This window comes from Lagopus muta, chromosome 3, assembly GCF_023343835.1.
Source record: "Lagopus muta isolate bLagMut1 chromosome 3, bLagMut1 primary, whole genome shotgun sequence".
NCBI classification, from domain to species: Eukaryota; Metazoa; Chordata; class Aves; order Galliformes; family Phasianidae; genus Lagopus; species Lagopus muta.
Window position 1 is genome coordinate 23,128,146 of NC_064435.1, and position 234,084 is coordinate 23,362,229.

A 234,084-nucleotide genomic window follows, 5' to 3' on the forward strand; every position below is an offset into this window, starting at 1 on the left:
GTGTCATTTTGGTGTCTATGGACAAGAACTGAATCATACATGTAACTCTGGGATTCAGACCTCACGCCACCTGGAAGAATAATCCAGGAGCAGTTTGACTTCACGTCATCAAAGAGCCTTTCTGACAACTCACAGTTATTGGAGAAGCTCTTGGAGAGCCTACAGCACAGCGGGTTAAGTGCACGAGGCCTCTTGCATCACCCCTTGGTGCCTGGCTGGCTACCTGACCACATCCTACTTATGAGGAGCTCGAGCAGAGTTACACAGTCTGCCCAAAGCCCCACAGCAACTAAACCCAGAGCACAGGCCTCTTGCTATAGCAGCTGGACAATGCTATCTCACTGGCACGATTTACTGAAAACTGTGCTGGCACCTGGGGAGCTATCTTGTTTTGCATGGAAGCTGTACCTCTCTGTGAAAACTGGCTTTTCCAGCCAGGAAGGGCACGTGGCGTCTGTCTCTTGCCGAGAGGCTTCATTGCACTCAATCCTGCAGACGCTGAGATCTCGTTGGTTTGTTGTGCATAACCAGTTTTAAACTGCAATCTGAAAAGAGCTCCTCAGTTGGATGTAACAGCAGATTCACAGTTACAGTGCCTCAGTATGCAAGGTGGACTCCTGCACCTGGCTCCTGTGAGATGCTGTCTAGTGCAGCAAGGCCTCCCGCAGCCTGGGTTCATTCAGCAGAGCTCTGCTGGCACAGAGTGCTGGCATTCGCTATGTGTGTCCTAAGCAAGCAAGGGGTGCACAGAGCCCAAAAGACATTTGATCTTCTTTCGGAGGTATTTGGCACATTTTTTATCTCCTGAGGCCATTCTGAGTAATGTGGAGAAACTCTGGGCTCAGAACTTGCAAGAAACACCCACGGCTGAAAAGAATTACAGTGTGGGATCAAATGCTTTGTACTGCAAAGAGCAGGAGCTCTTTCTAAGGTAATGGTAATGCACAATTGGATGGAGTCTTGCGGATGAAATCCAAGGACATTTTAGAATGACCTGATTTGTATTTCTTGGTGCTAAGCTGATGTTATTAATTCTTTTGTAACTCATCACAACAAAACAAAGATAGTGCTTTCTATTTTGGGAAGCTGATGAATCAGTGGGAAAGCCAAAAAATAAGTGGATCCCTGCTAAGACCAGAAATGCCTCAGAGATGGTTAGTGCATGTCTGCAGACTCTGGCTGTGCAAAAAAAATTCAAGAAAGGGTTTAAGCATGGCTGGCCCCACAACAAAACATGCTGCGAGCAAGCAATTTAAGGAGGAAGCTCTGCAAGCTTCTAATATTTCATCACCATCTGTCATTTCCACGTGATTTAAAATACGGATGTGCTACCAACAGAGAGACCTACTTATCCCTTCACCAGGCATTAACTGACAGTCATTACACAGATAAATCCAGTGCAGGAAATAAATCATGGCACCAAGGTACGTTTGTCCTAAACTCAGCCTGCAGTGGGTGCAGAACAACTTCTGACTGAGCAGCAGCTTCCCCTGCATTGAGTGTTGCTTAAGAGCACTGGGTAGCATGTGGGATGCCCACCACTGTGACATCACCATTGAAATAAAGAACAAAAACTGGAAGGGCTAATAGCCACAGTAATAACCTATCTGGGTTAGGAATCTCATAAATGGTGTGCAGGAGTTTCTTAAGTGTAACAAAGACAAGTTCAGTGCTGAAGTCAAAAATCCCCAGGTCTTTTCTTCGCTGAGTGATGGGTCCACTTCCCTTGAGTTAGGCACGAGATGTGCTCCTGGAAAGCCTCCAACCACAAGGCAAGGCTGAAAACAGAGAGCGTGGCTCCTGGCTGTGCTACAGGTGTACCAGGGTCTTCTGTTAGAGAGTGCTGAAGGAGAGGACAGGTTTGGGCAGGAGCAGTGAGCAGTGCTGGGCTTTTTCCAGCACAAGAAACAAACACGAGAGCACAGCCAGCTCCGACAGAAAACACTTGATGAGTGCCTCAGGAGGAGAAAATCATTCACCTGATGACATGAGGACCTGCACTGCTGCCCAGCGCTCTGTACAGCACTGCCCATGGAGGTGCCCCCTACCCGACAGCCCCAGCTCACAACTCCACTCTGAATGCAGGATGGAGGCGTTCTCAGAAAACCCACACGGCCTTCTGACAGGGTTTTCATTTTGGATGGAGTCAAGGAAAAGAGCTCAAAGCACGGCTAAAGCTCACCATTATTTCTTAATGTGGCAGGGATTTACTGTGGCTTCCTGCCAATGAACATTTGAATAACACCTGGTTTTGCTCTCCAACAATATGAAATGAAGGGATTGCATCTTGACAGTTCCTAAAGGAAAACAAACTTTCCCCTGTCTATCCAAGGACTCTTTGTGAGAGGGCTGATGTTTTCAGATCACAGTTCCTCCCCAGAAAACCAAACCCCAGCTTCTTCCAGTCCAGTCTGAAGGATCACATCCCCGTAACCTCCATCTCCCCAGCTCTGTCAGCCAAATTGTGGGGCTCCTGGTCACATCCAAACTGGATTCTTGAGTTTGCTCACTTCAGTACTTTAGAAACACAGAAACAGGTCTCTGGCACTTGTTCTGCATAAGTCTGGAGAGGGCTGGTCTTACTCACAAATGTAGTTTGCTTTTTGGAAAATAGCATTACAGACTGTGACTTACAACGGGATCAACTAATTTGATGTCATTAAGCCAACACTGCAGAAAGCTCTGCACTAACCAAAGGCAGAGGAAGGAAAGCAGGAAAGGAAGTGCCTAAGCTTGATGTTAAACCTAACGTCGACTTTCAGCAAAGGACATTTTGCACATGGACACATATATGAGAGTGTGTTTTTTTGTGCTGGGTCTGCTCCGACACCTTGTACGTTAAACAACATGGCGGGGCTTGTGCCTAAATTTGAGGCAGGAAACCTTGGAAGCAGATGTGTAAGGAAAGAAGAATGGCTGGGAGGTTCCTTTACAGATATGCTGGGCTCGTGCTGCATACAAGTGATTGATGTTCATGCAAACTGCTTGGAGTGATAGTTTGCAAGTGATCTGTATTTATCTCTTTGTGGAAGAGGAAGTAGGAGTTGGAGGCACCCCCTGCAACTCTTGGTGATGCGGCAGAGAACAGCCAGACATGTACAGCGCATGCTGAGTGCTGCAAAACTAACAGGGGAGAGCTGCCCAATCACTTCCTGCTTTTATGATACTTGAAGTGCTGGAGCATGGTGGAAGTATGAGCAGGTCATTGCTCCCGAGATCACTTCTTTTTTATCTGCAATGCAAATACAAATGTCAGTTCCCTTAAGGAAATCCCTGAGCCACCTTTGTGCCCAGCTAGTCTCTCAAGGAACTGCTGTTGCCTTGCCTGCTGGGCTCCAACGGCAGCAGTGGTGGGGACAGCCAGGAGGGTCACTGTGTCTCCACTTCGTGATGTGGGGTATGGTATCACAAGGAGGAAGGGAGATGTGGGATAAGAGCCGTGCTGCAGGGAGAGGAGAGCCTCTCCCAGGGACTTCACAGCCGTAAGGCCCAGGCTCTTATACCCTTCTGGGCCTGTCTCAGATGCAGCCCAAGGGCTTGACTGCGCCAGAAAAATACGTTACACTAATTGATCAATGCATAATTTTAATGTAACAGTCACTGTAAACAAGGATGGCCATGTGTGACGTGGTTGCTGACCCAAGGTGACCCAGACACGGTGGCTTTCACCTCCTGAAGCACTTTGCGCAGCCTCAATTAACAAGTCCTAACACTGTAATTCCGTAACACACACACATCCCAACGGGGCATTCATTCTCTAAAAGTCACCTTTGGCCCTGCCTGCCTTTGGCTCCCAGGCATGCACTGCCTCCACACAGACCATATTCGCTCCTGGGAGCACTAACACTGAAAGTAAGTAATTCTGCCCATCTATGAACTGGAAGTCGTTCGTGGATGCCCCATCCCTGGAGGCACTCAAGGCCAGGCTGGATGTGGCTCTGGACAGCCTGGTCTGGTGGCTGGCGGCCCTGCACAAAGCAGGGGGATTGAAACTAGATGGTCTTTGAGGTCCTTTTCAGCCCAGGCCGTTCTATGATTCCATGAAGTCCACTCGCACGGCTCCCAGCGAACACGGCCATACGGAGCACCAACCCAATGCCCGCAGCCCCACCGCGCGCTCCGCGCGTCCCCTCCCCGCGGGAGCGCGCCCCGCCGGCCCCGCCCCTCCGTCACGTGCGTTAGCGACAGCCGCCGCCGGCGCCGATTGGGCGCGGGGCGGAGCAGCCCGTCAGCTGTGCGCGCCGCTATAACAACAAAGGGCTGCGCGGGGCGCGGAGTTGGCGCGGCTGCGGCGCTGGGAGCGGCGGTGCCGTGCGGTCCGGAGGTGAGTGCGGGGCCGGGCGGTCCCGGCTCGCTTCTCGGCCCCGAGCGCTTCCCGCCTGCCCGTCCCTGTCGCACCCGGAAGGGCGGCCGGGGAGACCGGGTCGCCACCGCTTTGTCTCCGCCGAGCGGGGTGGCTGCGTCCCGGAGGAGCTCCGCGGGGTCCCGTACTCTGCGCTCCGCCCGGGTCGGTGGGGTCGGGCAGCGCCGCTCGCCGCGCAGCGCTCGTAGCCCGACCGGGAGCGCCTGGGAGCCTCCTGGTGGCAGCGGGAACAGCCAGCCCAGCTACAGCGGGAGAGGAGGAGTGCTGACGGCTCGGGGCTTCTTCTGTTCTTCGGCTCTTTCTTTTCTTTTCCTTACGTTCGTTTCTTTTCCCCGGCGCGTCCCTCTGCTCCGGCAGTCGCGCTGGGCGGGGCGCTGCTCGTTCAGCCGCCCTCATCCAACCGCGTCCTCAGCTTCGGTCACGGCGGCCCCGTGCCCTGCTGCGGGCGTAGGGCTGAGCGGTTGGAAAGCTGAACGGAGGAAAGGGTCTGGGCGTGTTAGCTGACAGCCGGCTGAACGGGAGCCAACAGTGTGCCCAGGTGGCCAAGAAGGCCAACGGCATCCTGGCTTGTATTAGAAATAGCCCTGCCAGCGGGAGCAGGGAGGTGATCGATTCTGTGCTCAGCTCTGGTGTCTGCATCTTGAGTGCTGTGCTCAGTTTAGGGCCCCTCAATACGAGAGAGACATCGAGGTGCAGGAACGTGTTCAGGGCAGCAGAGCTGCGAGGGGTCTGGAGCTCAAGTCTTGTGGAAGGTGGTTAAGGGAGCTGGGGTTGTTCAATGTGGAGAAGAGGAGGCTCAGGGGGCGTCTTAGTGATGCCTGAAAGGAGGCTGGTGTAACATGGGGGTTGGCCTCTTTCTCAGGTAACAGTGACAGGACTAAGGGGAATGGCATTACATTGCACTGGGAATGTTGAGGTTCGATATAGGGAAAATCTCAGGAGAAGTGGTGAGGCACTGGCACAGGCTGCCCAGGGGTTTGCCTCTTCTCCCAGATAACAGCAGTAGGATGACAGGGAGTGGCATTAAGCTGTGCCAGAGGAGGTTTGGGTTGGATGTTAGGAAAAGTCTCTTCTCAGAAAGAGTGGTGAGGTATTGGAAAAGGCTGCCCAGGGAGGTGGTGGAGGCATGGTCCCTGGAGGTGTTCAAGAAATGTGTTGGTGTGGCACTGAGGGATGTGGTGAGTGGGCATGGGTTGAGAGTTGGACTAGTTGACTGTTTCCGGCCTTGTGTGATTCTTCCTTGCTTCTCCCACTGCTGACTCTCAGTAACAGTGCTACTGCTTGGTGTCCGGTGGCCTCCTATCAGCGTGAAAACATGGCGTGTTTCAAAAGCTCTTATATAGAAAAACAACTAAAGTTAATGCAGTTTCAGGTGTTATCTTGAATCTTCCTTGGGGTGTAGAGGAGGAAACAGCACACTGACATTGGAAGCCAGTGTGCCTCATCAGTGTGGTCTGAGGGCTGTGGGTGAGGTGGCATGCAGGCCTTGGTAAAGGATGCAGCCTGCAAGGAGTACTGTTGGTTGGTTTTGTCTGCTGTGGTGTCTGTCCCATTCTGGATGGATATCTGCATATCGTTTTCCTTAGTTAATTATTTAAGCAGGTATTTATCTGTAAGAATTCCAACAAGCTGAAGTAATTCAAATGTTGTTCTGGTGAGATGAGTGCTCAGTCCCTGAATTTTTCTCACATGTAGCTGTTACTTATTCAGCTGGCTTCCATTCCTTGGGTTACACATGGATATCCAAGGGCTATCAGCATGCCATTGTGGGGACAACTGGCTGCTCAGCTCTCAGCAACAATGGGATGCCCTTATCCCAACCACTGCGTGCAGGGCTCAGGCTTGCTGGCTGTCATTACACCTAGATCTGGAGAAGTATGCAAGAAGCATTACTGTAATTAAACCAAGTCACCTCTCTTCATTCCTTGGAGTCAGTGAGGTTAGGGTGCTGAGGAGGGGTTTGGTGGGCTTGTGTTCTGTGTAGATGTTCTCACCTAGAGGTGTGGGCCAACAGTAGAGTGAAGCTTCTTACGGGAGGAGGACCTGGGAGGAAGGCTTCGGAGGGATCTGGGCCTCTTCTGTGTGTCACTGGGATGCCAGTGGGGCTGCTTCCTCCTGGGAAAGACTTTTGCTGGTCCCTCACCCTGCACCAGTGAGAGGGCTTCAGCTTGCTGCCCTCAGGATGCTCTCTGCTGCTTTGTCACTAAGACCCCTGTCACTGTTTTTTGCAGGTTTAACACAAACTGTTTACCAGCCATGACTCTCAGTGTCCTGTACCGAAACTAATAAAGCATCTGTGCACTTTAATCTCAAGTCTATGCCACCGTGCTAGAACAGTGTGAGCTGTGCCTTGAACCTTGGATATAAAGATCTACCAGCCAAAGTCTTGTTCCTGCCTTAGTAATGTTCCAGAGGTTAAATAACATGTTCATGGGAGAGATTGATGGCTTGTCCAGCCAAGAGCCAGAGTTCAGTGAGAAAGAAGATGACGAGTGGATTCTAGTTGACTTCATAGGTAAGGTGCCTGTCAGACCTGAGCTCTAGCCCGTACTGGTTGTGTTTCCGTGTGAAGAAACCATACAGACAACAGAAACTTGGTGAAGGCAAACTTGATGGAAGTGCAAGGTGCCTTCTGAACACGTGCATCAAAACGTGTTATGTAAACTGGTAAGAGAAATTACATCAGATTTATAAGCCTGACATGAGCTTCAGCAGAACCACTTGTGCAGATAAAATGTGCTTGACTTATTGCACAGTTGTATTGCTCGGCTGATAACAGCTGCTTTACGTGTCTAACCTGCGTTGTCAGGGAACTCCCTTTTCCCCTCCCCTTGGCTCATAAAAACTTGTGTACATACTGATAGGGGTTTGTTTCTGTTTTTGTTTCATATCCTGTTTCTGGCTACGTGTGACCTTGCTGTGTTTGTCTTTCTGCAATCACTGATGTCGGTGGCTCCCCTGATCACCTGCAGCAGACACTTGCACTAACTGCACCACGGAGCAAGATGACATTGCTGAAACATCACCTGCAGGCAGCTCGCCTGTCTTCACCTGCCTGCCATCTCCTCTGGAGCACTTGCCTGAGGCCAGCGAGTCATGCTTTATCCAATTTGAGTCGTGTCCCATGGAGGAGAGCTGGTTCATCACCCCTCCACCATGTTTCACTGCAGGTGGGCTGACTGCCATCAAAGTAGAAACCAGCCCTATGGAGAACCTCCTCATTGAGCACCCAAGCATGTCTGTCTATGCTGTCCACAATGCCTGCCACAGCCTCAGCGACCCTGGATGTGGGGATGAGGAATTCTGCAGACCGGGCAGTCCCAGGTACCTTTGCTTTCTGCCAAGCAAGTGCTGCTCATCTACTGCTAAATATATCTGGTTTCTACTTCATCAGTATAGACACTTAATACTGAATTTTCCAGCTTATTTCAGAGCGAGTGAATAACATGAATACTACACAGGTTGGGTAGGGTGATCAGGGCTGCCTGCCTAGAAAGATGTTATAAGAGATGACTGTGCTAGGAGGAAATGAGGTGTGCAGCTCTTACACTCAGAGGTGTATTTATGGAGCCCAGTGATTCCTTCACAGAACACACTCAAGTTCTGCTGAGACTGGTGGCAGTTACCTGTGTAGCTGATTGTGTACACTAGAAGACACTTTGCCCCCTTTGTGACTAGAAGAAAAGAAATTTAGCCAGGACGTATAGAGTTTTTTATTATAAGGATAGCAAAGCACAGGAACAAGTTGTTCAGAGAGGTGGTGTATGCCCCATCCTTGAGGACATTCAGGGTCAGGGTGGGTGGGGCTCTGGGCAACCATATCAAGCAATAGATGTCTCTGTTCATTGCAGGTGAGTTTGGTTATGTTGCCTTTACAGATCCTTCAAACTCAAATGATTCTATAGCCATGTGTATTTTACCATAAACATTAGTCAGTACCCTTTCTGTCACCTTGAGTTGAAAAATGTTACTCTAACAGGGAAGTCCATTTCTTTTTGTCACTCTCAACCTAGTAATAGGTTGGGATAGAAGACAAAATCTTGTAACACAGCTTGTGGAACAGACCCAAACTGAAATACTTAACAAAACTTGCATCTCTCAATGTGAGAATTTGTACTGCAAACTTCTACTTCTACCAAGGTGAGAAGTTGTGCCGTTCTAACCTTGAGTTCTAAAGACCTTGCCATTTGAGATTACTGTGGATGTGTTTTCTTGGTGCACTACTCCCTTGCTGCCAAGTGCCCAGTATTTGCATCTAGACCATATATCATGTGTATATTCATGCACATATATTTTTGTTGCTGTCACTACACGTTTGCCTGTGTTCCATTAACTGGAGTTAGTGGAATGTTTTGGGTATCCTGATTGACAACAAAGTGACTTAAATTATAGAAATCTTTGTGTGGGAAAACAATGAAAGTGCAGAGAAGCTGCTGTAGATAGATGCCCAATGACTTTGGGTCAGGTCCTTGTCATGTTTAAACTGCTCACTTCAGAGAAGTGAGTGACTGAGATGGTGCACGTGGCTGTGTTTTGAGCACAGTGCTGGTACCAGTACATGTACAGAATCGCATGGCATGCCGTGTGATTATCTGAGGAGGGCAGTTTGTGATATCAAAAACTGAGGATCTAGCTGAACTTAGGGGGAAGCTATGTGCACTCAGCACCTTTCAAAATTTGGGTTAGGAGGAGTCTGCAGGACAACCGTAGGCTCTTAGGCATGGCCTGGTAAAGGAAAGACCAGCTTTGATGAGTCCTCTCCAGTGCATGGTAACACCTGCAGTCAGATACTGGCTTCTCTGGTGACTTCTTTGCAAGAGGTAATGATATAAATTATTTGGGAGAAGAATCTTGTGTTATGTTATGCAGTGGAGTTAGGCAACCTTAATGTGTTGAGTGTCTCAGCTTTAGTTTCCCAAATGGCATATGATTAAGTTTCCACATGCTGTCTTCTCATTTGTTACCTTATCAGAGGATCTAGACCTCTGTATAAAACATCACTATTTGGGGTGGCAGAGCTGGGGGTTGATCTCAAGTCTAAAGCTGAGGTAGATCTCAAACTGGGAAAATCAATTGCACTGAAAGCACAGTAGGCTTTGAAAGCTGTCTTTAAGTCCCCAGTGGTTTAATGGTTGGCCGTTTAATGTTGTAGGGCCAAGAAAAGCTGCTTAAGGCACACTGGCACAGTAAGTACTGCTGTTTTGGGATAGTGCTGCTTGTGTGATCAGTTTGCTAGCAACACTGCTTCCTCTAGAGCCTTGTATGCCAAAACAATATTCCTTTTTAGGACTAACCTTTGTGCTGAATAATATAAATTGATCAAGCCTAACTGCATCTGCTTTAACAAGCCCAAATGCTAAGTGCAGAAAAATTACTTTAAAATATTAATTGGTGTGGGGTCTGAATCCTTTAATGTTTCTTGTGAGATCTGGCTATGTATTCTAACTGTAGTAGCAGTGCTTTCTAGCAATACAGATGCTGGGCACACAAAGTGTACGGAGCATCAGGCTGGCTTTAGATATAGCCCCTCTAAAAAGATGTTTTTGACCACGTGGTCAGAGGCTCATCAACCCAGTTCTCCCAGTGCCTGGGGCTCACTAGAGCCAGACTACCAAAGGCAGCCACTGAGATACCAAAATATGGAACTTTTCGTTTTGGAAGTCTTCATTTGTTCCTTCTAAATTCCTGCCGAAGTAAAAGGATGGCACAAACTTCTCCTGTGTTCTTTCAGTCAGTTGTATTTTCTCCCATAATAAGTCACAACACTTGGGATTAGCAGTTAATGCACTTGTTTAGCTAATGACACAAAGTAAAAGTGTGTTTAGGAAAAACACGTTCCAATGACATCCTGTGGTATGGCTTTCTAACTTTTTAAGGCTTTCTCTTCATCTGGAGTTCCAGCTCCAGCACTGTGGAGCACATGAAGGGACCACTATATATGGAAAATGGCAGCCCCATGTTTGCAGGCACCCTTGTGTAAATTGAGCTGGTGCAATCTGCTGAGCAGGTTTGTTTGAAGTCCTAGATTTAGGATAAATCCAATGAATGAATAGAAGAAAATGAGCATGTCATACTGTTAGTAGGCTTCAGTACAGTTGCTTCAAGTTACCTAGGAACTTAAAAAGCAAGTGGATTAAGTAGATTTTGATATTTAAAAGAAAAAAGGAGAGAGTAGGGGCATTGTCCCTTTCTGACAGAGCATATACATCCTTGTACACAGGGTGGAGGCAGGTAGAGGAGCTCAGCTCTGTGCCAGTCACCTCCTAGAGGAGACTTGAGAAGGATGAACCATGGTCATGGCAGTCAGTGCTTATTGCAGGCTCTCCAGAAGCCCATGGGGATGTTGTACAATAAATCCCTCCCCCAAAAAATACTGCATACAGGCATGCTACTGCTAAAAGACAGATTTCTGAAGGGATTTCTTGCTCATGCTTAAGCAGACTCCTGGCCTCTCGGACACCTTTCTGGGTACCAATGAGTTGCTCACTGGTAGCTGGAAATGCCTCTGGTCTCATACCAGCTGTGGCTCTCAGACTTGGGACTTGCTTTTCTCACTTCTAAAACCACCAAGTTATTTTTATCTTTACTCTTGAAGTTTCAGGAAACACCAGTGATTGCTTGGTGAAGTAGGGAAGTCAGTATATCACTATGTCAGTCCCTGCTTGCATGGGCTGCTGTTTTGTTTCTCACTAGTGCATGATGCAAAGGTTTGCCAAAACTGCTGACTCTCTCCACTTGTGAAATCAAGAGGACTGTTTGGAGAATGATCCTTTTGAGTTGTTTCCAGTGTGTGTCGCAACTTGTCTGTCTTTCCCGCTCCTGTGCATGAACTTGCACTTGCTCGCAATCCAAATTACGCTTTCACTAGTGTGCTTTTGTTTTCAGTTCAAACAACTAGTGTTCAAGGTGATTTTCTTTAAACCAAACTTTGCCTATCGGATAAATTTAAGTCTTCTAAAGCTGGATTGGTGACGCATGTTGCCTTGTAATTCTGATCTGTGCTGTGCTGTGGCGTTAGGGAAGTGGAGTGGGAAAGTAAGGGCACAGTGGCATTATACACCAGAAGCCCAAAAGCTATTTTGTTGCCTTGGTGGTAAAAGCAAGTTGGCAGTGCTGCTTACCGATGTGATTTTCTTAAACTGGCTTGGCCTAACTGGAGCCCAGATCTTTGTCCGGTACAATCAGTGTGCCTTCTTGAAATGCTGGATGTTCATGTTCTCGTGCCTTCTTGCATCTTTCAGTCCTAACTCAGAAACAATCTAAATGTGCATCTTTTGTTTCTAGACTGGAGGCCCGAAATGAAACAGGACAGCGTGTTCACTGCTTTGTCGCAGCTCTTCCTGCTCGTTCAAGTTTTCTGGAAAAAAACAAGAGCTTTCGTCCTACCCACTGGATAAAAGAACACAGCAAAAGACACTTCCTCAACAGAAATGGTCTCCGTCGCCAAAACCTCACCAGGGATTGCCACTCTCGGCATATCAAGCACAACGGACTGTTTGTTCACCAGCCTTGCCAGCGTCAGTTCAATTACTGATGGCTCTCGTGTTTTAATCTATGATCTGATTGTTTCTTAGGTTGCTCATGTTTTCACGCATAGGTGAGTGTGGTCAATCTGCAGCTGATCATCGATTCCCTCAGACACAATCACAACTAGTGCTGCATTTGTTTGATGACACATCTCCAAAAATCTTGCTACAGTCTAAATTATGTTAAGTATCGGTGTCTTAGAAGCCTGTCAGTACAGTAGCTCATGTGCTGACCTATCTACGATGTATAGATAGGTTCATAGTCTTTTAAAGAAGCTTAACTGAGGTAGAAAAATCAGTTATGTCTTTGCATTAATCAAAGTGGAGTTTAAAAATTTGAAGTTAGCCATATACTTTAATGACAAGTACTTGACAGCTTGTGTATCTCTCTGTATTAGGCATATCTGATTAAGTTCTAACAAGGAAATACCGTAGCTGCCAGTGAATATTACATAGCTATGCTGATCTGTTACAAGGGCAACTAATCTGAATTGCCTAGTACTTACCTTTGTTTGCATGGAGTCTGTGTAGTTGTGTTAGGTACTTAATATGAGTATCAGAAAAGGGTTAAACGTCCCTTTGGTATTTCTGCAGTATCTATGGCACTGGTGTTACAGATGAAGTACCTCACAGTGGAGTGAAAGGAGAAGTGGACCTATGGGTTAAGTACAGATGCATAAGCCAGAGAGCTAAAGCGCTCTACTTGGTACAGTTTGAGCTCTCTTCCCTTTCTAACTCTTTTTATTGTTGAAGATAAATTTCTTTTAAAACCTAATCTGTTCCATTTGTTCTGTAGTCTAGTTACTACCCCAAAAATAGTGGATCATCTGCTCTTCTAATTCCACAGGTAGCTGCTTTTTCAAAGAAGTCAGGCTGATGCTCAGCTATTTCTGAGCTGCTGATTGCTGTTAGATTTTCTTGTTTACAGGCTGAGAGTTGCTCGAAAATAGCTGGAAGAAGGACTTCTGATAGAACTTCTATCTCTCTATCTAATCTGTTCTCCCACTCAATCAAGTCTGAGATCAGTTGTGACTGGAAATGAAGAGCAGTGGGTGGCAAGGAGAAGAGCATGCTGAAACAGTCTTACAGAACTAAATACAGATAACGGTATATAAAATTTGAGGCACCTCAGCAGTGTTTTTAAGTCAACAGGGAGCAGAAAGACTGGATATCAATTCTGTGGGTTACTAGGGAAGAAAAGCCATTCAAAACTAACAAATAATCAAGTATTCATTCTTAAGAACGTTCTGCAAAATACTCTGTTGGGAGTAGGTGGGCACTTAAAGGCAAAAATACCCCAGCTTATTAATAGATTGTACATCACACTGCAGCCACATGGCACTCTGAACACTGATAGGTAATCTAGGAAGTGGGTAAAATCTCTTTGAAGGGGAGAGGGAACAGAAATTCTCACAAAAAAAGGGGGAATAAGTAATTTTACCTCCTTTCTATCAGTGTTGAAATGTTGTGTGGTCCTTTTTTTTTTTTTTTTTCCTCCCTGTGCTGGGTGCCTGGGGCATTCAAGTGTTAATGTGGCATTCAGTCATGTCTTCCAGTAGTCCTTAGACAGAAGTTTCCATAAGGACTCACATGGAGAGCATTGGAAATTGGGTGATGTCAATGTGAATTGTTCCAGACCTGCAACACTTGTTTTCTAAATCCATCCAAATGCTTCAGATTTTCTCAGAAGCCCAACAATTTGAATTAGTATTGATGTAGTTATAGTGTAGTGCATGATGTAGTTACTGCACGTAGTGCAGCTGGAATTGCTGGGGAGCATACCTAGTATGCAGGAGACAGCATTTCTTTCAGTTTTCATTTCTCACTTCAGTTTTGCTGCTTACCTGGGATTAGTTAGGGTTGTTGCAAGGGGATGTTGGCAAACACATGCATGTGTAAGAGCGAGTGGTGCTTTCCTGGATACACTGGCCTTTAAAACACATGGAGTTTGTGTGAACTGGGTAAGAGAACAAAATTGGTCACGTTATGAGCCTCAAAAATAGCAGTGAGAGTGTTACTGCTCTTTAAAGCCTTATGTATCCACATTCATATAACATTTCTGTGGTCCAAATACTCTGGCTTATCTCCAAGTAGCTGTAGTTTCTCCAGTCTTGCATCTGTACATATCTGTACCTGGCATAAACTTCTACTTGCCTCAGATGGTCTACCTTTACCACTCCAACTCTTTGTCCAGCTTAAACTTCCTTTTCCTCACTGCCAACTTTCTAGCTCAGGAAAATTCTGTGCTTTCCTGTATTATGTTTTTCTTGATATATCAAGTAACTACTTTCCTTCAGCTTTAATTTTCTTAAAGTTAAATGAAGGAAGATGATGTATCCACCTCCCTGTGTTGGAAGGAGTAATCCTTTGATCTCAACAGGGGATGGAATTGAGAGTGTAAAGGCTCCCAGGCATTAGAATGAGAGCCTTCGTCTGTTCTTAGCAGGCAAGTAAATGCAACTTTAGACTGCTCCTAGAGTTGGGAGAAACTCATCTTTTTTTTTTTTTAATACTACATTACTAGATAACTTTCTGGTGATGAACTCCTATATCTTTCAGGATATAAACTGTTTTGTTGCACAAAGCTGTGCTTCTCAACTTGTAATAGTGGAAACCGTGTTGTTGTGTGAGATAGTACTGCATCAACAGCTTTTTGTTAATTTGTTTTAAGTATTTATGTTGATCTAGTCCCATTTTATGCCTGGAGCTATTGGGTGATTAGATTCGTTTTCGTTTTTTGTTTTATTAGTGAGCTGTGTGGCTTTTTATATGGTTTTTGAACTGTACTAAAATGTTTTTTTGTTCTTGTAAAAGTGGAGGCCTTGCAGTGTCTCATACTGATTGACATTCATGAATTTTGCTGAAATGATATTTTCGTATACTGGTTAACAAACAGATCTGCATTTTAAACTGTGCCTTCTAGGTGTAATTTTACACAGCAGACTTGAAGATACAAAAGGGACATTTCAGATAGGATTAATACTGTACATCAGTCTATGCATATACGGCAGCTTCTTTCCAGAGCCACTTTCTATTTGTAGCAGTCTTTTTGATATGGAAGAGTGTCTCGCTCTTATTTTTAATAGTTTAACACAAGCCGAAAGCTGACAAAATACAGCACTTTGCCAAAAAGTAGCATTGCTTAACCGGTGTGTATTTCCTGAAGCCATCTTCTGTATTTTGTTTTCATGGTGCATTATGCACCGTGGGGAGACGTGATCTGAACTCTCAATAAATGGCCTATTAAAAATGTCAGTCTTCTGTCATGTCTCACGAATTTGAAATGTATGGGTGTCCCACTGGGGTGTGGTAGGCATGAGGAATCACAGAATTGTAGGGGTTGGAAGGGACCTCCAGAGATCGAGTCCAACCCCCCTGCCAAAGCAGGTTCCCTACAGTAGGTTGCACAGGTAGGCATCCATGAGTACAGTATAGAGCAAAATCCTTGCTGTTGTACAAAGGTTTCTCTGGGAATTGATTTGCATTATTTATCTAATCTACTTATCTACTAATATTACTTATTATCAAGTGATAATACATGGTCTAAGAGATACCTTGCGTCCCTGCCATTTGCTGTGCCTCCTGATGAGCCTGCTGAAGTGCAATAGGTGAGCAGGATGGAAAGTAGGGAAGTAAGCACACAGGGCAGGAAAGCTGGTATCAAGATAAACAACCCTGCTGTTACACAGGCTTGACGCTTTCCAGAGGTTATTAAAAAATCTAGTTGCTGTTGTATTCAATTGTTGTCTGCCCACTGGCTGATGAATGCTGATGCCCTCACTGGCTTCATCCAGTGGTGGGGGTTTTGCCTCAGGACAACACGGCTACCTGTGAGATCATGACCAGGCTGCCCAGGTCTTAGTCTCTTCCTGTCTGGAAAACTGTCTCCAACAGTGGGGACTGCACAACTTCTAGGAAACCTGTTCTGATGCTTGACTTTTGTAATTAGGGCCCAGAGAAGACCTTCCCATAAACTTCATTTTGGTTCTCAATTCATTGCCTTTGCTTGACCTCCCATGCACAGCTGTGACAGGTCTGCATCTTGTACTGGAATGCTGTGATTACCATTCAAGAGGTTGAATTAGGGATAGGTAATGTGAGGCATGTAAAGACCCTGTGCAAATGTGCAAGGGTGAGGTTAGGAAAGCCCGGCCACCTGCAACTGAGTCTAAGAAAGGCTCTGTATCATGGCTGGAACCATAATGCTCTGGAAGACAATAAGGAGCTTCTACACATATATCACCTGCAAAAAGAAGATTAGGAAAAAAGTAGGCCTGCTTCCAAACAGGGCAGGAGACCCTGTGTCAAAAGCATAGAGAAGACTGAATGCCATGTGTTCTTCGCTATAGAATCTAGCAGTAAGAAAGTCTTTGGAAATCATGGGCTTCTGAGGTTAGCAAAGGGAAGGCTGGTGCTTGGTTGAGGGGGACTGAGAAAAAGAACACTTCAAGAAATGGAACATAAATCTATAGGATGCATTCGTAACTGATAACAATCATTGACTCTCTAATGGTGTTGTGAGGACGCTCAGTCTTTCAGTGATTATAGCACTGAACAGGGTTCCTAAGGAGGGAAGGAAATCAAGTATTGTGCCTGTATTCAAGAAAGTAAAAGAAACAAAAAAAAAACCCACCTGGTAATTATAGGACAATCAGAATGGTTGAGCTCAGAAAGTTGTACACAGTGACACCAAGCCTAGCTAAAGGCCATTACCTGCTGTTGTACCCGAAGTGTTTATACTGACTGTGCTGCTGGGACTGCCACAGTTCAAGAAGCGTTTGGACAATGATCTCTAACATAAGATTTGATCTTTGAGTGGTCCTGTGTGAAGCCAGGAGCTGAACTCAATCCTTGGGGGTCCCTTCCAACTCAGGGTATGTTATGATTCCATCACTCCTATGCTGGTGAACGTCTTCATGAATGATCTGGCTGTCGGAACAGAATGTGCCATCAATAGGCTTGCAGAGAGTAGGATAAGCTGCTGGATGCACCTGTGCTGCCACTCAGAAGGATCTTAACAGGCAGAAAAGATGCACTGGCAGGAACATCATAAATTTCAGCAGGCGGAAATGCAAAGTCCTACATTTGAGGAAAAATTACCACTGACAATTCATACTGGGGCCAAGTGGCTGGAGATCACCTTTGCAAAATAGTCTGAGTATCAGTGGGTGCCTATTGTTGACTATGAGCCAGCAGTGCACCCTCGTGGTCTCAAAAGCTAAAAGCCTGCCCAGCTGCAAGAGGAAGGAAGGACAGAGCTAACAGGTTGACAGAGATGCATCTGAGTGCCGTGTCCAATGCTGAGGTCCCCAGTGTGACAGATGTGGATATGCTGCAGAGTCCAGTAAGGGGCCAGAAAGATCACAGAATCATAGGGGACCACCCAGTCCAACCCCCTGCTACACAGTGTGTTACTCAGGAAAGCATCCAGGTGTTTTGAATATCTCCAGAGAATGAGACACCTTCTCTGAGCAGCCTGCTCCAATGTTCTGTAATCCTTTTAGTAAAGAATTTTTTCCTCGTGTCTGTATGGAACTTTGTATGTTTCATTCTGTGCCCGTTGTCCCTTGTCCTGTCGCTGGGCACTGCTGGAAAGAGCCTGGCCCCCCACCCACTTGGCTCCCACCCTTTAGATACTTATCAGCATTGATAAGATCCCTACTCAGCCTTCTCTTCTCCAGGCTGAGCAGCCCCAGGTCTCCCAGCCTTTCCTCATGAGGGAGATGCTCCAGGTCTCTCATCACCTCTGTGGCCCTCAGCTGGACTTTCTCCAGCAGTTCCCTGTCTTTCTTGAGCTGAGGAGCCCAGAACTGGGCACAGCACTCCGGATATGGCCTCACCAGAGCACAGTATAGAGGGAGGACCACCACTCTCAACCTGCTGACTACACTTCTTTTCATGTGCCCAGAATATCAGTCAGTCTTCTCCTTCTTGAACCTTGTCATTAAACTCAGAGTCGAGGGATCTTCCTGATCAAGGGTGAGGCAGAGGAGGTGCTGAGCCTCAGCCTTGTCTGTGAGCACCGGCACCAGCCTCACAGGTAAGAAATTCCAGTTAGCTGGCTGCTAACCCTGTGTGGATTCAGGTGCTTTTTTCCATCAGAGTTTTGCTGCTTCTTGTGTCCTTCCCCCTCTCTGAGAGCTCTAAACAAAAACTTCCATCTGAAAAATTTGTGGCCAAGGAAAAGATGAGACATGTTCCTCCTGGTCTCACTTCATGTGCAAATGAAAGCAGTGACAGTCTGAAAGAAAAACAACCACTTTTTCTTTGGCTACTCTCATCTGATCAACCTGAATTATCTTTGAAGGCGTGTCTCCTGAGTTTATCTTTTCCTAGGAAAATCTAGATCTCTGGGTTTTCTTATGCTTCTTTTTTTTCCCCTCCTCCCTGTGATAGGATGGAAAGACAGGTAAAACATTTCCCACTTGTGTTCTGTCAACTGTGCTGGTAACTTCAAAGAGCACGGTTCTGTCATTTCACAGAATCACAGAAACACCAAGGTTGGAAAAGACCTACCAGATCATCCAGTCCAACCATCCATCCATCACCAACAGTTCTCACTAAACCATGTCCCTCTACACAACATCCAGCCTTTCCTTGAACACCTCCAGGGTCGGTGACTCCACCACCTCCCTGGGCAGCCCATTCCAGTGCCTGACCACTCTTTCAGAGAAGTAGTACTTCCTAACGCCCAGCCTAAATCTCCTCTGGTGCAGCTTGAAGCCATTCTCTCTAGTCCTATGGACACTTGCAGCTGTCCAATCCTTAAACTGGAACAAACTGGGGAACAAAGTGTTCTGCTTAACTGAGATGATGAAACAGAGTTTGAGCAACAAAGTGCCTGTCTTTCCGAAGAAAACTCTGAGGGAAAGTTTTCATTTTCAAGCGTAGGTTTTGTGTCCTGCCTGTTTATCAAAGCTGGAGTGTGTGCTCCAGCTTCCTGTACGCATAGATCCTTGCACATCTCTGATGAAGCCATGATACTAATTACTGAAAATGAACACTGATAGACGTTCTCCATGTTGTTTCCTTGTTCAGTTGTTCATTATCTGCTTTATTTGTCTCACTGAAATACTTTGGTGCATGTTTACAACCACAGAATGCTACCTCCACAATTCAGCAATACGTGCAAGTAGAGTTCAGGCTTCTTAATGAGAAGTAATTCTTAATGTGGCCTGGTTGTTCCCATGGCGTGCTCACAGTAAGTTGTTCTCAGAATAAATAGGACTGAACCGAGACTTAGCAGTGTGTTCATAAATTTTTGTGCCTCAGCCAGTCCTTTTCTCCATGACAATACTGTCTTGGAACTACTGCTCTATGACTAACACTTCAGAAGTTAAAGTCTCTCTAAGTGTTCCAAAGTGTTGCAGGCAGATAGATGGTTGAATCCTCAACAATCTTAATGAGACAGCTAACTATGTTTTAATTTCATGGACAAGCCAAGGAAAAAGAACCACAGAAAAAAGAACAGCAACAAAAACAGACAGATAAAAATAACAGAACAGGTCAGATCTCGGTTTGCAGGCATGGGCAGTCTGTATTTCTTTTGAAGCTCAGCTTCTACTTTATGACCAAATAAAAAGGTGACCCAGTCAGGCAATGCAATTAAAAAATACATAGCTACCATAGAATCCTACAGTGGTCGGTGTTGAAAAGGACCTTAAAGATCATACAGTTGTGCCCAAACATAATTCTGAGTGCTAAAATAATCCCATATTCCCTAAGGTGGATTTCTGTAGAGAAATTAGTAGTCATAAAGAAGTGGGGAGGAGCCCTCAACTGCTAACAGCTGAAAGAAATAAGATGGCATTATAATTAAGAAAGGAAGGATTGATATGGGCAAAGGTATCCTGTTGTCTATACAAAGCAGAGAATTTCAGCTCTAATTCACTGGTCTTGCACTGGTGGTGCAAGACAGAGAAACAGAAGTGAGGGATTTGAGTTCTGTGGCCGGTGAGAAATCAGCAAACAGCTGAATCAAGATTGATCTTTACCAAATGTTTACTAATAGTGTGCTGTTTGGTGCAGGTTATTATTTCTGGTGCATCGTTCTTACATCTGGAGAGATCTACAGTGTGCCCAAATCACAGGCAAGGTCAGGGCTATGGAGAATCATTAGTAAAGCCTTAGTCCTCTAGCATTAACAAGATTTTTGCTACATTGCTTGCGAGCTGGAGTAGCAAACATTCTTCACTTTGCATGCCTGGGAAATAAAGCCCTCAGTTCAAGGCCTGCTGTGGGCATGGCCAGGTGATGTGAGTCACTGGGACGAGGAGCTGTATCCCCTAGCTTTTTGGGGGCTGAGTCAGGGAGATGAGGGCTTGCCTATGTGGTCAGCAACTGGCAGCAGGGCTGTGGATAGGTGAGGATAATCTATTTTTGATGAAGAAAGTACTGTGTTATTGTCCAGCTTGCGTTCTAGTGATCAGATATTCCTTTCTTTTCCCCCATATTCATAGCTCCTCGTTCAAGAGGCATCATGCTTACAGACCAGTGGTGAAGCAATGCTGGAAAATGTGAGGAAAGTGGGGCTCGTTATCTCTCTGAGCTGCAGACAGGAGATGGAATGCAGGAGTAAGTAGAGATGGACTTAATGTTTGCCTCTGGGTTGTAGGTGCTACTTCCCACTGCAGAGATGCTGTCCTTAGGGGAGTTTGAGTGTGTACTGAAAAATAAAATCAAGAGGAAAAGAAAATTCACCATTGTATCGTGCTATATTATAGATCTGTCTCTGCAAGTTGTAAGGGAACTGTTAAATTACTCCTGATCTTTCTCTTGTTATAACAGTAGCTCCTAGTGGTGGTGGTTGTGAACTAATCTGATTGTCAGAGGAGCTGCTTATGCAGAATAGCTTTTCTGCTGCTGGCATTGGTCTTAGACATATTCACATGCTAACAATGAAAAGTTTTACTCTTTTTCTTATATTTTGCTTTTATCAGGTGTTTATCAGACTAATGCCTTCCCTTGAAATCAAGAAAAAGAAGTTAAATTTGTAAGATCCAAAAAAGAAAAAAAGACTCTTTGATGTTTCTCAGATTGGTTCATGTTTTAAAACAAATCTCTGAAATGAAACCAGTAGAACTTCACAGGTTCTAACAGAAAGCCAGGATTTTGAAACCTTAGGGTTTCAATTATTCCACGCTGTTCGGCAGATGGAAGCCTCAGTTTGGGAAGGATATGGCTTCCTGCTAAAGGATTCCTTTCAGGAGTGGTGTAAGTTTTTCATGGCATTTAGGATAGTAGCTGAAGCCACCCTGCAGTAAACAGACTTAAAATTCCTCTTATAAGCTGCCTAGTTCTTCTGCACAGGTCCTGGTTTGAGCCTTCCTTTAACTGAATTATCAGGTAGCTTAGATAGTGCAGATGTGATTCAGAAACAAAGTCTGGCAGCAAAAGCAAACAGCTATGGTGAAATGCTTATTGCAACATGATAGGAATACAGAGGCCAATACCTCATGTAACGTTGAACACAAATACTCCCTGCAGTGTGTTTCAATTAGCATAAAAGTTTTTTGCTCATGTGAGCTCATCTCCCTTAAGGAGGCACACATGCAGTGAAAGAAGATGTCCTGTGCATTAACTCCTTTGGAAATAATCCCAAAGTGAACTTCAGTCACTTCAGTTTTGTTGCCGCATCAAAAGGTCGGCACGTTAGCTTGCATTAGAACCATAATTTCACTGTCTGCAGTGGAGTTTTATTATGCTCTTCTGATTTTTTTGTTTTTCTTTTCTGTACTGCTCAGGCTTTGGGGAAGAAGTCACTGGCAGGAGTCTGCTTACGGGACCAGGCCAAAAACACAAATACATTGGGATACCATGTGAAAGCAGCTCGCAGCAAAAGGGGTGGGAAAGCAAGTGGCAGTCATTGCTGTCTGTGTGCTGTGACCTGTTCATGGTAGGCCTAAACAGCTTCAACACAGACGGTTCACAAACATTGTCACTAAGTCTCAACAGGCCTCAACAGATGAGAGTGATTGTATTTTCTTAATGCCTTCTGAGCCATAAAGAGAAGACTTCCTTTGTGAACAGGATAAGACTGGGCATTTTGCTGAGCTGAGCAGGCTGGGCAGCTCAACATCCACGTTGTGCTGCTGTTGTGCACGCTGCTCTGCTGGAAGTCTACAGGAACCATTGTCCTGGCAGCATCACAGGTGGGAGATGTCCCCTGCTGCCCAAACCTGACTCCTGCTGAGGTCACTTAGACCTGTTGGTAGCGCTGCTATGTCTTTGCTGTGGTGGACTGCACTGCCTTTCCACTTGTAAAATGGCAAAGAAATGAGAAGGCAAGAACCAAAACCTGGTTATTGTGGCTTACTTGCTCACTTAGATGTTGTAAGGTACAGATGTGTTTACTCTTTTGTAGCATTACACTTGGGAAAAGAAAAAGCAGAAGTGAAGAAAATGATGATGAGGTGGATTCATTTGAAGGCAGCTGGGGTATTTCTTCATGTGTTTACTCTCTTGTCTCTCTCATCTGCAAAATATCTGTGCACAGCCCTGCCTTCCTGCACAGCCTTCTTTTAAGAAGGAAAAGAAGGGTGGATTTTTGTTGCCGTTTAACTGCAGTGAAGTCCTTGGTTGGAACTGGTTTGCACGGAAGGTGGGTTTCAATTTGCCTGGGGGTCACAAAATTGCAGAATGGTTTTGGTGGGAAAGGGACCTTGAAGGTCATCCAATCCTTGCCATGGGCAGGGCTGCCCCCGACAAGCTCAGGCTGCCCAGGGCCCACCCAACCTGGCCTTGAGTGCCTCCAGGAATGGGGCACCACAGCTCTGGGCATCTTTGCCAGGGGATCACCACCCTGTGAGTGAAGAATTTCTTCTTAACATCTAACTTAAATGTCCCCCCTTTTAGCCTCAAGCCGTTCCCCTTTGTCCTATCTCGAGGGGTGGCTGTGCTGGGCTGCTGCTGCCATTTCTGGACGTGGGGTGCGAGAGGGGTGCGGGTGTCCCTGGGCAGCGGCATGTGCTGCCGCAGGCGGAGCTGTGCTGCTTCCACTGGGGCCTGGCTCAAAGCCGCTTTCAGGGGAACCTTTTTGTGAAACGAGGCGCTTTTCTCGGTTTGATGAACTTCCTGGCGCTTAGACGTGTGGAGAAGCAGGAGGCAGAGGCGGTGCCTCAGCGGAGGCCGCGCAGAGCAGGGGGGAGGCTCTGTCGCCTCAGCACCCGGAGGCTGCGGATGGGGATCACCCCGGCCCGGTGTGGGGGCTCCGGGCTGACCGCGGAGGGCCGCGGGGCGCTGACAGGCGGTGGCCGCGCCCGCTGACAGGGCGGCCCGGCTCCGCCCTCAGGCGGCGGCGGCGGGAGCGGCGCGAGGTGCGTGTTTACATTCCGCCGCCGCTGCACGTTGCCGCCGCGAGGCGGGCTGCCATTGGCGGGCGGGAGGCGGCGGCTCCGCCCCGGGGCCGGGCCTCGCAGGGCGCGCGGCGTGCGCGGCGCGTGGAGGCGCCCGGCATAGGGAGTACCTGCGGGAGCCGGGCGGCGGTGGCGGCGCGGGACGGCGATGCGGGGCGGCGGGGGTACGTGCGTGGAAACGGAGGCGGCGGGCGGAGCGAGATGAGGCGGTGGCGGTGGAGCGACACTCCCCGCCCGCCACTCCCTCGGGTCGCCTTCACCGGGGGAACCGAGGCGGGCGGCCCCCGGGGTGCGCGGGCGGCGGTGACGGTGGGGTGTCCTCCGGGCCGGGGTGGGCGCCGTGGCCGAGGGGCGGCGCTGGGGCAGCGGGGCGCGGGCGCGGGGCGGGGGAGCTGTCTGCCGCCCTCGCACATGCGCAGCGCGGGCGCGGGCCGCGCTATATAGCGGCTTGGCGCCGGCGGCACTGCAGCAGCGCGGCCCGGGCGGCGGCGGCGGAGGTGCGCGGGGAACCGCGGGGGGCAGCGGGCGGGAAGGAGCCCACCGCACGTCGATGCGGTGTTCGGCGATGGTAGTGCCGGCGGGGCGTGCAGCGGGAACGGGGGGATCGGGGCTGGGGGCATCAGGGGGTCGGATGCTGGGGGCACAGGGCGTTGGGGGCACCATACGGTGCTGGGGCTGCGCGGGGTCGTGCGGATCGGTCCGGGGCTGATGCGGCTCTTAGCCCCGCGGGCGCTGCGGAGGCGCGGGCGGGAGCGGCGGGCGGGATGCGCGCCCGGACGCGGTTTTGGAGGGAGAGCGGCTGAGGAGGAGCGGCGGCGGCGCCCATCCGAGCCCGCAGCGCCCCGCTCAGCCCCGCGCTCGGCGGGATCCCGACCCGGCTCGCCGCCCGCCCGCCGCTGGTGGGGGCGGGGAGCGCTGTTGGCGCGCTGACCCCGTTTGCCGCCCGCCCGCACCCCGCGGCGCTCCGGGGCCGCCGCGTCCCCCAAGGCGAGGCCTCGGCTCCCCGCGCTGCCCCCGTTCCCCCCGAGGGACGCGTCCCCGCCTCGGGTGTCCCGTTGAGAGAAACGTACCGACTGAGGTGGGGTGTCCGCCGGCGCGGGCTCCCCGTGAGGTGGCGGCGCTGTCCCGGAACCCCTCCCGCGTTTTGGAGGGAGCCCGGCGCGCACCGAGGCGGGAGCGAGAGGAGGGGTGGGGAGCCGAGGTCCTGCCGCCCCGATACCCCGTGCAGCCCCGCCTGGGGGAGCTCGGCGCCTTCTGCAGAGACCCCAAGTGTGGGCAGCATTCTGTCCTGCCCCCCACCCCCCCCCAACCAGTTCTGTCTGAGCCCCGCTCGCCCCAGGGCCGGCCGAGGCGCGGCGCTGAGAGGCCGCCTCCTCCTCCTCCCCGCTCTGCAAATTGGCGCGGAACCGGCGCAGAGAGGCGGCCGCAGCGCGGGCAGCTCGGCCCGGCAGGTGGGGGCGGCGGGAGGGATCCCCCCCAGTGAGTGAGTGAGTGTGTGTATGTGTGCGTGTGTGTGTGCAGCCCGCCTGGGGTGCCTCCTCCATGCCCTCTCACACGGGAAAGGCTGTTTGGTTGCTTCCCTCCCCCCACCTGACAAAATGAGCCCCAGGTAGGCATAGGCGAGCTGTGTAAGGGAGCGCCCATCTGCTGAGCGATGCGCTGCGGGGATCTGGGTTAAGCACCGTGACACCTCCAAGGGATCATAGAATCATAGAATGGCCTGGGTTGAAAAAGACCACAATGATCATCTAGTTTCAACCTCCCTTCTATGTGCAGGATTGCCAACAACCAGATCAGGCTGCCCGGAGCCACATCCAGCCTGGATGTGGGGCAGCGTTTTTGTGTATCACAGGGATCCCATGTGAGGTGTGCCTTGCACCAGTCAATTAACGGTGCCCTTCTGTCTCAGTTCTGAGCCACACATGGCAAAAAGCAACGTGGTTGCTTTGTCTTAGGGCACAAAGCACCCAACTTTCAGAAGATTCACTAATCCAGCTGTTATTCCTTTGATCCAGGTAGAGAGATCTTACCGCCCGAAGATGTCAAGACGCAGGTAAGCTGTCAGCATTGTGACACACCAACGTGCCCTTTGCTCGCCTCCCAGCTGCTGTCCCCTTAATGCTGAGTGTCTCTGCCCCTTGCAGCAGCCGACTGCAGGCCAAGCAGCAGCAACAGCTGCCCCTGTCATGTCAAGAAGAGACTCCACGTGAGCTGCAGGCACCAGAGCATCTCCAGACCAGAAAAAGGAGAACGGCAGAGGTGACCCACTTGACTGACTCAAAATTTAATGTTGCACGTTATTATGGTCACTAGGATGGGGGAAACCTTCTCTCTGCAGAGCTAAAAAATGGGGCAGGATTAGCAATAGTTTGCTGTATCTTTAGAGGTCATGGGTGTGCTGGTCATTGTCAGCTTACTGATGTGTGGTTTTCATTTCAGCAGGAGATTAAGAAGAAAGAAGATGGGAAAGTTGCTAAAAAACATCAATATGAAATTAAGGTAAATCAGTCTTTGGATACTTTTTCAGACTAGGTGAAGGAATCTGTCTCATTAAGATTGGTAAATGTGAAATCACGCATTCCACGCTGGAAAAGGGGAAATTTCATTCTGTGCATGTGGACAGTATGTGATCTCTGTGCCTTAACATCTCTTTATGCTTTTTTTTTTTTTTTTTTTTTTTTTTTTCCCCCCTTCACTTTTACAAAAGGTTTGGAACTAAATTCACTCTTAGATACTTCTGTCTGGCCAAATAGGTTTTGAGATTTTGTATGCTAAGTAAACTGTATGCACTTTACCTTGAGAAGAAGCTCTGTAGGAAATGTTCAATGTGTTCAAAGGAAGGTCGTCATTCTTTGTGAAAGGAATCTCCCTAGTTCCACAGACCATAATTAAAGCTCAGTTGTCACCATTTTGAAGGCTGTCAGCCATTACAGCATTGCATATGCTTCGTGTGCTTAATCAATACGGGTAAGGAGATATAGTGTACAACCAAATAACACTGAAATAAGTTGGAGACTCAGCTGAAGTTACTTAGAATTCTTTCTCTGAAGCTTTCTGCATGAATTGACTTCAGACTCCTCTCCTTTTAAGTCATTGCATATTTGGTGTCGGTGAGTTGAGAGATAGTTCACAGCTGCTGCTTGCTGGGGGGGTATCTAGCTTTGGAGCCGAGATGGGTGGCTCCTCCCTGGAGTACTTGGAAGATAACAAGTTGTTGAATTTCCCTTAAGACAGTAGAACCTCCACCCTCTCCTTTCTTTTCCCTTCACACAGATAAGTAGATAGGACCAGCAACCTAATGTCTTGTTTCTTAGTAGCAGTAAAAACCTATTCCATATGTACTGTGACTGTAGAGCTCACATGATGGATAGGCTGCGTGTGGGTTCATCAACCCAAGTCAGTTTTTTTCTCAGAGCTGAGAACCTTGGTTTTGTCAGGTTTGTTTCTTCTTACATGTTCCATCTCTTGGCTACAAAAGGTTTTGTCCAGAGAACTTAATGCATGCGTTGTTGTTACTGTAGTCTGCATCTTGCCTCTCTTGCTGTCACAGTAAATCCTTCTTTCAGAAGACAACTTGTTTGTGTTGCAGAGTTGTTGGCCGCCCGCAATAACAGGAGGCATCTCACCTTGCATCATCATTGAAACGCCTCACAAAGAATCAGTAACCACTGACTTCTCAAGGTTCAAAAAATACAGGTTCAGAAACCTCTTCATAAATCCATCACCTTTGCCTGAACTCACGTAAGTTGACTGAATGCAGTAGTTGCTCTTTTATCACATGTGCTGAACTACTGTAGAAGTATCTGATATTGTACTGTGTTTGTATAATAGTGGACGGTACTCGTCTCTTCATCCCACAGACAGTTCAGTATCTGGAAAAACACTCATCCTGTTGTGGGTTTTTCTCTTCCCCACTCAGAAATGTCCTGGACAGAGCACTTTTTGCTTGTTGTAGCCATCCTTATGTAACTTAGCACTGGAGCCTGTCAGTGGCTGAAACGGGTGCAGTGGTTAAAACTCACCTTCTGCCAGCACTATTGAAACTGAGCAACCAATAAAGTGACCAAAATACTGAACAAAGTTTAATAACTTTAGAAGTAGAACTACACAAACGTGCTGCACTGGTAGCAGCGTATTTGATGCAGTCACAGTTCCTGTCTTCTAGTTTAGTGAGCAGTGTTGCAGAAGTTACATACGTGTTATAGAGACACTGCTGAAGAGGAAAGGGTAATCACTCAGTCGAGCAGTTTCTTTTGTAGAACATTTGTCAGTATATTGTTGTAAACCTCTGTTAGAATACTACAAGTATGCTGACTGAGACAGTTTCACTTTGCAAAGGGATAGGTTAGCTGAGTGGATAGAGGTTGTTCAGAACTGAACAATCCTTACACATTTGGGTGTGTTAGTTAAGTGTGCTGGTTGCTGTTTGTACAGCCCAACGTTAATGAAAAAGCACGCTGCAGTGTGTTACAGAAAACTACTGCTCAAGTGACTGGGGGGAGAACCAAACATTGAAAGGTCAAAATGAGATGAGCCTGTGAAGCAGTTCCTTTAAGAGAACCCATCTGGATATACCATGTTTTCATGCTGCGATCAAAACTTGACTGGAAGTGGGAGATGCTGCATAGTGATGCACAGCCTCAGTGCCGTGTCTCTCACTGAGCTTCAAGCTCAGCTTCTCAGTGTTGCTCCTGCACCTGCTGCATGTTGCTGAACTGCGATTTAAAAAGCAATATACTTCTATCTGTGTCTGGCAAATCCTATTTCTGTAAGTGTTGAGAAGCTTAGCATACTGAAGGGCTCTCCTGTACTCCCTTAGCAAGTTGCTGGGAACTGCTGGATCCCAAAGATACTTTCAGACACAGACTTCCACACAAAGCATTTCATCCTCGATGTTAACCTCTTGTCAGTCAGTACCTGGTAAAGCTGAGCTCTGTTTTCCACTTAGCAAAATGAGAGGCTCACTCACTCTCTGCTGCCTTCTTCATACATTCCTAACTGCTGTAGGAGGATGAGAGACTTGAGGGCTGCTTACTGAGAGACTTGTGCATTAAAGAAGAGTCTCCAGCTTACTGCTTGTGGTGGCAGCTGGGTGGAACTGATCTCAGTTAAATTGTGAGCAATAGTGGCAATGAGGTCTGTTTAATTTCTCTCCATTCCTGCCTGGGGGAAGGTATTTAACTCTGAAAACTTCAGGGGAAAATTGGCATTATGTTGGTCAATCTGTTGTCCTCCTTAATAACTGTATAGTGAGGGGAGAAAAAAAAAAGTTAATTCATAATAACAGCAGTTCCAAACTAAAACCAAATCAGATTTATTATATAGGCATTTTCTTGCCAAGTATGCTTGACTGCTGATAAATCAGTAATGACCAAAAACCTAATATTTATTGCATGTTTCTGAGCCTTAAGGTAGATTAGTCACACTGTAAGTCACTGATTGGTCCCTTCCTCTTTTTTTAAAGATCATCTGCAAATAATTTTTCCAAAATGAAAATGGTCAACTCTGTGTGTGTTGTGTTTCTTAGGTAGTGATGCATTTCTTTGTTCTGTGTGTTTTCTACCTTGCCCTCTGGGAAGCCAAGCTTTAAAGTGGCTGAGCTATGTGTGCTAATGGCTACCTAAGCAAAATGGGAATCTCTCTGTGGTTGTATGTGCAACTTTAGGATGTATGCACTCAGTTTTATTGGCTGTTCTATGAAACTGGACTTGCTGATGATCCTGGCAAGCTGCTGTTGTGATCATGTAACATGTTCAAAGTATGCCTGCAGTTTTCTGATTACTGTAAGGATCTTTTTGTGCCCTGAGTCTTTAGAAGTAATGTTTTTATACTCCCCTTACGAAGGTGTGTGTGTACTTACAGTGATTTGTAACTTTATTCCATAGCTGGGGGAATTCCAAAGATGTGTGGCTCAACATCCTGAAGAAGGAGAACCGATATGCTCACTGCAAACACTTCACTTCGCTACACTCAAGTTTGCAGCCACACATGAGGTCGATACTGTTGGACTGGCTTCTAGAGGTGTGTGCTTTGTGTTATTTGCACCGTGTGGTCCTTCTGAGGAGAGGAGGTGAAAACAGAGCTTCTACATTAGGGGTATAATAGCAAAATATACAGCAAATGCCCAAACAAGGCTGCAAGTCGCTATTTCTGATCCACTGGGTAAACTGCTCTCGATACACCCTGCCAGTGAACCTGCCAAAAGAGGGCAGTGAGCAACAGTTGTGAATGCTTGTTCTTACTGTGCTACATAACTGCCTGGGAAGGGGCAAAATGTAGCTCTGAGGCACCTGTAGTGGGGTAGCTGTAACAAGTTACTGCAGAGTTCAGGTACGTTCTAAGATGTGAAGTCGGAGCTCCATAGGCAGCTGCATTTGTATGGAGGATTTGAGTTGTTATATCAAGAGCCTTCAGATGTCAGAAAAAGTAGTGGGGGAAGCAGACTTATTAGTAAATATTTAGTTATATCTTATGAAGAAAGCATGTTGGTAGCTAGCATCTGAAGGCTCTTGTTGTAGATGCTTTCTTGCTTGAAGTATGAATGATTTATTTGTAATGCTTTTCAGTCTAATTTCTGTACTTCAGACTATTCCAGCTGTCAAACAAAATGGAGGTTCTCGTTCTGGCAGCCAACACTACATGAAGGAGTACTAGTGTTGTAAATAGAGAGCTATGTTCAGGAGCAGTTTCCAAGAACACGCTGTATTGCAGAATATTCGGTCGCCACTGCCAAAAGCAACCTTTTACTCACGTAGCTCTTGCTCACCAGTAGGAGGGATCTTGCAGGTTCATCAGTTCTGTGATGCCAAGTACTCTAAGGAAGCAGATGTTACAGTGGCACTCACTGCCTGGCTGTTGAACAGTGCCAGTAGTGGATTTCAGGGGAAGGGATGTGCAGTTTTTAGACATGGTATGAATACAGAAACAATGCCACTTGTGTACTTCACGGATTCCTTTAATGTGTCGTTGGCACATCACCCCTGGATTGGGTGTGATTTTGTATTTTTAGTCTTGAACTGTTAGGAAATTGTTAATGAAAGTGTTCACATTGACCTCATTACCACTGTCCACCTCAGTATTTCTACGTGCCACGCCGAAGTAAAATCACTTGGAATTCTCCAGGAGCTCCTAACCTGGTCTTCTGTAGCATCACTTTGAAGATAATAGAACTTGGCTGTCTTGAGTATTGCTTGTGCTTGGCCAATACGTGTTAATAGAAATCATACACTATTTTCATGGTGTGGACCTTCTTTGTTCTGAACCTTGTTTGGAGCAGTTGTTATTCATTTTGCAGTAGCACTTCAGTTGGTGAATATTTATTACATCAGCTCTTAAAAAGAACAAAAAAGTGCTCCTGCCAACCAGTTGCGTTCTCTAAGGTCAGGAGGAGATGCAATCCACAAACAGGCTTTCAGTCTTCTCATGAAGTAGCTGGAGGTGGTGAGATTTTGTTCTGCCTTTGCATGCAAGTGAAATAGAGTAGTGAGGCAGGACAATTACTCCTACGTGGGATCTATTCGTTCAGGATTTTTACTGCTGTCTGTAGATTAGAAACTAGGGAAACATAAATATTTTTTGCTGCCGCCATGCTTACAACTGTCTTGTGAAACATGTCGATTAGTGATGGTCTGTATATGTAAAAGATGAATCTGTGTACTGGAGTACTCCAATGTGTGTACATGAGTTTTATTATAGAGATTTTCTTTTCTATTTGTTGTAGGTATGTGAGGTGTATGCACTCCACAGGGAAACCTTCTACCTAGCTCAAGACTTCTTTGACAGATTCATGTTGACACAGAATAACATTAACAAGAGCATGCTTCAGCTGATAGGAATTACCTCATTGTTCATTGCCTCCAAACTTGAGGTAAGCAGCTCGGTTATGGGGAAGAGAGATTACATATGGAATAACTAAAAAGGTGGTGGTAATGTATTTATTTCTGCTGTCTGAACCTTTAGAACTTAGAGTGCATGTAACACTGAAGGTCAGAAGGGGAAATCTTTCTCTTTGGTTGTGTGTATGTGAGCCTTTTGGAGGGTGGTCTTTGCCCTCCTTCTCAGCAGTGGGAAGGAGACCACCTAAATTTCAGAGTAATGCAAATATCTAGGAGCATTTTGTACTGCTTTGTCTTTATTTTTTTCAAATGTATACCTGTACCCTGGTTGGCAAACAGCCTCAGGGATGGGTGCAGGACTTGAAGAAAACCAAACCTGTACTGCTGATGTCCCTTAAACCCATTTAGGGGAACTTTTCAGAGATGATGTGATCAGTGCAACAATGATGTGTGATCAGTGCAACAATGATGATGAGTTGTGTTTGGTTTCTGTATGTCTCCTGGAAACTCTGTAGCACGTGGTAGGCTAAACTAAGTGGCGAATTTGGGATGTTAAATTTGGGTACTAGGAAACTCCCCTGATCAAACTGCTGTTTGCAAAGCAAGGTGGTAAGCTGCAAGCTGTTCTGCTGGCAGGTACCTCTACACCTACCCATATAAGATTGGATAAGATTGGCACAAGTAGCTTGGCTGCATTCTTTTTTTAACTGTCTTTACACCATGGATTCTGGCAGCTCTGTTGGCAGTGGAATTTTTGGTCTTCATGGCCACATCAGCACTGACTGATGTTGCATCTACCCTGCATTGCTGATTGTCCTCTGTACTTCAAATGTAGGGTGGCTGAGTAGGAAGTGGTTTTAATAAGAGATTGTTCTGATTGTTCTGTCAGCATTTATTTCATTGAATCATGAAATCATGGAATAGCCTGGGTTGAAAAGGACCACAATGATCATCCAGTTTCAACCCCCTGCTGTGTGCAGGTTTGCCAACCACCAGACCAGGCTGCCCAGAGCCACATCCAGCCTGGCCTTGAATGCATCCAGGGATGGGGCATCCACAGCCTCCTTGGGCAACCTGTTCCAGTGTGTCACCACCTCTGTGTGAAAAACTTCCTCCTAATATCCAACCGAAGCCTCTCCTGTCTCTGTTCAAAACTGTTCCCCCTTGTCCATTTTCTCCAAAGCTAAAATGGTTGCAGTAAATCTGTTGTGTTATGCAACACACGACATAGAACCTACTTGTTTTGAGTATCTCCTACTGTGCAACTTTCAAGTCACTCCATGTAGTAAGAAAAAAAAAAAACAGTTCTAGTGTAAGAAAAGTTAATATTTCAATATGCCAGTACCAAGCTCTGTCTTCTAATCTTTTTCTTCCTCCTTTTGAAGGAAATCTACGCTCCAAAAATACAGGAATTTGCTTATGTCACTGATGGTGCTTGCAGTGAAGATGATATTGTGAGAATGGAACTTATTATGTTAAAGGTAATAACTTGGTGCTTGGAAGACTCACTTGAAATCTTGCTCCAGATTAATGTTGTGTTTTAATATCACTTTCTTCAAGAAGTAGGAGGAATGTGATCTAAAATAAATACTTAAAAGCGTGTATGACCTCAAGTATCTTTTGGGAATCTGTGCAATAAACTGAATGAACTCAGAAGGGGAAGCATGGGGGGAAAAGATCAGAGCCCAGAGCAATCTGTGCACGGTTTAAGGTGTTCATGTATTTGTTTAATGCTTACAGGCTTTAAAGTGGGAACTCTGTCCTGTGACAATCATCTCCTGGCTGAACCTCTATCTTCAAGTGGATGCTCTGAAGGATGTTCCAAAAGTGCTTCTACCTCAGTATTCTCAGGAAAAATTCATTCAGATAGCTCAGGTAGGTAACAAACCCTATAGGAAAGTGCTGGTCTGGAGTGTTTATGGCGAATGTTGTACCCCCAAAAGCTGAAGAATTTCTTGTTTCATCGTCCTTTTCACCTCACTTGTTACTTTGTTAATGAATATGCAGGTTTGACTCAGCCAGACAGCTGCATACAAGCCTTAAGGAAAAGCAGCCAGGTGTCTGCCTCCCTGCTCTCAGATATTATCACTTTCTCTGCATGCTCAAAATTGCTGCTCACTGCAGTGTTGTGCACACAGCAGGCAGAGGGCCCGGTTAGCTGCCTTTCCCTGTGTTAGCTGCAATGGTGTTTCTGCCCCAGAATGCAGGATCAGTGGTGTTTTCACTCTGCTTTGCAACTACTGTGGTTCTATTTCAAGTACACAAGACCAGCCTCAGAGATATTTACTGAAGAGTAAATTGAACTAATTAATTCACTGAGATATTCTGCAACTTTTTTAATGTAAGGTAATACTTTCCTTGAGCTCTGCCCACAGCTTAAAGGTTAAACTCACATTAGTACAAGCACTCTGTCTTGCACATTACTGTTTGGGTGAGACCTGCTTTACTGCAGTTGGTGCTACAAATAAACTAGATGCATGCAGTTGATTCTAAATAGCACAGCCATGCTGCAGCGCATGAACAGGGAGTGTAGATACTTCCTGGGATAGGATTTTACCAAAGTGTCTTCTTGGAATTTATAACACTTATGTCCTCAATTCTATTTCCTCAGCTCTTAGACCTGTGTATTTTGGACGTGAATTCTTTAGACTTCCAGTACAGAACACTAGCTGCTGCTGCACTCTGCCACTATACCTCAACTGAAGTAGTGAAGAAAGCTTCAGGTAAGAAGCATCTCGTTAGGCAGTGATGGCTGTTCCCTGCCTGGTGTTGTGAAGGGCGTGCTGGTTAAGGACTGCAAAAGCTCTGCAAGGATACTAAGTTTGTTTTTCTGTGGGGCTTTTCTTTTTTTCTTAGCTCCTTTGCCTTTAACATTGTTACCACCATTTCAGACATTACCAAGACCTGAAACAGAAGGAACAGCTTTCAGAAGCACAGTGTTAGCTAAGGGAATTGAGCAGACACTCGATTGCTTGCTTTTTGGGCCAGTACTGCCCCTCTAATAGATTCTGTTTGGTCACTAGCAGTACTTTTATTTGGCAATTTTGTTTCCCAAAATACAATTTACAGCAGGGCATCCTTGGCTGTCAGTGGCACTCAGCCTTTGTGTGGATCCCGTAAGTCTCCCTTACAAAGAGCTGCTGCTACCTGACCGAGTTCAGCACCGTGTTGCATGAGGTGTCTTAAAGGCAGCGCTATGCTGTGTGTTTGCTTTAGAGCATGAACCAAAAATCTCACTGAAAAAGTCACAGTAGGGTAAACAGTTACTTTAATGTCCTGGGGAGCAACAGAAACCCTCCTGGCCACAGAGCTGTTTTTTTCTTTAGGCTTGTGGTCACGTCCTTTGCCACAACGTGTTTAAGTAACAAATGCAAGGAAATGGGGATTTCTGGGAGGGTGAATTCTTACCTATGGCTGTATTTATTTTGAATTGCCAATCCTCTAGGAATTCTAGTTAGGAGACTGTGCAACTCCTTCAGAACTTCTAAGTGTATCACTGTGTTTTCTCCTGTAGGCTTAGATTGGGACAGCATTTCAGAATGTGTAGAGTGGATGGTTCCATTTGTGAACGTGGCAAGGAAAGTCTCTGTGAAACTGAAGCATTTCAAGAAGGTTGCAGTAGAAGACTGCCACAATATTCAAACACACACAAACTACTTGGACATGCTGGTAGGTGGCTTGCAGAGCTGTGCTTTATACAGCCCTTCTTCTGAGGTGCTGAAGGCTCTCCAGGCTGACGGGGTCAGCATGCCACACCTTGTGGTTCTGGCTTTCTGGAGATAAGCTGCATGTGCTCTCATGAGCTGTGAGCAAAGAGTTGGGTGAGGATTACTGGTGAAGTGTTTAAAAGGTGGTGCTCCTTGCCATGAAACATAGCTGTGGAGTACCTGAATTGTACTGGCAGCATGAGGGGAAAAAGCTTCCTAATGCCAGTAAGGCTGGAACATAGAGCTCTGTGTGCTATTAACTGTCTTCTTCACCCTCTACACAGGAAGAAGTTAATAGTGGAGTAGCAGCTACTGCCCCAGGTCAGTTATCACCTGTATCAACAGCAGGAATAATAACTCCTCCCAAGAGCACAGAGAAGAAATGAAATTTGGACAGCAATCCTTATGGACAGTTTAAGAAAAAAGACCAGGTGCTTCAGAACAAGACCATACTAAGGGTGACTCACTTCAATGATCTTTACTGCTATTCAAGATGTGAGCAGTAAGGGATGCATCAGAGTGGCGGATGGAACTGATAGCAGCATCTTCCTTGAGACTTGATCAAAGAACTCAGACCAAGCATCCCTCCCTGTGCCATCGCAGGAGCGTGGGCTGCTCGAGTCCCTTCTCAAACGACTTATGTAGCTCAACTCTCTGAACATTCCTAACTTATGAATTTCAGGAACATGTTTTGAAACGGCTGAGTGGCAAGGGTTGTCCACTCAATGTGTCAATGTGCTTTAATGTGGGATAGCCACACGTGAGACCTTGGTGCCAGCATGTACGTATTACCTCTTCTTGACCTTTCTTTTCTCTAGGAGCTTACTGCCTGTAAGTTAGTCAGCTTACGAGCTCAGGTGCAGTATTACAGAGGTCAGTGAGTAAACAGTTTACATTTCTGAAACCACTGTGCCCTCACATTAAGGCAGGGCCAGCCCTGTTTCAAATCTTAGCTTCCTCAGGAGGTCAGTAGCACCTGTTTAGGGCTGCCATAGACTTCAGTTCCCATGAATCGCTGACCTCAGGTAAGAGTACAAACAGAACAATGCTGCTGAAGTAATCTTAACTGGATGCAGTACAGTCTTGGAAGGAAGGAGTTCTATTTCATAAGATTCAGTCACCAGCTTTCAATAGATAAGAACATAACGAGCAACAAGCTTTTTTCCCTACCCTTTCCCATTTTGGTTCTCTACAACCACTCAAATCCTGCCAGCAGTGTTAAGAAGCAACTGTGTTCCTAACCAGCATTAACTACTGTGTTAGTGGAATATCCACTACCTCAGGATGTGAGGTGCTCCTCTTGAAGAGACAGTATAGGGAAAGCTGGAATGTGGTCCCCCTCCCTCTGGCAAGATGCTTCCACGTGCAGAAGCACATAGGGCCAATTCCCAGCATCGAGCAACGCAAGAAGCTGCACTACAGCAGCAACTCATTAAACTCTTCTTTGCCACCTTTGCAAACTTGAATTCAGGGCTTCTTCAAACAGTCCTTTCCAGAAATACCTGAAGTTATTGTTTTAGGGCTTCTGTACAGTTTGTAAAGATATGGTGTTTTATTATAATATTTCATCTATTTCTATAAGAAAGATACCAGACTGTAAATGTTGTATAAAAATTTAAATGAATTTTTAAAAATAAAAAAAAAAATCTTGAAAGAGGTTTTTCTGTCCCTTTTCATGTGTTCTATGGTAGTCCTCCAGCATTAGCCTAGAAATAAAGCTTTGCCATCGCTTGAAGAAACTTCTTTTTCCTCCTCTGCGCAGCAAGCTGTAGGACTTCCTCAGGATTGCTGGCGTTCAGCTCTGTCTGCCCAATAGCTTTTATCTTAAAAAAAAAAAAAGACAGCAGTAGCAACAGTTATTGCACACGGCTGTTCTGTTACAGTTTCCAGTGCTAGTCAACAAAATGATGGAGGGCTGGATACTTCTGCACCACCACATGCACCTAACACAGTTCAGACTGAAATACAATTACAGCTGGAAGTGGCAATTATGTTCAAGAACTCCTCCCCCAAAGCACAGCCTTCACTCACCGCTATCTGCCTCTTGTCTGTCTCACCTCTCTTGTGGTGGAGATCTAATGAGAAGTTAAGGCAAGCATAGGTGTAAGATCTACTCACTTTCTCCAGCCGTGAACACCCAGCCCAAGCATTAGCAGCATTCTATTGAAAGGATACATGTCAAGTACTCCAAGATTGTGACATCCCAGATGTATTCATAGTATGAATCCATGGCATCATGACTGAAAGAAAACACAGATGATTATATATGTAATTATATATGTAATGTTTGTATAGCAACATGTTACTAGTCTAACCTGTAAGTTTTACTGTAACAATTACCTGTTTTGTTCCTGCAGGGCCTTGAATGCAGTTTTATAGTCTACTTCTCTGAGGAACTGGCACAAAATAGCCACCTACAAAGATACACCAGGAAAAACTTCTTTACAGAAGGGTTGTTAAGCCCTGCAATAGGCTCCCAGGGAGGTGGTTGAGTCACCATCCCTGGATGTGTTTAAAATCCATTTGGATGTGGTGCTCAGGGACATCATTTAGCAGAGGGCTGTTAGTTAGGGTAGTATGGTCAGGTTGTGGTTGGACTCAATGATCTTTAAGGTCTTTTCCAATCTAAACAGTTCTATGATATGAAGACAGGCTCAGGTGTCTTTCCCAGCCTTAGGCCCCACTAATGGGAGTCTGCCACAAGATGCAGTGACCCCATCCAGCTTCCAGACCCAGGCAAGAGCTCCTTCCCTCATGGAGCAGCGGGGAGAAAAAAAGTTTAGAAAAAGACTTTTCCAGACAAACGGGAAGGGACAGACCAGGCTTCAGGGTTTCTAAATGTATTTACTAAGGTCTGACATAGGAGCTACTATGAGCTTTGAGCACTCAATTGCTACATGTAGTTAGCAGGTGAAACAAGGCTACCAGTATTTAAATATTAAAAATAAATGGGGGACAAAACCAAAACGATTCACCTCTGACTATTTCTATTTCTGCAATAATCAGGTTGGATATTAGGAAAAATTCCTTCTCTGGAAGTGTGGTGAAGGAGTGGCACAGGCTGCCCAGGTTGGTGGGGGAGGCACCATCCCTGGAGGTGTTCAAGAGACACGCAGGCATGGCACTGAGGGGACGTGGTTACTGGGCATGGTGGGGATGGGCTGATGGTTGCACTACATGACCTCAGTGGTCTTTTCCAACCTTAATCATTCTACGATCATTTCTAAGCGTGCATTTATTTACTTGTTAACTTGGGTCCTTAAATATTCTACAGGCAATGGGAACAAATGATTTTACTGCAGGTTGCACTTGCAAGGAAAGCTGGACTCCAGTTTTACTTTTAGAAAGTTTCCCTGTAGCTTCTGAATTCAAAATGCTTACAGATGCCATTTCCTGAGTACCACACTTGGGCTCTTACCTGTGTGTGACAGTTGAGTAAGGAGCAACACTTTATCATTCTTTTTATCACCTAAGAACAGTTAAAAGAAGTTTTCAAACTGTTAGCAATGGAACAGACCGAGCAACAAATCTCTGTTCATTTTTCAAATAGGATCAGCTATACATCAATCTTCTTCTAACCCCTTCCCTCATCCTCGTGTTTGGGCACACGCCAGCATACAGCTGAGCCCAGCAGAGCTCACACAGCAGAGCACTGCACTCGTGGGAGGGGCTGCTGCAAAGCAAGCTGCAGCACCGGGGCACAACATCCCTGCCAGGAGCTCTGGACAGCTGCAGCCTGGCACTGAGCATAGCTCTGATTGGGCTATGAAGGGTCAAAAATCACAAGAAAAAGAGGCTGAACGCTCACTTCCCATACAGACAGAAGCATACAAGCAGAAGCAACAGAGCAGGGTATGAAAATAACCTCCTGCCCTGGACACAGACAAGCAGTTTCTTCCCGCCACCTGCTGAAATGCAGCAAATTCATATCTACAGAGCATGGGAATGCTGAATCCATCCCATCCCCTTGCACACTTAAATTCCATTCCAACACCGTAACTCACCTGGTCTGTGAACACATCGGGTGGCACCATCTTATTGAAGAAATCGGAGCACACAGCTCCTGCCTGCAGGTAATAGTGAAGGGCTGCTGAATACTGGTTTGTTGCTGCAGCGGAAAAAGGGCAAAACAAGGACTTACCATTGAATAGAGCAGTTCATTTCTAAGACTCAGATCAATTGTTTATAGAACTATTCAGACCTTGTTAGCTAAATTCTATTTAGACTTACACGCCAGCTGTAAAAACACGAGAGGTAGTAACATTTGTAGAAAAGCACACAATCAGGCAAACCGCCAACACAGGCAAAGGTCTGAGCTCTGAGAATTCGTTTTCACTTTCCATGTATTTGATCCCAAGTCCACCAGCTTCAGAGCAGGAAAGGAGTTTGCTTCTTGGAACTCAGCACATGGGTGGCAGGGAGGTTCAGGCAGCCCAAGTACCCCTGCTCTCTCAGGTACCAGCTTCAGAGGTACCCCATATAAACCTCCTCTCCCTGAGATGCTGTTCCACTTCATACAAGTGAGCACTCTGTTCAGTTTTGGGCACCTCAGTACAGAAAGGACATGGAGGTGCTGGAGCAGGTCCAAAGAAGGGCAGCAAGGCTTGTGAAGGGTTTGGAGAATATGGCCTACGAGGAGAGACTGAAAGAACTGGGGCTGTTTAGTCTGGGGAAAAGAGGCTGAGGGGAGACTTTATTGCTCTCTTCCAATATCTGAAAGGTGACTGCACTGAGAGCAGAGCTGGTCTCTTCTCACTCGTGACTGTACAAGGGGAAATGGCCTCAAGTTGTACCAGGGTAAGTTTAGGTTGAATATCAGGAAAAACTTCTTTACAGAAGGGTTGTTAAGCACTGGAATGGGCTCCCCAGGGAGGTGGTTGAATCACCATCCCTGGATGTGTTCAAAAACTGTTTGGATGTGATGCTCAGGGACATGATTTAGCAGAGGGTTGTTAGGGTAGTATGGTCAGGTTGTGGTTGAACTTGTATTATCTTTAAGGTCTTTTCCAGCCTGAGCAGTTCTATGATTCTATGAAGTAGTAAACACTGCCTGTTTATAACCCTGAATCACTTTCCCATATTTAAGAGGGGAGCTCCATGTGGAGTCCAACCACGGGACTACAACCCCTTGTCCCACCTCGAGCACTTTCTGGATAAATCTGTTTCCCTGTGGAACACTCCTGCATGACACAGCCATCCTCCCAAATGCACTTTGGAACCATGCACCCTGCCCTCTGCATAAGATGCAGGCACAGCAAATGGACGGCAGTGGCAAAGCACCCCCTCCTCCTGCTTTACTGGCAAAGAAGAACAATCCAGCTTCAATGCTGAATTCCACTAGAATAGAATCCATAGGTAACTGAAGCACAAGAAATACCCAACTAGCTTTGGAGGCAGTTTTAACATTACCATTCTCTAGCACATATTTGTCAGGCTGGCTTGTGAATGTTCATACTTCACAGTGTAAGCAGAGAGAGTGAGGGGCTGATGAAATTTCCAGAGCCTGACTCCAGACAGGGCAGTGAGTTACCAGCCAGGCTGTGCCAGGCTCCCCAGGCAGTGCTAACTGCTGCAGTCCAGCTGCATGTCACAGTGCCTAGAATCTGAACTGCTCCACATCCCAGTGCTGTTGGCTGCTCCCAGCTATGAGCCCCTGGGATAAGCACAGGGGAAGTGGCAGATTGAGGACAGAAAGACAGAAAAGGGTTTCCCATCACAACCAGTAGCAAACCAGTTCACGTTTCCTCGTTTACAAACCCTACATACCTCCTGTATAAGATACAGATCCTCTTTGCTCATCTTCTGCTTCAGTAAAGCTGATCTCCACATTTGAACACAAACACTATCCACAAAACTTTTTCTTAACTTAATAAAATACTAATATTACACTAATATACCACTTGAACGAAGCAAAATCATCAACAACTCTGAAAGTTTCCCTTACCCTAGAAGCAAATCAACACGATCCACTGAAAGCTGTCTGTCAGCTCAGACAGCCTCCTAGGCAAAGTCACCTACACTACTGCCCCCAAAGACCCTGAAGTCACATCACAAAAGCTTCTTTGCATAGAAGGAACTATAAGGAGGGTTATGAAGGCAGGCAAACTTTACAAAATAAACACTGCCCCCACGCATGCAACAAAAAAAGATACTGGCGTTGCTTACCAAAATAAATATCTGCCTGGATAATTAACCAGAAGTGGTTGTTGGAGTTGATTGTCAGTGCATAGTTGACCAGCTCTTTCACTGTAACAGCCACAGCTTCAAAATCCACCGACTGAAGGCTAAAGGGAAAAAAAGGAGAAAAAAGAATTCCCAGATGATTGTGCAAGGCTGCAGCTCCATGGAGCCTCTGGACTGGAGAGATGCAGGTCAGTCTGGCCAGGACAAACCAAAACATGCCATGTGCCACTTCGTATTTTGGCAATTATTTTGACATCTTTCAAAACCATATCAGTTACTTCGTACTAAAATATCACAGAGCTCACATAGCTACACAGAGCCTAGTAAAGTACACAACTTAAACTAAATAATAACCCTGTTTCTTGTACCTGCATCTCCATCAATACCATCAAGTTAGGAACAGAAACCTCCACACAATCAGATCAATCTATCTGCAAACAGCAGGGGTCAGTGACGCCCTTACATGCCAACAGTCACACTAACACTGATAACTTCTGCACACCAACTGGAATTAAACCAACTGCCTAAATGCATTTTTAAAGTCGTCCTTGGAATTAATGATCTTACTTGGGAATAGACGAGGGCCAGATGGAGATGTACTCTGCTGTAATATCATTCACAATATCCTCCTAAGGAAAGGGGGACAATAGAGCAGGTTACAAAGGTAAGTGCTTCAAGAAATCCTAACGCCATCCGTATGAAAGATACTAACCCGAACATTATGAAGCTTGACAAACAGGGACAATATTGTAGTTAAAACCAATGGTTCCTGTAAAGAAAAGAAAAGAAAAAAAGATATTCCCATGAAATCAGGGAAGTCTACTTTTCTCCCTATGCTTTAAAGGAACATAGTATGTTCTGACATTGCTGTGATCTTCTACTGAGACAGTATTTTGTTAAGAATCCTGCAGCGCAGGAATACTGCAAGAGAATTTCTTTATGTAATCTTTAATTATTTCAGACTACCTTCAACACTGCTGTATAACAGGTATCATAAACTGAGCTCTTCAGCCATTCCGTTTTCTGGACTTTTCATGTTAAATTCCAGAGAAATGTGATACTAAAAGAAAGTTCTGGTTCCAAACATATTCAAGTTCACTGTAACTTACCCGAAGCTTTTTGATGAAGGACAGCAGTTCACTCCTAAATCAGGAACACAAATATCTGTGAGCCGCCATCCACAACTGAGAGCACAGGCAAACTTAATTCACCAGAAACAAGTCAGTAAAGCAAATCCTTCATCTGCCAGAACATCCCTGCAGCTCCAAGCTTATAAATACAGGGTATATAAATGAAAATATTCAATCATTTTCAACACACTTACTAACAATTTCACGTTTATAACTCGAAAAAATAAAGAAGCTAAATGAAACACCTGCCACTGTATCCTGGGTTGCATCAAGACAGTTGTGACCAGCAGGTTGAGGGAGGCAATTCTGCCCCTCTGCTCTACTCTCATGAGACCCCACTTGGAGTACAGCACCCAGTCCTGGGCCCCCAACACAAGAAGGACACGGATATGCTGGAGCGGGTCCAGAGGAGGGCCACAAAGATGATCAGAGGGCTGGAGCACCTTCTGTATGAGGAAAGGCTGAGTGAGCTGGGGCTTTTCAGCCTGGAGAAGAGAAGCCTCCATGAGGACCTTATAGCAGCCTTCCAGTACCTGAAGGGGGCCTACAGGAAAGCTGGGGAGGGACTTTTTGGAAGGGCAGACAGTGACGAGAGAAAATGGTTTGAGACTGGAAGAGGGTAGACTTAGACTAGATATTAGGAAGAAATCCTTTACTGTGAGGGTGGTGAGACACTGGAACAGGTTGCCCAGTGAGGCTGTGGATGTCCCTCCCTGGAAGCATCCAAGGCCAGGCTGTGAGCAACCTGGTCTACAGGGAGGTGTCCCTGCCTATAGCAGGGGGTCAGAACTACATGATCTTAAAGGTCTCTTCCAACCCAAACCATTCTATGATTCATTTCATCAAGCTCCAAAAGGCATGATAATCTCCTTGTATTAACTTAACCATAACCACGTGTATGGGAACTGCTGAGTCACGGCCTGAACCTCTGATTGATCACCTGAGGCGAGCCATGAGTCAGCCAGAGGAGCACAGCTGAAGGCAATTCACCTGTGCTGCTGGAAGGGGTGGAGCCAGGCTGCACCCCTCCTAGACCTATTTAAGAGCTGGCTACCAGTGGGGAAGGATCTTGTCTGGAGATCACCTCTTCTGGTGTTTTGTGGTGAGCTCAGCACAAGGGTAAGCCTTCCATTTATTCTCTCGTTACCATAGTCCACTTCGCCTAACTCTCGTTTATTTTGTGATTGTAACATCTTGATATCCATTGATTATACACCACGCATTCCAGAGTTTATCAACAAGAAGCTCATAGTTGGCCTTGGATTTGAGAAGAACCCAAAAACATCAACTGTTTGGACAAATCAGAGACCTAAATCGGTCACACCAGTCAACACAAAGGCTAGCAGAGGTTACATAATTGACACTGAAATGACTCCATTCATCTATACCTTTTTCTCCCACTCCCCACAGGCTTTGTTTCAAGACAGAGTAACATTTAGTTTTCAAAACCTAAAACCAGATGTGGACACCTACACTGTGAGCTAGGAGTTCAGAATAGATATAAAAGAATCTGTAAAGCAACTCTACTCAATGCAGACACCACCAGTTGCTCAAAAAACTGCCCTCTAAATGCCATTGACTTCACTTGAAGATTTCTTGCCCAAAGAGTTGTGGATGCCCCATCCCTGGAGGCTTCAAGGCCAGGCTGGATGTGGCTCTGGGCAGCCTGGTCTGGTGGTTGGTGACCCTGCACATAGCAGGGGGTTGAAACTGGATGATCATTGTGGTCCTTTTCAACCCAAGCCATTCTATGACTGATCATGATGAGAATACATCACGCATTTGGCATCTAAACACTGCTTTGAATCCCACCCACCCCTTTTCTCTCTCCAAAAAGAAAAGCCAACACATCACCCTAATAGCCAACACTGCCCACTGCTCGCAACTGCTGGGTTAGATACACAGCTCAAACAACCTTTAAAAGCAGTTCAAGGAAACACACCTGTACATAATGCCTAGTGTAGATTCTCTGTGCTTTATCAAACTCACTCTGCCATCGTTTCCCCGTTTGTGCTGGTTGGATACACTGCAGATCTGTACGACGACTTCCCAGAGATCCTTGGCTGTCCTTCTGCTTTCCTTGGGACCTGGGAGTTCTTTGCACGTAGCAGCCAGCAACTGCCCCAGCTATGCAGTGCAAGAGAAGAAACACAACACATAGAGCTTCACTGAATGTTTACTAGAGCAGAGATTATTCATATTTAAAATGGCCAAGAAAACAATTTTAAGCTACAAACATCAGATCAACGTAGCTGAACTTTGCAGCAGAGGACACTGATCTGTAACGTGGAAGACAGGAATGAAACAACAAAGCATTCTTCCCTTTAACAGTTTCCTTATGGGGTACTTCATTATGAAGAGCTGCTGAAAACAAGCTTTACGTTCTACTTATTCAAATAATGCATTGCACAAAACCTAAAAAACAAACTGTAGTTTTAAAATGACTCGATCCCTTTGATATCTATAAAATAAATAACCTGAAATAAAAGAAAAAGTTGCAGTGGTACTCTTTGCTACACAGAGAAATCAAAAGGTCAACATGGAAATTAAGCAGCACCTCAGCTAACCAAAGCTGGCCAAAAATGAACATCACTTCACACAACTGCATTCAGCTTCATTGCCTGACCGATCTGAGAATGCTACCATAGAACTATTCTGAAAGCAAGATTTCACAAAGGGCAGTGCTTGAATGCCCCCACAAACTAAGCTCCGGGCTCAGGCTCACAAGCAGAGCTATCACAGTGCATTTGGAAAAAAAAAAAAAGCATTTTCAAAACAGAAAGAGTCAATGAATGATATCTAAACCAGTCCCATCTCCTCCATAAGCCTGGGCTGAATCCCTGCTGAGAGTCCAGGCCAGGCCTTTATGGAAGGTGTTTCAGCACTCAGCTTGGGGATCCTCCCCACACATACCCACTGCCTAGGGAACCAACCTCAGCTGGCCTAAGGTCTCATCTGTTGTGCAGCAGGGCCTGCAAGCCTTTTACCAGCTGTCAAACAGGTTTGCTGCTTAGCCTTGCTAGGCCCTCCACTTTGCTACATTTCACTTATTACAGCAACAAAAGAAACTGCCACCCTCATGACAGAAAGGTAAATACTTTAAGAAGTACAAGAGACCTCAACAAGAAAAAGCCAGTTACAGTCTGACATGGCTTTGAGACTGAGTGCTCATTACCTTTACATAAGGATTAGTCTGAACCAGAGGTAATGGAACTTGCATGGTCAAGTACTCATTTTCACGCCAGTTTAACAAGAAGGCCACACACTCTTCAGCTATAACCTGTCGAAGAGGAATATCTGGAAAAAAAAAGGCATTTTTATTTTTTTTGAGAAAAACAGCATTATAAGAAACCAAGAAAAGCAAAAAAACAAATTAGGATCAAGTGCTTCCTCCAGCTGCAGCAGTACCACACAGCTCCCTCAGCATGAAACCACACAGACTGCTTTAACGACTAGGATAACTAGATGAAAGTGCAGATGTTTGTCCTGCTCACACCCTCTGAGTGGTACCCAACAGAAACTGTCAATGCTTGACAACGTGCAGCCATCCTGATGCTCCTGTTCTTATTTCCAACTTCTAAAGACTAACAAAACAAACATGTCAAACCAAAACTATTGTTTTTCAAGTTATATACTGAAGTATCTAAAATACAAAGCTATTGCTCTTTCCCTTTTTTTTTTTTTAATAAAGCTTTGTGCTTTGTTGCATCTCAGGAGAAAGAGCAGCATACTTACCAGGCACTCTCATTTCCAAGTATCCTCGGACTCTGCTTATAAGATCAGAAGGAGGACGCTCCCCAGTAGCACCAGCTCCAGCCTCATGTGTGTAAATGTCCAAGAGCAGCATTTCATTCAACATGACTTGACGGAGTTTTGGAGAAAACTCTGTGACAAGCTCTAAGCAAGCAGCAAAAAGCTGCTTAGCGTGGACAAAATCCTGCAGCGAAGAGGTTACGTATTAATGGCTCTGAATGGATTCATAAGGAAAGACAGAGCTGAAATCCTGGCTGAAGGAGCATTCATGTTCATTGCCAGCATTGCTTAGGAAACTCACAGTTGTCATTTGCATTACTGAGTTCCTTGGACTCGCTTTTAAGCTTAACAGTTGCCACAGTTTCAGGCTTTTCAAATAAAACAAGCAGCTCAAGCTAAAACATAACAGAAGTTGTCTATAAGCATATTATGCAGACATTTTGATTTTTCCCTACAGAACAGTCAATTACAAGGCAAATAAAACAACATTCTAATAAATCCTTTATGTAAACGGGCCAAAAGCCAGCACTTCCTATCAATGTGTTGAGTTTAGCTACATCATTTAGCACATCCCAGTCAAAATGCATGAATGAGGTTATCTCTAGGCCCAACTCACTGGAAAGCCATTATCCTTGCTCTGGAGAACTGAGAGAAATATTTAACTATTATATCACACACACAGCTCCTTGTTGTTAAACTTCAATTGCTCAAACCAACTCACAGCATGTTGGAATGGCTTGCTCACCTTAATTGCACAGCAGTGTAATCCCTTCGCCATAAGGATGTAGACCAAATCCCTAGTCAGATTATCTTTGATTCCTAGAATAACATTGCCATAAACATTTGGTACTTCCCACTGTGAGAGAAACATGCAAGACATTTGCACAGAAACAGAGTTTAGAATTCATACATTTGCTTGGATACTAAAAATAAAGCTCAAAATGTGGAAAGAGATGAATTTTTAAGTGCCAAATCTTTCAGAAAGGTTCGCATTTCATCAGCAGTAAGGTATGGCTCAGGCATACAGAAGTACCCTAAAAAGGGCTACGTCTTGTACTCTGTTCATATGCTGAGTGTGCAGTCATTTGAGAGACAAAGACAAGAAAGCCAAAAACTTAACTAAAGAAAAGAAATCTACTCCTCTCTCTTTTTAACTGGTCAGAGCAACAAAAGCTAAAGAAATTTACTCTCAAATAACAGGTTTGCAATACAAACAGCAATTACTTAAAATGAAGGTTAGGCATTACAGAATGTCAGTTTAGATATGCGCTGTTATTTTTACCACCATTATGCAGAGAGGTGAAAATGAAAATAGTGCACTGAGGATCTGTGGTAAAATGTTTACCATTCACAGAAAGCAGTTCTATCATACAACCACACAGAATAAATTACCTTATTTGAAATAGTCCAGAACTGGCGTTCAGAAGTCATACCATGCAATTCAATCAAGATCTGACGAATCCTCCAGGGGTCTACTGACAGTATGAGCTGATGTTCAAGCTGGCCAATATTGACACTTGCTGAAGCTAGGGAAAAAAAAAAAGCATTGAAGTCTCCAGGGCATTCCTTCATAATGCAGATCCTTACAGTACTTCAGTATGTGATATTTTAAACAATAAGCTAAGAACAGTGGATAACCAATGCCTTTCTAGAACTGCAGGGGTTGGAAGGGTCTTCCAGAGATCCTCCAGTCCAACCCCCTTCTGACACAGAGTAGGTTACACAGGAAAGCATCCAGATAGCTCTCGTAACTCTAGAGGAGACTATATAACCACTCTGGGCAGTTCCAGTGTTCTGTCACACTCAATAGCGTAACATTTCTTCCACGTATTTGCATGGAACTCCCTACTTTCAATTTGTGCCCACTGCACCTTGTTCTGTTGCTAGGGATCACCAAAAAGAGCCTGGTCCCATCCGCTTGACACCCACCCCGCAGATATTTATAAGCATTGATAAGATCCCCCCATCTTTTTCTTCTCCAGGCTGAACAGCCTCAGGTCTCTCAGCCTCTCCTATAATAAGGGAGATACTCCAGGCCCCTCATCATCTTTATGGCCCTCCACTGGACTCTAATAGTTTGATGTCTTTCTTGAACTGAGGAGCCCAGAACTGGACACAGCACCCCAGATGTTGCCTCAGCAGGGCAGATTAGAACCTGCATCAACCTGCTGGCCATGCTCTTTCTAATGCACCCCAAGATACCATCAGCCTTCTTGGTCATGAGGGCACACTGCTGGCCACGGTCAACCTGTTGTCCACCCAGACACCCAGGTCCTTCTCTGTAGAGCTTTCTTCCAGCAGGTCAACCCCTAACATATACTGAAGCACACAGTTATTCCTCACCAGGCGCAGGACTCTGTACTTGCCCTTGTTGAACTGTAAGATTCCTCTCTGCCCAACTCTCCATCTTGATTACAGCTCTGAAGCTGATGTTCCAGAAATAAAGGGCAACACAATGGAGAAAACATTCCTCCTTCACGTTTGATATTTGAGATATTTGATATCTTAGCCACAAAAAGAGATATGTCATCACTCAGCCAAGAAAGGAGTCAGTCATTCATTTTCCTTCTTAGCATTTGCCTTCCTGCTCCTTGGGTAGAGGTGTCTGGATTCTCAACTTTTCCTATAAAATCAACAGTTTTCAAATATTCTTGGTTTAAACTCTTGCTAAATTTATTTATTTCAGATCTGCAACTGACATGAAATTGTAGCATAATTATAGCTTGAATATGATCCGTGGATGAAAAGCAGAGGAAATAAATTGTAGCATGTAGAGCTAATGCAGTTTTAGCCCCTTACATCCTCTTGTACATGTGACTCTATGTACAGTTCATGCTAACCCCACAATTCTCCTTACTTACGGGACTGCTTGCAACATTCCCTCCTTTAACAACAGCAGCCCCCTGCATCCCCTTATTCCTGCTACAGCAAATTGTTACTCTGAAGATCTGCATTAAGTTCAAAATTTGTACCACAAAGTCTTTCTTTATTGCTTTAGTGAAAAAAATGTGTTTTCACAATTGGTTAAAGTCAATATATGACTGCATTAGAGCAGAAAAGGTTTGCTCTTCCCAGTTTCAGCCAGCAGCTTGTAGGCCTTTTTCTTACGCCAGCTTTGAGCTGTGTTGCTGCAGTCAGCCAGCTGCATCTGGGAAATGAGCTTGCTGAAAAATATCGGGGTTACACCCTGACAGGTTAAAAACTTCATCCAGATGGTATTCCTGGTCCAGCTCATCAGCCACGCTAGCAGTGGAGCTAGCATTAGTCTTATGAGGAGCAGCTGAGGGAGCTGGGATAGTTCAGTCTGGAGAAGAGGAGGCTCAGGGGAGACCACATTGCATCCTACAGCTTCCTGAAGGGAGGCTGTGGTGAGGAGGGGTTTGGTCTCTTCTCCCAGGCAACAAACAGAACCCAGGGAAATGGATGCAAGTTGTACCAGAGGAGGTTTTAGGTTGGACATCAGGAAAAACTTCTCTCAGAGAGTGGTCAGGCACTGGAATGGCTGCCCAGGGAGGTGGTGGGGTCACTGTCCCTGGCAGTGTTCAAGAGGTGTCTGGATGAGGAGCTACGAGGTATGGTTTAGTGGCTTGTGGTAGCAATGGTAATGGGAGCACGGTTGGACTAGATGGTCTTGTAGGCCCTTTCCAACTTTGTGATTTTATGATTCTATGATAAATCCAAAGGCAGAAAAATACCCTTACTGTCAACACCTGCCAGACAGATCCAGTTTAAACCAACTGCCTTACCTCTCTTTCACTTGTCAGCTAGTACTCACTCAGCTAAGACACAAAGAACAACCTTCTTAAAAGGCAGGGCATGCACTGACTGAAGGTGAGAACGTTAAAACCTTTCTCTCTGAACTCGTTCTGAGAACAGGTCTATGCATAGTAACCTCAGGTAATGAAAACAGGCAGCTGCACACATATAAGTCAATAGAAACACTGAAAATTACCTGGGATATCATAAAATGAAGTCACAGGTTTTGTGGACAGGTTGATTCGAAGAGATCTCTTCCGCATTTGATCAACAAGCAGTTTCCGTTCATCATCTTTCAGCAGCTTTATGAACAGCTCGTGAGATGAAATCATGAAGACAAGCTGAAGGTCTTCCAAGCCCAAACACAAGTTTCTAAATTAAAAAGTTGATAATCAGCAGGAATAACCCGTCTGTTTGTCAAGTTGTAAATTCTCAGGAGTACTTCTTATGTCGCATTATATTGCTTATAAGATGCAAGTGCATGATGTCCTAGAAGCAATACGTACTTGAGAAATGCTGCCATTTTTCTCTTCAGAGATTCAGATGCAGTTTCCAAGTTGATTGATCTTGAACAAACCTGGGGAAAGTAAGCAGTAAATAATTAAGGCAGGGCTCAGAAAACTTAAAATATTTTGCTAGAGACAGTGTTGCTCTCCAGTCTTCTAACTCCAGTTTAGTATCAGGAAGCAACCCTCTCTCTCAAAGGAGGTAACAAAGTTACCTGATAAATACTGTAGCTATCACAGATGGATAAGAATCTCTTTCAACCGGGATACAAGCTGTTTCAGACAACTGTGACCTTCCTTGACATAATCCACATTCTTTTTTGCCAATTCCTCAGATATTTAGGCCTGCTGGCACTGAACGTCACAGTGTGAGTCAGTCAAAAATATCATTAAGTATGTAATAAAGTCCTTCTGTGGGAGATTAGAAATGAACTAACATTTCCAAGTGCAAAACTGTAAGACCCATTAGGATTAACTTGTTTTTTGTTTTTTAAAAAAGCAGGAATTTCAAGAGAATTGAACAGCTGATAATTACCAGCTTTCAATAAATCTTTTTTTCTTTTTTTTTTTAGAAATAGGTTCACTTCTAATTTAAACAGTTGGAAAACCTTTTGCTGCCTCTGAAGTACAGAATACATCAGTCAATTTTTGACACACACTTGAAGAGAAACTGAAGAGAAGCTGCAGCTGACAAGCAAAAGACAAGACCCAAATTACGCAACAGAAGATATGAATACTAGCAAAGCAACAAAAAGAGCAGGTTCAGACCAAGTAGCAAGAGTTTCCTAGAAAGCTTCACTGAAGGCAAGAGTTTAAGTCTCACATGTACAGCGACTGATCTGCTTCACGACAGGCCAGTTTGCTGTAAATGCCAGCAAGTGTGGTCATCTTCACGGATTACTTTGTCCCAGAATCTCTCTCTGAGACTTCATTTCTTTGTTCCTCCAAATAAACATTCCATAACATTGCTATGCATTTTAATGAATGAAGGAAGGAAATGCAGCAATTTCAAATCCAAGCTGAAGAAATATATCAACACAGCTTCAGTCCAGCAGATGAACCATTAATACAGATAGAAGAACAATACAGAGTGTATTTGTGTTAGCTGTAGTGAAGCTGAATAAAGTTTGAGAATTTACCTTACAGCGCATTCTTCTCGCTTCAGAAGCAAGTGCTTCTTGAAACAGCAATACAGTTAATGAGGGAAAGACTTACTCCATTAAATACCATTTCCCCTTCTAGTTTCAGGTGACGATTCCTTACCTCCAGGAGAAAGTCTATTTTCTCTTTGTTGGGTTTGAGGAACAGCTGACAGAACTGAATATCAATTATTTGACCCTGCAGTACATCACAGACGGTGTTGCACACACAGATTTTGAAGCAAACTTCATCCAGAGCATCATTCCTGCATGAATACAAAACTCAAGATCACGACTTCTCTGACAAACACAGCTGGTATCAAGGCAAATCTCTACATGTCAGATCCCAAGACACGCCTGGAGCAGATGCCTTTGTCCACACCTCCGAAAAAAAATGACTCAGAATCTATATATTTTACCCAAGACCCAAGTGAACAATCTACAGAACCCTCCTCTTAGGCTGTGTGTCTCACATACGTGAGTACGTTGATAAGAACAGCCTCTAAGATCCTTTTCTAGACCTTGTGATCCTGAAAACTGAAACTGTCATAATCAGTATCTTCTTCTTCCCACATGTTTGTGAAATACAGCCTTACCCTCTGTAACTGAAATGCCTGTAGGCACCTTCACCTCAGAGACAACTTGTCTTCAATAAACAACGTGTCTTCCACAGAGCCCTGACTCAAGATCCTAAATTCCACAGAAGGTTGAATTTCAGATATGGCCACAAGCTTAGCACTTCTCAGGAGCCATCCTCAAGCTGCCATTGTAACATGCTTAATTATCTATATCTGTCTCTGCTAAAATTCCCACACTGATCCTCCAGGACTGGGCTGGTGCAGCAGTGCACAGGGCACCTAATCACAGGCAAACTGCAGGGCCAGTGCTCCTAATGAAGTCCACATCTCCTGCAATATCACTGCTCAGTAAGCAGTGATCAAAGCCTTATCAGCTTTGATTTCAAGTGTTAGAAGACCTTCAAAGAGGTATTAACTTAGATATAAATTTAAAAACATATGTGTGTGTACATATATTTCCATAAACATTGCACAGACCATTAAATTATGTCTCACCCTTGCTGAGCTTTTTGGAACAGCTCCCTCAGCACAGACTGTCTGAACTGAACAGGTAAACTGAGGGCTAGGTTATCTTCAAGGAATATCTTCACCAAGTCCTGCAACACAGACAACTGGAATCATTCAATGGATAGTTCAAATATGGATAAAATAATTTTCTTTGAATGTTTTGACAGATAGAAAGTGAAGCAGCTTACACCCACATTTTACTGTATAACAATAAAGTCACTACACACCACTAGAAAGAGAACAAACATGTTCTTTCTCATCAGAGAATCAGAGATAAAAACATACATAACTCAGAAGCATACTCTGAAATCCAAAGAATTACGATTAACCTGAATCATAGAATCATAGAATCATAGAATCATAGAATCATAGAATCACCAAGGTTGGAAAAGACCTAAAAGATCATCCAGTCCAACCGTTCACCTATTCCCAATAGCTCCTACTAAACCATGTCCCTCAACACAACATCCAGCCTTTCCTTGAACACCCCCAGGCTCGGTGACTCCACCACCTCCCTGGGCAGTCCATTCCAGTGCCTGACCACCCTTTCTGAAAAGTAATACTTCCTCATGTCCAGCCTGAATCTCCCCTGCCGTAGCTTGAAGCCATTCCCTCTGGTCCTATCACTAATGACATGAGAGAAGAGGCTGACCTCTTAACCAATTAACCTGAAAAAGCCACTCAGAAGCTAGTAGAAATTATTTACACTGTCTGGAATCCAAAATATTTAAGATTATATTTCTACAGAAGCGAGTTCTGTAACAGTATGTTAATGGTTGAACAAAACACTTAAGTATTTCCTGAAACTCCCAGCAGATCAGATGGAATCACCATTAAAAAAAATAACTCTCCACTGTAAGTGGGCATTAACCACAGTACCTGATAGTTGCCAGATTTCATGCAGTTATGGATTTGATTATACGGAGTTGCTTGTTGAGATGCATCATCATCAGATGAGGTAAGAACTCCACAAGCCTGACAATATCCAGCCAACCGTTTTTCATCAATGGTACAATGAAGCGATGATGAACCAATCTGCAAAGCAGCAGTCCATTAAATCTTAGTGATCAAAAATATTATGAAACATGAGCTTAATTCTGAAACGCAAATGGAAAATCGCAGTTTCCCCTGGCAGCAAAAAAAAACACCACAAAAAACAGTAAAGAAAGTGTGCATATGGACACATTTTTATGCTCTTGTATGTGCCTTTTCACAGCTCAGATCGTGTTTTGTCTATTAAAATAAAACTTGATTTTTGCAGTTTTGGAAATACAGATTAAAAAAAATGTAAAAGGAAGCACATCTTAGCTGTAATTGAAAAAGTTTTCTTTCAAAACAAAACAGAAATCTGATTTCCAATGGAAAGTTAGATAAACAAGAATAGGAAGTGCCTACTGTTGATATGGTTTTCTTCCTCAAAAACACACACTGTTAGAATACCACTACTGACACAGAACGTACTGTACTGGTCAGCCAAGTTAATACTAGCACTGAAGGCACTACCATTGCACTTCTTGCATCAGTGCAGTTTACATAACATTCAGCACAAACCAGAAGAAAGCAGTGACACATCACACCTAATCAATATAATTTTGAACAGAGCACAATGTAAAAATCACCCCCCAAAAAACCCCAAAACTGTCATCAAAAATCCCATGACGTTTATTAATAAACACTTAGAGCAGTTACTATGCTGCTAAAGAAGGAAGCAAATTTTTTTTTTCCCCTTAGGAGAGCTGAACACATAGTAATATAACACTCATTACCTTTGCAATCAACTCCTTTGTTTTGTAAAACTTCTCTTTAGCATTTTCATGAAGAGCCGCGTTTGTTGCTCCTTGCTGAAAGTAGATTGCACCCAAGTCATAGCAAACCTGCAAACAGCATTGGTATAAAAGGCATCACCTCAGAAATTCATGTAAGATCAAGTATTTCAGCCCTTTTTTTTCTTACACGCTCTTCACATTTTTAGCTGGTGCACACACTGTGCATCTTTCCCCACATGCTTCAATTATTTCCTCTCTACTTGTGATCTCACAGAATCACAGAATTGTAGGGGTTGGAAGGGACCTCCAGAGATCATCGAGTCCAACCCCCTGCCAAAGCAGGTTCCCTACAGCAGGTAGCACAGGTAGGCATCCAGGCAGGTCTTGAACATCTCCAGAGAAGGAGACTCCACCACCTCCCTGGGCAGCCTGTTCCAGTGCTCTGTCAGCTCACTGCACAGGTAACTCTGTATGGGCATTACAAAATTACAGAATGATTTCCACATAACAGTAACAACACAGTCCTTGTCAGACAGAGCTTTATTCCAGAGTGAGAAAAAGTGAGTGTTTGGGGGGGGGGGGGGGGGGGGGAAAGAGTGATAATATTTACAACACTGACAGAAGCATAAATCAGCATGAAAATGATGTCAGTGGCATTTTATTGCTTTACAGATAGAACAAACAAAAGATCAGCAGAAAAATACTGCAGCTTACCTCAAAACGTGGCACAACAATTTGTCTAAAGAAACAGAAATAAACAGAAAGCTTCAGTCTAGAATGTACAGTACCTGGCACTGTATCTCCTCTGCGCTGATTTTTAGCCCAGCTGTGGAACTCTCCGTTTCTCCATTCACCATACCAGGCTCCATGGCTAACAAATCCAGAGTTCTTATAGTGTGCACATAGAGATCCTTATTCAATTTAAGTGCTCCTTCTAGCACCAGGATGGAATCAGCAGCCTGCTCCTTCAACTACAATAATTCAAATGCATTGAGAAAAAAAAAAAATCTCTTAGTTTTGAGTTTAGCTTTGGGTTTAACACTGTAACAGCAAAATAAAAAGGCAGCCAAGAATTTATTTAGCACACTTGTCTCACTGCACCTGTATTTCTTGTACAGAAACAGATGTGTCACTGCCATTTCAGGTGCTCAGAGAAACAGGATCAGAGCTTCCAATAGAAACAATACCTTTCTCTTGGTTTCACCTATGCTTCTGTCTACTTCTGGAGCATGAAGTTATGCAACAGTTGGACTGGAAATTCTCAGCTATTATTTCACAGCTGAAATCAAAGCAGCTTCTCTTTGAACAGCAAAATTTTGTCACGTTTTATGACAAACTGGTAAAACTTCATTTACATTCACTTATTTGAGATTTCCTTTTTAAGCGTAGAGAAAAGAATCGATGCAGTGACTGCAATTGATTCTAAATATAAGAGTAGTGAAAGGAGCTAAGTTGCTTATGGAAGTAGAGGCTTTATTCTTTCCCCTTTTTTGCCTCTCTCGAAGTGGAACACATAAGGCACCCCTAGCATTTTGGTGGCAATGTCACACATAAAACATCCCTACTAAATTTTCTCTAAAAAGAAGTTGTGCCCTATTTTGCTGTCATACACTTCTATAGCTCATGTGTAGTATGGTCTTAATTATTAATTACATACTGATTTTTGTAGAGGCTTGCTTGATTCATACAGTTCCATGCATGGACTGAAGAAAGAATGGCTAAACCTCACAAAACAAACTCCATACAACATCCAATATAGGAGCAACACCACCCCAAACAAACACAAAGGAACTGTAGGAGCTGCTAGAAGTAGCTAACATCACCTCAGTGTACTAAATCCAACAAAACTGTAAATATGAATGGAAAGAAGATAATCACATCACGTGTATATTCATGTGAAAATTAGAGTACAAAAAAGCTCACCACTTTCAAGATGTTTTCAGTTAGTTCCTTTTCCTGCTGCATCTGGTTCATCCTGGAGAAAGAGGGATGTGGTCAACACTTCAGTTCTAAAGCAAACCATCACATTACTTTACTTCGTTGCTCTAGGCCACAACAATTAATTCCTAAATACCTTTTGTTTTTAACTTTTTAACATCACTATCTAGTTCTATCTATCTAGTATCCAGTATCTAGTTCTAGCTATCTTTATCTGAAATAAAAATTATATAAAGATAAAATGAAAGGTTTTAGATGAGAACATGATTTCATTAAATTTCCATGTTTTCATTGCCTTCCTTTTTTATTATTTTTTTTATCAGATTGTTGATATCAGCAAAAGCAATCACTTTGCACATCCTGAAGTCTCTTGAAGCTTCGCTAGCAAAATCACAACCAGATCTGGATACAGACAGGACACTTCAGGATTTCTAATAGAATTTCTAGCAGTATTTCCAATCAACGCACTTAACAGACTCATGCCAGTAACAGTGCCATTATAGAATCATATCACAGAGTCATAGAATGGCCTGGGTTGAAAAGGACCACAATGATCACCTAGTTTCAACCCCCTGCTGTGTGCAGGGTCGCCAACCAGCAGACCAGGCTGCTCAGAGCCACATCCAGCCTGGCCTTGAATGCCTCCAGGGATGGGGCATCCACAACCCCAAAAACACATGAAAAGCACCACTGAGATGCTCCCAACTTTATCTGAGAAATGTGGAATGTAAAAGTCAATTCCAAGAACAGGCTGTAACTGAAGCTGCACAACTCCTAGCACATGAACTCAGTATTGACTTTAAGTTAGTATTGCCTAATGAAACCAATAAAATAATTTCATTATTTCTCAGGTTACCAGATATACAGTGTGGTAAATTGTTAGAATAAAACGGTACTAAGCAAGCCAGAGCAGGATGTAAGAAATACTTCCTGTTTAAACTAGAGAATAAGCTTTCTGTCCCATAGAAAATGCCATCTCCCTTTCTCCTATGACTCTTCACACTTCTACGAAGTCACAGATAAGATACTAAGGAAGTAGAACCATACACATACAAATAAATTAAATGTACTTGACAGAAATAAAGAATATACTTGAAGTAAACACAAGTTTTCCACATCACAATTAACCATGTTGAACAACTGTGTATTAGCATGATTTAATCCAATTACAAGTTCTATTTCTGATTACAAAATACATATTAAGTCCAAATGAATTGTACTGGTAACTTACACATTTAGTTGAGGCGGACCAGGTTTCACTTGCTTTACAGGAAAACTGCTTTTAACAATGGTCCTTATGGCCCTACACAGGGGAGAAAATTAAGTGAAGAATGGCATGAGCCTCAGAAGTACAGTAAGATTACATGCTTCTTAAAATATCAACTTATCATATATTTACTTTTACCCCCTGTAATACATCCTGTACTATTTTAGAAATGCTAAAAAAAGTTAAAAGGCAGCAATATCTTTTTATCTTTATGAACATGCAAACCACTCCCTTGACTACTTTACTGAAAAAGAAACAGCTGTAGAATCACTTTTCTGACTTAGCTCCTCACTATAATCCACCCAGAGACCACAGTACTGATACTACTTTGAGATTCCCTCATTCTGCATACAAATATACAGCTCTATGGGGGTTTTAAGGCCGCTGCCTTAAAAGTACTTTACCATCTGTTGTAGAGTAGTATGGCCATGGCAGTGGTTGGGGGTAGGCTGGACAGGTCAACATCCACATGTTTAGTCCCTGGGGGAACCTTGCTGATGCACAGAAGCTCATTCAGAAGCATGTTCAATACAGGAACAGATAAGCTACAAAAGATAAAAGAATAAGGTGCTTGGTACAGTAAACCTACTTCTGGAATGCTTATGTGATGTTGGTACTCAATACTTCTTATTACTTAACAGCTACAAAGTGTGGAATCATAGAATGGCCTGGGTTGAAAAGGACCACAAAGATCATCCGGTTTCAACCCCCTGCTATGTGCAGGTCGCCAACCACCAGACCAGGCTGCCCAGAGCCACATCCAGCCTGGCCTTGAATGCCTCCAGGGATGGGGCATCCACAACCTCCTTGGGCAGCCTGTTCCAGTGTGTCACCACCCTCTGTGTGAAAAACTTCCTCCTAATATCTAACCTAAACCTCCCCTGTCTCAGTTTAAAACCACTCCCCCTGTCCTATTGCTATCCAACCTCATAAACAGTCGTTCCACTCCTTTTATATGCTCCTTTAAAATACTGAAAGGCCTCAACGAGGTCTACCTGGAGCCTTCTCATTTCCCAGTTCCCTCAACCTTTCTTCTGAACACTAGAATATATGAACTCTGTCAATTCAGAACAAAATGCTTTGCATCTGATGGCATTCAAGATCAGGGATGTAAAACGGTTACCACTGCTATCTGCCTAAGTTAAATCCAAGAGGAAAGCTGTTCCAACAGAGCTGAACTACTTCCATGCGTGCTGCATCAGTCTGTTTCAGACACATCCCAACAACTCATCTATTGCAGCAGATCCCAGCTAGTGAGGAAGTCTCAAAGCAATCACAGATCGTACAACCAGAAGGTAAACAATTTCCATTCACAGGGAACTATACTCACATAAAGAGGACATCTCTCTGTGCTGTCATGGCTTATCTCCCTTTCTACTGCCTTTCTACTACTTTCTACTCCCTTTATCCATCATCAAACAGCAAAGGTAAGACTAAGAACTGGAATAGCACCCTGTAGTTCCATTGCAAGTTGCAGTACATGAAACCAGATGCCAGGTGGGAGAGAGCCTTCCTTGGTAAAACCAGGAGGCAGGCAGACTGAGTCCTATCACTTCTAGCTTCTATGATATAATTTAAAACAGCTGAAACACTGTGACTTCAACATTCAATAGCTGAACATCAGGAAATGGACCTGGGGGTATTGATTGATGCTCGGCTGAATATGAGCCGACAGCGTACCCAGGTGGCCAAGAAGGCCAATGGCATCCTGGCTTGCATCAGAAACAGCATTGCAAGCAGGAGCAGAGAGGTGATTGTTCCCCTATATTCAGCACTCGTGAGGCCGCACCTCGAGCACTGTGTCCAGTTTTGGGCCCCTCACTGCAAGAAAGATATTGAGGCCCTGGAACGTGTTCAAAGGAGGGCAACAAAGCTGGTGAGGGGTCTGGAACACAGGCCATATGAGGAGAGGCTGAAGGAGCTGGGAATGTTCAGCCTGGAGAAGAGGAGGCTCAGGGGAGACCTCATTGCTCTCTATAACTTCCTGAAGGGAGGTTGTAGTGAGCTGGGGGTCGACCTCTTCTCTCGTGTCATTAGTGATAGGACCAGAGGGAATGGCTTCAAGCTACGGCAGGGGAGATTCAGGCTGGACATGAGGAAGTATTACTTTTCAGAAAGGGTGGTCAGGCACTGGAATGGACTGCCCAGGGAGGTGGTGGAGTCACCGAGCCTGGGGGTGTTCAAGGAAAGGCTGGATGTTGTGTTGAGGGACATGGTTTAGTGGGAGCTACTGGGAATAGGTGAACGGTTGGACTGGATGATCTTTTAGGTCTTTTCCAACCTTGGTGATTCTATGATTCTATGAACTGCTCATAACAGCAGAAATTTCAGAAAAAAAAGGTCCCAATCTTGTTTTTTTTTTTTCTTTTTAAATAATCCAAACTTTAATCCAATCCCACTTTGTTCTCAACTAAAAGTAATCTGAAGGATCATGAGCTCACAGAAGACGAGCTCTTGCTACTATGTAGAATGACGCTCTATTAGTAACTGAAATGCCTTTGGATTATTTCACAAACCTAACAAAGAAAGAAAACCACCAATAACAAAACACCCAACAAACCAAAACACCACAAACGGACCAAAAATTCTCACTGAATCCTACAATCACTACAATATTGTCATACAGTAGAGCTCAGTCTAGAATCGGAATTATGCCTGTAGCTTAAAAAGGTACCGACAGGAAGCATGCCATGAATAAATGCCAGCACAAGTTCCTCCTGCAAGAAGGGAAGCAGCCTTAAAAAAGCTCTTTTGTGCAAATTCACATACAGCTAAAGTGTATGTAAAGCCTATTGTACACCAAATGCTTTTTTCTGTAGAGTATGGTGGTTGCATTTGTTGGTATTGAAGGTCTTTTCCAACCTAAGTAACTCTGTCATTCAGCAGTTTTAGTATGAAGCTATACAGATTGTACCTTTTCTCCAATACATCCAAATCCCACTTCAGATGAGCAGCAACTTTAAGAGCAAGAAGTTTCAGAATGCGGTTTCTTTTGTTATCAGGAGGTGGCTGGACCTGGTTCTGTTCATTCACTGATGGTTTGGAAGCTTGTTCAAGGAACTGGACGATCAGCTGCACAGGAGGAGGATCTGCAGAGAACACAGGCGCTCATCAGAGAGCAGCTAAGCCCAGAAATTCATTTCTTGTTGCAGCCACGATCATCACACACAGAACAAATCGTAGGGGTTGGAAGGGACCTCTGGAGATCACCACGTCCAACCTCACCTGCTACAGCAGGTTCCCTACAGCAGGTTACACAGGAAAACCATCTAATCTCCTTGTCAACTACACAGACAACACAATCACCTGTCAGATTCTAATTCCAAATGGTATTTGTTTATGTTGAATCAGACTAGCATTTTTATTTAGCCTTCACATTTACTTGCCCACAGCCACGGCACTCATACTTTGTCATTTATTTCTTGTATGTTGCATCAGCAAAATTTTAGTACATGCACCTATGGCAAATAAATGCCGTGTTACTAAATCATGCAAGATACTGTAAAAATACACACCCACTTTTCAAAACATTGAGAAGAATTACAAGTAGGTATGAGTAACTTCTGGCATTTCTGAATACACTCAGAAAACACCATTTGTCTGATTCTGGGGATATGTGAAAACCAAAGATGCTCCTCCCTACAATAAAAGACTCTTCAGTACCACAGGGCTGTTCTGAAGAACTTCAGACAATCAACAATCAATATTTTTAATTGGAAAAGGGCAGCATAAGGTGCGAGAACAAGAGATCTCGCCTGACTGCGCTTCAATCTACTTTCTGCAGAAGCAACGCTGCCACAAACGTCCCTGCGTCCGCAGCTCGCCGGTAGAACCCAGGAAACGCCGAATTCAGGAGAAGATTGAACGGGGTGACTAAATGGGATGACTGCCGCAGAAGAAGCACGTTCTAGCAGCGGTACTGTCGGGCACGGAGCTCCTCAGCGCCCCGAGCCGCCCTAGGGGAGCCGCCCTCAGGGAGCGGAGAGAGGCCGGGCCGCAGCGGCCGAGGAAGACGGAGGCCCGCGAGGAGTCGGCAGCGGCGCCAGGCCGCGCCGCACGCACCGGGAGAGGGCTTGCGCAGGTGCTGCTCCAGCAGATCTTCCTCCAGCAGGAACTCGAACCAAGAGGTCTGCGGCGGAGTGCATGGCCGGCTGGAGGTGGCGGCCTCCCGGTCCGCCGCTTCGGCGCTCATCGCTGCCTCGGCCCCGCGGAGCACCCACGGACGCGGCACAAACCGCGCCCGCCGGCCCGCGGAGGAGGCGGTCCCGCCGACAAGATGGCCGCCGCGCCCCGCTGCGCCAGGGGCCGTGCTGAGCCCAGGCCCCGCCTTCTGCCGCGGGGGGGTGAGGGGGGAAGATGGCGGTTGTGAGGGCGCCGCCCACTGGCCTCAGTGATGCTCAAGAGAAAAGCTGACCAGAAACGAAGGCATTTAAAATGTTTTATATTTAAGTTTTACAATCCTTATTTCGACATCTAAAAGGAATGCAGCTGGAAATAAGAGGGCCCTACGCATTGCTAGCCCCTAGTAAAAGTCACATCAGGGAGAAAATGAAAGTTCTTTCATCCAGGACAATTCTAGTAGCTTTCTGCACTCTACACAAATAAAAAGGGATGTCATAATTCCACAGTACTCAAATCCTGCATTTTCAAGAGTTTTCAAGAAAATTAAAAGCCTTACCACTTCTACCATTAAATAACAATTTATACAGTACATATAAAAAAAGCTATTTTCCTGGGAAAAGTATTTCATACTATTGTAACTAAAAACACGTAGCAAGTAAATTACTTGGTGTACTTTATGTATAAAAAAGGGTGTCTTTTAAAAGTAGTGTCCATCTGTCACAGCAACATCTCGAGTTCCTTCAACTCCAGTTACAAATGTTCATGCGAGGGCTCACAGAGTTCTTTAAGCTTATCAAACTTTGACCCCCACTCTCGGAGGAAGTCATAATTTAGATCTTCATCCCCACCAATGGAGTTTAAGGAGCTAAGGCTCCCTGCCAGAGAGCATTCTCCTTCCAAGCAGTACAAATGAATAGTGTCAGCTGGAAGATTCTGTAGATCATTGTCTGCATCCCGGATGATTTGAGAAACATATTCCTTGAAGTCCAGAACACTGCTAACAGCTGACGTTGATTGTTTTTGGTTTGGGACTGAGTATATTTTTGGTCCAGTGGGTGTCCTGGAATATGGAAATGTTGCCCTCAAGGAGAAGTGGGGAATGTTATGTAGAGGTTTCTTCAGTTCATCTACATTGTAAGCATTCTGGGGAAATAAAACAAAAATGCAAATTTAAGAGAGAAAATTAAAAAGGAAATAGATTCAAAAAATGTTTTTAAGCCTGACGCAACACAAAACTGGATTCCGAGTTTTCTATAAACTGAAGAAGAGAGAGAGCTGAGTTCAGATTGTGCCCTTTGGGTGATGGCAGTCTTTGAGTAAATCTAGAATGGTGTGTCCAGAGAAGTCCCCTCAAAGGTGGCCACAGATGACCAGCATGAGAAGGACAGATTATGCTGAAAGAGAATCCTCCCACTCAAAGAGTAATTCAGGCTAAAAAAAAAAAAAAAAAAGCAAAAAAAAAAAAACCAACACCAAAACCTCTTGACTAAGGACAATAGAGAAAAACAATAAAAATTACGGGAAAGGAAGGTGAGGAGAGGTTGGATTTGCAAAGGCTGGATTTGCAAAGACTGGGTTGAAGCAGCATCATACCTGGTCGCGTTCTCCACCTCCTTCTTCATTATAGTTGAAGACATTTTCTCTAACATCCTCCCAGCTTTCACGCTCCTCAGGAATGTGGTAAATTCCTCCTTTCCGAAACCCCGAACTTCCCCACTGACTCCACACTGTATAGGAAACTAAGAGAGCTGGAAGAAATGAATACACATATTTTTTATATGACATATGAAAAATATGACATACGATAAACAAGTAGTTACGTGATTCCTGGAATCATCATAGAATCACCTAATCATAGAATGGCTTGGGTTGGAAGGGACCTCAAGGATCATCAAGCTCAAACCCCTGCAGCACGCAGGGCCACCAACCTCCACATTTAATCCACTTTTGATTTGACAATCAAATTCCCAGCTAAGAACTGTGTAATCATTAATATATAAACAATTTATATTCAGGAAGGTAAAGAGTCATCTATGCATATTATATCATAAACTTCATTAAAAGAGTATTTTACTTACCTAAAGGAATCCATTTAAATAGAAGGCATTTTGGCCAATCTCTGGCCTTTCACCAATCCTGAGTAAATAAGATATCCAAAGTAAGTAAAACACTGTTTTAATGAAGGTTACAAATGTAATATAATCATTGGAGTCATTACTATCCTGAGATATGTATGCACTTTTTTTTAATATGAGAAACAACTAGCTTTACAGTGTACTAACATTTCAGCCAAAGTGTGCCTAAAAGCATACACATTGTGAACATTTCTTTCTGCCCTGCACTCTTAATGAGACTTGCCTGTTAAGACCATAAACCTTCTGGAAAAAAGCTCTCTACCTTCCTAATATGTGAACAGCACATGCTAGCTGTAGAACCTACTTAATATGAATGTGAGGGCTCTGGGCGGGTGGGAGTTTCAGGTAGATATGGCTGCACACAGATTTGCACACACAGGTGAAAATCCTTATTTATGAAGGATTGAAAATAAGTGATTCCGGAAAAGAGAAGTCCTACATTTGCTTCAAGTGGCTTCAAGCAAGTAAACTCTAAATCTATGTTACTTAGCATCCTTAAATGAGCTCCTAACTGATGATTTCCAGAAAAGGAGAAATACTGATCACAACATCCGAGGCTAAAGCACTTGATTCAATGGATTTAAAAAGATTTATAAAAAAAAAAAAGAAAAAAGAAAAAAGAAAAAAGTACTTGCTTTCCTACCTAGAAAGACAAGGAGACACATGCTGATTGCCAGAATAGAGCCAGAGCTGAGTCCAACAGGTCTTCCTGCCTTCACCTGGCTAATTTCACACCATCTTCCCTTGTAGCCTTCAGGACACTGGCAGATAGTCTTGTCTTGGGATTGAGCCAGACAGGTACCCCCATTCCTACAGGTCCAGTGTCCACAAGGTGATGAGGTACAGTGTCTGAGCCCTGTAAGATTATCAGTCACTTCCACTTTCCCAGCTGGACACCTGTCCAAAAAAAGCACAAGGTATCTTTAAGGCAGGTGAAGCACCTGCTTTTGAATGTCAGCTTTTGAATGCACTAACCCTTTTTCTACAGAGTTCAAAAACCCTTAGCAAGAAGCAGAAAGCTGAGATCAATGGGGAAAAGGCTAGCTTGTACTTAGAATAAGATTTATAACGTTCATCTGGATCTTTGGGAAAAAGATGGTCATTGGTCTGCTCTGAACAACCATCGTGTCTTTCAGACCTTGAATCTGCAGAGAAAATCATTTCTTCTGAAACATAGGCAGAAGGGCCATGCAGGAATACTGTGAAGAACACAAACCTGTTTTCTGTAGAAGAGCCTCAATATTGATCTTGTGCACTAGGACTGATTACAGAGTGTCTCAAGGCACGCTTCAGACCATCTCAGAGCCTCCTTTAGCAACAACTTGCTAGGCCTTAGATGTGCCAAATTTTGACTACTGAAAGAATTCAAGAGGCACTTTCTCCCACTCCTGCATGTATGTTTGCATTATTTTGGAACACAAATGCCTGTATTTTGATTTAGCTAGCTAACTGCATCAGATACCAGGCTGGTGGGCTTTGATTCTGACTCTTCGCAGTCAATTTCAGAACTCAGTTTTTTGAGAGCTTCATACAAAGTATAACTAACTCCAACTTCTTTATGGAATATATGTATGATATATTCTCTCTGTATATTGTACATACATATGTATATACAATATATACTCTGCATTAAAAAATGTGTATTTTTCATACAGACTAGCAGAGAACAATCCAGCTTCCATCAAGGGGCATTTCATATCAGTGGTGTGTGATCTTATTATTATGGGGAAAAAAAATGGTGGAACAAGTAGGTTTGACACCAGATTTGCAGGAAAAGGCAAGTTTGGCCCGTGACAGGAGATGAGACAGAGCAGGATTTGTCTTTGGGATACTCCCCTCTGGCCAGAAGCAGTCGAGAATTCTGCTGTTGAAAGCAATTTGCCTGAAAACTGCTTCCCAATCACCCCTGTATGAAAAAAAAAGCTTAATATACCGGCATTCATATTTTCTCCAGAGATCAACACAAAGGAAAGGGCTGTAACAGGGATGGCTGCTGCAGGCACTAGAATGGCATCCCATCGTGACACCCTGCCGCCTCAGAATGAAGCCAAACTCTGTGCTCCTGCCTTCCACAAGTAGTGGCTGGCCGTTGAGCTGGACATCACGCAAACAACCTGCAGCAAAGCAGAGGCATGCAGAGAAGTACACTGAGTTATCAAGTTCCCCACCTTAAGCCTTGCCCCCAACATGTGTGCTGAATTGTAGGAAAATTTAATATTTATGAAGATCCTTATACCACTTCCATTGTTTTGTTTTAGAAGAGCTACAGGAAATGTGCCTGTACGTCCTGGCCCAACTGCAGATTGGGGCTGAATGAGAAGCAGCACAATGGAAAACTGTCTTCTACAAGGCACGGTCTCAAAGTCCCAGCACCTCCACCCCAAGAAACGAAGAGAGCACTATGGGTTGCCTCCCAAATCTTTCTTTTCCTATCAGTACATGCTGCATTCTCTACTTGTGACCTCTGCCATGGAAAATGAAAACATAAAGTGCTTTTGTTTTTAATATTTACAGGAACCTTCACGTCTTTGGCAGGACCAAATACAATGGCAAACAGAAATTTGAACCTTAGCTCTGACTTGTCTCTAGTACAGAAGGAGGGATTTCATGAGCATAGCAGTGTACATGGGAATGAATTCTTACTTGGCCTTTAGATCCTTCAATGTACTCAAAGATGCCACCTTTAGGCTGTAATTCCCTCTTTTTGACAGCTCATCACATCACTTACCTTGGAAATCACTCTCTGAATGACTGGGAAGGCGGTTTCCTAGCACAACACTTGCCCAGTCCATTTCAAACCACCTGTTTGTGCCCAAGACAGATGTCACTTCCTGATCCCCACCACCACTGTTGACACGCAGAGTAAACTCGTTGTTGTAGCGCTCCATGGTCAGCAGGACCCACTGGCCATTATTTATACGTAACGTCTTCATTCTCAGAGAGTGACTTTTGTCCCCCAGGCTGAAGTTAACAGAAAAGTAGCCCTCATCTACCTAAAAGACAATGAAGACCTTTAATAACCCCTTCTCAGTGTTATCGCACTGTCCTGTCTCAAAAAAAAAAAACAACTGAGTTTTTAAAATTGAAATGGCATTCTTGTTTTTAAGGAGTTTTAAGGGAGTGAAAAAGTGCTTTATTCCCAGGTAAAAATTACCACAAGAAAACTGCAGGTTCAGTAGTTTTTACTTTGCAGAAGATGTTCCTATGTTGTTTCATCAGAAAGCATCACTGTTTTGATTGTGGTTCATTTCTGAGGACAACACAAATGAGAGTGGTTGTCCTCATGTGGACAATTCTTACTGTTTATTACATTAAAAAATAGATGCTCCTAAGCAGAATCATTTCCTCCTGTATACCCCAATACAAATGAGGAGGCCTGAGGCAGAAGGACTCCAAAGCACCCACCTCCAGCTGGATGAAGCTGCTCCCATCTGCAGAGGCCAAGCTGAGCAGTGTGCTGCGGGAGATGCGGGTGCGCACCATCAGCTGGATCCGAGTGCTGAGAGTGCTGAGGGTATTCCTTGGCTCGTAATGGATCCAGCTGTCCCTTCCAAAAGCCCATTCTGGAAGAACTACTCACAACATTCACCAAAGCAGAGAAAATCTCAGAAACCACTGCTCCTTCAGTGCTTGAGAATTAACCAGTTCTGAGCATCAGAATTTCAGTTCTTAAGAAACTCTGACAAAGTAATGAAGCATTCTGGAAAGCACTCCCCCACTCCAAACGGTTAAATTCACATATGCATGTATCTCCCTTTCTTAAGAGAATTAAGAAGAAAAGAACAAACCAAGAATAAAAACATTTAGGCAGGAAAGGAACAATCAGGCATTCTGCCTGTCACAGACTACGCATTCTGCCAGTCACTCCTACACTGAGCCCAGTAACCTTTTGTTTTTGTCTAGCTCAATGCTAGCATTTGCAGCCCAACATGTTAGAAGAAACCAGAACCAAATGGAGTATTCCTAACACATCAGGGTATGACTTGTGGATTTTAAACAACTGGTTTCTGAGCGCTTGGTTTCTCCCAGTGGTGAGAAGTAGAAACCAATGCAGCTATATCAAATAAGCAGTTGGGCTTCTGAATCAGCATCCCAATATAATGCGAAACAGAATGAGAATTAAATCTAGGCAGATGTTTCTAAACCAGTATCATATATCTGCAAAACATTAATACAAATAACTGAATGATACTGACCATTTATGTGGTCATTATAAACTCTAAACAATGAGGGCTCCAGGCCTAGAATGTGCTGCCAATTGTGACTCCAGTCCTCACACCATAAGGCAAGCTTCCACTGAGTCATTTAATGTCACCTTTTAAGTCTCGTGTGGGAGGTAGAGAAAGGAAGAAAGGGTCTGGCTGACTGCAGGGTATTATTATTCTGTATGCAGGATGGGAAAATAAGACCACTACATTGAAAGGGTACATGCAATACACCAGTCATGCATATTAATCTCAACACAGTGATTCAGTGCTACCTATCATATACTCCTTTTCCAGTGCTTCTCATTCATGTTAAGGTGCAGAGGGGGCTAATTCCCCTCCAACACCACACAAAGCCCCAGATATTATGGGGAACTCATACTGACAGAGACTGTTACTACTAACTTCCTTGTTCCTATCTTGTACCTAGAGCCAGAAGGCAGGCATATGGCAGGTAGTCCCAATAAGCACCTATAACTCACGTCTGGTTTGTGATTCCAAGTAATGGCTGATGAAGGTATTAAGATGAGGAAGTCAGAGCCAATCCAAGCATATGTGCCCTGAACAAGGCTGAGAGCTATTAGAAGCACTTCACACATTAAAGACTTCATTTTTTAGATTTTTGGATGTTGCTAAAACTTTGTACTTTCTTACAATGCATCAGAGGTTTTCATTATCGCCTCTTGCATGCTTTTGTTCTCTGATGCACATTTCATGCTGATTTTGCACAGGATAACACATTTGCTGGAGCTGTCCTCATTTTATGTCCCTACACGAACCCATTGCTGTGGTCTAATGGCGTTACACAACCTTCATTTCATTCCAGTGGCAGAAGAAAATACAATTATCCCCCTTTTATGGACAGAAAATCGGGCTGGAGGACTTGAGGTTTGTGTCCCCAGGTTTCACAGAGAGAACATTCCAAACTGGCACCTAATCACTCTTAAGACCACTGCAGGATGACAAACAGCACCACATTTATTAAAATAAACTTTTGATCAGTATGGTCAGAGGAAGAATGCACAATGCAATTCTTTTTTCCATCTTTACCACTGAGAAATAAGGTGCCATGCAATGAAAAAGGCAAAACAATGCATTTGACCATTTGCCTACTCCACAAAGTAAAACAGAAGACCCTCATCTGTGTCATTACCTTCATTCAGCAAGATTTAGAAGGATCTTTACTTCACTGCAGATCTAAAACATTCCCAGAATACAGCATGGTCTTATTAAGATCCTAAGTTCAAAGGCAAAGGCAAATTCAGAGCAGTGTGTTTGACGCTGTTCCCACTGATCCCTGCCATGAATTTCCCCCCAGAACTTGCAGTACCTTTATCACACACTGGTCCAGCATATCCTGGGGCACAGTCACAGTGAAAGAAGTCCCAGTCACCAACACACCGGCCGTGGACACCACAGGAGACCATCCCAGCACTCTGGCACATTTCATCTGTGAGAATACATCCTGGAGAGCTGTTCAAGGACTCCGCAGGGTGCTCTAAGTCATAAACCTAGGAAAGGACAAAGAGAAGAATCACACCAAATGTTTACAGTTGACAGTGGTAGACCCAAGATTGGCCATAGCAGCTCTACCTTAGTGTCAACAACGACATTGCGAATGCAGCCAACAAACCCTCTGAAGCGCTCTTGTGAGTCGCGGTAAGGCAAAATCTTTTTAACTCCACCCAGCTGTAGGGGCTGGTGACCACTGAAGATCTTGCCTGTGCTGGGGGGAAGACGGAGAAAGAAAGAATTAGTGGAAAGAAAGAACACATTTTGGTTGGTTTTTTTTTCCCTTTTTTTTTTTTTATTTCCCCCCCTTTCTTTTCATGAGCTCTTTTAAGTAATCACATTTCTAGCTCAGGGATTATTATTAGTTTTTACCTCCAAGTTCCCACAGTCTCTTCGGAGGCTTCACAGGCAGACAGATCCACTTGAGAGATCTTCTTAACACTGTCACTGTCTCTAACTGAGCCATTTATGCAGTGGTCAAGAACCAGCTTCACTTTCTGAAGAAAATAATTATTTAAAGCAATTGCATCTGGAGACATGCATGCATTTTAATTTCACTTTTTTTTCTTTTTCCCCACTTATCAGAAGGAAGGATTTTACCGAGTGATGACAGTGTAGGAAACTTCATCAGAACAATAAAACACTTCCACATGCTAATCTGGAAGGTTATTGAATATGGTATATAACTAACAAGCCACAAAAAAGAAAAATTTGACTCTATCACAAGCTGGCCAAGTCACTGACATGGCCAAGAGAGAAAAGGATTTTCTTGGAGTTTGCTGCCAAATCAGAACCTGAAGAGACAAGCCGTCTTAGGGCCTGACATGTTTGCTGTCCTGTCTTATGTGTGAGAGAAAGGGGCAACCCAGCAGATGCCTTCAGCAGCATTATATTAGCAAGAATAAATTATACATCCTTATATAAAAGCGTACGTATCTGCTTTGCATGCATCTCTAAACTCAGCTGGTGGGGCAGGGTTTCTCACTCTCAGAAATAAAGGATACTTCAGTCCATCAATCCATCCTGCCCTCTGGATTATCACAGCTCTAAGTTCTAAGCAATAGGTATGATCATTAAAAATAAACTGGACTTTTTAAGATCTTCTTCTGATTGACTGCCTCCTGACTAAGGTGATGGCTGACCTTACAAACATCAGTCTTTGGCACTGCAGTGATGGAAGGATTGATGAAAGACCTCTACAGAAGAATGAAAGGGTTCTTAAGGGATAACTAGAGACATAAATTAGTACTTCCTCAGGATCATCCACATTTACACTTGCCTTTCCATCACTTTTAATTTTTATATTGTGCCAGCGGCGATCTGCAACATTGACTTTTTTGGAAAGCTGGAGGAAAAGCTCACCAGAGCTATGGCTGACAGTCAGTGTTGGAACACCACCAGACAGCTCTGCAGAGAAAAGATTGTTATTAGATAAGCACCCACGTTCCCATAGCCAGCTGAGCTCAAAGTAACATTTTAGTTTGACGAGTTCTTCAGCCAGTGGAGGGAATTCAGTTTTAAAAAATCCAACTTCCAGTACAGCGTTAGGACTCAAACTGCTGGGCATGGTGGCAAATTCATAGAATAACAGAACATTCTGAGTTGGAGCGGATCCACAGGGATCACTGAGTCCAGCTTCCAGCTCCACAGAAGACCACCCAAAATCCAAACCCAGTGTCTCAGATCTGCCCAAACGCTCCCTGAACTCCGGTACTGGGGCTGTGTCTGCTGCCCCGGGCAGCCCATTCCGTGCCCACCACCCTCCGGTGCAGAACCTGACCCCCACTCAGCCTCTCTTCATATGTTTTGCCCTTTTGACCATTCATCGTCTTCATGCCCACCCTTTGTACAATCTCTAATAATTTTATGTCCTGCATACTGCTCTATATTGCATTCTCCTTATTCTCCAAAAGTAACTTTCTGAATCTTAAACAAGCAAAAAAAAACCAACCAAAATGATTAACTGCTGGTAATTCATGTTCACATAAAACAAAAAAGAAGAAATAATGATGAAGGTGCTAACCCAAAGCAATGAAATCTTCCAGCTGTCCAGGCTGCCCTCGTGCTACTGGTCCCTGGTACAACAGGAGGCCATCCGCGACTTCAGTGATGAACTCTAAGGAGATGCGACTCTCAAAGCAAGGCTTAAGAGGAGGGAACCAGGCATAGCCATGGCCCTTAAAGCTGTGTTTTGTTTGCTGGCAGTCTGGTCCGTGAAAATTAGCAGAGCATCTGCATCTATTAAAAATAAGAAAAAAATCTGCCATCTAAGCAGAACTCTCCAATGGCTCATCCCGTTGTAGAACTGAACCTAGGAGCTTCTGTTGCCTCGGCCACAGCAAGTTTAACAAGCACTAGCAAAACTTTCTTTATAAAAGGAGCCCCACTTACTAGTTTGTACAAATGCTATTAGCTTTATTTCTAGCAAGAATAATTCTGTGAATTTGTTATATACAAAGCACATGAAAAACTTTGATCTCTTCAGTCAGAGAAGGGGAAGGGGAGGGGAGAAATTCAATCTGCAGTTACAAAAACTGCAAGGAAAACCAAAGGGGTGACAGAAATAGGAAAGATATCAGGCAGGGAGAACAGGTGGACTCCTATTTCCTGGTTTCCCATAGCTGACTAGTACCTCGTGAGAGCAGATTGACATGGCTGGGATGCAGCAAAAGTCCACTCATAAAACTACTGAAAATGCAGCAGAAACAAAGGAGCCTCAGAATTGAGCAGATAATAGGTAGCAAGGGGCTACCAAAGATAACAGTATTATTAGGCAGCAAAATCTCCCTGCTTAATTACATCTGAGCAGCACTGTTAGCTTGAGATCTGCACTGTGACCAAGGCTTCTGCATCTTCAAATAGTCTGAGTACTATCTGCCCCATCAAGGCTTTTCAGGAGATACTGGCTAGTTGTTTCTGCCTTACTATGCTGGGATTTTTCAGCTTCATACCATTTTGTCGATGAGATGTCATTTTTGGAGGAAAAAAGGAGGCAAGGAACATGAGGAAGAGGTTATTAAGTAATGTAAGTGACATGATTAAAGTGTTCAATGACACTGAGGGGGGGTGCACGAAACAAGGACATCTTGCAGGATGACATTAAAGGAACCACGACTGCTTGCAAAATTCCCAAGGTTTCCTGGAGACTACAACAATCCTAAGTACCTACTTGAAAACAGAAATCTGTTTGCTGTGTGAAGTACAACAGAACTCTGACCTGTCACAGTGAGGAGTCATGCAATGACATCCATCCCCCAAAGCTGCCTGTCCTCCTCCTTACAGACCGATGCAGAAACTCTGCTTGCACCCCAAACAAAGCTCTAACCCACCTGTAGCCCAAATCAGTATCCACACACGTGCCGCCATTCAGACACGGGTTTGTCTGGTAAGAGGAACAAGAGAGATGAGGACTCTCCCGAGCTGCACAGCTACACAGGGCACTTCTCAGCACTGTCACAGACACCAGTGAAATGCTTCCAGCTGTGGTTATCGTTGGCACATGACTGTGCTCATACTTGCTGATGCATCCGCTGCTATGAGTGCAGTTTGCGGTCACACATTCATCAATGCCAATCTGGGTGATATTTATATCCAAGATGTTTTCCAGCTGCGGAGAACAATTAGTTATATTCATCTAGCTTTTCCACAAGAGGAAGTTGACAAATGACAGCCATGAAAAGCGCGAGTCTTATTTATTCTCAAAACTGCTTGCTGTGCCATTTCCTTCCAACATCTACCACAGTCTCTGCAGCCAAAGGCAGCTCAGCCTGGTATGTGTTAAGGCGAAAGCCTTGATGCAAGTCAATTGTAATGTGAGTAAGCATTTAGTAGACAAAAGTCTTGCCACAGTCTTCATAAGTTGAGTAAGTTTTATTCACTTTTATTTCTGATGGATTATTTACATAGAATCTGAGATGTACTTCTAATTTGGACTTGTGTCTTAATAGTGGGAAGGGTGAACTAGCCTTGGCAAACCTTTTCTGGCAAGGAGTTACTATTGCAGCACTGATTACACATTTCCAACAGAGAGTCATTTAGATTTTAGCAAGACTACTTTTTCTTTTTTGGAATGTGCACAAACTTCATTACATTTTCAATGCATATGTCCAACTTATTTCTCCACTGGACAATGGTTATTTTACTGCTTTGCTCTCTTTACTCAGAAAGCTGGAACTGTTTGTTGAGTGACCACAGGTTTGTGAGCTTCAGCTACTGAACATTTATGTATAACAGAAAATAAACTGAAACATGAAGGCACCATGTAGAAAGGCAGCAGCCAGACAACATCCTTTTTACAGGGTTTTACAGTCTTTTCAATAGGAAAAACATGTTCACAATCCCAAAAGTTAGATCACCGTGACTCAATATGAGGCTTTTAAAACTTCCCTATTTGAAACTTTTAATGCAGGACAATTTGACTTTGTTAATTAAAATCATCCATTCTTCTCACACATTATTCCCTCAGTCCTCCTAAATAGGCACATTCACTAGGCCGTGGACATTATCTGAACAGATACAATGAGAAGATGCTGTGGTTTCTTATCTGTACTTACATGTACTTACCCATGCTCTTGAAGCTGCTACATTGCCATTAAGTTTTTCTGTTTTATAATAGGGGGGGCCATAAACTGCAAACCAAACATCAACCCCTCGTGTTTGACTTGACTTTAGCACACTGAAAATGTGAACATTTTCAAGTTGGACTGATATGATTTCTGAGAGCAGCTTCTTCAACTGGTTGTATTTACTCTCTTTTTCAGGGGATTGGGATATGAACTCCTCTGGGGTGATATCTGTAACAGAATTTAAACAAAAACATACCTCATAACTGCTATAGCAATAAAAGAGGAGACTACTGCAGAGCAAATATTAAGGCTGCAGAACATGAATTCAGCTGCAAATTCATGACTGTTTTCACTTTTAGGCTCTGAAACTTTTCATGCTGGCTTCTGCTCAAAACTTGTGTTCTGAAGCTTTTTGAATCTTATTTGTTTCTTTCTTTTTTATTCTTTTAAATCAGAAACATAGTTAAGAATATTTTACTTTTTCACAAAGATTGAAACAATTTCCTGAATTTCAGGCAGGCAGTTGTTCAAACAAGGATTTTTTTTCTGAAACATAAATTGGTGTTTTGTTGAAAAGTTGGTGTAGAAATCTTGTATCTTTGTTTTCTGCATCTGACAAGCATTTCTGGCTGATTTTTCTCCAGACGTTTTCCTTACATACAGTAAGGACATGTCAGAAGACCATGCAAATGGATGTAGATGCATTTTCAAACCCTCACCCAGCAAGCTACTAACTCCTATCATGTTAAAGAGAATTAAAATTCTAAGTAACATGGCAGTAACACTGAAGAAGTAGATTTCAGCTTTATGATCCTAATGTACTTCATCACCTTACTTACCTTTGATTTGTAAAGAGCCAGCATTATGGAGGGCATCATCTTTGATTTCCTTCACTATAACCTTTACAGTTGAGACAACATCTGGCCAAACACCGTCGATGACTCTAACCTTTATGTTGTATGTTCCTGGTGGGGTTCCTTCTTTAATAGTTAGCAAACCTGAGTTATCATTAAGGATGAAGTACCTGCAATAAAAGTCAAGCCAAGGAACAAGCTATGAGAAGTTAAAAAGCTAAGAAGTAATTATTATCACTGATGGTTCTTCTGATGTACTTTATTTTGGGAAAGCTACTGAAGATGGCAGATGTGTTCCCTCATGAAGGAACAAGGCAGAACCTCCTACTGACCCTCTAGGAGTACATTGAGAAGGTTTCTTCTTCCTTCTGTGCCATAGAAAACTGAGTAGGAAGACTGTGGCTACTGTAGCCATCCATACCTTTGGGAACAGCGTGAATTGCCAATCTAGGTACATTCATTCCAAAGGACACAACCCACCCCAGTGGCATGTGTACATCCCAACTCTGCTCACAACTTTGGTGTGAACACATCCTACACATATAAGCTCTTATAAACGGTGGTGACACTGGAGCACTAAACTCCAGGAGTCGGGAGAAGAGAGGCTGGAAGGCAGTGGGTAGTTTTTCTGTAGTGGTTCACTGATACTGGTTATGGATATGCCTAAGAACAGGGATTTTGGAACAGTGTCCTATTAGATAGGGCACCCCAGCAGGCAACAGGAAATGGATCCTTTGGCACGCAGCATTATTTACTGTCTTCTCACAATCAGAAGGGATTCTGGAGAGCAATCTTACCAACAACCTGCTTTTGCACACTTGTTTTCAAATAAAGACAGTTTAAATACATTCAGTGTTTTTGTGCGTGGGTAAGTTTTCCATACATTTCACCCAACTTCCACTTTTCTGTCTAAATACCTTGATGCTTTTCCTTCAAATTGGTAAATTTTACGATCCCAATCATCCTCATCAGGAGCAAGGACTTGACCCAAGACGGTTGTGGGCAGGATACCTAAAACAACATAGCACATAACTGGCATAGTGAGAACAATCACATCTTCACAAACAGATTGGCCACTCAAGGATTACTGGTTTGCCTTAAACCTTAAGCCCTTACAGAAGTAGTTATGCTGATTCCTTGAAGATGTGCACCAGTATGTAAATACCACGTGCTGTAATGCTAACTGGGTGTTTGCTACATGGCTGTATGGATTCAATTCAATCAGGGGCTGCATGAAAAAAAAATCAGGAAGGAAAAAACTAGCCACCTCTGAATAAAGATGCAAGAGAAATCCACAAACAATGCCAGGACAATTCTTTTCACTATTTTGGCTGTAGTCCCCAACCAGTTTGAAGAGTGGTTTAGACAGGGATTGGGGTTTGGCAGAAAAAACAACCAAAATACTGATTGAATTGCAAAGGGCAAGAAAAACCCCAAACAAACAATAGCAATTTGGAAGAAATTGCAGCAAGACTGAGAGGATGTCTAAAATACAGTAGCCAGGCTTATTTGGTGTAAGTGATAAGACTTTGGGGTGAGAGGGAAAGTGGTATGTATTGTGCTGATCTTAAACCCTCTAAGAAAAACTCACAAATAAATGGTTTGGAGTTTGCTTTTGTTTAAAATCAATAGCCATTTCTGAAGGAGAGATCCACAAATATTGCAATTCATGTATCTATTAAGTAAAGAATCAAGGATACATAAAGAGCAAAGAATGCGGGATTTCACCTTGTGGAAGGAAATAGCACAAACACTGATATCTGAGGGGCTGCAAGCAGCAGCAACAGAACAATAGAAAACTGTACCTCTTCTGAAGCTGTGACAATATTCATTTGGTATTTTGCAGAAGACAGTATGTGGGATGCCCCGGTCTTTGATTGCTATATTATACAAATGTAACACACAACACAACACAACAGTAACTATCTGAGTCTGTTTCAGCTAAACATTTAAAATAGCCAAAGATCTTTAGACTTGTTTCTTCCTCCCAGAAGTCAGCAGTACAGATGAGTTTTACCTTTAAAGGGGCAGCTAACAGAAAATGCAGGCTTAATGAAAAGATCTGGTACTTGGCTTTGAAGCAGAGACTCTCCGTTTTTGACAGAAAAAAAAAAAAAAACAGGCTTGGTTTCAACTTTACAATAAGCTGACTTGAGAGTGGGCATACAACAGGCAGAACATTTCAATACAAACAGAAGATCAAATAGAGCATCTATACAGAAGTAGTTTCTACTGCGCCCACAATTCATACCCTATTTAATGTGCTATTGCACCATGTGTCATACAGCAGAGAAGAGGAATGAAGGACTGACCTGAGCCTACATGGATGCAAGCAACCTAGTATCTTTTTACTTTAACTTGTGGTTTAACTTGTTGATGGGCATACCATGTAGCACACTGGAGCACAGGAGAACTGCTATCTAATTGCCAAAGCCGAGCAGGAAAGGAGGTCTCTCTCACAATGCTGCCTCAACATCTGCAGAAAATTGCCCCCTAATAGCAATTGTCAGCTTTTCTTTTTTTCCTCTGACATGTTAACTGTGCTGTAAAACTGCATCTGGAAACAAGCAGCCATTACTCAAGTATGATAAAACCATACATAGAAGAGCAGCCAGCTATCCTCTTAAATCAAGGCTATCTCAGTGTCTTTCACAAAGCAAGAGGCCCAGAGACCTGTGCACTGCCCATCTACCATTCTTTATGTGGGCAAACCTCAGTGGCACCTCTGCTAAGATGTTAACTTATGTGGAACACACCGAAGTCCTCTGAAGAATCTCACAGCTGCTCCTTTAATACTATAATACGTGGATGCAAGCATCAGAGAAGGACTTACCATCATAGCTGTAGATGAGACATTCCATGTAGCCAGCAGAATGTGGGTGATCATTTTGGTCCCCAACATTCACAGTTAACGTGTTGGTGGAGCTCATGGGTGGAATCCCACTGTCTGTGATCAGAATGGGCAGGTGGAATACCTTGTGCACTTCTCTGTCAAAGGTACGCAGTGCAGTGAGCAAGGCACTGCCATTATGGAAATCCTGCAAGTGGAAGTTACCAAGACTGTCGAAATTGCTGAGTAAATGAAAGGAGAAAGGTGCTCCGTTAGCAGCAGTGTCACGATCCTTTGCGTACAGCAAAGTAGAGGTCTCATTCATTTGGACAGACTGTGGAGAAGCTGTGTTCTCCCAGACCACTGGGTTATAATGGGCCTCAAACTCTGGCCCATTGTCATTTACATCCTGCAGAGTCACTAGAACTGTGGCACTGCAAGCCAGAGGGGGCTGCCCCATATCAGTAGCAATAACAATGAGCTGGTATTGTGTCACTGTCTCGTGATCCAGCACTCCTGCAACTATCACCCAGCCATCACTAGCCACAGAAAACTGGCCACCTGGGTCAGACTTGTTTAGCAGATGGAAAGAGAACCTTCCATTCAGGCCAGAATCCAAGTCAACAGCAGAAACTTGAACAACTTTGGTGCCTAGAGGCACATCTTCTGCCAGAGATACCACTTCATAGAACTGGGGGTAGAAGACAGGAGCATGGTCGTTGGCATCCTCCACGTAGATGACACAATGAGCAACGCTGAAGAAATCCATGTCCTCTGCTTTCACAGTCAAATTAAACACCCTCTCATGAGGCTTCTCAAAATCAATCTGCTTTCGTAGATGGATAAACCCACAGTTGTTGACTTTATCTGTCTCTATGGAGAACTTATGGTCATTGTCGCCATCAAGGATGCTGAATGTCACCATGGCATTTTCTCCCTCATCTCTGTCCACAGCAGACACTACCGCAACCTCAGTGTTAATGCTTGCATTCTCAGAGACAAACGCTGTGTAGATCCTTTGTAGGAAGACTGGAGCATGATCGTTTACATCAGTCACCAGAATAGTGGCAGTGCCTGTCCCAGCGAGTCCTCCTCCGTCTCTGGCCTCAACCACTAATAGGTACCTGTCTTCCTTCTCCCGATCCAGGGACCTAAGCATGGTATAGATGGTGCCACTAACAGGGTTAATTGAAAACAAGTTCAGGTTAATTTCATTTTGGACATTCTGAATGATTCGGTATGTTAGCACAGCATTCGTGCTGGCCCTTGGGTCATCAAGGTCCACTGCTGTCATCTCCATGACAGACGTGTCTGCTGGGGAATCCTCAGGGACATAACCCATGAAACAACCATCTGACACACAGAGAAAAAGGGGTGCATTGTCATTCGTGTCCCTCACTTCTATGATCACATCTGCAAAGCCAGTCAGTCCCTCTCCGCTCTCATCTGTTGCAAGAACAAGAAATTGCCACGTTGATCGTTTCTCACGGTCCAATCTTCTGTTTGCACTGATCTCACCCGTGTTCTCATCGATGCTGAATTCACTCCCAGCTCCCTGTCCATGCAGGGAGTAGCTAATAGAATTCTGATCTGCCTCTTGGTCGGGGTCTGTTGCAGACACCTAGAACAAATCACAGCAGGGAAACATTTATGCAAAAGAAACAGTAAAACACTCTTCTTTTATTGATAACAGTTAGGATTATACAGGCTAAAAAAATAGCATGCATTTTAATAACAAACATCTCTTGGCTTGAGTCATCCAGGTCAAGTATTTTCAATAAACATCAATGCACAGCCTGGAGAAACAAAAAGATCATGTTTAGACTAATATATTCTACTCCACATTTTATTTTGGAAAGAGGAAATAACTGCGGGAAGAAGAAAGTGGGAATAATAATAGATCTGTAGAACATATGTTTCTTATGAAACTATTCAGAGCTGTAATACTTAGAGAAATAGGGACTTTCTCTCAGAGTGAACAGAAGACTGTGAAGGCAGGGTGGCCACACATCCAAGCTGATTACCAGCATAGAGAACTCCAGCTCCTGATCTGCACCCAGGGATAGTTTGGAAAACTGCTGGTTGGGCCAGAAAGGCAATCCCCTTGCCAGGGCATGCTCTAACAACGAAACAGTGAAGATGACCGAGTCCCACAGTCAAAGAACATTCCAAGTAAATGTTTATTTTGTAGCACGTGTAGCCAAAGAGTCTGTGAACTTAAATGTATGAGGTATGTGTGTCTCTGCAAACTTAAATGCGTGAGCTCAAATAAGCATTGCTTTGTAAGGATTATTGTTCAACATTTGTGATGGTCAAGGGAGAAAGTTCACGCAGATTCAACCAGGCTCTCATTATTCTCTTGTTTACAGAAAGTTGATAGCTAAATTCCAGTTACCAAGGCTTACTCACTTGAAACTGTCTCCTTCTATTTGTGTGAATGGATGGGACTGAACCATCCCGAGCTCAATCCTGGAAGAAAAAGTCAGGTTTTGTTCAGCTTCATGCAAACTCTTTTACCTTTAGAACAAGTACAGGCAGATCTGTGAGCTCCTCCAGGACATTGCCGTGGTATTCATTCTGAGTGAAGACTGGTGCTTCATCATTCTTATTGACAACATTGATGACGATAAGAGTGTGATTTTCCCATTTTCCATCAGATGCTACGAGCTGGAGCTCATAATGTTGTTCTTCTTCATAATCCAGAGACTGAACGATGAAGACAGTACCAGCCTCAGGTTCCACATCAAAAACACCTTTTGTGTTTCCTGATGTGATCTGATACCTGAGTTTGGCATTTGCACCTACAAGAGAAAGCAAATGACCATGGCCCGTACGCTCCCTCTTCAGTTCAGTCCTACATAGTGGACATGTACCTGACACAAACCTTATTCACTCAAATCAGAAAAGGCTGTTACAGAGTGTGCAGGAAACACAATCACAAACAGAACGATCCATGAATGTAATCTGAAAGGTATGTGTATGGGAGATTTGGGGTCAGATCTGTATTTTTAGCCACAGATATGATTTGCAGTCACAGACAAGTCCCTGTTTATTGATAACAGAAGAACTGTGTGCCTCTAATTTATTGTTCACTCACTTAAAATAAAAAGGTAAAACACAATTAAAATATTAGAAGCTGTTTTTGCTTAGGGTTTCCTTAACCTTCTACTTCAAGTGCCAATATTCCTTAACTTTCTTGGTTTCTTTTTTTACCACTGGATGGTGCTAAAATATAATGGCATTGCTCTATTTTGAGAACGAATTCATCTGAGAACATTTGACCTGTAAATTTGACCACTAGGGAAACAACCTTACGGACAACACTTAGGAATACCAAGAGGACTTAAAGAGAAAGACATGCAGGGCAAGACCACTCACCCTCATCTCGATCATCTGCTGTTGCTGTCACAACAGGACTTCCAACATCCCTGTCTTCATCTACGCTGACCTCATACACCGGATGAGGAAATGCTGGGGCATTGTCATTCACGTCACTAACAAAAATCCTGACATAGGCTGTGTCTAAGGAGATGCAAGATCACAGAATCACAGAATCACAGAATTGTAGGGGTTGGAAGGGACCTCCAGACATCATCGAGTCCAACCCCCCTGCCAAAGCAGGTTCCCTACACCAGGTCGCACAGGTAGGCATCCAGGCAGGTCTTGAACATCTCCAGAGAAGGAGACTCCACCACCTCCCTGGGCAGCCTGTTCCAGTGCTCCGTCACCTCACTGTAAAGAAGCTCTTGCGCATGTTTGTGCAGAACTTCCTATGCTGCAGTTTCCGGCCGTTTCCCCTTGTCCTGTCTCCACTCACCACTGAAAAGAGTCCATCCTCGCCATTCTGCCCTCCACACCTTAGATATTTATAGACCTGGATCAGGTCCCCTCTCAGTCTTCTTTTCTAAAGGCTGAACAGACCCAGTTCACTCAGCCTTTCTCCATAGGAGAGATGCTCCAGGCCTTTCACCATCTTCGTGGCCCTCCGCTGGACTCTTTCCAAGAGATCCCTGTCTGTTTCGTACTGGGGAGCCCAGAACTGGACGCAGTGCTCCAGATGAGGTCTTACCAGGGCAGAGTAGAGGGGGAGGATCACCTCCTTTGACCTGCTGGCCACGCTCTTTTTAATGCACCCCAGTAAGCCATTGGCCTTTTTGGCCACAAGGGCACACTGCTGGCTCATGGCCAACCTGTCATCCACCAGGACACCCAGGTCCCTTTCTGCAGAGCTCCCCTCCAGCAGCTCATCCCCCAACCTGTACTGGTGCATGCAATTATTCCTCCCCAGATGCAAGACTCTACACTTGCTTTTGTTAAACCTCATCCGGTTTCTTTCTGCCCAGCTCTCCAGCCTATCCAGGTCTTGCTGAATGGCAGCACAGCCTTCAGGCGTGTCAGCCAATCCTCCCAACTTCGTATCATCAGCAAACTTGCTGAGGGTGGCCATTATCCCCTCATCAAGGTCATTGATGAAGATGTTGAACAAGACCGGACCCAGCAAGATGAACAAGCACGCTAGAAAGGCAGAGGTGAAACACCTTATTCCAGACAGCTCACATTCCTCCCTAGTCTAGTAAAGCTAAGGAACCCAATTTCTGATCTCTTTACCCAATATAGAATTTGTTACTAGTTTTACCTGTGTTGGGCTGCCCATGGACACCAGGTCTGGCAGATTTTGAAGAGTCCTGAGATTGAACTTCAATCAAATAAGAGGCTCTTTTCTCTCTGTCAAAAGATGCTTGGGTGGAAATAATTCCTGTCTCAGGTTCAATGGTGAAGAACTGATAGTCCTCACTAGCATCTTTCAATATAAAGTAGCGAACCTAAAAGGAAAACAGTCAAGGCAGGTTACATTTTCCACTTCCATTTTCATGTCATGACCTTCCTCTCCCTCACTAGCTTTCTGGGTCTCTCTGCAAGATGGCAATGCTCTAAGGGAAAAAGCTCTCATCTGGACAGAATTTGAGAAGACTTCTCTCTATTTCAAAATTAAAAAAAAATCCAATACAATTCTCAGAGCAACTGCAGCAATCATGTCAAAGCCCATCTAGCACAGTATCTCCCCCCCAACATTGGCTGGTGGGAGTCAATTAAAAAAGATTGTCAGAAAGTACAGAACGACACTTTTCCTGGTGCCTCCCAGACTTCAGGCAACCCACACTGCTTCTGGTATCAAATAAGCAGAGCTAATCAATAGTTTGGGTTCACTCCCAGAAGATTTGTAGGATTTTTAGAAAAGGCTCAGGAAAATGCACAGAAAATGTGTGTTTCCATCATAACACTGCTTTTTTTTTAATTCTTTTTTCTTCAAGAGTCAGGTCTCTGCAATAATAATAGTTAAATGAAAAGCTATTTAAACTAAAGAGCCAAGAGATTGGAATCGTGTCATGGGAGCAATCCTGAGAATCACACAGCAGTGCTTTGCCATGGTTGCTAGTTCAGGATGACCCGATATGACAAAGGATCTCAAGATCCTGAACAGCATCTTCTCTGCCTGCACCCCACATTATGCACATCAGACCCAGACACATGCTAGACACACATGCTGTAAAAAGCACTTATAGTTCATTACTCTTGTCATCTGCTGCCTGTGCACTCTCACTAATTACAATATCAAAACTTGCCTATTGGGAGGAAAAAAATTGGATGCAAGGTCAAACCTGTCCATGAAGACCTGAATCCAAGTCTGTTGCTAAAACCTGAACCACCGATGTGCCAACATCAGCTCCTTCTGGCACAGACACCTCATAGTTGGAAGACACAAAGAATGGAACATTATCGTTGACATCTGCAAAAGATGATGGATTCAGATAATGTTTGAAGTCTTCTGGAACATCTTTATTTATTCAAATTTTTCCCCACAACTAATAATTTTGTTTGGAGAAAAACTGGACTTAGGTTTATGTGGTTTTGTGAGAGCAGAGCCTTACAGAGAGATTTTACTATATGGCATGTTAGGTCAAATCTTTGAAAATTGATCCTGTTGTAAGGACTTTTTCATTTAAATTGTTTTTACCACAGTGTTAAATAAAAAAATATGAATGTAATGAAAAAGTTAAACATCTTATATGAAGCAAAAAGCTAACCTGCTGGTAACTTTTTCTATAGAGAAGAATATTTCCAGTGATAATTTGGAAATCTTTATTAGATTTCTCCCTCTATCAAAAGGAATTCTTTGTGCTTACATTTATACAAACAAGCACTAGCAGTGGGTAAACATTCACACACCATTATTGCATTACTACACTTCCACATCTTCTAGCTGTACTTACAACATGTCTCAGGCTTTTTTATGACTGTTCAATTTCCTTCGATAGGACAGAAATGCGCAAATTGTTCTTAGGCAGTTTGTAATTTCATGTACTTCACCTTAACTCATGGTGTTATAGCAAAAATAAGGAGAATAGTGTTCTGAATGAGCTGTTCAAACAGCAGCAATGCTTACCTGTTACATTAACATAAACAATGGTAAAGGAAGCTAGAGGAGTCATCGCCACGTTCTGTGCCCGGACTACCAGGCTGAAGAACTTGGTTGTCTCAAAGTCAAGTGGTTCAGCAACAAGAAGAGAAGCAGATCCATCAGCTCTATTTGGCCTCAGGTAGAAACGAATTGGCATGTTTGTCTCTGGAACTTGACCCTCTTCCAGGTTATATGTAACCCTGGGATCACCAAGAGGGGACATGGCTTTGATGGTCTGAAGGAGAAAAGAGCCACCATGTGCGTTGGCACAGGGTTGGAAGTGTTCAGTGTTCAGTTTGATGGGGAGAACAGTGCATGCACGCACGACTAGGACAACAGACAAGAGAAACAGTTAAGGTGTATTCTGAAGATCCGAATTTCATTTCACAACATTTAGGCTTGTTGCAGGTCTTTAATCAAAAACAAATGTACCTGCTTGTATAGTTTAGCCTAGAGAAGAAAAGGCTCTGAGGAAACCTCATAGCAGCTTTGCAGTACCTAAAGTAAAGCTGGGGAAGGATTATTTGTCAGGGAAATGTAGTTCTAGAACAAGGGGTAATGGCTTTAAATTAAGAGAAGGTAGATTTAGATTAGATATTAGGAAAAAATTCTTTGCTATTAGGATGTTAAGGCAGTGATGCAGCTTGCCCAGAGAAGCTGCGGATGCCCCAACCCTAGAAATGTTCAAGACCAGGTTAGGTGGGGGTTGGGGCAGCCTAGTCTAATGGGAAGTGACCCTGATCACAGCAGAGGGTTGGAACTAGATGGACTTTAAGGTCCCTTCCAACCCAAACCATTCTATGATTCTATGTTTCTGACATGGATGCAGAGGGAGCACAACAAAGGAAGACAAAATGAAAAGAAGAGGGAGGTAAGCAATCGTATTCATAACATACCACTATCTTGGTGTCACGGATGGTGTTTTCAGGGATTGTTACCCAGTATCTGCTCTGCTCCCAGCAGGGTGGCTGGCTGAGCGCATCGGTGATGCTTACGGTCAGCTCCACGGTGCTGCTCCTGTTGCCCCCATCTGTTGCTACAACATAGTGACTAATGCGTGTTGTCTACGAAATGAAGAAGATGAAGGATATTTGCAAAGTATTTTGTGCAAATCAAGACCCTCTGTGATGGGTCTGGGGGTTGCTCCATTCCAGCAAGCTGTCATTACCTGGGAGATCCGGTGGTTCACATACACCCAGCCTGTGCTGGGATTGATCTGGAAGTACTGAACCTGATGCGCTAACATGGAATACGTGATGGCAGCATTCACACCTTGGTCACTGTCATGAGCTGTGACACGAAGGAAACTCGTCCCTATGGGAGTGTCTTCACTGAGGAAATCTTTGAGAAGAGAAAGGTACTGTCAGCAGGTTTGTTCTGCTAGCCTCTGTCAGGACAGTTCTGGGGACTGTCACTCTTACAGCTCCCAGATGCTTCTGTCCCTCTGTGCCTGGCATCATGAAGGTCTCTGTGTTTCGAATCGGTGCTGAATGTGAGCAGTAGCACCTCCATGGGGAGGCAGGGGGCGATGGCAGAGCAGGAAGCCTCGGGTCTCGCTCCTTGCTCCCAGCAAACTGACTGCAGCAGAGGCAGCGCCTCTGTGCCAATGGTTTGAGGCAGACCAGTCCTTCTCTGAACCTGCTTTTGTAACTGTCATCCGAAAACATGACAGCGAAAAGGTGCACAGTTGCATAGAGTAATTTTGTTTTGTCTTCCTGATTCCTAGCAGGGATCCCAAAAAAGTTATGAGAAATAGTTCACAGTTCGGCATTTTTGAGCTGGGAAAACCAGTACTGCTCAGTATTCATAAAACAGTGAGCTCATATTTTCTGCTTTTTCTCCCTCAATATCTGCATTTTGTGGCAGCAGGGCGGTAAAATTGTAAACCACCACCACTCCATGAACACAAAGTTGAGCTTTAATTAGCTTCTCTTATCCCCCAGGATGTTTAGTTGGCCTAGGATTCATGTCCCCAGTGTGTCAGTATAGCCAGAACTACTCTTAGAAGAGATTTACTGGCATTAAAGTAGATTAATGAAAATGGAATTTATTACAAAGAAACACTGTAAAATATCCTTTCTTTGTGTTTAGATTTATACTTTTATAGTCAAATCCTGTTAAATCACATTGTAAAAAAAGCATTCTGTTACTTGGAAGGGTCTTTCTTTCTCATTTCACGTACTTCTACTTGCTGCTGGCATAACTAGCAATTACTATGCCATCCATACTGCACAGAGTTAAGCATTTATTTAATGCCTTCATTTCATGCAGATTTATAAGATACATGGCTTAAATGAGGGATTTGACTAATATGCTAGTGCACAGAAATAAAGAACCAGCAACTTCCAAGAAGAACAGAAACCTATGACTAATGGCATTTGATCCTGTTGGAAAGGAAGCTATTTTTAATTCTGTGACGTACGAACATTGATTACTTAGCTGTTGACACTGGAAAAGTGCTACACATAGAGTGACCTCGTTGTCTGCAGTTTCCCCATCCCAAAGGACTGCCTAGATGATCACTGTGGCCCTTTCCAACCCAGGCCACTGTATGATTCTATGATTCAATAGACATATACTTAGATTATTTCTCAGCAGGTCACTTTTTCATGATAAAATCCTGCCATAAAGCATTCAACTTTTTGACTCCTACAAAAGATTCTGGCCTCTCTGATGCTAGAGACAACATACTTACAAGCCAGGATCAGGGCTCACAGCCACCTGCAGACTACAAGCCAAGGATTCCAGTTTGTTTGACAAGAGATATATCTAATATCACTCCAAACCATTTGAACAGGGGCACACTATCAAGGAGACAAAGATGATGACTGCTCTTCTAGCCAGGGTTGGTGAATTCTCAGCTACAATATCATGTATTGTTTTAAGATACTGAACAAAACGTCAGTGTGCAGAAAGATGGGGCAAGGGAAAGACAGAAAATAGAGAGATCAGATTTGCACAGTTTGTAGGTCTGAAGACAGTCAGTGTTTTTAAGAGTATTGCACTGAATAAAACACTTATAACAGTGATCAGTTCTGCCTACTTGCACTGGCAACGAGATGAGCAGTAACTGACTCAGCTGGCAGCAAAGAAAGACCTGAAAACTTGTCATCAGTATTAGGAACTATCGAACAGGTTCATGTTATAGCACTAGGACAAGGTGGTTAACCAATCACTCACATTGGTAGCGACTGTTCTCAAACTTGGGATCGTTGTCATTGACGTCAGCGATCAAAACAGTGATCTGACAGACACCGATCAGCGGCTCCTGTGCTTGGTCCGTCGCGGTGACAGATAGGGTGTGCTCCCTCTGCTCCTCACGGTCAAAGCTCTGCGTGGTGGTGATGACCCCTGAGGACACAGACACCTCCTGTCTGCGTGCCACAGCCTCAGGACTGAGCCTGCAGAGAGGGCCCCCACTGCTCCTCTACAGGAGACAGCTACAACTGCTCACAGCACAACCCACACCAACCCTGCAAGGCACAGCCCCAGCAGGATCAACCACACGTTCTGTCTCTCCTCCTTTACTTGTTGGACACCAGCAGCAGACAGCAGGTTTCTCTCCTGCTGCACCCTAGGGGGCTTCAGTCTGAGCTCCTGGCTATCTCATTGCCCAGTCTCCTCATCAAGACATCCCATAGGGCTGTTCCAGCAATAGTCCGGGTAATTGAATATTTCAAAGTTAGCTCATGATTGCTCTGGAATCTTAAGTGATATAACCAAGGTCATCTCGAAAGTGGGAACCTTGCTGAACAGATTACAACGACATAGAATCATGCTGTCGGTCAGTAAGTGGAACAACTTTCTCCCAGTCCACAGCTTTTCCTCTCTGTTGACCAACCCTCTCCCAGCCTCAGCTCTTTTTCTCTGGTTGTGAGCCTTCAAAGTGGCCTTGGGACTACTTCCAGACCCACATCTCTGCTATGCTCAAGATAAGGACTGTGTTTCTCTGTTGACAGCTCCCCGAGTTTGGACACCAACACACAAATACTGATCTGATCTGACTACAGGAACTCTTTCATCCAAGAGGCATCAAAAATCTCTGCCACTGTCACCTTCTGGTATGAACATCTTGCCTCTGTACACATGACACTGTCCTTCCCATTTGTGCATGAACTGAGAAGTAATCTGCATTAAAGAGCTGTAAACCCCACTGAAGAGAAGTACACACTCAAGCTGTTTGATTCTATCATGCATTTTATAGCTGCACTTGGTTCAGTAGGAAGAGAACTGACTCAAAATAGCTTTTTACGTTTGTATTGAACAGGGGTTTGTTGCCCTACCTAATTTGTCTTTTCAATCACTATAATCTTAATTTAATCAATACGCATAGTTCTCCACATAGTCTATCTTTTCAGTATTTATTGTATAAGCTGTTACAGTTAACCCAACAATCAGACCACAGCATTCTCACTGCAATACAATGGTATTTTCATTTCAACTCAGCAACCCAAAAGCCACCGACCTGTGTCCGAATCGATGCTGAAGCCCAGGGAAGCTCCATCACGGTGCATGAGCCCATACTTCACCTCTCCATTAACACCGAGGTCTGCATCGTAGGCTTCTACCTGCAGCACGTACGTGCCCGGAGGCTGGTTCTCCAGAACCCAGGTGCTGTCACTGTAGTAAGAGCACTAAAAACACACCCAAACATCCAGCCCTATGTATTACACCAAGCCGTGTGAATTAGCTGCGCAGTGGCAGCATATCTGAGAAGAACTCAGAAGAAAACTATTACTTATAGTCACAAAGAAATCAAGCTGGAAGGAAGAAAGATGAAGTAAAAGAAAAACAGAGAATGAAGACTTCTCTAAGCACAAAGAAACGTGTTCAATCATAGGCTTGTTCTGTTTCACGCATTTCCTTCACCAGGCACCAAGAATCTATAAGGCCAGCTATGGATGGGAAGAAAACACCTGCAGGAAGACATCTTACCTCTCTGAAGACAGGCTTGTTGTTATTAATGTCATTAACTCCTACAATAACCTCAGCAAAACTGCTGAGAGGAGTGGGTCCCCCGGAGGCATTGTCATCTATTGCAGTGATGTTCAGGATGTATTGAGGTCCTTTCAGATTGGGCACAGGGCTTCTGCGGAGCTTAATGATACCTGCATTTGGAAGCATAAAGTGCTTTATTTTACCAAGGAGGGCTTACGTGTTGTATCACAAGTGATTTTAGGAGCGGGAGCTCAGCTCTTTAATTACCCTGCCATTTTCCTCCTCAAACAGCAAGGCTTCAGCTCATATCCACACCAGTGCTAACAAACAAGCAAAATAAATAGAGCATCATATTTCCCTGCCACTGTATCTTGGTTGCAAAGCACAGGGCTCAGTTATCATCGAATCACATCAGCCATCATATCAGACAACACAGCCCTTGGACAAGTTCTCCAAATTTTGGCTGATATTCGAATCAGCCATGCATAATCAAAGAGCTTTTTCTAACTGATATGAAGCATCTTCACTTGCAGAATATGGTGCTTTCTTACTGTTTTGGCAGAGCAATGAAGCAGAGTCAGTAGAGAGTAGACAGTACCATAGAATCACAGAATGGCTTGGGTTGGAAGGGACCTTAAGCACCACCTAGCTCCAAGCCCTGCCATGGGCAGGGCTGCCCCCACCTGCTCAGGCTGTCCAGGACCCCATCCAGCCTGGCCTTGAGCACCTCCAGGGATGGGGCACCCACAGCTTCTCTGAGCAGCTGTGCCAGGACCTCACTGCTCTCACAGTGAAGAATTTCTTTATTACACCTATACCTAAGCAATATATAAGCTCTTTTTGTTTCAAACCCTTAGCCCTTGTCCTTGGAAAACGTCTCTCTCCATTTTTCTTATAAGCCCACTTCAAGTACTGGAAGGCCAATATAAAGTCAGTCTGGACTTTATATCACCAGGGGAGATTCAGGCTGGACATGAGGAAGTATTACTTTTCAGAAAGGGTGGTCAGGCACTGGAATGGACTGCCCAGGGAGGTGGTGGAATCACCGAGCCTGGGGGTGTTCAAGGAAAGACTGGATGTTGTGTTGAGGGACATGGTTTAGTAGGAGCTATTGGTGATAGGTGAACGGTTGGACTGGGTGATCTTTTAGGTCTTTTCCAACCTTAGTGATTCTATGATTCTATGATTCTATGGATCTCTCTCTCCTCCTGACTCTCTCTTCCCCAGCCCTCTCAGGTTTTCCTCACAAGAAGGAAAATGTTTCCCCCTTTTTGTGAGGCCAGGAGAGAGAATGCTGGAGAAGAATGGACATAAAAGGAAGAAAATGAAAGCCAGGTGTAGTTTTTCTGTGAGATCTTGTTGTTCCTAAACACTTCCTACACGCTCGGGGGGGGTTGTCCCCATGTCCCCACTGTTACAGCTTGAGAAGTCAGTGAAAATATCTTTCTTTTTATTTTTTTTCTCGAGGTTTCAAAACATGCTTGTTTTGTGCATTCAACACATCAACAGATGTACCTGCAAAGAAGCCAATCAGTTATTTCTCCTTTATTGAACAGTACCATACTTTATTCAAAATGCAGACATTTAAGCAACGTAAGGACTAGTACTGAGGTAAGAAATTATTTATTATGTGACAGTAGAAACGAGGCTATAGTGACTCGGCAGCCCTGCACTGTATTCGTTTTAAGTAAAATCCGTTCTCTTTTCAGGATCCATTTTCTCCCATGCTAACTTTGTGTTTGGAGTATGGAAATTAAAATAGAAAAGACTGCTTAGAATTATTATATCTCCCAGATGTGCATATATGAGGTAACTGCTGTAGGCTAGTGGTGTAAAAGTACAGATAGTAAAAGGATGTGGACTTAGAGTTACAGGAAAATTAATGATGGAATTTTCAAAACCTTTGTGAACATCTGCCTGAGTGTATTAAACCAGGTACTTGCATTGCCTTACAGCTGTGCCATGAAAGCTCTCTTACCTTTCTGACTATCCAGTTCAAAATTGCCCTCCTCATTTCCTCCAGCAATTAGATAGAGCACCGCATCTCCATCGGGGTCCATGGCCCGGACAGTAGCCACTAAGGTACTGGGACCAGCATCTTCCGAGAGGAACGTTCTGTAACTGAGGCACAAAAGGGAGCAATCACATTCAGTACCAGCTTCCAAAGCCTTTCTTCAGACACATCACCCTTTGGTTTCACTGGTACTTACAAATGCACAACAAAACCCAACCCATTTAGTCAAGTTTTATCAAGGTTACACACATGAACAGCATCTGTACAAAGCAACGTGGGTGTTCAGGCAGGCTTACACAGGCTGGGAGAACACGGGTGCCTCATCATTCACGTTGGCCATTCGAATGCGCACCGACGCGGTTCCTGTCCGCGGGGGTTGTCCTTTATCGACGGCGATCACCACAAACTCATACATGTGGTTGGCTCGCTCAAAGTTCAGCCTCTGGTTAGAATTGATGACGCCGTGGTGGGTGATGGAAAAATCAGTGCTCTGGATGAAGTAAGCGATCTCCGAGTTGGAGCCAGAGTCACAGTCTGTCGCAAGCACTATCAGGGAACACATTTAGCAGAACGGTCATGCCACAGAAAAGGTTTGGGTGTGCTGTTTCCCACCTAGTAAACTTCTTTTGGAACAGACTTTGCACTAAACTGCTTTCTCTGTGAAAGCTGTGTTGCTGCGGGAAGGAACTCAGCAGGAAGCTAGCCAACAGTTCTGTCCCACATGCATCCCAGCAGCAATGCGAGAGCGAGCCCAGCACTGCAGCACCAGTAATTACCACGCAATCAATACACACACTGTTAGAGCATTATCAGCCACAAACTGTGTCCTCGCTCTCTCAGGGGATGCCGTTCCCATTTAATTAGCTCCCAGCTACGTTACAGCTAAAGCACTTTTTAATTACCTGGCACTTCAAGGTATAAAGAGTGATTAAACATCGCTCCCTGGCAAGTGTTTGCTCAGTACAGCGGCGTCCCATCTGCTCAGCAGCAGCAAATCGGCAGAACAAAGAGGGCTTACATGTTGTATCACAAGTGATTGTAAGAGCAGGAGCTCAGCTCTTTAATTACCCTGCCATTTTCCTCCTCAAACAGCAAGGCTTCAGGTCATATCCACACCAGTGCTAAACCACCTCCTCTTGCAGGCAGCAGGACACAAGTGTGGCCATTGCAGCAGCCAACAGGCTTGAGGAAGGCATAGGAGTGACTCCAGTGCTTGACACCCCAACAGACAGCTCTATGGGGTGCAGAGGCAGCGACCCAGAGTGATCAGCAGATTTGCTCAGAAAAAGAGAGGAGAGGGATTTGAAAAAGAGCAGTGAAATACTGTGCTACTTATCTGCAAAAGGAAAGACCAACCACCTCTGCCTTTGGGAAGTTACTCACTTCAGTGTATGGTGGTTCTAACTTCTCGTTTCACATCTCAAAATTCTGCTGTGAGTAAATAAATGGTTGGCTGTATTACGACTACGAGAGCAAAGGCTATGGAGTTAACCACTCTTGCTGCACTGAAGATCTACATCTATTAAAAACCCGAGAAAAGTAGAAATAAAAGTGAAATAAAACTTAAATTTTGTGGTAAAGTGTCTATTTTAGAAAGAAAAGTATAAAGTGTAATGCAGCTTTGATGTGGACAGTTCTGATTTATTCTAAAGAGCTGACATGTAACCATGTTACTGACATGTAACCATGTTACTGACATAAAACATGTTTTACATGCTCACTGATCACACTCTTCTATTTTTCCTGGCAAGTAGGGAACATGATGCTTACTCACTGCAAAGCAATCTCTTGCTTCCCAATAGCAACAGGGAATTCCATTCCCATTCCATTCCTTTTCATCCTACAAACTGATCTGCACCGCAAAAGTATTTTGAGACTCATGCAGCAAGTGCAAGCAAGTCTGAGCTAGCTTTGCCCATGCTGTGTGCTAGCTTACTGCATGCTAACTACACATCAAAGCCTGCTAGTTTGGCTGAATTTGACAGCTACAACTCCAAGCCCTACTTTGCTAGTACAGCAGTGCAGTTGAACAATTACACCAGCAAAGGAGAACAACCAGCCTCAGCACAGCAAAGGCTGTCACAAATCCTCATTTCTCTTTCTTCGTAGGACAACCTGGGGCTGCTACATGCCTCCTAGTCCTTCAGGAACTACAGCCAGGTAAGAGCTGCTCTTTTCTGAAGTGGTATTAGCATCAGCAACCAGGTTTAGCAGCTCCATGTGCAGGTGACTGCACTTGTCCCTTCCTCGCAGCTGCTCCCGATGCTGCTCAGCCCTGTGACCAAGTTGCCCATTTTTACTGTCACTGTATTTACACAAAGCACTTTCTGTTTTAAGCTCTTTCCCCTGACATTCACTCAGTGTGGCAATTGTAAACCTCACTGCACAGCTTTGCCATTCTGTTTGCTCTGGATATGGAGCGTACACTTTTCCCCACAGTTGATCAGCTTTAAAGGCCTCATGGAGAGAACAGCTTTCACCTTTTTAAAGAAAATCACATACTTGAGAACTTTCAGCAGCTGATGAGCTGGCAACTTATTTCTTCCTGTGAGCCATTAGACCAAAGCATGAGCTGCAGCTGTTTGCTTTCTTGTTAAGTTTCCAGGGAAAGCATTCCCTGCAGCCCTGCTATCAGCATGTCATCACACAAGGGAGACTAAGCTTATTATCCCCACTGTGTCCTGTGCATGTTCAGCTTCAAATGGTGGAAAACTACATCCTTGTCTTCAAAAGAGACATCTTCTACACCTGTACTTTTACATTGAGTCTTGCCTTGGTATTCATCCATTTCTCACACAATTTATCACCAGCCTGCGGTCTCAGCCTGAGTTTTAAGCAGTGCGTCTCTGTGCTATGTGTGGCATCACAGTTGGCTCGTCAGATCTGAGGACACCTAAGATAGAGGGTGTTTAAGTGACATCAGTTTGAGGAACAGACTTCTATTCCTTTTCTTTTATGGAGTGAGACAAGACATGCCACACCACCCAAGTTCTGTCCTTACTTGTGCAACCACGCTATTTTAAAGTGACTGAAGTTTGGGTTGGAACTTGGGGTTTAAAATTATTTCAACTGCTCTAATTTGTCAGCAGGATACTATTCTGAAAGAGAGTAGGTTTAGATTATATATAACGAAGAAACTCTTCACTAAGAAGACTGTGAGGCCCTGGCACAAGCTGCCCAGAGAAGCTGTGGGTGCCTCATCCCTGGAGGCGCTCAAGATCAGGTTGGATGGGGCCCTGGGAAGCCTGAGCTGAAGTGAGAGGTGCCAGGAAGGTGTTCACCTTGCAGGAGAGATGTGCCGATGGGAATGGTTTCGGGAATGCTGTCCCTGCTGTAAATGGAGTTCTGGAATTCAGGAGAACAGTCATTTTCATCCGTGATGTGGACCATAACCTGAGACAAAAAGGACACGCTGAGATGTAAGTTCATTTTCTATGCTTAGGAAAACATGCACCTCACTCCAGACAAATCTGGGCATTCAATGGAGGCTTAAGGATGGGACAGCAGTAACATTAAACATTTCCTTGCACTATGCCCTCAGCACTGAGAAGTGCTACCACCTCCACTTCCAAGCTTATGGGAAGCAAATCCATAGCCAAACCATAAGATTTCTTTTTTCTGGAGCCTAAACTGGCCTCATATAAGAGTCCAAATTTCTGCCTTGACCACAAGACCTGCCTCTCAAGCACCATCTACCTTCATAGAATAGAATCATATAATTTTTTGAGTTGGAAGGGACTTTTAAAAGCCATTTAGCCCAACTTCTCTGCAACCAGCAGCTAGATCAGGTTGCCCAAAGCCCCATCCAGGGATGGGGCATCCTCCACCTCTCCAGGCAACATGTTCCAGTGCCTCTCTATACGTGGTAGATCATTCAGGTGACAGAGATGGATGGGACAGCGGGTGGCAAGTGAAACAATCCCCGTACCTCAGTCACACTGCTCAGTGCACTCCCAGCTTCCACGGCTTTCAGGAGGAGGTGGTAAAGGTGGTGCTCACCCTCATAGTCCACGGGATGGGTGAGCAGGAGCTCGCCACTCTCCTGCCTCACAGTGAACAGCCCACTGGGGTTCGTCAGGATCGAGTAGGACAGGGGCTGGTTCTGAAAGGAAACAGCCTCAACCACTGCCACTCTGTAAAGAGGGAGAGAATAGTGTTTCACTCCAAGCTGACTCCTGACACAGGTGAGACAGCTCACCTAACAAAACAGAACTTACTTTTCTCCCGGTGGTGTGTTTTCAGGGACAAACACACTGTAGGACATGTTAGTGAACTGTGGAGGTCGGGAGCCCACCAGGATAGAGATGGAGGCAAAGGGGCTCTTGTTGCCATACTCATCTGAGGCTTGCACTGTGACCACGTACTCCTTGTTCCACACCAGAGGTAAGCCCGTGGTCATGACAATCCCAGTATCCACATCAACCTGAAATCGTTCTTCGCCACCTACCAATGTACACACAGAGCTGGTCTGAAAAACGCCCCACAGCAGGAACATTTGAATCATAGAACGGTTTGGGTTGGAAGGGACTTTTGGAGATCTAGTTCCAACCCCTGCTATAGGCAGGAACACCTCCCTCTAGACCAGGTTGCTCGAAGCCCCATCCAACCTGGCCTTGAGTGCCTCTAGGGGTGAACATCCACATTTGCATCCTCATTGTTTTGAAGTAATCTACCCTCAAATCATTTACCTGTATCCCTACATTCATTTCTTTTTCCCCCTCCTTGTCTGTCACTCACACCATGTTATCTTGACTGGTGCACAGTAAAAGAGGACAGAATGTATAAAAAATATAAGGCTCCACTTGTTTTCAAAATAGAAGTCAGGCAAAGCAAGGAAAATTCCCATCCACACATCTATTTTTCTTAAAGCACCTCCACCTTCTTCACCTGCTGTATCCATAAGGATTTCCCAAGAGGTAAAATCTATCAACTGAAATGATAATATGAGAAACCGATAGGAAAAATCTGCAGGTTTGCAGAAGCTCACCACTTCTTTCAGACTAGACCTACCTGCAATCAGTGTGTAAGATACACCAGCACTGGTGTTCTCACTGTTGCTGTATCGTGCAGCAAGCCGATAGACAAGAGTGCCTTTCCGCGCATCCGGATCAACGCGTGCCAGGTAGGGGTATGGGTACATGGCCCAGGACAGGAGCTCCTCTTCTGGGGCCAGGAGGGTCACGTGGCAGAGGTACCAGTCGTCGTCTGCAAAAGATGAACATACTGCCAGATTCTTCACAGACTCTCATCAGCAGTGTTTATGGTCGGATCCTTCAGCAGCTGTAAACCAAACTGAATCACTCGTCACATTCATCTTATTGCATGCACGAAGAGTTCAGTTCACATATGGACTTTTGAGGCTTGATGTGCACTAAGTACAGTTAACAACTACTTGAAAATACTTTCAATAATAGATAGAAATTAACTAGATATGCATGTTAAACACTGTGCCAGTTACACCACTTAGCCATTAAACAATTTTAAATGTATATTTATCTAAACCCAGGTGAAATTTGACCATTTTATTTTCAATGGATTCAGCATAAATCTCTCCATGTGCTGGTCACACCACTTTTGATGCAGACCAGGACACAGCTGGCTGCAAGGACATGCTGCTGGCTCATGTTGAGCACTTATCAACCAACATCCACGAGTCTCTCTCCTCAGGATTACTCTCAATCCATTCTGTGCCCAGTCTATATCTGTCCTCGGATCATTAAATACACAAAATAAGTTCAAAAATAATAATAATAATAATAATTAAAAAAAAACAAACACAACAAACCAACCAACCAACCAACCAACCAACCAAAAACTCAACAACCAGACCCTAAGTGCAGAAAGGGAGAAAAGTAGAAATCAATGTGAGAGATGTGCATTGCCTGCCTGACAGAATATGGTCAGGTATTCGGACAAATTGCTTCAAGGCTGCAGGTCTGCTAAGGTCTACAGCACTGTCAGAAGAGACAGGCACACCTGGGTATCCACATGTCTCAAACAGGAGGTCCCAACCTCTGCCTTTAGGACAACCAAATTTTAAACTGGATCAAAGAAGAAAGCAGCATGTGAGCAAAACTGAAGGTCAGAAAGAGGCCAGAAATTCCAAACAAATCTTAACTGTAGACCTCAGAGATCAGATACCAAACAAAAGACTACAGACAGAGATACCCCCCAACATGGAAGACTAGCATTTATGGGCAGTCTTACACCAGTAAAAATGTGGTCTGGACAAATTCATCTGAGATAATTGCCCCCAGGAGGGGAAAGACTTAATTGAATGTTTAGTTTTTGAAGTATTTAAAATAATTTAAGACAGGGTTTCTTTAGCTAGAGTAAATTCTTAGATTACACAGTTTCTCTTTTTGTAAACTACCAACATTGAATAAATGGGAACATTCGTTAGACACATTATCCTAAGAAACTTCTGCAATCATTCAGCAAAAGGCAAGGCTCAGCCCTCAGCACAGGCTAGGAGACGACCAGTGCTGCTCTAGGTTTCAATATTTCATTCACAGCTGAGAGGAGGGGTGAGAAACAGACACATTACCCAGCCCACCCATACCCAGTAACATTTGGTGAGTATCAAATAGAATCAGTAACAAGATCCTGCTGTAAAGAGTTGTAAAAACCACCAGTACACCAAAATATCAGCCCTTCACATAAGCCTTACTCATTAAAATAAAACAAACAAACAAAAAAAGGCACAACCCATACACAGGAATACATTGCATTGAGTTCAAGACAACATCCAGGGAAATAACTGTATTGCTCAAATTAATGATAATTTTCTTATCTGAACTCACTCATGTCCCATTTGCTTGTGCAAACAGAGCCCAGCAGGACTGGAAATTACAAGAGGGGGGATTTAGATTGGATGTAAGAAAGAAGTTTTTTACAGTAAGGATGGTGAGACACTGGAACAGGTTGCCCAGAGAGGTGATGGATGCCCTGTCCCTGGAGACACCTAAGGTCAAGCTGGATGGAGCTTTGAGCAATCTGATGTAGATGCAGGTGTCCCTGTTCATTGCAGGGAGTTGGACTAGATGGCCTTTAAAGGTCTCTTCCAACTCAAAGATTTTACTGATTCTAAGGAAGCTTTTACCTTCAGAAAGACTGAGATCTTTGTCCATTAAACATAATTTTCAACCAAAATAATATACTGATTATTTTTTATAATGACCAAAGCTTCAAAAGAAACAGCTAAGCATTTCAGATCCCAACATCCTTCTGAAGAGACATCAAGTTCTTTAAAAAGGCAAGTAGGTGATGCAAAAGCCACTTCTGCCTTTTCTTCTTGGTGGACAGAGGGGCTTCACTGGCAGAAGCAGCAGTGCCACAGCAGCCTGATTGCTGCAGTGTTTTCCATCACAGTGCCCAGAAGCACGATCCCCTCCAGCACCCAAGAGGACCTACAGCTCTGGGAAGTGCCTCAGAACGCTGTGGTGCTGGCAAAGCAAAGATGAGGCACTTCACGTTCAGAATGCCTGAACGTGAGGCACGCATCTCCCTTTAGCAGTTCTTAGCTGAGTTTTCCTGCCTCAATCCCTCCTGCTCAGCACGTGAGCTGCTCTCAGTTCTCACGCCCATCTCTTCCCCAGGTATGGGCCCAAAGAAGGCAGATGCCACACAACTGCACAGAGCCTCTGCTGGCCAGATGTACAACAAACAAAGGTATACAACAAAACCAGTCCCAATGAGGAAGATAATTTTTTTCCAGCTTTGTATCAGCTTTTCAGCTGTCAGAACTGGAAAGCCATTAACAGATCGAGTCGTTGAAATCAATAATGTTTTATTTTGTTCCCCTGTCACAACGGCAGCATCCTATCAAATCAAAATACAACAGCTCACCCGTTTTGTCAATACGAATTTACTGAAAACAAACAATCCAGGAAAACAGGCTCTGTGGTCTGTGAAGAAGACTACCAATGGGATAAAACACTGGGATTGACACCACACGTTTGGATAAGAGCCTTGGTACGATCCAGCTAGAAGTCAGAATGAAGGGGCTGATTTTCATGGATATACCAGCATGTCCCCAAGGCTTCAGCATTACTCCTCAGTTACAAATAACAACAAAGGGTTGGCAAAGGCTGGTTGGGTTGGTGGTTGGACTAAATGATCTGAGAGGTCTTTTCAAGCCCTACGGATTTTGTGATTCTATGGTTCTGTGATTCTATGATTTTATGATGCTATGAACAGCACATCAGGGATGAGGTTGCTTGGCAGCAGCAAAACCAGCCTCAGGAACTTAAGCAAGGGGAACTTAAACTAAACTCAAAATAATTTCTCAGAGGGCAATTGTACCAATAACTGCCCCAGGAGAGCAGCAAACAGAAGGACAGGGAGAAGTCACTGTCCAAGTGACGAAGTGAACAAGAGCATGAAGAAAAGACTTGGAAAAGGTTTTTAAAATACAAATGGCTTTTCTTACAAACTTGTATCGACTTCATGTCCAATTTAATCATTTTCCTTTCCCAAGCAGAAGAAGGAAACATGATAGATGTGATTTTCTCTTCCTGAGATGAGGTCTTGAAGTACATCAACTAATGTGGGTTTACAATAGAAACCTTGTACAAACTGAAAAGTAAAAAAATGCTCACATCTGAGAAATAACGGTAGTTTATGTTTTGTTTACATTCTATGTGGCAAAATAAACTATTTGAATGTAAGAGACAGCACCTTGCCATGCTCTTGGGCCCAGCGGTCACAGGGCAGGGACAGGAGCTTCTGCTGAATCCCCCCAAGAACCCATGCAGTTCCTGTCAGCCCCATCGAGCCTGAGGAAGGCTTGCAGTCTTCAGGACTGAAATGAAAAATTAGCCTCAAATGACCTGCTTTCCTCAAATTAAAGAAAAAGAAGTAATGGCCAGGAAACACCTGCTGTGCTGAATAAGCTAATAAACGTCTATCTCAAATGTCACATAAAGAAAAGAAAGAAAGTGGCTCTAGAATCCTATAAATGCATGTCCTGTAAATCCACAATTTTCCTTATGAAATGCACTTTACAGGAGCAATTTTCAAAAATGGAGTTGAACAGACTGAAAACTGTGGAAGATCATAGTATTTTGGTTGAAGCAGAAAGGAAAAACAAGTGGAGGGGCACTCATTTGTTTCTATAGGCTTAAGTTGCCCTCAGGCTGCAGGCTGGGCAGCTGCTGAGGCAGTAAGGTAAAATGCTTGGCAGGCAGCTTGCAGGAAATGTGCATTTGCCTTTAAAACCACACTTCAACAGAAGACTGGGACAATCTGCATCCACCTGTTTTTGCAGTTACGATCAGTCACACCACTCCAGTGCTGCCTGAGGTGTCACACGTCTCATAAATCTGCTTTCTAACAGCCCCCAGGTACCTGCAACCCAGTCCTCAGCAACTACACAGTGCCCAAAAGCACGGAAGAAAAGCATTGCATATGAGAAAAAATAAAAAAGATATAGATGGAAACAGTTCATGAAAATTCCTCCGTGAGTCCTTTTGTGCCTTCCAGAAATGTCCCCCAGACACAAGCATTCACAGGAATAATATACTTACAGAGTACTTGCATTTCCAACAACATGCCTCATAGCAGCAATTAATCTTTCAGCAGCACTCATTGTTGGTTTTACAAATACCTCTGAGCCTACAGCAGCGATGCTCACACAGTCTCGCTGCCAGCTGGGCCCACCCTCTCCTGCCCAAACAGCATTAGGATCTGGTTGCTGGGTTGTTCCTACAAGCTTTAGGAAGCAGATGGCCAACTAAGGGTTTCCCCTGAAGGAACAGATAAGAGAAATCAGTTTTCATGTGGTCTTGACAAGCAGACTGGTGAGCAATGCTCCACCTTTGCTGCCCTTCCCATTGTGCATGAAGCAGAGGAACAGCTTCACAGGTAACACCCTGGAATCAAATCCTTCCTTTTTTTCATTTCTTTCCTCCAACTCTCTCAAGAAAAGTTGTGCAGGGTGGTTTCAATGCAGTCATGGAAGTACCAGGTCAACTCTGCTCCAATCAGCCATGAGAGATGCTTGGGGGTGAAGTTTCTGATAACGAATAGATGTGATTTCTCAGGGATATCCTAAGGGCACTGGATCCAATGCTCAGGGGTACTGTATCCCTTGTAACACCCTACCTCACCCAACGCACACCACAGCAGTACGTAGCTACGACCACATCTTCCATATCTTGAAGGCAGGGCAATATCCTTACCAGTAGCATTACAGAAATGGGTGTGCTTGCTTCCCTGAAGGCATACAAAGCATTACATCAGCTTGTGGATCAAAAGCCTGCAGCCACAGTGCACCTTGATGAGGAACAGTGCCAAGTGCCCCATCAGCAGCTGTTTCAGCAGCAATGGCTTTCCTCCCTTGGTTAACCACAGGCAGCAGCAGTGCAGCCCACCCTGCTGCCATCAGTTGGTGACATTTCTGGGACACATTTCTTCATGTACCCAACATGGATTGCCCCTCAGGTTTCAGTTGGCAAGGTTTAAGGAATTCAGTCTGCTCTCTCATTGGTGTTCTCCTATACAACAGGTCACCACATTTCCCCTCTTAAGCGACATCTATTACAGTGAAAGTAGTTGGTGTCCTCTTCCCCTTCCACAGACACACAGAATTATACTCACACAATATCCCAAGTTGAAAGGGACCCTTAGGGATCATTGAGTCCAACAGCCCTACCACTTTGCTACTCTTCCTTTCCCAAAGCTTTTGTCTATTCCATATGTTTGCTCCGCCCAAAGCTCCACCAACTCATTTGATATAAGCCAGCAGCTGGAGGCATACAGCACTGACTGCAGCCTACACACCTTATGCTCAGGCCCATCTCTCAGTCAGCAATACATAAGCCACCAAGAACTGTACAGTTACAGGAGCATAACCCCAAGTTCTTTCCATCAGCCTATTTCCTAAGGCCACATGTTTCAAGGATTTGTTCAAACTTTCTCTTAAATTTTTGACAGTTCCCACTAGCATACCTACCTCACCGCTCAGGCAGAAACTTCAAGGTTGGACAGAAATGCACTAAATTACTGCTTTAGCATGGAAACTTTAATGAAATGCTGCTGAGGAGGCCTCAACTCACACAAGTAAGGACAACCTTCAAAGAGGATGAAGGAGGGGATGAAGCTCCCTTCCATCCCGGGCTCGGATTCCAAACACAAAGGCAGCACGTGTGCTTGCTCAGCTGCCCTTCATGGACAAACAGAATGTTTGTGTCCATGTTCCAGACATCCTGTCCTGCAGCAGTGTCACAGGATTACAGAATATCCTAAGTTGGAAAGTACCCAGAAGGGCCATTGAGTCCAGCTCCTGGCTCCACACAGGACCACCCAAAAATCAGGAGCTGTAGGCTCCTTGGTCAGAGCTATGGTCTATTTCCTTTGGCTTTAGTTACAGCTGGAAATGCTTCTTATCAGCTGTGTTTCCACAGGGCCAGCTATGGAGCCTCACAGCAGTGAGGGTAACCCCATACCCATCAGTGCTACCAAGTGAGTTGGGAAGCAAGAGGTTGTGGAACTCCATACACAGAACACATTTCAGTATTTTAGCTGTGCAGCACGAGTGCTGTGTCTTAGCATCACAGAATCATTGAAGTTGGAAGGGACCCTTAAAGGCCAACAGATCCAACTCCCTTGCATTGAGCAGGGACACCTACAGCTACATCAGGTTGCTCAGAGCCCCTTGGGCGTCTCCACTGATGGGGCACCCATCGCATCTCTGGGCAACCTGTTCCAATGCCTGCCGGTCACCTACTGTTAATTATATTTGGTAAGGGGCAAGAGAAAGGAGAAACGATAAGCAGGCACAAGTAAATTTTGCTTGGCTTCAGACAGCTCACATTTTAAGACAGTAGAAGCCTCCAGCTCTGATTGTGTTACATAAACTGCAAGAAAAAGAGCCTCAGTTCATCCCTGGGCAAAGCTATGGAATAGTTTTGATTTTAAAAGCAGCTCAAAAGAGCATCAAAACGACCTTGTCCCGATTGGTCATTGAACTCCTTTCTCCCCGAGGCTCATCCCTTGTCAATACATTATCTGTGCACAGACACGAGTGAAAATACATGGCACAGAGCTGCACTGGAGAGGACAGCATGTCTGATTTACACACCACCACTCACAAGGTTAATTGCTGTGTTCAAAATAAGCAAGGCCACTGGGCAGCACGTTGTCCAGACAGCTTCCAGTGCTGGCTGGGTCTTGGCTAAGAATCACAGAATCATCATGGTTGGAAAACATCATCTAGTCCATCCGTCAGCCCATCACCACCATGCCCACTAAGCACATCCCTGAGTGCCACATCTTTGTGACTCTTGAACACCTCCAGGATGATGAATCCACCACCTTTTGGGCAGCCCGTGCCAGTGCCTCACCACTCCTCCCGAGAAAAGATTTTTCCTAATATCCAGCCTGAACCTCCCCGGCGCAACTTCAAGCCATTATACCTCTCCTCCTACGGCTTTTACCTGGGAGAAGAGAGCGACGCCCACCTCGCCACAGCCTCCTCCCAGGCAGCATAAAGCGATAAGGTCTCCCGGACTTCCTCTCCCGCAGCCCCGAGAGCCCAGCACAGCCCAGCCCGCTTCCCCGCGGCCCGGCCGCCCTTACCTCTCCCCGCGCTGCGGTGCACCTTGACGAGCGCCTCGGCGCCGCCCCCGGCCGGCAGCTCCCGCCTCAGGTAGAGCCGCCCCGACGCGCGGTCCACGCCGAGCAGTGCGGCTCCGGGTGCCGCCAGCTCGAACCACCCGTCGGGGTCGCGGCCCCGCGGCAGCGTGAACACGGTGTCTCCCACCCGCGCCCCCGGGGGCAGCCGTGCCGAGTACCGCCGGGGTCCGGGGGACGGCGAGCGCGGCAGGCGCCTCCTCTGCTCGCCCGGGCCGCGCACGGCCAGCGGCGGGCGCGGCGGACGGCCTCGGTCCCGCGCCCGCACCCAGAGGCTGAGGCGGCGTGACGCCGGCGGCGAGTCCGCGCTCGGCACCCGTGCGCCGCGGGGCACCGCGAAGAGCGGGCGGCCTCCGGCACCGGGCGGCCAGGCACGGTAAGCGAGCGGCGCGTCGGGGCTCTCGTCGCCGTCCGAGGCGCGAAGCCGCGCCAGCTCGCCGCCCCGCGGCGACGGCTCGGCCGCCTCCAGGCGCGCGGCGGGCGGCGGGCGCGGGCGGCGGTCGTAGCGAGCCGGGAAACGGACGCGCGGCAGCGCTGCCCGGGGCCGGACGGCCGCTCGCGGGAGCGGGCGGTACTCGGTCCGCGCTCCCTGGTCCGGGCGCCGCGCCGTGCGCGCCTCCAGCTCCCCACGCTCGCCCCCCGGCCGCCGCTGCAGAGGCTCCCCGGGGCCCCACAGCGGCACCCGCGCTCCCCGCACCCGCGCCTCCGCCGGGCTGTTCTCGGGCACGTGGCCGGAGAAGCGCGGCCGGCGGGGAGCCCCCGGCTCCGCCGCCGCCCCGCAGAGCAGCGGCAGGGCCAGCAGCAGCCCTCCCGCACCCAGCATCGCACCGAGCTGGCTTGGCGCGGCTCCGAGCCCCTCCACGTGCAGCCCGGCCCGCACCCCCGGCAGCGAGGAGGGGCTGAGTGAAGCGGGATCTGCCCGCAGCCGCGTCCTATGGGAAGCTTCTAGCGAGGTCATCGCAACGCCCCAACTACGTTTCAGTTTCTGGGAGGGATATCCCGGGGAAAGGATTAGCGTGCTGCTCGAGTGCGATACTGAAGCAGTCCCACCGAGTGAGGGAAACAAACGCACCGCTTGCTTGACACCTGAAGAGAGCAACCTGGACATGGGATCACCGTGGTGGTTGTAACGCAATCAACAGAATCACAGAATCATTAAGCATGGAAAACCCTCTAACATAGTCTGATCCAGCCATCAGCCCACCCTCACCATGCCTGCTAACCATCTCCAGTTTCTGACCACCTCCAGGGCAGCGACTCCCCACCACCCATGGCAGACTGTGCCACTGCCTCACTGCTCTTTCTGAGAATGTTTTCCTAATATTCAACCTGAACCTCCCCTGACATAAACTGAGGCCATTACATCCCATCCTAACACTAGAAGTGTGACCCCAGGCCAATGACTTTCCACCACGCACCAAAATGAAGGTCACCTATTTCCTCTAAGCACAGGTCCCAGCAGCCTCCCACTCCTGCTAACATGCAGCTCAAAATCTGCTTTCTCTCAGGGACAGTTTGGGAGCATCCTTTTGCTGATCCTCTGCATGCAACTGGCTACACGGGGCTTACATTTATATGTTGGTTGCTGCAGCAGGAGCTGACGGCCAGGCAGCTGTGCTGTAATATCAGTGACAACGCACCCAGGCTGGAAGCAAAACTGTGCTCCAGTGCCAGGTGCAGTTGCAATCAGCACTGGGCAAATACTGTGGACACCCAGCAAAGTTGACAGCCAGGTGCTGGTGCTGAGAATGAGCAGAGCTGGGTCACCACATCCTGTGGTGTCCTGGGAAAGCAATGGGCTGACGGCTCCTGCCCACTTCTCGGGATGCTCAGGATGAGAAGACGGGCTGTGAACCCAACCACTTCCAGCAGCTGTTTGCTGTAACGCCACAGGGCTGGCCATAAGGATCCAGCAAGGGGCAACTCACTGCCCCAAGGTTTGAGTGCATTCCCTATACTCTCACCTAAAAACAACGTGAATAATTCTTGACCTCAGAAAGGCACCAGGAAGATAACTAAATTGTGGTCCTTAATATGAGCCAGCCACATTATGAGCATTATTTTCAACACCCAATTGCACAAAGTCATTGCAATGACAACAGATGTATGTGCAGATATATACTGGTGGACACAAATCTCACCCTACAGCGAGATGCAAGCACAACAGAAGTGCACTTGGTGGTGATGACCGGCCTTCAGCACTGCTCTTGTTGGAGTCGGGCAATTTGTACACATCAGTACATCTTCTGAAAAGGGAAAACTTATTTATAATAGGCCGTGCAGATTCTTTGCAACTATAAAAAAGGACCAAACTGCACTGTTTTGTTGGAAAACAATACTGATATGAAGAAAACACCTCCATTGGTCTCTTCAATGAGAGTCATTTTCCTCCTGACCATCAGGGACAGCTGGGTTCTGCACTACTGCATCCCCCTGCCAGGATGCTGCTGAGGTGATTGGGTGACTCCTGTGCAGCCATCTTCCAAAGGAACTTGGGCATCCTGTGTAACTGAAGGCACAGAGAACCTGGTGCAGTATCAAGCAAAGAGGCAACCCCACTACAAATAGTGAAGTGGCTCTTGGCTGTGATAGGAAACAGGAAGGAATAAGTGGAAATTGAACAAACTCAGACAGTGCCCTCAGACAACATGAGGGCACTGCCAGCTCCTGGTGCTGAGGATCACAGTGAAATTCAGCTTTGGGATCCTTCTCTAGCAAACATGAGCTCTTCTTACCCCATTTCAAGGTCGGGCTCTGACAGAGCTTCCTATGGTGCAGCACAGAGGAGCTCCATTCCTGCCTGTCCTTTGCCAGCCTTCTGAATGAGGGGAGGTGCCACGGTGGTCCGACATTCACCCTCATCTTACAGAACAGGCTGGTTGTATGACCAATTCTTATATCTGATATTTTTACTGTCTTTAGAAACTTTGGATAAAATATTCTCAAGGTTTTCTTATTGTTATATAGTAAATTATTATAAAATCACCAGCATTCATTCTAATATCAAACAACAGAAGGCTTCAATCACAAACTGTAAAAATTCAAGATATGATATGTGAGTTAATTAAAAATCAGTAAGCATTTGATGTTGCATTGCAATTCATTTCCAGTTGGCACAGATACAAAAATTGGCTTATTACTGCAATAGAGAAAGGTTAATTCATTGTGAACTATTAAATTGGTGTCTTCTTTCCTCAAAAAGGTATCAGAATGTCAAAGAAAACATAAAATGGTTTGTGACCCAAACATCACAGAATCATAGAATGGCCTGGATTGAAACGGACCATAAAGATCATCTAGTTTCAACCCCCCTGCTATGTGCAGGGTCGCCAACCACAAGGCCAGAGCCACATCCATCCATGCAATTTTTTGGCACAGCAAGTTTGTCACAAGAGAGAAGTATTTACTATTGTTTACTATTTACACATCATTTTGATAAAATACCTATCCACAAAGCAAATGGGATGAAAGGAACTGGATTCCTTAGACTTGCTATCAAATACTGCACACAGATCTATCCAGATGCCATCCACGCTACTGCTAAATGTCACCATTAACAAGTGTAGCATCACTGATACTTCCACTTCCTTGAAGTGAGTTTGAAATCACGACAGCGTTAGCACCCATCTCTTCTCCATCATAAACAGGTAACCTCACTGCTTGGAAGGCAGGATTGCTTACGGGTTATTAGCCAGGAAAACAGCAACACGGCTGGCAGACAACCCAGCTGCATCCACTGACTGCAGGAGCATCTCTGGAAGCAAGGCTAGTGAGACACAGCAGAAGCTCTAGGAATCAGAGGCACAGGAAAGAAACACCAGTGGAGTTGTTTGTTTGTTTAATAAAAGCTCGCAAGGCACATATTTCAACTGAATTGCAACATCTACAGCAAAACAGATCAAAATTTGCAAAACATTCCCCCAAACCTCTGAGGAACTGAAACCCACGACCTGGGTTGAAAACCGAGCTTGGGTTGTGTGCACCAGTCAGGTGTGGTTATGCCCCATGGTCGTCCTTCCGAGGGATATCACAGAACTTACTGTTTCCATCTTTTCCCACAGAAGGTGGACACTAGAGCATACAACAGTATTTTTGCTAATCCATAACTGGATAAGAAATTCAAGAATATCATTTTTTTCACAAGATATGAATCTTCCATGCCTTCTGACCGGGACAACAGCGATGTTTCCCCCAGCAAAAGGCTCCTTCTCTGTTACTTAAGGCTGCTGCGCCAATGATGCTGCAACACAATCTTCTCTAATATAAAAAGCAAGGTAAAAATCTCAAATGATTCTCCTTATACAGAATCGATTGAAGTATCAAGAATACATCTTTATGACAAAACTAATAGTAACTATGTCACAGTTCAAATAAAGTTCAACATGTTCATTCAAACATGTATGAAGGCCAACGTGCTACAACATATGTAATTTCCTTAGATGTACGGTTGGCCTCATTTGTGTTTTTCTTAACATGTGTGCTCTACATGTAAGTATTCAAACTACACTCCATGTGGTCACACATACACACAGCGTCGCTGTAAAACACAACAGGCAGTCCAGGATAGTTGATACGCTGCACCTTGGTGTGGCATTATAAGGCAAGAAGCCATAAGTTGAGCAGCTTCATCCACCCAAGTGCAATGGTAACCCTGAAATGTGGTACCTGGTATGCCTTATTGCTGGTATGAAATAGTGCTCATGAACAATCAGCCACAAGAGAGCAGATCACTGACACATAGACATGTAATTCCAGACAGTGATTCAAACAAATTTAAGTTGTACACAGAACTCTACACTTACTTTCAGTTATTAACTCCATAGCACATACAAGGTTCCTGATTGCCTGCCATAACCCAAGTTAGTTCACAAGCTTATCTTGATATTGTAATTGAAAAGTCTGAAACTGTAACAGTGCAGCAAAACATACACACTTGTGCATAAGCAAATAAACAGGCTGCTTTTGGCCAGAGAGACATGCATGCTATCCTGAGCACAATGACTGCATCCCTAGAAAGGATATTTACTTCCAACATATAACCCAGTTACGCTGATAAATGCTTCTCCCAATGATCGAATCAGGTATTTTCGATGGGTTTATCTAAGCACTGGTTTTAAATACAATGAATAATTTTAATACTTGGTCTAAACTCACAGGCATAAAAATATAACCAGATTAAAAGAAAAAAACAGATTACGGACTTGTTGACATTTACAACAGTAAAGCTTTTCTCTTTTAAATCACTCCAATAGTGATAACAGATGTTTAGAAACACCAGCACTATTTTTCAGTGTAAAGTAAATAACATATCTGCATACAGCAGATAGGAATCATGCATACACATCAACACGTTGCAGTTCCTAACAATTTCAGAGTCAATCCCTCTGAATTTGCATTTTAGTCAGCAAATGTAGTAGGGTAGTTTTGCAGCTTTCATTTACAGAATGGTTGTTCAGTTGAAGGTTCATTCTATTAAGCCAGATGCTTCTTTAAAGACATCTGCATCCCAAAGAACCATTCCCACATGCCTGACAGACTGGTCTCTGGGCCAGGTGTTACAAGAATCCATAACTGCATAACTCTTGGTGATAAGGACTCTCTCCCAGAACTGAAGTCCTGGCATTCTGTCCAGCTGCACCTACATCAGCCAAGTTATGATTACCTTTTGTTGAGTTTTCCATTCACAACACCAGGATTAGGCCCAGAGCTGGAATTAAAGCATCATTCATTCTCTTGAAAGAGAGAATGAACCTCAGCTAGCAACAAAACAGGATGAACAGAAAATTCAAGGAAGTTGCAGAGACAAATGGGGCCATATAATGAAGGCAAATTTTGGAGGGAATCAGGACTACAGAATGTTTTCCCCATGTTTTCAAAGTTCACAGCATAGCTGCGTAATTAATGTATAAAAAGCTATGAACTACTGTGCCACTACTGATTAATGATGGTGATGATAGTGTTTAAAATTAGTTCTGACTACCTTAATCTATGACAAAATAATTAGTTGAATGAAATGACCATCACCCATCCCTTGCCACACACACACACACGCACACACACACACACACACACACCAGCTTGCACACAGGAGTGAAGAGCAGCAGTCTCAGCAGCAAACCTAGTCATCATGCTACACTTGTCTGAAGTACAGCATAGTGTTGTATACTGGCCCATTCTGATGGCTGCTAAAACACACGTATGCTCAGATGCATACATATGTAAGCATGGAAGAATCCTGAAGTCAAGCTCTTTCCAAACTGAAAATCTGACTTTGTCAACTCCTACAGCTACGTCCAAGTCCAAGCACTTCCTCCAACACGTCTCCAACAATGCAGAGATCAGTGCCTCAGTCTATGGCACTGTTTAAATAACATCTTCCTTATTTGATTTATACAAATACTTTACCTACACATAACGTGTATGAACGTGTTCAATAAACAAAGCAGTGTTTATAGTGGAAATCAGGAAGAATAAAAAACCACAGTAACCAAAGAAAACATATTAGAAATATTAAACAAACCCAAACACTTGATGACTTAGGATACACCACTTAATTTCTTACTAGAAAATGGAAACTACGTGACTTAAATGAGCTCTTCAACATAACTTTTTCCAAAGTCTATCCACATCAGCTCTCTAACACTGAAGTTAGAAATATCTGTTAAATGAAGATTAAGATGGTTTACAATGGGAAGACAAATGCAAGAACATGGAAGACTGTCACACTTTCTTGTGGAGACTGTAAAATTGTCAAATTTTCCTGGCTCCTTCAAAGAAGGCATCTGTAACGGTTGGTCTGTAGAGTTCAAACAGTTCCAGTTTGGTGGAAAAAAAACAAACCCAAAAAAACTGGTCAGTACGCTGCACCCACGTGGATCTGTAAAAATAATTTTCTTAATCAAAAGGAATTTTTCCAGCTGAATTCCATCACAGTCAGTCCTCAAAAAAAAGCTTGCATGCTTTGTCACGATTGGAAGGATATCACAGTGTTGATCCTATACACAAAGTAGGATCTATTCCAGTATACTCGAGTGAAATAATTCACATAGGGAGAATAGTTCATTTTGATTTCATGACAAAATCGTCCATATTTTGAATAGGCATAACTGTCACCTTCCTCACAAACCACCTGTCAGGAAAGAAGAGGATCGATTAAAATACTGAAGATAAATGACTGCAGAATGCAATTCTGTACGTTCATTTATTTCTGCATTCTGTACATTTCACTTACACTACAGATATTTAATTATATCCCCTTACAATTTGTTTTACCATCTAAAACAGACTTACGAACTCATACATCACCTCCCTACCTTTTCCAACTGCAGAAGTTTGCAGGGATTTTAACAAAAAAAGAAAAGAAAAAGTGGTAAGACAAATTCACACAGAAATACAAATAAATAAATCCTTCAATGTCTTCCAGAACACAAAGAGTTTCTCTCAGTGAGAAAGTCCTTGAGCATCGTACGGCTGGAGAACATTTCTGTCTTGCCCTGCATAAACCATAAAGGCTTTCGCTCTTAGCCAGGGTCAGAAATAACATACTGGGCAACAAAAATTTATAGTCCAATTTAGAAGTTACTTAAGTGGTATTTAATGACTGGCATAAAAGCAGCGCTGCTCGATATTAATGTATTAGAAGGAATTAGGACAGGTAAGGAATAGTGTGAGGTAAGATTGCAGTTATGTAAGAAACAGACGCCTCAAAACTGAATGGATCGCTGTTAAGTCTCATGAGTCTTTGTCTACACATTATAGTTAGAAAAATAAGATCAACACTACAAGAATGTTTCCTTTAAAATGAATTATTTATGCATCCAGACACTCACTTTTGTCTTGCTGTTACTTACATGACCATTGGCAATATCCAATAGATCTTTAACTCTACATCCTCTTACTGGTCCCACTTCATTGCAAATTGAATCTTCAATGATCAAAAAATTGGCTTTGTAAGATGTGAGAATCTTATAAATATCCTCTGCTGACCTCTTTGAATATATCTGATAGATCTATAAATTAAGAACACATTTTGATGCATGGTAAAAATCAGTGGAAATTTAAAACCATGAAAATGGTGGTGAGCAAAGGATGATTTATCTTTAATAAGTTATACATGCATTATATGTAGATGCCAAGCTATAAAACATCTATTTTTGAAATTTCTAAAGTAGGTGAGGTAATGGGGAGCTGAATAGGAAGCATTTGTCTCTGCTGGAGTAAGTTCACATTTTACATACTTACACTGGCCTGAAAAGTCTTCAGAAAGAATATTCACTTTTGTCCAGATTACAGCATAGACAATATTCCCCTCCCTATTTGCTGGACTATCCCATTTCTTCTAATATTTTTGGGGATTTTTTTTCCCCATTATATAAGAGGAAAGCAGCTCCTATCAGTTGTTTTCCAAGTCAAACATCCTGCTAGAGACTTACATTTGCCTTCCATAATCCTGAAGTATTCAAACAGAGTGAGAACTGAGGCTGAGTAGCAATTTTGATTTCTTTGCCAGTCAGAGACAGGGTATGTCCATTCTGCTTTGTGACTTTCCCCCCAGCAAAATGTATAGAATAAAAATTGCTCAGAATCATTCAGAAATGACAGCCTGCCTAAAACTCAATATTGTCGTACTGCTCAGTAAGGAATCTTGTTCTTGGGCTTACTGATTATGTAACGGCGTTACCTTTCTTTATGATGCTTCATGCTCTTTTTTCACCTTAGAATGTGAACATTTTGGGGAAAAAGAACTGGGAACATGGAGGAGCAGTGCAAATGAGTACAGCATGAGGAATATCACAAGGTCATTCTCTTTGAAGTGTTAACGTCTGCAGTGCTCCCATACATCTCGATCAGGCACTTGAGTCTTACAGGATGGAATAGTCTATAAATCACTGGTAATACTTACGCATTTATGGAATTGGATACTCACATTTTCATTTCTTTTTAGAAGATCATCATCATTATATAAAGGCAAGCTTGACACCATCCATCCTGTACAAAGCTTAATCACACCCATTAATTGTGGGCTGCCTGCAAACACAGCAGCCACAGGAGCTTGTCTTCTGCAAAAGCAACATCAACATACATGTCTGAGTGCAGGACGCATTTCTCAAGATGATAGTTTTAATTTTAATAACTGTACAAATCTTTGCAGATGCTATGGCAAGAATTGGTGTGCATGATGATACCCACAAAGAGGGGGACAGACTTTTTAGCAGGGTCTGCTGTGATAGGACAAGGGGAAATGGAGGGGACATTTAGATTGGACACAAGGAAAAAGTACTTTAGAATAAGGGTGGTGAGGCCCTGGAATAAGCTGCCTGCCCAGTGAGGTGGGAGATGCCCCGTCCTTGGAGACATTCAAGGTCGGGCTGGATGGTGCTCTGAGCAACTTCATCAAGCTGTAGGTGACCCTGTTCATTGCAGGGAGTTAGACTACATGATCTTTAATAATCCCTTCCAACTCAAATGATTCTATGATCTTTGGGGGTCTAATTACAGTTGGCATTAACACTCTGGTAGCATTGGTTTCCCTAGTAGGAAAAGCACAGACTTGCAGCAATGAGGAGTTTGCAAGGAAGGTCTCCCCTGAGGGTTAAGAGCTGGTGGCCATCCTCCCCTCCTTGTTATTCATGAAGCACCACTCAGAGTGGTCCCAGAATGGATCAAACTATTGCTTTTCTGAGTAGTTGCTGTCTTGTGACAAAGCAAGCTTGAGATGGAGGGCAGGTAGGCGGCGAAACAGCATGACATTATCTTGTAAGTGAAAGACTTGTGGTTATGCTCATTTGATTTGTAGGACAGTGTATTTCATCATTTCTGAGTAAATACTGTCATACAGAATAACATCTACAGTAACTGTTTCTAGAATTTTATTTCATCTTTTGATCATTCACATTGCAGTGCTAGTGAAAGAAAACAACCATTGTCACACTTTATTACAGATCTCCAGCAACTTTTCCCACAGAGAAAATTCAAGCAAATTCACTTTATCAGGGAGAAAGCCATAAGAAAGTATACTTATAATAATGACGTTCAATTAAAATTCCAATATGGATATCTAAGCATAAGCACTAAAAATCCTTTTCATTAAAAATATGAACAGCTGCTACAAATAAGGGTAGTCAAATTGCTCTTAGCTGAGTGAATCTCAGTGCAATTCCCCATGATTAATTATGTACTTGAAGTGTAATATATGCAGACTAATGTAAAAGCCATTAGGTACTTGGCATTATTCCACTTGCTGCCTTCAAAAGCTGCAGCAGTGACAAACAACATACACTACTATTAACAGAAAGAAGAAATTGGCTGGAACACCATAATTACCAGCCTTGTCTTTTCTGAAGATGAACAGGTTGACATTAAAGACACCATAAATACAGAAAATAATATTCTTTTAAAAATGCATTTATAGGTAAGTAAGTTATTTGAACACAGGGGACCTCATTTTCACAGAAGTGCAGTTACTAATGACACAGTTCCAAATTAAATTGAATAAGGCCAGAATCTAGTTCTGAAACTTTTGATGAAGATAAAAATATATCTGTGAAGATATCCTTACTATAAGCTCAGCATTTGCTATGCCCTACCTAGCCAGCCAGATAAGATCCATTGCTGCCTTCTGCTCAAAGGGGAAGTTTGAACCCCACATTGCACTCCATGTTTCCTGACTGAAGTCTTTAAATCTTTACATCGGGCATTTGTTTCACTGGCTTCTGTACATACTACTTCCACTGTTTCTCTCCCTTGTGGCATTATAATCTATACGAATCCTCTAACCCACTGAAAAGTCAGCATGTAAAGAATTAGGATGTAATGGATGCACATCTTTCTTTGGAAATCACATCTAGTAATGATACTAAACGTAAGTTGACTGCATATTTCAGGATCTTCTCTTGTAATCAATGATAAACTCCTTTGATAAGCTACTTTGCATGGGAGGAATACCAAGCCTAAAATAATCATTTATCTTCCCATTTCCCTCTATATCATGTAATGACTTGGCAAGGAAAAGCTCAGATTAATATAGGTAGCTCCATAAAATACTGAGATATAAGTACCCTGGCAAAGAATTAAAACAGAAGCACAGAAATTCATACTTACTTTATCCACGTCATAAGCTCTACTGTATCAGGATCGTAGAATTCTTGTAGTTCTGAAAGCTCTGTCATTATCCTAGGGAAAAACTGATGGAAACGTTATTTGATTACAACTATGCCAGACTAAAGAGACAGCCATAGTGGATAAGACACCTGGAAATGGGAACCTGCTTTTCGCTGAGGAAATTCCACCCCATTACCGGTCTGCAGACAGACAAATTAGGATAGCACAAGAACAGCTGTCCTATGTTAACATGAGAGTTGCAGCTGTTATACGTATACCTGCACCATCCCAGAAATAGGAAGAGAGAGAGAGAGAAAAAACACCACTGCCACCCCCAAAGAGAACCAGCTTCAGTGTTCACTCAGAGCCTGTAGAAGAATGCAGGTGATGAGAGACCATGCCTGGCTGAGTGAGACAGAAGGGGAGCCAAGCAGAAAGATGCTGAGCTGTACACTCATCTCTTCAAAGCCAGAGTAACACAGTACAAGTCTCAGGGCATTTGCACTACCCTCATCCTAATAATCAAACTTTCCAAGTGCAAGGGTGAGTTGAGAACCCAGAGAGCAAATGTTCGCTACTGCTTAAAAGCAGAAGTGGGATTGCCGAGGGATGAAGCCCTCTAGAGTCCAAATCCCCACACTGCTATTATTAACAAGTAATCTGTAAATGAATTCTTTCGCCACTAAGCTTTCTCTATCGTAACTGATTGCATAATTTTGAGCACCTTGAGCTTTTCTTTCCCCCCTCAGGAGAATTATCTGTTACTCTGATAGAAGCACATAACGAGTTGGATTATGCTGCAAACAAATTATCTGTTAAAGACAGGTATTACAGAATTTGTACAGTTAGTGAAGATTTATATTTCAATGCCTTGTAAAAAATATTTGAATTCCTATAAAGCTATTCAGAATAACTCTTCTGAATCTGTCAGTACAGAGTACTGTAGAGAATTAAGGGATATATTTTCTACTTTTTTCAAACTTGTAGAAATTTTTAAAATAATTTTGCAGATATTCTTCTCCCTGCATGCCAGTCTGTCAGGCAATGTGACTAGAAGTAAAGAACCAAATACTTCATTTAAACATGGACACATCTGTAGATTTTTTCTCCCTGTATTGGTGTAAGGGTTTCACTCCATTATAATCTGACAGCTTCTCAAACACGTTATTTGCCTATGACCTTCCATAATTTTACTTCCGTGTAACCTCTCTTCTAAACAGAAGATAGACACACAAAATGCTTTTCAGTATTCCAAGTGTTTATTTGGCAATATTTTCTTTGTTGAGTCAGTTCACATATTCAAAGCGTAAAAGCTGAATGTAATAATGTCTTCATTTAAATTCAAATGCTTCTTAATTACAGTAAGTCACGGTTACCAAACTGAACTGTTAAACACCTCATACTGAAAAATGTAAACAGTTTTGTTTAAAAAACAAAACAAAGTAAAATAATAATAATAAAAAAAAGCCAGCACATTTTCAGAGGATGTCAGCTTTCATTTCACCTTGACATTACATTTGCTTGGTGTTTTGACTCATATGCTGCCTACAGACAAAACAAAACACAGAACAGCACGTTGCTTACCTCTTTCCACAAGCTGAACCCAATTATTGTGGGAACTGCCATACTCAGAATGAGAGCCTAGAAAACAGATGTTAGAAGAAAAGGATTATGGATTGTTCTCCATTCTCCAACCTCAACTATGCTGATGCTGTTTGTGTAGCAGTAGGCTACATTTATGCCTGAAACTTAAGAGTCACTGCAGGTGAATCACTGCATTTTCTACCAGGAAAAAGCTTTCTGCCAAAAATAAAATTGTCTAATTTAACACCGAATAACTGATTTGAGCCATGCTATATTTACCACCAATATTAGGGACCGTTAATTACTGCTCATCTAAGAATGAATGAAGAAAAGTAAATACCTCTCAGATACAAATACAATGCAATAATTTGAAAAATGAAAATAAAAGTATGAAACAAGCATTTCAAACCTCTGGTCTTAATGATGCTTTCATTCAGATTGACAATAATGACAGGCAAAAAACAAATTCATTCTCCAGCACACCATCATTCTAGCTGGCATATCCCCTCCACTTTGCAAAAGGAGACTAGCTCACAGAGTACAGAAAACACTTGGTAAAGAGCATACACAAGGCATTCTCTTGGTATTAATCTGTTAACACAGCTACTACATGAAAAAGCAGGTCTATATAGCAGGAAGCGTGTAGCATATAAAGCAGTATGTTTAATATGTACATGAATATATTTTTATTTTTTACTGGAAGGACACTGTCAACATTTATGATGCAACATTGAATGGCATTTGCACAAGCGCCATATATAACTCTACGTTTTAAATATTTATTCTTCTTAGTATCTTGAAATTAGGGTAGAGTAACACCCCATCCTCATTTCACAGAATCACAGAATCACCCGGGTTGGAAGGGACCCCAAGGATCATGTAGTTCCAACCCCCCTGCCTGGCAGGGCCACCAAACATACATATTCAGATCAGGTTGCCCAGGACCCCGTCCAACCTGGCCTTGATACATTTCATTAATAAAACAAATGTAGAAAGGTGCCCAAAGCAACTCTCATTCCATTATGAATAAAGCTAGAGTTGGAAGTGGGGAAGCTGTTTGCAGGACAGCACGAGCTCATCTTTAGTTACAGCACTTTTCTGAAATGGCTACACCAGAACACATCTTACACACAGTAAGTAAGTAAGCTACTATTTCTCAGGAATGTGTTTCACTCTCATCTACTAAATACACCTAACTACCACATTTTAGCCAAATTTCCTAGTGAAACAAGGCTTATGCCAATGCTTGTCTGCATGCCTGTACTTTTTCTTGTGCAGTTTTCCTACAGAACATTTGACCTTCTTGGCCAGACTCAACTAAATATGACAGAGAGCTTGAGGTCTCAAAGATCTATTAAAAGAAATTAAATATATCTGAGAAACAGAGATAAAGATTGTTCTGCTCCTTGTGAGGAAAAGGCTCTGCTTTATCACCAGGTACCAGAGAACATGGGAAAACATGCTGTTAGGAATGCAAGACAAGAAAAAGTAGACTATGTAAGATCTACTGCTTACAGAACTACATGTTCTTTTAGTGGGTCTTTCTTTAAGTCTTAAGTAATTGTTGTTGGAAAAGTGATATGACAGTGAGCTGTAATTTCCAAGACATTGGCAACAGCAGCTCACCAGTAGTATCGGATGCACAGCTTTCAGTCTCAGCCACTTGAAAAGTGTCATCCAAAGTTCAGGAGAGCACACACCAAATGCAGCAAGCATGCAAACATACGGAGTCCACAGATATTTCATTCTGAAAAATATTGCAAGAACTTGGTTGGCACTTTGCACATGTCATCGTATTTTTTTTCAAACAAGACTGGATATGCAAGCAATCAGATCTAATCTGATGGCATTAGAGGGCAAAAACAAGGAAATCTCTAGCAGGAGAGCAGACACCTGATTATTTGCTGTAAGATGTAGAGGCATGATCCCAGGTCAAAGATAACAAAATCCTTCACAGAGTTCAGGGGAGAACGAAAGAAACAACAAACAAGACTAGTAAAGTCACTTGGCTGTTACAGTTTTCCAGCCAAAGACAAGGACATTCAGCAAAGTTGCACAGATGCTGTATTCTAAGGGATCTCCTGAAGGAAGGAAAGTATTTCATAAACAATTTACTATTTGCTGTTTTTATCTGCCTCTTGAGGATAGACAAGTCAAGACAGCTACTTGACAACACAACACTTTGCTCACTTTAATAGTTTATGCATATTCAGATATTAAGATGATAAATGTAAATGTATAAATGTGACTGCCACTTTCCAGCTGATCTGGCTGAGAGCTACACTGGAACAAAAAGGTTATCCAAACATAAGCTCCTGAAGATTAAAGAACTAATACTCAACACTATTTTTGATAATTGTTTCACTGCTGCTTAACATGTGAGACAAAGGTTTATTCAGTGCTTTTCTTCATACAATAAGATGGTTGACAAATGTTCCATACCTTGGAGAACATTCAGTAACATACACTACCCATCCAAACACTACACAAGATCTCACAAGAACACAATACTCAAAGAATGACAGAGCACTTCTATGCTTAAATACCACAAGGAGAGAGATTCAATTTTCTCTAATTAATTTCTTGGCTATTGGCTGCATTAAAGCTTACAAAATGCATTGAAGAGACCAAGCACGATTCATCGTACTTCTCCACCCAATTTATAGTGAAAATTCTCTTTGCTACCTCCCCTGCCAACTAGTATCACTGTATGCCAAATACATTTCTGAAAAGACTTTTGAGTTGTAGATAAATTTGAAAGGGGCAAATAGCCTATCACATCCAGTTAGGAAATCTCTGTTGCTTTCAAAAGAGATACAGCAAAACAAGACTTACCCTTCCAAACACATCGCTAGAGAACCAAGTAAAATTGTGTGAATAACATGATAAACTATTTCTGGCCTCTCTCCAATTCGACCATCCTCAAGTTTAACTGTCTCTTTCAGTGGTTCACCACTGCAGTTGGAGAAAATGAGACATCACTTAATTCAGACATTATCTCAGGCAAAGGTGTCAACAAAAATACTTTTATGACCACTAGGTAAGCAGTACACTGAGATCATTCTGTGTCATATCACGTACTATTGTTTGCACTGCTTATTTGGTTTTTGATCTTTGTCAGTGATCTATAGGTACCTGCTGTCCCTTGTATTAGACTGCAACCTCTTCAGACCAATGGCTGTGAATTAATACAACAGGATCACCATCCATGACCATAAATTCTATTTATGGTGCTTCAGCAACAAGAGCCAACCTAATTCAAGAGCATGCAAACTCCATAAACATTTAGATGAAGCACTCTGTATGTGTGTTCTAAGTTCTTTCATGTCATTAAGTTGCTGAAAAATTACAGAACCCATATTACTATATATACACATTTTATCACAAAATAAGACTACAAAACCAGTTGTTAATCACAGTACTGGAACTTCCAGTACTAAATTGCAAATAAAAAAACAATCACAACCAAAATCTTACAATGAATGTTTTTCCGCAAACACGATAGCGAGGCGTGTGAAACACATTTTCTTCTACCATTAAGTGATACCAGTTACAAAGTTGTAACAAGTAATTAACTGCTTCAAAATCAGAAAGTTTTTACTGTGAGGAGGGAGAAAGTTTATTTTAAACTCTTCTCCAAAAGCCGTAGGATATAATGAAGTTACTGCCCTTCACAAAGCAGTACATGGCTAATAGAGACACTAGCAAAGATCAGAACAGTCTGCTTTATTGTTTTGAATTTATCATTTCACCTCCAACATGACACACATTTTCACTTCCACCAGTATAACCTATATCTATTGAAAGTCTTAGTCCTTGAAAAAAAAAAAAAAAAAAAAAAAAAAAAAAAGGTATTGATTTTTGCTGCACAAAAGTGAGAAATTTGCCCTAATACCTCAGCAGTTATACCATTTATCTCCTACCAGGGAGATGTAATTTCCCAACCATTCAGCTTCCAGGATAAATGATGCTAGCACGTACACAGCCTTGCATTCTGAGTCTGCACATGGACAGCTCCAGTACCCCTTCTCTCAAGGGAACTGTAAATCACTGTGAAACTACAGATAATTGAGTCTGTGCTACTTCAGCTTTGTTCCAAGCAGCAAAGAGTTATGAACTTGATCACAGTAAACATAATAAATAAATAAACTACATGGAAGCATTAAAATCCTCTCAACTTCACCCTTCTCATTTTCTGCAAAATGAAAACTTGGAGAAAAAAAAAGCAACACCCACAGAACCAAAGGAAAAAAAAAAAGACAAATCCTCCAGCAACAATCCAGGGACTCTGCTGTTGGAACGGGAAAACAGACAAAATACCTTTCTCACAATGGTAAGAGACATAAACATGTGACAAAATCGAAAGCCAGATCTCTGCAGGAGTTTCCCTTGTGGAAAACAAAACAAAACGAGCAAGTAAAACCAGAGACAATTCCCTACCCTCACTAGAAGGATGCTCAGGAAGCTCTTTGCTAAAAAACTTTCTGCAGAAGCCTTAGGGCTTTTCACTGCTGCCCATAGCCTTGCAAGCTCAATGGTGCAATGGGTCCTCACTTAGCCTGAGCCAGTTACACAATTGGCTATTCACTTTTATATCCAAGAAGCTCTTATCTCTAACCTCTTATATTCCAATAAAAATAAGTTACTTACCAAATTCTCCTAAAAATGACCTGAGTTACAGAAAAAAGGCAGATAATTAATACTAAAATATAGAAAGGCAACAGCGATGACTGTGTTAGCCGCAAAAAAAAGTCTTGGGAGGGTGCCTGAAGAGATTCTTGACAAAGGAGCCAATTCATTGTAAAATTCCTAGTAAGGCAAAAACATCCCATTAAAAACCAATAACAATGCCACATAGTTTAGGAAGAGAAAAAAATAGTACACAACCAAGCACATTTTCATCTGCTCATGTCATAGGAAACTATTTGAAATTCATCTTTGAAAAGTGATATTCTATTATTTGAAACTGCTTTACAAGTACTCTTTATAGTAACTGTCAAAAGCTTATCTTCCAAAAAAAAAGTCTGTGATCCGAAGAGGCCAGACTATGATTCTTCTATGTCACAAAACCCAGCCTCCTGTATAACTCAGTTATGAGGACCACAAAGAACTTTGTTGTCACAGTGGATTAAGATTCTAGAGATACTGATGGAAGAAGGTATGCTTGTCCTCTTTCCAAAGGGAAAGTGGTCATCTGAGATCACATTCAAGCCCAAAGCATTGCCAAGAATGGAATCCACAATGCTGAAATTCTAATTCTGTAGCTGACCCCACTTGATCACTCCTCTTTCTCAGTTAATGAGCAAAAAGACAATATATTCTGCCAAGAAGTACTATTAATGCATATTCTCAACTGGAATTGATGTGGCACATCATGTAATGAAAGCATTCTTGTCTTTATTCTCTTTTGCTTTCCTCCCCCTCTTCTTTTACCCTCAAGTGAAGACAAGAGAATTCTACCACTTTCAGTGAGACAGAACCAGTTTTAGGATTAACAGCAGAACACATTCAAAGCCTTAAGAGACAGATCTTGAAGTTTTCATGCTGCAAGCCACAATTCCAGCATTTAGTTACACAACTTTCCAGGGGTAGTTGCAACCAGTTTGTTTCAATCACCACCTTCAATGAAGGGTTGCACAGCCTGGAAAATAATATGTAGCAAATTTCCAGGGAAATAAATATATCTGTAATACCTGGTAGCTGAAACAACCCAAATCCTAACCAGAAGCAGTCTTAAATTTTTGTTCAAAACATTTAAGAGCATTCATATATGTGTGTTAAATAGTGCATCTTAGTTAAACTCTGAACATCTTGTCTTCCAAAAATGCCACAACATTTTCAGTTGTGTAATATCATTTTCCAATTCTTCTCCTGAAATGACTTGGAGTAGTTTTGTAAGAGACAGATGCAGCTTACAACAGAGAGTATCAACTCCAAGCAATTGCTGGCTTGGTTCCAGGAGCTGTTTCTAGTCCTTACCAACATTACACTTGAAGTTTTCCAGAAAATCTGTATCCGTGATTTCTTCTTCTCACAGACTAACATTCAACTCTTTTATAGATGCAAACAGTTTTTCTTAGAATCACAATTTCCTCTGACTTTTAAGTTGTCCCTTGTCTTAATTTCTTCTAAAACAAACAGGGTGTTTCAGGTGGTTTTTCTTAGAAAACTAAAAAATAAACATCAGTGTTTTGAGGTGGTAATTACTCCCTTCAGAGCCCTGTTTTCCAGCTATGAGAAATCAGGACCACTACCCTGACCCTATTATCTCTGCTTCCAAGTCTCATTAGAAACATTAGATGGGGTACAAAATGTTTTTGCTCTTCAACATGAAGTAAAAAATCTATGTAAAGCTTTCACCCCCAGGGGATGAAAAAGACTGAAGTGGCTCAGAAACCTCCAGACTTTAAGTAAATTCTATACATGCATCTCTTAAAACTCGTTTGTAAAACCAAATGGAAAAGGTAAAGTTTCTCTAATTCCTCTATAAATACAGACAAGCCACTGAAATTTTATACTTCTCAGAGTAGCTTCAGAAGTTTGAATATCTTATAAGGTGTAAAAAAAAATAAATAAACTTACTTAGTTGTGTTTAAGCCAAGTTTTATCTCAAGAAACTTCAGCAGATGCTCGTTTTCTTTATGAGGAACAAACATCTGAAAATTAATTTAGCAGAGAAAAATCTCATCAAGAGTTGGAAGCAGTTTTCACTACTCACTTCATTCAGATTACAGATTGGCAGGAAAAAACAGTTATTTGAGTTAGAATGAATAAATTAGATTAAGTATGTCAATTAAGGTATCAATACAGTACTGTAAATCTCCACTTAAATGAATCTATCTTTAGAGTTTCCTGGAGACCATCATACACTGCATTTCATACATGCACCCCAAAGAGAGGGCAAATGAAAGCTGTCAACAAGATGTTGGAAGATTACTGAGTAATGTGAAAAGGATCATGGAAACTGGACATACATTTACCCCCGAGCAAGCCAAAGAACACTGTGTTTGGCTCCACTACACAGTAGGACTGCAGCTTAGCAAAAGTTGTGAGCATTTGTAATTTTCACATAAATTGTTTGAGCTGCCAAAGTTCTGTGCACTGTCTACGTAATGTAAGTCATATTTTTTCAAGATGAGGTTTTATATTCCTGGAGGTACATTAGAGCTAGCTAATCTGAATGGTACAAGAAAACAGCAGGTGTGAGAATTCTCTCAAAATTTTTTAGGGTTCACTATGTTCTGAATTGATAAGTTGACAATGTTTATTAATACAACCAAGGTGAGCTTGAGACATAAGGAAAAAGCACTAATTATGTACAAGGCAGAAGTGGTTAAGAGGGAGTTACTAATCAAAATGCAAGACCAGGTTAAAATCCCATTGAAAATTATAATCTACCCTAAGACTACTAGCTCTTTTCCATGCACAAAAATACTGATTTAATTTTCAACCCAATTGGTAGAGGTGATCCAAGTTATAACAAAAAACACATTTATAAAATAGCTAGTGTGTGATTTAAAGAATATTTCAATACTGTGCTTTAATCTCAATCCAAAAGCTCCAAACCCCAAGCAAAAAACAGCTGCTTGGGTTGCTAGATAAAATATTTTATAGATAAATACATAGATACAAAATTACTCAGTCTTCAGTATTTCAATTTGCTACGAATTAAGCTATTACCTCTCAGATCAGTATCATAGAATCACAGAATCACAGAATGGTTTGGATTGGAAGGGACCTTTAAGATCATCTAGTTCCAGCCCCTTGCTAGAGCCAAGGATACCTCCTCCTAGACCAAGTTGCTCAAAGCCCCATCCAGCCTGGCCTTGAATGCTTCCAAGCATGCATGATAAGCAGTGCTTCAAAAAGCATTTCCAAGATATAAGTGTTGCTTCCCATTTAGATTATAAAATTAAAATAGCTTTGCACAGCAGAATCTTACCTTTAGTAACAAGTTTAGCGTCAGTGTTACTGTGAGCACCAAATAAATGTACATAATTTTCAGCATTCTTGACACAAATGTACCTTTCTTCACATTCATCTGCAAAAACAGTTTAAGAACGGCGTATCACTTGGAGTTCAGTTGAAGTAATAAAATCTACATTCAGAGTCAGAGGAGAGTCTTGTTACCTGAAGGTATTTAGAGAGCATTAAAGCTGCTACAAGACTAAGTAATGGTGACACTAGAAAGGCCGAATTTTCAAACTGCAATAAATACCCCAGGAAGAGAGAAAACATGTAGATTTTGTACACTTCATGCACCTGTCAACAAGAAAAGACAAAATTACAATGGATACACATTCTGCTTGCCAGAGCAGATAGACAGTTCACTGCATTGCCTTGCTAATCAGGAGATCAATGGATACATTTCAATCCTCCAGCTCAGGAGGCTAGCAGCGTGCAATCTGGCTGTGAAAAGTATTTCATACCAAAACAATCCTGGTCAGCCTCAGGAACAAGCACACCACTGCTCCACAAGAAATATGAAAAATACCAAAAGTAGTAGTAATATTTTACAAGGGCTCTTTATTCTGTAGCACTGTGCTGTAGCAGTAACCACAGTGTAACAGCATGAAAACACACAATTTGGGTGAAGGAACTGACTACTGTCAACATGTCCTTTACCTGTCCTCACAAAAACTTGTTCATTTAACCTAAGGAATACATACTCTGCTACTGACACTCACTTTGTTATTTACTAATTGATAAGCAGATCTTATAAATTCCAAAACTTGATTCCTTAGAACAAGTTTAAAGCTATTTCATTCCCCCTGTGGTCAGGACATGTACTTCAGCTGGACCCAGGCTGTGAGACACTCAAATCACTACCCAGTGTATGCTCTTTGGAGCAGTATGAGGCTGTATTTCAGTCCTCAGTTATAGGTAGGCTGATGAGTTCTAATACCTTCTCTGACTGTGCCAGGGCAAAACTGTCAAGCAGAAAAAGAGACACGGCCTGGAGAAACAGGAGGTAATGACTGTACTCCCACATCATCATGAAGGTATACGTTGAAGCACTCACCAAAAGGTAACAAAATTTCTAGAGATTGAAAGAATGAGAGAGAAAAAAAAAACAACTTTAATTTGATATTTATGCATCTCTGTCACTAAGCAAGTGAGAGGTCATTAAACCAGAAATTACAGAAATTCACTATTTTAAAGAAATAATTAAGATACAGAATTCAGACTTATTTAACACCTCAGACAGGAAAAAAAAAGTCATTACTGAAACACTGAAAAACATTCAAAGCCAGTCGGAAGAAACGCCTTTGTCAGAGAGAGGAAGCTACCACCATCTTCTCCCAGCAACAGGAAAAACAACAGAATAGCTTACATATTGAGAAAAAATTGGCATCTGTTCATCTTAAAAAGGCAGCACACAGCTAATTACCACACTGTTCTCTCTTAACCCTCATTGGGGAGTAACAGAGCAAGGCACTTTTGCTTAGCAAAACCCACACGTGCCTAGGTGAAATCCAAGCAGCTGTTTTGAAAAGAACAAACAAAACACCTGTTTTCTGCAGGTAACTACTCTAGAGCACAGTTCTATCACCAATTCTTTATTAAGAAATTAATTTTCTTTTACCTCTGCAGAACAATTTAGGTTTTTTTTTAAATAGCCTGTGAGAGCTGCTACTTGACATGCAAAATATGGCAAAGCCCAATTTTCCCTTGATGGTATGGAGTAATCAATTCTTGTTGTATCTGTCCTAGAATAAAGTACAGACAAACAAAATTATTAAAGATTTATGGAACAAAAATATCAAGGAAAGCCTAAATGTTACTTTTAGTTAGCACCATGGCCTTGCAAGCAAGCTATTCCTGTAATAGGTTCAAAGTAAACTCATACGGTTTTGCTGCTGATACAGGTCACAAATCTAATATCAGCACAGAAGGCCCAATCTTTACTCACTTACTAAGCACAACTCCTAATGAGGTGGAATTTACAGGACTGAAGCCAAGAAGCAGGGCCTCCAGCCATTTCTGCCCACACCTCCACAGGAGATATCACATTATGATGATCTCGCTATGGATACAACAGCAGCTTTTCATGTTACCATGAATATAAACTGAGAGAAAAGAGCACTTCCATTTCTCACACAAGATGTTTTAGGAGTGGATTAGGCAATAGAGCACAACGTACTTAGAATCCAAAGCAGTGCAACGCCAGCAGATACTTTGTCTACAGGGAAAACTCTGTCCAGAAAACAAGAGATTAAAGATGGACAGGGAGCATGGGACAGAACAGCGGGGTCTTCTTGTGGGATGACCTGACAGTATCTGCACAATTAGAGCTGTAGGAAAAAGTTATATAGAGTGCTACAGTGACTCAGAAGCACAAGCGACACTTTCAAATGTGATCAAAGGCACTGGTTTCAGAGGTACATGGTCTTCTCTGCATCTACTATGCTTCTAAAAAGGAGCCTGAAGCTCCTTCATCATTTAGATATTTGAAAGCGTCACCTTTCATTTTTACAGCTTAAGTATCTCACAGAGATGTACTTGGAGCTTTAAACTACTGGATCTTTCAATTGGTTAAGTGTTTAATATTCCTTGCTGTTGAAAAAATAGACTTATTCACCATTTTTCCTCCTTCTCACTGCTCACATCAGGTTGGTGAACATTATTTTTATCTATTAATCATAGATTTGGTCATGATGACTTCACATTCCAAAAAGATGTAAATACACTTCTCAACAGTTCAGCTCTAAAGGTACATCTCTAATACTCGGCCTGTGCATAGCTCTTATCTTTTAAAGGGCCTCACATTTTTTTAGAACTAGTAAGTGCTGGAGTCAAGGCCGGATGCGGCTCTGGCAGCCTGGTCTAGTGGTTGGTGACCCTGCCCATGGCAGGCAGATTGAAACCAGATGATCTTTGAGGTCCTTTTCAACTCAGGCCATTCTATGATTTTATGATAAGTGCTCTCAAGTTCACAGAAAGTCCCAGAGCTATCTGGTGACAAAGCAGGAACCAGACACAACTGTTGGCATCTCCTAAATGAGGCTCCCTATCACTGTGGTGCTTCATAAAAGGAGAAGATACTTTCATGCAAACAAAACATTTAAGATGAAAAAATCTTGAGGTCAGAACCATTTAAGAAGATTCCACGTTGCACAAAGAAAAGCTACAAAAAAGCAGATAAAAAAAAAAAAAACACAAAAAAAAAGCAATCAAAGTCTTTTTACAGAAAAAATGTGCTTGGTCATTTCCTTCAAAGCAACAAAATAATGGTCACAATGTTTAGAGCTGGTCGCAGACAATAACTCCATTTTCAGCAACTTCAGAAATTTGTTTTCATTCTTCATCAGAACAAAACCCAAACCTTCTGATGAATGTTTTTTGCAAAATGGAACTGTGTGAAAATATTCATGTATTCACACATGTTCACAAACTTAGGCCAATTGTCAGCGTGGCTGGTTTGGACAGCAGAAGGCCCTTCCATTAATAAAAGCATCATCAGAATCAGTGCATCTCTGGGAAACATTCTGTATTCAGTACAAGAACTTGCTCTCACAATGAGAGCACCAAATTTAATAGAATGCACGTTATTCCACTCTAACATTTTCAAATGCCTTATTAAGAAACTACATAGTATAAAGATGTTTTTCTTACCTGTTAATAATGAACCATGCTACAGTCAGCATTCCTGCCAGCCAAGTCCCACTCATAACCCAACTGGTTACAAACAATGCAGTCACATAAATTCCCTGCAGTCCAAAAACTATACCAATGTAGAAATACACTGGTTCAATAACTTCCTGAAATTACAAATAAAAATGAAGAGACATAGCAGCAACTGAGCTGAAGCCGGAAATTATTGCTATTTACTGCTTGCGTACTGCTAACAGCGTGCTAGATGCTTCACAAACAGGTAAGAGACAGCTTCTACTCTAGAAAAGAACCAAGCATGCTTTTATTGGGGCTCAGGAAGACAAAGCAGCGTCGACTGACAGCACACTCAGAACTCAGCTTGCTACTGGTTTGACTTTTGAATGTGCTTATAGCACCAACATTGTATGTGTCAGATTTGGAAAAAAAACCATACTGCAGTGGGACATAAGTTTATAGGAGTACTGAAAGAAATCATGCAGGAGAAGAACTCTGAAAAGTAAAGATGTAGCAAAAATGGTTCTAAATACAGGAGAGTACATATATATAGGAAAAACAAACAAAGAGATAAATGATAAATGAGCGAGTATAAGGCAGGACACAAGTATGCAGCATAAGCAGAACAAAGCCCATGTGGAGCAGAGAGAGACAATAGGTGCAAAATACAAAAATGCAAAAATGTATTCCCCTTTTACCCACAGGGAATGGATAGAGACAGGTACCAAATGTCAGCACTCTGAAGGATCTAACTCTGAATGAGTAGCACAATTATTCTCAACATTTCTAAGTGGTTTGTAGAAGCAAAGAAATATCAGACAGAAAAGTATAGCGTATATGAACCCCCCAAAAAACCCTACTCCAAATTCTGATGAGAACTGAGGAGAACATGAAGCTGGTGGTAGGATTAGCTCAATTCATTCAACAAAAATTGCATGTATCTACCGTATGCAGCAGAGAAAGGCACCCGTGCACACACTGAAAGCAGAGAAAGCAGGAGAAATGCACATACTTCACTACCAGATGCTTGATATAATACACTGGCAATCAACTCAGGGTACAAGGTCATCTGCTGGAATGCATTTATCGTCTTCAGTGATACTGTCTTATTGTTGTGTGTCAACTCATACACACCTACAGACAAAAGAAAATATGTTATTCTTGGAATCACTTACTACTGCTGTTCTTGAAAGGGTGCATGTATACTCAAAGGTAGGGGGAAACAGATTTTGACCACTGAAGCTACTGACTGATTTAACATTTCTAATTTTAAAAGGAAGAAGAAATTATTGATTTATATGTCAATGCATCCTACTGATACTGCAGTTAAATTACTACTGTTTTTTGAACTAGTCTTTAAGCAGAAGGTGTCCCCATGCCCCCTCTCACCCTCCCCCCCCCAAAAAACCAACCCATAGTCTTTTCAGAAACAACACAATCATGCAGTCCTACAGGTCACCTTCACAGGATGTTCTTCAGAAGTGACACAAAGATCTATGAGGGATGAGCAGGATGCATTAAACCTGCACACACAAAGAGGTCAGACATGATGGCCTTCTCAGCCCTGTATTTCTGAGAATTCTACGAATCTCTCAACACAATACACCTCTTATGGGATTGAGATAAAGTTGGCATACTTGTAGGATACATCACTCTCAGAGGTATTATAACTAAAACAATAACTTGTCATTACTTGGGACAATGGAGGGAAGGGGAATAATATTCCAACTAAAAAAAAAAAAAAGAACAATAACCCCAACAACAATGAAACAGCAAAACAAGATTACTGTTTCCAGCTCCAAACATATCCTGGTGTGTGGTCTGCAGCTGCTTCTCTGCAAGCCAACCTCACTCTTACAGAGCACAAAAAACCACGCTCAGCATTGCCATGACACACCTCTGTAAACTGTGTGCCTCCAAAATACCAAGGAGACATACAAGTTTTGCAGAGCCAGCTGCAGAATGCCCACAAATAAGGCAGTCCATCCGTCCACAACAGCAGTAAACCTTCCAGAGATAATGAGAAGCTAAGTACACCAAAGCCCTATTGTACACTACTGGCACATGCTACAATTCAGCTGGGAAACTGCTACCAAAAAGACCACACCAATAAAGTTCAAATTGCTTCAGATTCAGTTTCATAAGAGGATCGAACTAATTCAATAGCTTAATTCTACAAGGGAGAGCTGCTCGCTCCTCCCTCCCAGCATTCTCACCTTTCCCCTTGAGCTAACCCTGGTGCTCTTCTGAAGTCACTAAAATAGCAAAAAACTGTTCAAGCTTCTTTTCAGTGTTTTAATTTTCCACTGGTTCGAGGCCATGACACAGATTACAGATGGGAGCGAGCTCCAGATCCAGTGCAGGACAGAGAGCTGACGCACAAAAGGAAAAGACACAACTGCAACCAGCTTCTTCTTGTCCCCCATGGTTTCTGTCCCCCTTTCTCTCAATCTTCATCATCATCTATTCATCAGAGCTGTCAGGTTTAGGAATGGTTGGCAGGGACAGCACTGAGCAGATCAGTTCTTGACAGAAACCCTTCTATCTTCTGACAGGGGACAAAACAGGAATTTCCATCCCACATTTCCAAATTAAATAAAAATCATTCTTCCAGGGATAAAAATCAACTATGCAGCATAGGCAAACCTAACAATAACTATGGGACAGTATTGGCATAATATTAATCTTACTCTCCAAAGTTCACTCAGCGTGCAGTTTTTAGTTAACCTAACAAATTACAAGAGTACTTGTCTCCAAAAGGGGAACAAGACCTTTCAAGGTTAAGAAAATAAACATTTTTTGTACCTCTTTCAAAGGAAGGAGCCTTTAGCAGTTCCTTATAGAATGAGTAATAAATGGCGCTGTCACCCTGAAATGTAATTTCTCGTTCAAGTTCCTAGGAAAAAAAAATAGATAGATGTATATTCACCTGCAATCTCTTCTCATAGAAAACCATACATTTTTAGATAGACTGGTTCTGTAATACTGCACACAGTTATGACTCCACTGTACATCTCCAAAAGATTCCACAGAACATTAATCTTCCCAGCTCCTCCGTCCGGTATATAACGCTCTATAACTTAGCAAGCATGCTCGGAAGGAGTGCAACTGAAATCCATGTTGTAAGTCAGTAGGAGACCCACAGGATCACTTTATAGTCACAGACCTGAATTTCACTTGACTTTCCATAATCCACTGAACAACAGTTCTTATGGCACACAACCAGACGTTCAGCTTATACTAAACACAGTTTATCCCAGCGCATATTTTTTTCCTCCAAATTTTAGAGAAGTTATTTCAACTAACCAAGATGAATTAAGGGAAATCAGATAAAAATATGACTACATAGAACTGCTGCGAGTAGGAGAAACACCAGTTTTTAAAGAGCTATTTCAAAGACAGAGGCCCGAGTAGAAAGGCACGGGATTCTGAAAGCGAGCAGTTCCAAGCTGGCACGGATCAGCTTTGATTTCAAGGACACAATTTGGCTTTTGTTTCAGTAGTTTAACTTTTTCTTTACCTGCCTGCTGGAAAACCAGAATTTCCGTTCATGATATGTGGAGAGGTACACAGCATACATCATTCCACTAGTGACTGCCGCAAGACAGCCAAAGAAAAGTTTCGCAAAACGCTGAATTAACATATCTGAAAAGGGACAGTGAAAAAGCTAAAATAGTCCAGAGGACTTAAAAAACACAGAGCATGCCCTAAGTACGACTTGTTCTGAAGAGCAAGTAAATATACCGGCATCAGAATTATCAGCACAGAGACATTGAGAACTGGCTTGTTATTCCTTTGCCGCAGTTTTCTCTCTTGATTACTGCCACTGCCCCATGGGCCTTTTGGATAAAGTGCCACACACTGCATTGCAAATTTATCACCCTTCTAACAAGCTTCAATTGTAAAGGAATTTCAGTAACAGAAAATGTATTACAAGTAAAGAGAGAAAACTCCAGGCTTCACCCAAAACACTGTAAAATTCTTAAACACATCAACAGAAAACACATCTACCATCAACACCGAGATATTCTGTTCTCAATTCTTCTTTTCTAATGTAAAAAGAAGGAAATAAATTTTACCCGTTTCTTTCCACTGGTATCTACCTCCCCTGTAGCTCCCTCAAGTCAGTATGTGCTTTTAGCTTAAAAGCTTTTGGTAACTCGATGAGCGTTTGCCTGAAATTACACCTGGTCTTAGTTCTGTGCCTTGAGAAGCTGTAGGTGCTCTGTGTGTGTGCTTATTTCAGCACAGTTATTTCATGCTTTTCAGCTTCTCAACATAAAGGTAACTCCAGATGCAGTTAAAATATTTATATGTGCTCAGATAGACAACAATCAGATTCATAACATCCTCCCTTCAAGTGAAACAACCCAGGAGCAGCATTTTACTCTGCAATACATAACATGTCATTAGTGAAGAATTCTAATGTGAATGCCTGCTTCTTTTTTTAAAGTTCTGAATTCGATTTTTGAATAAGTCTGTTATAAATTACTGTGCTAGAAATATATTCCCATAAAATGTAAAAGAAGAGTGAATTAAAAAAACAAACAAACAAACAGAACTTAGCTAAAAATTCTGTAGCTTACATTTTGGCGATCTTCCCAGCTTAGAGTTTTCTTTGTTTCTCTCCTCTGGAGCCATTTTGTCAGATTCTGTGCAGTTTTGTTTCCTTCTCTGTCGCAGGTCTGCTGCCCCTGAGGACATTTTTTAGGAAGTTATTGCAGCAGTATTCCTAAAATCACACCCTGAGAAATCCATGTGGCAGCAGGTAACAGCCAGTTACTGCTACCGTTCAGCCACACAGCAAACATATTTGACAAAAACCAGTGTTTTTGTCTCAGCTAAAGTACTTCACATACCTAACTAAAACAGTGTAACAATGCAGAGATCAATCTGTATGCTATTCCTTTGAAAACTCAGTCAGTTTCTCGGGAGGCCATACTGTGGGACTGCCCAGAGCTCAAACTGGAAGTGAGCTGTTTTATTCCATGGTGAACATATTACACAAAGGAAGGAAAGAGGAAGAGCAGGTAAGTTGGCATGGACACTGGGACAAATCAGTGCCACTTCCATTCAGGTTTAACTGTAACGACACTCCAGAATTTCCATCTCACTGACCTACTGCCCAACAACGGCAACAGAACTCCAACCAGTGCTCTTCCCTTTCATACAGCTGTTCCACTTTCAGCTATCTTCCAAACCCCAATAAAGCTGATAACAACTCTGCTGGTATATTCACATCAAAACTGGTCTACTTTTAAATCCCAGTGCTTAGAATCATAAGATAGAAACAAGGCAGTAATATAAGCAAACTTTTGAAATGCTGCCTGCCCAAAACAGTGTACCTGCATTTGTGTTCTAACAGGATTTTCTAACAACTACAAATTGTTCTAAACAGACCAAGATCTCAATTGTACCACGCTTCATGGGATGAACAGAAAATACCTAACTTATTCCACAGAACATGGATCAGAAAACCATTAGACAAAACCATGTTTAAGTCATTCAATCTCACATTTACCATGATGTCAAACCAAAACAAAAGACACACTGGTGCTTCTTCATGTGCTGTGCATTAAGTCAATCAGCAAAGCAAACACAGCACACTGCAGCGTGAAGTCACTTGTATCACACAAGATAACACTGGAGAAAGTGTTTAGATCACCAGAACAGTCAGACTGCTTGCAAAGCCAACTGCCTGGCCTTATCTTCCTGGTTACAAGCAAAGCTATGGAGTGAAAACACAGGAGGAAAGTGCATTTCCTACATTCCTCTTAGCACCTTAGTGAGCCAAACTGTGAGTGTAAGATGCCTGTAAAGGCCAGGGTTAGCAGCAGTAACAGAAAACTTTTAAAGAAAAAGTAAGTTAAAATCCTAATTCTGAAATGGTTACACCTCAGCAAATAATGCTCAGTAGATCAACTCCTATACCCCGAAAAAAACCCAGTAATAACAAAAGGTCTAAGCATGCAATTTCTGTTTCTGTTTCATTTGCAGCTGCCTCCAGCAAGAACAGTGTTGTTTCTACTCCTATGAATCCTTTACACGGGGTGAAATTAAAGTCAAACAAGGTGATGACTAAAAATAATGTAGGAGTCCGAACTGATGACACAGCCTCTGTCTAGTACCTCTCTATTCAGCAAGCAATTTATCATCCAAGATTGCTCTTTAGTTCCCTTCAAGTTCTCATTACGTTTTTAACTCTTGCCTAGAGAACACACTCTGCTTAGTTGTGGGTATCTCTTGCAGCCTCCTTGCTCCTGTGTGCCACACCAGTAATCAATCTATTGCCTGCAAAGTGACTGCTGTCTGCAGTTCTTGTTCTGTCATTGAACGACAGAGAAGTGGGAAGCATTCAGAGAAGGACCAAAAGAACAATCAGGGGTGCATGCGATGACTCCTATACAAGGCTCAGCGTGCAAGTTAGGCTATGATCATTGGTCTGCAAAGATGATGGGACAGATATCTGCATACAGCCCTGCTCCTCACACGAGGACACTGGAACCGGCTTGTGGCAAACTGTGCCCTGAAGGGGTGTTCCTACCAAAGAGTGCTCCGTGCACGAAGAGCTCACACGGCCCCGCCAGCGGACGGCTGCAGGAGCACAAAGAGCCGAAGACTTCTTAACACACGGAAATCACCACCAGCTTGGGATGCCCCGAGCTGGGGACAGCCGGGAGACGCAGTGGGACAGCGCGGGGTGTGCGTTTCCCTCCTGCGTTTCTCACAGCGCTCACCGTGCTTTTCCCAGGAAAGCCAAATGCCATCTCAGCCCCCTACCAAGGGGGACGGCCGAGCGAGACCTGGAGGAAAACGAACGCGGAGCGAGCGAAGAGCAAAACGTAACAACGGGGAAACGGAGGGGATGCGGAGCCGAGCAGCGCCCGCGGACGGCGGGGGCCGGGGTGCTCGCTGAGGGGTGACGCCAAGAGGGCTGAGCGCAGCGCGGCTGCTGCTGCGCGGCAACGAAAAGGAGGAGGGCTGGGCTCGGCGCAGGGGCGAGACCGAGCGTCCCCAAGGCGGGAGCGGGCTTCACCTCCTCACGTCGGCAGCCGCCCCGCAGCGCCGCCCGGGGCCGGCGGGAGAGAAACGCGAGCCGCTACGCCGCGGCCGAACGCTCCGGCCGGGCCGGCCCCGCGCTGCCCTCCTTCCCCCCGTCACCCGGAGGCGGCCGGGCCCGCCCCGCGGCGGCGGAGGGGTCGGGATGGGGGTGACGCCCGCGCCGCCGCCCCTCACCTTCCTCCATCCTGCGGCCGCCGCCCGCCGCCGGGGCCCCCCGCCGCTCCGCGCTCCGTCCGCCGCCGCCCGCCTCTCGTCGGCCCCGCGGGCGGGAGCGCTCTCGCATACCACGGCGAGCGGGAGCACCGCGGCCCCGCACTTCCTGGCGCCGGTGCCGCCGCCGTGCCGCTGCCGGGCGCCCGCCGCGGGGGAACGGTGGCGGCGGGGCGAGGGAGGCGGCGGGGCGCGGCGCGGCGTACCGAGGCGGTACCGAGGCGGGCGGCGCGCTCTGCCCCGCTTCCGGGGGAAGGCGCTGCCCCTCGGTCCTGCCGGCCGCGGAGCTCTATGGAAAGGAGAACGCGGTAGCGCCGCGCTCTGCCGCCTCCGCCTGGCGGCCCGGCTGCAGCCCTGGAGCCGCTCCTCGCGGAGGCGGCCGTGCAGCAGTGGCGCTCAGTACGGCCCTGCGGGTTTGTAGCAGTCGCTCTAACGTTTCCCATTGCGGCCTGCTTTTAGGGCAAGAGGTCTTGTTTGGGTAAAAGACGGGCGACGGGCGACGGGCGACGGACGAGCGTAAGGACGCGGGGAACCCGGCGTCCCAGTTATCAGCGCTCCAGCAAAGCAAGGACTTGGGGGAATGGGGTTATTCCCTGCGCGCTGCCTGGCAGTGCCCTCAGACCCTAAGGGTCGGCATGAACAGCTGTGTGGAAGTTAACAGAAGAGCTGGGAAATGTTGCATTTGCTGACAGGACTTCAGTCTTGGCAGGAGGAGTGATGAAGGAGTTAGGGAGGTTGGAAAAGACCAGTATGATCACCTGGTCCAACCACCACCCCCGCCGTGCCCACTAACCATGTCCCTCAGTGCCACATCTCAGTCCTTGAACACCTCCAGGGATGGTGACTCCCCCAGCTCCCCGGGCAGCCTGTGCCACTGCATCACCGGCTCTTCTGGAAAGGAATTTTTCCTACTATCCAGCCTGGGTCTTGGGATACAGCACTGCCTGCAGCCAGGTTGCAGTCCCATCAGCTGCTGGAAAGCAGATTGGGTTTCTTGTCGGGCAGCTGAAAGGACAAACTAAACCAATTCGTGTATCCTGTTGGAGCGTAAAATGAGATTTATAGGTTTCCTGGATTTTTTAATAAAATTTAAAATACTGCTGCGATTGTTGATTTATTGGATAGTTAAAAGAGTTGCTTATGTTTTTAATGATCCATAAATTACCCGTTGCATTTTTAATGTAGATGGTTTTTATCTGTTTTATTTTTTTCATAACTTGATTCTATTATAAGTTACTGGAATGAGCACAAATAATCATCGTAATCAAAACAACAAAAACAGTTTTAAATACTTGTAATCAGACCATTAATACATGGACAGGAGCAAAACAAATGACTGTACAGTTATGCTGTAAGCTTCAGTCATCTTAAGCCTTCTTTGTGCCACAGCTTCATGCCGTACCTTGTTCCATTTCTTGTGCAGTGCTGCAATGTGTCCAACCTGCTCAATTGTTTATAGTTTTTTCCAAGATATTTTGTGGGAAAATGGAAGTTAAGAGAATCAAAGATCATTTTTCATGCAAGTTTCTTTCCCTAAGCACAAATGGATGAAATACTTTTTTTTTTGATTAATGTTGAAAATGGTACTAATGCTGCTCTTCAATCTTTCGAAACCCATTCTATAACTGGTGTTATATGCAAGTTCTTTCATTTGGCAGCTTACTAGGTATCCTAAACACAGTGCTGTAATACATTAAAATGAATAAATATAGGGATGTTGTGTACTTTTCCCAAGCTTTCTCAGTAAAAGAATGAATTGTGTATCTGTGTTTTGGCATTAGTTCTCTATTTACATACTACTTCCAAGCCCTGCAGACATAACTTTTCTTTTTGTTTACAAGTCCACATTATTGATGCTTTCTAGTTTAAAAATATTTTTTCCTGTTTTAGAGATATCATGAGGCAAACAATACACAGGTGGACTTTAGAGTAAAGCATTAATACTGGGCGTATTTGTCGTTCTTCAAAAGAGAAGAATCTGTACTTGCTTATTTTGTAAACAAACATACAGATAGATATTTTTCTTAAGCAGAGAAAATACTTCCCGTGCCCCAAAATGCTGTGAAGTTTAATTGCAGCGACTACTGCAGGTACTTCACCTGTTTGGCCTTTCTGGGGATCAATTTTGCGGCTGTTCTGTGATATCAGCATCCCAAGTTTTTGCTTATTTTAACTATTTCAACTATTAACTATTAACCCTTTCCTCCTCAAAACTCTTTGTTCTGCTGGGATGTAAAAAATACTGCCTGGATAAGATCAAGGTTTTTCATGGTGTTGTCCTATCTGATATAGGAAATTCAAGGAATTAAGTGTAGGGAAAAAGGGAAGAGAATGACAGCATGGAATCGTTACTTAAAACCAGAACCAAGAAGTCAGAAAATTAAACCTCATAAAAAGAAATAAACTGCTTCAAACTCTGTGTTTCCAGGGTGTGATTTTCCTGTTTCCATGTCCTCCTCTTGTCCAAACCCTATTTATCACGCTGGATAAGTAGGGTGTAGACAAGAAATTGCCAGGTTGGGCAGTTCTTGAAAGCATCAGGTGCATCTTCTGTGCCATGTTTTTCAGAGGTGGTTGCAGGAAGCCTTTCTATTAAGATATTTTTTTTTATAGAACCATAGAGAACCTTTGGGATTTCTCCACCTGTTTAACCCTTTTCCTACTTTACAGTGCTTCTGATCACTTCAGCTATTGCTGCATGGCCTAGGATGTAAGTCAGATTCTACTGACATCTGCTTCATGGTAAAACTCAATGCTCAGTAAATCAACAGAGCTCATTTGCATTTGCACTGGTGAAACCAGTTGAATCCTCTAGTTGTAAATCTGTGGTTTGATTTCTACTGGGGCCTCTGTAATTTTCCTTATCCCTTGTACCAGCTCTTCACCAAGGCAGAAGGCACTGCTGATGTGGTTATAAAGAGCACCTTCCTCTTTTGCTGTCTATCCCAACTCTTGCACTTGCCATGTCTTCAATGACGAGTTTTCCAACGCTGTCTCTGAAGCAGCAGGAGATCTTGCATGCTCATTTTCTTTCCTTTTCTTGCCATTCCTGGTACTTCCATGTACAGTTTGTAAGCCAACTGGTGTTAGGGTCTGTAGGATGCTGTGCAGCCTCTCATCCTGTTCGTGTTCTGTTCTATCTCTCTCTAACAGTATGCTAATCATCTTCATCACTTTTTTGTACCACCTTAAATAACTCCTCACTCTTCCTTGTGTTTTTACCCTCCAAAAATGCATTGATGGTTAACACAGTTGCCTTTATCCAACCTACAGTTTTCTTTATTAATTTCTCACTTCTCATCTTAGCAGCATCTTTAGTAGCTTAGTGGTAGTAATGGTGATAGGAGGTCGATTGGACTAGATGATCTTGTAGGTTCTTTCCAGCTTTGTGATTCTGTGATCCTATGATCTTTCCTCATAACATTTAGCCATGTCAGCTGGCAAAGAGCTGTCTTGCTGTTAATTTGAGCTCACTGCAGCATGTCAGAATTGTTCAAATTGCACAAAGCCAAGGAACCTCAGAGGAGAGCCTGGCTGCTGCTGCCCATGTTGCCATTTGGAATGTGTTCCGGAACATTTCTGTACATGCAACTCCAAATCGCGCTGGACCTTAGGGCTGATAAATAAAAAGACTCAAGTGCCTGCAAGGCACTGTATCAGTAACAAGTTCGTGGTGAAGGAGCTAAAGAAGAACTCAAAACGCACGAGTAGTTCTTTATCTATTCTATGTATTTATTTCAGCCCCCTTTTAGGGATGTGACTTGTTTTCTCTACCGTTTTCCTCTCTCTACTCTTGCTGCAGTTCTTGTTTGTGCTTGCAACAACGTTCCCCAGGGCAGGAGCCTGACCCTTACATTTGTAAAACATGCAGCGTATGATGTGCCTGGCCAGAAATAGCTCTAAGGCAGCACCAGGGGCTGGTACCAGTCTTGCCCTTTGCGTGGCCTCTGTGCTGTGAAACAACAGTGCCTTGCCATCACCTCTGTTCCTCCCCACACGCCTTTTTCTCTCTGGGCCGTTGCTTTGACTTTTATCCAAGGATAAAGGCCTTTGAGGTGGATGACTCACAGCTTGGCACTTCCTTTGACTGACGCTTTGCCACCTAGGACATTGGTCAGCTCTTAAGAAACTGCTATATATATACACATATTTTTATTGCTTATGACGACACTCACACAACTCATATCTCTGATTTCACTATCACTTCTTTTGGTTCAGAGCTGTACTTTTTCATGCCATTTTTTTGGTGACTCCCATCTCCCTCCCTGTGGATTTATTTGGTAGCCTCTGTGTTTTACCCATCCCCTGCAAACTGCAGAGCCTCGGGGGTCTCTCCTCCTTGCAACCCTGCTGTAGGGGCTGCATTTCCAAGGGAACAAGCAGTCTGGACCATTGCCACCCTGTGCAGCAACACTGCCCCTTCAGCAGCTGTCTGGCCCAGAGCAACTCCTGGTGACACTGGTGGAATGATGGTGCAATTAGTGGCATTTCATAGGTGCAGGTGATTAGGTCTTGGCAAACACTTCAACTGGTGCAAAACAAAGAATCCAGGTCACTTCCCAGTAACTGCACTGTCTGTGCAGGGCAGGGCTGACGTGGCTGGAAGTTGCTAATACACTCATTCCTGGCACTGCCACTAGCAGAAATGATTGATCTCAGCCAGGAAGCCACTCTGGGAATATTGTGCCTGTCTATTGTCACAGAAGGATTTGTCAGAGAAGTGGGGCACTGCCATCTTTCACATATTCACGTATTGTTGTCTCGTTAAAGTAACTAGTGGGCTCCTTTCCTCTGCAGACCCTGCGCTTGCACCCCAGCTTCCTGGTGCTGGCCTACCAGCCCACCTCTCTGCTCGCAGAAGGAGGGGAACTAGCACTACTTCTGGTGGGTTTCCAAATTTAAGCAGGAATGAGTTTGCCCTGACATTATAAATCAAGAAAACAACCAATAACACTGATGTGAAGCAGACACCAGATCCCTCCTGGAGAGTTGCATCTCATATTACTAAAGGACTCAAGCAGCTCTCAGCAGCTGGTACTGCTTTTCAGGGCAGTGAGTAGTAGAAGACTGCAACAAGGGCAAAGCACAGTCCAGCCATGCAGATGGGCTGCACCTATTCCTGAGCTGTTTGTTGGCTGCTCGAATTTCCTAGACAGCAGTAGAAGAGGTGGGTCAGGCATGCACTGCTCTTCAATGCAACTTCTACCTGGGGATACAATTTGCAGCTTCCAGGCAGCACTGAAAATCACAGACGTAATTTTTGGATGTTCTGGAGAAGAGTGATTCATCTGGGAAGAGCACTTTATTTTCTCCCTGACCCATTCTCAGCATTGCTGTGATTGAACATCAGTCCCGGAACGGATGCTTCCCAAACCCAGAGTCATGCGAGTTGAATGGCCTCATTGGAAATTATTGCTTTTACTGGCATCTACATCATTCCATATAGTGCTTTAATAAGATATGATGCATTATGAAAAACGCATCTAACAAATGCATCTAACAAGTGGGCAGGACTTGCTTTACAATTATGCATAACTCTCCAGTTTCGTAAGTGCTTTTCCTGGGGAATCACCATGACGGAAGCAAGCCTTGCTATCATGTTTGGACTGGTTGAGGCACTGATTCATGACAATCTATTTCCTGCTTCTTCCACAGCAAATGCCTACAATTTCAATAGCAATTAATGATGATGAGAGATTGATGCATGATCAAGCTGAGTCTTCTGAGGAAGGATTCTAACTGATGGGAATGATTCACCCATGTGTCAAAGCTCACAGTGTTACTAGAACATCACTGTCTTGTTTGCAAACTATTTCTCTTCCACACAGGTGCTTTTCTACCTGCTCTGATAACAGGTATAAACACATGAGCCATGACTTAGCTATTTTGTTCCTCTTTCATCCAAACTCTCCACATTTTTCTGTTTATGCCACTCTCATTCATTTCTGTAGTGCAGTTCTTCTCTAACAGTGGCACCTACCTTCTCTGCTCCTACCTCAGCTTATGACATGCATAAAGTTTATCAAAACTTAAGCATAGAGAGCAGCACAACTCTTTTACTGTGATGCTTGGATTTATGCTCTGCTTCCAGCTGAAGTAGCTGTAACATTTCTGGTACCCATGACAGCTTGTTTAGCCCATTCAGTTTGCTCTGGGTAGACCTCACTGTGTTGAATGAACTGCTGAGACAGAGATGGCAGCAAAAAGAGCAATGCCATAAAGAGAGAAGCAATGCCACAAAGAGGAGCAGTGCAACAAGAGAGGAGCACGTTGGGCAGAGGCTTCAATTTATTCCATTCACAGAGAAGCTGTGGAAGAAATGCCAAATCTGATGTTTTAAAGCACAGTGTGAGCTCCAGAGGAAAGGCACTGCATCAATGCAAGATGCTTATTATCAGTGTTATTTGTGGTGCTATAATGGCTGTTACTGTATAACCTTATTTCAGTGCTTAAGGAAGAAGAAAATATAGGCAAAGGGAGGGAACAAAAGCCATGGGTTTGCTTCAAGCCAGAAGTATCAAAGCTGGACATCTGGTCTGAATACAATGATCTCAAAACAAAAAGTACATTATTTGCTTTTAAGTCTTTTCTGGGTCTTTTGTTTTGTGGGGGGTTTTTTCTTTGTTTTTAGTTTTTTGGGTTTTTTTGATGGATTATGCAAGTGCTTTCTGCACAGGTAAAACAGATATCTGGGCTGAGATTTGTCATTAGTGAGTAATTTGTGAAGAGATTCATTTACAAAGAGTTCAGATGAGCAAACATTTTTCATGTTGGTTCATATTCCTAGTGAAAGTGCCAAGGATTCATATGGCTCTGGGATGGGAAAGGAGGCATTGCGTTTGAGCTCAGCTGGCCGCGCTACTTCTTCCTGCATGTATCAGAGTTGGACTCATTTACTAAATAGCTTTCCCAGGCTTACGTAACGTTGACCTTACAGGTGAAGAGTTTGGTCCTGCCCTGGGAATTGCAAAGAGAATGGTATTTGTTGACAGAGGCAGATAACACCTCCCCATTCAGTGAGTCGGCATGTCAACGGCAATGGTTGGACAGGAATTGGCAGGAAATTCAAGCTTAGTCCTTGAACTCGTCATTTTTGGCAGAGATGGGAAAGAATGAAACAAAAAAAGACACAGAGGGAACCTGGATTCCCTCCCAGAGAGAAAGTTTGCTGAATTGCTTGGTCACGGGCTAGCTTGTTTCATTCACAGAAAGCATCGGGGAGGTCTCATGGGAGACCACAGCGTGAATCCCACTGACCCTGGGAACAGCCATCACGTAATCCTTCCCTGGAATACTTCAGGATGGTGTAATTTGTCTCTGTAAGGCCCTCGTGTGGCTTAACTGCATTCAAGCTGCCCCACAAGATTCACTGAAGCTTCTCTAAGAGGTTTTGATGATAAATGAAAACCAAGCCTGTATGATGAGCAATCAAAACATTAGTTAATTTTATACCAACACGATTTTTTAGCATTGAGTTTAAATTTTCATTAGTTCAAAGAATGGCCATTTATTTAGCTCTGTTTTCCAGATGTACATGGTTGCAAATCAATAACCAGTCCCTTGCAATAAATTCTTGCATTAAACACTTTATAGCCAGGCTAAAGGGTACATAAATAAGAGGAGAGCAAACTGGTAGATTGCTAGAGAGCCAGTATTCCTGCCTTTCCTCAGAAAAGGTCATGTACGTATCAGCTGGCACATGTTATATTTGCTTACAGGGTTTTCTTTCCTTCTCCTCCTCACTGTGGATTTGCAGTTGGCACTTGCAGAAATCCGGAGCTTAATGCGAGTCAGCGTGCCTCCATGTAACAACCCTGAGCTGCACAGAGGGGCAGGACATTTGTGAAAGAAGCGCTGGGAAAATTTGGCTGCTGCCTTTGCCCTCAACAGGGATCTGTGAGGGGAGTTCAGGATGTTATGAGAACAGAGCTGAGCTGAAGGCCCCCCCAGCTGCAGAGAGGTGCAGCCAGGCCCAAGTGCGGCTGGGAGGTGTGCAGTGCCACCCATGTCACACCCAGTAGGTTCCTGATTCTTGGAAATGTTATGGCAACATGTCGTAATGTCAGCAGGCCTCGTGCTTTCCAGTTTGCTTTGTCATTTTGATCAGTAGTTTCTACTCTGTAACAAAACACATATGTGGTAATGTAATCGTATTAATAGGAACATGCGTTTTCAATGACTTGAAAAAAGAGGGTAGCATGATGGAGTGCACCATTCTCACTTCCAACAGTGAGCAGCTCTTGCACTAAATGCTGGATTTCTTACATTGCAACGAACGGCTCTCAGCAAATACCAGATTGTTCAATGCACTGCTGCTAAGTACTGCTTTCCTATTGGTGTGAGACACACAGAAATGGCCATGACTCGCCCCTTGCCAGTCAGGTTCAAAGATAAACAAGCAAAAAATTCAAATTCAGGTAGAAAACTATTCTACTGCACTGACCGATGGGCATTTCTTGCTTTGCGGTGAGGATATTTTTACTCAGCAGAGTGAAACAAACCCATGTCGGAAGGCTGATTTATTGCTCATGTGTACAGAAGTTTCTGCCCCCATTTGCCAGCCCTCTGCTGCTCTCGTTTGACCTCATCCCTAGGAGGCTGAAACTTTATTACTGTAATGAATCTTTGCTTCTCATTCCCAATACCTGAGGGATTTGCACACGCTTGTGCCAAGCCGCTGTCTCCTTGCCCAGCAGTATAAAAGCTAGGATCCATGAAGGTTGATTTCACGTGGGGGTTAGAGAGAAGAGATTTATCACAAGACATTTTCGACCCTTGTTACATCAGCCTTTATGAACACAGTATATCAGCTAAGATAAAGACTCACTCCACAATATCATTTACCGTTAGCACCAATAAACAGAGCTTCAGCAAAGAGGGAGTTGGGGGTCAGGCTGAAATACTGAAGTCATTTGGGACCTGGAGTTTAATGATTTGTCCACAAACAGGTTAGAGGTGGAGAAGGGCAACCTGCATGCCTGACCCAGCAATTGGGCTGCCATGCTGGTGCCAGCCTCTGTGGGAGAACTCTGATGTTCACTGCATCTTTGTTAGTGTTGGATTGCTGCTTCCTTCCTTTCTATTAGATGTACCAGGTCAGAATTCAGCCAGTCTCCGGCTTTTCTCTCTTACTGCCAGTAGCAGCCCCCTTTAGTTGCAGTGCTATTTATTGATGCAGTGGTTCATGTCAGATTTGACCTGATGCCAAGTAGCAGTGGGTAATGAACGTTTTCCATAGAAGCTCTCCTTTCCAAAGGGCACGAACCCCTTCACCTTCACACTGCTTTATAAGCATGGGTTAAGTAACTCCAGACTCAAATGAGTCTTTCCACATAATTTTCAGAGCTTGGTTCAAACACTTTTCATCTTTTTCCGTGGTTGTTCTGGTTCCTTCTTTTCCTCTAGGGCCAAATGGTCCAACATTGTGTAATCCCAGTAAAACCAGGTGAGAGATCTTAGGAAAAGGGCTGGGATTCCTTTACCACTCTTGCCATCAGGATGCAAGCACACAGCTTGAGAGCACCATTCCTTCGGCAGGGGGGTTAGACTCAGTGATCTCTAGAGGTCCCTTCCAGCCCCTAAAATACTGTGATTGTGTGTGTGATTCCATCTCCATCGCTGGCTATAGGGAGAGAGGAGCACCTCGGGGGGTGGTTCATCTTCTCCTAGCATCTGACTGATCCAGGGAAGATGTGTCGTGAGCTGGAAGCCCTGGCCAGGGAGCTGGCAGAGTTGTGGGGCTGAGAGCTGCAGGGACACAAGGTGAGCCCTGCCTGAGCAGCGCAACTGAGGGTAACAGCCATAAGGGATAAGGGATAAGTGGGAAAAGGGAGATGCTGGAGTGAGGGTTGTTCGCTACAGTGTTCACAGCAAGGATCACTAAACTTCTCTTAACATCTTCACAGTAGTTTATTTTTTGAAACTATTGTATTACAATATATTTTAAATGCAAAATACCCTTTAGTATATTTTTTCTCTCCTTTCAGCAAATCTTTCATTTGAAACCCTTCTTTTGTTTCTTCTGGAAAACTTCTCTTGGCTTTTGTATTTTCAGCTAAGGTGAATCACACCTTTACTGACAACACCCAGAATAGCTCCCAAGAAAACCCGCCACTGGGTCCAGGTGGCTCCCTTTGCACCTCAGAAGTTTTCAGCAGCCAGTCCAATGCCTCACCTCCCTCTGTAGCACCCTTCATGAGTTATTAACTCTCGTCCTTTTCAAAACATCACTGTGCACATTTACTGCATGTAAATGCAGAGTTAGGTTCTTATTTATTTCACAGAGTGCCACAGAGTAAAAGAGCTTTTAAAGTACAAGTATATGAAATATGGTTTTCCAGAGAACTGTTTAGTTTGTTTATAAATCCAGACCAAACATGGAGCTTTTTACAGCGTAGATCATATATCACAGTCATTATTTGTTGTTTGACCTCATCGTTTATTTACTCATGAGGCACAATAAAGGCTATGTGAAGATCTGTCTTCTCTGTGATTCTGCTTCTCGTGGCTTCTAACGCTTTATGTTTGTTTTATGTTTTGATTTTAATTCACATTCCAGAAGTCATGTGCCTGAGGAAGAAACTGTTCTCCTTAGGTGTTGCTTTGTGTTTTTCTATTATTTTGCTTAAAGTTAATTCCCAACCTTCACCATTAAATACAGACTTGGAAACATAAAGACACAAAACCTTACAGCAAATCTGTACCCAATACATGGCTTTTTAAAAAAGGAATCAAATTACTTCTGAGTTAATCTCTTGATTTGTGATTTGTTAGTGTATGCTAGGCACATGCTATGCTTTGCCTTATGAAAGCCATGCTGCTGTGTGAGCAATTGAAGAAACAAGCATCACAGCTAGAACCTTGGGGGGAAGAGGTGGATTGCTTTCCATCAAGGCTGTGAGGTTATTTTAACTGTGGAAAAGGGAAAGAAGGAGGCAGAACTTAAGAAATGGGAATGTTGGAGAGAGTGGGGTTTGGAACCAACCTCTTTTCTTTTGCTTCAGACAAGGACCCTCCCTCAGGGCCCCACAGGCTTTGTGCAGAGGATGCTCAGCGCCCGGCAGCAGGGATGTGCTGAGCAGGACAGGGCAGGGCTGTCCCACCCCAGCCCCAAGGAAGGTGCTGTCACCGTGTGAGCTTCCCATAGCACACCCAGGGAACGTTCAGATCCTCTGACAACATCAGGAACAGCAGCAGTGCTTTGTTATTGGAAAGAAGCAAGTGAACAATAACATTCAGGCTGTAAATTAAAAGCCCACTGCAAATGTAGCATGAGCAAAGCTCTTAAGAGTATTAGCATGCATATTATAAGAAATTAAAAGCAAGGAGGAATGCTAGGCGAGAACACTCAGGTTGAAGGAGAATTCACCACTCAGTTACACAAGAGCAATCTTGTAAATAAACCCACCATGATTTCCATGAGTGACGTTGCAGTCATGCTGTATTTATAAGCAGCTTAACCATAATGCTAGAAGCTGAAACAACAGCATGCCATTTACAACGACGAGAAGATGAAAAATGAATGCAAAACAAAACAAACTTGCCTGTCTGTTCTCAACCGTGCCCTGGAAATGAGGTTATCCTCTCAAAAAAAGCTGACAATTGCTCAGGTCTTTGTAGGACTGGGATTGGACTGCTTTTCTCTGTGTAACGTCACTGATTGCTTTAAAATATTTATTGAGAAGCCTTCTCTGACAGAGCTCGCTTTTACTCTTTTTTAAAACATTGCTTACAGTAACAGTTGTTCATACTATTTTATTGATGAATTTCTTCCCCTTCGAGTATACACCACGGCCTCTATCTTCCTTCCATTGATTCTTTATTTGCAAGTGTTCTATAGATGATTCAGACACTAACTTCTCGTTTCATCTGATGTTTAGAAATCCCTTGCTTCTTGTCACTTGCTATTTATAGTTAAGTTGTAAAATAATTACATCACTGTGCTTGTTCCTAACTGGAAAATGCAACATCTTGAAAACAGGTGTAATCAACAGCAATTTTGATTAAACAAGTACATTCTTCAGAAATATTTTCCCTATTATCCAAAAGCTGTGTGACTAGTCAAATAAAAAGATGACTCACATTGGGAAAAAATACATATCTTGTTTGCCCAAATGCCAGCCAATCTTTTAATAGTCTTCAGATCAGTTTACTCATGTGAAATTGATATTCCAAGGTGCTCCGGTACCTATCAGAGCAAATCAGTTGCTGACCAAGATGCAGTCAGTGAAGCTCCTGTGTTCCAATGCTCTGCACCAAGGAGGGAGTTGAGGACAGGTAAAATGCCGGGCTCCTGAGATCATCTGCTGCAGAGAGCATTGCGGAAATGTGCCTGGTCAGGTCTTGTCGCATGAAGTAATCTGACGTGCCTCTCCTTCTAGGTCAGAGGGAGCTGCAGTGTCTGGGCGATACGCAGTGCCATGCTATCGTGTGTATCACAGGAGTTAAAAATGTGGTTAGGCTGCAAAGGCAAACACTCGAAAGTTAAGAAATGCCAGAGTTAAGGACAATTACTCAACTGTAATTTGTCTCCCAGCGCCAAATTACTCTGATACCATCTCCAGCCACAGGATTGCCCGAAGTTTTCCCCCTCTGCTGTGCAGAGGATGAGCTGTTTGTTTACACCATGCTTTGTGCCCAGCCCGTATTTACTGTACACTCCTCAGCCTGCTTTTCAAAGCAGAGCTATTTATTCCTGCTCAGGTTTTCATGAGATCAGATCTCTGGAGTAGCTCAAACATTTCCCACCTTTGGGTGCTTGGCTTGGCGACTGCAATAATGTTCCTTTGCTACAGAGTGGTGAGGGACAGGGAAACCAAACTGATGGTGATTTTCTGGTATGGGTTTAAAGTTCACCGGTCTCCTGCCTCCTTTTCCCAGTTTATTCTCTCTGTATCCTGTATAGAATCATAGAATAATAGAATCACAAGGTTGGAAAGGACCTACAAGATCCTCTCGTCCAACCGTCCTCCCATTACCACAAGCCACTAAACCATATCTCTTAGCTCCTCATCCAGATGCCTCTTGAACACTGCCATGAACAGCAACTCCACCACCTCCCTGGGCAGGCCATCCCAGTGCCTGACCACTCTCTATATGGCGCATCAGGTCCTAAACTCTCCACATTCAAATCAGGCCACCCTTCCACCTGGTTGTGTGGTTGTGTTAAGAACCAAAATTACCATTTGTCCTTAGTTCTGGCATCTGGGCTGACAGTGCTTCCCAACTGTAAGTGCAGGCAAAGTGCAGCCCTGAGGAGCACACCCCGGTCAGAGAGGAGCAATGCGTCTCGGCCAGGTCAGTGTTAACTGATTCACTTTGCTCCCAGAGAACATAACTCACCAGACTTCTCTGATTTTCCTGTGGAATAGGAAAAATCAGATCTCTAAAAAATAGGCTGCTTCCACAACCATCTTCTAACAGTAAAGAAATCGGGGTTCCTCAAAGAAAAAGTCACTGCTGGTTGTTTTAATGAAGGCTTTTTTCCCTCACTGCTGGACAACAAGCTGATCTGGCTGAAATTTTCCACAGTAATTCAACAGGAAACAGAGATTTGGAATTAAAGTGCTATTTAAGGTTTGACAAAACCATAAGCAACAGAAAACAAGGCTTCTAATGTAGCGTGATGGAGACCTTAGTAACAGATGTTGTCCCCAGCTCCACTTGTAATAAGTGGTGGGAATTGATGGTGGTCATTGTAAAATCATTTCCACGGTTAAATGTTGATGGGGCTCATTGATCAGGTGCTGTGTGCAGGGCCAATCGAGAAAATAGACTTGTGAAGTCATCATCAGTCCTGCAGGAGCGTGCTAGTGGAACTCCCTGTGCATTCAGGAGGATGGAAGGTCCTTGGCAATGCCCTGTGTGTGATGCACAATGTGCCACGTGCTGCTGCCCCTACATGGATTAGGCTCCATCTATGGGCACTGTTCAATAAGGGGCTGGTCGGGAGGCCTGGAATCCCAGAGGAGAAACTGATTTGCATTTTCAGTTTCCTAGCCAGGCAAAGCCAAGCTTCTCTTCAATGGTTAGCAGAGGGTTATAAACTACTAGGAAGTGACCTCAGTTGACAAGTATATCATGTTCTTTCATTCTATTCACTTACAGCATTTATAGCATCCCCCCATTATCGTTTAGACTTTTACAACTCTTAATGACCCTTTTATCAGAGCAGCAATAACCAGTAAATCCACTTTGGCATTTATTGCCCTGTCTCTAATACATAAATGCCCCAATTTATAACATCTCATGAATGCTGAAGATTATTTTTAAACTGTTAGTGCTGTAGAACTTCTTCAAACCTCACTGCAAAAATAACAGCAAGCTCTGATAAAGGCCCAGTTTCTGCTGTTTGCTCAGCAGCAGCCCTGTATGAAATTCAGCACCAACCTGCAATAAACAACTCTGTGCACTGGGTTTTGTATGGAAGAGAGGGAGAAACCAGGAGGCCAAACTCCTGGGCCCAAGGAGCATTTTCTTAGGGTGAGCGAAGCACACCGCTGCCTGTATCTAAGCCTCTAACCACCGTAGTTTTTTATCAGAGTATTTCACCATTTCTTCTCGTTTCAGCTCCCTTTGGGTGCAGGCTGGGCTGCTGCTGCTGTCCGAGCTTTGCTGCATGCTGTCAGCTTCCTCTGACTGCTCCTTGGGAGGCACAGAAGGAGCTGAAGGGGCGAACTGAAGCGTGGTACCGATCTGCAGAGCCCACAGCCATGACCACCACCCCTGGCAGCCCAACGTCACCCCATGGATGTCAGGGTTTGCTCAGCCCTGTGCTTGGTGGCCAGAGTCATTCTGCAGTGCGCAGGGCACTGCTGGCCCACGCAGATGTTCCAGTGGCACCCCAAGGCCTGCAGTATTCAGGTGCATGCAACGTGATTCGGGGCTGCACGCAATCACAAAGTACGTCACAGACAGACAACTGAAAAAGAAGCATTGTTTCCTGGCTAGCAGGCACTGGCAAGCTTTGAAAAAGAATATTCTGAGGAATTTTGACCAGGAAGAAGGGCTGCTTTCCTGTTGAGGGAAAAGATACTGGGGAGGGTGGGAGCTCTGGGCAGAGGGAACACAGCTTTCAACACAGCAGCCCTGGGGTGGTACAGGTGGTGTTTGTCCATCTGCCAGGAGTCAGGCACCTGGTGTTATGTGTCTGGGCTTTCTGTTTGAGAAGGGGAAGGAAACAGGTGCTGCCAGAAGAGATTTGACTGCAGCCCAGGCCTGCCACACATCTCTAGACCTGAGTTTGCTGTGATGAGAATGTCACTTTGAAGTTATCCCTGTTATCACAGGTGATGGCCAGGCTCCAAACTACCTTGTTTACTCAACAGAGTCAATTTTACTCAACACACAGTAATGTTCTGCAGTCCCTGTAGGATGTTTAATCAATTGCCATTAGTACCCTCAAAATCCTGCCTTGACTTTACTTGTCTGCAGGCAAGACACATACGTCCATGAGTACCTGCAGAAAGTGGGAGAATTTCTGCTCCCTTCAACCTGCTGAAATCCTTCCCTCTATTTCCAAATCAGTGCACAGCAAATTAGTCTTCAAGAAAAGTTTCAAACTGAACCATTAATGAAGGCAACACAAGGATACTATGTGTTCCTGGCAGGCACCTCCTTTTCTGCTAACTCTATTTCTAGACACCAGACTTGGGCTGGATTCAGAGCCCAGCACTGGCAAGACTTGACATCAGTGGATTTTGAACAGGCTCGTGGATATTTCTGTATGGCAGAGACAATGCCAGGTGAAGACATCCAGGATGGGTCTAGGTGAGCTTCTGCAAGGATAGAAGGTTGGAATTGCTGCTGGTAATCCTGGCTAATTAGCCTTGCTGAAACACTGGCTATTGTGATCTGGGCAGAAAGCTCAGCTGAGGCAGTGATTTTCCTTCTGATGTGAGTGAGCTCAGGTATCTCTGAATCACTCTGTGTGCCATGTGAAGCTGATTTCAGCACAGAACTATAAACCCAACAGCTCTCTAAAGAACTTTTCATTAATATAATTTATTGGTCAAATCATTCCTCCGACCTATTTCCCGTTCAACTAGCATGTCTCCCCATCTACTCAGTATAATTGCTGTAGAACCTGAACTTCACTGCCTGGGCTTAAATGGCTTGACATCTATCACTGAGTCACAGGATATTAAGAGAAAGGTGAGAGAATTCCTGGCATGCTGCCACTGAGATCAGATTGGGTTTCTTGCCCAAGCAAAACACATGGCTGTATAAGGGGCTCATGCCACTTCGGCTTGATCCTTGCTCAAGGCTTCACCACTTGCTGGAAAACAGTGGAGGCTTTTGCTGGGGTAAGAGGTCAGTCCCAAAGCCTTGGCTGTGTTGTTGTATTGGTCTGCAAGGGATGAGGCTGAGGAGAGCCTCTCTGTTAGTTTCATGCTGTTACCACCCAACCAGCCACAGGAGGTGGCACATCCCACTTGCATTGCATGCCAGCTCATCCGTGGCCTGATCTTCTCCCATCACTTGTGCTCTGTACCATCGTTCTTTTCCCCACTCATTTTCTTGTCACTAACTGTAAGGAAATATAGGATGCTGGGTTATACGCTTTTGCTGATGATTAATTTTGTTGCACACTGTTTCCACTGCTGAATTATGAAACATCAAAGAGCACAAAACATAGCCACTGTCTTTGCCAAGAGACATCCATTCAGCTTTTTTGTCCTCTTTCCTGGGGAAGAAAAGCTCTGCTGACGTCGCCTGTGTTGTTCAGGGTCTTTGCAATTGGCTCTCATCCTTTTTGGGCTCCTCCTCTACCCTCACCTTCATGAGTCCCCCACCCCACATCACAGGGTAGCCAGGGAAACCAGAAACCATGGCAACAAAGAGCAGGATAATTTGTCTCTGTGGAAAGAAGTATAAGCATGCAAAATCCTTTTAATGTTTATACCAGGCAAGTGGGTCTAAGCCTTCTCTTCTTTAGAGGCAAAAGGCATGGATCGTTTTCCAAGTACCGTGAGACCCAGTTGATGCTCAGCTTCTACCAGGCCTGGCCCCCCACGGAGGGGCGTCTTCACATCATGCAGCAGAACCTCCATCTCCATCAGTGGAGTCCCTGTACTTGGGACTTGGCTGCCCCACCACTAACTGCTTCTCAAATAGGAATACAGTTTTTGATACTACTCTTGCGCTACAGGGCAGGGATTCTATCACTACTGAACATTGAGAGCTTGGGCACAGGAGGTTTAGGATCAGCTTTTCAAATGAAGAGCCAACTGAGTATTTCTCTAGCTCTGGAAAGCTAGAGCGAATCACTGATGGAGAAGGGACAAGGGGGTTCTCACAGTCCCACCAGTGGCTCTGCCTAAGGTTTCAAACTCTTGTGCTGGGGGTGAGGCTTTCTTGCAGCTATGCAGGACCAAGGACACAAGTCCAGAACACAAAAACATGATGGCATTACTATTTACTATAAACTAATGAACATAAATAGCTAAACCAGTGGTGCCCTCTGTCCCTCATAACACTTCTAAAATTCTGGGACACAGTTAACAATGGCACTTGCCATTTTTCTCTGGCAGCAAGCCACAGAGTTCATGTTTTTAGTACCCATCCTACTGCTCGTGGTTTTAAATAGACATCCTGCTCCATGGTACTATGTCTGCTGGAAATAGAGGCTGCTGTAGGAAACATGTCATCCCTGTCGCAGCCCACATAGCCAAGTCCAACCCTGCTGGGTCTCTTCCCCTTGCCCTCTCCAGCACTGCAGCATTATTATTTTCACTACCCCTCCAAAACTGGGAAGGGAGAAAGACTGTGTAGAGAAGACCAAGACTGCTGTGGGAGCATCATATCCCAGCACTGCTCCAATTCAGCAAAGAAATAACTGCCAGGTTTTTCTATTCTAAATGAGGGCAAGAGACAAACTTCTCTTCTAGCTTATTTCCAAAATAGAACAATGACTATAAGTTGCTTTCTTTAGGAAAAGAATGATGACAGTAGTAATAAATTGTGCACATTTATTTTTGAGTTTGCAGATGGATGAATGCCGAGAGGTGGTTGGGAAGAAAACAAAACAAACCCTGGCAAGCAGCTATTTTTATAGGATAGATTTCTGTTGAAATTTCTATAAGTTGGCAACAGAGCTGTCATGAGACCTTTTTTCCAGATAAGGCCATGCCAAAATGCTCAGAAAACATCTTGCTTGCTTAATTTTTTCTTTACAAAAATGGAGGGAGAGAAGGAGAATGAAAGCTCAGGGGAACGTTTGCAGACACGCAGTGTCTGCTCTGTAAGACACCAAACAATTTTTATTCCGGAGATGTAAATGGGACTTTTTCCAAGTCTGCCACTTGATAAGTTCAAATCTGGGGTGGCTCCAAGATTGCCCTTGCACAGAGTTTGTTTGCTGGCTGAGAAGGGAGATGTCACCAGGCAGAGTAAGAAGAGTTCAGGGACCTGAAGGACAAGCCAGGGCTATCTCACCTTTAAGTCAAATGAGGCTGTTGAGAGAAGACTGACTCTACAGTCTCTCCAAGCACGGTCGCACAAAGAAGTCAGAATTCTGCTGGTTGTGTTGCTCCTGCCCCCTGCCTCTCTGCTTGCCCCCAGGCAAGGTCTTCTTGATAGGAGTGTTGAGCCAAGGGGATGTCTGCAACTCCAAACCCAGTCCTGTGGGAAATGTCTGGGCTTTCTTAGACTTTACACTACGTCATGGAAGTGTTGCTGTATGCGTGCTTGTAAGTGTCCATTCCTAAAATCTGGACAATTTAGAAAATATTTTAGTTGTAAGTGATGGTTCATAAAGAAAAAATATTTTAATAAGAAGAAAACACACCAAAAAAACCTAGAACCCTTAAATTTGCCCTGTGTAGTTTCAGGATAATAAGAGATACTAATAAGAGACATCAAAATACTGTTTATTTGAGTTGTTCTGTTGAAATCTCTGATATAGTATGCCTGCAGAGGAGTGGAAAGGGTTACCCACTCTGTGAGAATGGAAATCTAAGAAGGCAGCTGTACAACTAGCTCTCTGATGTGAACATTAGATAGTAATGTCTCAAAACTAAACTATTTATGCAGCTCCAGTTTCTATGTTAAATTGACTTTAGCATGTTTGTAACCAAAAGGACAGCTGCTTCCTAAAAGTCTTTACTTAACATTTATAAAGATTAGCTATTCTTCTGTTCAGATTATTGAGATCGTCCTCATTTGATTTTTTCATTTATTTGATTTTTATTCCTTGTCTTGTAGTGCTTTATTCTTTGTAATGCTAATAACTTAGCCTTAGGAGCATCTTTGCCTGCGCTCCCCTTGTTTAAACTGAGTTTACCTTAGTTGAATGGGGGACCAGAGGAGGGCCAGAAGTGGAGGCCAGCAGGTCACCTCTAGGCTTGACCACCTCCTCCAAATTTGCACACTGTCACCTCTCTGAAGATTCATATCAAATTCAACAATTTTCACATGGTGCAGTTGCAAGTCACTTAGTGATGTTCCCAATGGAATTTGTTGCAAGTTTAAGCAGTGATGGATTTTTCAAAACAATTTGCAAGTAGTGCCTTAGTGTTCTAAGTATTTCTAAGGGCGTTTGCAGAGGCTGCACCTGGGCCTCAGCAGCAGGTTGGTCTCCAACGGTGAGCTCTCTAAGGATACCACATATGCTCACCCAAAAACATGTGCCTTATTTACATTCCAGGCATGACAGAACCACGAGGTTCAAATTAAAACCCTGAAGCATCAGTCACTAATTAGCTTATGTGCATACCCATGGAGCCCACCCTAGGCAGATGAAAGATGTACATAAAGCACTTAGGAGAATGTGGGAGAGAAGAACAGAGAGAATAACTGAGGCAAGGCAGGAAGAAAGACTATCATTTATAGCCAGGCCCAAGATAAGGAGGGGTCATGAGCCTCGAGGAAAGGAGAAAGCTGTCTCAAAGATCAGCAGCCCCTAGCATTCACTGTTATTCTGTCCAGAGGGAAGTACAGGGAAGAAAAGGGTAGTACAGGGCAAAGAGCCTTGGGAGATGCCCACGTGCTCCACCAAGGAGCCAAAGAGGGTTTCATTCAAGATTGGTGCTATGGAGTCTTGCACTGCAGCTGCCTTAGCCCCTCATGCAATGAGATGCAGCTGGGAGAAGTCATATTACAATCCTATCACACTGAGATCTTCTGAAAGAAGGTCTTATGGGATTTTGTTGGCATTTGCCAAATTTTGTGAAACAAGACTTTACTGTCTCTGTCAGACTCAGGTTTTAGCATAATATGCGTAATACACTTATTTTCTTTAGGACATCTGAACTTCTTCCTTTGAGGCTCCATTTCCCTTACAATTACCTAATTGCATTAGAAGATACATCTAATCTCCCTTGGGTTTCTGATACCACTTGCCTCTGGGGATGATGCAGCTCGATCCAACCAGCTGGGGTTCGTGTGTCCATCCATTAGCCTGAGCATACAATCACTGGCTGGATGTTTCTGCCACACGGGCAAGATATGGGTGTTTTCCACACAAAGGGCTCAGCTGCCTGTTCCTGAGGAGGAGGAATTCATCAGCCCAATGAGAACTCCTGAAGGTTTTGTGCTGGAATGTGTGAGAAATGATAATGCATCGATTAGGTCTCTGAGTCAGCCACAGGCGCACCCTTGCCACACCACTGACTGGCCCATTCCCTCTCCCACTTGTTTGTTCCCTAACTTATCTGCTTGACTCATCCCAAACCCAGCTGATGCTGGAGATAGCAGACTACACATGGTGGCACCTTTGACAGCCTGTGGTGCACCTTCTGCTGCCATTCCCTTCAGAAATGGCATCAGGAATAACAATACAGCAATGAATTTTTCTTCGTCAAAATGGGAGTAAAAATATGGGGAGCACAATGAAAAAAAGGGAACCATTGCAAGGAAAAGTGAGTTATGAGAGCTCCTGGGCTAAGAAGAGGTCGTTGTTTTGTTTGTTTGTTTGTTTGTTTTGTGAAATTGTTTCCCTTTCTTGCACTTCTGCTAAAATGATATCACACTGGCATTGGTACCATGTTTCAGTTACGGTGATGTGCTTGCCATGAGTGAAATAGCAACCTTTGAAGCAGTAAGGGCACAGTGCGCTGTACAGTCATTCATCTTTCTCTTTGCATATGGCAGGAGTCCATCACTGCTTTGTTTTTTGTTTTGGTTTGTTTTAATGCCAGGGATGCTGGCATTTCACAGTGTCTGATGTCAGCAAAAGGACCAGCATGGTGTTCAAGGACACGCCAGCTCTGGAGGTATGTAAGCATCATTGTTTCAGTCAGTTTCTGCTCCTTACTGATTCACAGATCAGCCATTAAGACCTAAAGCATCCTAAGATCCTCTGCTACAATTACTTTTTAATCAATATAATGTGAGTGTGGTGCAGCTGGAGTGGGTATGGAGATATAAAGGGACTTGGGGAAAGGTGCAGAAGACTTCCTTCTTTCCTAGAACTGCATAGCCTCAAACAGTGGGCAACACTGGAAAATCAAATAACTTCCCTCTTTTCTTGAATTTGCAATGGGAAAATAAAAGAGGCACCATATGACAAGAGTAACTTGCTTTTTTACAGGAAGTAGATCTTAGTTCCTGTAAGATTTCAGTGTAAGCTACAGCAGCCTGAGGAGTCCTGGTCAGGCCCAGGAAGATTGCGAAGGGAGATAGTGTGGTCTTGGGAGGCACTTGACAGCAAATGAAGTTGAGAATGGTGTTGATCCAGTTTTGATGGGGATGAGGGAATTGGGAGTCAGAAGAAGTGAGTAGCTGGACAGTAGGAGCTACAGAGGTAGGATTCTATGCTGGGAATTGGAATGTGCATAGGAAGATGGAGGTAGAAGACTGATATATTAGCAAGGGGGGGGAGGGCAAAGACATAGCAAAGGAGGACAAGGTGGACAGTGTGGCTGTACCTTTCCTACGTGAACACACGGTCTGGCAAAGAGACACCAAAGAACACTGGGAACCCCTGGTTCTGCTCTGACAATCTTGTGCTTTCTTGCCCACCTTGGCCTGATGAGCCCAGTGTAGTGGCAGATCTCAGGTACCCGTGAGGTCTTCTGGAAGGAGTGTCCATGTGTGGTAATCTAGCTGTGATGAAACCAGGAGAGGACTGCTGTGCTCCAGGAGATTGTCCCAGTGGGAAGAGTCAGGCCATGCAAAGGCTGCAGGGTTCTGTGTCCAGGTAGGACCTGCTGGTGTCACATGCACACCTTCAGCAAAACACCTGCTGCTCATGACAACTAACTAGGGTTATTTAATAACTCTAATCTCAAACAAAGTCTTGAAGTCTTTATTTTCCAAGCCAAAGTTGCATCATGCACAATCACTCAGGTTTCTTCTCTCCAGTGGTCACTTTTTCCTCAGAGAAGTGCCAGGAATGAGTCCCTTGTTTAGAAGGAGATAGGCTCTGTGGAGTGGGTAATGGAGGTATATCATCCTATAAATGAAGGGAGATGTGGATAGTGGCTCCTTCACCTGATAAATGTCCAGGTTAATACTTCTTGCAAATTCAGCTGCTCCAGGGCTCGATTTTATGGTCAGTTTCTTTAGTTTTATAAGTGATCAGGGTGGAGGATTCTAATGCACATTAAGAAAGTTTGCGGATGATACTAAATTAGGAGGAGCTGTTGACTAACTAGAGGGTGGAGAGGCCTCTTAAGAGAGATCTTGATAGATTAGAAAGCAGGGCAATTTCCAACTGCACAAACTTTAAAGAACAAATGCTGGATTCTGAACCTGGAACAGGCCAACCCTGGCTATGTGTACACACTGGGGGACGAGGGGCTGGAGAACAGCTCCACTATGAGACCTGTGCCTTCTGGCTGTCAGCAAGCAGAACATGAGTCAGCAGTGTGCTCCGTCGGCCACAGAAGCAATCGTACCCTGGGGTAGCAGCCCCAGCTCCGCAGAAGGGGGACCGTGAGGTCCCTGTGTTTGTGCAGCCCAGAGCAGAGGAGCTGAGGGGAGCCCTGATGGAGGCTGCAGGGAGCGGAGGGGCAGCGCTGAGCTCTGCTCCGTGTGACAGCGACAGGGCCCGAGGGAACGGCATGGAGCTGCGTCAGGGGAGGGGCGGGTGGCGGTCAGGGACAGGGGCTGCAGCGGAGGGCGGCGGGCACGGAACGGGCTGCACGGGGCAGTGGGCACGGCCCCATGCCGGAGTTCCAAAAGTGTTTGGGCAGCGCTCAGACATGGAATGTAAGTGTTGGGTTGTGCCTTGTTGAGCCAGATGTTGGACTCAATGATCCTTGTGGGTTGCCAGGTATCTTGTACCATCTCTAAAATGTTAGTTCAGTGTCTGTGAGGATCTTTATTGATGACTGTGGTGTTCAGAAAGAAGGAGGGCTGCCAAAGAAGACCTTCCTCCTCTAACTTGCAGCCCCTGGCATTTGACACGAGGCACGGTGTTGGTGTCAGTTGTTCCTTCTAGCCTTCATTTAACTCACCCTGGGGCAAATAGCCACAATTCTCCACCCATGGTTGAGTTTTGACAAGGCAATGCTCCCCAGCATTCCTTTGAGGCAGCTCCCCCCTTTCCTGCTTCTCCAGCTGCTGCTCTGCTGATACAAAGCACAAACTCCATCTGCTGCTGTTGTGCATTTGGGAACAGTGTTCCTTGCAAAGCTCAGCAACTCATGAAGGAAGGTACCTGCTTTAACTTTTGCTCTTGGAGGCAGTCAGTTCATCTGTGTTGACCCAGAGGTGAAGATGGAAGACTTCTAATTTCCCTGCTCACCACCTCCCAGACATTGGCTTGGGCTTTCTTGTCAGGGTTGGCAGCAGCTGGAGCTGTCTGGGCACAGGTGGAACTTCACCTTCAGCCGCTGTGAAGGCACATGCACTCTGCTTTACATTTTGCAGCTTTTAAACACTAAGGGAAATCTGTTGTTCAGTGTCATTCCTGCTGTAGTTGGTGGAGGCTGAATACCCTTGGTTTGACACGTGTTACCCTAAGCCCTTGATTTAACCAGCCTGTATTTGCAAAGTGAACAGCCTTTTTTCAGTCTGTCCAGCTGCATTAGAAAGACCCGGCTTTTCCATCCCTCTGTAGCTGGAAGGACATGGGAATTCCTATCAGTAGATATTCAGGAGCACTTTAACCTATTTAAATAGGCAACTGTAACTTACAGATAATTTACTTCATTATGTTGCAAAGGTTGCAGTTTGCATTGTGCAGTGAGTATTGTGGATATGTGTTGCACAGTCTGGGATGGGCCCTTACTTGTCCTAGGCAGAGAGATGTAATCACACTGGACCAGATTTACTCCTCACACAAACAGTCACAATTCCTCAATAGGGCTGGATTTGTTTGTGAAAGCAGTAAATATATACATTACTCTCAGGATATTTGACCTACCGCCAAAAAAGAGGAAGCTGTCAGGAAGATAGCTAAAGTTCAAACTCGCTGTTTATAAAGAGATTGGAAGTGAGGCACTTACGTGGCTGTAGCTAAACCTTCTCCTCATCACCTTGGCTGTAATTTGTAAGTTAACCAGTTGGATCTAAACTATCCTACAAGTCTTACGAGGAGCGGCTGAGGGAGCTGGGATTGTTCAGTCTGGAGAAGAGGAGGCTCAGGGGAGACCTCATTGCACTCTACAACTTCCTGAAGGGAGGTTGTGGTGCAAAAGGGTCTGGCCTCTTCTCCCAGGCAAATAGTAGGACCCGAGGAAATGGCAAGAAGTTCTACCAGAGGAGGTTTAGGTTGGACATGAGGAAGAACTTTTTCTCTCAGAGGGTGGTCAGGCACTGGAATGGCTGCCCAAGGAGGTGGTGGAGTCGCCGTCCCTGGCAGTGTTCAAGAGGCGCCTGGATGAGGAGCTGCGAGATATGGTTTAGTAGCTTGTGGCACGATAGGAATGGGAGGGTGGTTGGACTAGATGATCTTGCAGGTCGTTTCCAACCTTGTGATTCTGTGATTCTGTGATACAGTCCAGTGTGGAGGAACCTGCAAAACTCCAAATTCAGATCTGCTTGTAAATGCAAAGTTTATTTAGTCTAAAACACCAAGCTAAACCCCTGTGATCAAACAACTCTTCTATGTGGACATCCAAAATCCTTGTCCAAACTGAACCTGAGTGCTGGGATACTGAGCAGCACTGTATTACTTCCAGAAGGAGCTTGAGGAAGTTCCAGAGGTGAACCTGCTGGGTGCCAGATGATGCTGGGAGCTGTGCCTGTCTGTCCCATGCTGGGTATGAACCCTGCTTGGAAGGATGAATTGGGCCTTTAATGGCTACAGAAAGGCTTTGGAAACAAAAGTTTATGTTTACATGGTACATTTCATCCCAAAGGACCCTAAATCACACTGCACAAACTTTACATAAACAGCAGAAGTGAAATGCAGCCGTGTCTGGAATGGAGGGTGGCAGCCAGCTGGCGTACATTAGCAGGACAAAAATAAGAGAAGTGACTATTTTTGGCCAAGGACACCAGGGCAAACCCCTCCATTGCGAAAGTGCCTTCGAAACTTCAAAGCAGACTTTTACTCTACGCAGTGTTTGTGAGTAAATGGATCTTTTGTAGCTGATCGATGTTTTCCTGGGCACCTCTGGGGAATTCACTCAACAAAACAATTTTTTTTTTACGTTTTGTGCCTGCTAGCACTACTGAACTTCCTCACTTATGACTGCACATTTCCACTCCATGTCCATGCTCATTGCAGATATGCGAGTCCCACCTCTGCAGCCCCCAGTGCTGCAGGTAGAAGAATCAGGAGAAGCCTCTCCAGGAGCTGAGCTTGCCCTGACCTGGAAAATATGGAAGTAAACACTTTGCTTATCAGCTGGGTGAATCTGTGAATTGGTTAGAAAGATTTCCACAATGCCTGGCAATGTCACTTTCTGGAGAACAACTGACCTTCGAATATCAGTGCAGAGCAGCAGGGACATTTGGAGACTTACCCCAAAGACCTTCTGGAACAGACTGTGTTGTATCTCTTTGGTTTCTTTGAACAGCTTCCTGGCATGACTTTGCCCAGACTACAGTCTAGCCCATTCAGGGGGATAGAAACAATACAGGGACCACTTCCCTAAAGGTGGGACAGATGAGGAGCATTTAGGCACCTTAAAGCCCAGCCCCTCACCATTTCATTTATGAATATTTCTGTGAGCTTTGGGAACAGAACACTCCTTCCACAGCCACAGTGCACAGTGAACAGAACAGGACAGGGAAGGGAGAAGTCAGCCAAGAGCCAGATGTCTTACAAGGAGCCTTCCAAGCTGGGACACATCTCTGCTGGACCTCAATTTGAGTTTATGTGGGGCTGTATCCTCCTTCTTTTCTTGCATGTCTTGCATGGCAGGGGTTGTTACAGCACAATGTAGGGCCACGGGCACCACAGCTCATGCAGAGCCAACAAGGCAGTGGAAAAGCCACTTTTGAATTTTGGATGAGTAGAGGAGGGACTGACTTGCAGTGGTGCATAATCCAAACTGACTTCTCTAATGAGAAAACTGACTACAAAGCTCAGATGAGCATTTCCGGTTCATAAATTTCTCCATCAAAGTAAGTATATGAAGTCTGAGTAGGTTGTGCCTCACAGAGTCCTAATTGTAAGGCTTTGGTCTGTTTGGTTCCCCGGGTCTTAAAACTCATTGCAAAGCCCTATGAACTCAGAGCAGGGTTGCAAGGAGTGACATTGTAGGTGTCCAGAGTGTGGAGTTCTGGGCTGCCTTCCCCAGGATCCCAAACCCATGGCTATCTCCTTCTCTCCAAGTAGAGCATCAGTCAAGTCCTCACCATCACCTAACAGCAATATGAGTCTCAGTGGGTTTCCCCAAGCTCCTGAGCCTCCCAAAGTGGGGCAAGGCTCTGAGGGTGGCACCTCCACATGGGGCAGTGAATCCACCCCTTAACTCCACTGCCATGGAGAAGGAGTCACGTCTGCACAGCTGTCTGTGACTTCTCGAGTTTTGCCAAATCTGTGCTTACTGGGAGGACTGGAGATTGAAACAGGAGAAATCAAAGAAAGAAATGTTTGGTGACATCATCTGAGCTCTGAGAAACACATACATGTGCAGGAATTGAAAATGATCCTCTGGGAGGAGCAAAGTGCAAGGAATGAAAGACAACCCTTCCTGGTAAAAGAACTGGCGTAAAAATGTTTGTTGGAGGTGGAGTCACCCTTGGTGTTGTCAACAAACTCTAGAGCCGTGCTCACCAGTTTCCCTGATTCTTAGACAGGGAGAACTGGTCACACATGCTGGGAGACTCTCTACAAGGTGCCAGGAACTCCCAGCTCCTTTAACTTAACCCCTTTACTCTGTTTGCACAGCATTAAAGCGCTGTACTTTCCAGAAAACAATTTCTGACATGTATTTTAAGTTCCATGATTTTATACCTTTGTGAGCGTGCTCGGGCATTCTGATAACCTCCCCCTCTCCTCCAGCCCTGCCTCCCAACATGGGGCCCTGTGGGGAAACGTGCTGTCCTGCTGTTGATGTTTCCCCTGAGCAGACACACATCTATGACTGTATGAAAAATTAATAAAGGAATACAGAGAGCGTTAACAAACGCTGACAGATCTCCCACAGTTAACTGACACCAACCGTTCTGTTTAAAATTAATAAAGGTTTACAGAGCACACAGAACTCACACCTCATCACAGAGCAAACGTCCCACACAGCTCAGCAGGTCATAGCACTGCATCAGTGAGGCTGTGTGCCACAAATCGTGACACACATCCCAGGCATTGTGTCAGGCCCATGTGGGGTGCTGCTCTCAGTCCAGGTGTGGGAGGGCTGTCTGACGCATGCACAGGAGATTGCCACTGATGGATGTGTGATGTGGGCTGTAAGGGAGGTTGCTAAGGGTCCTGTGGACATGAGAAACAAAAGGAGAAACCCCAGCACTGCTAATGGCAGTGTGATTGCAGTCTGCCTTTTATTCAATGTTAAAGGCAGCCAGCAAGTTGGGAATTGTATAGAATGTAAAGACCAAGAGCTCTGACATTTTGTGAGCTTCACAAGCCCTGAAGCAGACCAGACAACTCCTAGATGAAGTTTTATTAGGAAGCTGTAGGTCTTGAGGCATCACCAATGGTGTGGCTAGAGATGGGACTGGCGCAAGTGAGCAGGACTGACCCCACACTTGTGCAGACTGCACCACCTAAGCTAGAGTTGCCTCCAAGAGTATTTAGCAACCCCAAGCCTTGGTTCAGGGATAACAACAGGGTTGTGCTGCCAGCAAAGCCAATGAATATAAAGACTGACAATACTGAGACCTGGGGACTTTCACATTTTGCTCTGATGGTGATAACTGTCTGGAGCAGGTTGTCTCATCTGGGTGGGCTGATGTGATGGTTCTCAGGTGAACCACTGGTGGAAAAGTGCCTATCTTACCTCCAAGCAGCTCCGGTGGAAAGCGCATGGACAGGGGGAAGATGCTTGGACAGTTCCTCCAGGAGAGCACCTTGCTCAGCCATATTAAGCTCCTCTGCTTCTCATTTGCATCCTTATTCTTTTGGCATCATGGCAGGTGAGAAAGAGGAAACCGGAAAATTGGCAGCCAAATGGCGTGGGAGTGTTGTGCCTGGCTCACACCTCCGCAGCTGTCTGGCCCTAATGTACCAAATATGCTCACTCTGGTTGCCACATATGCACCATGACCAGTCCAACTACCACAAGGAGAGCTGCTTTGTTCTCAGTGATTTGTTTCGGAACTCAAAAAATGGTACTAGCTACTCCCAAAAGGTGAATCATAAGGATTTAATAGGGTGAGCATCTAAATGGAAACCAGTGACTTCTGGCTATGCTTTTTTGCCTACCCCACCATGTTCCACAGGAGTGATCCCATAGACCAGCAGCACCCTATGGTGATCATAGAATCATAGAATCATAGAATCACCAAGGCTGGAAAAGACCTAAAAGATCATCCAGTCCAACCGTTCACCTATCACCAATAGCTCCCACTAAACCATGTCCCTCAACACAACATCCAGCCTTTCCTTGAACACCCCCAGGCTCGGTGACTCCACCACCTCCCTGGGCAGTCCATTCCAGTGCCTGACCACCCTTTCTGAAAAGTAATACTTCCTCATGTCCAGCCTGAATCTCCCCTGCCGTAGCTTGAAGCCATTCCCTCTGGTCCTATCACTAATGACACGAGAGAAGAGGCCGACCCCCAGCTCACTACAACCTCCCTTCAGGAAGTTATAGAGAGCAATGAGGTCTCCCCTGAGCCTCCTCTTCTCCAGGCTGAACATTCCCAGCTCCTTCAGCCTCTCCTCATATGGCCTGTGTTCCAGACCCCTCACCAGCTTTGTTGCCCTCCTTTGAACACGCTCCAGGGCCTCAGTATCTTTCTTGCAGTGAGGGGCCCAATGATGTGGGATCACAGCTCATGGCATTATCTGTTCCTGCTGATGCGTCCTCCTTCCCTTCACCCCAGTGGAAATAATGACTCATAAAGCAAAAGCTGTGTGTCCATTTGCAGATTGCTCCTACCTGCATCTGCGATGTAATTGCATTGAAACATCACACTGCAGAGTAAACTCCTTTAGGTAGTCAGATCTGAAAAGAGAAAATGGCTGAAATTTGAACCTGGTAACTCTACAGCCTAAATGAAAATAGTCTGTAGTTACCTCCTTGAGAAAGGCACCAAACCTCACTTGATTCTCAGCTTCCTGTCTGTTTACAGGGGCTTAATCAAAGCAACTCAGATTGTGGCTTTGAATACCATTTCCAGAATTTCCAGAATGGCTCAAGATGCTGCTTCGTGGCCTGCCTGCTCTCTGTTGTCATCTGCTTGCTGGAGATTCACCCCTCCCCAGCAGAATTGGTGGACCTGGATGTGCATGTGCATCTCTGTGCTCTGATGTTCACAGCTTCTCAGGACAGCACTGAAACTCGGCTTCTCATGCTCAGGGATAATGGTGAGAGCTGGTGAATTAACACCTTGAATTAATGCCTTGAAATGCCCTCATTTGATTCTCTGGGATAATGCATTCAGTATTCTGGTTTTGCAGTGTTTACACATCCCCCTGTCCAGCTGTTTACATCATACTTTGTAATTACCTTCACAGAGCTGTTTCCTTGTTTCTGGAGGTGATGTAATCTTTGCTTTGTCGACACACTTTGCTATATTGAAGGGCTTTAGAACACTTCCTTCTGTGATTTTATTTCCCTGGCTCTTTAGAAAATGCTGTCGCTATTTTCTCATCTAGCAGTGGCCAGAACTTTTGTCTGGGTGAAGAATATGGGAACAGCCAACTTCCTGCCATTAAAGAAGTCTCTCATTGTAGAACTGAGGCTGAGACAGATTCATTTGATCTACACTTGCTACAAAATAGCTTGTATCTTCAGCTGTGCTAATACCCTGCTTGGTCTGAAAGAAGCAAAGGAGAAAAGGTTTCAACAGCCTTCCTCTGCAGCCCATACTTAGCACTGCATATCTTAAGCAAAGCTGCCGCATTAGCCTGGAATGGGTAAACTGGAGTACCTCATAGCTTGGGTGTGTTCCATCACCCTCCTGTGGGTGGGTGGGTGGGCAAAGGCTGAGCCCCTTTGCAGGACTGGAGTGGCGGAAGGGGAACAAGACAGGCTCACCTCAAATCTGCCTCTTGGTCAGAGGGTCGCAGTTGCAGGCATTGAGCTAAGGTCGGCCTCTGCAGACACTTTCTCCTTCAGCTGGAGGACCTCTGTGCTGTAATGAAGTGAGTGGGTCACTGGAAGTTGACATTTTTTCCAGATCTGTCATTTGCTAAGTGATTTTCAGGAAATCAGTCACCTACTCAGTGCTATCGGCATAGTGTCTGCATGGAGTGTAAAACTGTCTACCTCCAAAACCACTTTGAGATCCATCAGTGATACCTAAGGTCTCTGTGCTCCTTCTGGCTGAATCTTGACCTCTGCTATTGAAGGAAAATAAATCACAATATGACACCAAGCACCCTTTCTCCTCCAGCCATCGAACTTGGGCTCTCTCCTGGGGTGTGCAGGAGGAGCAGCTGAGCATCCCAGGGCAGTGGGAGCAGCTGTGTAGGGACGAGCCCTCTGAGCTGTGGCCTCCAGGCACCATTACATTTAGCAGAGGTACCAAAGTGCAGCTTGCTTCATCCTTGTCCACCCTAAGCAGAGATTGAGGGCAGCTGGGGATGGAGCAGGTCAGCAGCCCACTGGCCCTCCTCTAGCAGGATGGGGACCAGGTGCTCCCTTTATGTTTTAACTTTTATAAGGATTAACTCAGATTAACGTTTAAGATGTCAGTCTAATTCTGGTCTGAAGTGCAGTGTAACATCATAGCCCTCTATTAGCTGTGCCAATTACAGTTTTTTCCTTCCCCATTTCCTCTCAGGTGTCAGACCAGAATGCTATTTCTTTTCTTCCTGAGAGCACTATTTTAAAAACAGAAGAAAAGCACGTTATTACTGTGATAGGTGTTGGACTGTGTGACCCCTGATGTAATGGGGTGTTTATAGCCATGATGCTCTTACCCGATCCGTTCATAATCAGAAGTAATGGCAGCACTTCGCCACTCGCTCTGCTTGAGGATGCCACAATAAATCCAGCTGAGGCGCAGTGTCGCTGCAGCTGGCGTGTGATATAGAAGAGCTGCGCTTTTTTACTTCTGTAATGGTTATTGCTCTTCTGCATTATACGAATATTGCCGGTCCTGGTGATTCAATCGTCATGAATCAACCCTCAGAAAATAATGAGATTTTACAAAATGTGTATTTTGGAAATGTTTTTTTTTTACGGCCCGTCAAATGCTTGAGCCTTTGTGTCATGCTGTCGGGCTTCCCTTGTTTTCCTGCCACGAGATAGAAAGGAAGGAAAAAGAAAATGTGTTCACATGTGATGGTGTGATTCCAGCAGCTGGTCTCTACCAAAACCTCCCAGTATCACAGAACCCAGGGTAAAGACCTTGTAAAGGCCCATCTGAGCAATGGGTCCAGCTCTGTGGAAGAAGCAATGAAGTGCACATTTTTGAGGTGACGGCAATAGAAGGCAAGGGCTGAGCAGAGCAGGGAGCAGCACGGTATGGGACACTGGTCATGCTGGCAAGAAATGGTCCAGCAGCACATGCTCCCAAGCCACTGGCTTGTCTCTGCCTGCTCTGTGAGCAGATGCGAGTGGCTGCAAGGTTGCAGCACGAAGCGGGTGAGGGAATTGATCCAAGTTAAAAATAACCCTGCCTCTCCCTCTCTTCTCCTCCCAGTTTTACAGCATTACCTCAAACCTGCATCGGTTTTACTGATCCTGCTCACCGTCTGGCACCGCAGCAGCTGCAGTAACACAGCTGAAGGAGTGGTGGAGAGGTTGTAGGGTGTTGGGTGTAGGAGGCATTGATAAGGGTACCCCAAAGCCTTCCTGGAGCTGAATACAGGTGCATGTGGAACAGAAAGAAAGCAGGAAAAATAAAAAATAAAAAGAGCAAAGAAGTCTCTTCTCTGGTGCGAGTAAGGAAGAAACTACAAGTCAGGAATGGTGTTTTAGGGGAAAGCAGGTGTGGATTTTTCTGCATTCAGGGAGGCATGACTCTGAAGGGCTCATTTGTAAAGAAGATTACATCTGAGAAATACCCACCCTGGCTTTCAGCTCCTCTTAAATCGCAAACACGTCCCTGTATTTGGTTTTCCTTCACTGAAATGAAGAATGACTGCTAATGGATTTGAATCCATATTCTGCATGTTTCTGAACAGCAGAGTGAAGGACTGACAGATCGAGACAAACAGCCCTGTGAGCAATCACTCAAAAACAGCCCTAGTGAAATGGTACTGATGGGGACACAGCTTGGGAGGTGTTGGCCACATCCTACCCTGTCCCGCTCTGGCCAGTCTGTGCCTTGCTGTGTTCTCATCAGCTCTTTCTTACACCTCTAGAGCTCTTAAGTCCAATCTGCATACAGGTTTAAAACCTTGGCTATTTTTCACTCTTTTTGTAAACTACCAGACTGCTGTTGCTGCTATGTGCTCCTCTACTCCTAACTCTGCACCTTGTCATCTCCCCACATCATTGTTCTCCTATATCTCCATCCCTGGAGATGTTCAAATCCAGGTTGGATGGGGCCCTGGGCAGCCTGATCTAGTGGGTGGCAATCCTGCCCATGGCTGGGGCTTGGAACTGGATCATCTTTGAAATCCCTTCTAACCCAAGACATTCTATGATTCTATATCCTTTCCATTCCATTCTTTCCATTCTTTCTTTTTCTCCCACCAAACTTATCTTTCTTATCCCGATTAACTCTCTTCCTCTCCAGCACTTCTACTCCAGCAAGTCTTCCCTGATTCCAGAATTGGATTTCTAACCAAAACACTACAAGCAGGAAAGTTGGTATTAACAGTTCTCCTGCCCACGTATTTCTTTATGTATGCTCCAAGTGCTCCTGTCATTCCCTCCCTCTATATCTAAGAGACAGACAGAGGTTTCCTTTCCCCCAGCCTCCACCTTCTTTCTCTTTTAAAAGTGTCCCCTAGTGACAGAGACTGTATTTCCCAACCAGAAAGTAAAATTTCTAGCACATCTGATTGCTCCAGCAATAAAAATGCGAGATAATTGTCAAAATAACACAGAAAGCACTGTAATCTCAGGATGTCTGAAGCTGTGCACTGTATAAGCAATTTTCTCTAATAATCTCCCACTTACATAGCACTGAGCAACTCAGGAGAATTCTCCAGAGGGGATGAGGCCCTTGTATCCTCACACCACGTGCAAGAATGGTGATGTGCCACAGGACACATGGTGTGTCCCTGCAGATGGGGTAAGGGGACAACCAGAGCCTGCTGAGTGCATATGCTGGGATCCTACTTCTTCCCACATAGCACTGGGATGTGGAACGTGATTCCAGAGAGCAGTGGAACCCAATGGCCATGGGATGAGTGCTTTTATAAGTCCCCTGAAGGCAACCAGAGCAGTAGGTGGGTTGGCAAGGGGAAAATGAGAAAGGAATACAAAGCCCACCTCTGTTTGCTAACATCCTTTATTTCTTTTGTAAATAATGCTCTCAGCCAGCAGTCCCCAAAGGAGATCTGTAGGGAATCACACAGTCTCCGCATGGACTTATGTACAAAAGGAAGCAGCTGGTCCCTGACATTTATTGCTCTGCTCAGCTTGGGAAGTTTGGCTGAAATGCTGCATAAAAACTTGTTTCTCTCATAGGTTGTTGGTTTATTTATTTATTTCCAATTAAGCAATTAAGACTTCAAGAAAAAATGCTAATTCTTTGCAGCCAGGACAGGTTGTGCTGGAGATTGCACAGGGTAAGGCTGCAGGACACAGGTTTTTTCCTGTTCTTATTTTAGCTGAGCCAGTTTACCCTCCCTAGTAAATACATGATAGTGCAGTTTGTTTATAGCAGGTAGCATTCACAGCACAGCTGTTCTTTGAATTATGTAACTTCATTGACTCATAGATGAAATATTGGCCACCTACTCCAGCCACTTGCCAGGCAATGGTGCTAACCTATGCACACTGATGGGTTCTACACACACTGCAGCTTTTCTCTGAGGTTACGTGTAAGAACTGAGAAACTTCCTCCCTCTGTCATCAAGTTGTCTCCTCTGATTTCTCCTAGGGGTGCTGAGATCTCCTTTCAAAGAGCCAAACACCCTCAGCACAGGAATTATCATTTGGTATCACCACACTTACGGAGTTCCTGGGAAAAACTTTGATACTTACAGTGGATATTTGGCACTTAGATCCAAAACAAACCAAAAATAAGTGAGTTCTTAATAATCATGCCAAAATCAGGAGCTACATGCCTGAAGGCTTGTTATGTGAATTCCCAGGTGTTGGAGCAACTTCAGTGGTTTTTGGAGCTGTTCTCCATGTTGAATGAATGCGAGCGAGCTTTTAATGGATATCCTGACCCATCTGGCTTGGCTTTTAGGGGAATTGGCATGAAGCTGTTTCTGTAAAGCCACCCTTGTTTCTACAGATGCTTTCACATTGATTCCGGTGGTTGCACAGCAGCTATACAGCCTATGTGATCAACAGCTCTACGTCCAGGTGGGGGCTGTTGACGAGTGGTGTCCCTCTTGGGTCCACCCTGGGACTGATACTCTTCAACATCTTTATCAGCAACATGGATGATGAGATTGAGTGCATCCTCAGCAAGTATACAGATGACACCAAGATGAATGGTGCAGATGATATGGCAAAAAGATGAGATACTGTCCAGGGGACCTTGAGAAACTCAAAAGGTGGGCCCATGTGAACCTAGTGAGGTTCAACAAAGCAAAGTGTAACATTTTGCATTTGGGTCAAAACAATCCCAGATATGTATACAGACTGGGAGAAAAACTCCTTAAGAGTAGCCCTGCTGAGAAGGACGGAGGGGTCCTGGTAGATGAAAAACTTAACGTGAGCCAGCAGTGTGCTCTCACAGGCTGGAAGGCCAATGGTAACCTGGGCTGCATCAGAAGAGGGGTGGCCAGCAGAGACAGGGAGGGGATTGTTCCTCTCTACTCTCCCCTTGTGGGACCCTGGCTGGAGTACTGTGTCCAGGTCTGGTGCCCCCAACACAGGAAAGGTATAAAACTTCTGGAGAGGGTCCAGAGGGAAGCCACGAACTTGATCCAAGGCTGGAGCACCTCTCATGTGGAAATAGGCTGAAGGAATTGGGCTTGTTCAGCCTGGAAAAGATAAAGCTGCGGAGAAATGCCATTACGGCATTCCAGTATTTAAAGGAAGTTCAGAAATACGAGGGAAATCGTTATACACAGATAGATAATGATAGGACAAGGGGGGATGGTTTTAAACTAAAGGAGGGAAGATTTAGATTAGATGTCACAAAGCAGTTTTTTACTGAGAGTGCAGTGAGGTACTGGCACAGGTTGTCTAGAGAGGTTGTGGGTTCTCCATTCCTAGAGATGCTCAAGGCCAGATTGGACGGGGCCATGAGCAATCTGATCTTGTACTTGATCTAGCGGTTGGCAACCCTGCCTGCAGCAGGGGTGTTGGAATTTGATGATCCTGGAGGTCCCTTCCAACCCAAGCCATTCTGTGATTCTGTGATTCTACGATTCTTTGTCCGCCATTCCCACCTGCCAGTCACTGAGGCCTACCTGCAGCATCCTGAGCTGCACCAGCCAAACTCTTTGTGTAATTGTGTGATACCTGTGTTGGGAAATGACCATTCTGCTTGTGATGGCTCTCATATCTGTTGGATGCCTTGCTGAGGTGTTTGAGCTCACTGATCTGGCAGAAAAACTAAGCTAGCCAAAAAACAAGAAGGAAAGTTTTCCAGCAGGCTGTGAGATTGCTCAGCTGCCCTGTATCTCTCCAGCCTAGGTGACTGGGCCCTTAATCTCTGTTACTTACACAAGGGCATGCATTCACATCCATGCTTGATAGAGGCAATCTGCATTTACAATGTAAACACCAGAGAGCAGAAGTCCAGCACACGATGACTAATTATGTTCCTTTAGCATCATTGTATCGGTATTTTGTTTATGGAGCAGTACCATTCCAGCTCAAGACTTGACGCACACGTGTGCCAGCTTCTCCCGGGATCACTGCTTTGTGGCGAGCTTCTGCTGAGGCTGTTTTGTATCTCCTTCACTTCTTAATCCAAAGCTTTTATTGAGTTGGACATACCCGTTCCCTGCAAAGCTCCCAGCGACTTCACTTTCATATCATCCAGAAGCAGCTTAGCCAGGGGTGGTTTCTTTCTTCCTGGTTTCTCCCTTGTGATTTTAGATGCCAAGTTTCAGCCTGAAAAAAAAACCAACATTTACAGCTGTGTTATATAAACTAATGAAAAACAGTGTTTAAAATGAAAGTGCTGGCACAACTTTATGGAGAACAGGAGTGGAAATAGCCATATGGTAATAAACAGGCTACCTGATATGGCTTATTGTTTAACTCCTTGCTTACTTCCAGAAACTTAGGTTTACACTCCCAAATGTTGTCTCCATCTCTGAGTCCTCTGAGACACTGGCGTGTGTTCAATCACTCCAACCTGATTTTGGGTCCTTCTCAGAGCATAGCCCTGGAGTAGCTCAGCCTTGTCAGGCAGGGGATGGCTCTGTTTTCATACGCTTCACAGCACAGAACACACTGTAAACAAAGTACGAATTTCTACAGTAAACAACAAACTTTTTTTTTTTTAATAAACTAAAATATTTGGACATAAATGGGTTTTCCTTTTTTTGCAGCTCATCATTAGGAAGACCAAAGAGAAGGAGAGATTTTGTACCTGCAGTGTTGACTTTCTCAGTTGTATCTGCAATGGTTTCCCATCTTGTGATTGCAATGTCACGAAGAGATATTTACAACATGCCAGGAAAAATGTTTCCTTTTTAGAGCCCATCACAGTAGCATAATAACAAGCCTTGTGATCTGTCTTCCCCATATACCGAAATCACTCGATGGAAATGATTTTTATATGCTGACTGTTGGTGTGCATATTAAAGCCATTTCCAAGGAAAGGCTGTAAAACACTCATCCATGCACAGCGCTGCCACCCAGCAGTAAAATGCCCGTGCCAGGTCCACTGGAGCTTCCACAGTTGTTGCTGCAGCTGGAGCTGGCACCAGCACGGGTGGAGAGCGGCGCTGGCGCAGATAAACCCTTATGGTAAACCAGCTATAATGTGGTTTGGCTCCAGGCCCAAGTAATAACTAACCAGTTCTATGTTAATTATTTGCTATTCTTCTACATATAGGAATAGGTGCAGGCCAGTGCTAAGCATAAATAACTGCCATGTGCTGCTAGCCTTCATAAATTCTCTTCATTTTTTTCTTACATATTACATCGCTGGCTAATTGACAAGAATTATGAATTGCTCTGGTTTGTTTTTTTTTTTCCTTTTGTTCTGGGCTCTTTCTTGCAGCCTCTCATGAAGGAATGATCTAGAGTGTGCTTGTAAGGATAAACAGAGGCTCTCATACATTTGGATATTTCATTCCACAGTTCCCATGCATTTTATATGGTAATTCACCCTTACATGCTGCCTGCAAAACAGCCACTCTCTCAAGAGTCCCCCAGTAAATCTGCTCCAACTGGAATATATTTCCAGATCTGCACTGTAACAACCACTAAGGAAATGGGCAGCAAAGCTGCAGGGCTGCCTGCCCTCCTCCTCCATCCACTCTCACCACAAGCCCTCACTCCTCAAATTCTCATATACCACCTTGTCAGGGGCATCAACAGAGCTCTTTGTGGGAGTGACTGAGAAACTGGCCCAGCTCTGAGCAGTCAGCACTGTTGCCTTTTTTTTTCTGGGTTACATTTTTAAGCGGACAAAACGAAGGGACAGCCTGCAGCAGCACTGGCAAGGGAAGATATGTGTCAAAGAAAGGCATACGTGTAATTAGCATCTCCTGGAGAGCTTACCCCAGTGGAGCTCTGAAATGACAACTGACTGCATCACAAAAAGATCCATGTAGGAACTCACCAGTTGAGGGGAGTGTGGACTCCCTGGACAATGCCACTAAGTGACTATCTGCCTCCTTAGAAATCTCAGCCTTTACACTGACGTGTAAATGTTGCTAAAGTGCTTTTGGAAGTGCTGCTCTAGGTCTTACCAGCTTGGTGTCCAGTTGTGCCAGTGAAGGTTTATGTCAGGCATCAGGCAGAGTTTGTGAGGAAGATGGTCAAGCACTGGAACAGGCTACCTAGGGAGATAGGGGGTGGAGTCCCCATCCCTGTAGTATTTAAGAAATGTGTGGATGTGGCACTGAGGGATGTGGTTAGTGATGGAACTCTGTAGGCCGATGGTTGGACTTGATGATCTTGAAGGTCTTTTTCAATGTAGGTGATTCTATGATTCTGTGATTCTATGACAGGATTTTGAGTCTCTGCTGCAACTTGACAAGGACCTGTGGTCTGGTGTCCACCTGGAAGTGTGGGAACACAGCAAGAAATCTTCAGCCAGAAGTGTTGTGGTGCTGGTGTAACATTTGACTCAGTAGGCTTTCACAGATGCAGGTAAATACTACTAAATCTCAAATTTATACTTCTCCTAGCATTTGATGTACACTTTGCATGAGTATAAATGGCTAGCTAGAAACCAAGAGAAAATTAGGCCCAAGAGAGATAAGCTTTAACAACTCTGCAGCCTTCCCTGGGAGGTAATTTGTGCAGCCATTAAATAAAGAAAAATTATTGGAATTTAACAAATAACACAGATTAATAACAGGGTGACCCATTCTCCATTATCTGGTGGGACGTACATTGTTTCATTGATATTGCTACACTGCATAAAGAATGAAATAAATCACATTTTAATTAAAATAAAATGGAAATAATGGAAGACAAAGGAATCACTGATGTTCTTCTAATCTACTCCAGAAAGTGCTGTTCTTGATAATGATGGAGAGGGCTCATCTGGGAAAAGTTAAAAGTGGACATGTATGGGGACACGATGATAAAAATTGAATGGAAAATGCTTTCAGTCAGGCTCACAGCTTGGTTAATAGAGCACTGTGCTAATGAGTATTGGCATGTACATGGGCCCACCTAGGCTTTGAAGTGATTGGAGTGTGGAGGGAAGGCTCACAGCTCTGCTGCTATTAGAACAGAACTGGCTCCCTACATGCCGAGGCTGCCTGTTAAGTGTGCACTGCTGTGTTTCTTGGCTACTTGCAAAGCAAAAACTAAACAGGACTTGGGAGAAGTTATTCTAAGCTACAATCCCTGCCTTTGGAGAAACATAGAGGTAGTGGTGAGGGTCCCGAGATCTCATGGATCTGAAGGACAGGGAAGATCCTACACACTAAGATTTAGACCCAATGTCAATGTCAATTTAGACGTTAATGTCAGCAGCTAGCCACTGAAGTACCTGAAACGGGAATCTCTGTCCTGATCCCACCTGGTTTAACTCATGCACTCTGCAAGAATCACACCTGAGACTTACAGCAAACTGTATCACAAGTAGGAAAATGATAGAAAATCTGGCTTGTATTGGTCTGGGATCTGTGTCGTATCCACGTCAATCCTACCCCTGTGTCAACCTGTGGAAAAGGCAGTGTTGAGAACAGGACCATGCTTTGCTGTAAAAAAGTCAAAAAAAAAAAAAAAAAATAAGAAGAGTGTCTGGAAAGAGGCCAGATCTTGCAGTCTTTTCCTTCTTCTTCTTCTTCTTTTTTTCAAGCACTTACTTGTTTTATTCTATTTACAGCCTCTAGTTTTCCAGCGTGGCCGATTGCATTTCACCTCGGAGCGCTCCAGCCCGGGAAGCAGCCGCAGCCCTGGCTGCTGCCCAGCTGGCCTCTGCCCTAGTTCCTCTCCCACTACAGGCAGGCTGTGGGATCTCTCCTTTTCAGGGCTAAACCGTGCCGCCCACTTTTGATCATCAAAGGAAATGAAGCTGAAATCACATCTGAAGAAGTAAACAAGACTCACGTATGAAGGCACTGAAATGGCAAAGGAAGCAGTCTTAAAAGCGAGCACACACAGCACGGGCTGCCACTTGTCCCCCTGGTTCAGCAATGTTCTACAAGCACTTGGCAGAGCTATAAATGACGGCACGGGGTGCGAGGCGGTGAAGAATAAAATCCTGAGTATTCGGCTTTCAAGGAAATTTACAAAAGCCACCATCTCAACAGCCAAGATTCACATGTGTCTTCCAAGAAAGAATTGCTTTTCTATGGGGATGAAATCGTCCCCTGCATTGCTGAGCTAATGATGTATAAAATAACTCTGACACACCAGAGTCCCACAGTGGCACCAACCAACAGCAGAGAAAGGGGATTCCAAACAAGCTGTTGGTGACCAGAAAACAACTTGAAACAGATCGCTAGCAATAAATCTTACTATGACACTGGAGCTGAGCTCATCTTACAAAGAGCAAAGAGTAGACGGAGAAAAGCAGATGGCACAGCCTTTCCCAGTGGTACAAACAGAGATGAGTGCGTATCGTTTCTGAGTACTGTAGAAATCCCTGCCCATCTCAGTTGTGTAAATAACCAGAAAGAACATTAATACATTTCTAGGGACTGAGTTTTAATTGTTCTGTGTTTTATAACCATTGCTTGCGTCTCGTTCTATTTACCATGGCAATAGTTCCAAATATTCCACGTTATGGAAATGATGACATTCAGCTGGAAATGTTTTACCTGCCAAGTCCTGAACTTCACACTAGCGGTTATCCGGCAGTAGCTGGTGGCAGAACTAACCTACTGCAGCATAACTGGAGGTTACATCCTTTACATGGTTACATTTAATCACTTCTGATGCCTAAGTTGTACCACGTACAAGGAAATACAGATTCTACACTCAAATTTTTGAAAGTATGAAAATAAGAGCAACAGGAATAAGAATAAAGCATAATTATCACAACCGCCTGTCCAAGGAACCCGGGATTTGTTGTATATTATGAATGGATCATCCTTTGTTCAAGTCTTCTCCACAAAAGCTGTTGTGTGTAAAATCCATGCAAACCATGAAATCTGCCTCAGTATAGAAGCACAGGAAGAACTGTGAACCTGATCACACTGCACATACTATCACACGCATAAAATTAAGAAGCTAGAAACTCGAGTGATGCACATTAACTGCAATTCTTTAAAGGCTATCTGTAGCAATAGGATCCAAAAAAAAATCAGATAATAAAAAAACTTACAAAAAAATACATGTTCGTACCATTACACATGACTAAAACTTTCATTTTTCTGTGCTATTTATGTGTATATTTGTGTGGAAACCTTTTTAAAAATGTCCTTTACAACTTCTTGAGATTTACTTACACAATTTCATAGTTCTGCAGAACAAAGCTGACGTCTCCAGATGGCAAATATAAACATCCAAAGATGGACTGCCACTCAACGACACGTGGGGAATATTTGCCAAAGCTAAATACAGCACTAAAAGAATTTCAACAGTGGAGTACTAGTTCTTCTGCAAACACCATTAATACTGGCACAATAGACCTAACTGTGTAATAGACTAATAGACCACTCAAAATCTTTGCTACCCACAAAAAGGCACTTATTTCTGGATTGTTATATAGTCAGGAAATCATACAGTAAATCAAAGTGACTTATTACTCAAACCCTGCTATAAAATGCAGCACATATTAAGTGACATACAAGAAACATGCACATGTGCATGGCTGGGGAAGTGTGCATGGGATTCAACCATTTTGATGAATAAATATTTGAGGCTTTTACAGTTCCTCAGCATCTTCTTTTATGTGATCAAGTAACTGCAACTACAAATTTTACTAGAGGACTGACATTTTTGTATTACAACAGCTTCTTTGTTGCTCCAAACAGCAATGCATATACTGCAAATCAGTTCAGAAAGAAGATGCTTTCCATCGTACTCAGCCTTATTATCAAAAAGAGAAACTACACAAAGTTCTTCATAGCTTTTTTACCAGCAGCATTAGTCTCCTTCAGACATTGGCCAGGGAGGGTGGAGATCCGCCATAATATGCTACACATTCTGTCTGAGCTGTAACAACAGAAGGCATTCCTTGTGAGCTGTGTGATTCCAAACATCTAAGAGAAGGAGTTCACTCATTATAGTGAATAAGTCCTTTAAACTTTGCCACATTCTCCAAGCAAAAATTGCTTTATTAATACACTGTTTGACAAATATCCTCGTCTGGAGAGGTTCAAAAACCTCAGTCCCACCAACCTCAACAGAGACAGACCTTCTTGGTGATTAGCCCTTGTTTCAGACACCAGTTCTGTAAGTTGTATGGTTGCATCAGACACTCGTGGCTTTCAGAGCCTGGTCTACACACAAACCCCCTGAGGAATACTGAGATTGCCTGGGAAGACCATACCTTCAGGTACTTTGTTTCAAGTCTACACATACACCTTTCTAGGGGCTTTCTTTCCCAGCAGAACTCTATACCACTGTATATTGTCAACAAGAATATTGTAAACAAGAAATGGGATTTCTGTTTATTGTAAATCATCATTAAAGCACTGTATTTTGAAAGGGTGTAATGTGAACTAATGTGTCTGTATTGAGTAGACTCATGGCTGAATGCTGGAAAGGAGATCTGTGGCAACAGTAAGCCCCAATAACTGTTCCACGGCGCTACTAGAGTTCTCTCTGCACTGCCTGCCTGTGCTACAGAACTGAAAGATGTACAGCCATGGTGCTATACAGAAGCCTCAAATAGCTGTAACAAGGCTTTGCTGTGATAGCTGCATAACAATTTCATTCCCCAGCAGAATATTTTCTGTGAAGAAAACTCAGTCTACAATTGCAGGTGCCACACAGAGCATTTTTTGAAGTCAAAAAGTGCGGAGTAACTCCAGGCATGGATGGGGTCTGGAACATGATCCATGGGGATGCCTCCAGCATGCTTCATGATGGTCTGGCTTTGGCAGTTATGTGGGTGATGAAGTTCTGCCCTCTGGTCTCCAGCTACTCACCATGGCTCACCAACTTTATTTTGTGTGAGAAGATACATACAGTGGTCCATTGCCCAACCCAAGAAAAGCTGTCCTCAGCTTAATATTCTACCTAATTTGATAGCAGAGGCATCAACAATCACAGCACGGAGAGTTCAGCAGCTGAATTATAGCAGCAGTAATAATGAGAGCACAAGTGGGAATCCCAGGAAAACCTTAATCATTATCATTAACATTTTATTTTCTGCACTGCCATCCCTGCTGCAATGTACCACAATTTGCTGTACCAGGCTATGCAATGCCCGATGCCAGTAAGAATCTGCATAAATGGAAGGAGCAGGATAGCTGTGATGAAAAAGTCATCAAAAGCTGGAACTGCACTGGGACCTTTTGATATTTTAAAATTATTTTTGTTCTGCTGTGTTGTGCAGTTTCAGATCAGGTACGGTTTTGAGGTGCAAGGGATATAGTTGCAAGGACATAGACTGATTATGCCTAGACTCCCTTGTACCTAATTCATTTATATATGTGTGTTCTTGCAAACCATGCTGCAAATCCTGGTTTTATCACTGGTTTGCCCAGCTTACTCTCTTAGTCAACTCAGTGTTAAATGGAAGTAGCAAAACCCACCAAGTTGTAGCAACAATTAATTTTGGTAAATGCTGAGGAGAGTTTTCTCTTTAAGCTTGGCATTCAGAAAGAGAAACAAACTTAAAATAGGAACCATTTACAATGGATCATCATGTAGATAAATGTGTTAAAAGCCCAACAGAGGGAACTTCTGAAATGCATGGGCTCTGAACACCAAAGATATATAGCTTGAGTAACGTCTTCCTCACTGAAGATGATGATCTACTGTGTATTTCTAAAGAAAGCTATAATGAAAGTAAATAATACTAAGTGTTTTATAAAGTGGTTCATTAACTGAAAAAGGATGTTTCTTCCTTGGACAAATTGTCTTAGAAATGTTCCTTCGGGGTCCTGCCTTCATTTTTAAAATAGAATTGTGCCAGCAGACCTACTTTATATAGTTTTACATCAATTTTGCAATCAGGCTTTCTATTTACAAGCTCTCTGGGCTTAACTTCGCTGCAAAGTTAACCTGAGTTAGAATTTATTTTGCTTATAATCAGAATCCTTTCTACATCAGAAAAAAAGAAAAATAAGCCTGAGTCTGCAGTTGCTTTTCATTTGAGGCAGTGAGGCTAACAGGAAGATACAGGCTGGTATGACAGTGAGCCTAATCGTCAGCTACTCTGCATTGTGAGCACAGGTTTGCACTATTTGAATGCTGCTGATCTTCCTATGCCTTCCCACTCATCTTTCCTTATTCCAGCAGGATCCTGCTAATGCCTGGGCCAAAAGTAATGGCTCAGTCACTGACAGGGCTGAGCAGAGCCATAAGTAGTCTGAAGAAACCACAGCCTACGGTTTCACAGTGTAAAGTTTTCAGAGGTAAAAGCAGCCCTGTCTTAGCCCTGTCTTAGCTTACTTAGCCCTGTCCCATTGTCCTTTCTCAGCTCTGCCCTCCTAAATCATAGCACTGCTCATTTCTGCTGACTGATCATTTTCTAGAAGTCCAAAAATGAAGTGTTTTTAAGAAAGATCACTGGCTCACCACGTGGAACAGCATCATTTTGCCAGCACAACAGTGAGGGCTTCAGTGTGAGCACTGAAGCAGGTCTGAAACACTACAGCAGTATTGGTACTAAGAATTTCGCGTTCAGAAGCTCAGCACCAGGCACAAGTGAAGGTACAAAGACATGCTCCTTGGGGAGCATGAGGCTCCAGGTATCCTTTTATACCTTAAAAACTGTCTTGAAAGTGCTCCCACAGGAGCAACAGATTACTTGTAAATGCCAACACATGTCACTAGTATTCAATAGGTAATGATAAACTCTGTCTCTTCAGGTTTCCAAGAGAAAGAGTAGATGTTGCACGTACTGATGTGGTTTAGTAGTACGGTGGTGATGGGTTGATTATTGGACTAGGTGGTCTTAGTGGTCTTTTCCAACCTTAATGATTCTATGATTCTACGATTCTATGAGAGAAGCTTGAGGACAATTGGCTGTAATTTTCCCAACGGAAAGCATCTGAAGCCCCATGAAGTTGCTGATGGAAAGAAGAAACAGGGAAACGCAAAGAAGTTGCTGCTGTTTTCTGTAAAATATTGAAAAAGTTTCTCATAACTGGAAGGAAGTTTTCTTTGCTGCTCTTAATTTACATGATGCTAGCAAGAGGGAAGAGCAGGCAGTTATTCCAACATGCCCAACCTGCACCTCTGTAGCTCCACAATTGCTACGAGTCTACATTTGCTGTAGAGGAAAGTGAAAGCCTTGGCCAACTTCAGTGCCCTTGGCTGTGAACTATGGCTGTTCAGCAGGACCCTGAAGAGAGGAAATGTGAACAAGGCGGGAATGTTTCCATGCATCTTACCTTGAGTCAGGGCTTTTTTTCCCTAAAGTCTTGAGCACTGTACATCAGAAGAAGCTAGGTGACGTGACCTGTGATACTTACTCTAAATTATGCATGTTTAACAGCACCCAAGGACGTCATGAAATCTATTACATTGGACACTGAACACTGAAAGGTTTGCAACCTAAAGGGCTGTTTTTCATTATCCACTGAGGGTGAATTTAGCTCTAAACAAAATATACAGGAAAACACAGTTGCTAGTGCAATGGAAATTATTACTGGGTAATAATTTATGGATCTTGTTTGTTGACTTTGCTATTGGGAAATTCACTATCTAAATATATTGGCTTGATTTAATAAGGGAAAATCAGGCTGACCTAATAGGTGACTGTAAGAAAAAACATGTGGCCAGGGTTAAAAAAAAAAAACAAAAAAAGACTTGAAATAAGTCAGTGATTTACAAATGCTTGTGAATTTTTAAGTGTTAATAGGAAAAAATGGAATAGAAAGAACACAACCTGATCAAAAGGACTGTGTTAGCTTAAAAGGGGATCTGGCTGTCAAAGGCTCATTTCTGAGAAGGAAAAAGAGAAGATGCATCAAGGAGCTAGACCCACCTGTCTTGTTCTTAGGGGATTAGAAAAATGGATATAAACTGTAGCACTGGCCAGGACTAAAACAAGTGGAAGAAGTGAGGAATTCATGATGACGTTAATAACACCACAAGGACTGGTGCTGGGTGAGCTGTAGTCAGTGAGCAGAGAGAAGGAAAGGTAAGCAGAGCCATGGAACCAGGATGTTTCTCACTGAGGACTGGCTGTGCTTCTTGAGCATGCTGGGCCCTGAATTACACAGACAAGTAAAAAACATGAAGTGGGGTTATCAGATCTCAGGTGCTGCCCTGTTTTCTTTTCTCCTTTTGAACAACATTCATCTTTTTCTAGCAGCTTAATGTCCAAAGTATGCATGAAGGAAGGATTTAGGCAAAGCAAGCTGCCAGTCTTACCCAGGTTCCATTGATGCAGCAGAGTTGGCTCCAGCCCTTGTGGGAGAAGTGCTCCCTTAATTTTAGACAAGTCTACTTCAAACACAATTAGACAAGAGTCTTTTCTTTCCCCTTATTTTTTGGCCTGCACGCTGAGTGAGACACATTACTTGTAACCATTATATACTCGTTTATTGATTGTGGCTTTTCAGTATTTGCTGTAGATAGGCTTGTTTTAACAGAACTGTCAAGAGACGTGTCTGGTTAACAAACAATTACGGATTGGAGGTATAACAGCACAGCTATTTTGTCAAGAGGTATAGAAATGCACTGAGAATTTTGACAACACATGCATGGCGTTTTCTTCTGAATCTTTGGTATTTTTCAAGAGATGTCACAGAAGTCTGTTTTTGTGGAATTTCAGGGCTGCCTCAATATTTTGTTTTCGTCTCTCCTTCATGCATTTTAATATTGAAAAGATCAGACAAATGGAAATTATTTACAGGAAATATGCATGTGGAAAATCCATAACAGCCCACACGACTGACTGCACCGGCCCATTGCCTGTAATATAATGTCACACACAAAATGTATTCCAGTTATTAGGAAAGCTGGAAGTGAGTCAATTATGTGAATAAACAAACAAAGACCTGGTCTCCCTGTAGTTTAATGCATCACTGAGGTATCCGAAGGCTCCTTTCCCACGCCTGCTGCCTCATTCCTGAACTAGCAGGAGCTGTTGTGCAAGACAACTTGACAACCCATAATAACCAGGTAGCTCGGCACACTGAAGCAATCCTTGTACACCATTTGCACATCTGGGGCACAGGGGATGCACAAGTGCTTGTGGATGTCTGTGGATTAAGAGGAGGCTTTGCAGCTTAGGAAAAGGGAAGGATCGGGCTTCTCTGGTCCCTCCAAAGTGGAGACAAATTCTTGCCTCATGTGCACACGAGGGATACAGCAGGTTGGTCTGGCTAAAGGTGAACAAACCTCAGTAACTCAGCCAAAAGAAGTAACTCTGCCTGAAAGCTGGCTACACCGATAGCCTTGCCAGTACACAACAGCTCTAAGGGAGAATTCTCAGGTAACCGAACAAGGGTAAGCAGAAGCAGTGCATGAAAGAATCAAGTCCCATAGATCTAAACGAAGGCTCTTGTGCTGTGACATAATATGATTATTTTAATTTCTTAAGAATGAAAGCCTTCACTTCAAAAGTGAACAATGCTGTTTCCATTAAGGTCTCTGACTGGGTGTCCCAAACCCCGTAGAACTGTTGGCCAATGTATTTATATTGATTCGGGGAGTCGGTGCAAGACTCATGACATTTCTCCTTATTAATTGCCTGGCTCTAGTGTGGTTGGATTTTGCAAGTTATGACACAGTAAATACATTTGTGTCACTTAGCAACCTCAGCTGTTTCTAAAGGAATGTCTTTTGTTCTTGGAAATGTATTATAAATGCAGGTTACAAAACGATTATAGGGGAATCTAAACTCGCCTTAGTTGGATGGCATTCTGGCCTCTCCCCATTCTGCATTGTAAAGCGTGCATAGGAAATTAATTTCCTTTGCACGAGCATCAGTCATTGGCACCGCATCTATTGTTATGAAGAGAAGCTCTGCATATTTAATAGATATGACAGAAGTTTCTGTTGAAAATAAAAGACATGAGAAACGACCATGGAAACAAAGGGCTGGAAAGGACCTCCTTGGCCCGGGGTTTGCTGAGGGCAAAGCCCTCCGACTGTTTCATAAACAACTCTATAAATACTTTACCATCATGATGCAATACTCCACAGCCTCTTTCATGAACTTATCAGTCTGATTTATTTTAACACGCAACACTGGAGCCTGAGATCAGAGATCACCCAGCTCCAGCACACGGGGTTTGGAAATGTAAACACCTGCACAAACTCGGTGTATTTCTCACGGCACATCAGCTGGGCTGTTGTTTCTGTGTCGGTGCTCAGAATGATCCTGAACATATACAAACATGCAGTGGAAGGACTCCTACTTACACAGCTGAGATTACACTGGATTGCAGACTTCACATGGGATTTAAGGGTTTTTCTTTGTTTGTGCTTAATAGGTTTAAAGCTCAGGTCACACCTGCTGGGACACCTTGTCAGGATCAGCACCTCAAATATAGGTAAGGTTTATAAACTGACCTTGATGTTCTGAAATAAAACACGTTTCCAGGATACACTGTAAAATTATGTAAAAATTGGCGGTGGCCACATAATGGACACAATTAGTGCTTGTTTACGAAACCTGCAGGCTCCAGCCTCTGCCCGAGGTATCTCAAAGTCAAGGATTACTAAAAATAGCTTAGAGACTGTTTTCTAAAAATGTGAACAGATGAATGCAAAAGCAGAGAGCAGATGAGCCATAGAAATGAAAGGAACCGATCATTGTTTGCAACTGTAAAATCTTGTTAATAGAATGACTGAGACAATCATTTGCTGTGGTAATTTGGGCAGTCCCAGAACAGAAGCAGACAACACAGAGAAATGTAGCAACCCCAAGGAAAAAAAAAAAGCCCAGAGTCCCAGAGTGATGTTCAAACTACAACTCAGGAAAAATGCTATTAGTGGTCAGGAAAACATTGTCAACAGTTCTGGAACTGTCTTCACCCTTTTATTTTTAAAAGAATTCGCCCCTATCCATAATTTTTTGGCTTTTTTTCTTTCATAACAAAAACTATTGTGCTAAACTGCTAAAGCAAAAGCAGCGCTCGAGAACCCACCACCACCACTAGAAGGCAAAGAACATTAACTTTGATTTTCCCAGTCTGAATGAGAAAGCTGCTTTCCAAGGGCACTCCAAAGCCTTGCTAGAACTAACCTGAGGCTCAGCCAAAGGACTTCATGGATGCAGTGCAGAGAACCCCAGCCTCTACCCAGCAGCCAACCCTGTTATTTATGCTCACAAAATCTGCATTGGGGCACATATACATTTGACAGCTGCTGTTATTGCAAAACTCACTGTTTGTGTTGTTCTTGCTTCTACAGGCGGTGAGGCACAAGTGAGCAGCTCATGGCTAACAGGCCGCTGTTGTGATCTCTGCCACCAACATCTGATCATTGGAGTTGGTCTGGGTTTAACCCCAGAAAGGTCACTGGATGCTGAGATCCAGCCTGCACAAGAGCACAGAACGTAAATTCACACCGAGCCTCCTTTGGCGTAGTTTTCCTTTGTAAGTAAATCGACAAAGGGTACTTCAGCCCAGATGTGGGAAATGTTGTACCCTCTGCAGCATTTAAACTCTTCACTCTTGCTGCAAATTCCAAAGTAGTGGCTGAGGTTCATGTAATCCTCTAGAACGCAAACTGAAATGCCCTTCTGGCATATTTACAATACTCATTTTGTACAGGTGGGAAAGCTATTAGCCCCAGTAAGCAGTACCCAGCGTAAATATTTTCAGTGGGCTCAGTCCTCACATCCCCAGCAGGTATTTAGTTGGTTGACTGTCAAGGGGGCACCACTGAAGTTTTGCATGAAAAAAGATCTGAGGAGATGGGATTCTGCGACTGGCTGTGCTCTGATCTCCCCATCTGGGCACTGATCTGCTCTGCACTGCAAACTTCTCCCAGCACTGCTGCTGGCTGGGGGTGCAGTGATGTGCCATTTGTGATTATCGCTGCTGGGCTCATGAAAGCCCCAGGTGTAGATGTAATCGTGAGCAACACTGTGCTTTTGCTGGAATAGCTTATTTTGCTTTGTGGGAGGAGAAGAAAGGGCTGGAATAAGCTGCACCGGCTTATTGCAGTTTTGCTTGTACAGAATACCAGATTACCTACTCAGAGGTGCTCTGAATATAGATCTCCTGTGGAACAGGAATTGATCCATCTACTGCATCTGTGTGGGCCTTTATTTCACTGGAAAACACCACATAGTGAGTAATGAGTGGTACAAGTGCTCGCTTAACACTCATCTGTAGAACAACGCGATCCGAGTTTGAACTGCCTGCTACCAACAGGGCGTACAAAATCAGAAAGTGTCAGTCCATTGAGCATAGGTGAATAAATAACAGAGGTGCTGCATGCCTGCACCCAGAGGTGCAGCATGGGTGCACAGGGACGGGCACCAGGCACAGGCACAGGCACATAGGCTCTCTTCCATTCTGTGCACCGAGTGGAAGTGGCTCAGGGCAGCACGGACAGTCATCTCCAAGGCTGTCCCCTCTCCCGTGCCACGTGCTCACTCTCTGAGCAGGACGTGGTGCCGATAGCAGCTCCATGTGTGAGCAGCTGCCTCCATCGGCACTCCCACTGGTGTCAAGGCCGCTGCTATCACATACAATTACGTGAATGAACACATCCCGGACTGTTTTGAAATCCAGGCAGTGCTATCAGAGGAACTCCTGCAGGATGGTGAAAGGCTGAGCCATCCTCTGAGCCCCCACGGACAGCCACAGCAAAGCATGCTTCACTTGTGCTAGTGGTGATGGTGGGGACGAGACCCTCAAAGGCACTTCCGTGCTGGGGAATTAAAGGCAGGATCAGTAGGCAGCTGGAGGTAAAGGCACCGTGCGCACACCAAGCAGAGCAGCCACGAGCGCGGCCTGTGGAAGGTGCGAACACACGGGCAGCCGTGGCACGGCCGCGCTGTGGGATGAGAGCACCACAGAGGCAGCACGCGGCACCGCGAGCCGCTCTCGCCGGCGGCACCGCATCGTACGGGCATTCTGAGGAAAACGCCCGGCGTTAAAGGGAGCGCAGAACCACCCGGCCGCGCCCACGCTGCGGGCTCTGCCAACGGGCCCCAGGGCTCCGCCGGCCCCGACGGACCCCCGGCTGCGGCGCGGACCGCCAGCCCGCCCTCGGCGCGCGGCCCCGCCCCTTCACGCCTCTCTGCCAATCACCGCGCCCCGCCCCGAACCCCGAGCTGCGGGGTTTGAAAGCGGGCCGCTCCATACGCCGCGCAGACGGGGGTCGACGGCGCGGTGGGGTCGTGGGCCGGCGGGCGGCTGGGAGCGGAGGGCGTTCCGCCGGCCCGGGAGCGCCTCGCGGCAGCACGGCGGGGTCTCCTCGGGGCCGAGCGCCGCGTTCCAGCGGCGGGAGCGGGGGGCGGGCGGATCGGCGCCGGGCCTCGCCCCCCCCGCCCGGCGCGGTGGGAGGCGCCCGGGCTCCCGCGTCACCCATTGTTTACAAACCAACCCCAGCGGGCCGAGCTCCAGCCCCGACCGCAGCCGCCGGAGCCGCGCGTGCTGGCGGCGGTGCCGGTCCCGGTCCCGCCGCGCGGGCCGCCATGCCGTGCCGGCCGGGCGAGCGCTTCCTGCTGCTGGAGCGCTCGGTGGCCGTGGGGCCGGCGGGCTCCAAGGAGGTGGACGCGCTGGTGGCCAAGCTGGGCGAGGTGCTGCAGCTGAGCGCCCAGCGGGCGCCGCCGCCCCGCGGCTCCAAGCACCAGCCGGGGCCGGGCAGCGCTCGCGACCGCGCCGCGCCCTACTCGCCGCGCTGCTGCCCGCCCGCCCCGCCGCCCGCCGCTCCGCGGCCCGAGCAGCAGCGGGTGGCCAAGCAGCTGTGCGGCCGCGGCTGGCTGCGGAGCGCCGCCCGCCGGAGGAAGCAGCAGCGGCGGCCGCCGCCGGGCCCGCCCGACCCGCACGAGGAGGACCCGCACCGGCTCCTGCAGCAGCTCATCCTCTCCGGGAACCTCATCAAGGAGGCGGTGCGGCGCCTGCAGCTGGCGGCGGCCGCCGTGGGGAGCGGCGGAGGGGACGGCGAGGCGGCGGCCGCAGCTCCGCAGTAGGCGAGCGGGGGGCGACGGCCCGCTGCTCGGTGCCCGCTGCTCGGTGCCCTCCGCCCGACGGACCGCTCCTCCCCGCGCAGCGGAGCCCCGTGCAATAACCCCGGAGGGACCGGCGGGAGGTTTTTATTGCTTTTTATTTGAGACTTTATTATATATCTATTTTTCCCCTCTTCGTGACTGTATGAAGCAGTTCGGGGAAAAACAAAAAAACAAAAAAACAAGACAACAAATGTGAATACGGGAGGAGGAAGGCAGCTGGACTTACCCTGTGAGGCCGACGGGTGCTGCAGCCGGAGCGCATTGTTCCAGGAGGCCGCCGGAACCGGGCTTTTCTACAAAAAAAAAAAAAAACAAAAAGAAAAAAAAGAAAAAAAGAAAAAAAAAGGAGAAAAAAATCCCCCCCTCCCCGACAGACTCTCAATGGCTTCGCTACGAGATGCGGCTGTTGGTTCCATTTATGCGCTTCGTACCGGAGTGTGTGCAATGTGTTCCTGGTTCGCAGGACGATGTCTCACTGAACCTGTCTGTATCGAATAAACGTGCTCGTGTTTGTACGTGCGCTCCGCGTCTCATTGTTACGGGGAGAGGGTTCCGCTTCGGGCAACGAACCCGCGGTGGCTGCTGGGGGGGTGGGGGGTGGGGGAAAACGGACGGTCCCTTCATCTCCCATTTTGCAGACGGAGCAACAGAACAAAAAAAAGCCCACGGCGAACCGCAGAGCAGCGGCTGCGGCCGCCGCCGCCGGGCCCCTTTGTTCGGAGCCGGGCGATACGGGCATCGGACCGCACCGAGGGCAGAACGGGGGCTGCGCGGGCAGTCGGGATTCGGCTTTTGGGGGAGAGGACAAAAGGAGGCATTGGTGTAGGCAGCGGGAAGGGCACTTTTTTTAAAAAGCCATCGAAAGCGCAGGACGTGGCTGTCGTTGGGCTCCGGCACCCGGTGCGAATGCGGCGCGACCCCGCGCGAGGGTTCCCCAAATCGCGGAGCGGCCCCCGGCCTCCCGGCTGCGGAAGCGGACGGCATCGCCTTTGTCCGGGAGCGCGCTCCGAGCCGTGCCCGCCCCGTGCCCTTGGCGGCGTTGTGCGTCGCTCTGCCCCGGCGCTCCGCGCCCGCGGTGCTTCCAGCGCTCCGCCGTGCTCCTCCTGCACCGGGAGCGGGACGCGCTGTTACTGCTACCGCTACCCCTATCTTGGTTCAGTTATAAGCAGAACGCAGCGTTTCGATCTCAAGGTATGTGAAATGCACGAGAAGAAGATCAGCGCTTCGCAGAGCCTCCTTCGTTATGAACATCCGAAGTCCTTCCTTTCTGAACTTGTGCTGCTTTTGTGGCGTTTTGCACCGTTTGGAATGGGCTCAGATGTGCCGTGTGTCCTTCACCTTGAACACGTAATACAGTGAGGAGGCCGTCCTTGCTTCACAGGGGCTTTCTGTGCCATGTTGCTCTTTCCTTCTTAATCCAGAAAGAAAACTTCAAGAGAACATAACCCTAGAATCAACCCCCAGCCTCAAATACAACTGCAAGCCAACAGCACTCTTGTGCTCCTGCATCTGCCATGGGGATGGCCAGGCAGATTTATGTGGACTGTGCCAGCAGTGGGATGAGTTTGGGCTGAGCACTCAGATTCCTGCACCCAAACGGCCGGAGGGGTTGGGAGCACAGTAGGGGGCCAGGAGCGCAGCCCGAGAGCTGCGGATGGGGCTGTCATATGGCTGCACTGCCAGCTGTGATGCTGGGAGCTGCTGGGCCGCCCGCAGTCTCTTCCCACCGATAATTATGCATCGGTTCTGCATTCCCCTCTTCTCCCCCCCTCTCCCCCCTGCCAGACCTCAACCCTGTGTACTAATGAGAGCAGCTAACTTTACAAGTGTCCTTTGTAGTCGCTGAAAGCCCGGAGCCATTCCTTGGAAGGATTTTACTAGAATAACACTTCTCAATAAACTGGCGGTTGGAGTGAGGCTTAGAAAAGATGCTAATAAATCTCACAGTGACGGGCTGGTTTTTAAGCTTCCTAAATTACTTCCAAAATAGCTCTTACTTTCCCTTTGTGAGCGGCAGGGTGGTGTGTGTATGGGAAGGATTGGAGTGAGCCAGTGCAATGTGGTGTGGGACGGTTGGGCACAGGGATTTGGGCACTTGTTTGAGATAACTTCTGTAACTCATTGATGTGTCTCCATCGTTTGTAACACGAACATCCCCAGCTCATGCCAGTAACCTTCATCCTGACGTACATCTTCCTTTTAAAGCTGTAAAATTGGCTCATTCAAAACAGTGCACGTGTCGCTTCTGCATGGAGAAACATTTATTGTGTTGCTGGGAGCCAAGTGTGACGCGACGTTGGATCGATGGAAATGTCACCATAAGGTTTCCATTGATTCATTGCAAATTTCTCAAATATTGTCGCTGTGCTGTGTGAGCATGAGACAAAAAACAGCTTTGATACAAAAGTCCTCATTGATTTTGGTGTCCAAAGGCTGAGCAATGAAGTAAGCATTTCTGTAAGCCTTAATACCCGTGTTGTGGAGTGGGGTTTCTTTCATGTGTCTGTCCTGTCCTGGCCCTCGGTTACCAATTGTCTGGAGGAGCAAATTTGAGTATGTGCTAAATTCAGCCTTCATGGTGTGCTCTGATTGTCTTCACTAGTAAATGAAAAAGCAGTGGAATAAAGTTGTATTTTCACAATAGGCATTGAGCTATGTTTTATCACCATCTTTTTTGTTCTGTCTCATGAGGAGAAATCTATTCAAACATGAGATATTACAGCAGGTCCACATATGAGCTGGGGCTGAAAAATAGCCCTGTGAGGCATTTGTACCGAGTGGTATCACACGACCATGCATTTGGGAATGTGTTTGAGGATAGGGGGGTGTATTTGGGAGGTAGACCTGGCACTGAATACATTGGAAAGGTGTCCCTTGTGCCTACCCATTCCCCGGCCCTGTGATTCTCCCCTCCTCACCCTGTGTTCTCCCCTTACCTGGGCCTTTTTTGTTGCTTTTCAGGAAGTATTTTTTGACGTTTCTCCATTTGGTTTCAAATATTGTAGCTTGCTCACTTCTGGGCAGCCCAGGTCTGTTTTAATTCCTATAGGCCTTGTGTTATTTGGAGGATGAGTTGCAAGTATCTTGTATGCCGGCTTTGTAGAATGCAGGGCAGCAGTCAGGGATGAAATCCCAGCTGCAGTGACGCGAGTTGAAGAGAACAGAAAAATTCCTCCCAGCTTCTGTGGGAATTTCCTCCTGTATTTTGTATACATAGCTGGAAATGCTTCCAAAAGCGATGTTTTCTCTGTGTGGATGACTAAAAATTACTCCAAGTGGCAAACTTCTGCAAATGCTGTGAGGAAAGGCAGTTTGTTGGGAGGGAGGTGGTGCCCTCAGTGGGCAGCACGGCAGCAGACACTGCAGAATCCACACCAGAGGCAGCTACAGGAAGCCAGGCTTCATCAGCTCCGGGGCACAGAGAATTAGTGGCTCCTTATGCAATATCCTGGCTCTAACCTGTATTATTTTTGCTTCCTTTTATCTAATCTGGTGGTTTCTGTTGGAGTAATATACCTAGCCAAGGGTACTCTTCACTTCTGTAGGTGTTAGGACATTGGTGATTAAAACAAATGGTAGAAAATCATCTTGTCCTTGATGGCCTCAGCTGCATGGTGTGCTCTGGAGAGGTTTTAGTCCTACAGCTCAGTGCCATTGAGCTTAGGAGCAGCATCGAATTTAGGAAGCACATTTTTCATTTGGTGTTATGTGATGAAACAGCACCAGCATGAAAATGTTTTAATTAGAGGAAATGGATCCTGGCTGGCGTTACGCTACATATTTGCTGCTCTAAGCGTTTTCTTACAAGAGGTCGAGACTTATTCTGCCTGTATCACAACAACTGCCCTAGTTTCAAGGCTTACACCTGCAGAATCACAGGCTCTAAGTTAAGGTGAACATTTGGGTTATTAGTGCTCTTAAATCCACATTGAAATGCCTTTTTGGTTTTACAAAACTGGTGGTTTTCCACAGGAAACCAAGCAGCGCTGCAGCAGATGACAGAGCACATGTGTGCACGTCCCCAGGTTCTCCAGGAGGATGGAAAGCGAGGGGGTGTGTAATCCTTTCCCCTTGTCAGAAGGCAGCTTTAGCAGTTGGCATTGTGCCCAGCTGCCAGGCATCGTGCAGGTATGCCCTGCCAATGTGGTGTGTCGTCTGTGTGTCAGTTTGGAAGGTCAAAAAAACGTGTATTTTCCATCCTGCTGCTGTAGCTCTTCTGTTAGCTTCTACCAGCCTGCTCCAACAGCTGCCGTCCTCCAAGGCCTCCCATACAAACCTCCTCTGTCACCCTCTGCTTCATCCTCAATCTGGTCTGGGTCCCTCCTGCTGACTCATAGGATAAGGAAATTCTATTTAAAAAAAAGTGATATGGCAAACAGGGGGCTGTCAGACCAGAAGCAGAATGGAAATAAGAAACTCCCACCTTTACATCTTGTGCTGTTTTCCCCCTTATTTTTCTCCCTTTAAGAGGAGCTACAGATGTTGGATTTGACGATTGTATTTGGACTTAGTTCTTTTCCAAACTAAATGATTTGATGATTCTATGTTGAGTACCTCTGAATGAAAAAAAGGCCTACCTTTTAGGGATGTGAAAGTGATCCAGAACTCCCACTTTTGACTTTTCCTTTTTTTTTAATTTTTTTTTAATTAATTTATTTATTTTCTGGAGACCCCTTCACAGCACATTTGTTTTGTGATGCTCGTGTTCTTCAGATTCTTCTTCAGAGGTGCTCTTGGAAGAAGCAGTAGACATAGAATCATAGAATGGTTTGGGTTGTAATGGACCTTTAAGATCATGTAGTTCCAACCCCCTGCTATAAGCAGGGACACCTCTCTCCAGACCAGGTTGCTCACAGCCCCATCCAGCCTGGTCCTGAACACCTCCAGGGAGGGGCATCCACAGTCCTACTGGGCAACCTGTTCCAGTGTCTCACCACCCCCACAGTAAAGAATTTCTTCCAAATATCTTGTCTAAATCTACCTTCTTCCAGTTTAAAGCCATTTCTTTTTGTTCTGTCACTACCTGCCCTTATAAAGTCCATCCCCCAGCTTTCATGTAAGCCCCCTTCAAGTACTGGAAGTCCGATATAAGGTCCTCCTGGAGGCTTCACCAGGCTGAAAAGCCCCAGGTCTCTCAGCCTGTCCTCGTAGGGGAGGTACTCCAGCCCTCTGATCATCTTTGTGGCTCTCCTCTGGACCCACTGCGCCTATTCCATGTCCTTCTCGTGCAACGGGCCCTGGGACTGGATGCAGTACTCCAGGTGGGTCCCTGGAGAGCAGAATAAAGGGGCAGAATCACCTCCCTCGACTTGCTGGTCACACTTCTCTTGATGCAACCCGGGATATGGTTGGCCTTCTGGGCTGCAAGCCATAGCAGGAGTGCGAGAGATAGCCACACACAAGCATGGTCTCAGATGGAGACACTGAAACTACTTGTACACAGGTTGCAGATGGATTGATGCCTTACACAAAGGACATGTGCTATTAAATAGCTTTAAAGTTAGACTTTTAGGGGAAAAAAAAGATACGATGCAGCCATAAGTTGGAAGCCCACTGTTGTGTCTTTTTGCCTCATTTTTGAAGTTAAAGGAAAAAGTTGTTTCTGGTGTGTGCACTGTTTTGATGGCTGCTCCTGGGCAAGTCTTATTCTAGTAAACGCTAATCAGACCCATCAAAGTCTATCAGATTAATGTTAGAAATAGAATTTCAAATAGATTTGGTTTCACAATCATAGAATTGTAGAATGGCTTATATTGGAGGGGACCATAAAGAACATTAAGGTCCAACCCCCATGCTGTGGGCAGGGAGGCCACTCACTTTCATCTGCTCTTCCAAAACAACACAAAAATCCCCATTGCTAGTGAGGTGCAGAGAATTTCAGCTCAAAATTGAATTGCAAAAAACATTTTGGATTGTATCTGTTAGGGGAAATGATATTACGAACCGATCTTTGCCTTGAAATACAACAGGCACAGCCACATGGCAAATGAAATTATCCAGGAGGCACTGCTTTTAAGCACATAACATTTTAGAAAGTTTTAAACTGGAGAAGTGAGGTTTAACTGGAATGTTAAAAGTAAGTGGAAAGAGAGAAGATGTTCAGTGGGCGATTACAACTCCGCAAGTAGTCCACTCCAATTTATTTGAATGTCTGTGACTCAGCAGAGGAGATTAATGGATTGACACCAGAGCTGATCTGTCATAAGTGACAGTTTCATTAATTAAATCTGAGGACTCAGCACTGTAACGCTGAGCTCCGGTAGCTCCGTAGCTGCGGTGCTGGTCAGCTGCTCAGTGCCCACTGAATGGTGAACCGGCCCCAGGTCTCCTCAGCCTCTGGCAGCTGGGCTTCCCCCTCAGTCAGCACGACTTCATATCCCTTCTGCACTGTTGGGTTTTGGTCTCTAGTTAGGGCAGCAGCTGAGAAATGGAAGATGATAGAGAGAAAATGATCCCAATACAAGGAAGTAAGTGAAGGATTCTGGGGAAAAATAATGGTTCCAGACACTCTAGGCCAACCTACTGATACTGCAGTGCTGGGAGATGTGCATGAGCCTCAGTCCCTCTCCCCAACTCCCGGGGAGGGCTGTTGAGAGCAGATTATGGAGCCCCACGGTGAGAGGAGAGATGCTATTAAAGGCCCATGTGGAGAGCTGCAGGCACAAACAGGCTTCCTGAGGAGGAGAAGCAGCAGCAGGGCAGAGGAAACCAGAACCAGCTCAGAAGCTTCCCTTGGTTCTGTGATTCCAGTATACCACCAGAGCTCTGTCATGAGCAGGCCTACCCTGGGCAGCGCTCCTCCTGCCCTCCCCTCCATCTGAGGAGCTTGTACCCTCAGCACCTGCTGGGGTCACTCTGGGATGTGTACTCTTGCTTTCACTGGTTGCCTCCAGGGCACCGTTATTATTTGAAGGCTGGACCAAACTTATTCCTTTATCAGTGCTGCTTGTTGCCTCATTGCTTGAGATCTGAATCCCCGGATAATGCTGCCTCAGCTCCTCTGCCTGCCTTTCCCTTCAACAACTGCTGTCATCCTCTGGTTAGCACACTGTGTGCAGTGATGTTTTTAAGGCACATAGGGTCTGGTTAAAGAACTTGCCACATCCTTCTAACCTGGATATAAGGAGAAACCTCTCCCGTGTGGGACAGGCATATTTCTCAAGTGCTGCTCAGGCTCCTTAAAATCCGTGGTGTTTTTAATGATCAGTCTGGATAAAACACAGAGCAATACGGTCCAACCTCAGAGCTGTGCCACCTTTGCTCAGGAGGATGGACTAGAAACCCCCTGAGATACTTCCAGCCTGAATTATCCTACAGAGCTGGCACATCCACTTAAAGCAAAACATTCCACTCATCCTAGTAAAAAGATGTAGCCTATCTGCAAGTGTGCCCTTCCAAGACTCTTCTCTGCTGCCTTGTGGCCAATTAATCTGGAGTAGCCTTCTCATTTATGGCCCTGTGGTTCAAAGCACCATTCTCCTTGGTTTCCTCAAGGACAAGATTCTGCTTTTCCTCACTGAGATCTGCAAGGGCTCGAAGGTAATAACAGCTTTTCTCTAGGTGCCCGTTTCTCATCCACCACAGGAAGGAAATTCAGGGATCAGCCAACACTGCTCAGGCAGATGTGCATCTTTTCTGCCAGCACTGAAAGAAAGAACCAGATGTCACTTTCATGATTCCGGTGCTCAGACATTCCCTCATGGCTCACATCTGGATAACCTCTTGTTGCCTTTGGACTTACGAGGGGAGAAATGGGTGCAATGTTAATGTATGCCCCAGGGTAAAGGTTATTTTTGGTTCCCAGGAGATCAAGAAAAAGCTCTCCTGCAGAGTGGAAGGAACACATCCCTTGCATTGTTAGGGTCGTGCTCCTAACGGGAGGTGTTGTCTCAGTAAATCTAGCGCCCTGGGACTCAACAAGAGCTGACAACACCCTCAGTATCAGGAGGCGGTTTGTTGTGAACCACCATTATCAGAATATGTTCCAGCCCAGTGCCCAAAGAGGCAGTTTTCAGAAACGCAGAGGGCAGCCCATAAGCATGGCCTTTCTTGCGCACAGCTGGCCCAGGCAATTCGGCTATTTCGGCCCCCTAGCACTCTCAGTTTAGCCTTCGGTAATGTGGCCAAGCTGCTCAGACAGTCTTTGTGAATGAGAGCATCTCTAAACCTTCTCTGGAACATTGGTTGGCTGCCTGCCACAGGGACTGCTTCTTCTAGGAAAAACAAAACTCCCACAAGCCCCAAATTTTACAAGCCCAGTTATACAAAAAAGTAGGTGGAGTTCTCTACAGTGGTGGAACACTATGGTATTTTTTAGCCAAGTGGCATTTGCAATAGAGGCACCAACCTTGAGAGCAGAGTATATACGGCCAGCTCCTAATGAAGAGCCAACTCCAGCTGTTTTTTCCTAATTAAATCTCAAAAATGGGAAATGATGGATGATCTTATCAAGCCCCTTCACATCATTTGCTATGAGATAGAATATCATTCACAGTTGTTATTTTTTTCTCCAGACATGTCTAGCAGAAGGGCTTTTCTCCATCCTTCTCTTATCTGAGCTGCTGTTCTTTTCCATTGCTCGGTGCGAGGCACAACTGGCACCTGCGCAGCAGTTACTGCTGGCTGCTATTGCACACCGCAGGGCGCTCACTCATCTCCATCCCTGCCTCTGGGAAACTTGAACAGCTTGTCTAGCATTGAACAAAACTGCTGAACTGTCTCCTGTAATGCTCTATTATCCTCCTCTGCCGTAACACACTGGTTCTGATTTTTGCCTTGCCAGTTTGCATGTGTATGTAGGCACTCCCTGGAGTCTGAAAGGGATGGGGACCACAGAGAGTCAGGAGGAATGCCTGCAGCTTGTGTGGGCTCTGTGTTCCCTCTTTGCGAGCAGCAGGGCTGTGACAATGCAGATACTCCCCATTAGAGCCTTGCAGACACTGCACATGGACACTCCATTTCTGCGGCATGTTGGCTGGCAGTAATGATAGGGCTCTGCTCACTGGTTTAGTTACACACTGGCAACCTGTCCACTTTTTGTGCTTTATTTATCAGGTATTAATTGCAGCTTCCACTCATCACCTCCTGCCCAAATCGCTGCATTGTCTGCGCTGCCATCAGACGTTCCCTTATTTCTGCTTCTGTTGTCAGCATCAGAAAACTCAATTACGCGCGAGCACGCATGCATACCCAAACACACAGTAGTAGGCTTGTGCTGATGTTTTTAAAGATACACATCTGCTGATACTAAAAATAGGTCCTTGTCAGCAGCTTGGTAATTTTAGGCTCAATGAGAATTCATCCCCATGGTAACTGTACAGTTGTTGAATCATTTATTATTTGAGCTTCCAAATCACAACAGTGCCAGCAGTTTTCATCCTCTGAAGGACCCTTTGCAGTATTACAGCACTCCCTGCTTCACACCGGTGATATTTATCGAGCAGACTGCCCTCCCACCACCCACATCTCCCTGCTGCAGGAGGATGGGATGCAGACAGCAGCCTCTACAGAACTGCTTGGATGCAACTTGAGAGCGCAGCCCTGTGCCTTGTTCTTTGTCTCAGTGACCATAAGAGGATAGCAAGAGTTGCAAGAAGTTTTGCAGATAAACGGGTGGCAGTTTTAACCCTGTAGATAGATGTGTTTGGCTTCCAACTGTGGGGGCACACTGCCTGGCTCCTTTGTGATAAAAGCTGTTTGCACTTTCTCCCACTTGCAGATAACGCCCATTGGCCAACAGGTGCCAAAGCAAGCAGAAGCTGCCCGCTTGCCTGCCAAAGCACAGGGCGACACACGGATGCCTGAGCCCAGTGGCTGTCACAGGTCTCTGTGCTCTGCAGAACGTGGCAGGCAGCCCTCAGTGCTAGAGATCCAGCAGCAGGAGCTCCTCCATCCCAAATGGGTGCATTGCCATCACAGTCAGGTATTATAATTCATCTATCAGCTCCCTGTTACTGGATTTTTCCATCTATTTAGAACTGTATTTTTCATCTGAGATTTTGGCTAGTAAAAATACCTCATCCGCAATTCATGTTATCATAGTGGCAAGGGTCTTCTAACCAAGACAAGCTGCCAAGCATTGGGGTGTGCTAGAAATGTTGTTACCTCATAGCTTTGTGCTCACTTATGATCATTTATAGGAACCATTTATCCCATGTAGCATCCTTTCCTTCTTTCTCTTGTAAGCTGATTAATGTGTAATGAGACTTTTCCACAAATAAAGAATATGAGGCCCTGAGCACAGGCTACCCAGAGAAGCTGTGGCTGCCCCAGCACTGGAGGCATTCTAGGCCAGGTTGAATGGACCCTGGGCAGCCTGAGCTGGTGGTCTATTTAGGCTCACAGATCTGTAAGAGCTTTGCTTCCAATTGCAAGAAGAGCTATCACTTAAGAGTGTGCCACACTTCTATCTGCCCACCCATCACTGGAAGCATTACTGGAGTAACCTGTGGACTGATCCAATGTCCTCGTGTTATCATCAGGGTGACAGCACAGCATCATGTCACCAGCTGGTTTTATTTCAAAGCTGTCTGGGTCTTTTCAGGCTATCTTAGCTGTCTGTGCTCCTGTGACCAGGACACATTACTAACACCCCAGGCCTTTTTCTGCAGAGCTGCTGGGCAGCCCCTGCATGTGCTGGTGCCTGGGGTTGTGTCTCCCCAGCTGCAGGCCTTTGTACCTCTTCTTGATGAATGCCCACAAGGTTTCAAGTAGGAGGGAACTGTCACAGTGGTAAAAAACCTCTGTTGGTTCCCTCTGCCCAATGGGGCCTTTGGACACTCACAGCTGTGCCCAGGACCAGAGCCACACGTGGTGGCAGAGCGCTGGCTGGAAAGAAGGGACTTCCACATGGGACACCAAGAGATGCATAGGGACACACTCTGTAGGCAGAGGTGTGATAATCAGTGTGATAAACTTGGAAAAAAGAAAAAAAACCCAACACAACAGTTTGGATTTCCAGACCACTTTTTGGATGCAATAATTCAGCATCTCAGCCTTCTCACAGGCAGGCACAGCTGGAGTATGGTTTATTGATGTTGCAGAGGGCTACAGAGGGCTGTTGCATCTTGCCTAGCCAGGCTGACATGCACAGCCCAGACAGCACAGAAGTAAATGACATTCAATTTGGTTGATATTTAATTACTTTAATAATACATTTGACTGGCAGTTAATCACTTTTTCCCCACGTGACCCTGGTGTTCCTTTACATTTTACTGATTCCCAGTCCAGACCTTTTGAGCAGGTTTGCACTGACTCTGCAGCTGCTTTGCAATCCAGCTCCTCATCATCACCGACCAACATCACAAACCAGAGGTGAAAAAAGCCAGAAGGAAGCTTGAACCACTCTGAATGCGCCCAGCTCCTTTGGTGGGAGCTGAGCCCACTCTGGGCACAGCAATGAGGGGACGTCAGGCAGCAGACCAGATGCAGCTTCCATTAGAGAGCACTAATTATATGCTTACAGACTTGGGGTATTTGTGTGCAAGTTGTATTAATCAATGCATATTTACTTGCAGCTTGCAGTCTTTGAAAAGAAGAAAAACTGACATCCACAGACCAAAATAAAACTGAAACACTTCAAGCATTCAGTAGCTTAGAAACGGTCTGATTTTGGTGGCTCAACCTGCATTGTAGGAAACGTGAGATAAGAAACTTCGCTGTTATCAAAACTGGCCAAAAAGGCACCAATAACAGAGCCTCCTTATCAGAGGGAAGACTGTTAGGCAGCCCCCTGGAAAAGCACTATCTGCTTTTTCAAAAAAGTGAGCATTTCCCACGTGCAGTGGCAGATCCCATTAGAGCCAGTGGGATGTTTCCAGGCCCCCAGAGCAGCATGGCACCGCCAGCACACCCCAAGGAGCACCCACAGTCCTGCATGGCTGCTGGAGCAAGGGGTTACAAGGGAGACTGCCCTCCTTCCATCACTCCTTGTGCAAAAGTGCCACTAGAAGAATAAAACATTAGGTGGGAGTTTTAGGAACTCCTCTACGCTCAAAAACAAATTCCAACTCTAAATGAAAGGAATTTTTAGTAGGAAAAAAACTTGTGATGGAATTCTCTTATTTTTTAACATTGTATCAAAACAAGGAAAAGATTGTACTGTTCCTGGTCAAACAGCATTGTATCGTGTCAGGCAGACTGATACCTCAACCACAGAGAGCAGCATTAGACAAAACCCCATTTAAGCAACTCTTAACAGTAAGCTCCTGCGAAAACCTAAAGGAAGTGCATAAACATTCAGACATCAGACTCAGTGTAAAGCATCCCAGAAGAAAATTTAGATCTAGATTGCTGAGATGGTAGCATGGTTCTATTTTGTTGGTGTTTTTAGGGGGAAAATATCTCACAAGAAAGAGGAGAGGTAGGAAACAGGAGAAGAAAATGAAGGTGGAAATGTTATTTTTTAAAAGAGAGATACAGCCTAATTTCCACCATCACTCACCTTGTCTGGAAGGCTTTCTCTGCTTTGCCACCCTCTTTGTTCCCCTTGTATTTTTGTACCAAGCAAGGCACTGCTGTGCATTTGGCCATCCCATAACCATTTGCTGCTTCAGAGGAACATAAGATGACCCTGCCCAGATAGCTTTACAGAAACTGCCCAAATAGCTTTACAGATAGCCACAGAAACAAGCAAGAACCCTAGAACTCCACCTCTCTATCTGTACAAGGTGGAGCAGAGGGGCACAGCCCACCCCAGCACTCACATAGGCACCACAGAGCACAACAGCATCTCTTGCCCCCAGCTGCATAGCAGAAGAACCCAGGTGAAGCTCAACATCTGCAGCAGACCCCACTTCTCAATACCCATAACAGTGTAACGAGGATGTAAATAAACCATGCTCCCTTAAAACAGGCTGGGTGCTGGGCCTCACACCAGGTCCCAATTCCTTCTCTTAAACAGAAGATGAAAGACCAAGCATGCATACAGAGACTTCTTTTGCACAGAACTATCAGACAAACATGTACAAGGCAGCACTTCGATAAAAATATCAAATACAAAATTAGTTCTTAAAAAAACATTTTAAGAAGTTTGATATGTGTGCAAGATTAATTTTAAAAGCTCTTTTATATTCCAAAGGATCTATTGCTAGAGTTTGTAAGTCCAGGCTAAACTATTTCAATGTTAAGAGCAGCTTAATACTTTATTTATTCAACAAGAAACCTGGAGGAACTGTGCGAGTTCAACATCTGTGCTCTCAGTGAGGGGCCTGGTGATCTGATGACGATGTGTGTACCTATGAAAATTGTGCACTAACTTAAAGACTTAGAAGTCCATACGATGATTTCCAAATTTCTGATGACTTTTCTTGAGCACAAATGGTTTGAGCAGTAGCAACCAGGGAAAATAATCAGGATCTCCACTCTAGACTTGCTGCAGTTCTTTGAGCCACCAGAAAGGTTGGAGGAATCTGCACAAGAGAGTGCTGCATGTCACCAAAGCCCATGATCGAAAGCAAAGAATTTCTCACTTTGGTTTTCACATTAAATTCATAGGATTTAAATGACTCCTGCCACATTCCTTGAAAACCAAAAAGTTGTGGAAAATTAAATGCAATGTTACGACCAACCCCGAAGTGGCAATGCCATCATCCTCCCTCAAACTCAGCAACCTGGACTGGGTGAAAACTGCCTGAAATGTGAACCCTTTTCCCAACAGGTAGAGCTTTCCAGATCCAGATTCGGAACAAAGAGCAAGGTGTGGATAGGATGCAGTGCACCATTGTGTTGATGCTAGTAAGCATCCAACTATGGTCTCCAGCTATAGTAGGGATGTTGTATGATGAGGTCTATCTTTATTAACCCAGCCAAAAACCAGCTTGTTGACTAAGGACAGTCACTTTTGTCCTCAGATATGTTTCACTGTACTCTGCAGGGATCCAAATAGCTGATAGCTGCAGGTGAAGATGTTGTCCAGAAGTAGATTATGCTTGGGGCTGAAATTGCCCTTGTGTCAGAGGACACACTGAAAAAGGAGGGCTTTTTTTGTTGTTATTTTTCAAGGAACAGGTGACGAGAGTAAAGAAAATTGCTTAAAAAGACCTTTTCATGTCTGACTAGGATTTTTAAAAAACTAGGTATTACAGAAGGATTTTTGTAAGTACACCTCCATATGCTCCTTTAAGACTGCTGCAAAACACAGCACACAGTGCAGCCATCAATATGCTGCTTTTTCAGTTCTACTTGTGTTTTCCTCCACAAATGCTTTCTGGGTGATTTCACCCTTTGACTGCTCGTATACAGAGGATCAAGTAAACCAAGCTTGAAAGGCTGAAATGGTCTCGTCAGGAAGCTCACAAAAGCAAGAAAGTAGCTGCCAGTTATAAAAACACCATCTACTCCATTGCTGTAATTTTACAGCAGTGGAGCTTAAATTTCAAGAATTAGAACTAGATTTTGCAGTTACCTAAGCAAAGTGGCTCCTTCTGTCTAATCAACACTACATCCTGCTTCTAAAAGCTTCAGTGCACTGCTAGCAGAGTAACATCCCCACACCTCAGTGCTGTCTCTGAACAGCTTTCTTGAGGCTCTCAGCCTCAACACCCTTGGAGCCCTAGGTAGTACACAAAGCAGCAATCCACAAAACACTGGAATAGTCAAAATCCTTTCAGAGGTGGCTTCAACGTAGCCAAGGTCTTACAAATCAGTTGCCATCCTAGACCTAGCAGAGAACAACAATATTCCCAGAACAGCAAATGAAAAGCGATGTTGAGTATGGTGTCTATCTGTAGCAAGAACTTACGATACCACCAGAGTTGCCTCATGGGGTTTGTTATCCTTACCTTCTCTAAGGAAGTCTAACTGCTGGGACCTTTAAATGCAAATCCATTCCTTGGACACTCTCCTGGCCGGATCACCTGTGCGTACAAGTCCATCCTCTGCTGCATGCTACAAACAAGTTAAGACAGAAGCAATCAGAAGCCAAACTAGTGCAGTAGGGAGCTAGCAGCTGGCTGTGCTACTTCAACCTTTATTAAAGCTCTGGGCAGATAAAGTTCAGGCTATGTAGTTAGACATTTGTGATGTGTCTATCGCCATGGTATCAAGAGCCATTCAGCAATAGAATCTACACTGGGATAAGTAGCCTCCCTAACAGCTCAGCACATGGGTGCACACAATATCCTTTTCAAGGCAACTGTGCAGACTCCAGCAGCCACAACCAACTGGTCCTTGGCTTCAGACACAAACGCACCTCCTGCACCATTAGACCCAAGAAACTCTACAGGTCTCTAAGGGACAAGTTAACATATTTGCTACTAGGTGGGTCTATCACATACCATGATAATATTGAGAAGTGTCATGACTTCTACATATTATTGAAGACTGAATTAAAAGAAAGAAACAAAACCATGAAAAACCTTCATACTTTTTTGCTTAAGGCCACCTTGACTATTTTCTTATCTCCTTTGCTCGTCTTCGAGCACCTCCCATTTTCAGACATATTTCCACTTGGACTGAAATCACCTCTACTTTTATTCTCCAAACCCAGGGCTCTAAAAACAGCATGGGAAAAGTCTCTGTTAGGGACTGTTAGCCTGTCCTTCGTTTGCTTACATCTGTGATAAATCCTTAGCTACTGACTAGCTTTAGCCTAAAGGCTGCTTTCCCAAGAGGCTTTCTGAAGCAGGAAAGACAGGGGAGTAGAAAGGAGTCCTATACTGTCTTATCCTCTCCAGTTGTTCTGCACCTTCAGTAGGTACATCTTTAGGCAAATAGGTTCTCGCTGCTTTCTGCCTTCCTTAGTTCCCAATGCTCACAAACTCCTTAGTCACCTTCAGTCTGTGCTGAAGTAGACAGCTCAGTCCCAGCAGATGACAACAAGCAGCTCCAGCACACAAGAGATGCTCTTGAACACAGCATGCATATGGTCATGGTTTCTCCTCAGATCAAGGTCTTCAAGAGGTATCACAAAGTAAACATAACTGAGGACTCGCACAAATTCTTCAGCAGTTAATAACTAACCACATATAAGCAGGAGAGCTGGTTTTCCATAGGAGCAGTTTACAACGCTCGTTTACTCCCACAGTATTGTGTTCCTGGGTACCTTCATCAACAATTCTTCACTGAGGGCTCCATTAGGTAGCAGAGATGGACTCATGCCAATAGGGGACATACACAGTCACCTACATCACTTTGGAGCTTTTTGTCAGAAAAACAGCCATGGGGAGTTAAGATTTTATGTAAGGATGCTACTCTCCAGCGTAAGTTTATTACAAAGCAATATCTGATGCTAATGGTTCCTTGTAAGCCTTTTCCATAGTATTATTAACTCTGCTAATTTCCAGTAAAATGCTATCATAGTCCATATATATGTATATACGACTTCTCAAACACAAGATTCAGTGGTCACCTTATGGTATTAAAAGATTGAAAGTAAGTCTGCCCAACAGTGCTCAATCCAATGCTTTGGACTTCACTGCCACAACATGCTGTACACGATCCAAAATTGTAGATGCTGTTGAACAGCAGTGAGACAAACCTGTGTCAGATGCACCCATCCATTGTTGGGAAGGAAGCTCCAGGACATTGCTCTCCACCAGCTGCCTGCCAAATGCGTCCAATGGAAGAACATTCCACAGCTGCTGGCAATGCTGACTTTGCACCAAGACTCTAGAGCACTTGCTAATTCACAACACCAGCTTGGAGACAAACAGCTCCTGTGACAGATTAGGCTAAAGGCAGTACCTGCACTGAGGTTCCAGTACAAGATAGCATCAAAACTGCTTTTTGCCATTTCAGCATTTCCTCAAACTGAAGGGTGTCAACCTCCAGGAGGAAGAGCAGAGGAATACCTAGAATGGTGCTCACTCAAGGCAGAAAGGCAGCAGATAGAGGATGCTGTTAATAGCATCCAAGACCAGCAAGCAGCTGTTCTAAGCTATCGTGGTCTGATAATGATATGACAAGGGGGAATGGTTTTAAACTAGAAGAGGGGAGATTTAGATCAGATGTCATGGAAATTTTTCACTCAGAGGGCAATGAGGCACCAGTACAGCTTCCCAGAGCTATGGATGCCCCATCCCTGGAGGCACTCAAAGCCATGTTGGATGGGGCTCTGGGCAGCCTGAACTGGTGGGGGGCAGCCCTGCACATAGCAGGGTGCTGGAACTGGATGGTCTTTAATCTCCTTTGCAATCCAATTCTGTAATTCTTCAGTGAAACAAAGCCCAAAAGCAAGTACTGACATGTTTTATAAAGGGCCAGAGACAATTTCTACAGCCATGCTTAATACCACTGTATTATGATACAGTGCAAGATCTCAACTCTTTTCACATCAATATAATTCCTGAAATCAAATATGATATGAAGCGTTTCCCAGTACAGCTTTTTTTCCATGTGAGTTGATCTTTCTGCTTGGGTCTAATTGACAACCAGATTGGATTTTTTCCAAATCAATATTTCTGAGACTGTAATGCTCTCCAAAGACTCCCGAAATAAAACACAATTAAGCTTTAGAAATCAGTTCTGGGTGCAAGAACAAGTTCTCACATGTTGATGCTGGCATTCAGACAGCATTTATTTGCCTCAAGGGATCCTGAACATTCATCACTAAAATGTTATGAAGAAACTTTGAGGATCACTGCCTCTCCTGTTTGATTTCCTATCTCTCCCCTCCCCGCCCTGGCGCATTTGCTTAATAGATAATGATATCCAGAAAGAAGCCCTGATTTATATTGAAAGTAGGTGAGAGCTGGGAGCAGTCAGTGTGTGTAACCAAGCAGATTTCCAGACCTCTGCCAACTATTTGGCAGGTCAGTTGATAGAAACATAGACGTGCTAGCACTATTTGCACTTAGGAGCAGGTACATGCATAGACACAATCTGCAGGTTTCAGTTCATTACTTGTAGATTTCTCCCTGCTTTTCCTGCAGCTTTGTTCTCTGTAGCCCTGAAAAAGGGTTCAGATTGTTATGTATTAACTATTTTCTGCTCTGTGACAACAGATATTGAAGATATCCATACATCAGGCTACTGATTGACAGCTTACATTAATTTCCATGCTGTAGGCCAGGGCCTGTATTGCAGGTAAGTCTTACAACACAATCCTCACTGTGCTGCACAGAGAAACACTGCTAGATAAAGCTTGACAAAGACATGAAAAGAGAGTGGGCAGGAAAGAGCAACCTGTAGGACCTGTCTACTGGTGTTACACATTTTCGCCAACTTTAGTTTTAATGAAGTATGCAAGCAGCAAACAGAAAACCAAAAATTATAACAGATCATCCCAATATCCTACAACAAGGATTCCCCAACAGGGATTTTCAGCTACTTCTTGGGCTGGCACAGATTGTGACTATCACACATGCATACAACAAATTGCAGCATAATACTTGTGGCACTCATTACTGGAAAACAGCCCCAAAGCAGGAGGAAACAAAACTTCAACGTACAGCTTTTTAAGAGATGATTCACATAGAGTTTGAGAGGGTGCAACTGGTCCGTTTTGTGGTGTCATTACCAGAGCTGGAAAGTTTTAACCTGGCACTTTGTTCTCAAAAATCTAACAAGACACACTAAAAAGCAAAAGCATTTACATAACCACAACAATTCTTTTCTAAGGCTGAAACGTTCATGCATTTTTAAAGAAAGAAAGGCCTTATAACTTGACAGATACCAATATATATTTTTTTTTTTTTGAAAAAAGCTTTCAATACTAAGGAGTTGTATACCAAGACAAACACCTCCACCTCTAGAGACACCAAAAGCTCCTTAGGCAGAGATGCTATCCCTGCACTTAAGCAGATAACCCGCTGCAGGCTCAACACACCTAACCAGCTTGCCACGTCCCATCCACGCACGGCAGCAGCGTGACAACAAGCAGCGATGGAACAGTGCCAGATGTGCTGGTTGCCACAAAACTATCACAGCTTGCCCTAAGCAGTGTTGGGAACCACAGCCCAATGCTCCAGTAGAAGGCTACTGCTGAGTAAAGAGAAGCATCCAGCAACATCTGTGTTCTCTGAGTTACCTGAAATCGCATTGTCATCACCAGTGAAGTTTAAAAGAAAGAAAGAAAACACAGCTACCTACATGGATGATGCAGGTACCTTAAGGCACAAGGGAAAAAAGTCACCTCTCTCAACAAGGAACATTTTGTAAATATGCAAAAGAACAAACCCTCCTCAAATTGATCTCCTCACTTAGCTTGCATAAATGTTTCAGTATAAACTAATCACCCCAATAATCTGAATGTTTTACCAGATATCAAAGAAGGAGTCAGAAGATGACAGTAAGAACTGCCGACTAAACATTAGCACATTCAGTATATTCCATAAACAAAAGGAACTCACATCTTTAAGAGCAACCATGTCAGTATAAGTTGATCTCTGATACTGCTACCAGCAGCAACTTGTTTTAAGCATTATGAATTTTGAGGGCTTTTTTTGTTTGGGCTTTGTTTCTAAAGATCATTTTACTCTGTTGGAAGGAAGATAACCATTGATCATGGCATTATGATTCTGCTGCCTTTCAGACCTTGAGACTGTTTGAGATCTATGAGTGAGAAGATAATGATAGACCGTGGAGGCACACAACAAAATTAGCATACAGATTAAAAAAAAACAGTCCATAGCAAGAGAACGTGGAGGTAGACTACCATATAACCTTGGATTTCCTCATACAGGAAGTACCAGAATCATGCCTCTCTACCTCATACAAAGGCACCAATTTAAATCACTGCAATGGACAGAGCTGTACATACATGGGGTTAAGATGCTATTTCCCTGTTATTTAACTTAGCTTGGCTGGATACAATCATATTTTCATTGTAAGAGTTCATTGTGCTCAAAAGCAGAGACAATCTCTTCTTCAAACAAATAGTACTTCAAAGATGCTAGTGAATTAAGCTCACCTTCCCAGCTTAGTTCAATAGCACACACATTTACCATAGGACATCAAGCATAAGAACATTCTTCCAGTTACTTCAAGTTCAAAAGACTTCCTGAGACAGATATCATTTCTGTGTTCACCTACCCTTCAGTTTATTCCATTTGCTTGAACCCACACCAGTTTTCAGCCTCCAGAACATTTTTTGGCTATGAGTCTCACGAGCATACTACTCACTGAACATTAACTGCCTCACTCTTCAACTATTCTTTTTATTTTTAAGCAATAAACCGTGTTCCTACAATTAAGCATTTTGATGGCAACTTGAGAATTTAAAGGCTCTGCTTAGGTCAGATCAAAATGGCATCAGAACTGAGTAAATACAGTAAGACTTGAGCTTGTTTCAAAGCTATAGGGTTTATAGCTTTAACTTTCAATTTTCTGTATGGTAAGGTTTACACAGCACTTGCTAACAGTTGCCAAGTAATTCAGCCATTCATAAATTCCTACATACTAGCACACCTGTTTGTCCAGGATTAGGCAAAGGAAGAAACCCATCCCTCCCATGAACCCCTCAGAAGCTTGGGAGTAGGTAGCAATAGAGACCACCAATTTGCTGTCAGAACACGCTGCTAGATAAAATTACAAACTGAACCGAGATATCAAAGATTGACAGAGCCAGAATAACTTGCTCTCCCTCCTTTTCATTGGTAGTTCACCAAAGCTATCTTACTAGCATAGAAAGCATCCATTTCTTTATGTTCTCGTGTTTCATCGCTAAAGTTAAAAGAATATTAAGGATAGTCTGAGAGTTTCGGTAGTTTCCAATACATAGAAAAACCAAAACAATCCTTCCCCAACCCCAGCTCTGCTGATTACCATGTAGGGAAAGGAACTGGCTGTTACAAAGCCATCTGACCTTGCAAAACACAAGCTGTAGAACCTTTTGGCAGCAAGTCAGAGAAACTTCCCTTATTGCTATAAATATTCACTAGGTAGATTTATGAACCATTGTCTGATCATTAGGCACCAGCTCTGTATTGCCTTTCCATGTACATGCATTTAAATGCACCGTTTACTACAGAAGATGCACCACTCTTTGCTGCTGCACGTGTTTAACTTCTTTTGACTTAAACTTCAGAACCAGAAAAATCCATTTACAAGTCCCAATTGCTACGTGAAAGGAAGCTGATTACTTACTGCACCTTTTATAAAGTATGAGAACATGCACTGAAAAAAAAAAAAAAAAAAAAGAATTTATTTATCTAGCAAGATACTGGCTACAAGGGATCACTGCTACTGCTAGAGTCACACACAAGTTGTCTGTATATCAAATATTTACTCTGGACAGAAAAAATGATTTCCAGATCACAAACAGATGTATGAAATGAAAAGCATCCAAGTTCGCTCCAGAAATCTTTTCATTTGAGAGAATAATAAAAAAAAGAGACAGGTACTTATAATCTTCATAAGAATTACTATATAGCTTCCAAAGAATTTTATAGCACCATCAGTTAGTTAAGGATATAATAAGGATATTTTCACTTGGGATTGATCAGGCTGTAACCAACATAACCAACAGCCCAAGCAGCCAGCAGTAGGACTCATGTGGGGCCCTACTCAGTGTGAGGTCTCTGTAGGGCTTGGTGCTAAGTCTGTAGTAGCCATTCTATAGTCACCATAAGAAACACAATATGCTAAAGTCACACCAAGCTACTGTTTGACATACAGAGCTATTATATTGAGAAACATGTTTTATATTGCCAGTGCAAGTTTTGGAATTTTATTTTTCTTGATCTTACATTAAAGAGGCTGAGTTTGGTAACAAGTCATAACCATAGGACAGGACAGTCAAGAAGGCATTATAAAAATAATGCATAGGTGCAGAAAACACTTTAATGAAAAAACAAGCAGTTCACAGACAATCTGGTTTAGCTTAAAGTAGTAAGAAAACTTTGTTTATCTTACAGGTGCTACAAAGCCTGCACTGGTCAACAACTTCATAAGTAATTATTTGGACCCTCTCTTCCAGAGATAAGAAAACTCTTCTCAGAACCTGATAGAAAACTCGGTGTTCTTTATCAGGTTCTCTGACAGATGAGGAGTGTTTTATGGCTTATGGGAACATGGCTCTTTTCAGGGCCTCATGACTGCAGAGAATAAGCGTCACCAAGAGTCTCCGTTCTGCAGAAAGCATTAACATCTCCAGAAGAGCCAAAAGCCCTTTGTGTGAGTTGTTCATGAGGTCAGGAATGCATGCTTCAAGGCACATATGCCTCACATACGCATTCAATACACATATACTTCAAAGCAATACTTCCATCAATAAGTAAACAAGAGAATTTTCACAATGAAGGTCAATTGTACTTTATTACAAAAACAAAGAGGCAGCAAAAGTTATAAGGGCAGATCCCTATCCACCCCTTCTGAAAAGGGGCCAAGGGTTTCTTTACGGACATGAGAAGATATAGTGCACACATCAGCTCCCACAGAGGGCATAACAACGCAAACAAATTGAAGAGGCACATCAAAAAAATTCCCACTGTAACCACGCGACTTATGTTTTAAAAATACTCTAAATACTCTAAAACTTGGGAAAGCCCTAGGCATCCTGAAGTTGTTTCCCTGAACAAGGTACTCAACAAGCTGATCTTGGTAGCACAAGCCTTTAGCATGACAGACAGTGTTCTTTTGAGAGAGTTTTGTGCATTTGCTGCAAAAAGACTTCTTTGTTCCTGTTTGATTCCTCCTCTGCTTTACCTGGGGTAGTACGCCGTGTAGTTCATGAAGAGCTGAGCCCCAGCAGGGTAGTACGCTGTGGAGGGCTGGAACGTCCGCGGGTTCAGGAGTACAGATGGCTGATATAGAGCTGCTTCTGTTGGCACGACTGCAGAAGGAGCCGGAAAGGAGTAAGAAGGGGGTGAAAGGCCTGAAGCAGACAAACGGAGAACAGGTTAAGACCTTTCATATTCCAGCATACGTATGACCTTCATTACTGAGCAACTCTGCACAAAGTGAACAGCTTTCACAAGTTCCTCATTTTCCTGCTCATCACAGAAAATAAATCTGGGGTGCTGACTCCAAGATCAAGGTATGTACTTCCAACCCCTTGTCAAAAGCAAAGTAAGACACAAAAAAAGCCATCTCTTGTTCTGGGAGTCGAGTTTCTTTATGAGAAGGAAAGCAGTTTTCCTTGTTTAGGCTCAGGTTTTAGCATAGTCTCCAGCCAAGTGAGACAATTCTCCACTGTAAGCAAACTGCAATGCCTGAAATCTGCCTAACACTCCCACTGTAGGGGACATCATTTCATCCTGATACTCCCTATCCCCCAAACAGCTCCGTCTTCAACAACAGTAGAGTGGGAAAAGCCATGGCTTTGCAGTTTCTCACATTAATATTCAGTTTAAAAATAAAAACGAACAGAAAAAGCAACTGCGCTTTGTTTCAGCAAGACCTCACAGTCAAGAGTTCACTCTCCCCCTTCTTTCCTTCTTCCCTTTTCCTCCCCTCTTTCCAGTACCATAACAGTGAAATTTGGACAGCCCTGAATAACAGACAGAAGCTTATTTTAAGGCAACAGTCAGCATCTCACTGCACTGTGGGATGGGGAAAAAAACAAAAAGAAAAAACAATCAATTGCATTGTAATTAGAAATGGGAGAACTGCCATCTAAGAGCTCCCAAACTTTGGGATTCCTGCTCAATAAGCCATTCCGTGAGCTTTCAGGAGAAGCTTCCAATTCCTGTCCAGAATATCTATCACATATAGGGCTGCATACTGCAGATCCCTTCTTGGATACTCACATTATAAGAAATGCTAGTAGACTGTAAATCTCAACTCCTAAGGATTAGCTGAAGGTCTATTCACAGCTCAAGACAAACCACACCCATGAAGTTCACTATCAGATTAGCTGCTCTGACTATCCAGGGTTAGAGGATGTTCCTTAGAAAAGGCACAATCATCAGTAATACTTCTGCATAGAAGGAGAGAAAGAGAAAGCTTCTACCCAACTGCCTTGTCATTTAGTATCTTGGAAGCAACGTATTATTTCTCCCATAGGCTCAGATTTACATGGTGTACGTAAGCCCTTAAATTCTAAAAGCACTGTCCCCAAATGGACATCCTAATAGATCTGGAGAGCATAACTATACATGAAATACAATTCCTGCAATTATCTGAGGCCAAAAATAAGTGTGTTTATCTTCCACAGAGGCAACTCAGTTCTGTACAAACAACAGGAAGATAAGGAAGAGTTCAGCCAGTGGTGGCATGTAGAACACAAGGTTAAATCCAAAGGAGAGCCTTACCAATGGCTTCATAAATTCAGTTTTGAGAGCAAAAGGGCAAGGACTTACTTAACATGTTCACCATGATAAAAAGTGTAAATACAAATCAGCTTAAATGGGAAACTTCTTTAAGCCCCTAGGCAGTCAAATTATTTTTTCCATTGGCATGGCTCACCCTGGCCAGCTTAAGTTTCAAGAAGGGGAAGGCAAGTCCGTTATGGGAAAGCAAGAAGAATTTCAAAGTATTTCTTCAATCATAGTAATCCACAACCAAAGGGAAAAGTGAATGCAAGCTGCTGCTGATTTTAGATGGAATGGCCTTATTTTACCACCCCCATCTGAGACTCTTTTCCAAGAAAGAGAATCAGAATCAAGGAAGCAGCTCCAACACCTACCCACACACAGCATACAGTATTGGCAAGACGCATGCAAAACTTACATGGTAACTTACATGGTGGTGGGGACAAGCCATTTCGATTTAAAGTGCCCCCCATTAACACAAAGTTCATCTCCTCAGCAGAACATTGAAAGACTTCAACATATCTGTCCTTCATAGTCTTCTTATGACACTTCTGTGCAGCCAGAAAAGCTCGGTCTGCAGATTTCATCTGAATAAAAGCATCTCCCGATGGACGTCCCTGCAAACAAGACAGATGAGGAAGTGTTTCTGGATCTCCCATGAATTAGCAACATAATGATTTCTGCTGTTATAAAAAAAAACCAACAAAACAAAACAAAACAGCAAAGCAGTCTTGAATCATGAAAATATAAACTGTTAAGCACAGTCAGTCATCCCTACAGACTCCTACACTTCCCAGTATGTTTCAAGTCTCCCTGAGGTTCCCCACTATTGCTGGGGAATCCTGATCTGCCCACTGCATCTCATGTTCCTTCTTCCCTCTTATGCTAACTTAACTGAGAAAACAAATACAGTCGAGGGCTAAGCTATATTTTTTCTTTTAAGGCCAGTACGTGCCAGAATATTTTGCAATGGCACTTGCCTACATCTAATCAAGTAGATAGGCTTGGTGTGAGCTTACAGGGAAGAAAAAGTACATCTTTACAAACAGCTGTGAGTGGGATAAACAAGGAGTCATTTGAGCCACATACAGCTGCCAACTCTAAGTAGCCAAAACCAGAAGTAAACCTCTGAAGTCAGTTCTGAATTCAGTTCTGGGCCAGTTCTCATTTCTGAGGGAAGAACAACCACATCACCATCCTTTACAGACTTGGTTCTGAATCTCTCATCAGAAATAGGGATAGCAGGAGTAGGGAGAATATTCCAAATGATAATAATCACATACTTGGGTACCTGGAGAGAAAAATAAAAGTACCTGACAGCTTTGGGCAGGAGTGGCTGGTACCCACAGGTCTATGCACACAGTTATTTCTTCCTCCAATTTCTTTAATCATTTCTGACAAGGGCTGATACTTGCAGAAACCACTACTTGTGCTTTAGCATCTGCATCTTATTATTTATTCCCCAAGCCCTGCTCATTCCTTATCTTATTCAGTCTTGGCTAGCCTACGGCTAGATCAAGTTCTCAAAGACAAAGAAATCTCAAGATAGAGAGGTGCTGCAGTAACTGTAGCCCCCACTCTCTTCCCAAGCTTCTCAAATGTAGAAGCTTCACCCCAGGAAAAGGAACCATTTTGCATTTTCAATGTAGTCTTAGTGTTGCTCAGAGCAATTTTAGAACCATTTTTTACAAAGCAGTAATCAGTACAACCACTCAGGGCATCCCTGTGGAGTATGTATGAGAAGCTGCCTTCTCCTTCCTTAAGACAAAAAGCTACACAGACGGACTAGGAGATAACATTTACCTACGTCTGAAAGGTTTTGGTAGAAACTGCCTCCAGCAAACAATGGCAAATATCTGACTATCTGCCCTGACTATTCTGGGCAGTGAGCTGTTAATCTGTGTACTTGGCCTTGGCCGTTTAAGGGAAGTAACACTGCAGTTCAGGAGATCTGAAGGTTTAGCTAAGCTTAAGGACTCGTGACATAGGAAATCCTTACACCTCTAGAAGACCACAGTCACTGATGTACTCATGCATTACCTGAGGCACACTGTTCACCAGAGCAGGGCAAATCGCTCTTTTGTAAGCTAATATTAATATTAATATTATATATATATATATATATATTATATATAATATAAAATATTAATTAATATTAATAATTTATTAATATCACAGTTTTGTTTTGAAGACATACCTTTCACAAGGGGAATTAAGCACCCTGTTGAGCAGGGCTCCTCAGTTCAAGCCTCCAACAGTGCAGGATGACAGTTAGTGCTATGGGAACACTTTCCTCTCCCCTCAAAACAAAGAACTGTGGCTTAGCTTTTAGACATATGGGTCTCACTGACAGAAACCACTCCACAGAAAATGCAGCAGCTGTTAAAGTGTGGTTCAAATACACTCATCTATGGTCAGTACACTTTTAGAAGGAAAGCCAATTAATGCCATTAGTGACAGTCCCGAAAGCACTCCCCTCCTGGTAATGATACTGAGCCTGTTCACATACCCAACCAGCAATAAGGCACCTACCAACCTGGTGATTTAGCACCATGTGAACGCCGTGGGTCCGAATGTCTGTAGAGAACTCTCCCAAGAAATCCAAGATGTCCTCAATAGTGGCAGCATAGGGAAGTCCACGCAAACGTATGCAGTCTCTGACATTAGTTGGAGGCACAAACTGCTGAGGTAATACTGGAAGAATAGGAGGTGTTGGGAGAGGAATGAGAGGTGTGGAAGAGTACCTATTCAGCACCTGTGCGAGACAGAAACATAGGTTACAGAAAGCCTTACTTACTCTTCAATTCCCAGGAACTGAATGCAACATCCATCTCATCTATTTTCAGTCTGGAAAGTATTTTTTTAAAAAGATGCGAGACATTTTCTGGGCTTAAATCACAGCAGTAATGCTTAGAATTTAAATACTTTGCAATAGATCTTGGGAAGAGTCAGCTTATTCTGAAGAATTTACTTGAACAGTAACACAAGTCTCAAAAGATTCCTCAGAACACAAAACCTGCATTTCCACAGCATTTTTGGGGGGGAAAGATATCTGAAAATATTTTACTAGGTATATGGGGCCACTTCTACCCAGTTTCTCCTCTGCTAAGCATTAGGATAATCTCCAAACTAGAAACCTATTTTACTACCAAGCAGTCTTATGTTACTTAGTCACAGTATTTGAAATAAGGGAGTCACGCTCTGAGATTTCTTGGGTAACCTGATCAGTAGAAACCCCATGCCATCACTTCCCTTTAGCTATCTCTGAATAACAGAAATATTCACTTATATTCACACACGTATCAGATGGCTTTGCTAATGCTAAACAAAGGAATTGGGGAAGCACTCAAGGAAAACACAACAACAAGAGCAAGCATTGCAGCTAATGTTTACTGGTGTCATCCTCCAAGCAAGGCACCGAAATCTCTGCATACTTGGGGGTGAAGAGCAATGTCATTGCTTGGTTACAATGAAACGACTACTGCTAGGCTACAGCTTGCATCCAGAACAGAAATTAGTGACATGAGCCTAAGTTTTTTGAAACATATAATCCTCTTAGCCCTACTTCATCCCCTAGACAGAATAATCAATGGTCCATCAAGCTACGTGAATGGCAGGAGGCACTTCTCAAGCCCAGTTCCATACAGCTCGGCCACCCTCTGCCAGGTAGTCAGTGCTGTCAAGAGATTGTTGACAGCTGTCATTAGAGACAGTTTGAAAGGTTCTTGACCTGTTGCACTTTAGAAGACGATGACATCAAAATGCTGTTTTTCTGTGCTGGTGACTTTCAGATCAAGAGTTGTTGCTAGCACTCCTTTTGAACAGAGCTAAGTGAACTCAGCAGAAAATTTGCAGGTTTAGTGTTTTACGTTACAGATACTGTAACTACATATAACTACTGCTTGCAAGTATATCAGAAGCCAAATGGGAGAAGTGTAGGATTTTTATTATATGTATATACGTACACATACATATATATATTATATGTATTTATGAGTGGCCACATGTGCTCAGACACTTGTCAAGAGTAAGAAAAGAAGGGAAAAAAACCTTTCAATTGTGGCCAGGCAGTGTTTGCTGACACTGCTTTGTGGCAATGTAGGAGTATGGAATACAAGGTGTCTAAAGCTTTTTCACTCACCTGCTGAACTTCTGCTGCAGTGCTCCTGAAGAGTTCGATGTACCTTTTTCCAAGCAAGTCCTTATGCTTTTTCAGTGCATTCTGTGCATATTCCTCACAAGCAAACAACACAAAGGCATCCCCTGTTGGCCTGCTGTCAGGGTATGTGACGAATAGGACTCCCTCCTTCCCTCCTGTTACAGGACAGTGCTGGCCAAAGAACGCCAGTACTTCTTCTGTTGTCACGTTGAAAGGAAGACCTCGCATCCTGACTATCACTTGGTTTTCTTTTGATAAGAACTGTGCAACCTCATTGGAAGTGCCTTTAGCAAGGAAAGAAAAAACCAGACAGAAGCACTTAAGTCTTGGCAGCAGTATAGAACCCTGAGTAAGTCTGGCATAGCTACCTCCTCTTCCCTGCAGAATCCCTTCTGCATGAATGGTGCCTCCATGCACCTCACCTTATTAACTAAGGCCTCCAGCACACACTGAAGCCACAATAAGCAGCAATCAAGTACTCAGACTATTGTGCTGGGAAAGAAGGCTGGAAGGGCATGCTGAAGACAGCTTATGAATTTCATCCTATCCTGAGAAAATAGTCAAACTCTGCAATTCTGCTTTCACTATCTTCAAGAAGACCACTGATGTCCACAGTTAAAAGTCTACACTGCCCTATCCAAAGCTACCTGCTAACCAACTCTGCACCTTCGTACAGTCCTTTCAGTTACTTCTAATTCATTTTGTAAAGCTGATACATGAAATGAACTTGTGCCAGACATGTTTTTCCAACATTAGTATTTTCGAACTATTTTTCCAACATTAGTATAAAATGTCTTTACTTTGACAGCTGTAACTGTTCCCAAACCTATCAAATAGACATCTATTCAACAACTTAATAATCTCTCACTCCAAAACCTTCACCTTAGGTATTCAGTTAGTCATTTATAAACCTGTTATGAACCAAAAAGCTCTTAAGGCAGTACTGCTGATACATAACAGCTTGTCCAGTCTTAAACTCTCTATGATTGTAATCATAAAAGGGAGAGGGTAGTCTGTCCCATCTCCCCCCCCCCCGTTTCACCTTTATTTAAAAACAAAGATTTGATTTGAAGAAAATCAGTTCTCTAAAAGCCCTTGTTATTTACACTGCGATATCTGTTTGCTTTTACATGCAAGTCTCCTAAGCAACAGCAGTCATATTGTTTTGAAAAACTACTCAGGTTTTCATTTTCAACAGCCAAAAGCATTTAGGTTATCTTCCTAAATGATGGGACCTAGCAAACAAAACTCATTAGTATCACTTTGACAGATCAAATCCTTATGTGACGGGTGCTTGAAAATGGCAAGGGTGTGGAACAGAAAAAGGTGGGCAGGTAAGACATGGAACAGCTTGGACTGCTAACAGATGCACACCAGCCACCTAGCTGGTGGTCAGGGAAAGGAAGTGAAAGACTACATCCAAGAAGAGCAATTTAAAAATCCAAGTTAATTGCAGATGTTGATAGAACAAACCCCCTTGTTCTCAATCCCTTACACATTACCTCCTGCGATTTTCAGGAAATCTTCACCTGTTGCCTTGTATACCTAACGAAAGGGAAGAGAGAACATGTGATTGACATGCAGTTTGCACTCCTGCTGAGAGGAGGACCTCAGAGCAAGCGGTACACACCTCAATGTATCTGTTTCCCATGTGATGCTTGTGTCTTTGCAGCGCTAGATCTCTATGCTCTTCATTTACAAACCTGACGAGAGCCTCCCCGTTCCTTCTACCTTGGGCATTGAGGCAGAGTGCAGCACCTCCCCTGCAAGATTAAAGTTACAGACATAACCACTCCATGGCTAGGGCAAGTGAAGCGCTACAAAGGTAGAGGTAGGTTCTTTGCTACTAACTTGGCAATATTTAAGCCTTTGAAGAACTTTGCTATGTCTTGGTCAGATGACTGCCAGGGGAGCCCTCTTGCTCGGATGACAGCGTTGTCGTCCACAAGCTCCATCTTGCTGCTGCAGGCACCAAGAGAAGAAACAATGCAGAGAGGGCTCCAGCAGGTCTCAAACACAAACCACTGCCTGTCACCTGCGCTCCAGTAACAAGCTTCTGTCTGCTGGGTGAGGGGAAGGGACTGCCAGGGCTGAAATCCATAACCAAGTCACAGCACATGGCAGCGTTGCCCTTTTCCCAGGCTGCCCCTTTCCCAGCTGCCCTCTGCACTGCACCACACCTGCTCCTTGAGCATTCTCCCGCTTCACTCTCCCCTCATGAGATACTGATGTGTGGTACTTCCCTGTTAGTCAAACAAGGTAAGTACAACGAAGTTAAATACTTGCTCTGCTAATCCTGGCTAACTGGAGATTGAAGCAGTGCAGTTAGACATAAGTAAAGCCAGCGTCTGATGGTGTGCACTCTTAGTCAGTGTGGATTTGTTTGGGATTTTACTTAGGCTGAGGACTCCTCCCTGAGGGGTTTTGCCTTAACATTTTGTGTTTGGGCCACTGCTGCACTACTGGAGGCTAACATAGCCACAGGCAAGGCTGGTTGCTTAGCATGGGAATAGCTCAGCCACAGAGAGCCAGATTTAATTGGTCATTACCACAGCCTCTTTTGTTCTCTTGCATGTTCAAAATGCCATGTAGAACAAAACGCTGACAGCTACCCATGGCCGCCTTTCTGGCAATTGGAGGGACAGGCTGCCACAAGGAGTCCGTGGGACTGATTGAGCAGCTGCCTGCCCTCATGTGAGAGAGAGAGAGAGCTGTGCTCTGCAGCAGGAGGGCAATGTTTCAGATTGTATTCTAAGTTCTCAGGTGACTTTTCCTGTAGATGTCTGTCCAGAGCTGCTGCTTACATCACCCAATCCTCTAACTCAATAGTTTGCCTCAAGAAAAAATAAGCAATTAGTACATGTGTTTGTGCAAATAAGATAGTGTTACCTTTTTCAATGACGGGCCTTTGCAGTTCAAACAAAGTCTATATTTCATTTGTTATCACAAATCAGACAGATCTTTTACCTCATGACCGGATTTCATTAGCAAAAGGGGAAAAAGAAACTTAGAACAACACTAAAACTAAAAGCTGCCTGAACTGATCTCATTGGACAATCCCTGCCAGTATTGCTGCATTCTGCTCTTGCCTCCTTTGGTTCAGAATGCCAGTATCATCAACTATGATGACAGTTCATTAATCTGGAAGGGGTAAGCAAGCATTCACACAAGAAGGGAATCGGAATAAGGTCAGTTTAAGATTGGTCTCCTGTGATAGTGCAGAGCAAGTAGCCAGCAACACTGGAAAAACCCCCACACAAGAAAAAGTCATCATGATGTGTATTCAGCAACTGTGAAGCAAACTGCAGGAAAAGTGCAATAGTTAATACTAATAGGGTTACTTCTGCAAAAATGCTCATGTTCTTTGTTAACAGCACAGCACACTCAACATCCATTATATGTACTTATCAGAACCCACAACTCCCAGCACCTAACAAGAAACAGTTTCCTGCCAGGCTTCAGTCCTACATCTAATGCAGTTCTCGATATGCTTTCCCACTTAAAACCTCTAATTTATTCTCACAGCAGTGACAGGATAAACAAAAAATAACAGCAACAGCTATTTGCAAATAATTCATACAGAAAAGTACAGCTTATATAAGCAATGTCTGGCTTTTTTTTTTTTTTTTTTTTGGTTTAAAAAGGGAGAAAAGGGAAAAGATACGTACCAAGGCCCACTTTCAAATTTGTAGTTCACTCTTTCTGGATCTGAAAACCTGTGATCTAGGAAACATGGTACAAGTTATTTCCTTCTGCCACAGCAGGCAAAACACACAGGTGAAAATAAATGAGCAACAGAGAAGACCAGTTCCTCACACTTACTATATGGTTCAGATATTAGTGTTAAAATAATGTTCCCCATATCTTCAACTCGAGAGGCTCCATAGGCGAGTGCTGAACTGTTCTTGTCAAGATTTAAATCTTTGTGTGGAGTTAAGGTAATCATCACCAGATAGATTTCAAATTGGTCTCCTACTAAAGCAGCAAGCTTTAACATTATCTTAATGGTAAGTCGCATCTCAGGGGAAGATTTAATCCATTTTCCTGCTGGGATGCATCAGCTGCACTGGGTTTGCTGCTGCTTTGGCCTCTAACTACTGCCACCTGCGGGAGTGTGAGGTCAATCCAGAAAGTGTCTGGGGACATGAGGCCCCACAATAAAGACATACATATTTAATATAATCATGCATTTTGTATATCTGAAAGACAGAAACACTCTTGCATGCAGAAAAGACTTGAGTCCTGTCCTCTTTAATTAAGATCATCTTTAGTCTCCAGGGGAAGATCCAGGGATGGAGGAAAAACAAACCATCAACTAGAAACTGAAAGAGACATAACACATGTTTTCTAAACGATTGAGTACTCTACCTAAAGTAGAGTAAATATGTTACCACTTTGATAAAATTTACTAGCAGCACCTTATCTAAATCTCACCTATTTGAAGCTCCAGCCTGAGCTTTGTGCTGTTAAGCAGTGTTAGGAAAAAAAATAAAATAAAAAAAAAAAAAATCAGCTTAGAGTGCATCATTATGGATAACCAAGAGACAAACCAGAGTCTGACAACCCATAGTGCCTTCCACAACCCTTCGGATCAGAAAACAACAACAACAAAAAAACAGCAAGGATAAACTCCCTGCTAATAAGGAGCAGGAAGAATTCTATCTTGGGCTGTAGACTGCCCAGATACAAATCCACATTCATTGAGTCAGATTTAAGTTGTATATACCAAGCGTTTATTATAGTCTCTTTCCTCCTTCTAGCTGTGTTTGATCGCTGTAACAGAACAGGAAGATTACTTGCAACTTGCAATTTATCAAGTCAACTTCTTTTAAAAGGACTTTTTCCTATCCCCATCTCTTTCTTTGAAGAGAAAATGGTTTAAAAAAAAAAAAAATCAAAACAAGACATAAACTATAAAGTAGTTTGAAGCAGAATTTGCTTTTTCTGTCTTATCACTTCAGTTTAAGATAGTATAGAAGGAAAAAAGGTTTTTTAAACAATAATCGCTATCCTGGCACAGCAGAACAGTAAAGCAAGGCATTCAAAACAGATGAATGCAACAGTTACATGCTCACATTTCCATAGATGTACAAAAGATTCATTTCAAATGCATAGTCTGTATTTTGATGCTCAAAAGTTGCTTTTCCATCCCAGATGGCAAAGCTCCTCTTAAAGAAAAGATTTTCTCCACCTAAAATTGATCATATTTTGAGTTGGCAGATGTCTACATGAAAGACAAGGAGTAGAGGAACAATTCCTGTTAGAAACAGGCAATGCACACTCACTTTATTCTATCATCTGAACACAAGTCATGGGGAACAAGCATACAAATGTCACTGGAGAACAAAGTCTTCCCATCATTTGTGACATGACAGCAAGTCATTCCTACAAAACACTTTTTTTTTTTTTTTTTTAAATCTCAGGACTAAAACAACTTTAAAAAGTAATTAACTGAGTCAACAAATCTCTTCCACAACAAAGACAGGAAAAATGCAGCACTGAAGCTCTGAGACAAATTTGATTTTGAGACTTTGTTGGGCTTTCAGTCTGAATTGGAGTGTGGAATGTGAGAGGACAGCGCTTAATCAGCTTCAGATGCACTTGTAAGAAGACTCACCATAGTTTAAAATTAAGAGGCAAAAATCAAACCATGTAAATTAAGCCAGTGATCCATCTCTGCAGCTTGCACTGCCAAACAGTCTGCAAGCCATTGCCATCATCTGCCCTCCAAATATCATTGGAGTAAACTGGTCAAAAGCATTACACGGTCCTCTTAAAACCAAACAAAAAACCTCAACAAGCCACATGAAACAACCCAAAAACATAATTTAAGAAAGTCACCAGTGTTTATGACAACACAGTACTTCTTCATTGCTCTCTCTTCCTAAGCCATCCACCAAAGCTTGTCTTTCTGTACCAGCACCTGGGAAAGGAAGGGTGGGGGGCTGAAAAGAAAACAAACATTGCACAGATTGCCTTCATCACTGGCACAGAGGCTGTCTAGTCAGCAGCACGCAGATGTTTCTGTGCAGCTCAGGTAGCAAAGCAGAGAAGCACTTCTCCTTCACCAAACATCAGACCTATGCAGAGCTTCTCCCAGGTTATGAGACGTTGCTGGAAATGCAGATATTGGAAACCTCATCTTGCCTATTTCTTTGTGATTATTGGAGTTACTTTTTTTTTTTTTTTTAATATTTCCTATAGTAAAGAACTCAGGTAGTAGTTTCAGCAGACATTAGGAGAAAGATACATGTACTCACAGTGGCTTTGCTACCAGACCATGCTGTCACAACTGAAGACACATTAACAATTGCCATTTGCAAAGCCAGATATTTCTGCAAGTGATGAGCTGTAGAAGATGGGACAGGGCACTGAAGCAAGGCCACAACACAAGGAAAAACAAACACTCCCACCCCACTTACATTTTCTTCAGAAGACATCGATCAACAGGAGATAGTTCCTAGAAATACCCTGGTGCCAACAAAACTGGTGCCAGGTGTTCAGACACAGGGAGTCAGTTGAGCAAAAAGCCCTCCAGATTAATATAAGCACAGCAGGGGAGGCCGAAGAAATTTATCACCATTAGTAGGAATGAGAGAAGAGACATCACTCCCACCTTTGCCTCTGATTAGCTGGAAGCAAGGCTTTTAGGCAAGGCTGAAGAAGAAAATTGATCATGTTCTGCACATGTCATTATTGCACTCCTTCACAACTTCAACTAAGTGAAAACCTGAATTCTGATGAACATGCCTATCCATAGACAGATGCACCTCTACCAACCAAGTAGCTGGAAACAAAAGATGCTTAGGAAAAAAAGCTGCTAATGGAACAGTCATTAAAAAAAATAAAAATCAACACTCTCTTTCTGAAGATACAGGAGCCCCCATGTTTGTTTGTGTACACTGATGCTTAAAGCTTGAAAGCTTGTCCATCCTAGGAAAACGGGGGGGGAGGGGAATAGAGTTGATTTTGCAGCTAAATCTAAATTTACATTTAAAGCAAAGGAAGAATGAAGTTGGCTGTCTAAAGCTAATAGAATGCATACTCTGATACTGCATATAAGCCAAGTAGGGTGCAAAAGGTGCACTGAGACAGGATAGAAAACAAGGATTTTCCTAACCTTGTTGCACAGCAGCAGTACCATGAGCAGCATACAGCACACTGAGAGGTGGTACACCTCACATCAGCTCATAAACAGGGGGAGACACTTCTAAATTACTCCCCGATTCTTCACTGCTGCTTCATCCACTGTCAGTGTCCTCCAAGCCCTTCTCCTCCACTTCTCAGGGTCTCAACTCCCTTCTTAACCACAGCAAGAGTGAAGTTGAATACTCAATTAGCTCAGAGGATACAAGATGAACTACATGTACTTTCATGCTCTGCACTGATTCTGCTTGACCCTCTTTCTGCTATTTTAGGTCTCTACTGACAGAATGCTACCTTAATTCAAGTAATATCTATAAATAGACATTATCTGATGCTACCTAGTTTCTGGGTACTACCACAGGATATACAAATAGCAGTGCACAAGATTCTTGGGTAATATTCATTAATGGGGCTTTGCTAGCTAGTGTTAAGTACTGGTGGTTATAACTGTGCTCTGCATAATGGTTGTCAAGACATCCAGGTCATAAAGCAAGTTTCAGTATTGTAGTATCCAGATCTTATCCATAGCATTAAACAGACTGTTCTGAAGTACGCCTGTGTTTCTACTGACAACACCCACCAGTACTCTTAGCAAGGAGTTACCTCCACAAAATCCAGCTGAGAAGCGAATGGAGCAAACCATACAGTGGAGGAAGCAATAGTTATTTGCCTTTTAATGACTTCTGCACGCCCAATCTTGAGGCAAAGGATGAGTCTTCTGCAGACTGCATTCTGAATAGTCATGCAAGCTTTGTTCACTCCACCCTGAAGGCACTCACAGCAGTGAGAACTGGCTTAGCAAGCTTTGCAAATCAAGAGGTGCAGCAAGTTTGGGAGGATGCAAGAAGAACAACCCTGCTTCTTTGGTACACTGACGTGTTTAAAGAGATTTCAACAGAACAGAGTTCCTCTCCTTGCCAGAACAGGATCATTTCTTCCAAGTTTTTTGTTACTCAAAATTTCTCATCATTGTCCTGCTGTCTCTATAATGCTGACTTATGTAATGCTGACTAAAGGAAGTCTGCCACAATCCCATCTCCTGCACCAGGAAACAGCTTGGAGACTTTAAGTTAAGAAGTAGTGGCAGAGGTAACAGTTAGAACTAGTTTCAGTTCTTCCTTAGCCCCTCAAATCCAATGGCATTTGAAGTACTTCCTTGTCCTGCATTAAGAGAAATCAGGGGCTGTTTGTAGGATTTCATCATTTCTTTGGGGACTGAAGGCATGATGCAAAGCTTTCACCCAAGCTCTTACATCCAGAAAGATGTAGTTACTATACACGATTTCAAGTAGTTCACTGAAGGAATAAGGCCTAGAAGTTCTTTCTGAAAGAAAAGTCACTTAGCCAGATACTTAGTTTAACATTTTTCTTTTCAAGATCACTCAAAGAAGGCAAGCATTAAGTATACAGTCAAGCACCAGCTGTCCAGTGCTTTACAGCCTGGAATATGCTTCCTGAATGACAGCAGCAGAAGATAATATCCTTTGACTGCTGGGAGCTGTGGAGGACACACTCCATCAGCCTTTAGCTTGTTTAGCCAAATGCTACCAGCCAAAATACAAGCATCTGAAAGACTCCTCCAGGTTTAACCAACTGTACATCAATAGCCAGCTTTGCCATAACGCCTTCATGTCACTCAAGTTTCCTGTCATTGAGCACAACCGTGTTACATCTGGGTCAGCAGATTTAAGCACATTAAGGGATTTGCCCAAACGCATTCTACTCCTGCTCCCACCAGTCTGGGAATGCAGTCTTCTGCAGCCTTTGGTCGCACTCAAGCAAAACTTTTGCCCACCGAGCGCTAACAAACCTGGCCCACCGCAGACTGCATGCTACAAAGGAATCTCAGAGGATTCCCATCATGCAGCCCCATTAACTATGGGGCAGGAGAGCTACGCTTGCTTCCTGGAAGAGTAACAAGATGGATCAGGTTCTGTGTACTAGCCTGAAGCTTCATTTCAACTCAATCCATTGTATTTTAGTTCATCCATCCTCCTTTCTTTACCACCTCCCCAGCACTTCAAGTTCTGATTTAAGTTCCTTTCCAGTTACACTTGTCTCTGTTACATAGCAGTCTCAGAAAGAGAAGCTGTCTCACTTGAAGAAAACACCATATACAAAGTTGTTGGAACCAATCCTCAGACTTAAACATATATTTCAACAAAGACTTTATCGCAGGCATTACATACATTCTCTCCAAGTGCAATTAACTTAATCTCCTCAGTGTCAGGAGGTGTGTAAGTTGGGACATTCCAGCAAGGCAAAGGAAAATTATCATATTGAGCAATAAAAGGAAAACGAGCAAACCTTACTTTTTCCTTGAAGGGATTCCTTTTAAGTCCCTGCAAGGACTCTGAACAATACAGGTAGAGACAGTTAATTCCAGCCATGTTGCACAGATAGAACTAGTTTATAAATAAGAGCATCAGCAGTTACAAATCAAGGCAAACCACAAAGACAGAAACAAAATAAAGTTATTTAGACTTGCACATACCTAAAGAAAGTCTGAATTCTGGATCCAATACACCTTAAAACACTTGGACAGACTGCCCAAGCCCTGGAGGAACAACTACTGGTAAATTCTGCCTCAGGTGGTACTGACAGGCAATGCCCAGAGTCCTACTCCCCTCTGCCAGCAGATAGGAGTGCAGTCAGTCATCATGCATCAGCTGAGCAACGAGTCTCCAGGTGTCTACATTAACAAAACTGTTTCAACAGTGGCAAGACATACATCAGACATTCACAAAGGGAGGAAGCAAAGGCATCTCTCCAAAACAGCTAACAAAGCTCACTGCCATTAACTCCTCCAGCTCATGTGTTACATATTCAGTTTTCCATCATAACTTAAGAAGTCTCCATCATCCCATTTACAGACTGCAATAGTTTCCTTTTCTACATAGAGGTCCACCCTCCAACACTTAGAAAGTATACTTCTTTGCTTCAGTGCAAGGGGAAAAAAACAAACAAACAAAGACTTCTGCTCCTTCAGTAGAAGAACTGCATCTTAGCTTGTAGCATTGACTTCAGCTCCAGCAACTGCACATGGCACTCAAACAGAACTGATCTAACCCTCTGACTGGGTTTCAGAATCATCTGATGTGGTCTGCAAGTAGTTCTTAAGACATTCCTACTACTAAATTGAAAAAAATGATACAGACTGCATCTCACTGTCAGCACAGCCTGATGTTGAGATGTGTAGCACACAGCTTCCATGAGGCTGGATATCATGTTCACTGGCAGCATTCCTGCCTTTGCTGCACTCCTGAGCTAAAAACCTCACTACCAGTTCACATGGAGAGTAACTGTTCCCTCCCAACATTCACTTTTACATTAAAATAAAAGCATTAACTGTTACAGTGAGTAACCTACCAACTTTAAATTTAGATTCACAGCAGTGATTTGGATAAATATGTTAGTTACATTAAGCTGTAAAGTTTAAAGGACATCTGTGAAAGTAGTAAAGAAAATGTTCAGAAGTCAGGAAGAAACATAGGACTTTTCCCTATGGCATCGAGCATCCTCAGGGGTTTTGTTAATCTTTGTGAGAAGGCTCTGTGCAGCTCTGAGTCACTCAAAGTTCCATCACCCCTAAACAAGTGTTGCAAGCGTTACTCACATCTGTCCCAAAACTCAAGAAAAGCTGTATCAGTAGCAGACACCATCACTGTTAGAAGGATACATTCTGTCATGGCCGCAACATCCAGTTTGCTGATGTCAGGTGAGCCAGGGCAACACTTCTTGAACTCTTTCCGCAAGTCAAAAAAGGAGTAGAAGCATTCAGGCAGTAAGATATTCTGTAGAAGGAGAAGGTAGCAACTGTCAGCTCAGGCAAGTTTATTTCACTGTGTCTTTACACACCTAACTTTCCTTATAAAGGCTAGGAAAAGGAAAATAGCAAAAAAACAAACAGCCATTGCTGCAGAGAAGCACACATTGCTCGTCTCAGCCATTTAAGCAAGTTTATCAACTTGGTTTTTTTTTGCTTAAGCAGTGTCCTCTCTGTGGTTTAAGAAAGAGAAGCGTGCTTTTTCACTGCCAGAGAAACATTTGCTATTATTACTACTGCCTCAAATCCAATATGTAAGAGAGCAAACGCATGCTATTGCGACATTTATCGTCAATTCTTGGTTCCAATTTTTATTGTGAAAAGCCAGAGGGCACTCGCTTCAGTTCATAGAGCCAAGTAAATTTTGCAAGTCTAGCAGAAGGCATCTTGGTTTATAGACAAGGCAGAGTTTTCAGAGAAGAGTCACATTTCAAATATTTATTCCCTTAATAAAAAAGGAAACTGGGGAAGATGAAGGTTTGATATTGTGTAGAAATTATCAGCCTATGCTTGCTAACTGCTTTAATTACAGCGCATGAAGCCAGGAGCAAGTCACAGAGTCCACTGCAAGCATCAGTAAAATCCTTTTTGCCCCACAACTACACCTATCATATGCTTTTGTTTGTTTGTTTCAAGATGAGGAAAGAAGATCTGGGAAAACTGTTCCAACTAACACAAACACCCCCCTCCTTCAGCCTTCCTCAGAGCCACAACGCTCAGCACTCTGATTGGCAATGGTCTGCACTGCCTCTCCAGACAGAGAGCAGATTTAATGACAAGTCATCATCATAGCAGGATGACAGGATACATGGATATACATTTAGCAAAAAGAAGTTTATTCTCTGTAACAAGTTCTGCTTTAAAAACATTAGAGCTTATCTTAGCACACAGACAGGTGCATTAGGCAAACGATCACCTTTAAAGACAAGCTTATGGAAATGCAGACGTGCTTGCCAAGACTGCCTGCTCTGGTTTTTGCACGGCTATTTTCTTCTTCCATCAGAGATCAAATTCTGCACTCAAATTCAGTTGGAACATTTAGCTTGGTTCTTAAGACTGGGCATCTTAAAGAAACATGCATTCCAGAGTCCAATACTTCTACATATCTGGACTTTATCTGGCTTGAACATTCAAAGGCCAGGCTGAAGGGGGTCTGAGCAACTGGATCTAGCAGTAGAGATCCCTGATCACTGCAGGGGAGTGAGACTAGATGACCTTTAAAGGTCTCTTCCAACTCTAAGGAATCTATGATTCCATGATTTTTTGATCCGCACATCCCCAACCTCACCATCAGGGCATTCCCCAGAAGACCACTACAGGTCTCATAAGAGGAAAAGAAAGCAGAAAAAAGCCAATTTCTAACCAATAATTTGTAACAAAACAGCAGCAGCAGATTTTAGTGATAAGAATCAAATTGTCACCAAGACTGATATACAAGAAAAAAAAAAAAAAAAAAAAAGGAATCCTACCGCCTATACCAAACAACTGTAAGAGCTCTTCCTTCTGTTGTTCACATCATTTAGCTGCATGGGAAAGCTGTGTCTTAAAACATTTAAGACATTTTAAGTGGGAAAGTTTGTTGAAGACCTGTTTCCCCATTTCCTCCCATTCATGTTATACTCTAACACAAAGTTAAATGCATACAGAACTACTCCTTTATTATGAGCCACACATGTGGCTTTTCTTCTAAGGTTTTTAAGGTATAAATAATAATGGCACTAACAAGTAATAAAGTGCTCATTTGATATCACTATCAGAACAACACGAACTTGCAGCATTGTCCCTTCAAAGATGGGGCAGTGAAAGGACAGGCACAGAGATCAGCAGCCCGTGGTTCAGACCAAAACTGCTCTGATGCAAAGCAGCATACCTTCATAGCCAGCCAGGAAACAAGATGCTTTTAACACTGAGGCAGTTAATGCAGGCCTGAAGGCTTAGCACATTGCTGCAACCCTATCACTAATGAAAAGTAAGCTGGAGCTCATAACACTGTTAGTGATTTGGCAACTCTGAAGTTACAGAGAACTCTACAGTACGGGTACTAGTCAGCCCTTCAGCATGCCTCCTACCACTGCTCCGTTCCTCACAAATGCAAGCACCGCCCTCACAGGGCCAACTGAGCATACAAAGATTGAAAGCTGCTGAAGCTAAAGGGGAATGTCAGATTTCAAAAGGCAGTTAACCACATTCAACATGAACTGTTTGGCAACATCCCCAAACTACCACTTGTTAACCCACTGTAGCTCCTGCAGCAGTACATCAGCAGATATATTCTGCTCATATGATGCCCCTTTCTCAAACACACAGTTCAAAGACATCCTTCTAGCTTAACCTTGAAAGGCACCTGGGAGCTGCATAGACATTAGCATTCACCACTGCTTGTGCCACCCATGCAGACAGGCTCATAGTTTGCTAATTATATACTGAATGATAAACAATATTTGGATTACAGAGGTCCCCTCACACTACACATTTTGAAGAGAAGTTGTTATTATTTTTAAAGTGAATACACAGAGAACATTAAAAGGCAAACTTAAGAGACAGCTACATACCTTTTTGGAAGTTTCAGGATGCAGAACCTGTCTAATGTGCAACTGTCCATCAGTACAGAAACAAAAGGAAGTACCTACACCGATGTTCAGCTCATTGCTCACAGACTGATTAAACTGGAAGCAGGAACAACAAAAGACAAATGTAAAAGATCTAAGCTGCTGCATGAGGAAGTCTCACCAATTGATAGCGTTAATCCTGGCCAGCCGGATTACAGAGCTGGAATTTCTTTTTCATTTGCCTGTTGCAGATTTATTGCTTACTAACTTAGTGTGTTATGTCCCTCATGGTATTATCTTCATAAGAAAATTGCTCTTTTCCCCCTTCTATCAAGATGTGGCCAGGCACACACAGTGTACATTGTGAAAATGATTCTTTTTCCAGAAGCATTTGTGCGAGCTCTGCAGAGAGGCAAAACTGGTTGCAGAAAACACACTTGGGCACACTGAGAGAGAAAGGCTTTCATCCCTGAGCTCAGTGAGAGTCCCATACACCCTTCTTCTTATTTAGAGGCTTCAGTGGTACTACATTCTTTCCAGAGTAAAGAAGACACCACAAGCCTTAACAGGGCTTGCCAGCACCCAGTCTTTTCACAGGACACCTCAGCTTAGCCACTTACATGAGCAAAGAGGCAGCTGCAGCTATGACTCAGGGCCCAGCAGGACAGGAGACAAGATCAGGGGATGCCTAGCCCTCACCTTCCTCTCCTAGGGGTTCAGTCCTACCTCTCAAGTTGGGAGAGCAAAAGAAAGCTTCACAACAACCCTCACAAGCCTGACCCACGTGTGGGTATGAGTCTCTACTGCTTCGATGGCAGGGAGGGAAGGACGTGGGGTAAATGCAGCTTTCCAGCTCCCACCCAGGGCCGCTAGCACCCATCAGCTGGCTACAGGGTATCACCTGTCTCAATGCCTGCTCCAGCGATGGAGCCTGTGCCAGGCTCTCCACGTCCACCTTGGTGACCTCGTGGCACTCAGCCGTCAGCTCCGGGTGGTCGGGGCGGACCAGCACATCGTGCGGGTGCCCCAGCTCCAGGGAAAGCAGAGGAGGGGCGAGTCAGCACCCGGGTTGAGCTTCTCACCTGCAGCCCCAGCCCTGCCCTCCACCAGGACCTGCACCAGCCCGACATACCCACAGCCAGCCCGGCTCCCGGGCCACCAAGCGTAGCAAGGGGACAAGAGGAGCAGCGGCTCGGGGTCCTCCCTCCTCGCTCAGAGGGAAAATACCTTCTTAGTCCTCAGGTCGACCACCTTCCACAAGAGCTGGAGCAGCTCTCGCTCATCCGAGCCTAGCCTCGCCCCGTTGGTGCCCGCCGTGGTCACAAAAAGGATCACCAGGTAGTCGGGAGACGCCGTCATGGTGCCGCTGGGCCAGGGGAAGTGGGAAAGGATGGGAAGCAAAGAAAAAAAAAAGGGGGGGGAAGGGGGGGGGGGGGGGAAAGAAAGCGAAGGAGGGAAGAAGGAAAAGAAGAGGCCACAAACTTTCCCTGCTGGAGGAGCTTCCAAGCAAGACCCAAGTGGTACAGCCCCCACCTGCAGCCCGGCTCCCTAGGGACTTGACGCGGGGGAGACGCTCAGGCACCCGTTTCCGTCCCCTTCCCCCCTTCTATTATTATTATTTTTTTTTTCCCTCTCCTGGGGGTGGGAGGCAGCCGCTCCCACGCCGGCTGCACCCCTGGGAAGCGCGCAATGGCTGCGGGCTTTTCTGTTTGGGGCCGCGGCCCTACCTGCCCGCCCCCCGGCCCACGTGGTGCAGGTAGCACACACACCTGGCCCCGCCCGCCCATTGGCCCCGCCGAGCCGGGACGTGGCAGCCGCGGGCCGGGGGTTGGCGGAGCGGGTAGCGCTGATTGCGGGCGGGGCTGGGACCAGACGGGGAGCCAAGCGGCCAGCGCCGCCCCGGCTCTTCGGGAGGCCCCGACGGGAATCCCCCCCTCCCCAGCTCCCTCCTTCCCTTCTTTCCTCCTTCCCTTCTTCCTTCAGTCTCCCAGCTCAGCGGCCCGCACCCCGCCGGGCACCGCGCTCCTCCCGCTGTCGGCAAGGTGCGCCCGCTCCTGCCGGGACACGTTGCGGGCGGGCAGCGTGCATCCCCGGCCCCTCCCGCCCCGCCTCGACGGCAGCACCGGGAGCCCCGAGCGGGCTCCGGCCGGCTGCTTCAGCTTCTCCCGCTGCCGTGCTTCAGACAGAGGCTTCCCTCCTGCACCGGTGCTCTCGAGCCGGCTGCGTTTGAGGGTATCCCCTAACTTTGGCACCGTGAGCGCAGCTCTTCCTCGAGGGCTGATGAACAGCGGTGGTTTGGTTCCTTGTGACGACAGCTTCTTCCCCGAAGGTTTTATTAATATTATTATTAATTTATTTATTTTCACCACTAAATTGATTTCTTAAGTGCACATGGCTCAGAAAGTGATTTTCCTCCACAAAACTGCAGACAAGCTTGCTGAAAACAAAATCAAACAAATAACTCTGACTCTCCCCGATGAAATCCTGCAACACGTCCAGTTCTTTAACAACCCTATGGCACATTTCTGGCTTTGTAGTGATGCTTCTTCACGAGTGTTTGAGAGAAGATTTAGGTTGGATGTCAGGGAGAAATTCTTTACAGAGAGAGTGGTGAGGTGCTGGAACAGGCTGCCCAGAGAGGTTGTGGATGCCCCGTCTCTGGAGGTGTTCAAGGCCAGATTGGATGGGGCCCTGGGCAGCCTGGTCTAGTATTAAATGTGAAGGTTGGTGGCCCTGCCTGTGGCAGGGGGGGTTGGAGATTCATGATCCTTGAGGTCCCTTCCAACCCTGGCCATTCTGTGATTCTGCGATTCTGTGAGCGTTTGCCAGGACGATCGTGCACATTGTACTCTTGTCCATCGCCGCGCCTTGTGTCAGAGCAAGATCACAGCTTGCACCATCTCTCATTACCCCAAGCACATGGATGGTTTGGCAGCACTGCCCGTGTTTCGCAAGCGTGCTGGGCTTGGGGATCCTGCCAGCCACTCACGTTGTGCCGGCTGCCCTGTCCTGACGCGTTTTGTCAGTCTGCCTACAGAGCATGCGCCTTGCAGTGACTTTCACCAGGCTCCTGCTTGATAACTGATGTGCCCCAGTGACAGCCTTTGCACAGTGGAAGCTGCCTGGAGTCATTTTCAACTTTGGGGGGTTTTAAGATGCTGCTAATGGCATTCACTGACTAATGGCAAATGTGTTCCTACTGATTTAAAAGCTGAAATCTGATGCGTTAATCTACATTAGGAAACATCTGAGATGACTGTGCCCCGACTGTAGGAAGATCAGAGCCCCTACTTTTCTTCGTGGATTTGTATTCTACCTATCTATCTTGCCTCTTTCCATTTAGGAACCTCAGACTCCTGAACTTATTTTTAGCACAAGCTACCATGACACTGAGTAACCTCCTTCATAGATTAAACAGTACCCTAAAATATTTTCAATTTCCATTATGTCTCCCAGGTTCTTCATAGAATCATAGAATGGCCTGGGTTGAAAAGTACCACAACGATCATCCAGTTTCAACCCCCTGCTATGTGCAGGGTTACCAACCAGCAGACCAGGCTGCCCAGAGCCACATCCAGCCTGGATTTGAATGCCTCGAGAGATGGGGCATCCACAGCCTCCTTGGGCAACCTGTTCCAGTGCGTCACCACCCTCTGTGTGGAAAAACTTCCTCCTAATGTCTAACCTAAACCTCCCCTGTCTCAGTTTAAAACCATTTCCCCTTGTCCTGTCACTATCCACCCATGTAAACAGCCGTTCCCCCTCCTGTTTATATGCTCCCTTCAAGAATTAGAAGGCCACAATGAGGTCTCCCTGGAGCCTTCTCTTCTCCAATCTTCTCCACCTTCTTGATTAATCGGTACCTTACTTGTTTGCTATTCTTTGAAGCCACTTATCATTAATTGCTACTGCAGTGCCATTACATTCTATTTTTCTCTTTCTTGGGTAACGCATCCCCTAAAATGCCTGTTTCCCAGTCACAGTTCCCATTCCACCCTGCTTCTTTTATGCCTCCGGTACCCGGTCTGACAGCATGCACCAGTTGGTCAGGTTCCTGTGTTTTGTTGCCCAGGCTCTTGGCATTTGTGTGCTGCCATTCCAGTTGCTTCTCCCTGGCTGCATGTTATCCCTGGGCCTGGTTAAGCGTGTTTGCGAGAAGTGTCATCTTCCAGATGACATCAGTGTTAGTACCTACAGGCAGGTACTAGGATGGTCTGGGGCACAACAACCTCTCACAGTTGTTGCTCTCTCAGCACTGTGTTCTCCCTGTACTTCTGTACTTGCTGTACTTCTCTCATATACCTTCTCCTCCTGCAATGTTTTACTTTTAGCCCCTTTGCTAATCTCGGTATAATCTCAGGTTTTCTGTCCTTTCTTTATTAGTTCTGGCCCCTCACTCCCATATAACTTTGTACCACATTCTGTTTCAGGGGATTTCTGAAACTATCCATATCTTCCTGCATGCCAAGAAGCTGGTCTTAACACTGCCTTCCTGACCACTGAGACAGACCTGTGTGACTACTTCATAGAATCACAGGGTTGGAAGGGATCTCTAGAGATCATCTTGTCCGGCCCCCCTGCTAAAAGTAAGTTCCCTACAGTAGGTTGAACAGGAGAGCACCCAGCCAGGTCTTGAATATCTCCAGAGAAAGAGACTCCACAACCTCTCTGGGCAGTTTGTTGCAGTGCGCTGTCACCCTCACAGTAAACAAGCTCTTTTGCATGTTTGTTTG

At 44.3% G+C, this 234,084-nt stretch overlaps 7 protein-coding genes across 15 annotated transcripts; 3 read left to right on the top strand and 4 right to left on the bottom strand.

The window, feature by feature from the left end:
• The first annotated feature begins 4,201 nt into the window (after positions 1–4,201).
• On the top strand, positions 4,202–14,397 carry TP53INP1 (tumor protein p53 inducible nuclear protein 1). Of its 3 annotated transcripts, XM_048940031.1 has the most exons (5): positions 4,202–4,324; positions 6,595–6,878; positions 7,336–7,687; positions 9,516–9,549; positions 11,648–11,771. In XM_048940031.1, the coding sequence occupies exons 2-5, from the start codon at positions 6,767–6,769 to the stop codon at positions 11,663–11,665; spliced, it is 516 nt and encodes a 171-aa protein (XP_048795988.1). In that variant the 5' UTR covers positions 4,202–4,324; positions 6,595–6,766; the 3' UTR covers positions 11,666–11,771. The 3 variants fall into 3 exon arrangements, with proteins under 3 accessions (XP_048795988.1, XP_048795985.1, XP_048795987.1); XM_048940028.1 differs by lacking the exon at positions 9,516–9,549 and having other exon boundaries at positions 11,648–14,397; XM_048940030.1 differs by lacking the exon at positions 9,516–9,549 and having other exon boundaries at positions 7,339–7,687; positions 11,648–14,397.
• Positions 14,398–19,802: 5,405 nt separating this feature from the next.
• On the top strand, positions 19,803–35,184 carry CCNE2 (cyclin E2). 6 transcript variants are annotated; one of them, XM_048940014.1, is made up of 14 exons: positions 19,803–19,842; positions 19,918–19,984; positions 20,349–20,463; positions 25,259–25,296; positions 25,388–25,502; positions 25,683–25,742; positions 26,833–26,984; positions 29,129–29,264; positions 30,964–31,110; positions 32,464–32,559; positions 32,819–32,953; positions 33,690–33,801; positions 34,593–34,747; positions 35,070–35,184. In XM_048940014.1, exons 4-14 carry the CDS (start codon positions 25,283–25,285, stop codon positions 35,169–35,171), a joined length of 1,224 nt encoding a protein of 407 aa, XP_048795971.1. In that variant the 5' UTR covers positions 19,803–19,842; positions 19,918–19,984; positions 20,349–20,463; positions 25,259–25,282; the 3' UTR covers positions 35,172–35,184. The 6 variants fall into 6 exon arrangements, with proteins under 6 accessions (XP_048795971.1, XP_048795969.1, XP_048795974.1 ...); XM_048940012.1 differs by lacking the exons at positions 19,803–19,842; positions 19,918–19,984 and adding an exon at positions 20,136–20,251; XM_048940017.1 differs by lacking the exons at positions 19,803–19,842; positions 19,918–19,984 and adding an exon at positions 20,136–20,251 and having other exon boundaries at positions 25,686–25,742.
• Positions 35,185–36,484: 1,300 nt separating this feature from the next.
• Positions 36,485–61,605, bottom strand: INTS8 (integrator complex subunit 8). Its single transcript, XM_048939995.1, has 27 exons — positions 61,371–61,605; positions 60,223–60,397; positions 57,713–57,853; positions 57,273–57,344; positions 56,027–56,078; positions 54,892–55,074; positions 54,104–54,211; positions 53,217–53,372; positions 52,326–52,426; positions 51,377–51,518; positions 50,114–50,184; positions 49,804–49,979; positions 47,244–47,377; positions 46,597–46,707; positions 45,834–46,035; positions 45,274–45,395; positions 44,041–44,225; positions 42,078–42,111; positions 41,681–41,737; positions 41,536–41,597; positions 40,951–41,069; positions 38,790–38,893; positions 38,204–38,254; positions 37,126–37,199; positions 36,961–37,025; positions 36,817–36,860; positions 36,485–36,608 (listed from the first exon to the last, which is right to left on the bottom strand). The coding sequence occupies exons 1-27, from the start codon at positions 61,498–61,500 to the stop codon at positions 36,492–36,494; spliced, it is 2,988 nt and encodes a 995-aa protein (XP_048795952.1). The 5' UTR covers positions 61,501–61,605; the 3' UTR covers positions 36,485–36,491.
• Positions 61,606–61,707: 102 nt separating this feature from the next.
• LOC125691059 (neural-cadherin-like) lies at positions 61,708–105,370 on the bottom strand. The gene is made up of 33 exons (XM_048939963.1): positions 103,523–105,370; positions 95,954–96,148; positions 95,161–95,386; positions 94,872–95,076; positions 94,225–94,336; positions 91,240–91,489; positions 90,908–91,050; positions 88,927–89,099; positions 88,457–88,625; positions 87,172–87,342; positions 85,160–85,332; positions 84,888–85,055; positions 83,977–84,226; positions 83,192–83,319; positions 82,168–82,354; positions 80,910–81,053; positions 80,049–80,332; positions 77,535–79,152; positions 75,619–75,712; positions 74,687–74,871; positions 73,846–74,075; positions 72,612–72,889; positions 71,306–71,520; positions 70,562–70,689; positions 69,655–69,779; positions 69,364–69,496; positions 69,101–69,281; positions 66,971–67,137; positions 66,294–66,558; positions 65,499–65,679; positions 64,209–64,462; positions 63,024–63,178; positions 61,708–62,573 (listed from the first exon to the last, which is right to left on the bottom strand). Exons 1-33 carry the CDS (start codon positions 104,682–104,684, stop codon positions 62,181–62,183), a joined length of 8,742 nt encoding a protein of 2,913 aa, XP_048795920.1. The 5' UTR covers positions 104,685–105,370; the 3' UTR covers positions 61,708–62,180.
• Positions 105,371–107,397: 2,027 nt separating this feature from the next.
• Positions 107,398–135,275, bottom strand: DPY19L4 (dpy-19 like 4). Its single transcript, XM_048939475.1, has 19 exons — positions 135,107–135,275; positions 132,457–132,564; positions 131,391–131,515; positions 130,676–130,766; positions 128,883–129,004; positions 127,877–128,022; positions 125,847–125,970; positions 125,166–125,300; positions 124,391–124,522; positions 124,203–124,301; positions 122,843–122,916; positions 120,911–121,069; positions 119,096–119,215; positions 117,887–118,007; positions 116,261–116,317; positions 114,677–114,759; positions 112,503–112,635; positions 111,427–111,585; positions 107,398–110,705 (listed from the first exon to the last, which is right to left on the bottom strand). The coding sequence occupies exons 1-19, from the start codon at positions 135,213–135,215 to the stop codon at positions 110,541–110,543; spliced, it is 2,262 nt and encodes a 753-aa protein (XP_048795432.1). The 5' UTR covers positions 135,216–135,275; the 3' UTR covers positions 107,398–110,540.
• Positions 135,276–186,949: 51,674 nt separating this feature from the next.
• On the top strand, positions 186,950–188,055 carry LOC125690784 (GSK-3-binding protein-like). Its single transcript, XM_048939491.1, has one exon. It carries the CDS (start codon positions 187,004–187,006, stop codon positions 187,499–187,501), a length of 498 nt encoding a protein of 165 aa, XP_048795448.1. The 5' UTR covers positions 186,950–187,003; the 3' UTR covers positions 187,502–188,055.
• A 10,518-nt stretch (positions 188,056–198,573) lies between these two features.
• ESRP1 (epithelial splicing regulatory protein 1) lies at positions 198,574–231,039 on the bottom strand. Of its 2 annotated transcripts, XM_048939826.1 has the most exons (15): positions 230,579–231,039; positions 230,253–230,381; positions 229,355–229,468; positions 226,656–226,770; positions 219,653–219,751; positions 219,499–219,553; positions 217,682–217,792; positions 217,461–217,593; positions 217,333–217,375; positions 215,813–216,114; positions 214,208–214,426; positions 212,090–212,288; positions 210,125–210,293; positions 202,321–202,426; positions 198,574–200,949 (listed from the first exon to the last, which is right to left on the bottom strand). In XM_048939826.1, exons 1-14 carry the CDS (start codon positions 230,708–230,710, stop codon positions 202,336–202,338), a joined length of 1,911 nt encoding a protein of 636 aa, XP_048795783.1. In that variant the 5' UTR covers positions 230,711–231,039; the 3' UTR covers positions 198,574–200,949; positions 202,321–202,335. The 2 variants fall into 2 exon arrangements, with proteins under 2 accessions (XP_048795783.1, XP_048795784.1); XM_048939827.1 differs by lacking the exons at positions 198,574–200,949; positions 202,321–202,426; positions 210,125–210,293 and having other exon boundaries at positions 212,097–212,288; positions 214,204–214,426.
• Positions 231,040–234,084: the final 3,045 nt, after the last annotated feature.

What these genes read in the sequence shown, in the direction of transcription:
- TP53INP1 (XM_048940028.1), top strand. Translation starts at nt 6,767, where the DNA reads ATGTTCCAGAGGTTAAATAACATGTTCATGGGAGAGATTGATGGCTTG. An exon ending in GATTCTAGTTGACTTCATAG is followed by an intron (nt 6,879 to 7,335) that starts GTAAGGTGCCTG and finishes GATCACCTGCAG; the next exon opens with CAGACACTTGCACTAACTGC. An exon ending in TGCAGACCGGGCAGTCCCAG is followed by an intron (nt 7,688 to 11,647) that starts GTACCTTTGCTT and finishes TTTTGTTTCTAG; the next exon opens with ACTGGAGGCCCGAAATGAAA.
- CCNE2 (XM_048940014.1), top strand. An exon ending in TGTTGGACTGGCTTCTAGAG is followed by an intron (nt 29,265 to 30,963) that starts GTGTGTGCTTTG and finishes TATTTGTTGTAG; the next exon opens with GTATGTGAGGTGTATGCACT. An exon ending in CAAACTACTTGGACATGCTG is followed by an intron (nt 34,748 to 35,069) that starts GTAGGTGGCTTG and finishes CCCTCTACACAG; the next exon opens with GAAGAAGTTAATAGTGGAGT.
- INTS8 (XM_048939995.1), bottom strand. Translation starts at nt 61,500, where the DNA reads ATGAGCGCCGAAGCGGCGGACCGGGAGGCCGCCACCTCCAGCCGGCCA. An exon ending in TTGGATGTATTGGAGAAAAG is followed by an intron (nt 57,854 to 60,222) that starts GTACAATCTGTA and finishes TATCTTTTGTAG; the next exon opens with CTTATCTGTTCCTGTATTGA. An exon ending in GCCCTGCAGGAACAAAACAG is followed by an intron (nt 37,026 to 37,125) that starts GTAATTGTTACA and finishes GTTTTCTTTCAG; the next exon opens with TCATGATGCCATGGATTCAT.
- LOC125691059 (XM_048939963.1), bottom strand. Translation starts at nt 104,684, where the DNA reads ATGTCCAGGTTGCTCTCTTCAGGTGTCAAGCAAGCGGTGCGTTTGTTT. An exon ending in GCAGCTTCATCCAGCTGGAG is followed by an intron (nt 66,559 to 66,970) that starts GTGGGTGCTTTG and finishes ATTGTCTTTTAG; the next exon opens with GTAGATGAGGGCTACTTTTC. An exon ending in GAGGTGGAGAACGCGACCAG is followed by an intron (nt 62,574 to 63,023) that starts GTATGATGCTGC and finishes TTATTTCCCCAG; the next exon opens with AATGCTTACAATGTAGATGA.
- DPY19L4 (XM_048939475.1), bottom strand. Translation starts at nt 135,215, where the DNA reads ATGCGAGAGCGCTCCCGCCCGCGGGGCCGACGAGAGGCGGGCGGCGGC. An exon ending in CGGCCGCAGGATGGAGGAAG is followed by an intron (nt 132,565 to 135,106) that starts GTGAGGGGCGGC and finishes AAATGTCCTCAG; the next exon opens with GGGCAGCAGACCTGCGACAG. An exon ending in GTCATTTTTAGGAGAATTTG is followed by an intron (nt 119,216 to 120,910) that starts GTAAGTAACTTA and finishes CTCCAACTGCAG; the next exon opens with TGGTGAACCACTGAAAGAGA.
- LOC125690784 (XM_048939491.1), top strand. Translation starts at nt 187,004, where the DNA reads ATGCCGTGCCGGCCGGGCGAGCGCTTCCTGCTGCTGGAGCGCTCGGTG.
- ESRP1 (XM_048939826.1), bottom strand. Translation starts at nt 230,710, where the DNA reads ATGACGGCGTCTCCCGACTACCTGGTGATCCTTTTTGTGACCACGGCG. An exon ending in AAAGGCTTAAATATTGCCAA is followed by an intron (nt 217,594 to 217,681) that starts GTTAGTAGCAAA and finishes TTAATCTTGCAG; the next exon opens with GGGAGGTGCTGCACTCTGCC. An exon ending in TACACGGCGTACTACCCCAG is followed by an intron (nt 202,427 to 210,124) that starts GTAAAGCAGAGG and finishes ACTTGTTTGTAG; the next exon opens with CATGCAGCAGAGGATGGACT.